General features: G+C 25.8%; 32 protein-coding genes, 3 long non-coding RNA genes, 1 other non-coding gene and 3 pseudogenes across 55 annotated transcripts in view; 23 read left to right on the top strand and 16 right to left on the bottom strand.

Moving 5' to 3' along the window:
- Nucleotides 1–772, top strand: part of LOC122849034 (cuticle protein 21-like) — a 943-nt gene extending 171 nt beyond the window's left edge. The window contains exons 2-3 of the mRNA XM_044147561.1: nt 1–318; nt 415–772. The exon at nt 1–318 is cut by the window's left edge and continues 43 nt beyond it. Coding sequence (XP_044003496.1) covers nt 1–318; nt 415–746 — 650 coding nt within the window. The 3' untranslated portion in view covers nt 747–772. The remainder of the gene's footprint in view (nt 319–414) is intronic.
- A 66,212-nt stretch (nt 773–66,984) lies between these two features.
- LOC122850335 lies at nt 66,985–74,974 on the top strand (annotated as a pseudogene).
- A 22,100-nt stretch (nt 74,975–97,074) lies between these two features.
- LOC122850334 lies at nt 97,075–100,391 on the top strand (annotated as a pseudogene).
- Nucleotides 100,392–100,948: 557 nt separating this feature from the next.
- LOC122849032 (nucleolar GTP-binding protein 2) lies at nt 100,949–103,373 on the top strand. Its single transcript, XM_044147559.1, has 2 exons — nt 100,949–101,132; nt 101,211–103,373. The coding sequence occupies exon 2, from the start codon at nt 101,216–101,218 to the stop codon at nt 103,325–103,327; it is 2,112 nt and encodes a 703-aa protein (XP_044003494.1). The 5' UTR covers nt 100,949–101,132; nt 101,211–101,215; the 3' UTR covers nt 103,328–103,373.
- A 9,801-nt stretch (nt 103,374–113,174) lies between these two features.
- Nucleotides 113,175–115,252, bottom strand: LOC122850333 (SET and MYND domain-containing protein 4-like). Its single transcript, XM_044149491.1, has 3 exons — nt 115,234–115,252; nt 113,675–115,027; nt 113,175–113,404 (listed from the first exon to the last, which is right to left on the bottom strand). The coding sequence occupies exons 1-3, from the start codon at nt 115,250–115,252 to the stop codon at nt 113,175–113,177; spliced, it is 1,602 nt and encodes a 533-aa protein (XP_044005426.1).
- A 10,158-nt stretch (nt 115,253–125,410) lies between these two features.
- LOC122850332 (broad-complex core protein-like) lies at nt 125,411–128,462 on the top strand. The gene is made up of 3 exons (XM_044149490.1): nt 125,411–125,491; nt 126,691–127,830; nt 127,909–128,462. Exons 2-3 carry the CDS (start codon nt 126,699–126,701, stop codon nt 128,460–128,462), a joined length of 1,686 nt encoding a protein of 561 aa, XP_044005425.1. The 5' UTR covers nt 125,411–125,491; nt 126,691–126,698.
- Nucleotides 128,463–129,642: 1,180 nt separating this feature from the next.
- Nucleotides 129,643–132,316, top strand: LOC122850331 (annotated as a pseudogene).
- A 696-nt stretch (nt 132,317–133,012) lies between these two features.
- LOC122849031 (toll-like receptor 13) lies at nt 133,013–136,092 on the top strand. Its single transcript, XM_044147558.1, has 4 exons — nt 133,013–133,056; nt 133,369–133,443; nt 133,510–133,629; nt 134,292–136,092. Exons 2-4 carry the CDS (start codon nt 133,426–133,428, stop codon nt 135,333–135,335), a joined length of 1,182 nt encoding a protein of 393 aa, XP_044003493.1. The 5' UTR covers nt 133,013–133,056; nt 133,369–133,425; the 3' UTR covers nt 135,336–136,092.
- Nucleotides 136,093–136,122: 30 nt separating this feature from the next.
- LOC122849030 lies at nt 136,123–138,136 on the bottom strand. Its single transcript, XM_044147557.1, has 4 exons — nt 137,767–138,136; nt 137,446–137,671; nt 136,918–137,351; nt 136,123–136,833 (listed from the first exon to the last, which is right to left on the bottom strand). The coding sequence occupies exons 1-4, from the start codon at nt 137,848–137,850 to the stop codon at nt 136,228–136,230; spliced, it is 1,350 nt and encodes a 449-aa protein (XP_044003492.1). The 5' UTR covers nt 137,851–138,136; the 3' UTR covers nt 136,123–136,227.
- Nucleotides 138,137–138,281: 145 nt separating this feature from the next.
- Nucleotides 138,282–143,325, top strand: LOC122849028 (phosphoinositide 3-kinase regulatory subunit 4). 4 transcript variants are annotated; one of them, XM_044147552.1, is made up of 5 exons: nt 138,282–138,553; nt 138,645–138,825; nt 138,907–139,050; nt 139,122–139,276; nt 139,357–143,325. In XM_044147552.1, exons 1-5 carry the CDS (start codon nt 138,462–138,464, stop codon nt 142,901–142,903), a joined length of 4,119 nt encoding a protein of 1,372 aa, XP_044003487.1. In that variant the 5' UTR covers nt 138,282–138,461; the 3' UTR covers nt 142,904–143,325. The 4 variants fall into 4 exon arrangements, with proteins under 4 accessions (XP_044003487.1, XP_044003489.1, XP_044003488.1 ...); XM_044147554.1 differs by lacking the exon at nt 138,282–138,553 and having other exon boundaries at nt 138,731–138,829; nt 138,894–139,050; nt 139,357–142,970; XM_044147553.1 differs by lacking the exon at nt 138,282–138,553 and having other exon boundaries at nt 138,734–138,829; nt 139,357–142,970.
- Nucleotides 143,197–145,818, bottom strand: LOC122849029 (vesicle transport protein SEC20). The gene is made up of 3 exons (XM_044147556.1): nt 145,492–145,818; nt 144,980–145,394; nt 143,197–144,874 (listed from the first exon to the last, which is right to left on the bottom strand). Exons 1-3 carry the CDS (start codon nt 145,570–145,572, stop codon nt 144,687–144,689), a joined length of 684 nt encoding a protein of 227 aa, XP_044003491.1. The 5' UTR covers nt 145,573–145,818; the 3' UTR covers nt 143,197–144,686.
- A 1,469-nt stretch (nt 145,819–147,287) lies between these two features.
- On the bottom strand, nt 147,288–148,589 carry LOC122849027 (venom allergen 5-like). Its single transcript, XM_044147550.1, has 5 exons — nt 148,398–148,589; nt 148,150–148,317; nt 147,980–148,061; nt 147,575–147,707; nt 147,288–147,482 (listed from the first exon to the last, which is right to left on the bottom strand). The coding sequence occupies exons 1-5, from the start codon at nt 148,515–148,517 to the stop codon at nt 147,314–147,316; spliced, it is 672 nt and encodes a 223-aa protein (XP_044003485.1). The 5' UTR covers nt 148,518–148,589; the 3' UTR covers nt 147,288–147,313.
- A 595-nt stretch (nt 148,590–149,184) lies between these two features.
- Nucleotides 149,185–151,022, bottom strand: LOC122850329 (sodium channel protein Nach-like; the record flags this gene model as incomplete). The annotated part of the gene is made up of 6 exons (XM_044149489.1): nt 150,811–151,022; nt 150,533–150,748; nt 150,178–150,472; nt 149,539–150,134; nt 149,375–149,484; nt 149,185–149,288 (listed from the first exon to the last, which is right to left on the bottom strand). Coding segments are annotated over exons 1-6 (1,533 nt in total), but the record flags the coding sequence as incomplete, so codon positions are not given.
- Nucleotides 151,023–151,284: 262 nt separating this feature from the next.
- Nucleotides 151,285–153,411, bottom strand: LOC122849026 (isocitrate dehydrogenase [NAD] subunit beta, mitochondrial). The gene is made up of 6 exons (XM_044147549.1): nt 153,227–153,411; nt 153,002–153,061; nt 152,698–152,907; nt 152,235–152,626; nt 151,978–152,167; nt 151,285–151,898 (listed from the first exon to the last, which is right to left on the bottom strand). Exons 1-6 carry the CDS (start codon nt 153,266–153,268, stop codon nt 151,668–151,670), a joined length of 1,125 nt encoding a protein of 374 aa, XP_044003484.1. The 5' UTR covers nt 153,269–153,411; the 3' UTR covers nt 151,285–151,667.
- A 589-nt stretch (nt 153,412–154,000) lies between these two features.
- On the top strand, nt 154,001–155,818 carry LOC122849023 (methenyltetrahydrofolate synthase domain-containing protein). Its single transcript, XM_044147547.1, has 3 exons — nt 154,001–154,777; nt 154,945–155,203; nt 155,283–155,818. The coding sequence occupies exons 1-3, from the start codon at nt 154,086–154,088 to the stop codon at nt 155,658–155,660; spliced, it is 1,329 nt and encodes a 442-aa protein (XP_044003482.1). The 5' UTR covers nt 154,001–154,085; the 3' UTR covers nt 155,661–155,818.
- A 220-nt stretch (nt 155,819–156,038) lies between these two features.
- Nucleotides 156,039–158,956, bottom strand: LOC122849022 (serine/threonine-protein kinase 32A). Of its 2 annotated transcripts, XM_044147545.1 has the most exons (4): nt 158,512–158,956; nt 158,204–158,402; nt 156,940–158,116; nt 156,039–156,875 (listed from the first exon to the last, which is right to left on the bottom strand). In XM_044147545.1, the coding sequence occupies exons 2-4, from the start codon at nt 158,247–158,249 to the stop codon at nt 156,758–156,760; spliced, it is 1,341 nt and encodes a 446-aa protein (XP_044003480.1). In that variant the 5' UTR covers nt 158,250–158,402; nt 158,512–158,956; the 3' UTR covers nt 156,039–156,757. The 2 variants fall into 2 exon arrangements, with proteins under 2 accessions (XP_044003480.1, XP_044003481.1); XM_044147546.1 differs by lacking the exon at nt 158,512–158,956 and having other exon boundaries at nt 156,940–158,088; nt 158,204–158,400.
- Nucleotides 158,957–159,123: 167 nt separating this feature from the next.
- LOC122849024 (protein Star-like) lies at nt 159,124–162,880 on the top strand. The gene is made up of 6 exons (XM_044147548.1): nt 159,124–159,430; nt 159,917–160,051; nt 160,143–160,331; nt 160,655–161,033; nt 161,644–161,835; nt 161,925–162,880. The coding sequence occupies exons 2-6, from the start codon at nt 160,023–160,025 to the stop codon at nt 162,108–162,110; spliced, it is 975 nt and encodes a 324-aa protein (XP_044003483.1). The 5' UTR covers nt 159,124–159,430; nt 159,917–160,022; the 3' UTR covers nt 162,111–162,880.
- On the top strand, nt 162,472–169,035 carry LOC122849484. The gene is made up of 13 exons (XM_044148185.1): nt 162,472–163,457; nt 163,549–164,081; nt 164,158–164,406; nt 164,480–164,739; nt 164,814–165,079; nt 166,130–166,207; nt 166,941–166,980; nt 167,063–167,218; nt 167,283–167,397; nt 167,462–167,791; nt 167,873–168,003; nt 168,082–168,262; nt 168,326–169,035. The coding sequence occupies exons 1-13, from the start codon at nt 163,364–163,366 to the stop codon at nt 168,752–168,754; spliced, it is 2,862 nt and encodes a 953-aa protein (XP_044004120.1). The 5' UTR covers nt 162,472–163,363; the 3' UTR covers nt 168,755–169,035.
- A 3,236-nt stretch (nt 169,036–172,271) lies between these two features.
- Nucleotides 172,272–173,010, bottom strand: LOC122849025. The gene is made up of 3 exons (XR_006373495.1): nt 172,749–173,010; nt 172,487–172,655; nt 172,272–172,407 (listed from the first exon to the last, which is right to left on the bottom strand). It is a non-coding gene; the product is annotated as an uncharacterized LOC122849025 (long non-coding RNA).
- A 4,799-nt stretch (nt 173,011–177,809) lies between these two features.
- On the bottom strand, nt 177,810–178,509 carry LOC122849021. Its single transcript, XR_006373494.1, has 3 exons — nt 178,290–178,509; nt 178,030–178,196; nt 177,810–177,950 (listed from the first exon to the last, which is right to left on the bottom strand). It is a non-coding gene; the product is annotated as an uncharacterized LOC122849021 (long non-coding RNA).
- Nucleotides 178,510–180,121: 1,612 nt separating this feature from the next.
- LOC122849483 (facilitated trehalose transporter Tret1-like) lies at nt 180,122–181,956 on the top strand. The gene is made up of 7 exons (XM_044148184.1): nt 180,122–180,173; nt 180,255–180,453; nt 180,559–180,708; nt 180,786–180,820; nt 180,986–181,083; nt 181,147–181,461; nt 181,558–181,956. Exons 1-7 carry the CDS (start codon nt 180,122–180,124, stop codon nt 181,954–181,956), a joined length of 1,248 nt encoding a protein of 415 aa, XP_044004119.1.
- Nucleotides 181,957–188,399: 6,443 nt separating this feature from the next.
- Nucleotides 188,400–190,234, top strand: LOC122849482 (facilitated trehalose transporter Tret1-like). The gene is made up of 6 exons (XM_044148183.1): nt 188,400–188,451; nt 188,531–188,729; nt 188,835–188,984; nt 189,062–189,368; nt 189,425–189,739; nt 189,836–190,234. Exons 1-6 carry the CDS (start codon nt 188,400–188,402, stop codon nt 190,232–190,234), a joined length of 1,422 nt encoding a protein of 473 aa, XP_044004118.1.
- A 6,459-nt stretch (nt 190,235–196,693) lies between these two features.
- On the top strand, nt 196,694–200,272 carry LOC122849020 (facilitated trehalose transporter Tret1-like). The gene is made up of 6 exons (XM_044147543.1): nt 196,694–196,979; nt 197,500–197,698; nt 197,803–197,952; nt 198,030–198,327; nt 198,391–198,705; nt 198,801–200,272. Exons 1-6 carry the CDS (start codon nt 196,928–196,930, stop codon nt 199,194–199,196), a joined length of 1,410 nt encoding a protein of 469 aa, XP_044003478.1. The 5' UTR covers nt 196,694–196,927; the 3' UTR covers nt 199,197–200,272.
- A 427-nt stretch (nt 200,273–200,699) lies between these two features.
- Nucleotides 200,700–210,053, top strand: LOC122849481 (cytoplasmic dynein 2 intermediate chain 1-like). Its single transcript, XM_044148182.1, has 12 exons — nt 200,700–200,793; nt 200,973–201,235; nt 201,689–201,728; nt 201,813–201,971; nt 202,589–203,033; nt 203,115–203,429; nt 203,500–203,931; nt 206,968–209,016; nt 209,080–209,380; nt 209,451–209,661; nt 209,726–209,858; nt 209,931–210,053. Exons 2-12 carry the CDS (start codon nt 200,980–200,982, stop codon nt 210,051–210,053), a joined length of 4,464 nt encoding a protein of 1,487 aa, XP_044004117.1. The 5' UTR covers nt 200,700–200,793; nt 200,973–200,979.
- Nucleotides 203,906–206,876, bottom strand: LOC122849018. The gene is made up of 7 exons (XM_044147541.1): nt 206,536–206,876; nt 206,069–206,471; nt 205,768–205,998; nt 205,099–205,707; nt 204,879–205,023; nt 204,561–204,789; nt 203,906–204,484 (listed from the first exon to the last, which is right to left on the bottom strand). The coding sequence occupies exons 1-7, from the start codon at nt 206,559–206,561 to the stop codon at nt 204,259–204,261; spliced, it is 1,869 nt and encodes a 622-aa protein (XP_044003476.1). The 5' UTR covers nt 206,562–206,876; the 3' UTR covers nt 203,906–204,258.
- On the bottom strand, nt 209,699–215,377 carry LOC122849017 (transferrin-like). The gene is made up of 12 exons (XM_044147540.1): nt 215,000–215,377; nt 214,801–214,903; nt 214,580–214,713; nt 214,381–214,508; nt 214,151–214,295; nt 213,937–214,088; nt 213,741–213,862; nt 213,523–213,674; nt 213,216–213,450; nt 212,719–213,154; nt 212,494–212,649; nt 209,699–210,456 (listed from the first exon to the last, which is right to left on the bottom strand). Exons 1-12 carry the CDS (start codon nt 215,151–215,153, stop codon nt 210,271–210,273), a joined length of 2,103 nt encoding a protein of 700 aa, XP_044003475.1. The 5' UTR covers nt 215,154–215,377; the 3' UTR covers nt 209,699–210,270.
- Nucleotides 211,373–212,454, top strand: LOC122849019. The gene is made up of 2 exons (XM_044147542.1): nt 211,373–212,095; nt 212,173–212,454. Coding segments are annotated over exons 1-2 (549 nt in total). The 5' UTR covers nt 211,373–211,547; the 3' UTR covers nt 212,174–212,454.
- A 1,712-nt stretch (nt 215,378–217,089) lies between the features above and the next one.
- On the bottom strand, nt 217,090–217,196 carry LOC122850745. The gene has a single exon (XR_006373653.1). It is a non-coding gene; the product is annotated as a U6 spliceosomal RNA (small nuclear RNA).
- Nucleotides 217,197–218,264: 1,068 nt separating this feature from the next.
- On the bottom strand, nt 218,265–219,665 carry LOC122849016 (selenoprotein F-like). Its single transcript, XM_044147539.1, has 3 exons — nt 219,472–219,665; nt 219,261–219,379; nt 218,265–219,187 (listed from the first exon to the last, which is right to left on the bottom strand). The coding sequence occupies exons 1-3, from the start codon at nt 219,508–219,510 to the stop codon at nt 218,887–218,889; spliced, it is 459 nt and encodes a 152-aa protein (XP_044003474.1). The 5' UTR covers nt 219,511–219,665; the 3' UTR covers nt 218,265–218,886.
- Nucleotides 219,666–222,800: 3,135 nt separating this feature from the next.
- On the bottom strand, nt 222,801–224,457 carry LOC122849015 (glutathione hydrolase 1-like). The gene is made up of 4 exons (XM_044147538.1): nt 224,363–224,457; nt 224,094–224,270; nt 223,389–224,001; nt 222,801–223,305 (listed from the first exon to the last, which is right to left on the bottom strand). Exons 3-4 carry the CDS (start codon nt 223,950–223,952, stop codon nt 223,111–223,113), a joined length of 759 nt encoding a protein of 252 aa, XP_044003473.1. The 5' UTR covers nt 223,953–224,001; nt 224,094–224,270; nt 224,363–224,457; the 3' UTR covers nt 222,801–223,110.
- A 2,390-nt stretch (nt 224,458–226,847) lies between these two features.
- On the top strand, nt 226,848–229,624 carry LOC122849014 (major facilitator superfamily domain-containing protein 6-A-like). 3 transcript variants are annotated; one of them, XM_044147534.1, is made up of 9 exons: nt 226,848–226,919; nt 227,667–227,739; nt 227,812–228,065; nt 228,124–228,286; nt 228,369–228,559; nt 228,641–228,890; nt 228,965–229,210; nt 229,291–229,377; nt 229,451–229,624. In XM_044147534.1, exons 1-9 carry the CDS (start codon nt 226,863–226,865, stop codon nt 229,591–229,593), a joined length of 1,464 nt encoding a protein of 487 aa, XP_044003469.1. In that variant the 5' UTR covers nt 226,848–226,862; the 3' UTR covers nt 229,594–229,624. The 3 variants fall into 3 exon arrangements, with proteins under 3 accessions (XP_044003469.1, XP_044003470.1, XP_044003472.1); XM_044147535.1 differs by lacking the exon at nt 226,848–226,919 and adding an exon at nt 227,398–227,510 and having other exon boundaries at nt 227,611–227,739; XM_044147537.1 differs by lacking the exon at nt 226,848–226,919 and adding an exon at nt 227,444–227,510.
- Nucleotides 229,625–229,829: 205 nt separating this feature from the next.
- On the top strand, nt 229,830–231,499 carry LOC122849013 (F-box/WD repeat-containing protein 4). Its single transcript, XM_044147533.1, has 4 exons — nt 229,830–230,067; nt 230,192–230,627; nt 230,689–230,852; nt 230,940–231,499. Exons 1-4 carry the CDS (start codon nt 229,868–229,870, stop codon nt 231,373–231,375), a joined length of 1,236 nt encoding a protein of 411 aa, XP_044003468.1. The 5' UTR covers nt 229,830–229,867; the 3' UTR covers nt 231,376–231,499.
- Nucleotides 231,500–233,611: 2,112 nt separating this feature from the next.
- On the bottom strand, nt 233,612–240,269 carry LOC122849010 (cytoplasmic aconitate hydratase-like). Of its 2 annotated transcripts, none has more exons than XM_044147517.1 (13): nt 240,160–240,269; nt 239,655–239,740; nt 239,432–239,524; nt 238,845–239,157; nt 238,190–238,583; nt 237,877–238,109; nt 237,602–237,758; nt 235,542–235,701; nt 235,187–235,407; nt 234,950–235,106; nt 234,489–234,861; nt 234,262–234,409; nt 233,612–234,182 (listed from the first exon to the last, which is right to left on the bottom strand). In XM_044147517.1, exons 2-13 carry the CDS (start codon nt 239,659–239,661, stop codon nt 233,763–233,765), a joined length of 2,676 nt encoding a protein of 891 aa, XP_044003452.1. In that variant the 5' UTR covers nt 239,662–239,740; nt 240,160–240,269; the 3' UTR covers nt 233,612–233,762. The 2 variants fall into 2 exon arrangements, with proteins under 2 accessions (XP_044003452.1, XP_044003453.1); XM_044147518.1 differs by having other exon boundaries at nt 239,937–240,233.
- An 85-nt stretch (nt 240,270–240,354) lies between these two features.
- LOC122849011 (actin-binding LIM protein 2) lies at nt 240,355–248,823 on the top strand. 13 transcript variants are annotated; one of them, XM_044147525.1, is made up of 15 exons: nt 240,355–240,892; nt 242,750–242,910; nt 242,979–243,144; nt 243,218–243,473; nt 243,627–243,957; nt 244,087–244,158; nt 244,283–244,466; nt 244,543–244,808; nt 244,886–245,183; nt 245,261–245,347; nt 246,131–246,231; nt 247,081–247,153; nt 247,906–247,946; nt 248,355–248,552; nt 248,614–248,823. In XM_044147525.1, exons 1-15 carry the CDS (start codon nt 240,889–240,891, stop codon nt 248,725–248,727), a joined length of 2,352 nt encoding a protein of 783 aa, XP_044003460.1. In that variant the 5' UTR covers nt 240,355–240,888; the 3' UTR covers nt 248,728–248,823. The 13 variants fall into 13 exon arrangements, with proteins under 13 accessions (XP_044003460.1, XP_044003457.1, XP_044003459.1 ...); XM_044147522.1 differs by having other exon boundaries at nt 247,906–247,988; XM_044147524.1 differs by lacking the exon at nt 246,131–246,231 and adding an exon at nt 246,783–246,880 and having other exon boundaries at nt 244,280–244,466.
- Nucleotides 248,824–250,227: 1,404 nt separating this feature from the next.
- LOC122849480 (cuticle protein 8-like) lies at nt 250,228–251,126 on the bottom strand. Its single transcript, XM_044148181.1, has 3 exons — nt 251,115–251,126; nt 250,671–251,031; nt 250,228–250,574 (listed from the first exon to the last, which is right to left on the bottom strand). The coding sequence occupies exons 1-3, from the start codon at nt 251,124–251,126 to the stop codon at nt 250,228–250,230; spliced, it is 720 nt and encodes a 239-aa protein (XP_044004116.1).
- Nucleotides 251,127–252,303: 1,177 nt separating this feature from the next.
- On the top strand, nt 252,304–254,714 carry LOC122849479 (gustatory receptor for sugar taste 64f-like). Its single transcript, XM_044148180.1, has 6 exons — nt 252,304–252,438; nt 252,557–252,697; nt 253,924–254,144; nt 254,228–254,393; nt 254,491–254,580; nt 254,649–254,714. The coding sequence occupies exons 1-6, from the start codon at nt 252,304–252,306 to the stop codon at nt 254,712–254,714; spliced, it is 819 nt and encodes a 272-aa protein (XP_044004115.1).
- Nucleotides 254,715–255,967: 1,253 nt separating this feature from the next.
- On the top strand, nt 255,968–256,680 carry LOC122849009. The gene is made up of 3 exons (XM_044147516.1): nt 255,968–256,073; nt 256,151–256,335; nt 256,409–256,680. The coding sequence occupies exons 1-3, from the start codon at nt 256,022–256,024 to the stop codon at nt 256,562–256,564; spliced, it is 393 nt and encodes a 130-aa protein (XP_044003451.1). The 5' UTR covers nt 255,968–256,021; the 3' UTR covers nt 256,565–256,680.
- Nucleotides 256,681–259,614: 2,934 nt separating this feature from the next.
- LOC122849008 lies at nt 259,615–260,132 on the top strand. Its single transcript, XR_006373493.1, has 3 exons — nt 259,615–259,762; nt 259,840–260,003; nt 260,088–260,132. It is a non-coding gene; the product is annotated as an uncharacterized LOC122849008 (long non-coding RNA).
- A 4,929-nt stretch (nt 260,133–265,061) lies between these two features.
- On the top strand, nt 265,062–267,778 carry LOC122849007 (IAA-leucine resistant 2-like). The gene is made up of 2 exons (XM_044147515.1): nt 265,062–265,215; nt 266,465–267,778. The coding sequence occupies exon 2, from the start codon at nt 266,485–266,487 to the stop codon at nt 267,736–267,738; it is 1,254 nt and encodes a 417-aa protein (XP_044003450.1). The 5' UTR covers nt 265,062–265,215; nt 266,465–266,484; the 3' UTR covers nt 267,739–267,778.
- Nucleotides 267,779–288,358: the final 20,580 nt, after the last annotated feature.

The following is a 288,358-nucleotide window of genomic DNA, read 5'->3' as shown; positions in this document are numbered from 1 at the left end:
ACAATCCATTTGTACCAATTACTTATACATCAGGTGCACCTTTTGTTAATGCTGCTTACACTTCATACAGACCACTTGCTACAGGTGTTGCTTACACATCAGGTGTATCATTGGCTAATATTAATTATGCTTCATATGCACCAGCAACATACACTGCAAGTGCACCATTAGCTGCTTATGCTTCATATGCACCAGTTTCATACACTCCAAGTGCACCAGTACATTATGTTGCACCAGTTGTCAAATATGTTGCACCTACAGTTGTCGTTGCCAATGCAACTGAAGAGCCATTTGATTCACATCCAAAATACAGCTTCAGTAAGTCAACTTGAAATAGAAAAAAAAATTACTCTTTCAATTATTATTACTAACATATTATTACTATGTGTTTTTAATTTCTTCTTTGATATGTAGATTATAATGTAGAAGACTCTAAAACTGGAGATTATAAAAGCCAAGAAGAAACACGTGATGGTGATATGGTCAAGGGTAGTTATTCATTCATAGAGAGTGATGGAACAAAAAGAACTGTTGATTATACAGCCAATGATGCTGATGGATTCAATGCTGTTGTTAAAAATGAACAAGTTACAGGTACTCTTGTAAAATCTACACCAGTTGTTGCAACAACAGCTAAAGTTGAAGATAAAACTGATGAATATTATCAATCAACTCCAATTTTTCAAACATCACCATTTTCACGTGCTTATATTGCTCCAATTGCTGCTCCACTTCAATGGTTCTGATTCATTTAAAATAATGAATTTTTCTATATCAGCTATCATATGAAAAATAATTTTAAATTATAAAATTTGTATTTTTCTTTTTTCTAATAAATAAATGACAGTAATTATTTGACATGCTTGATACAATATTTTTTTTTTTTCTTTTATTCTAAATTAATTGACATTTTTTATTCATTCATCATTGTTTTCAATTTAAATTTTAAAATATATTTCGAATAATTATTGGAGATGGAAATAAATAGAGCAAACAACAGTTTTGATTATTTTTTACTCGAAATTACGATGTTGTTAAATTTTTTTTTTATAAATTCTATTTGCCAATTTATATAAAAATTTAATATCCAAAAATATTTAAAAGATGAGTATACAAACATGATAAAAAAAAGGAACAAATACTATATAAAAAACATGAAAAAAATGGGATTAATATCGAAAACTTATCAACAAATATTGCCAAGTTGCAAAAGTTAAACACGTGATGGGACGTAAGAGTCCATAATTATTTGCTTCTTTATTTTCTGAGTTCAATACTGTACAAGAAATTAATTTATTCGATTATGACACTATAAAAAGTAACATTACCATGTTGATGAAAATTATTTTGTCGACTCTGATTTGTGTTGAATGCATCAATCGGACATGTTACAGTATACTGAGAGAAATCTCGGATTTTGACAAGCGCGTGCCTTCTTCATCCAAGTAGCCTACTTAATCGAAGATGGCCTTCTTCTATAAAGAATGTGCTAGTAAGGCGGAAGAAATTCGGCATTCAGTTGAAAAAAGTGTGCATCTTTAAAATAGAACGACTTTATTGAATATTCAATATTGAATATTCTTTATTGAATATTCAATATATTCAAATGTATGATTGAAACTTGAGCAACTTCAATCAAGTAGGATAATGCAGTAACGGTGGCCGACTAGGCAATACTGCAGTGTCATTAAAAGTAGTTCTGTATTTTTCTCGATCGAAAACTGATAAGATTTAAATAAAAAAAAAAATTTAGTAACGGCTGCATTCTCTTTGAAAATTGAAAATTTTCAAAACTCCGGTGGGAGGACGCGTTAACTCCGAAATTATAATTTTTTTTTATAATTTAATAATGAATTGTAATATAATAAATTATTATATTACAATTATTTGTTATATTAAATTTATTTATAAAACTTTAACCTCAAACTTTCAAAAAACAGGATAAATACAAAATAAATAAACCAAATTGATTCCTAGAATTGTTGAGTGCTACCATCTGCCATCTTAAAAAAAAAAAAATCTAATGGTAAAAATAAGTGGGTCTACAGTCACAAGTGCGCATGCGTACGGCAAAAAAAATAATGAAAAAAAAAATAATCATTGTTTAAATCTACATTAATTGTTTAAATAATTAACTAAAAAAATCTCATATTATAGTCAAAAAATTTGTTAGAAAATTTTCTACAACCTGCTAAGCCAAATAAGCTCATTGAACGATTTCTTTGTGGTTCTTTTTATTTTATAAACTACTCACTCTGATATTTTTTATAAACAATCGTTAATTATTAAAAATCTAATTGTCGAAAAAATTTCGAGTATGGCCCTGGTTGTAGATTTTTCGACGAGGAATCCATTAAAACTAAAATAAAACCCCTTAGTTAATTTTTTAAAAAGTTATGTATGTTCCAAAAAAACGTCGTTTCAGTTTTTCTTGAATAGACAAACGAATTCGATTTTAAAAAATATAAACTTTTTTTAATTATCTTTATTTTATCATTTACTGTTATCTGTGAAATTTTCGCATCCATGATTTTTTCTTAGTTTTCTCAATATCTCGCTTCGAAGATTTCGTTACATTTTTCTTTTGTCATTTGTACACTCAATAATTACCCAAAAAATTTTAATTTTATCAGAGGCTCTAGAGCTCGTCAAGATCTTTAATTTAAGCCTAATACGAATAATCTAGCTTAATTATTATAGAAGCTATGAGCGGTATTCATAAAACATATAGTGAAAACAATACTATAGGTGGGACGCTTCGCGTCTATCCCACCTCCGTAAAATTATCAAAGTTACACAGAAGAAGCAAAGACTGTAAAAAAAACTTATGGTACTCTGAATAACGTGCGAACAATTAAAAAAAAAACGCGCACTTCTTTATCGAAAACGGGAGTTCATCAGAAACGTTACAACCTTCAACGTTTTTCAGCCAAACGGTCACTTCTTCTCTGAAGAAGTGCTTCATTCATAAGATTGCTAGTGCAACTTGATTTAAAAAAATACTATTTGTTATTCTACGTGTGCATCCTATCATATTTTACATTGTCACTAAAATCTAGACACTACCCTACGTCAGCTGCCATCTTGAATACAAAAAATCAGGTCAGATTCAATTGAAAAATCGCCAACTGACGTAAAAACATTAAACGTTTTTCAGCCAAACGGTTACTTCTTCTCTAAAGAAGTGCTTGATTCATAGGATGCAGGTCTTAACTAGATTTCAAAATATACTATTTTTTCGTCTAGGCTTAAATCGAAATTTATTCCTCAACTGTCAATCAATTCCGGAAAATAACCTACGTCAGCAGCCATCTCGAATACAGAAAGTCGAGTGCGATTCAATTTAAGCCTCGATTACTGTCCTAGAAATATGAAATGTTTTTTACTAGAAGGTCACTTCTTCTCTGAAGAAGTGCTTCATTCATTAGATTGCTAGTGCGACTTAATTTAAAAAAGAACCGTTCGTTTTTTCACGTGTGCATCCTATCATATTTTGAATTATCGATAAAATTTAAATAATACCCTTCGTCGGTTACCATATTGAATACAAAAAATGAGGTAAGATTCAATTCAAAAATCGGCAACTGAAGTAAAAACATTTAACGTTTTTCAACCAAACGGTCACTTCTTCTCTAAAGAAGTGCTTAATTTATAAGATTCAGGTCTTAACTAGATTTCAAAATATACCGTTTTTTCGTCTACGTTTCAATCCAAATTCATTCCTCAATTGTCATTCAGTTCCAGAAAATAACCTACGTCAGCAGCCATTTCGGATACAGAAAGTCGAGTGCGATTCAATTTGCGCCTCGATTACTGTCCTAGAAATATGAAATGTTTTTTACTAGAAGGTTACTTCTTCTCTAAAGAAGTGCTCGATTTATTTGATTGCTAGTGCAACTTGATTTAAAAAAAAACTCTTTGTTATTGTACTTGTGCATCCTATCATATTTTAGATTGTCACTAGAATCTAGACACTACCATACGTCGGCTGCCATCTTGAATACAAAAAATCAGGTGAGATTCAATTAAAAAATCGGCAATTGACGTGGAAAGATTCAACGTTTTTGACCAGACGGTCACTTCTTCTCTGAAGAAGTGCTTGATTCATAAGATTTAGATCTAAACTAGATTTCAAGATATACCATTTTTTCGTCTACGTTTGAATCTAAATATATTTTTAATTGTCATTAAATTTCAGAAAATAACATACGTCAGCAGCCATCTTGAATAAAAAAAATCAAGTCAGATTCAGTTTAGAACTTGATCACTGTCCTAGAATTATTAAAAGATTTTTACAAGACAGTCACTTCTTCCCTGAAGAAGTGCTTGCTTAATTTAATTGTTAGTGCAACTTGATTTTAAGAAACACCGTTTGTTCTTCTACGTGTGCATCCAATCATATTTTTAATTGTCATTAAATTCCAGAAAATAACTGACGTCAGCAGCTATCTTGAATCAAAGAAATCTTGTCAGATTCAGTCTAAAACTCGAATACTCTCCTAGAAATATTGAGAGTATTTGACCAGACGATAACTTCTTCTCTGAAAAAGTGCTTCATTTATTTAACTGTTGATGCAACTTGATTTCAAAGTATACCATTTTTTCGTCTACGTTTAAATATAAATATATTCTTAATTGTTATCAAATTCTAGAAAATAACCTACGTCAGCAGCCATCTTGAATAAAAAAAATCAAGTCAGATTCAGTTTAAAACTTGATTTTTGTCCTAGAATTATTAAAAGATTTTTACTAGGCAGTCACTTCTTCCCTGAAGAAGTGCTTGATTAATCTAATTGTTAGTGCAACTTGATTTTAAGAAACACCGTTTGTTCTTCTACGTGTGCATCCAATCATATTTTCAATTCTCAATAGAATCCAGAGAATACCTTACGTCAGCAGCCATCTGACGTACATCAGTTAAATCCAATTCAAAAATCGGTGACTGACGTAAAAACATTCAATTTTTTCAAACAGACGGTCACTTCTTCTCTGAAGAAGTGCTTGATTCATAATATTTAGTTTTGAACTAGATTTTAAGATATGCTGTTTTTCAGTGTACGTTTCCATCCAAATAATAAATAAATTTTGAAGATTACCCTACGTCAGCAGCCATCTTGAATACAAAAAATCAAGTCAAATTTAATTCAGAAATCGGCAACTGACCCCAAAAACATTTAACGTTTTCAACCAGACGGTCACTTCTTTTCTGAAGAAGTGCTTGATTCATATGATTTAGTTTTAAACTACATTTTAAGATCCCTAGCGGATGGCTCGACTCTCCAATGTAGCACTCAGTCGACAGCGATTTGACAGCCATTCGACAGCATATATAAAACGTAATTCACGAGCACCGGATACTCAAAATGAGTTGGAAAAATATGAAATAAATATAAAATTATAATGAGAATAACTTAAACTGACTGAAACCTTGACTAGTATATGTATTTAATATCAAATAAGAGATTAAATTATACACGGTAGAGAGGTTAGATTGATATGATTCGCATTTCTACTGGAGTCAGAAAGCTGTCGAGCCTCAGACCATTCATCGGTAATTGACTCGGTCATTATTACCGAGATATTTTGTCACTAAATCGACAGGCTTTCGACACCGAATTGAGAGCTGTCTAATTTATTCATTTTTCATTGTTTTAAATTGTTTAAACAGTATAATGGACTTTATTAATGATAAATTTGCATTTTTTTTATAAAAAAATAATAGAAAATATAAAAAAACTTGTAAAAATTTAAAAAAAAAAATTTTTTTTTTGTTTATAATTTTTAAATTAATTGTTAATAACAATTGCATGTAAAAAACATAATAAAACAGTATAATTAAGCATTTAAAGTATAAACAATTGCCAAAATAATTTTTTTTCAGCAAATTAGCAAATTAGGCACCTCTCAATTCGGTGTCGAAAGCCTGTCTAAAGGCGGTCGAAATGCTGTTGAAACGCGATCGAAACGGTGTCGAGACAGAGTCAACCGGCATATAGTGATATAAAATTGAAAAAAAATTATTTTGGCAATTGTTTATACTTTAAATGCTTAATTATACTGTTTTATTATGTTTTTTACATGCAATTGTTATTAACAATTAATTTAAAAATTATAAATAAAAAAAAAAAATTTTTTTTTTTAAATTTTACAAGTTTTTTTATATTTTTTATTAATTTTTTTATAGAAAAATACTAATCTATCGTAAATAAAGTCCATTATAATGTTTAAACAATAAAAAATGAGCAAATTAGGCACCTCTCAATTCGGTGTCGAAAGCCTGTCGAAAGGCGGTCGAAATGCTGTCGAAACGCGATCGAAACGGTGTCGAGACAGAGTCAACCGGCATATAGTGATATAAAATTGAAAAAAAATTATTTTGGCAATTGTTTATACTTTAAATGCTTAATTATACTGTTTTATTATGTTTTTTACATGCAATTGTTATTAACAATTAATTTAAAAATTATAAATAAAAAAAAAAATTTTTTTTTTTTAAATTTTACAAGTTTTTTTATATTTTTTATTAATTTTTTTATAGAAAAATACTAATCTATCGTAAATAAAGTCCATTATAATGTTTAAACAATTTAAAACAATAAAAAATGAGCAAATTAGGCACCTCTCAATTCGGTGTCGAAAGCCTGTCGAAAAGCGGTCGAAAAGCTGTCGAAACCGAGTCAATTACCGATGAATGGTCTGAGGCTCGACAGCTTTTTGACTCCAGTAGATATTCGAATCCTTTCAACCTAATCTCTCTACCGTATGTAATTTAAACTCTTATTTAATATTAAATACATATACTAGCCAAGGTTTTCTTCAGTTTAAGTTGTTGTCATTATAATCTTAAGGCGTGTGGCCACTAGCATAGTTTTTCGAACAAGTTCTATGCCATAGTCCATTTATTACCAGAAACAACTGACTTTTTCAGTGATAACTGGGAATAATCTAGATGTTTCTGGTAATAAATGGACTATGGCATAGAACTTGTTCGAAAAACTATGCTAGTGGCCACACGCCTTTATATTTATTTTATATTTTTCCAATTCATTTTGATTATCCGGCGCTCGTGAATTACGTTTTATATATGCTGTCGAATGGCTGTCAAATCGCTGTCGACTGGGTGCTACATTTGAGAGTCAAATCCCGATCGAATAGGTGTCGACGCATCCGCTAGGGATTGACTGTTTTTCAATGTACGCTTGCATTCAAATATATTTTAATTATAGCTTACGTGATTTTCTTTGGCTAAATTAATTCTCTATAAATGTGGTAACATACTTTTCATAGACATTCTTCAAATTCATTCAAATTTCATTTATATAAGTAAATAAAAAGCTATTGGAGAAATGTCTATGAAATGATGTGGCCACATGTTAATTTATGGCGAATTAATTTAACCAAAGATATTATCACGCAGGCTATAAATAAAATATATTTGAAAAACAGTAAATCTTGAAATGTAGTTTAAAACTGTATCCTATGAATCAAGCACTTCTTCAAAAAAGAAGTGACCGTCTGGTTAAAAACATTGAATATTTTCACGTCAGTCGCCGATTTCTGAATTGAATTTGACTTGATTCTTTGTATTCGAGATGGCTGCTGACGAAGATTATTCTTTAAAATTTATCGAGAATTCAAAATATATTTGGATGCAAACGTACACTGAAAAACGGTATATCTTGAAATCTAGTTTAAAACTAAATCTTATGAATCAAGCACTTCTTCATAGAAGAAGTGACCGTATGGTTTGAAACGTTGAATGTTTTTACATCAGTCACAGATTTCTGAATTGAATTTAACTTGATTTTTTGTATTCAAGATGGCTGCTGACGTAGGGAATTCTATGAATTCTATTGACAATTAAAAATATAATTGGATGCACACGTATAAAAAGAAACGGTATTTTTTAAAATACGGTTGCACTAACAATCAAATAAATCAAGCGCTTCTTCAGAGAAGAAGTGACCGCCTGGATGGCAACGTTGAATGTTTTTATGTCAGTCACCGATTTCCGAATTGAATTTGACTCAATTTTTCGTATTTAAGATTGCTGCCGACGAAGATAATTCTTTAAAATTTAATGAGAATTCAAATATATTTGGATGCAAACGTGCACTAAAAAACGGTATATCTTGAAATGTAGTTTAGAACTGAATTTAATAAATCAATCAATTCTTTAGAGAAGAAGTGACCGTCTGGATGAAAACGTTGAATGTTTTTACGTCAGTCACCGATTTCTGAATTGTATCTGACCTGATTTTTTGTATTAAAGATGGCAGCTGACGTAGGATATTCTCTGAATTCTATTGACAATTCAAAATATGATTGGATGGACACGTAGAAGAACAAACGGTATTTTTTAAAATCAAGTTGCACTAACAATTAAATTAAATTAAATCAAGCACTTCTTCAGAGAAGAAGTGACCGACTGGTTAAAAACGTTAAATATTTTTACGTCAGTCGCCGATCTGTCTTCTCAAAGATTTATAATTCAAGATAAATTCGCTCGGTGGAGTTTGTGACTTCTTATTCTCGTAGGTTTATTTCAAATTTTATAACAATCCATGATTACATCCAAAAAAAACTTATCAGAATAAACAGAATTTTTTTTTAATTTAGTAAAACCACTCTCTAATGAGAACGTTCCCTTCTTCAGACAAGAAGTGTAGCGTTTCTCTAAAGTTTATTGTTCAAGATTCGACCGCTAGGTGGAAATATGTACTCACAATTTTCATAAGCTTAAAATGATTGCATATGCTTAAAATCTGCTTTGAAAAAATGTAAGAATATCAATAAATATATAATTCACTCACTCTGGCTCACTAGCTGTTATAGCCGAGGATCGGCATAATGAACTTTGACTCGTGATAGTGTATTTCGCTAATTGCGAGAATGTGTGAAAGCAGAAATTTTATAAATATACAATAAATAGAATAATAAAAATAATAAAATATTCATAAAAATAATTATTAAAATTTTTTTTTATTTAAATTTTTTCTTCTTCGACGGATAGTCGTAAAATGTAAATAAACCTTGTTGTTTCCATTATCAACTGACATTCTTATTCACCGTATCCGAAGTACGCTGTGAAAAAAAATTTCACGTATTTTCCCTAGTAAATTGAGTATTCATGCCAACCTTTTCTTACTCAGAAGCAAGAAAAAAATATTTATTGCCAAATTTATATTTTTGGTGAAAAAACTCTCCCTACTTCAGAAAAGAAGGCACTGATTTTGACTAAACACACAGAATATGAGATGAAACTTTAATTCTCCCTAAAAAGTTATCTCACTAATTGATTTATGGAACTTTTTCGTATATATTGAATAATTAAGGATCATTATTACAGAATGTGAATGTTGACTATTTTTATTTTTTTTTTAAACAGGATTGATCTTTCTTGTGTGAAGAAGCGTTCGATGCAAATGTATCGGCTACTTGGTACATTCCAATTTATGGAATTATTGATAAAATAACTATGATTTGCAATTAGTTATTCTTTTAATTTTTTTCAATCTGATTTTTATTTGTTTTAATAGTATAATTTCGGATTTCGAGGAATAAAAAATAAATTGTATATGAGTGGGGCACGTATCACAATTAATCGCTACTGCTTTTGTGCGATATAATAGTTTACGCGAATAAAATTCTCCGTGCTAGAATAAAAATGCCGTAAAATTTATACGATAATTTAAATTCAGGAACTCATAATTTCGATTTTTCTATAGAAATTCCTACATACTCTATAACGAAAAAGAAATAGCAACTGAAAATTCTTACACTTCAATAATATAAAAAATTTTACGTAATCGAAAAAAAATAAATATTGAACATATCTACAATTCATTAAAACTCAATTACATTATGCTTATTGCCAAATTTATATTTTTAGGAAAAAAATTCTCCCTACTTGCGAGAAGAGGGCACTGATTTTTTACAGGCCCACATAAACCAATGACTGTTTTGACGGTGGCAATAGTCCTTATATCTATTGATTAATACTTATATTGAATAACAATCCATAAAATGTATCAGGGCCATATTATAGGACTTCTTTGTTATCTTTTTAACTTGATGTCTCCAAAACCTCTGATAGATTTTTTTGAAAAACTATGTAATGGAGGTTTCAAGGACTTTCCTTTTGAAAATTCACTTATCTTTTTAAAATAACTCAATGACTGTTTTGACGGTGGCAATAGTCCTTATATCTATTATAAGATTGTCTAAATTTTTCATGTTAATAAAAAAAAAACCTAGTTATGTTGTCTGCATAATTATATTATGTACGCAATTTTCGACAGTTATATATTATTTCCATAAGTTTTGTCCGGGTGTGAAATAAATAATTGATTTATTAACACTGTTTTCGTATTGAAGTTCAAGATGGTTTATTTATGGAATATTATTCTTTTTGTTTATTTTATTATTTATTACAATCAGTAGTTTATGAATGTCGTAGGTATGCGAATATTATGTCGTGATCAACTAGATGTGTTGCGTTCAGCGTATAAAAATGTTGTGTGCTTGTTTTCTAATTTTTCTAAGTTGAGAGTTTGAAGGGGTGAGAGAGGAAGAACAGAGAGCTTAGAGAAAGTTGCATGCATTGCAGAAAATCAAAGTGAACGTCCTGTGATTGGACAAGACGATGAGGAAATTGGTTTTCATTCGCATGTTCCTTTAGGGACACGCGGACTTTGTTAACGCATTAGTTGTGCAGTCGGAAGGTCATCCATGAGGGGTGGCCAGCCTCGCATAGATGACTCCGCTCAAACACGTTTATAAATTTGACGCATATTTCTGTTTCTGGATGTCTGTAAGTTCAATTCGGTTTGCCTTCAGGAGGTGGTCTCGGTTTTACGATGTGCACCCCCGTCAAGGCTTTATTCCAGGATTACCGTAGCCGATGAGTTGTGAAAGTTTGTCCTTTAAAATATTTCGTGCGTAAACGAAGAAGGCATCATAAATGCATCTCCGCTTACCCATGCCAGAGGACGAATTTTATATATTTTTTTTTATATATATATATTGTTCCTACAGAACAAGTTTAACACATCATCTATAGAAATCTGTCTATCTGTTCACTATTACCATATGAGTGATAAATATAATATGATTTTTTTCATATACTAACAGAACATTACATGCCTGCATCCGAGAAACATTCATCAATATATTATTCACCATTCATACGTTTTTGGGCTCTAAGAAATTAAATTAAATAAATAAAAATATATCATTCAAATTTATATGTTTTAAATAGTTATATATATATAATATAAAAACTGATCTTTACTATGGATGATCCACTAACGGTAAAACCACTATCATCATCATCATCATCATCATCATCAACTCCAACTGCTATTTTTTGGGACATAGAAAATTGCCAAATTCCACTTGTCATATTACCATCAACTTTCATACAAAATATTAGAAATGTATTTTTGAATGGATTTAAAGAGACCCAATTTATCGTTGTATGCGATATTTTTAAAGAAAATGAACGAACTATTCAACTGTTGAATGATGAAATGGTAATAAACAATTAATTTAATTTAAATAAATTAAAAAAAAACTTGTTTTTTTGATATATTTGATCACTTTTAAAATCCCTGGTAGAAATAATCTCTCCGGATTTTCTCCGGATTTTCTCCCGACTTTCTCCGGAGTTTCTACGCAATTGAGACTTCCAGAGATATTATTCCGCAGTTTTTTCGGGTTTTCTCCGGATTTTCTCCGGATTTTTTCAGAAAAAATTCCTTTTTTATTTTTCGTATGTAAACTCTTATTTCTACTTTTTCCTATTAATTTTACCATTTTTTTATGTTTTTTTTTTTAAGTCAAAATTCCGGAAAAAATCCGGAGATATTACAGAAATAGTCTGGAGATTACTCCGTAAATATCTCCGGAAGTCTCAATTACGTAGAAAATCTGGAGAAATCTGGAGTAAGTCCGGAGAGATCCGGAGAAATCATGAAAAATCCGGAGAAATCCGGAGAAAATCCGGAGAAATCCGGAGAAAATCCGGAGAGATTATTTCTACCAGGGATAGGTCGACGTGATACATGTGCCAGCATTTTATAAAAATGCTGCTGATGAGAAGTTGAAGCAATCGATTCGTCGGTTCGCATATATACATGGTAGTTCAGCAAGAATTATAATAATAACAAGTGATGGTAATTTTGCAACTCATATGAGTGATCTAAGATATAGAATGAATCTACATATTATATCGTTACACAGTGATAAACCATCAGCTGCTCTTATAATGTCTGCGAATGAACACCATAATTTTAAAGAGCTTTTCAAACCAATTCCAACAATAACATCAGCCAAGGTATGTTATTAAATATTTCTATCATGATTAAAATTTGATGACTTAATTTATTATATTATTAATTTTAGGTTCCTGAACAATCAACACAACCCTAATCATCATCATTTCCTCCAATTGGTGTCATTTGGGATTTTGAAAATTGTCGATTACCAAAAAATGTATCAAGAGCAGCTGTTGCACAAGGCATTAGGAACCAATTTTTTAATGGTTGTAGAGAAGTTGAATTCATAGCTGTAGGTAATGTCTGTGAAGAAAGAGAACGATTTATTTATGAGTTGAATGAGGCACAGGTAATCAACAATTAATTTAATTTAAATAAATTTCAAAAAAAACTCGTTTTTTTGATATATTTAATTACTTTTAAAATAGGTCGACTTGAAACATGTTCCAGCATCATTGAAAGATGAAAAATTAAAGGAATATGTTCACCTATTTTGTGACACTCATGGTAGTTCAGCTACTCTTATATTAATTACAAGTCATGAATATTTTACTGCTCATCTTAGTGATTTTGAGCATGGAAAAAAGCCATTCGTTATATTGCTGCATAGAAGTATACCATCAAAAGATCTTTCAAAGTGTGCTGATGATCACCATGATTTTATAAAATTTACGAGAACACTTCCAGCAAAAGCACTGGCCCAGGTATTTTGTTAAATATTTTAATCATCATTAAAATTTGTTGATTTAAATTAATGGGTGATCCACTAACGGTAAAACCACTATCATCATCATCATCATCAACTCCAACTGCTATTTTTTGGGACATAGAAAATTGCCAAATTCCACTTGTCATATTACCATCAACTTTCATACAAAATATTAGAAATGTATTTTTGAATGGATTTAAAGAGACCCAATTTATCGTTGTATGCGATATTTTTGAAGAAAATGAACGAACTATTCAACTGTTGAATGATGAAATGGTAATAAACAATTAATTTAATTTAAATAAATTAAAAAAAAACTTGTTTTTTTGATAAATTTAATCACTTTTAAAATCCCTGGTAGAAATAATCTCTCCGGATTTTCTCCGGATTTTCTCCGGATTATCTCCGGATTTCTACGGATGTCTACGGATCTCTCCGGATTTTCTCAGGATTTTCTCCCGACTTTCTCCGGATCGTCTCCGGATTTCTCCGGAGTTTCTACGCAACTGAGACTTCCAGAGATATTATTCCGCAGTTTTTTCGGGTTTTCTCCGGATTTTCTCCGGATTTTTTCAGAAAAAATTCCTTTTTTATTTTTCGTATGTAAACTCTTATTTCTACTTTTTCCTATTAATTTTACCATTTTTTTATGTTTTTTTTTTTAAGTCAAAATTCCGGAAAAAATCCGGAGATATTATAGAAATAGTCTGGAGATTACTCCGTAAATATCTCCGAAAGTCTCAATTACGTAGAAAATCTGGAGAAATCCGGAGTAAGTCCGGAGAAATCCGGAAAAATCCGGAGAAATCCGGAGAGATCCGGAGAAATCATGAAAAATCCGGAGAAATCCGGAGAAAATCCGGAGAGATTATTTCTACCAGGGATAGGTCGACGTGATACATGTGCCAGCATTTTATAAAAATGCTGCTGATGAGAAGTTGAAGCAATCGATTCGTCGGTTCGCATATATACATGGTAGTTCAGCAAGAATTATAATAATAACAAGTGATGGTAATTTTGCAACTCATATGAGTGATCTAAGATATAGAATGAATCTACATATTATATCGTTACACAATGATAAACCATCAGCTGCTCTTATAATGTCTGCGAATGAACACCATAATTTTAAAGAGCTTTTCAAACCAATTCCAACAATAACATCAGCCAAGGTATGTTATTAAATATTTCTATCATGATTAAAATTTGATGACTTAATTTATTTATATTATTAATATTAGGTTCCTGAACAATCAACACAACCACAATCATCATCATTCCCTCCAATTGGTGTCATTTGGGATTTTGAAAATTGTCGATTACCAAAAAATGTATCAGGAGCAGCTGTTGCACAAGGCATTAGGAACCAATTTTTTAATAGTTGTAGAGAAGTTCAATTCATAGCTGTAGGTAATGTCTGTGAAGAAAGAGAACGATTTATTTATGAGTTGAATGAGGCACAGGTAATCAACAATTAATTTAATTTAAATAAATTTCAAAAAAAACTCGTTTTTTTTGATATATTTAATTACTTTTAAAATAGGTCGACTTGAAACATGTTCCAGCATCATTGAAAGATGAAAAATTAAAGGAATATGTTCACCTATTTTGTGACACTCATGGTAGTTCAGCTACTCTTATATTAATTACAAGTCATGAATATTTTACTGCCCATCTTAGTGATTTTGAACATGGAAAAAAGCCATTCGTTATATTGCTGCATAGAAGTATACCATCAAAAGATCTTTCAAAGTGATGATCACCATGATTTTATAAAATTTACGAGAACACTTCCAGCAAAAGCACTGCCCCAGGTATTTTATTAAATATTTCTATCATCATTAAAATTTGTTGATTTAAATTATGTGTTATTAATTTTAGCCTGATAAAGAATATAAACCACTAGTAAAAAATCTTCCGACTCGTTTAGCAGCCAGTAAAGTAAAAATTCTTTTAAAAGAATTGATTTCTGATTGTGGAGGATTTCTCGTAACTTCTGTCAAAAGAAGTACCGCAATTATGAAATTCAAATGTGAAACCTCAGCACAGAGGTAAAATAAATATTTCATCATTTAATTCACTCATTTCAACTGGTCATCACCAACAAATTTTTTTTAGAGCTAAAAGTTGTCTGGATGGTAAAAAAATGCACAACAATAAGATATCTGTGGAGTGGGTTAAATATGATAAAAGTAATCAAATGAAAGATATTGGTATTGTGTCTGAGGATCCTACTGGTAAGATTCCATCATTAAATCCAGATCATGGAAATACACCATCATCATTTTCAAAATATAGTTCAGAGGTAATTATTACCATTATTTTTTTTTTTTATATTAATTCATATTGAATAAGTATGATGACAAATATTAGGCCGAGTCGGAGATTGTTTATTTTATTTTTATTTATTCATTCCATTTGTTTAAATTTTCTCCTGTTTAGAGTTGAGCTTAATGGTTCTTTTTGTCCTGGATAAAAAGAAATAAATAAATAGCTAAATAAGTAAATAACAACATTGATTATTGCTAGAAGCGAATTATTTGTAATGAATTGGGAAATTAACGTGGAATAACGATAATAATTTTTACAATTTACCTACTTTTTATTTTTAAGTTTTATTTTTGCCCTGCACAATTAAGTAACAATAAGCGGGATTAAAACCAAGGGATAATTTTGAGGTGATAGAAATAAAGAATAATGGATTGAACGTTAAATAAAAACCGAGAGACAACTTTGATTTTAATTTGTAAATTATATGGAATATATTCAAAAGACATTATAAATCTTGGCGAGTACAATATGATTATATTTTAGTTACGTTTTTGACCAAGACTACCTTTTCCAAAAATTCGCGATGAAATTACATTAATAAAATAGATTAAGTACTTGATAATTTTTGACAATTATAATTACGGCACTTGAATAATAATCTTGATAATTACTTACATTTGTATGAAGAAAAAATGTATTACAATCGGATTGAATTTTATTTGACCAAAACGTGGAAAGCGGACTCTGACTGTGCGACCAGGACTTCCTTCGTAATACTTAGAACTTCAGGTAGATTGATGTCGTGATTCAAGTTGAATTGTTTTACGTATGATTGATGTTAAAAATGAGATAAGTTTACTTGGAGAAAAATGATTTTTAATATACTGGAGCTTTATATGTAATAAAAATGAGATTGATTTTATACTTTATACTGATAAAAAATGAAAATGAAACTTAGAAATCTTACGTACTTGTGCAGAGATTTTGACTAAGTCAATTAAATGAATTATTCAGAACGCAAATTATTGGGTGCTAATCGATCGTAACTGTGGATCAGTAGCTCGATTAGTTCCAATTAACTTGTTTGATTGTGATGAATAAACTACATCTGGACTCGACTGACTTATTTTCTGGCGTGTGGCCTCTTTTTAAGGGAGGGCCTTGTCGCTGTGTTGCACTTCGGTTTTGCGGACTAATTCTTTAGTTTCTTAATTTTTCTAATTAGATTCCGGCGTGATCGATTCCTTAGATTCCGTGCTTTCCATTAATTATAAAATATTCAGTTAATTAATTTTAGCGCATGTTTGGATTTATTTTAAAGATAAAATTTAGCTTGATTTAATATGAATATTGAATAACATATTCTACTGAATAAAGTATAATAATAAATAAATTAATTAGATCCTCTATGGGCACTGTTTTGTTCTAAATTATTTTGGAGTAGTTGTAAAATATAGGCGTCATTGAACCATCTATTTCCTATTCCAAAATATAATTGTTTTTCCGATTATCAACTGCTGAGTGTAGTGTTATATTAATACAATTTAGCAGAAAAATATAAAACGAATAACACAGATTGAATGGTGATAAGAAGATAATTTATATTTTTATGAATATCCAATATATTTAGTATTTTATTTAAAATCAACGTTATCAATTATACATGTGAAACATCGTGTTACAGCTCAAATGCTATTTAAATTTTACAGAACAAAACATTTTTTTCTTGTTATAAAATATGTTTACAATCTCATATTTAGACTGGACCTGAAATTGATGGATTAATACAAAAACTTAATTTCATATACGAAAATTGTATTTTTTAGTTTTTTATTTTCCTCCTACTATACAAAAGAGAGCGAAACCTCTCTTCGAGATATTTGATTAGTTCTCAATGATTATAATAATGATGTTTCATTTGTTTTTGTTTAACTAATTAATTTTTTTTTTAATGCTGTTTACCTCCCAAGTGGAAAAAATTCGTATAAAATATATATGGAATATATATAGAATATGTATGGATTTGGACGTAGATTTTCCATACATATATTCTATATATATTTTATATATATTTGACACTTTAAGTATTTTATTTGTTTATAATGGATAAAAGTGACCGTTGCTAGGGCTCCAAATAAACAAACTTTTTTAATTATTCATTTTACTGCGTTAATTCCCCCTCCCCCGTTTTTTCGCTTGTTTTTTATCTATAAAAATTAATTCATTATATATATATTTTTTTTTTTCTTACTTTTTTTTCATTTGTTTTTTATTTATAAAAATCAAAAAAAAAAAAAAAAAATTAAGTTAAAAAAAAAATTCATAAGTTTGGATGTATACATATAAAATATATCTAAGTAATATATCTAAGTAAATATATCTGTTGCTAAGTGACCTTTTTTTCTTTTTTGTTGCATTAATAAATTAAAATTAATAAATTCATAATAAATGTGAATAATTGTGCATTAATGAATAACTATTTAAATGTATAAATTTGACCAAGGTACTCTTTCCCCTTAATTAAAAAAGAAAATAAAATAGTGATAAATTTAACGTATAAATGTAGATATTAATATTGTCATCAGCAACAAAACGGCATTTTATCTACAATAAATATATATTAACGCAAATTTGCTTGCATAGTGAAAATTTTAAAATAATTATTGTTAATGCAACTGTTAAACACACAATTTAAAATATATAATTATTTAAAATGAACGCAAAATCTGTGTGCATATACATAAGTATAACACTTTTTTTTATCTCTTTGTTTTATTCGAAAAATTATTATTTCAAAAAATAACGAAATAATACCAATAGTGCAACCAATGCCAAGTATTAGAAAGCCTGGAATGAGATCTTCTAAAATGATGTATATATAATCTTCTTCGTTTTCAATGGAACGATTTCTTATTATTGTTTTGAAAAAATGTGCAATAATACCAGTATTTATAAGTCTTTGTAAACTAATGTTAATATCATTAAGATACGGTAAACCATCCCATACTGGAAAAGTAAGTCGAAAACTCGTCAAAGCTTCTGGTAACAGATGTACAACACGAAAATCAAAGTTTGAATTTTGTATTGAAGTATTCATTAATGCTAGGAACGCCATTGTTGAATTTTTACCACTAATTAACTCGTACAGTTTTTTGTTATACTCATCACGTTCATATACAATTAAGTTTTTGAAAATTCGATGAATAAGTTTTCTTGATGGTGAACCTGCAGCGTTGAATGTTTTATTGTCAAGAAAATAATCTCGTTGACTTTTTGAACCACCAATTGGTATGCCTGAATCTAACAAATCATTTATTGTATGAATATCATTAACAGGATCAGCTAATAAATCTCCTGGCAATGATGCTAAATAAAATTGTGTTAGTAAAAAACCAAATATTACCCAGGACATAAACATTATTCTGTATGAAAATGCAACTGGTTGTTTATTCCACGCTACGCCAAGAATAATAGCCATTATTTCTAACAATGATATTTTAACAAATAATGTATATCTGAGAATTATTGCAAATAACAAAACAAAAATTGTTGCAAACCATACTGATTTACTCAAAGGTGAGACTAATGCTTCGAATGATATACCTTTAGATTGAACAGCTGGTACGAGAAGACCAAATTTTACAACTTGATAAGCAACTGTGTAGTCAATATCATCAATCAGATGCCGAACTTGACCACCCATAAGAAAGTCGTATGATCTGTTGCTGTTCAATGCATCCAAAGCTCTTAGTACTTTTGGAACATTTTTATTTCCTCCTATTTCTGATAAATTGATTGTAAAATTTAAATGTTTTGCAATAGCTCGTATTATTGATATATCAACGCCATTATATTCATAGCTATTATTTTTTTCAACAGCATGTATATATGGTTCATTATCCAAATAACCAACATTAACAGAACAATTATTCATTTTCATTGGTCCAAATAAGGTGCTGTTTGTTATCCATTTTTTATTATGACATTTACCAACAATCACTGGATCCATTGGTTCACGAAATATATTTGGTTTAAATTCATTACTCTTCATTGCTAGATAATGATCTTTAACAAAACCAATTATAACAATATTTGCTATTTTTTTAAGCCATAATAATTGAGTTAATATAGTTGATTCTTCAATAAATATTTTTTTATTTTTAAAATGATCAATTAATAACACTGTATATGTGCATCCAACACTACCAATTTTATTAATTGTTATTTTAAAATTATCAAGATCTTGATAGTTTTTTAATAAAATAAAAATATTTAATGTTGTCTTATGTTTTTTATCATCAACATTGTAGTTTTCAGTGAAAACATATGTTGAACGACTTTTTTGTAATTCTTTCAAGTAAATATGTGACATTTCAATGTGTTCATTCAAAATAACTGTAATTCTCGTTGTTTGTTGAGTCAAGTAAGACGTGACGAAATCATCAAGACAAGCGATCGCCGGTAATAAATTTTTATATTCAATTACTTCACTTTTTGTTGATAAATTGAAGAGTTTATAATTCTTTACTTCTCCATATTTTGAATTTATTGGATTTAATACTGTACAAGATATTAATTTATTTGAAGTCACAATCAAAAATAACAGTACAATGTTGATGAGAATCATTTTGCCTACTGCGGTATTTGTTGAATACATCCATCGGAAATGTTACAGTAATGTTATATGAATACGATTTACCAGGAAAATAGAAAACGAATAACAGAGATCGAATGGCGATAAACGGGTAATTTCTACTTTTATGGATATCCAATATCTATCGTATTTTATTTAAAAGCAATGTTATCAATTTTACTCATGTAAAACATCGAGTCACAGTCATGAGATTGTTTTAATTTAAATACAATGTAGTTGCAAAAAGTAATTGATACCATCAATAAAAAAATAAATTATCTTGCAATAAAATTTCATATATATTTTTTCGATTGTTGTATACACACAGAGAAGGATATGTTAACAGTTAACATATCCTGTTTAATGTTAACATATGCCATGTTAAAATGGGTGGTGGCTGATAAGTTTACATCAAAGATATATATATATTAACATTAAACATGCGTATCTTAATAGTTAATATGCGTATGTTAACTATTAAGATATCTGTAATTGACACAATTTGAAGGTTAGGCTGATAGTTGAAGACATTTACGTATGTAAATATAAAAATTGAATGTAAAATTAAGAATGAATTTACAAAAAAACTAACTTCAAATAAATTTATGACAACACGAGTACATATTATATTATATTACAATTAGAATAGTATCACAATATAATGTCAAAAAAAAAAGATTACAAGAAGTAGACTGGGGCATCAAAATATTTGGCCGCGTAAAGATGTATAACTATAAACATACGTATGTTAACAGTTAAGATATCTATGTTTATTGTTAATATATATATCTTAACATCAAACTTTTGTATGTTTAATGTAAACATATTGGTATGTTAACTGTTAACTTATCCTTCTCTGAGTGTAGATTATTAAAACTGCGATTAATTCAAGGCTTGTTTATTATTGATTACAACTTTTTACAGATATAGTTTATTTATTTAAAATATTGAAAAAATGACAATATAGAATTTAAGTTTGATTTCTTTAATATTTTGTGGAGAGTATATGGAGCATTCCATGTCAACTCACAGGGTTTTTTCCCTCACCCTCTCAGATTCGAAAACAAATATTTTTTTTTGAGTAGTCATCGACTCAGATGTATACCTCTGATTTTTTTTTTTATTTTTAACATCATTAACCACCGAGCCAGAATCAAAAAACACCTCCTTCACAAGAGTAAACTACGATTTCGCCATTTTTTAAAATTCTGATTTTTTTACTGTAAATAGTAAAGCACAAGATTAGCTTAATTTTCAAATTTCATCATAGGATAACGATGGGTTCACTATAAAAATTTTTTTTTTCCATGTGAAAATTACTAAAATCAGGCAAGATCATATCCCAAACAACAGGTTTTTTTTTTTTGTTTCTTATAGAAAATTTCCTCACGATTACGGGAAAAATACGAAAAAAATTCCCACGCATGCGCAAAGCTGTTAAAAATCAAGTTGAATTATCGAAAAAACGGCTATTTATCGGTTATATATCGTACAGCCATGAAAATAACGATCAATTCTAAAATTCAATAATGGCGATCGGTAAAACTCGTCAGAGAGAAAAAAATGTCCTGATAAAAATTTCGATATCTATACCTCGAGGTACATCTGAGTCGATGACTAACTCAAAAAAAATATTTGTTTTCAAATCTGAGAGGGTGAGGGAAAAAACCCTGTGAGTTGACATGGAATGCTCCATATATATATACATATAGAAAAAACATTGAAAATCGAAATATGAAATTGAAAGATATTACTAAAATTTTATTCCAATCATCATTTTTATTGGACTTATACAATATTTAAATTCTACAAAATAAAATATTTTTCGTTGTTAATAAACATGTTTAACGTGATAAGATACAATTAACTATTTTTTGGTTGACAAATTCATATTTACGCAATAAGTTTCCCAAAATTTTCAAAATATGTACTTAAAGTTAATTGCCATAAATATAAATATGATTATAAACACAATTTTGCTTGCATGTAATAATTTTCACGGTGAACATATACTAAAATAATTATTGATAGTGCAAATGTTAAACAGACAATTAAAAATTACTCCATTATCAAAGTTTAACACAAATTATTTGTGAATATTTAAGTATAAAATTGCTTGTGGTTTCGTTTTATTCGAAAAATTATAATCTCAAAAATTAAAGTTATTAAACCAATAGTACAACCAATACCAAGTATGAAAAAACCTGGCATGAGATCTTCTAACGTGATGTATATGCCAACATCTTCATCTTTATTAGAATTATTATTTTTTGTTTCAAGATTGAAAATATGTGAAATAATACCACTTGTTATAAGTCTTTGTATAACTATATCGATATCATTGAGATACGGTAAACCACGCCATACTGGGAAACCAAGTGGAAAAGTTGTCATAGCTTCTGGTAATATATTTAAAATACTACGATCGAAATTTGTATTTAATGTTGAAGAATTCGATATTACTAATAATGCCATTGTGTTATTTTTACCACTAATTAAATCGTGAAGTTTTTTTTCATAATCAACACGTTCAAATTCAATAAACTTTTCAAAAACTTTATCAATAAGTTCATTTGAGTTTGAACTACTGTTGTATGTTTTATTTCCAATAAAATGGATTCGTTGATTTTTTGAACCACCAAGTGGTATTCCTGAGTTCAATAAATCATTTATTGTATTAATTTTTTGCTCGGGATCAGCTAATAACATTCCTGGTAATGATGCTAAATAAAATTGTGTTAATAAAAAACCGAATATTATCCAAGACATAAACATTGTTCTGTAATAAAATCCAATTGGTTGTCTATTCCATGCAACACCAAGAATAATAGCCAATATTTCCAAAAATGATATTTTATCAAATAATGTAAATCTAAGAATTATTGCAAATACTAAAACAACAAATATTGCAAACCATACAGTATTTTCAAGAGGTGAAATTAATGCCATAAATGATATATCTTGAGACTGGACTGGTACAAGCCAAATAACTGGTACAACTTCATAAGCAATTGTGTAATCAAGATCATCTTTTGGTTGCCAAGTCAAACCACCTATAATAAGATCATAAGATCTGTTACTGCGTAATGAATTAATAACTTTTCGTATTTTTGGATCATTTTTACTTCCTTCCATTTCCGATAAAGTAAATGTAAAATTTAAGTGCTTTGCAATAGGTCGTAATATTGATAAATCAATACCATTATATGCATAACTATTATTTTTTTTAACAGCATGCATGTACGGTTCAAAATTTAAATAGGCAATATTTATTGAACAATTATTCATTTTCATTGGTTCAAATAAAGTATCATTCATTAACCATTTTTTATTTTGACATTTACCAACAATCACTGGGTCCATTGGTTCACGTAAAATATTTGGTTTAAATTTTTTACTCTCCATTGCTAGATAATAATTTTTAACAAAACCAATTATAACGATATTTGCTATTTTTTTAATCCATAATAATTGAATTAATATATTTGACTCTTTAATAAATAGTTTTTTATTTTCAAAATGATCCATTAATAATACTGTAAATCTACATTCATGACTATCAATTTCATTCATTTTTATTTGTAAATCATGAAGATCATTATGGTTTCTCAGTAATATAAAAATACTCGATCTTGTTTCTTGCATAATATTTTTTACATTGTAATTTTCATTTAAAACAAATGTTGAATGACTTTTTTGTAATTCTTTCAAGTAAACATGTGACTTTTCAATGTGTTTATTTAAAATAACTGTAATCCTGGTCTGCTGTCGATCCAAGTAAGAGGTAACGAAATCATCGAGACAAGCAATCGCCGGTAATAAATTTTTATATTCAATCACTTCACTTTTTGTTGATAAATTAAAGAGTTCATAATTCTTTGTTTCTTTATTTTCTGAATTTAATAATGTACAAGACGTTAATTTATTTGATGACGCAATGGAAAGTAACATTACCATGTTGATGAAAATCATTTTGTCAACTGTGATTTGTGTTGGTGACATCCATCGGACATGTTACAGTAGTGTTATATTAATTTGATTTAGCAGAAAAATATAAAACGAATAACAGAGATTGAATGGCGATAAACGGGTAATTTCTACTTTCATGGATATCCAATATCTATCGTATTTTATTTAAAAGCAATGTTATCAATTTCATGTGAAAAATCGAGTCACAGTCATGTGATTGTTTTAATTTAAATACAATGTAGTTGCAAAAAGTAATTGATACCATCAATAAAAAATACATTATCTTGCAACAAAGTTTTATACTTTTTTGATGGTTTTAATAGATTATCAATACTGCAATGAGTTCAAGGCTTGTGCATTATTGATTACAACTGTTTACATATACATATAGTTTATATTTATTTACAGATATTGGAGAAATAATTTTATAAGATTCAGGTTTGATCTTTTTAATATTTGATGTAAAGCGTATATAAAATGAACATTCATATTGTTATCAATGAATTAAAACATACTAAAGTTCAATTTCATTCATCATTTTTATTGTTGGAGCCATATAATATTTAAATTTTACCAAATAAAAATTTTACAATCTCATGTTTAAACTTGACTTAAAATTCATTATCGATTCATTTGAATAAGTCTTTTTTTACATGTACGCATTTTGTATTTTTGATTATTTTATATTAAAATATAATGCAGTATTGAAATAACGATTGATAATAGTAACATTTAATGTTTCAATGGATCATTATATTATGTCTGACCTAAACAATAATACCATATTTTCAATTGAATAGTCCAATGCACCAGTAACTTTATATAATGTATAAATTTAAATATTAAAATTGTCGACAACACAAAGATGACATTTTAACCAGAATAAATATATATTTTTTTAAAATTATTCATATATCAGTATAATTAAAAATAATCAACTCGCATTGAATACAGATTACTGATTTTTATTTTTTGGTCAACAGACTTATGTTTTTACAAAATAACTTTACCAAAAATCTGAAAAGAAACTCAAATTTTGCTTTAAATATTAATACATAATTATTATTATAAACACATTTTTGCTTCCACATAAAAATTTGTACTGTGAAAATTCTAAAATAATTATATTAACAACGCATAAAAGGTAAATACAATTTAATAAAATATTTGATTGTTTAAAGTTAACACAAACTGTAAGTGCATATTTTTCTAAACCTCTACTTGTGATTTCGTTTTGATCGAAAAATTATAATTTCAAAATATAAAACAATTGAACTGATTGCACAACCAATACCAAGTACAAAAAAACCTGGTAAAAGATCAGTTAACTTGATGTAAATTTCATCAATTTCATCATTGGGGTAAGTGTTTGATTCAATATGACCATAATGTGCAATAACACCACATTTAATGAGTCTTTGTAAACAATCGTCAATGTCACTGAGATATGGTAAACCATGCCATACTGCAAAACTCAGTGGAAAACTTGTCAAAGCTTCTGGTAATACACGTACATTGCGAGGATCCAACACCGTATTTATTGTTGAAGTATTCGTTGATGCTAATAATGCGATTGTATTATTCTGACCAGAAATTAACTCATACAGCTTTCTTTCATACTCATCACGTTCAAATGCGATAAAATTTTCAAAAACTTTATGTAGAAGTTGATGTGAGGTTGAATTATCATTAAAAGTTTTATTTCCAATGAAATACTTCTTTACATTTTTAGTACCACCAATTGGTATTTTTGAATCTATCAAATCAGAAATTGTATTAATATCTTCCTCAGGATCAGCTAACAATCTTCCTGGCAATGATGCTAAATAAAATTGTGTTATTATAAAACCAAATATTATCCAAGATATAAACATTGTTCTGTAATAATATCCCATTGGTTGTCTATTCCATGCAACACCGATAATAATAGCAAATATTTCTAAAAATGATATTTTATAAAATAATGTATATCTGATAATTATTGCAAATAATAAAACAATAATTATTGCAACCCATACTGATGGTTCAAGTGGTGACACTAATCCTTCAAATGATATACTTTTAGTTTGAACAACTGGTACAAGAAAAACAAATTGTACAATTTCATAAGCAAGTGTATAATCAATATCATCATTTGGATGCCAAGTAATACCACCAATGAGGATGTCATATGACCTATTGCTTGTTATTGCTGTAGCAATTCTTTTTGCTCTTGGAATATTTCTGTTTCCTTCCATTTCTGATAAATTAATTGTAAAATTGAGATGATCTGCAATAGCTCGTAATGTCGAAATATCAATACCTCTATATTCATAGCTATTATTTTTCTCAACAGCATGTATATATGGTTCAGTTTCCATATAGCCAACATTTACCGAACAGTTATTCATTTTCATTGGTCCAAATAATGTACTATTTGTTATCCATTTTTTATTTTGACATTTACCAACAATCACTGGATCCATTGGTTCACGTAAAATATGTGGTTTAAATTCATTACTCTTCATTGCTAAATAATAATCTTGAACAAAACCGATTATGACAATATTTGCTATCTTTTTAAGCCATAATGATTGAGTTAATATATTTGACTCTTCGATAAATAATTTTTTATTTTCGAAATGATCAATTAATAACACTGTATATGTGCATCCGAGACCACCAATTTTATTAATTTCAATATTTAATTTTTGAACATCATTATGATTATTTAATAAAATAAAAATATTTAATGTTGTTCTATGATTTTCATTTTCAACATCGTAGTCATCAGTTATAATGAATGTTGAACGACTTTTTTGTAATTCTTTCAAGTAAATGTGTGACATTTTAATATCTTTATCTATAACAACTGTGATCCTCGTTGTCTGTTGCGTCAAATAAGACGTGACAAAATCATCAAGACAATCAATCGCCGGTAATAAATTTTCATATTTAATTAATTCACTTTTTGTTGATAAATTGAAGAGTCCATAATTATTTGCTCCTTTATTTTCTGAATTGAATACTATACAAGATATTAATTTATTTGATGTTACTATGAAAAGTAACAATACCATGTTGATGAAAATCATTTTGTCGACTGTGATTTTTATTGGTGCCATCCATCGGACATGTTACAGTAATGTTATATTAAAACGATTTATCAGAAAAATAGAATACGAATAACAGAGATTGAATAGCGATAAAAGGATAATTTACATTTTTATGGATATCCAATATCTAATATTTTATTTGAAAGCAATGTTATCAATTTCATCTGAAACATCGTGTTACAGTTGTGTGATTGTTTTTATTTCAATACAATGTAGTTATACAAAAAGTAATTGATACCATCAATAAAAAATAAATTATTTTGCAACAAAGTTTTATATTTTTCAGATTTTCCTGTTAGATTATCGAAACCGCATGTCTTGCGATAAGTTCAAGGTCTGTGCAGTATTGATTAATATAGCGTCAAAAGAAATAAATAATAGGGAAAAATATAAAAATATTACGTAAATAAAAAATAAAAAATATTATAAAAATTTATAAAATATTTTTATTTATAGTGAATTTTATAAATTTATGAATTCAATGTATTGGAATATATATATTTTTTTTTTACGTATATTCATTTAATATAATTTGTAATTCAAAATATGATATAATAATTACTGATTGATTCGTAATTACTCGTACCAACTACATCTCTTGAATAATTGGTTTATTATTTAGTGTTATATTATCATTATTAGGGCCGATGTATTTTTACAAGGAAAACCGCACATGGTATTGATTATATACTCCAAAAAATATTCGAAAAAAACCGTGCACGGTTTATAATAACCATGTTTTATTAAATTTATATTTTTTTGCGGTTGTTCATACAAAATATACCTATATATAATAAAACACGGTTACTATAAACCATATGCATGTTTGTTTCACCGCACATTAAGAAATTAAATATATTTTATATATTTAATAATTATTCTATTAGTTTAACATTTTTTTTTTTTATTTAATTAGACATGACATACGAAATACTCTACACAATACAAAAAATAAATAATTGAATACTGTCACTCTTTGATAATTCAACTTATCTTTCGACCATGTTCTCCAAGCTTGTAATTCAAGCAGTCTAAAAAACTATTTAAATTATTAGAAAACTTTAATTTAATAGCTGACGATCATGCATTATCAATATTAAACGATAGAGACAACACAATGGTTTCTGATAGTGATGAAAATATTTTTCCAAAGTCTTTTCTGTGATTACTCTGAATTTCTCCGTGGTAACTCCAAATTTCTCCCATATTGACCCATGTGGAGAGGAATTTTTTTTGCATCGAAAAATTACTCCAAATTTTTTCTACAGTTTTTCAGGAAAAGACTAACGTGGAGAAATGTAGATCAGAGAAATATTCTATTTTCGGAGAAATATCCGTCAGTGATTTCGGTAATATAGTAGTTTCATATATTCAATTTTTAAAAAATAGAGAGCTAAATTGTAACATCAATTACTTTTTATATGTTGGACGATCAGTTTGTAGCAAAAGCTATTTTTATTCATGCATTCTTAATTTAAATAATGACACGACAATTAAACTTTTATGTCTGTAAAGTACTTTAATATATTTCAATTGAATTTGAGTAAATGATGTTTGATATAAATTAATATTTATACTGTGAAATATAAATCTTATTGCATTGAATACATACTTGCAGCTTTCAAACGCAGACTCTTTTTCCTCTGCAGCAGCTCTATATTCCTATATTCTGTCTTTCTAAATTTTCCGACTTATATAGCCTAATAATAAATTTTATTCAATATAAAACGAATGAAAATTTATTTGTTATTAATTATTATTTGTGACACATATCGTCGACTATTCATAAAAATTTAGTAACGGCTGCATTCTCTTTGAAAATTGAAAATTTTCAAAACTCCGGTGGGAGGACGCGTTAACTCCGAAATTATAATTTTTTTTTATAATTTAATAATGAATTGTAATATAATAAATTATTATATTACAATTAATTGTTATATTAAATTTATTTATAAAACTTTAACCTCAAACTTTCAAAAAACAGGATAAATACAAAATAAATAAACCAAATTGATTCCTAGAATTGTTGAGTGCTACCATCTGCCATCTTAAAAAAAAAAATCTAATGGTAAAAATGAGTGGGTATTATGCTCTGCAGTCACAAGTGCGCATGCGTACGGCAAAAAAAATAATGAAAAAAAAATAATCATTGTTTAAATCTACATTAATTGTTTAAATAATTAACTAAAAAAATCTCATATTATAGTCAAAAAATTTGTTAGAAAATTTTCTACAACCTGCTAAGCCAAATAAGCTCATTGAACGATTTCTTTGTGGTTCTTTTATTTTATAAACTACCACTCATATTTTTATAAACAATCGTTAATTATTAAAATCTAATTGTCGAAAAATTTTCGGTATGGCCCGGCCAGATTTTTCGACGAGGAATCCATTAAAACTAAAATAAACCCTTAGTTAATTTTTAAAAGCGTATGTTCCAAAAAAACGTCGTTTCAGTTTTTCTTGAATAAACAAACGAATTCGATTTTAAAAAATATAAACTTTTTTTAATTATCTTTATTTTATCATTTACTGTTATCTGTGAAATTTTCGCATCCATGAGTTTTTCTTAGTTTTCTCAATATCTCGCTTCGAAGATTTCGTTACATTTTTCTTTTGTCATTTGTACACTCAATAATTACCCAAAAAATTTTAATTTTATCAGAGGCTCTAGAGCTCGTCAAGATCTTTAATTTAAGCCTAATACGAATAATCTAGCTTAATTATTATAGAAGCTATAAGCGGTATTCATAAAACATATAGTGAAAACAATACTATAGGTGGGACGCTTCGCGTCTATCCCACCTCCGTAAAAATTTACAATGATCAAATGGAAGAAATCAATACAACCAAATATAAAAGATATAAATTTGTTTTTTTTTATTAGTATACATAAACACATATTTTCTGCGCGTGAAAATTTGTACGGTGAAAATTTTACAATAGTTATTGATAATGCAATTGTTAAACACAATTTAAATATACCATTATTCAAAGTGAACGCAAAATCAGTGTGCATATTTAAGTATAACAGTACGTGATGTCTTTTTGTTTTATTCGAAAAATTATTATTTCAAAAATTAAAGTTATTAAACCAATAGTACAACCAAGACCAAGTATTAAAAAACCTGGAATGAGATCTTTTAAATTGATGTATGCAGAGTCTTCTATGTTTTCAATAAAATGATATTTTTCTGCCATACTGAAAACATGTGAAGTGATACCAGTATTCATAAGTCTTTGTATAACAATGTTAATATCATTGAGATACGGTAAACCACGCCGTACTGCAAAACTAAGTGCAAAGTTCGTCAAAGCTTCTGGTAACACGCGTAAGATACGAGAATCAAAGTTTGAATTATCTGATGAAAAATTCATAAATGCTAATAATGCCATTGTTGTATTTTCACCACTAATTAAATGGTAAAGTTTTTTTTCATACTCATCACGTTCAAATAGAGTTATACTTTGAAAAATTTTATCAATAAGCTCATTCGAAGTAGAACTACTGTTGAATGTTTTATTTCCAAGAAAAAAGTATTTTTGATTTTTAGTACCACCAATTGGTATGCCTGAATCTAACAAATCATTTATTGTATTAATCTCCTCTTCAGGATCAGCTAATAACATTCCTGGTAATGATGCTAAATAGAATTGTGTTAGTAAAAAACCAAATATTACCCAGGACATAAACATTATTCTGTATGAAAATGCAACTGGTTGTTTATTCCACGCTACGCCAAGAATAATAGCCATTATTTCTAACAATGATATTTTAACAAATAATGTATATCTGAGAATTATTGCAAATAACAAAACAAAAATTGTTGCAAACCATACTGATTTACTCAAAGGTGAGACTAATGCTTCGAATGATATACCTTTAGATTGAACAGCTGGTACGAGAACACCAAATTTTACAACTTCATAAGCAGCTGTGTAATCAATATGATCAGTTGGATTCCAAATTAGACCACCTATAAGAAAGTCATAATATGAGCTATTGCCACTCAATGCATCAACAACTCTTTTTGTCTTTGGAATATTTTTATTTCCTTCTATTTCTGATAAATTAACTGTAAAATTTAGATGATTTGCAATAGCTCGTAATATTGGTATATCAATACCATTATATTCATAACTATTATTTTTTTTAACAGCTTGCATATATGGTGGATATTCGATGTAACCAACATTTACAGAACAATTATTCATTTTCATTGGTCCAAATATTGTACTATTTGTTATCCATTTTTTATTTTGACATTTACCAACAATCACTGGATCCATTGGTTCACGAAATATATTTGGTTTAAATTCATTACTCTTCATTGCTAGATAATGATCTTTAACAAAACCAATTATAACAATATTTGCTATTTTTTTAAGCCATAATAATTGAGTTAATATAGTTGATTCTTCAATAAATATTTTTTTATTTTCAAAATGATCAATTAATAACACTGTATATGTGCACCCAACACCACCAATTTTATTAATTTTTATTTTAAAATTATCAAGATCTTGATAGTTTTTTAATAAAATAAAAATATTTAATGTTGTTCTATGTTTTTTATCAACAACATTGTAGTTTTCAGTTAAAACATATGTTGAACGACTTTTTTGTAATTCTTTCAAGTAAATATGTGACATTTCAATGTGTTCATTCAAAATAACTGTAATTCTCGTTGTTTGTTGAGTCAAGTAAGACGTGACGAAATCATCAAGACAAGCGATCGCCGGTAACAAATTTTTATATTCAATTATTTCACTTTTTGCTGATAAATTGAAGAGTTTATAATTCTTTACTTCTCCATATTTTGAATTTATCGGATTTAATACTGTACAAGATATTAATTTATTTGATGACACAATTGAAAGTAACAATACCATGTTGATGAAAATCATTTTTTCTACTGTGTTTTTTAATAGTGACACCCATCCGATATGTCACAGTATGTCATGTCATATAAATACGATTTTACAGAGAAAAATAATGATAATAATAATCGAGATCGAATAGTCATAGAAGGGTAATTTATATTTTAATGGACATTCACTATTTAGTATTTTATTTTAATGCAGTGTTATCAATATAGATAGGTAAAACGCATATGGAACATTGATTTACAGTCGTGTGATTGTTATCATTTAAATACAATGTAGTTATAAAAAGTAATTGATACCATCAATATAAAAAAACTATCTAACATCACAGTATTATATTTTCTCAATTGTTTTGATTGATTATTAAAACTGCAAAGAGTTCAGAGCTTGTTCTTTATTGATTACAACTGTTCATGAGTTTGACATCTTTAAAATATAAAAAACTAAATATTTCCTCAATTCATGTAAATAAACTACTATACAATTATTCGGATTTCAAGCTGTTAAGTTGAAGTAAAATATAACTTCATACGTGCCAATCCTATCAACAAGCTGCAAAAAAAAAAAAAAAAAATTACTTTGTTTAAAATTACGCTTATTCCAAAGTAAAAGCATAGTAGTGAAAGTTGAAAATATTCAATAAAAGTTACAGATGAGCCATTTGATAAAACAGAATACATTATTCCTGCCCAAGCTAAATTATTTATTGAAGCAGTTGAACTTGATCCAAAGCGAGGGTGAGTGAAAAAAACGGAAAAAAATTAACTATCAACACAAGATTACTGTCATGATCAATACAAAGGTTTGATGAATTTATAAATTATAAACTACTGTGCGAAAAAAAAAATAAAAAATATATATAAGTAAAATTCAAAATTATTATTTTACAAAAAGGCGGATTTATTTATATTATTCTTACAACTTGTAAGTTAATTAACAGCAACATTTTATTCTTGAGTTATATATATTTTTAAAATAATGTGATAAATAACCCAAAAAAAAGATATTAAAAAAACTTTGTTGAAAATATATTAATAATTATAATTATCATAAAAAATAGAATCTATAATTTCAATCAATTTTTTTTTTTTAATATTTAATTTTTTTCAATATTTAATTTTTATTTCTTTTTCCGTGTATTTTAAAATTTTATTTTTTTTCAATTTATCATCTAAGATAACAAAATAAAAAAATTTATGTGAGTAGTTAATTATTTATTGGAAAGACCAGAATATAGTCATTAACTTATCAATAAAAATCACAGTGTGTGTGTTTTATCGACGTGGATTTTTTTTTGATAGATTGTATCGCCATATTTTGTAGAAAAAAAAATCAGTTCTTGGTTGACCATCGTCGAGTTTATACTTGAAAATATCATATTGACCCTGATTATTGATTTTAAAATTACTTTTCAAAATTTGCCTCCCAAGGTCATTGCTTGAAGAATTTTTAATTGGTTCAAAATGAGAATATGTAAGTATAATTATTAAAAATTTTAATTTCTATCTATTATAATAATAACAATTATTAAATTTACAATCTATAACACACAAAGTAATTATTTTTCGTCGATGTAAATTTATACAATAATACATAAAGGATATATTTTAATCACAATTAATTATATTTAAAGCATTGCTTGCAAATAAAATATTAATTATATTGTTAAATTTTAAACAAATGTTTCAGCAATTATAGTTCTTGCCGTGTGCTTTGGACTACCTGCCTGCACCGATGCAACAAGTTTCCACTCAGATAACTTTTTATTACTCGTAATGAAACAAAAATTCTATAATGTACAACATTCTGCAGGAAGTTTTAAAGCAAATAAAGTTGGAGATGAATATTATACAGCTTCTCCAGGAATGATACATTATTATAATGATATGACTTTTAATTGTGGAAATAATAAATTATATGTTCTAAAAAATGAAGATAACACCAAATCTCCTAGTAAATAAAGTTTTTTTTTTTTTTTATTTCCACGTGGAAATAAAAGAACATTGTTGTTACATTGTACAATGTAACAAACTATTTATTGCAATAATTTTTTTTAGTTCTTCATAACACGCTTGATGTATTACACTTCGATGAAAACAACGAATTAAACACAATTTCTCAAATCAATTATATATTTGATGCTGCAACATCAATTTCGTTTGATTGGACAACAAAACTGCTGTATTGGTCTGAACGTAAAAACGGAGAATATTCAATAAAAAGAACCGATGAGTCATTTGAGAAAACAGAATACATTATTTTTCCTCAAGCCGAACCTGCTATTGATTCACTTGAAGTTTATCCAAACCGAGGGTGAGTAAAAAAATTAATAAATAATTAAACTAACAACATAAAATTTATCATGATTCATAATTGTTTAATGAATTTATGAACTATAAATTACTGTATGCAACAAAAATTTTTAATTATTTATTTTTCTTTTTCAGCGAGCTATTTTTTGCAAGTAGTGACAGTATTTGGTATACTTCTAATTTACCAAGTAGTACTGCAAATTTACTGTTTTCGCCAGAGCAATATCCTGGATGGATTTATGAAATTACTATTGATCATGCAACTGATAAATTATACTGGGTCGCAGGTCCCAGATATCTATTGCGTAAGTATTTGATAATATATCAATATAATATGAAAAAAAAAGAATTTCTAAATTTTTATTTTTTAAATATCAGATTGTGTCGATATTGGAACTACTGCTCGACCATTCAATGAGGCTGACATTTATAAAATTGAAGTACTTCAAATAGTTGAAAGTTCTCCTTTTAATTTAGCAGTGTTTGATAATGCACTCTATTGGATGTCATACGATGAGTATTGGTAAGTTATTATTTACTTTTTATTTTTTACAAGAATGTACTCATTCTTCAATTTTAAATTAAATTTTTTTCTTTTTTTCCTTCAGGGATTCATCCAGTCTTAAGTAAGTTACAATTTAATTTTGATTTCATACATATACTCATTCTTTAGTTTTTAATAAATTAATTTTTATTTTTTCTCAGGAAAACAATTTATTTCAAAAACGGCAATGAACCGGCTGTTCATGTAGTTAAAATAGAATCAGATACTAGATTGTCTTTTGTCTCTTCCAGATGCCCATGTATGTATAATGAATTTATTTTTTTTTTTTTACCTCATTATTTCATTATCTATTAAATAATTATAACACATAATATTTTTATTAATTTTTTCAATTTTATTTAGATTAACTGCTGAAAAAAAGAAAGAAAAAATATGATTCCAAAGAAGAAAAGGGAATCTCATAAAATTATTCTATTATTCATGAAATTAAAAAACAATTATTTTTGCTTTGATGTTGAATAATAATGCAAATTTACAGAAAACTACGTACATTCAAAAAAAAAAATAAAATAAACAATATTCATGAAGAAAATTAATTGAAAAAAAAAAAATAAAATAAATAATTTGTCAAATTTATTAGCAATAAAAAAAACATAAACTTCAATAAATTCAGTGTACATAATTATTTAAAAAAAAAAAACAAAAAACTCCTTTTTTTATATCTTGAGTTATAAAATGATGTGGTATATGGAATACAAGAAATAGATATTAGAAAACTTTGTTAGAAATCTATTACCAGAACTATGAACAAAAAAAACATGTTGTTTGTCACGTAGGCCAATGTTTAACTGACCATATCATTTTTAAAAATAAAATAAATGATAAGGATAACAAAGTCTCCAAATTATATGAAAAAAGTAAAAAATAAATAAATTATTTTAATCATATCGACCAAAAGCTAGTTTGATTCTATACAATTGGAATTATTTTCGGGATTAGAATAATTTAATAATTGCAATTTAATAAATAAAATATTTTTCTTATTATTTGTTTCTCAGCTGAAAAATTGATGAATAATTTTATGCATTTAATTATTATATAAGAATTTTAAATATATTTTACAAGAAATAATGTGATAAAAAAGGACACAAACATTTGTTATTCGTATTTTATGATAATACATTATTGTTATTATCGAGTTAAAAAAATATAAGCGCTGGAATAAATTCATAATTAAAAAATCTAAAATCTACAATTTCAATCAATTTTTTTTTTTTAATTTTATTTTTATTTCTTGTTCCATGTATTTTAAAATTTTATTTTTTTCAATTTATCATTTGAGATAACAAAAAAAAAAAAAAGTCGTTTTCTATTGTATGTGTATTTTTGGAAAAAACAGAATATAGTCATTAGCTTATCGTTAAAAATCTCATAGTGTGTGTCTTCTATGGACGTGGGTTTATTTTTTGATAGTTATTATCGCCATATATTGTAGAAAAAAAAATCAGTACTTGATTGACCATCAACTATTTGATACTCGAAAATATAATATTGACTCTGATTATTGATTTCAAAATTACTTTTTAAAATTTGACTCACAAAGTCATTGCTTGAAGAATTTTTAATTGGTTCAAAATGAGGATATGTAAGTTTAATTATTAAAATTTTAATTTCTATCTATTATAATAATAAAAATCATTAAATTTACAATATATAACACACAAAGTAATTATTTTTCATCAATGTAAATTTATACAATAACACACTGAAGGATATATTTTAATCACAATTAATTACATTTAAAGCATTGTTTGCTAATAAAATATGAATTATATTGTTTATTTTAAATAAATGTTTCAGCAATTATAATTTTTGCCGTGTGCTTTGGACTGCCTGCCTGCACCGATGCAAGAAGTTTCCACTTAAATAACTTTTTATTTCTCGTAACGCAACAAGAATTTTTTAATATACAACATTCTGCAGGAAGTTTTGAAGCAATAAAAGTTGGAGATGAAAATTATACAGTCTCTCCGAAAATGGTGCATTATTATAATGACATGACTTTCAATTGTGCAAATAATAACTTATATGTTCTAACAAATGAAGATCACCACAGACGTCCTGGTAAATAAAGTTCTTTTTTTTTTTTTTTTCCTTCACACCACAATGCAAGAAACTATTTATTTTTTCAGTTTTCCATAACACGCTTCATGTATTATACTTCAATGAAAGCAATCAATTACAAACAACTGCTCAAATCAATGATATGTTTGATGCTGCAACATCAATTTCATTTGATTGGACAACAAAACTGTTGTATTGGGCTGGACGTGAATACGGAAGATGTTTCATAAAAAGAACACATGAGTCTTTTAATGAAACAGAATACATTATTTTTCCTAAAGTTTTACCTGCTATTGATGGAATTGAAGTTTATCCAAAGCGAGGGTGAGTAGAAAAAAAAAAAAAATAAACTAACAACATATAAAGTTTATCATGATCTATAATTGTTCAATGAAATTTAAATACTGATATTTAAATATAGGTATATTATATATGTATAGCGAATAAGTAAATCATTTGCATAGCTTGTTTTTTGTTTTCAGCGAGTTATTTTTCTCAGATGGTGAAAATATTTGTTATACTTCTAATTCACCGGGTAGTACTGCAAATTTACTGTTTTCGCTCGAACAATACTCTGGATGGACATATGAAATTTCTATTGATTATGCAACTGATAAATTGTACTGGGTTGCACTTCATGGATCCGAATTTGTGTTGCGTAAGTATTTGATAACAATACCAATATTATATATGAAAAAGAAGAAATTTCTAAATTTTTATTTTTTTAAATTATCAGATTCTGTTGATATTGGAAATACTGCTAGACCATTCAATGAGGCTGACATTGATAAAATTGAAGAACTTGAAATAGTTAAAAATTCTCCTTTTAATTTAGCAGTGTTTGATGATGTACTTCATTGGATGTCATACGATGAATTGTAAGTGATTATTTTCTTTACATTCATCACAAAAATATACTCATTCTTTAATTTTAAATAAAATGATTTTTTTTTTTTTTTTTTCTCAGGAATCCATACAATCTTGCGTAAGTTATTATTTAGTTTTTGATTTATACAAAAATTTACTCATTTTTTAGTTTTGAATAAAATGATTTTTATTTTTTCTCAGGAAAACAATTCATTTTAAAAATGGCAATAAGTCCGCTGGTTCATTGATTCAATTAACATCAAATACTAGATTGTCTATCTTCTCTTTAATTTGTCCATGTATGTATAATGAATTCATTTGTTTTTGTTTTTTACCTCATCATTTCATTATCTATATATCAAATAATTGTAATACATAATATTTTTATTAATTTTTATTTTGATCTAGATTAACTGCTGAAAAGAAGAAGAGAAAAAATATGATTCCAAAGACAAAAAAGAAATCTCATAGAATTATTCTATTATTTTCCCAAATTATTTTTGCTTTGATGATTTAATAATTCAAATTTACAGAAAACTGCATATTTAAAAAAAATAAAATAAAAGAAATTAAAAATGATTGAAAAAAAAAATACTAATAATTATATAATTCTTCATTATTAAATTGAAAATAAAATTACCTGTTAAATTTATTGATAATAAAAAAAATCAAATTTCGATAAATTCAGTGTATATAATTATTATTTTAAAAAAAAAACTCTTTTTCTTTACATCTATATCTGTAGAAGAAATTTAAAATAGTACATTGCTTTACTAGGGTGTAAGGCTGATGATACTCGCACGATTTTGAGGCAACGCTGTGCATGTGACGAGCAAAGCCTCAATATCGTAAGAGTCATCAGCATTACACCCGTGTAAAGGATAGTATTTTTTGCCATAAGTACTTCAAAGAGACTACAAAATAATTAGACAATTTGATATTAATTACGATCAAGAAATACGTGGGACCGTAATGCGGGTCCAGGGGTGCAACCCCTGGCTGGGTCCAGGGCGAGCAGCCCTGGCGGGTTCGAAGGGCGGAGCCCTCGTGGGGGGTTTCACCCCCCCAGAATTAAAAAAAAAAAAATTAATATGATTAAAAAAAAAAAAAAAATTAATATGATTTAAATGAACAAAATTAATATTTTAAACAAACAAAATTAATATGATTTAAATAAACAAAATTAATATGATTCAAATAAACAAAATGATATGATTAAACAAAAGAAAATTAATATGATCACAAAAAATAAAATTAACATGAATACAAAAAATAAAATTGATATTAATAAATAACAATATTGCTTTGAATAAATAAGAATAACAAATAAATCAGATGGCCTCAATAAAAAAAAAAATAATAGTATCCTACATTTATAAAATATCTATCTATTTTGATATAAGTATCTCAACAATTTATTAAATGTTTTTTTTTTTTTTTTTTTAAATTCCATGTATGCTTTTTTATATATATAAACTCTTTTGATTTTTTTTGGCATTAGTTTCACTGTCACATATGACATTATCACTCATTAAAACAGTTTTTGCAATTTTATTTAATTTTTTTTGTTAATATGATATATTTTAATTATTAATTTTTGTTGAAATAAGATTGTATTTTGTTGTTAAACTGTCTCAAGCTGTCACTTATATTTAGACAGAATGTATACAAAGCCATGGTTATGTTTAGTTATGTTCAGCATGTTTAGTCGTCAGAGGGCTGCACCAGTTTATAAAAAAAAAAAAAAATCACACCGTCATACAATGTTTAGTTGTGTTGGTGGTTTCCCATTAAAAATTAAAAAAATAATGTGTAGTTTTTCATTTTACGCATTATTTCAGTCAAAACAATGTGTAAAATGAAAAACTACACATTATTTTTATTAATGTGTATATTGAAAACTTTACACATGAAAATACGGGTGTAATGTAGTCTTTTTTAAGTACGAATGCCAAAAAAGTTATTTATGAAATGTCAGAAACCGAAATGGAAAAAGCGACTCTTGAAGAAATTAGATTAGCCAAAGCAGCAGGTGACATTACTTCTGACGGGATGCCATTTATTACTGTAATCGTAGATGGAACCTGGAGCAAGCGATCATATCAAAATTCGAAGTATGATGCATTGTCTGGTGTCGCACTGATAATTGGAGAAAGTACAGGAAAAGTTCTATTTTGCGGCGTCAGAAATAAAGCCTGTTCGTTTTGTGATCGTGCTCAGCGAGAAAATAGGATTCCAAATAACCATATCTGTTATAAAAACTGGGACAAAAATCAGCCGTCATCAGCTATGGAAACTGATATTCTCGCTGAGGGCTTTATGGCAAGTATCAAGAACGATGATCCCAAGTATAACGTTATTTACTCTGAAATTATTGCTGATAGGGACAGCAGTTTTTACATTACTATCCGAGAACTAAATATTTACAAAGAGTATGGTGTTGTTGTTAATAAAATAGAATGTACAAATCATCTCTATCGTAACTTGTGTAGGCATTTGACTGAGGCATCAAAAATGAATGCTCAGTAACATACTTGAGAGAACGTATTAGTAAAAGTTGATTGATTATGCGGAGATGTATTGTAAAAAAAGTTAAGGAATTGAATGAGACAGACTACTCTTCTGCTGAAAAAATTAAAGGACTGAGAGCATATATTTATAAAATAGTTAAACACGTATTTGGGGATCACTCGGAATGCCTTATTGACGATGATGAATGCGAAGAATTATGACTCAAATTTAAACATAACCTCATTAAAACACTAGCAGAGCAGTCCAAAGGCTAATCGACCATGCTGAAAGTCTTCTGCTTGAGTCGACGAACAATCCAGCTGAACTTTGCAATTCAATATTGAGTAAGACAGCTGGTGGAAAACGAATTAACTATTGCTGTCGGAATTCTTATCATCTTCGAGCTTTGTGTGCTGCTATTCAGTTTTCTGATCATGATGTCTTATCAAAAATCATGCAGTATAGCCAAACACAAACTCCAGATATCGTCACAAAACTGGAAGAAGATCGACATAAAAGAAATTTGAGAGTTTATAAATATAAGCAGATGAAAGGTCGACAAAATTATTCATTTGCGAAAGGCTCGGACAAAAATTATGGTCCTTTATCTACACTTTACAAAAAACCGGACATGACACCAGAGTTGTATGATTTGGAGAAAAAAAGAATTCAAAATCTTTTAATTGACGATCAAAATAATAGGTGTGAAATCGAAAGAAAAACAAGAGATCAGAGTGAATGTGCCATGTGGTCTGAAAAGCGTCGCAACTTGATAACTGCATCATACTTTGGACCTATATGCACCAAAAAACCATCTACTCAACGTGCATCAACGGTAAAAGCTATTCGAGGATTAACTGTGAGAGATACGCCAGCTATGATTTTTGGCAGACAATATGAAGCAACAGCAATAGAAAAGTTGAAAACAATCATCGGTGTGCAGTCAATCCGTAAATGTGGACTACATATTGATGAAAAATTTGAAATGTTGGCTTGCTCACCAGATGGTATAGTTGAAGAAGATAATGCTATTGTTGAAGTAAAATCGCTCTGTACAGGGAGGAACCTTACTCCAAAAGAAGCTATAAAATCAATTAAAACATATAGTGGAATTTTTACAAACAAGAACGATCCAAGTGAAATGAAAAAGACTCATAAATATTATTATCAAGTACAGGGTCAACTTTATATAACGAAGTGCAGTTTTTGTTACTTCGTAATATTTACCTTGAAAGGTATTCATTATATTAAAGTGGACCCTGATCCTGAATTTTGGAATATAATGATACCGAAACTCCTTGCTTTTTAGGAAGAATCATTGCTGCCAGAAATCGTTGATCCCAGAGCCATAAGGGGTTTAGAAATTCGAGAACCTGAAAGTGTTGGTAAACCAAAAAACAAAGACAAAAGCACCAAGGACGACAGGAAACGAAGAAAAAAAAACACAGATGTGGTAAGTGCAGAAGATAACCAAAGCAACAAAAAAATTGTTCGACACGGATCGAGGTCCGAGAACGGATCTCACATCTCTACTCAAGGCAAGATCCGTTCACGGACCTCGATCCGTGTGAACGAGTCGACTCGTATGAATTCGAGAATAGCCCCCCTGAAAGTGATGTTTTGTCAATTGAAAACAACGAGGACGATGAAATTGTTGAAACAATTGTCAGAAATATTCAAAAGGAAGATGTTTTGGAAAATATCCGAGAAGAAGAGAACTTGCTCAACGATGATGCGATACAAAAATTCATGAATATTTTAGAAATACATGTGCCAGAATTGGAATTAGCACAAGTGCTACATATTAGCTACCTAAATGTAATTAAACCATGTACTAAAGATTTTGATATCGCAATCATTGGTGGGCAAAACTCAAGCCATTGGTGCTGCATTTATAAAAGTTTAAATACAATTAGTGTTTCCCGGGAAAAAATTCCAACGATCGTTGACGATCGTGGAAGACAACGCTTTTGTCCACGTCTCGGGTGATCTTCAAAGATCTTCAACGATCTGTGGCGATCTTCAAAGATCATCAAAGATCGTGGACGATCAGAAAAAAAATAAAACGAGGAAAAACAATTAAAACTACTTTAAATAAATATTTTACGAAATTTTAGGAAGAAATAGTGAGTTTTTTATGTTTTATCTACAAAGATCGTCACAGATCGTCAACGATCTTTAAAGATCTTCACTGATCTGTGACGATCTTTAAAGATCTTCAGCGATCTGTGACGATCTTTATAGATAAAACATAAAAAACTCACTATTTCTTCCTAAAATTTCGTAAAATATTTATTTAAAGTAGTTTTAATTGTTTTTCCTCGTTTTATTTTTTTTCTGATCGTCCACGATCTTTGATGATCTTGAAATACATTCTGCGATATTCGAAGATCAAAAGACCTTAACATATCGCCGAAGATCGCCACAGATCGCCACAGATCACCACAGATCGCCACAGATCGCTGAAGATCTTTGAAGATCACCCGAGACGTGGACAAAAGCGTTGTCTTCCACGATCGTGCATATACGATCGTCAACGATCGTCGGAATTTTTTCCCGGGTTATGACAGTGGAGCTCGTACGATGTATGCACAGTTTGCTGACGATGAAAAGAGATATTTAGAAAAAAGATATCCAACTATTTTGGAGAATAATATACAATTTATCCCCCCACGAAAAGCTTCAATTGGAACAGTTCTTAGCCAAAGAGCTACCCCCCGTTCTTATTGAAGACGATAAATTCCCTATAACCCACCTCACACAACACCATATTGACGTAGGTGGAAGCCCCCCCATTATACAAAAGCCCTATCGTGCTAACCCAGCAATGTGTGGTGTTATGAAAGAAAAGGTAGACCAAATGTTGAGAACTGGAATAATTGCAGCTTCACAGAGTGAATGGGCGAGCCCTGTTGTTCTAGTTCCAAAAGGGAAAGGTAACTATCGGTTTTGTATTGATTATCGTAAGGTAAACGCGGTGACGAAGAAAGATGCATATCCGATCCCCGATATGTCTTCCATCCTGGACGAGCTGCGTCAAGCCCATTTTATCACCACCATCGATTTATCACAAGCTTTCTTTCAAATTGCCCTAACACCCGAATCGCGGGAGATTCCGTGCCCTGAAAATTAAATTGACCACAGCCCCAACCCTCGCATGCCCAGATTTTACCCTCCCCTTTACCCTTCAAACAGACTCGCTTGTCTACTTTAAATTAAAATTATATTTATTTTTCTTGGATACTTTTCTTTATTTGTTATTATTATTATTATTGTACGGTTGACCAGTGACGCTTTCATTATTTTTATTTTTGTGAGTAAAGAGGGGAAAAACCGGTTTGTACACTAATAATATCCCCTCTAGTACTACCATTCCCACCGTGTGCCCTACTATGCTTTTGACTGGTCAATTTGAGTAACTTAATTGAGATTGGTCCATATCAGTCATAGTGGGAATAAAATTGGAAAGGGTAGAATCACAACTATTTAAGCTGTGGCATAGCACACACAAGAGACATTCCCTTGCCTACAGCCGCAGTGGGTCGAGGTTCTCTGGTGAGCCATCCCAGAACCTCGGACAACCCCTCCCTTGCCCCCTTAGAATTGGAGTCATCCATTCCATAGCCTAAGGAAGTGGAGCCATCCCTTCCACCAAGGTCTAGGAGCAGAAGTCATCCATCCTAAGATTCCCCTTTACCTTGGTCATTGTTAGTAAGCGTACTTGGTCGATCATTTATTGTGTTGTATTTGGATATTAGATAGGTTTACGTATTTAATTATAAAATAAACTTGGTTAATTTTGAGTACATTAATTATCGTTTTGTTGAGTGATTTATTTTCCCATTGTTTCATCATTTCAGTGACGTAATTTCAATATTCTTTACCCGTCCCTCTCTCCACAAACCAGCATACTGAGCGACCCAGGCAAACCCCTCAACTTGGTTTGAAAAATTTACTATTTCAGGTCCGAATCAACATCTTTTGATTTTTATGCGTTAATTGGATCATTTGGATTATTGTGCGTTTATTTGGATTATTTGGATTATTGTGTGCTATTTGGTTATTTGGATATTTGGTTCTTTGGTTTATTTGGTTAGTTTTAAGGTCGTTTTGTTGTTTTAGCGGCGTAGAATAAAGCAACTGGCATATTTTAATTGTCGTTTTTGGTGATTTTAGCGACGTAGAATAAAATCCCGATAGTTTTAGTGACGTTTTTGGTTTGTTTTAGCGTCGTAGAATAAAATTTACTGTCCCCCCTTTGTCTGAAAACTAAGTTGATCCGAGCCTGTAGGTAAAGTCTGAGAATTGAGTGAGGAGGTAACATGCCACGTTACAAAATGAAAGGGTTGAGCAAAATTGGTGGTAGCTTTAGGCTCATTAGAGCTGGGATTGCAGGAGGAGTGGGGTCTGGTCACTGGTTATTTTCTTGCGATTGCGGGTGTTTCTCTTAGGAGGAAAGTCTCCTTCACTAGTCGAATCCGCTGGGGTCTCCTCAACTTCAAGTTGATCTGGTTGGGCTTTGGGTTTCCGCCCTCGACGATTAGGTATGTGGCAACGTAAAATTAAGGCAATTTTAATTGACGCAGGTAATATTATAAATAATGGAGGGGTCAACTACAAGTTAACACAATTAAAATAAACAACAACTCAAAAATTAAATTGTAACTTAGATAAATCTTCCAAAGTAATAGACTGCACATATAATATTTTGAACTTATAATCTTGACTTTACAGGTTCGCGCGCGATTAACTACTGACTAGTCGGACGCCCTGCGTCAGCTTATATAGTGGTTAGCGAGCAACTCTAAGGGTGGTAAAATTATTAAATCTGGTAATCTTACCTTATTACGATGACAATATGAATGCACCAAAATATAGTGTGTCGTAATCCTAATATCTTTTCCCTCAACCAGTTTGTTCTCCTTCACGTAAATCCTTTTGTCCCTATACCCGATGTAGCCTCTTGGATATCCTCTTGGTGTCACCAATCCTCCCATAACCCAATACAACCCTCACTAAATCCTCTCTCTTTTTTTTTCACTAATACACAACGCACACTGAATACCTTTTTTTCTTTCTTTATACACACTCGACTTACACCCAACTCAAATCCTTTCTTACTTTCCTTCACACACAAAATACACACAGCTACGATTTGTTTTTTTTTTCTCTCTCTTTTTACTTTAGCTGACACACTCATGACCTACGCCTGTTTTTTTTCCTCAATTTAACACAACTTACATTCTTCTTTTCCCTATTCTTACAGTCTTATTTTTCTTACAACTACAGTCTTATATTCTTACAACTTATTTTTTTTTTTTTTTACAGTCTGACACACAGTTTATTATTATTTTTTTTTTTTTATTATTTAGTCTTAGTTTTTAGTTTTTTCGGGCGACTCTCGACGCAATGTTCCCTGTGCGATGTATCAACTGGTTGTTCCGGTTGGGACACGAAAATCGCACAGTGGAGCGTCGTCGGTTGTCGCACGGTTTTTTTTTCTTACACACAGCACACAAACCAACCACATAACTTATCCTTCCTTACTTTACTTACTATCCACTGACTACACACAACTTATCCTCTTTTCCTTACACACTCTACTAACTGTTGTTTTTTTTTTTCTTTTTTTCTTTTTTTTTTTCAACGCCTACACACACAACTTAATCTTTTTTTTTTCTTCTTCTTTTCTACCAACACTATGTCTTCTTTTCTTCTTCTTTTTTTTTCTCTAGACACTAAGCACGACTTAACACCGCTACTTACACACAACTTAATTAGTGTTCCGTAGGACACTTATGTTTTCACTTTTCGTGTGACTTTTTGTTATTTCGCGATAAAAATAAAAGTTATGAATCGAATTGGCTTCTATGAAGCCCATTAGGTTCCATTTTTTTTCCCAAAAGCAATCATCGTATTTATTTTCAATTTTCGGCCCTTATCAGTTGTGATAGTGCCATTTTTCTACAGGGCCCAATTTCAAATATTGACGGATCGGATCCGGCAATGATTCAATCGACGACGCTTCATCTGTAGACTCTACGATATTTTTTTGAAATTTTTTGGTCGTTTATTTTTTTTTTTATTAAACAAAATGTAGTGTCAGAATTTGTTTTTGCAAGATATTTTTCGAACCGCCGAACCGGATTAGTTGATGTTAAATGAAATTTATGTTTTTTTTTTTCCCAAAAGCAATCATCGTATTTATTTTCAATTTTCGGCCCTTATCAGTTGTGATAGTGCCATTTTTCTACAGGGCCCAATTTCAAATATTGACGGATCGGATCCGGCAATAATTCAATCGACGACGCTTCATCTGTAGACTCTACGATATTTTTTTGAAGTTTTTTGGTCGTTTATTTTTTTTTTTATTAAACAAAATGTAGTGTCAGAATTTGTTTTTGCAAGATATTTTTTGAACCGCCGAACCGAATTAGTTGATGTTAAATGAAATTTATGTTTTTTTTTCTTCCCAAAAGCAATTATCATATTTATTTTCAATTTTTGGGCCTTATTAGATTTAATATTTCCATTTTTCGATAGGGCCTAATTTCAAATATTGACGGATCGGATCCGGCAATGATTCAATCGACGACGCTTCATCTGTAGACTCTACGATATTTTTTTGAAGTTTTTCGGTCGTTTATTTTTTTTTTTATTAAACAAAATGTAGTGTCAGTTTTTGCAAGATATTTTTTGAACCGCCGAACCGAATTAGTTGATGTTAAATGAAATTTATGTTTTTTTTTCTTCCCAAAAGCAATTATCATATTTATTTTCAATTTTTGGGCCTTATTAGATTTAATATTTCCATTTTTCGATAGGGCCCAATTTCAAATATTGACGGATCGGATCCGGCAATGATTCAATCGACGACGCTTCATCTGTAGACTCTCCGATATTTTTTTGAAATTTTTCGGTCGTTTATTTTTTTTTTTATTAAACAACAGAAATAAACAATATTAGAAAATAAAACAAAACAAAAAAAATAGTCATTTATTTTACAACAAAATGAAAAAACAAATCAAACAACAAAAAAAAAATAAAAAATCCTACGGAACACTTAGGGTGCACCTTGGGGGACTTGACTATATTTTTTTTTTTTTTTTTCACTTAATCCTTTTTTTTTTTCTTTCTTCTTTTCCTACCAACCCTACGTCTTCTACCAACAATATCCTTTTACCAACACTATCCTTCTTTATTTTAGTAATAATTATTATTATTATTTTTTTATTTATTTCGGTCTGTTGTCTGCGGGCAACTCGCGAAAGACACTGAAAGGGTAAAATCAAGGGTAGCACAATAAATTAATCAACAAAACAATAATTATGGCACACAAACAACGAGATTATTTATTATAAAAACAATTTAAGTATCAAAATTATTACTAGTCGAAAATTATGTTTTATCAAAAATTATAAAATAATGTTAAGTTGAACACAAATATAAAATTATGAGACCTGACTTCAAGTCATGGTCTTAACAAGAAAAATGATATATAAAAAAGAATAATTAACTGACTAATAATTAATGAAAAACGAAGCAAGGCTGACCAACTGACTATACATGAAATAAGGGGGATTTTTAGGAGAGCCATTTTTGATTTCATTATTTTGGCATTTTCAATTTTTTTATTTATTCTTATAGTTTGTTGTTCTGTTTTTGGACCATATTTCAAATATTTATATTTTGTTTTGTTATGTTTTGGTAGGTCTTTTTTATTTGGATGATATTTTTTTTGACCAAATTTTATATAATTAACAAATCTGGCTACTTCTCGTCTATCATTAATTTTAGCATTCCATGACAACCATGCAATTTTTCTTCTTTCAAAAAATACTTGAGCTCTGTCAAACAATTTTAATCGAAATTTTGTAATATTAATATAATTAAATGGATCATCCCCTGGTGGAAATGATTTCTCCGTAAAACTCCGGAAAAACTCCGTAAAATTCCGGAAAAACTCCGTAAAATTCTGGAAATACACTGTAAAAGTCCGGAAACACTCCGTAAAATTCCGAAAAACTCCGTAAAATTTCGAAAATACTCCGTAAAAGTCCGGAAACACTCCGTAAAATTCCGAAAAACTCTGTAAAATTCCGGAATTACTCCGTGAAATTCCAAAAAACTCCGTATTACTCCGGAATTGGCCCATTAAAATTTTTCGGTCATTTTTTTCGGTCATACTTTTCATTTTTTACTTCTATATTTTCATTTAATTCTACATAATCTTAAAATTGATTTTATTATTTTTTTAATTATATTAGATTTTATAAAATTGATTAAAATTTAATTCAGATATTATTTTTTTTTTTTTATATATATTTTGTCCAAACAAAAGTTGTCGCAAGAGTGTAGCTCCTTAAATTATGAAATAATAATTCCAATAAAAATTAAATTAAAAAGAAGGGATGATTAAAAGTGGGAACATCTTGACCAATTATATTTTACCTGTCCCACGATAGTCAGCATTTAATATTTTACTTAAAAAATTATTTGTAATGTCAACGGATGTAAAATATCGAGTAGCTAAGGTGACTTTGAACTACGGTTTGCAAAAATAATTTAAAATAAAAAATATAATATTTTGAGAGAAAAGGTAAAATGTTGATTTTGCTAAAATAAATAAAAATAATTTAAAAAATAAAAAAGAAAAAATTTAATTGCTTACTCGGTATTTTATATGCCCTTGAATTTACTAACTATTTTATTTATTTATTTATTTATTCATTATATTGATACCAAGACGTAACAACAGCTTTAACATTGAATTCAATTGAGTTCCCTGGTGGAAATAATTTCTCCGTCAACCTCCGGAAATACTCCGTAAAACTTCGTATCACTTCGGAAGTGACCCATTAAAATTTTTTGGTCATTTATTTTATTTTTGGTCATTTCTTGTATTTTTCCGCATTTTTTCTAAGTGAGCCAATTCCGGAATAATCCGGAGCAATTTTGGAAAAATCCGGAGAAATTCCGGAAAAGAATTTCCACCAAGGTTATTAGCAAGGAATACTGAATAACATTGTCTTTAAATAAAGAATATTTATTATTAAAAATTTTGTTATTACACGACACAAATAACTTATTTTTTTTGGTTATTTAATTTTTATTTAATTGGTTTTTCTGGTGAAGTTATTTTTTCTTCAACCAATGTTACATCTGATGCCATGAATTCTTGATTTTGTTTAAAAAATTTACCATTAACAGTTATTTTTAAAAAATTTTGAAGCTATGTATACCAATTTTTTTCATGTTAATCCAAATTTTATTATTATTAGCATCAACGCCCATGACTCATGGATATTTAATTTTTTTGATTATGCAAATAAACCGAATTCTTCAGGTACAACTTCAAAATTATTGGGATAATATGAATGATTGATAATTGTTACACTTGTTCTTTCGTCACATAATAATTCTGGTATATTTTTATCTAAATTTCCCCTAATAACCCTCCCACCCTCAATTTTAATAACCATGTTGTTTTTCAATTCGTTAAAATATTTCCAAGACTGTTAATCAAAAAATGTAACTCTGATAGACCCCCTTCCCCCCTTGACATATTCGACAATTGAAGAGTAAAGGAATCCATTTTTTTACGATGGTGATTGTGCCAATGATCAACTTTGATATTAAGCAAAATATGAAGAACTCCTCTAATCGTATCATTGAGTTCATTGTCTCTGAATTTATTCAAAACTTATTGGGTACTTTTAAAAGTTTTTTTTTGCTCTTCCACACATGACATAGCTAGTTAATTTACCTTTTTAACAAGTTGTTTAGATCAACAATAATTATTGATAAACTCCCTGAGTCAATTGTTGAGTTGTTTCAATGAATGTAACCTAGGAAAAAAAACAAAAAAAAAATGCATTATTATGATATGATAGATTAACTTAATGAGAAACAAAATTTAAAATTAACATGGTTCAATCAAATTCGATCTATGAGGTTGGACATATATATATGTATAAGTATTGAATTGAATCGGAGGCATGAAATAAAATACCATCTATTATTATATTCACATATAAAATATACAAACAAATATGTAGCTCTATTATTCATGTGTTATACATGGCTGTTGTAACAAGACAATGATCTTTAGGAAATTTTGTGTCTATATATATATATATATATATAGGTGTGCCTTAATAATTTAAATAAAGAAATGCATTATAATGCATTTAAAAAATATTTTAAAATTTACCCTTTTTTTACGAATCTCATGCCGGAATAATTTCTCTGCCATCGATTTCATGCCGGAGTAATTTTTCCGCCATCAACCTCATGCCGGAGTGGATTCTCCGCCACGAACCTCATGCCAGAGTAATTTCTCCGGAAATGGGCCAAAAACGGAGAAATGCCGGAGCAATATTTCTACCAGGGACCTAGGAGAAAAGACAAAAAAAAATGCATTAATAATTCAAATAAATAAATCCATTATCATTATATATGATAAATTAATATAATGAGGAATAAAGTTTTAAAAAAATATTAAAATAAAATTAATAATTTAAACGAGTTTTTATGGTACTTTATACTATCAAGCTATAACGTGATCTCATACAAGACATAATTGATACTTCAATTGATTTTAGATGTAATTAACATGGTTCAATGAAATTTAACCTATGTAGTTAGATATATATATGTATAGGTTTTAAATTGAATCATAGGCATGAAATAAAATACCATATATTATTATATCTATATATAAATTATACAAACAAATATGTAGCCCTATTATTCATGTGTTATGAGTCATACATTAACATGACAATATTCTCTTAATAATAATAATTTTCTCTTATTAATAATAATTTTAAAAAAAACAAAATAAATTTATGTAAAATAATTAAAAAATAAAAATTGAAGAAACTACCAGGTTTTGACCCGCATGGAAAAAAATATAACTGGAAAATATATCTATTTGGCCTTTAGAATATATCTTGCAAGAATATATCCAGAAACTATAATATAAATACATTTTTCACTCACTTAACTTTTATTTATATATCCTACGAATTACATATTGATTATAATAAGATATATTTTATGAATATATTTTTTAATATATATCCATGTCGAATATATTCTGGATATATACAGAATTATATTTTTAATATTTTTAAAAATCGATAAACACAAAATATAAAACAGCTATATCTCAAAAATATATTATGAGATATATATTAAAAATATATTATGTGGATATAGTTAACACATATAACTTTAGGCCAAATAACTATAATTTGGTTATAATTTCAATATATTTTCGGATATATTTATCGGATATATATTTTTCCATGCGGGGATTTACCAGGTCATCGAAGTATTCATATGTGAAAATTGTCTGTTGACCTAAATTATCATTACCATCGTTCTACCTTCCACTTATCAATATAAAAAATTTAAAAAAAACATTCTAAAATAATAACTCACTGATAACAAATTTTACGTTTATAATTTTATCTTCATTTTTTCACAATGCCTATTTTAATTCTTGTTTTTTATGAATATGAATTTTAATAATGAATTTTTGTGTATAGTCAATTGTCTAAATTTTCATTGGTTAGCTGATGATGACCGAATTTTTCCGATTATTTACTTTTCAAGTTTTCCCAGCTAACATTTTCTTTTCTATTGTTTCACCTCGTGAGATATGGTCGACATAATTATCGCATACACGCAGTATAAAATAAAAAATAATTCGTATCTTTGTGAATCATATCGATAAATTATAAATATTTATATAATTTAAGTGATCAATTATTATCAACAAATAGGTAAGCCAAATGAATACAATAATAATACAACAATAATTTTATTATTTCATTTTTTTTCTTTGTTTTAAAGTTTTTTTTTTTCATTTAAACCCTCAGTGCCGTTGATTCAACAGCATCATCAACATCATCATCAACGCGGGTTTTAACATATTAATCATTATTCTCTCTAATTGAATGGTAAGTTGAATTTTTATTTTTTTATTTTTAACAACTGTTTGATCAGACTATACTGGCCTTTTTTTATAGTAGCATTATTTTTTACTCAGTTATTTTGGTAATGATCCCAGATGTCTTTGTAGGCCATGAAAAAAAATTTCTATAAAAGTAAATTGATTACTCATTCTCCTCCTCAATTAAATAGTGTTTTGAATTTTTCTTTTTTTATTTGCTAAAAAATATCATTTACATTTCCTGGTAGAAATATTTCTCCAACTTTTTCATACTTTCTCCGCCTTTTTCCCAACTTTCCTCACCTTTTTACGAAAATGACCCATGGTTGGAAAAAAGTTGGAAAGAAGTTGGAGTAAATTTTTGGTTGAAGAAAGGTTGGAAAAAAGTTGGAGAAAAGTCAGAAAAAAGTTGGAGTAAACATTTAGTTGGAGAAAGGTTGAACAAATTTCTCCAACCATGGGTCATTTTCGTAAAAAGGCGGAGAAATGGTGGAGACAAGTTGGAAAAAAGTCGAAGAAATATTTCTACCAGGCAAGAATCAACTTGAAAATTTGACTGTAGCTTCATAACAATCTAGCGATGCCAACAGTATTATTAAAAAAATTATTTGTTTATATTGTTTAATTTTTTTTATTCATTGTTTTATGTCGACGCAAAAATTCAATTCGTCTAACTTCAAATGAAAAAAGAGTCGGAGAAATTCGAAAAATGAGTAACTTGTCAGTGACAATATTGTGTAGCAGTATATCAAGAAGTTTTATACAAATTTTCAGGTATTTTTATTAATTATCTATAATCCTGACTGAAACCGGAGATAACTTTGAAAAAAAAAATAAAGTCCGATTGAAATCCGGCAGTCTGGATCCGATTCGGATCAAGAAAGAGTAAGGAAAGCCGGATCTGGTTAGCCTTAGCCATAACGGATCCGAAAAGAGTCAGGAAACCCGGATCCGGATTATCTTAGCCATACTGGATCCGATTCGGATCAGGATCCGGCCAAGCTGGATTCAATTTCCACTCGGGTACGGTTTGAAACCGGTGAGCAAATTTAAGATAAACACTATAAATGCGATCAATTAATTTCATTCGGAAAATCATAATTTCAAAAATTAAAGTTATTAAACTAATTCCAAAACCAGTACCAAGCATTAATAAAGTTGAGAAAAGATCAAGTGATTTCATGAGATTTGAGTTGAATTTACTATTCTGATAATAACTATTTGTTCCAATATTACCAAAATGTGTAATAATACCACTTCTAATAAGCCGTTGTAAAATAATATCAATTTCATTAACATATGGTAAATCATGCCATACTGCAAAACTGAGTAGAATACTCATTGCAGCCTCTGGTAATACATAGACATAAGAATAATCAAATATCGTCTTTACGGTTGAATTATTCATTACCACTAATATACTAAAATTAATATACTATATTCATAATAAGAATAATATAACAGATAAAATTTTTAAATAACAAAAAAATTGCTTCAAAAAAATGTGTCTCATGTGTGTGCTTGAAAAATTTTATCAGCTTATTTACAATAATTATTTCCATTATTTTTTTTTTTTTATCATAATTAAAAAGCACTCTATTTTCGTTCGTAATATTTTTAAAACTTAATTATTCATAATCGCTAATGTTCTTCAACTATATAATGAATTGAAAAATTGTCATTTTCACTATACAAGTATATATATACACATGTATATATATATATATATAATCTATTTTCAGAATCAACTTGTGGAAAATGAAAAAATAACCAACTTAAATAAAGTAAGTTTAATTATATATTTATAAACTGTATATATAAAATTAAATATAATATTAAAATAATATATTAATACAATTTATTCATTTTTTTAATTAAAATTATTCAATCACTTTATTATATTTTAAATTTTTTTTCAAATAATTATTTTCAGATGAAGAACATATTAATATTGGTATCAATGATATAGTTTTTGGTTTGGGTACACTTTTTTGTGTAAATTCTTCATTACCAGACGCATTCAATGATCCTAATAATGAATATAGTTTATGGAACAATGGGGCTAGTTCATGTATCGATAATAATAAAGGATGTTACAAAGGAAAATGTTGGACACGCTGTGTAGAAGCTTTACGAATGTGGTGCTATTCTAGAAAAGACAGTGGCCCAAATGCAACTGCATGTTACTGTGATTCGGAATGTCTGTCATGTTGGAAATGTTCAAGTATATGTTTTTGGTTTTAATGATTGATTATCAATGTTAAAATAAATATCAATAACAACTTATCGTAATTTTATCTGATTTCTAATACGTAAAAATTTTATATTTTATAAAAATCATAATATATAGTTGAAAAAGATAAAGTTCTCTTTATTATTACTAAGATTATACTTTTATTGTAATAATGACTTATAAATATTCTGCGGAAAAAGAGCATAGTAAATAATAAATAATAATTACCCAGGTAGAAATTTGACTTTGGCTTGCGACATTCAATATCGCAGAATGTTCGCCGCGAGCTAAATTTTGCGACACTCGCAGCTCTATGCAGCTGCAAGGTTGCTGCGAGGTTGCAGTGATCCTTATAATAACAATATCAATAAGTGGCTTGAATCTAATGCCATGTTGTGGCTCGCTTATAAGAATCATACATGTATGGTTGACTATGCATCTGCGAGGTTGCTGCGAGGTTGACGTGGCTATTATAATAACAATAATAATTTATTCATGTGTATTTTAGACCTTGACATTGAACCTTTAATTAAAAACCTTTAATTAATAAATCAGCATAGTTTATACATAGAAAAAATTTCAGTAACAACAACAGCCAATTCTTTTTTTTTTTAATATTAATATACTGCTTTTTTAATATATTATCTAACTTCTAAACTCTTTGCTATAATTATTATATTCATTTGAACATGAAACCAATTAAAAGAAATAGAATCAAAAATTTGATTCGTGTTAGAAAACATAAGGCTATTAAAAAGCAAAAATTAGAAAATAATATACCTTTTATCGATATTGATAAAATAATGAATGATTTTCAATGGCTGCCAGATGACAGAAGTAATGAGGGTTTTTTGATAGATGAACCAAATGATAGTGAAGAAATGGACACTCATGAAAATCATGATCAAATCTCATATTGTCAAGTCAACAAAAATATTGATGTAGGCAATAGTTCTAAAGATTGTAATGAAAGATGTTCTAGTGTTGAGTACCTGGTAAATGATCATCAAAGTGATGAAAGTGAAAATGATCTTCATGATATTGAAACTGATCCAAGTCAAGAAGATGACAGTGCTGATGACGGTGAAGATCCCAATGAAAATTATGACAGACCACAACCACCAGAAATTGAGCTACTTAAACGATGGGCTATTCGCTATAAAATTGCCCATGTTCATTTGAGCAAGCTCCTTATAATTTTACGAGAAAGACTGTTACCAGAGTTACCACGATCATCAAAAACCTTTTTAGGAACAACCAGTTATTGGCTGTATTTTAATTTTTTTATTGTCGATTTATATACATTTCAGTGCAGTCCAAGGACTTAGACTTCTTCCTCATAATTTTCATTTTCTTCATCAGAAGCATAGGGTGAGTTTATGAATAATTCTGTTTATGGCAGATCTGTCCTTGTTTTTTTATTTTGAGCAAAAAACTCTTCATTTTTTATTATATCTTGTAATTTTTTTTTTGCAACTCTCAATGGTCTGCCACCATGCCAGTCTCGAGCATCAGTAAAAGTTTTTCCAATCCCTGTGATAACTGACCTCATATCAGCATCTTTGAATTGAAGGATTGCCTCTGTAATAAAAAATAATAATAGTAATTTTTCTACGAAATATAGTTAAAAGTTTGACTTATTTATAATCCTTCATGTTCACCTTTAAAAGAACCGTATAATTTAGGAAAATCAGTGCTAAATACTCTATTTCCATTCATCAATTTTACTGCTGTATAACCCATTGCCAGATCCTTTGAAAGAAACTGATCACACTTTTAGCACTTGTTTTTAAACTTCTATAATTCATCTTCACCATATAATTGACCTTTAAATTAAAATAATATTGATAAAAAAAACTTGATCAAGAATAAAGCTGCTTGTCAATTTATAAATAGTTATTTGAACGTACAATTTCATTATTAAATGAAGAATCATCCAAAAGCTTTTCGAATTCTTTCAACATTGATTCAGTTTCTATTGGCAGAGTAATTTTATGCTCATCTTTTGAATGTAAAAGTAAGGATTTTGACATAGCAGCTGCATTTTTCATTGTTTCCATTTTCAGCTGTAATATTTCTTCACCAAATGATTTCATAGAAGCATATAATTGGAGTAATTCATTATTTATTTTATTTATTCCTTTGATTATTGAGTTTTGAGTGTTCATCATAATAACTATTGTGTTTTGGAGTTGCGTCATTCCTTTTTTCATCATGGTAAGTGTTTCTTTATCTATAATGATATCACAATTATCATTTATGGGTTGAATTTCTTCAGGCTGAACACTTTCTGGAGGTGCAATCAAACTTTCAGTAATAATCAAGGCCAGGATGTTTGCCGGAGTTATTAGATGTTATTAATTGCTATAGCAACCTAGTAATTTATTTAAATAAATAGAATAAATATTGGAATAAACATTTGCTAGATTTGACAGGGGTAATTGTTTTAAAAGTTAGCTTAAATAAACTATAGTACTAAATCTACCAAATGAATTGTTTGAAATGCGGTAGATGGAGTTACGGTTCGATTGGTGTACCGTCAAAGATTCCTGTAATTTTATTAATTTATTTTTACCCTTTTTTAAAGAAAATTAAATCGAGAAAAAATTACTGGTGTTTGTGGTTTAGAAAAAAAGTGTTTTGAGAATGCAAAAAAGAGGTAAGTAAAATTTTTTAAGATTTAATACCTTTTTTTAATACCTTTTTGATTTGTTTATTTATTTTTATTTCAACAATTATTTAAACAATAAATTGAACAAAAATTTAAACAATTATTTAAACAGAAATTTAAACAACAAATTCAACAAAAATTTAAACGATTATTTAAACAGAAATTTAAACAATAAATTGAACAAAAATTTGAACGATTATTTAAACAAAAATTTAAACATTTAATTCAACAAAAATTTAAACGATTATTTAAACAAAAAATTAAACAATAAATTCAACAAAAATTTAAACGATTATTTCAACAGAAATTTAAACATTAAATTCAACAAAAATTTAAACAATTATTTCAAAAAAAATTTAAACGATTATTTAAACAAAAAGTTAAACATTAAATTCAACAAAAATTTAAACGATTATTTGAATAAAAATTCACACTTTGAAATTCAGAAAATAATTTCAATAATTGTTGGACATCTTTCCAATCAGAGTCATTTCCATAAATAAAATTAATTTCTTCAAATATAAAACCTTCAACAGCATAACACTATTGATTCAATTTTCATTACTAATAATATAATTTTCATTACTGTCATCAAAGTCCAATGTGTTCGGTGATATCTCATGAGGCTTTGCAAAAAAATATTTTTTACTATTTATTTATTTATTCATTATTAATAATAATAATTGTTTATCAAACGTGCCTATACTGAATGATGAGTTTATTTTAGTATTTCCACTATTTTCGTGAACATCTGCCTGGACTTGAATCGCCAAAGATTTTTGTTTTTGGCTTGACCATGATTCATCTGATTCATCTGATTCAACGTTTTGTTGGTCCATAAGAAAACTTGTCATATTTTCGTTGAGTTTTACAGTTTGATATTCTGGATTTGATTCATCAGTAAATGCATGATATTTTGTTTCCAATTGGGTTGCTTTAGTCTCTGCTGAGGAGTAAGTGACTGACAGAAAAATACACAATAACCAATTAATATAACCAATACTATCACCAGTGAGATTAGAACTATCGAAATAATAGAATATCGGTTAAATAATTAATGACTGGTAAATTTTTGTTATTCCCACAGTTAATGTTAACACCATCAGATAAAATTACCATTCAATTATCAGGATATTTATAAAATTTAAATCGATTATTGATGTTGTTTCAATTGATGCTAGTATAATCAGAAGTAATCTTCTAAAAATGTTTTATTAAAATTTACGAAAATATTGTAAACTATAAAAATAAATTTATATTTATTCAAATATAATTGTCTTGATTATTTACTCGAAGAACATTATCTATTATGATTCATAATTTATGAATAATTTAATTTTAAAAATTACGAATAAACATAAAGTGCATGGTATAATTATGATAAAAAAAAAATAATGAAAATAATTGTAAATTTTTAAATTTAAATTGGTTATAATTGCTAATGTTCTTCGAGTACATAATAAATTGAAAAATTATTAACAAAAATAATTATTGTTAATTAGCTGATGAAATTTTTCTATTATACATCGATACGTTATCAAACTATTGAAAAATATTAATCACCTGTCAATGGTTTTTTTTTTTTTTATAATTTTTGTTTTGACAATAATCATTAATTTCAAGTTAATTTTTATTTCTATGCCACGTTGCCAAATTAGAAAATTAACAACAAATAGCGCGTATACCGTTGGTATTTATATGGATATACGAACGGGTGAACATATATCTATGTAGGGGAAAGCGGGGCAAGCGAATATACGAACGCGTGAACATATATCTATGTAGGGGAAAGCGGGGCAAAATAGAACGGCGGGGCAAAATGGAACACCCGAAAAAATATTTTGACTCACATTAAGTATAATTGAACAAATTTATTTATTTATTTAATAATAAGTAATTGAAAAAATTATGCTTGACCAAGTCAATGCCATTATATATTCAGTTGAGCATTTTAATTTACTAGTTTACATTTATGATGTTTATCAGTATACTATAAGTATATAGAAAATAATCAAGTTGAATTGTTTAAGATCAACAAAATTTTTATCACACACAATGAGTTCTTCATATCATATCATATTAAAAAATCGCAGTGAAAAATTTGCATTAAAAATAAAATACAGATTTTAAAATTATTATTATTATTATTATTGCTTAAACACAAATCAAACTCGGTGAGCAAATTTACGATAAACACTATAAATGCGATCAATTAATTTCATTCGAAAAATTATAATTTCAAAAATTAAAGTTATTAAACTAATTGCAAAACCAATACCAAGTAATAAAAAACATTCAGAATAATCAATTTTCTTGCTGATAATTGGATTGAATTTAATATCGCGACTTTTTGTTTTAATATGACCAAAATGTGTAATAATACCACTTCTCATAAGTCTTTGTAAAATAATATCAATTTCTTTGGCATATGGTAAACCATGCCATACTGCAAAACTAAGTGGGATACTCATTGAAGCCTCTGGTAATACATGTACATGATAAGGATTAAATTTCGTATTGACTGTTGAAGTATCCATTGCCACTAATAATGCCATTGTTTTATTTTTACCATTCATTAAATTTTGGAGTTTTTCTTCATATTCAATACGTTCAAATTCAATAAAATTTTTAAATGTTTTATTTCCAATGAATAAATTTTTTGTATCCTTTAAAATACCGAGTGTTATTCCTGATTCAATTAAATCTTTTATTGTATGGCTTGTATCATTAGATTTATCTTTTATCCTTTTTAGTAATGATGATGAAGATGATTGTGTTAATATAAAACCGAGTGAAAACCAAGCCATGAAGAATATTATGTATGAAAATCTGACTGGTCTTCTATTGTATGGTATGCCAAGAAAAACAGCAAACATTTCAAAAAATGAAATTTCATGAAATAATATAAACTTGACAATCATTGGAAATAATATAACAGCAATTATTGCAATTAATTTTTCTGCTTTGGTAGGAAATGGTAGAGGTGATGTTTTTTCAAAATGGACTGGTACAAGCCAAACAAGTTTTACAACATCATAAGGAATTGTGTAATCAATATCGATTGTTAATTGCCATGTGATACTACCAATAACAATATCATAGGATCTGTTGCTGACAAATGAATCAACAATTCTTTGTGTTTTTGTATCATTTTTAGTTCCTGCGATTTCCGATAAATTAATTGTAAAATTTAGATGATTTGCAACAACTCGTAATATCGATAAATCAATACCTTTATATTCATTCTTATTATTATTATTTTGTTTAACAGCATACATGTACGGTTCATGATTCAAATAGCCAACATTTATAGAACAATTATTCATTTTCATTGGTCTAAATAACGTTATATTTATTACCCATTTTCCATTTTGACATTGGCCAACAATTACTGGGTCCATTGGTTCTCTGAGTATCTTTGGCTTAAATTCATTACTCTCCATTGCTAGATAATAATTTTCAACAAAACCAATTATAACAATATTTGCTATTTTTTTAATCCATAATAATTTGGTCAATAAATTTGATTCTTCGATAAATAATTCTTTATTTTCAAAATAATCAACCAATAATACTGTATATGTAGAACCACGACTACCAATTTTATTAATTTTTATTTGTAAATCATCAAGATCATTATGGTTTCTCAGTAAAATAAAAATATCCATTCTTGTTTTTTGCATATTATTTTCAACATTGTAGTTTTCAGTTAAAACAAATGTCGAACAACTTTTTTGTAATTCTTCCAAGTAAATATTTGATATTTCAATGTGTTTATTCAAAATAACTGTAATGATTTTTGGCTGTTTCTTCAAGTGAGAGGTCACAAAATCATCAAGACATGCTTGTAATAAATCTTTATTCTTGATTACTTCACTTTTTGTTATAACATCAATGAGTCCAAATTTACGTGCTAGTTGATATTTTGAATTTTTTGAATTTAATTCTGTACAAGAGATTAATTTATTTGATGTCACTATGAAAAGTAACAATCCTACGTTGATGAAAATCATTTTGTTGATTGTAAAAGAGCAATTTATATTTTTTTGGTCATTAAATGTCTAATGAAGTTTTATATTTTTATATGATTTTTCGTTGTGTCAAGTTAAAACTGCGTGTAATCCCGTAATGAATTCAAGGCTTTTTCATTATTGATTATTTATTTGCATAAGGTACTTTGTTTGTTCATATAATATATATGAGAAAAAATGATATTATAAATTCGTTATATATATATTTTAATGTGTCTTGAATGAACGAATGAATGAATGAATAACTATACGTTAACACGTATAGTTAAAATGTTGTTATAGTTGTTTGATTCATTTAAATTATTGTATTAAAACAATTCTATATATGCATATACATACATCATACCTATATATGAAGTAAGTATGTCACGCACCAACCTGCAAAACAAAAGAAATTAATTATTTAGAATTTACACTTCATATTTCAAGTGAAATCCATATTAACTGATATATATATATATATATGTATTATTTATTTGACGTATGTAAATACGTGCCCTTGAGATCCTCGGAATATTTTTCTTATTGCGGAGACTAATATAATAAAGTTTGTAATCTCTTTATGCAACCAAGATATTATTTTTTTTCATACACACCGTAACTATATGTATAACAAATTTATACAGACATATTTGATGCAGCCTGGCAACGTTTTTGATCTGTATACATTGAGGCAGGCATGCGCGAACAAGAGATTCATGTAAACATCTGACCGCGACAACGTTATATCATTTGCACTCTTTTGTATACATAAAAATACTAACCATATGATATATGTATGCTTGCCCGGGATAAAATTTTTGAGCCTTTATGACTCTTTATGAGTCTTTATTTATCGATTTAGAGTATTTCACAGCCTTTCAGAGTCTTTCAGAGCCTTTATGAGTCTTTTTTTTAAATACTTGTCATATATTGAATCGTGGACGCGAGTATTTCAGAGCCTTTTTTTTGGGGACTCACTTTTAGTTTCAACACTTAGAATTTTTTCGGCTTCAACGAGGACTTAGATTATTTTCGAGTTTAGGAACTTAGAATAATTTCCAATTTGTCTGCAAACTTAGATGTTTTCTAGCTAATTAATAAACCAATTAATTACTACGGAAGTTTAATAAATAAATTTATTATTTAAATACGTAATTTTTTTTTTGTTTAATTTTCCATATTTAGGATAGAATCAAGTATCTTTACCACATTTCGAATAATAATAGGACAACCTGGTCAAACCTCGACCAAAATTTTTTAAGTCTCATCAAATTTTCCAATGTCCATAACTATATTTCTTTTATTTCAAAATGTATCCAGTCTGTTATGACTTCAACATTAACAAATAAATACAAAGAAACTATTTCGTATTTTATTAATTATAAATATTAATTAATATATACATTAATTAATAAATATGCATATGATTATTGAGTGTAATATAATATTGCAAAATAATTTTTTTTTGATGTTAATAATTTCGTTTGTGTCTCTCGTGATTGAACGTAAAATATTAAAGTAGAAAAAAATTATTCTTTGCATCGATGGTCCAGTGGTCGAGCGGGCTAAAGCGTTTATTTATACATTTAGACATTGTGTTCATCTTTTCAAATCCTGGTAGTTACGCGCACGTTTTTCATTCACCCATTTAATATAAAATAAAAAAACAAATGTTCCTTAGTATTTCAGAGCCTTTATTTTAAATACTCTAAAAGATGCGAAGTCAGACCCTTTATGAGTATTTCATGGAGTTTTATAAGGAGGGTAATCTGTGACGTCACACTGTGTATTAGCATAGGGAGCTGTTGAAGCTCACGGAATGGAGCAAGTCAGTACATTTTTTTGCCAGTGATGACGCTAGTAACGAGAAGATCCAAAGTCACATGGTGTTTTTGTTTACATTTTTTTTTTTTTGTGTGGCTCAGTTAGAGTATTCTTTTCTGTAAAAAAATAATTCAACTCAATAATACATTATTTATTTAACAAATAAAATTAAAGCAATACATTTTAATAAAAAAAAATACCAAGGGTAAGTAATGGCTAAGGAAAATTGAATGTTAAATAGATAATTTTTTATTAAAAAGATCATTCCAAATAAATGTCATTTCAATGACATGTGATGCAAATGTTGACTTAAAAAATAATAATAGTCGAATTGAAGTTTTAAAAAAAAATATAAAAAATAGACAACTTATTGAGGATGAATATCAAATGCGTGTTGTACAAAATTTACAAAATGTTTATGATAGCATTAATGCATAAAAACTAAAAAGACCAAGTTTTTTAAATGAATTAGTTGGAAAAGAAAAAAATACAAAAAAAACCACCAAAGTATAAGGTAATTTATTACAATTATTTTAATAATAATATAAATAAATTATTAATAAATATCATTGTTTACAGATTGAGAAAAAGTAATGTGTACATTTTGATTTAGTTATCCTAGATTTAAGACATAGTAAAATCATCAAGTTAAAAAAACAATAAAACGTGATTGTAGTAGTACAAAAATTTAACCATTTGATCCAATACCACCAGTTGTTGATATGATTATTGAAAAATTATGGCGATTATGTTTTGATAAATTTCAGACAAGACAAAATTGAATTTATAAAAATCCATAATGAATTAAAAACATTTATGTAACTGATGTTGCTGCTGGTATTTTAATAAAAAAAATACCAAAGACAAGCAGGAGGCTAAGGAAAAGATGAAGCTGAGAAATTAATGCAGCCAAAAGAATTATGTGGTGAGCAACATCAATCCCTTAGCTCCATTTTTTCTTTGGCCACTGCTTGTTCTTAGTATTTTAATTTATTATAATGTATTAATTCAATTTTATTTGTTAAAGAAATGAGAAAAATTCTAAGGACAAGCAGTGACCCAAGAAATAATCGAGCAAAGGAATTAATGCAGCCAGAAAAATTATTGGATGAGCAGCATTAATTTCTTAGCTCCATTTTTTCCTTGTCCACTGCTTGTCTTTGGTATTTTTTTTATTTAGTAAACAAATAAAATTATAGCAATATATTTTAATAAAAAAAATGCCAAGGGCAAGCAGTGACCAAGGAAAAAATGGAGCTAAGGATCAATGCTGCTTACCACATAATTTCTTTAGTCACATCAATTCCTCAACTTTTGGTCTAATAGAAGCATTATTTCCATTATCCAACTGAATCATCTGGGTCTTGTCCTTTGGTAAAATAACAACGATTTTTACCTTGTCCAATTTTTAATCTATAATTAATTCCTGAATCAAGTGATACAACTGAACAATAATCTTTTAACACTTGTATAAATGAAATAAAATTTCCTCTTTGTAATCCACTCTTGAATAAATCATCAGGAGCTCTATTACTTGTATCAACATGTTTATTATTGCAATAATTCCACGATTAAATAATTCAGTAAATAATCGTTTTAATATCATTGCATCAGCAACATCAGTTACATATGATTATCAAATATTAAATTTAATGTTTTTAATTCATCATGGATTTTTATAAATTCAATTTTGTCTTGCCTGAAATTTATCAAAACATGATAACCATAATTTTTCAATAATCATATCAGCAACTGGTGGTATTGGATCAAATGGTTAAAGTTTTGTACTACTACAATCATGTTTTATTGTTTTTTTAACTTGATGAATTTTTCCATGTACATCTAGCATAAATAAATAAAAATGTATTTTTTTCTTTTCCAAGTAATTTATTTAAAAAACTTGGTCTTTTTGGTTTTTATGCATTAATGCCATCATAAACATTTTGTAAATTTTGTACAACACGCATCTGATATTCATCCTCAATAAGTTGTTTATTTTTTATATTTTTTTTAAAAACTTCAATTAGACTATTATTATTTTTTATGTCAACTTTGGTATCACATGTAATTGAAATAAAATTCATTTGGAATAATCTTTTTAATAAAAAATTATTTATTTAACATAAATACCAAAGGAAAACAGTAGTTAAGAAAAAGATGAAGCTAAGGAATTGATGTGTCCAAAGAAACTATGTGATAAGCAATATTAATTCCTTAGTTTCATCTTTTTCTTAGGTCTGTGTTTTTAATTATAATGTATTGCTCCAATTTTAAGTGTTAAATAAATAATGTATTATTGAGTTGTATTATTTTTTTATAACATAAAGGTATTCCTCTAACTGAGCCACACAAAAAAAAAAAAAATGTAAACAAAAACACCATGTGACTTCGGATCTTGATGAGACTAGCGCCGTCACTGGCGATAATGTGTACTGACTTGCTCCATTCTGTGAGCTTCAGTGAAATTCGAGAGATTACCCTCCTTATACACCTCCATGGAGTATTTAAAAAAAAGGCTCATATTTTTTTTTTCGCATGCAGAGTATTTCAGAGCCTTTTTTTTAAAGACTCAACCACTGTGGGTCAGAGTATTTATGAGTCCCGCTAGTGGCACATAGAAAGAGTCAAATAAAGGCTCATCTTTATTTTAAAGACTCATAAAGGCTCTAAAAATTTTATCCCGGGTGGACACGTTCAAAATGTGTGAACCTGCACTGTACATATTGTTACGTTTTAGGGTTAAAATAAAAGATATCTCTTTTCTATTTAAATTAATAGATTTTTATTCATTTGCTATTCTATTGCAACTGCCAACTTAACTCTTTTCTCTCATCTCTTTTCCGTTACTAAGGTCGTCATTTGTTCTTAACTAATTCTATTGTCTGTCTCTGTCTATCATAAGGGAGGTGGGAGCGATTAACTTTATATTCGTAACAATATATTACGATTTTATAGTAAAATATGGTACAGCTTATTTATTTTTAAGCACCACGTATTTCATCAGGCGACCAAGTTAACAATAATAATTGCAAAATTATCAAGAGGCACGGTAGTGCCTCGAGTCAAGTATGAGAAAGAAAGTTTATGTGTGTTGATGAGAATATGTGTGAGATGAGATTTTAACTACTACTACCGTGCCTTATTATACATCAAATATTTTGTCCCCTTCCGTCGCGAATCTATTAGAAATTTAATTAAAATATGATAGAGTTAAATGAGGATGCTGAGGTTTGGTAATGATCCCATAAATCGATGTCGAGCTTTTTTTTAAAAAAAAAATCAGATTTTTCCGTTGCTCAATTATATTTAAAGCATAATTTTGATATTTACGGTCTTTTCATTTTTCTCAAATCGACCAGATTTCTTCCGTTCAGTTGGTAATGGTAAACTTTGCAATTATTTCTTTTCTCTTTTTTTGTGTTGCTATATTGGCTGCACTGCATAATTTTATTATTATTTTATTTATATTCATTCATAACATAACCTCCAGAATATGTTGACTCTCACGTCAAATGCAGTTAAATGTAAGAAAAAAAATAAACAACATAAACAACATAAATATATAAATAAATAATATAAATGAATATTGTTTATGATGAGCTCATAGTTCAGTAAAAAAAATCCCAAAATGCACTCATGATTCTTGACAGCATATAAAAACATTCAAGAGTTGCTTGTCAATATGGTCCTGAAAAATGTCATCAAAAATTCAGCATCTCATGACAAATATATTTTATTTTATATATACATACAAAACATCCACCGAAAATATTTAAGGTATGTATCATTTGTTCATTTATTTATTTATTATTTTACAAATTATCATTTTATAAATTTACAAGGATGAAAGTGTATTTTCATTTGATACACCGGTAAAATAATTGTTTAAAAATAATGAATTTATAAATACTTCTAAACATGAAAAAAAAAAAATTTATAAATTATTTAATTTATACTTCTAAACATGAAAAAAAAACATTTATAAATTATTTAATTTATATTATTCAAGGAATCACCAAATGGATTATTCATCAGTTTGAAAACATTTCTTGTTTTTAGTCGTGACTTTGTTAAATATAATGAAACTTATGAAATAATAATGTTACCAAATTTTACAAGTATGATATATCCATCAGTTGATTTACCAGAACAGGTATAAATAAATAACGCTAATAATAATATACAAATTGAAATATAAATAAACATATCAAAATTAATTTTACAGATAATAAAATCGATTACTGGAATATTAGAAGCTGAATCAGCAATTAAAATTGCTGAAAGAGAAGCATTAGCTGGTACATGGGATGGTAAAGAATAATAACAAAGTAATTATACAAAAATAATAATAAGTTTAAGTATAAATATTTATTTTTTTTGAATTTTTAGACATGCAACAACATTGCCACAATTAAATAATGGTAAAAAAATACCACCAAGTAATTGGAAATGTGAAAAATGTGATTTGACACAAAATTTATGGTTAAATTTAACTGATGGTAGTATATTATGTGGACGTAAATTTTTTAATGGTACTGGTGGTAATGATTAATGATCATGTAATTAAGCATTATCGTACAACTGGTTATCCACTTGCTGTTAAATTAGGTACAATAACAAAAAAAGGTAATGGTGATGTTTATTCATATGATGAAAATGATATGGTTGATGATCCAAATTTAATAATACATTTATCACATTAGGGTATCAGTATTTCAAATATGGATAAAACTGAAAAATCAATGGTTGAACTTGAGCTTGATTTAAATCAAAAATTTGGTGAATGGGTTGCATTACAAGAAGCATCAAGTAAATTAATACCAATTTATGGTGCTGGTTATACTGGTTTAAATAATCTTGGTAATTTATGTTATTTAAATTGTGTTATGCAAACATTATTTATAATACCAGATTTTATTAAAAAATAAGTTGATGAATCAGTTAATATATTTAATGATAATTATAATGATCCAGCAAATAATTTCGATACACAAATATCAAAACTTGGTTGTGGTTTATTATCTGGTAAATATTCAATCAAACCAAATAATAATAAATTAAATTAAATAATGAAGATTATAATCGTCAAGGTATATCACCAAGAATGTTTGAAAATTTAATATCACGTGGACATCCTGGTTTTTCATCAAATCGTCAACAATTGATTGTTTTAAATTTAAAGTTGAAGAATATAGTAGTTCTGGTAAAGTAAAATATTCATATAGACCAGAATATTTATTACCATTACCAATACCACTTAATAGTGCAATTAATAAAGATGAAGTTAATACATATGAAAATGATAAAAAAGCAGCTGAACTAAATAGACAATCATTTGATAGAAATAATACAATTATTAGACCACATATTAAACTATCATCATGTTTAGAATCATGTTTTATATTTATTAAAAACAACACTCACTCTTTTTTACAACAATAAACCTAGATGGCATAAAAATCAACGTGTGAAAGAAAAAAAAATAAATAAATACCAATTTCACGTGATAACTATTGTTCAGTTGAGGAACAACATTCAGTAGATATTTGTATATACTTTTTTTAAGAAAAAAGAAAATGGGGAATCAAAATTGACAATAAATAAATTGTACTTTTGGTTTTGTTTTAATACAAATTATCTTTATTTAGTTTTAGTTGAGTCTTAATTTTTTTAATATTTAAAAGGTTATTTTTTTAGTTTTTCAGTATGTTTGTTTACTTATTTATCAAGAGGCACGGTAGTGCCTTGAGTCAAATATGAAAAGAAACGTATTTGTGTTGATGAGAATATGTGTGATTATGAGAGTTACCCTGGTAGAAATATTACTCGGCATTATTCCGGCATTTCTCCGTTTTGGCCCATTTCGGAGAAATTACTCCGGCATGAGGTTGATGACAGAGAAATTACTCCGGCATAAAAGTAGTGGCAGATTTATTTTTCCGACATTAATCTCATGCCGGAGTAATTTCTCCGGAAATGGGCCAAAAACGGAGTAATGCCAAAGAAAGCCGGGGTAATGGCGGAGAAATATTTCTACCAGGGTAACTACTACCGTGCCTTATTATACATCAAATATTTTGTCCCTTCTGTCTCTAATCTTTAGAAATTTAATTAAAATATGATAGAGTTGAATGAGGATGCTGAGGTTTAGTAATGATCCCATAGATCAATGTCGAGCTTTTTTTTAAAAAAAAATCAGGTTTTTTGGTTGCGGTAATATATATTTAAAGCGTAATTGATATTTACGGTCTTTGCGTTTTTATCAGTTTTTATCAAATCGACCAGATTTCTTACGTTCAGTTGGTATAAAACTTTACAATTATTTTTCTTATGGGGTTCTAAAATTGTCTAAAATTCTCTATATTTTTTGTATGGGGTAGTCTAAAATAGACAAGCTTTGAACACCTTGTTTATTTTGATGATCAGGACGTATGATATGTTGTTATTTTTAATTGTAAACGATCAAAAGACTTTACAAAAAGATATGATATCAAACAAAAAACAAAAATAAATTTTTGTACAAAAAGGAAGTCAAGTATTAAATTATTTTTTAAACATACAAAAAAGAGAATATCAAAAGTCAAGTACAAAAGTACTAATTTCTTTAAAAATCATTGACCCATATGAATGGTCTTAACTTTGACAAAATTTTATACTTGACCCCGCCGGTTCCTTTCAAATAAAATTTTGAGTCTTTCACACAAATTTAGACTCATCAATAAGAAGTGAAAAGTAGAAGCACTTCATCTGTATCAAATTGATTAATACGAATATGAAACATAATACGTATGTAATACTGAACTATCATACTTAGCCAACCACTCGTGAAAATATTTCTCCGCGATTGCTGTATTTCTCACGATTAGTCTGAATTTCTTTAAAATTAACCCATACGGAGAAATGTGTGAAAAAATTTTCAAATTTTCTGAAATCGTTGTTAAGCGGCAAAAAATGACGTCAGTAATATAGTTCAAAAAGTAAAATGTAGGGGCGCTTTTTAATCTATAATGCATAGAGGTGGGTATAAGCATAAATAATAATGCATAAAGTCGGTATAAACATCCTAATAATGCATATTGCATGATATATGAAAGATGTACATTATGTATAGATATCCGTCGTCAATATTATAAACAATTATAAAAGTGTGTAGGCTTGAAACTTTATTTGGGAAGAACCGGGGTCAAGTATAAAATTTTGTCAAAAGTTAAGACCATTCATGGGTCAATGATTTTAAAGAAATTAGTACTTTTGTATGACTTTTTGACTCTTTTTTGTATGTTTAAAAAAAAAAAAATAATAATTTCGAATACTTGACTCTCCTTTTTGTACAAAAATTTATTTTTGTTTTTTGTTTGATACATGTATTGTTTGTTGATTTGTGTTGAACGCAATTTTTATTTCTTTTTGAACTACAAATTGGAACATACTAAAATTAATATACTATATTCATAATAAGAATAATATAACAGATAAAATTTTTAAATAACAAAAAAATTGCTTCGAAAAAATGTGTCTCATGTGTATGCTTGAAAAATTTTATCAGCTTATTAACAATAATTATTTCCATTATTTTTTTTTTTTTATCATAATTAAAAAGAACTCTATTTTCGTTCGTAATATTTTTAAAACTTAATTATTCATAATCGCTAATGTTCTTCGACTATATAATGAATTGAAAAATTGTCATTTTCACTATATATATATAATCAATTTTCAGAATCAACTTGTGAAAAATAAAAAAATAACTAACTTAAATAAAGTCAGTTTAATTATATATTTATAAACCGTATATGTACATAAAATTAAATATAATATTAAAATAATATATTAATACAATTTATTTATTTTTTTAAATTAAAATTATTCAATCACTTTATTATATTTTAAATTTTTTTTCAAATAATTATTTTCAGATGAAGAACATATTAATATTGGTATCAATGATAGTTTTTGGTTTGGGTACACTTTTTTGTGTAAATTCTTCATTACCAGACGCATTCAATGATCCTAATAATGAATTTAGTTTATGGAACAATGTGGCTAGTTCATGTATCGATAATAATAAAGGATGTTACAAAGGAAAATGTTGGACACGCTGTGTAGAAGCTTTACGAATGTGGTGCTATTCTAGAAAAGACAGTGGCCCAAACGCAACTGCATGTTACTGTGATTCAGAATGTCTGTCATGTTGGAAATGTTCAAGTATATGTTTTTGGTTTTAATGATTGATTATCAATGTTAAAATAAATATCAATTAGTAATAACTTATCCTAATTTTATCTGATTACTAATACGTAAAAATTTTATATTTTATAAAAATCATAATATATAATTGAAAAAGATAAAGTTCTCTTTATTATTACTATGATTATACTTTTATTGTAATAATTACTTATAAATATTCTGCGGAAAAAGAGCATAGTAAATAATAAATAATAATAACACCATCAGATAAAATTACCATTCAATTATCAGGATATTTATAAAATTTAAATCGATTATTGATGATGTTTCAATTGATGCTAGTAATCAGCAAGTAATCTTCCAAAAATGTTATATTGAAATTTACGAAAATATTGTAAACTGTAAAAATAAATTTATATTTATTCAAACATAATTGTCTTGATTATTTACTCGAAGAACATTATCTATTATGAATAATTTAATTTTAAAAATTACGAATAAACATAAAGTGCATGGTATAATTATGATAAAAAAAAAATAATGAAAATAATTGTAAATTTTTAAATTTTAATTGGTTATAATTGCTAATGTTCTTCGAGTACATAATAAATTGAAAAATTATTGACAAAAATAATTATTGTTAATTAGATATCAATGGTTACAAGTATAAAATTTATATTTAAAAAATCATAATATATAATTGGGAAAAGTAAAGGTCTCTTAATTATTATTATTATACTTTTAATGTAATAATAACTTATGAATATTCTGCGTAAAAAAGGTAGTATAAAAGAATAATACTATCAGATAAAATTACAATTTAACCATCAGGATATTCATAAAATTTAAATTGTTTATTAATGATGTTTTAATTAATGCTGTTGCAAGTAATCTTCTAAAAATGTTATATTAAAATTTAAATAACGTTTTGTAAACTGAAAATAAAGTTATTATTTGCAAACGTAATTATTCTTAGTTATTCAATTGGCTGTATTTGTATGTCTGTTATAGTTTCATACGATTTATATATGTTTATTTATTATGTATTATATATTTATAATGTTTTGCAATATTTTGACGAGAAAAAATATTTTTTCACTTTTGAATATACTAATAAAATAAAATTGCTAAATATTTATCGAAATAATTTTTACCTGTTTACTCTCTAGATGACAGATTTAGACTGCAAAGTAGAGGTACTGACGAAATACCACTTACAGCTTCATGCAATGTAGAATTTCCATAAGGTTTATCTAAAATTCTATGAGTTTTACAAATAATATTTAAAAACATTTTACTGATCCACAAAAGTAGTTGAATACTCCAAATTTGATTCCAATGAAACCACCATGATTGTTTACTCTTTGATGTTGAATAATAATGCAAATTTACAGAAAACTACATAATATATTTTTAAAAAAATAAAATAAAATAAATTAACAATAACCATGAAGAAAATTAATTAAAGAAAAAAATACTAATAATTATATAATTGTTCATTTTTAAATTGAAAATAAATTTACTTGTCAAATTTATTAATAATAAAAAAATTAAATTTCAATGAATCCAGTGTATAATTATTATTTGAAAGAAAAAAAACTCTTTTTCTTTACATCTATATCTGTAGAAGGAATTCAAAAAATTATTTGAAATTATTGTTTTACAAAAAGGCACATTTATTTAAATTTTATCCTTGAGTTATATTTATATAAAAAACGTTGTTAAATCTATTATCAAGAGAAAAAAGAAATAAAAAAAAATTATGAACAAAAAAAAACATGTTGTTTGTCACGTAGGCAAATGTTTAATTGACAATATTATTTTTTTAAATGAAAGAAACGATTGCAATTTATTAAATAAAATACTTGTTTTATTGTTTGTGTTCAAGAGAAATTAATAAATAATTTTATGCATTTAATTATTATACAAAAATTTCGAAAATATATGTTTTAAAAAACGATGAGATAAAAAAAGAATCAAACATTTGTTATTAGTATTTTATGAATAATATATTATAAAATATTATTATTATTATTATCAAGTTAAAAAAAAAAAACATTTTTGATGTTTAATACAAGAAGTTGTTATTCATCGATAAAATAATAAATTAAAATTAGAAATAAACGCATCGATAAATCAATAATTAAAAATTTCAATCAATTTTATTTTTTTTTTAAATTAAATTTTTATTTCTTTTTCCGTGTATTTTAAAATTTTATTTTTTTTCAATTTATCATCTAAGATAACAAAATAAAAAAATTTATGTGCGTAGTTAATTTATATATTTATTGGAAAGACCAGAATATAGTCATTAACTTATCAATAAAAATCACAGTGTGTGTGTTTTATCGACGTGGATTTTTTTTTGATAGATTGTATCGCCATATTTTGTAGAAAAAAAAATCAGTTCTTGGTTGACCATCGTCGAGTTTATACTTGAAAATATCATATTGACCCTGATTATTGATTTTAAAATTACTTTTTAAAATTTGCCTCCCAAGGTCATTGCTTGAAGAATTTTTAATTGGTTCAAAATGAGAATATGTAAGTATAATTATTAAAATTTTAATTTTGATCTATTATAATAATAACAATTATTAAATTTACAATATATTAAACAAAAAGTAATAATTTTTAACCAAATGTAAATTTATACAATAATGCATGAAGGATATATTTTAATCACAATTAATTATTCAAAGCATTGCTTGCGAATAAAATATGATTTATATTGTTTATTTTAAATAAATGTTTCAGCAATTATAATTTTTGCCGTGTGCTTTGGACTGCTTGCCTGCACCAATGCAAAAAGTTTCTACTCAGTTGGGCCAGAAAGTTTTTTATTACTCTTAACGCAACGAAACTTTTATAGTGCACCCTTTGCAAAAGATTTTGAATTGATCACAGTTGGAGAAGAGAAATTTACAGTCTCTCCAAAAATTTCACATTTTTATACTGATATGACTTTTAATTGTGGAAATAATAACTTATACCTTCTAAAAAGTCGAGATCGTCGCAAATATGTTGGTAAATAAAGTTCAAAGCTTTTTTCTTTTTACCGCAATGCAACAAACTATTTATTGTAAATATTTTTTCAGTTCCACGTAACTTGATTGATATATTACACTTCAATGAAAAAAATGAATTAAAAACAATTGGTCAAACTAATGATATGTTTGATGCTGCAACATCAATTTCATTTGATTGGACAACAAAACTGTTGTATTTTTCTGAACATAGATATAGAAAATCTTCAATAAAAGTTACAGATGAGACATTTGATTATAGAAAATACATTATTTTTCCCCAAGAAGAACTAACTATTGAAGCAATTGAAGTTTATCCAAAGCGAGGGTGAGTAAAAAAAAAAATTCACAACATAAGTTAATGTCATGATTGATAGTTGTTCAACAATTTTAAAAATTATAAATTACGTTTTGCAAATAATATTCATAAATATAACGAATAAGTGGATCATTTGCATAGCTTTTTAATAATTTTTTTGTTTTTTTTTTTTTTAAGCGAGTTATTTTTCTTATCTGGTAACACTATTTGGTATACTTCCAATTCACCGGGTAGTACTGCAACTTTACTGTTTTCAACTACAGACTATCGTGGATGGTTAACTGAATTTTCTATTGATTATGCAACTGATATATTGTACTGGATTGCAGTTTCTGGGCGCGATTATATATTGCGTAAGTATTCATAAATAACATCAATATTATATGAAAAAAAAAAAAACGAATTTCTAAATTTTTATTTTTTAAATATCAGATTGTGTCAATATTGAAAATACTGGTCGACCATTCAATAAGGCTGACATTACAAAAATTAGACGAATTGAAGTAGTTGAAGAATCTGCTTTTAATTTAGTAGCATTCAATAATGAACTCTATTGGCTTGCCTACGTCGGTGGGTAAGTTATCTTCTTATTCATCACAAAAATGTACTCATTCGTAAATTAAAAAAAAAAATGATTTTTTTGTTTCACAGGCTTCCAACAGCTGAGTAAGTTATTTTTTTTTTTTATCTAATATAAAAATACACTCATTCTTAAGCTTTAAATAAATAATTTTATTTTTTTTTCCTCAGGAGAAAATTGTATTTTAAAAATGGCAATAGGAAGACTTCTGAAGTATTCCAGACGTTCGCAGATACTAGATTGTCTCTTGTCTCTTCTGTTTGTCCATGTATGTATAATGAATTCTTTTTTTTTTTCACCTCCTTACTTAATTTTCTATCGAATAATTATGATCGAATATTTTTATTAATTTTCATTTTGATTTAGATTAACTGCTGAAAAGGAGAAAGGAAAAAGATATGATTCCAAACAATAAAAGAAAATCTCATAAAATTATTCTATTATTCCCGAAATTGAAAAACAATTATTTTTGCTTTGATGTTAAATAATAATGCAAATTTACAGAAAACTATATATATTCAAAAAAAATTAAATAAACAATATTCATGAAGAAAGTTAATTGAAAAAAAAAAATTCTAATAATTACATAATTGTTTGTTTAAAATTTGTGGAAATTCTTTTTTTGTTGGTAACTAATTTTAATAAAGGATTACAATAATTTATCTCATATCAGCTTCAATGAAAATTGCATGCAACAATAACTACTTTATATAATATTTATCTGGTAAATTACACACGAAATCTTTATACAACGAATTTGTGAATTTGTTATATATAAAAATTTATATAAAACTTTTTTCTACGTCAATTTTATGCTTGCAGAAGATGATGGAAAAGTCATCGCAAAAATGTTGAATCACTTTTATAAAAGTGGCCATGTCAATTTGTTATATAAACCAAAATCACAATAAAAAATATTACAAAATATTGATATCGATTGTCAAATGTACTGCACACGTAGATTTGTTATAAATATATATTGTTATTATAATAATTATGAAATTTTTATTACTTCAATTCCTTCCAATTGTTAACGAATTGCTCAGTGGTTAATGCAACAATTTTTTCGCATTGAATTATTAATTTGATTAAGTATTTTTTTTTTTTTTTTTTTACAATGAATATACTGAAGATAAAGCTACTGATATTATTTTTTTACAACCTTTTTTTTATTTTCATCGAAATTTTACGGAAGCAAATCTTTGATTCGCCAATAGTATTGAATTCTAATAATTGAGATAAAAGTTTCGTTTTAGCTTGATTTAAAGGTATTTTAAAACTCTAAGACCAAGAATATGAAACAAGAAAAAAAAAGATTATTAGTTTATTAATTATTATCAAAAATAGAAAAACACTAAATTTTTTATTTTTAACGTCAAATATTAAGATAACTACGAACAAATCGTGAAGGCAATTTTCTGCCAGGATATAATTTTCATGAAAAAATCTATAAATAAAACGTGCTCTAGGACCAAGGCTTTATATCAAAATTTTTTATTTATTTGTTTTTGAATGAAGAGCATTTGTTTATAACAACGACTACAATTAAGCATATTAATATGTAGCATTTAAAACATTTCTCTCAGTTTACTATCATAGCTAGTGATGTCGGCTGATACGGTATTTGGTATTTTACCGGTATTAAATACGGTAAAATACGGTATTTGGTATCAAATTGAAATACCATACCAACATGGTAGAAATACTACAGGTATGGCAGTGCGCAGCCTGGTTTGGCCGCTGTGAATCGACCAATCAAAAGGTCACCTTCTCGCCACAAAAATGGAAGACTTTATGCGCGCGCGATACAAATTTGTTAAGAAAATTTTCAAGTTTTTTTTAAATTTTTCAAAAGTTATCATATTTATTCAACTAGATTTGGTATATTTTATAATGATTCACATACATCAAAAATAAAAATTAATTATTTATATTAAATAAATAAATCCAAGTATAATAAATACAACACAACCTCTATTGTTTGTGGCATAAAAAAAACAACAATAATGAAAATATTATAATTTATTTGTTAAACTGTCTTGGTTTTTTTATTTTTTTGATTTTTTATAAACATGCTCCACATATATTTATTAGTATTTACAACAATATAAAAAATAGTTGTCAAAACAGTATGTTAGAGAGAGAGGCTCTTATAATAGAGATTGCGTGTTAGAAAGAAAAGCAAAACAGCTCGATGGCGCGTTGTTGATTGGTTGAAAAAATAAGGCTGCGCAGAACGCGACGAAAAAAGCATAGACTACTGCCATACCTGTAGTACTTCTACCATGCCATACCAATATGCCTTTTACCGATTTTTCCATGTAAATACCGTAAAATACGAGTAAAATTTTCGATACGGTATTTTTACAACTATATAGGTGAAAATACGGTATTTTCTGTTTTTGGTACCAGCAAAAAAAAATTTTTTTTTTTTTTTTTCATATAATTTCTAGATTATCAACCGTGGCACTAGTCATTAATAGCGGCCATATTTGATATTTTGTTTTATTGTCAAATGTCAATTGCTCAGCTGTTTTTATTATATTGCACATTCCACATTGACATTGACATTATTATTTTAAAAGCCGATATAATAACAAAGAAACTTTTTAAGTGTAATGAAAATTTATTAATATAAATACTTCTTCCAATAATACTAACTTTTTTTATTTAAAAAAACCTTATTTTTTTAAGGACAAATATTTTTTTTTTTTTATATTTTAATTTTGCTATATAATTTATTTACTGAATTTATTTATTGAATTTATTTATCATCTATAACTTCGTATGTATTTATTTTTATTTATACAATAAAATCAAGTTATGTTCATATATTTTTTATATTTCAATACCATGAGTAACATCTCTATAGTTGTAAATACGGTATTGGTATCGAAAATTTCACTGATACCGTATTATTACATACAGATTATTGATACGGTATTGAATGGTAAATTACCGTATCAATACCGTATTTTGTACCGTATTTGGTATCAAAAATAAAATACCGGTATTTGCACATCACTAATCATAGCCTTGACTCCTGAAAATTTTGGGATGAATTTTTTAAGCTTAATGAAATTTTTTTACAATAAATTGTTTTAAAGTTTTCGGAGTTATAAACAATCACCGATTTGTTTTTAACATACTATATTATATAATATAAAGAAGCCACGCTCACTTTTTAAATGTGCGCATTGCTCTACAACCATTTCGTTGATCGCTAAGCTAGTTTCCTTTTTAATCTATCCTTATTTTTTTTTGAATAATAAATATTTATATTCAAATAAATATTTTAAAAAAATATATAATAACAATGATATACATGGTTCCATCAATAAAAAACCCATTCAACGAAGTTTGATTTTCAATTTTCAACGGGAACCGATTTCTTTACCAACATTTTATTTTTTTTTGCTTTTTAAATTTATAACTCAATACATTAGATTCGTTGATGATTACTTAAAAACAGTGGTCTATTTATATTTTTTGTTTCTTTTATTATCTTTATTACGGAGGCGAAGCCATAAAACGTATTGAAATCACTCGCGAAAAATAAATAATGTTCATATCTTCTAAACTATTTAAAATAGAGAGTTTGAAATAGGCTTGAATTAAAGGTATTGAAAATATCTACAGCCAAGGATGTAAAAGAACAAATTTTAATTATTAGTTAATTAATTGTTGATGAAAATAGATAATGGAAAAATTTTAAATTCGAAATATTAAGAAAACTATATAAGAACAAATCATGGATGATATTTTTTGCCAGGATGGTTTTTTTGACGGCCTCTACAAGACTAAAAATTTTTTTTTTTTTATTGTTGCTATAGAAATTTGTTAATTAACAAAATATCTGAATTTGGGTTTTTTTAGGCACTTTATAACTTTTTTAAAACTTATCTCACAGAGTTCTATTTGGTCTAAAAATTTTCCTCATCAAAATCTCTACAGCCAAAGGCCCAAGGCTATATTTGAAAATTTTAAAACCACCCATTTTCAATTGTGAGACGATTCTTTATAATAATAGGTGTCATCGCGAACTTCGTAATGAATAAATTAAAAAGTTGGACGATCAAACATATATAGCCTTAACAGCGGCTTGCAATTTGTTGTTAAATTAATAACTTAATAAATAATCAACAAAAAAACCCAAAAATTTGCATAAAACTTCTTGATATACTGCTACACAATATTGTCACTGACAAGTTACTCAATATTCAAATTTCTTCGACTCTTCTTTCATTTAAAGTTAGTTCAATCGAAATTCTCCACTCATTTCTCCGCATATGTTAATTTGGAATAAATTCGGCGTAATCGCGGAGAAGTTTGGAGTAACCGCGGAGAAATTCGGACATATGACGACAGGATTATTTCCTTAAAGTTCGTCTATCAATAACTGTTAAAATACATCTGTTGTCACATTCTTCAACTTCAATTACAACTTTATTGTTTTTTGCATTTTTTTAAATTTGTTTTATTAATGATTTTTCAAACTTTTCTAACGAGCCAGTCTGTAGTCTTGAAAAATCAAATCTAACAACTGGATGTTTTTCTATACTGCCACTATCTGTAGAAATGTAGCAGTTGTATCGCTTAAAGATTTCTAGCTCACCACCAAATATTGAATAAATAGTATCAATGGATAACGATTTTCCAAATCGACGTGGGTGAACTATCAAGACTCGTTCGTATTTGTTTATCAATTTATAAATATATTTTGTTTTATCTATGTAAATTTTAGATTTAAGAACGGCTTCAATGTTACTGGTTGAATATGGACCACGTTCCTAAAAATAAGAGTCGTATTGCTTACTTTTTTATCATCACTGGTCTAAGTGACCGACGATTTCCACCAAGTTTATTATTTGCAACATTTCTGCCTTCATCATCATCTGAAGATCTGCGAAAACATGTAGCATTTTTAGAATGTTGTCTAAAATAAAATTATTAAATTATATTGATGTGTTTTTTTTCATTGCAGGATCATTAAATTATATTGTTGTATTATATTACATTTTATAATTAATATATTATATATTATTATTCAATTTTAACATTATTTATTATTTTATTCCCTACTTTTTTGATGTTACAATTGGTTTCAAGATCAAGCGAGTTCTATCAGCATCTTTGTCTTCTTCGTCACTGTAAAAATTATTGAGTTGTGAACCTTTTTTTTTAGATTATATTTTTATTAGATAACAAGTGGAATTATGGATATTGTATTACATACCTTGATACAATTGTTCATTTCATATTAAATAAATGTTGTTGATTCTTTTCCTTAATGTAAAAATTAATATAATGGCCATCATCATTTCCAAAAATACAAAAAAAATATTTGGAAAATTCAAAATTTAGACACAGCCATGATTCAAGTTCCATAATTTTAATATAACAAATAGGATAATGTTTATTATCCCAAACAATATAGTGTGTTTTAATTCAAATTTTAATTCAAATGTTTCTGAAATTGAATCATCCTGTAATTCATTTTCTAATTAATTTATCCAATTATCATCGTCTTCAATTGATCCAAAAATATTAAATTTTCCCTGGTGGAAATAATTTCTCCGAAATCTCTCCGTAAATTTTGGAACCACTCCGTATTGCTCCGGAATTGGCCCATTGAAATTCCAGACAGCTTAAAAAGTGTATTATTCGTAATATTCATTAGTTTTTTGATACAACAATATTTAATTTTTGACGCAAATGTTTTATTTGTTTGTTATCTTTCCTTTCACCTAGTAACTCGAGTATTTTTAAAATGCTACAAATTTCTCGATGTTTTTTCAAAGTGAGCCAATTTCGGAATAATCCGGAGCTTTTCCGGGAAGTTTCGGAGATTTCCGAAGAAATTATTTCCACCAGGGTACTTGACACTTTTTTTGTAAAAAAAACTTTGTTTTTTCTTTTGTTGAGATTGACTATACTGAATTTATTGGATTCATTAAGTTGACTACATAGACGATGCATTTATGTAATTCCAATAAGATGATTGTCATGTTCGAGTTGGATATTTATGATTATTTTTTTTTTAATTGTTGTATGAAACTTAATAATAAAAAAAAAATATATTACGTCTCCGTTTGTTTTTGCATTTATTTATTCATTACAAATTTATATTTAGAGAAGACGTTCTGGACAATTTTTTGCACCACAACGACAAATAATTGATTTGCTAGGAATTTAATTGACAGCATAATTATAATTTCATCTCATTAGCGTTCGATGCTCCAACAACTTTTATATAATTTTTAACATCTTCATTAGCTCCTTGTTCAATTTAAAATCTACCAACATAAATACATATAAATATATATGAGCCAATTGGTATATTATTTAGACATCTTTATATTTCCGGAATTATGTGATTATTATCACTGAAAATAATAATTATTATTGTACATAAATTTTTGAATTAAATTTAATATACATACATAAATACTTATTGAAATTAAATAATAAAAAATTATACGCAGTAATTTTGTAAATTTAACATAATTGACAACATAATTTTCTATTAGTTAATCAAGTGCTGGGGAATTTCACTTTAGTTCATTGTCTATTAATCGATCATTCGTAATTTATATTATTCATAAAAAAAAAATTTTTTTATAACACAGAAAATTTCCACTTGTTATGAAATGATTGTATAATTATTTTTTAATGAAAGAAAAAAAAAATGACTCAATAATAATTACATAATTCTGAATTTTAATTGTTTATTCAGATATATATGTGGCATTCTTAGCCAAGTCACGGAGTTTGCGGCATGACCCTCTGCGATTTTGCTTATTTTTTGATATGTTGTAGATTGCCTACTGAAAACCCGTATTTTTTTCTTCGATTTTTGGGGGCGCCACCATCAAATTTCATGATATCTCAAAAAGCCCCTTTTTTTTTTTGCTGAATTTTTTATCACAGATTCGAGGACGCAAAACAAGTATTTTAAGCCTGTCAATAGAGTGGGCACTCAATGGGAAGTATTTTCTTTCGATTTTTGAAATTTCGATTTTTGAAGAAATAAAAAATTTTTTTCTCAATTTTATTTTTTTTATTTTTTTTTAGATGTAAATAATAAAAAAAAAAAGAAATTTACTCTTATGAAATTTCCAATTTCTTTTTAGTTTTTGAGAAAAACCACATAACAAATCGAGAGTGAAAAAACAAACTATATGGTTTTTCTCAAAAACTAAGAAGAAATTGGAAATTCCATAAGAGTAAATTTCCTTTTTTTTTTATTTTTTACATATAAAAAAAAATAAAAAAAATAAAATTGAGAAAAAAATTTTTTTTTTTTTCAAAAATCGAAATTTCAAAAATCGAAAAAAAATACTTCCCATTGAGTGCCCACTCTATTGAAAGGCTTCAAATACTTGTTTTGCGTCCTCGAATCTGTGATAAAAAATTCAGCAAAAAAAAAAAGGGGCTTTTTGAGATATCATGAAATTTGATGGTGGCGCCCCCAAAAATCGAAGAAAAAAAAAAAAAAAAAAATACGGGTTTTTTTTCAGGCCAAAATCTACAACATATCAAAAAATAAGCAAAATCGCAGAGGGTCAGGCCGCAAACCCCGTGACTTGGCTAAGAATGCCACATATATATATATCAATTTATCATGAAAATTGAGCTCAAGATCCTGCGACAATTGTCGATGAATTTACAGATTAAAATATTAATATTAATTGTTTCAATGACAGTGGTAATTGGCTTGAAATTGAAACAAATCAAAATGTATAAATAATATTCCTACAATTTACATTGAAATATGTTATATATTTTTTAAACACAAATATTATATGTATAGATTTAATTTAAAAAAAAAAAGATTATCTGTTATAACTTAATTTTCATTAATAATCATACATTTTTTATTGATATTATTTTAACAATTTATTGATATTAAACATAATTGTAAAGAAAAAAAATATATATTAAGCAGTACTTGTACTTGTACTTGCTTTTGAAGTACATTTACGTTTTCTGCTTAAAGTTAATCCTGGTTTTTTAATACAAATATAAAAATTAACCCAATCGACATGATTAGAATCATTAACGAAAAACTGATTAATGCAATTTTTCAATTCAATTCTCTGTTTATCTGTAAAGTTTAACCAACCAACAAGTAAATGTAATTTACGATTAATAGAATTACAATTTTCTTCATTTGTTTGAATTTTTTCCACAATTAAAATCCATTTGATTGAAATTTTATAATTTGTTTTTTTATTTATATCACCTCCAAATTTCCAATCAATAACTTGATCAATTTCATCATATCTATTACCATTAATAATGAAATATGTGCACATTCGTGTTAATTCAATAGGCTTCATCAACTTATATCTCTGTGCAGGAGTTTTCAGTATATATTCTCCAATATCATACAATGAATCATAGTATTGTGTTTGATCAATCCTAAATCCCTGCACAGTGATTTCGTTAATTAATTTTTCATCAATATGTTTTATTCTCCAAACTCTAATAATATCAGTCAGTACTCGATATTTAGATAATTGCCTGTTGGTCCACGGCCAGCATGTGTCAATGAGACCTTGAGAAAAATGATGTCTATAATCAGACCAAAATTTTCCCAACATCCATAAACTCGTTTGCTTTGAATTTCTAAATACAGCATACTCTGTTTCAATTCTATCAAGAATTTTTGTTAGTAAATTTTGATAATCAATAATAGTTAAATTTTGATTCATCAAACTTTTTTCAAATACATCAAAATAAATGTATCTCCATGGCCATGAATCAATCAATTTTGTCAATGAAAATTCTTGATGATTTTTTAAATAATCCAATCCCTTTTCTCTTGTCAATCGTTGGATTAAAAATACAAAATTATTACTTGTCATTATATCACTGTTTATAGGTAATAAAACATCTAGTATGTAATCATCTTCTGCATCGTCTTCAGCCAAACTTGATTTTTGTAGAAAAATCTTAAAACTTTCATCATCTCTAGATATATAATTTCTATTATGAACTTCAAGCATTCCACGTGTTAAGCTTAGAGTAGTATATTGGTCAAAGGAATTATAATCGGGATTATCGAAATGCGTTAATATCCAATAGCGAATAGTGTCTTTCGTAAACCAGTCTAAAGGATATTTGCCACCAATGTTTACTGACTCTCTATTGTTTAATGCAGAGATTATATCTTGCCTATCTCTTAGAAATATTTTATTCCATATCTCTATTATTTCATATAAATGAGAATATTTACATGCTTCAACAAACATAAATATATTATTGATTTCTTCATGAGGTAAAGATTTGTTAACGTTGCTGTCAAATACAGCCATTAATGTTTTTGCATGATCAATTTGTCCATCAATTGTCCATTTAATATTATCAATATAGTCATTTAATGATGGATTATCTTCATCAAAGTCACCTAATTTTTTATGTATATCTGATAAAAAATCAAACATTTTTTTTCCAATTGGTTCAATAATATAAATCAACTCATCTGTTTGCCCAATTGGCAATTCTAGTTTTTCAATTATTTGAAATACATCAATTTTTAATCTTCGAGGTATCGTTGGTGATGGTAATAAATCATAATCTCGAAAGAAGCTTGCACTTAAGAAATTTTGGTCTTTCATTTTTGATTTTATTAATGGATTATTCCAAACGTTTATTGCAACTTGAATTAATGATTTTTGTCCCAGTGAAAGAGAGAATGTAAAGTGAGATCTAAAATTTATTTACATTTCATCAAATTGATATTTATAAAAATTTTGAATATTTATTTTTTATTATTTTTAAATAAATACTTACGCAGTTGTAATATTTTTAAAAATAAAACTTGACAAAGCGAGAATAATTATTATTATCTTCATGATTATTATTATTGTCAATTGTTTAATTTTTTTTTTTTTCAGTGAGTTCTATTTAAAAGTTTTCACGATTATGAAGAAATAAATTTTATTTTCTACACCAAATGAATATTTTTTTTTTTATTATGATATTGAAATATTCGAAGGCTAAATAGATAACATGTTTACGTCCTTTGTTATATTTATTGTCGAGTACATAAAAAATTATATTACGTCTTGAAATATTTATCACTTTTTCAATTTATAAATAATATATTTTGTATACAAATTTTTTTTTATCTATACATGAACTGAAACTGAATTTTTTCAAAAATAAAAAACAAAGAAAATATTGATTTTCGAAATATTTAAACATAAATATAAAAAATTAATGGAGTTTAATTATTACGAAATATGATTTTGATTGTAAAATTTATGTTAAATTATTTTTTCTTTAGGTATTAGAAATTGTTTAAGTTTTTGTTTAGAAAATATTACTTCAATTGTTTTTAATTGTTTAAATTAATAATCAGTTTTATACTGCTTTGCATAGGTTGCTGCTCTAATTGTCTCAGAAGGAAAATCTTTGATTCGCTAATAGTATTGATTTTTATCAGGTAAAAGAAATAAATGTCATAACTTTTGAAGTAATTGAGATGAAATTTTCGTTTTAAGCATTCAAAAACTTTGGGACCGAAAATATGAAACAAAAAAAAAAAAAATTATTAGTTAATTAATTATCATTAAATATAGAAAAAGACTAAATTTTTAACATCAAACATTAATTTTCGTGGGGCATGAAATTAGTACCGGCAAAGTTATTCCGGCATGAAATCAATGAAGGAGATAAAAATTCAGCATTGATCTCATGTCAGAATAATTTCTGGAGAAATGGACCAAAAAGGGAGTAATGCCGGAAAAATCCTGGTGAAATTGATTTCTCCGAGTTTTAAAAATCAGAACAAGTCGGGGTAATCGGAAAAAATGATTTATTGTTTTACTCCGATTTTCCTTCGAAATTTTTATGCAATAAATAAGCTGATGATGTTCGATCAAATTTAGTATGATCTTATGAATCGGTAAGTCCTCTGATGGAAATATTTTTCCGGAATTACTCCGGCTTTTTCCCGCATTACTCCGTTTTTCGCCCATTTCCTGAGAAGTTATTCTAACATAAGACCACTGACGGAGAAATTACTCCGACATGAGGTTATAGCTGAATTTTTTTTTTATTTCCTTCATTGTTCTCATGCCGAAATAACTTTGCCGGTGCTAATTTCATGCCTCTCAAAGTTATTCCGAAATCAATCTCATGCCAGAGTAATTTCTCCGACAATGGGCCAAAATCGAAGAAATGCCAGAGTAATGCTATAGTAATATTTTTACCAAAGAGTGATATCAGCTTCATTTCATCAGAAGGACATTATACATGAATTCGTGTTTAGTAATTTTGAAACAAGGATCTTCGAGAAATTGAAGAAAATATTTTCAGGATAATTCTTGATCAGTTTTGTCGCTATGTTGCAGCCGGTGTTGCGTTGTGTGACATCAATAGCTTCCAATTTTGCCTGACTGAATACACTGAAATACTGCCTCTAGATTTAAGACAAATTTGGTTGTTTTACTGAACCTGTATCCGTTATAATGTAATTTCATATCTTTGATAAAGTTGCTCTTTAAACGTATTTTTAAGTTTCTTTGGATAGTGATAAATCAATCAAATCATTTAGCCCTAAACTAATTACAAAATACCGGCAAATACCAGTTACGAAAAAAAATCTACATGGTAGGATTTTAAGTTAGTGAAGAAATAGTATTTCTCTTGTATTTCTTAGTTTTTATTTAAACGGTTAATCAGTACATCATATTCATTTTTTTCTTAAAATTCGTCTATCAATAATTATTGAAATAGATCTGTTGTCACAATCATCAACTTCAATTTCAATTTCAATTTGAATTTGTTTTATTAATGATTTTTCAAACTTTTCTAATGAGTTAATCTGTAATCTTGAAAAGTTAAATTTGACATCTGGATGTTTTTCTATACTATCACTATCTGTAGAAATATAGGAGCCGTATTGTTTAAAAATTTCTAGCTCACCACCAAATATTAAATAAATTATAAATAGTATCAATGGATGATGATTTACCAAATCGACATGGTCGAACTATCTAGACTCGTTCGTATTTCTTTATCAATTTATAAATATATTTTGTTTTATCTATATAAATTTTAGATTTAAGAACGGCTTCAATGTTACTGATTAAATATGGACCACGTTTCTAAAAATAAGAGTTGTAGTGATAGTGAAATTAATTGATTCATTTATATTTGACAAATAGATAATCATTTTTTTTTGTCTTCAAATAAAATATAAATAAATAAAAATTAATAAATTTACTGTGATATAATAAAATAAAAAGTAATTTAAACATTTTTTGGATAATTCCTTGCAGCGGAAACATTTCTCCGGCATTACTCTGTTTTTAGCCCACTGCAGAAGATATGTCAGAGAAATTACTCCAGCATGAGATTGGTGCCAAAATAATTTCGTGGAGCATGAAATTAGTACTGGCAAAATTATCTTGGCATGAGATCAATAAAGGAGATAAAAATTCAGCGTTGATCTCATGTCGCAACAATTTCTGAAGAAATTGACCAAAAACGGAGTAATGCCGGAAAAATTCTGGTGAAAATGATTTCTCCGAGGTTTAAAAAACACAGAGAAAATGCGGACAAAAATCGGTAAAAACCAGAACAAGTCGGAGATAATCAGAAAAAAGGATTTATTGTTCTACTCTGATTTTTCTTCGAAATTTTTATGCGGAGAAAAATCAAAGAAAATCGGAGAAATCATTTTTATCAGAGAATATATAAAGTGAACCATTGTGAATTAAAAAAAATGTGATTATTATATCAATGTGATCAAGGAATAAGTCACATGATGTGTTCAAAAATATAAATGTGATTTTAAATTGGAAATGATTATATTTTTTGGTCACATTATGTGATTCATTTATTGATCACATTGATAGAATAGTCACATGTGATCAAAAAAATATCAAAGTGTTTTTAAATTAAAATGTAATCAATAAATAAATCACATAATGTAATCAAAATTATAAATGTGATTTTAAATTAAAAACGATTTTTGTTATGATTAGTGTGAGTGCTGTGTGTGTGTTTGCAGCTGCGCATTCATCCAGCGAATTTATGTTTTAGCTACATCTTTTCCGTTCGAATTTTGAATTAATTAAAAAAACAAAAACGATTTAATCCATGGCGCGTAAACACACACGTGGATTCAAAATTTTTCATTCTGCACATAAATTGAAAATATAATCTGCACTGATCTGCACAAAATAGGCTGTGCTAGCTTAAGGTTAAATGTAAGTCCCAACATAGTCAGACAACTTTTTTGTGCTAAAAGGGTACGCTCCGACTCATGCTTTCATAAAATAAATAAGTACCATCTACATGTATGCCCACGATAAAATTTTTTCGTTGTGTTTCATTTTGCCCCAATTTTTTTTTTTCAATTTTTAAAAATTATTTTAATTTTTTTAATTCATTAGTGAGAAAAACTAATCGGAAAATACTATATTCTCGTGCATCGATTCATATTTTTTCCGTAAGTGTTCCATTTTACCCCGCTTTCCCTTGTATATTTTTTCTTCTATTTTTCTTGTATATATTATTCAAAATGATCGACAGTACGTAACACATGATCTCATTGCCTTAATGTAATTTTATAAATTTATATATATTTTTTTTTCATGTGAAAAATGACAATATTCAAAATCTCTCTCACCATTGCGACTTTCCATAACTTTTCAAATCTGTTTTATTATAAAATTTGTACGAGATAATGACGAGTAATCATCCGAATCATAACACTAATTAATAAATATATGAATAGATATTTTTTTTAATTTTCAAAATAAGACAATTCAGTGTAATTATTGCACGAAATTTATATCACATATATCCTAATTATTTTATTTCATATTTATTTTTTTGTTTCTAATATTTTTAAATCAACCTACTAATATTATAAGTTATAATTTATAACTAATATTATCTTTTTTTCTATCGGTATGTGTATACAATTTCTTTCATTTTTTATTTTCTTATATTGACTGATAAATAAGTACTCAAACTTTATGACTTTAAATAAAGGATAAAAAATGTCAGTTGACGTAATTTATCATAGCAAATACTATTAAATATTTTATGACGATATGAATATCAAAATAAATACTGTAACAACACAAATTCCTGAGCATAAAATATATTTCAAATATAACAATTTGTTATTTTGTAATATAAATATAACTACTGTACTGATCGGAACTATTTGAAAAGACAAAATATATGTTCGAATTATAAATATATTTTCTGTAATAATGAAAGTAACTTGTGTTTTTTTAGTGATTATGTTGAATCAACATACTGGTAACTTATTAAATTATGTATATATAATAAATTTTTAAAATAATATTTTGTTAATAAAATTTATTGGCAAATAATTTTCAAGGTCATTGCAGTGTACAGAAAGGTCTTGATCTTACCAGGAGTAGAGTTTCACAAGTTATTCAAAGAATTTCATCTAGCCAAATCCTTCAACGTACAAAAGTGGAAAATGTTCAGGTCTTACTTGAAAAATAATTTTTAAAAATATCTATTGAATGCTTGGTTAATAAATTTATACTCTTTTTCAGTTGACTGAGTATAAAAATGGTGAAATGATTGAATTTCAACAGCAGGACTTTGATGATCTTAAAAAACATGCATTTATCAGTAATACCAAATTTGAAGATGATCAATTTTTAGTAGAACCATTGACAGTATCTTACCAACTTTTGAGACCCACGGTAGTAAAAATAAAAAATTAAAAAATCACTTTATAAGTATTTTTTAATTATATTATTTTTCTTTATCCGTAGGAAATCGTAGATGATCCGGTGTTTTTTTTACAACAAAATAATAAACGTTTTCATGTAAAGCAAGGAATGTTAGGTAATTGCTGGTTTGTAGTTGGACTTGTACATCTTCAAAATTATCCAAATTTATTTAAATTCATTGTCCAGCCAAATGATCAAACGTTTCATGCAGGAATATTTCACTTCAGGTAAATATATACTACATAATTATTTTAATATACAAGATGTATCGTAAGTCGCGAACAGTATAGGTATACTACGAGATTGTACGTGAAATTTTAAATAGTAAATGTTTTTAAATTTTGGGTCTACGACGCTTTATGCCTGAGTTATTAACGTTTTAAGTTGACCAATCAGAATCGAGCGTCGAAAATTATTATCATTATGGCGTCTGAATCCACGTGTGTGTTTACGCGCCATTGATTAAATTAATTTTGTTTTTTTAATTAATTCAAATTTCGAACTCAAGATGTAGCTCACACCCACAGCACTCACACTAATCATGAAAAATAATCGTTTTTAATTTAAAATCACATTTATATTTATGATCACATTATGTGATTTATTTATTGAACACATTTTAATTTAAAAACACTTTTATATTTTTTCGATCACATTATGTGATTATTCTATCAATGTGATCAATAAATAAATCACATAATGTGATCAAAAATATAAATGTGAGTTCAAATTAGAAATGATTATATTTTTTGATCACATTATGTGATTTACTTATTGATCACATTGATAGAATGTAGCTTCGTTATAAAGAAAAAAAAAAATTATCATCAGATTCTGGCAAGCCGGAACGTGGGTTGACGTTGTCATTGATGATCGTCTTCCAACTACGGAAAGAAAACTAGTTTATGCATCCTCAGGATATCCCAACGAGTTTTGGGTTCGTTGAGATTTTTATTCTTTTTTAATTTTTAAGATAAAATATAATAATAACTCATAATTGCAATTATTTTAGCCAGCATTAATTGAAAAAGCTTACGCAAAATTACTTTATCGATCATACGAAAAACTTAAGGGTGGTTTTTCTAGAATATCAATGCAAGATTTTTCAGGTGGTATATCTGAGTTAGTCTTAGTAGATGACAAGTTACTTGATACTTTTGATTTTGCAAAAAAAACACCGACAATGTTAAGTGCTTCAACTGATAATAAAGCACACACAACTGAATTTGGCCTTGAAATTTTTCATGCTTATGCTATTACAGAAGTTAAAGAAGTAACTGGAATAAATATCAATAATAAATTAATACTATTACGTATTTATAATCCACATGGTCAATCATCGAATCGTTATTTTGGAAATATTAAACACATAATTTCTAAAGAAACTATCAGGTCCCAATTAAAAATCGGAGTTGATGGAGAAAGTTGGATTCTATATAATGATTTTATTAAACATTTTGAATTTCTTGAAATTTGTAATTTGACACCAAATTTATTAATCGGTGATGTGTATTACCGATCAAACAAAGTACAAATAAAATTATTATTATCTGAAATTAAAGGAAAATTTATGGGAGGAACGAATTCAAAAGAAATAACATATAATTTTTTTAAAATTAATCCACAATATCGTGTAGTATTGACAAAACGAGATCAAGGAAATGCAAGATGTAAAATTTTAATTGGTGTATCATTAAAACGAAGACATGATTTAGAACAAGTCAGCGAAACTCTAATATATTTTTATATATTTTCAGTAAGTTTCAATTATTATATCATTTACAATCAACGATTAATTATATACGTATATTACAATATAAATTATGGCAATATACATATATTCAGGTTTTTGATGATGAGATAATCGGAGTACCAAAACCATTGTCTTCATGTGGTAAAACATGTATTAAAATTGGTCCACTTGGAGCTAAAGGACAGGTTAGTGCTCATTTTAGTCTACAAGTAGGTACTTATTACATAATACCATTTGTTGAAAGAACTTTCAAAGGAGCAAATTTTCATTTGCAAATACTATCTGAACACGATAATATTTTAGAGTAAGCTGAATTGATAAATTAAAATGACAATGATAATAAAAATATAGCTTCAACAGATAATTAAAATTTAACATTATTTAATTCAGGGTTTATGACCGCGACATTAAGATGCCTCAGATGAATAAAAAGGTAAATTAGTAATATTTATATATTATCATATTATTATCATTATTTTAATTATTATTTACAGTTAAAAAATTTATTAACAAATACAAATCTAAATGAAATTGATCTTGAACTTTATCTAAAAATAACATCTGATCTGACGATTAATTTTAAAGACTTATATAATATTTTGAAAAATGATAAATTATCATTGAACAAAAATTGTATGTAAAAAATTTTTTTATTTTTATTTATTCATTATTTTATTATTTATTAATTATTATAATTTAATTACACTAGGCTATATTGCACAGGAACTTGATGACACATTTGTTTTAGACCTGGAATTATTGGCGAAAAAAATATTAGTGCCTCAAAGGAAATTGTCTTATTTAACAATAGCAAAAACAATATTAATTACTCAAGTATTATTTATTAATTATTTTTGTTATTTAGAAGTTTGTTTTATTTTTGAAAAAACTAATATTATCATTGATATGCATTTGTTTTTTTTTTATTCAAGGAAGTAATTGAAAATTATGGAGAAGAAGATTTTCCTGGATATATAAAAACTAATTTTATATTAACTGTATTGAAACGAAATGGATATTTTATTAATATGAATATTTACAATGCTATTTATACACTCTTTAAAAACCCCGATGGATTAGTTCATTTAAATGACTTTATGTTGATTGTATTTGCTATCAAAAATAAATTTGGTAATGTAAAAAAATTATTTTATAATTTATCAATATATTTTACAAAGTATATTATTTTTTTTATTCAATGAAAAATTGAAAAACAATATTGTCATTTTATCGCAACAGGATCGTATTGTGAGGAATACAGTGCAAAATTGTGTCAAGGCTTGGTGTTAATAGTACATGATGGTATAACAAAATTTGAAAATTTTAATGAGCCTCAAATTCATGATTTTCGAATAAATATAAATCACTTTAAAATAATTATTCACTTTATCAGTGAATTAAAAGTAAAGAAAAAAATAATTATTGATAAAATTATGCTTTATTAATAGGTTTAAATAATCTGATAATTATTATTGTTATCAGGAAAAATTCAACAAATATGCATCCGGTTCATATTCCTCTGTATCATTTGAAAAATTGAAACAACTCCTAGATGACATTGACTATAAATTAACCCATGATATTATTACAACTATATTTCAGGAACATGGAAATGACAGTGATATTTTTTATCACCAGTTTTTACAAGCTGTTGTTGATGTTACCTTGATATTTGGTATAAAAAACGAAAATAAAATAATTAAAATTAAATGTTTCGATTAGTTTAACGATAAACAATGGATATTTTTTTTATGATAGATAAAATACAAAAAAAACCTGCAGTAAGTCATGAAAGCGGTAGAAATTTGAATAAAGAATATCATGAAATGTTTCAGCGGCTTTGGAAAAAGAAACAAGAAAAAAAATTTTAATTGACAAAAGAGAAAAAGTTGATGGATCTTTTGATAAAAAAAATCAAGCTTGAAAAAAAAAGGAAAATAAATAAAAAAATTTGTAAATTTGTAATGTTTCTACTAAAAAAATAAAATAAAATCAAATGTTTAGATTAAATTAAATGTTTAAATTTTTCATCAATTTAATATTATTTTTTTTTCTTTAAACATTTAAACATTAATAATATTGTAAATATTATGCTTTGTGTAAAAAATATTTCAACTAGCCAAAGTAATAATAAAAAAAAAGCCAAAAAAAAATATTTAGCAAAAATAAATAGTAGCAAATTTTTTTTCTTTTTCATTTTAACCAAAACCATTGTCTTTACGTGGTGAAGAATGTATTGAATTAGGTCCATATGGAGGTCAAGGACAGGTTAATGCTTGCATCCCTTTACATATTGGTATATACTTATAACATAATACCATTTGTTGAAAAAACATTTAAAGGAGCAACTATTCATCTGCAATAATACTATCTCAACACGATACTATTTTATAGTAAGCTGAATTCATAAATTAAAATGACATGTCAATCTTACATCACTAATAATTAGCAAGTACAGAGGTTACCTCTATTCGGTGTTTTTGCGCTTTCATTTTTTTTTAATAATACATTTTTCTTCTCACTCAGGGGGCTTGGGGACGTGAGCGCCGAAAAGGTTCTGTCCGACCTGAGTAAACTTATAAATATAAAAGTCCCCACAGTCGTGACTAATTGAATTTCTATTGGAAAAAGCTGTCTAGTGATATATTGTAGGATTGTTCAAAGCGGGGTTTTCCCGTGTAGGAATCGCCAAGACTCACAACACGGCCATGCATTGGCCCATCAATGGCACCCAATGATTGGTAGCCAGGCATGGGCCATTCATGGTTCATCATTGGCAAACAACTGGCCCATTCTTGTACTGCCAATTCATGGTTCCGACATGGCCGAGCCTTGGCTGACTCTTAGATGGCCAATGATTGCCAACCATGCATCGGCCGAGCCTTGGCTGATTCTTAAATGGCCGATAATTGGCAACAATACATGGGCCAAGCCTGGCTGATACATTAACGGCCATTCGTTGGTTGCCGATCATCGGCCAAGCCTTGATGGACGTTCAATGGCCGTTGCTTGGTTGCCAATCATTGGCCGATCTCTGGCTGATAGATCAATGGCCATTGCTTGGTTGCCGATCACCGGCCAAGTCTTGGTAGACTTTTAATGGCCATTGCTTGTTTGCCAATCATTGGCCAATCTCTGGCTGATACATTAATGGCCATTGCTTGGTTGCCGATCATCGGCCTAGTCTTGGTAGACTTTTAATGGCCATTGCTTGTTTGCCAATCATTGGCCGATCTCTGGCTGATACATTAATGGCCATTGCTTGGTTGCCGATCATCGGCCTAGTCTTGGTAGACTTTTAATGGCCGTTGCTTGTTTGCCGATCATCGGCCTAGTCTTGGTAGACTTTTAATGGCCATTGCTTGTTTGCCAATCATTGGCCGATCTCTGGCTGATACATTAATGGCCATTGCTTGTTTGCCAATCATTGGCCAATCTTTTTAATCCTTAAATGACCAACGCATGGTTGCCATCACTGGCCAAGCTTCGGCTGACTCTTGGGCGGCCAAGAGTTGGTCTTTTGTTGATTTGATTCAAATCAAAAATTTATTTATGACTTTCGTTATAGCCGCCGTGGCCGAGTGGTAATGCTTCAGGATATCGCACAGGAAGACCCGAGTTCAAGTCCAGGTAGAATCAAATCTCAATAGTGTTTAATGATAATTTCTTCAATTGATTATTAATAGCTTGTATAATAAAAGCCCGATTGTTAAATAATAAATAATAAAATATATAAAAAAATATATTTTTTTTTTTTTCAATGGAATTAATAAATGGGCCATACTTGGTTTACTCTTGGGGAACATCATTGGGCCATTCATGGCAGCCGATATTAAATTACCGTAACGCTCCAGGCTTGGCGCATTAATGGCCCATTAATGGCAAGCCAATAATGGCTGATGGTTGGTCTACTCTTGGCTTACCCTTGGTATATCAATGGGCCATTAACGGGCCATTAATGGGCCATTTATCGGGCCAATCTTGGCGAACATTATTGGGCCATTAATGGCAGCTGATATTAAATTACCGTAACGCTCCAGGCTTGGCGCATTAAAGGCCCATTAATGTTTGCCGATTATTGGCCGATGTTCGCCGAGCATCGGCCGATGCTTGGCCGTGTTGTGTTCTCCTACACGGGATTGTGCGAAGTCAAATTCATTTGAAGTCCATTTAAAACTTACTTTCTTTAATTTATACATCACTACGTACTATTAAAAATGCCATTATTTTAACTATTTTTTAGTTGATTTATTCTTCTAGGTACATTGATTTTATGCATTTTCCCTTAACACCACCTAAGATATATTTATTGTTGCACGATTAATTTCATGAATTTATTTTGCTAATTTTACAATTTATTATTAACTATTTATGCAGTTTTGAGATTAAACGCATCAATTTTTGCCACTATTTAAAAAATAGGTATATGAAATCATATTACAATCCAATAATTGAAGTTTATGCTTTGAATAATTCGACTTTTATTCGCATATAGGATTTTGATTATTTTATAATATGTGTATCAATATAAGTTATTGAAAAAGAGATCAATCACCAATAATGTTTTGGATGACTTGGATGACTTGCTGATCATATTTTATCACAATCTTGTTTTTATTTACATTTGTTATTAATCCAAAAAAATTGGTCAAAGGAACTTACAATAGGCTCAACATTCGTCCACCAATTGATGACAAGTCACTTTTAGATTGTATTGATTGTCAAATTCTTAAAATTTAATAATTCATTTTCATAAAAATACTATAAAAATATTTCAAGTAATTTTTTAAAATAAATAATTGTTTTTTTTTTTTGGTTTTAGAGTTCATCAGAAGATGAACAAGAAAAATGGGTTGAAAAGTCATCAAGCAAAGAACAAAATCAACCATTGGAAAGAGAAGAATGGATGAATTTATCAAGTGCGTTTGCTTGTTCATTAAGAGAAAAATAGCCAAAAAAAATTGATGAAAAATAAGACATGTATTTTAGATAATCCAGTTCTATTATTATTAACAATTTAATAATATTTGAACAATTTCTTAATTTTTTTTAAATATTGAAACAATAAATATTTCTATCATTGATTTAGAACTGTATTTTTTTGTTTACTAAAATGGTAAGTTAATAAATTATCTAAAAATATTTATACAAAAATTTATTTAAATATATAATATCAATAGGGTTTGAAGCACGTGGAACAGATTTAACTGGACGAATAATATCTTGGAATAATTCAATGCTGGTAACTTATGGATGGAACTGGCAAATTATGGCAAATTATCTTGTCGAATCAACAAGCCAAAATACAACAGCACCATTTAATTTGACTAAAAAAATACCAGGTATTATTCGTAAAAAGCCTAAGAATAAAAAAAAGTTCAATAAACATACAACAACGACAACAACAACAGTAACATCAATAATAATAAATAATAGTAATGACAATGATAACGATGAGGATGACGATGATAATGACGATAAAAAAACAAATAATATTGTAAAATATGTTCAAGTATGATTAACTTGTCATTGAATTAAAAAAGTATAAAAAAATAAAATTTAAAAACAAATAAATTGGAGCAAAAAAAATAAATAACAAAAACAATGTCAAATCGTAATTCAGGAAAAGATCCAATACCAGAACGTTGGTTAAATTGTCCAAGAAGAGCAGAACATCTTATTCATGATAAATTTTTAGCCTTCAAAACACCATTATCACAAGATTTTGATGAAGTATCTGAAGCATGTCGTTTTAGTGTTGATTTTTTATTTATAACGGTGCAAAAAAAAATAAATGTAAACTCGGTTCATGGATTGACTTGACAAATACATCACGTTTTTATGACAAAAAAGATATTGAATCATATGGCTATAAGTACCTGAAATTACCATGTCGTGGACATGGTGAAACACCAGATGTACAAACAACACGTAAATTTATAGAAGAATGTAAACAATTTATATCACAACATCCATTGGAAAGAAATTGTACACATGGTTTTAATAGAACTGGTTTTTTAATAATAAGCAAAGATTTAAAATGTTATTATAAAATGTTACTATAACTTAGATTAAAATAAGTTTAGTAGCAACAATATTTAAAATTTTCAATGTCATCAAATGTCATGTCACATTCAAATATATATGATAAAATGAATTCAAATGTAGATATATAACTGATAAAATGTTTGGATTAATGGTAATTTATGTACATATAAATTTATATGAAAAATAAGTAAGTATTTAAATAGATCAAACCAGTTTATAAAAAATAACAAATATATTTTCTGTTAAAATAAAAGTGTTAATTTTTAATATTTTTATTAGAAAATGTGAAAACAATAAATTCAACAAAAATTCAAAAATTGAAACGATAATTTAAACAACAATTTAAACAATAAACAACAAAAATTTCCAATTAAAGTAAATTCCATTTAAACGATTTTAAACAAAATTATATACTTTTAAGAAAATTCTAAGAAAATATGAAGTTAGTTCAATATTGAAAAATTAGTCAAAATGTTGAATAAAAAAGTTCTAGATTCAAATAAAGTTCTGAAAAGTTCAAAAAAAATTGTTATAATAGTTCAAAAAAATACAAAGATTCAAAATATTTCACTCAAAAAGTAAATATTTCTAGAAAAAGTTCTCAAGTTCTCATAATGGATTAAAATAGTTAAATAAGTTCTAAGAAGGTTCTAGAAAAATTCAAAAAGTTCATAATGTTATAGTTCAAATAAAGTTCTAAGAAAATTCAAAAAATACGAAAAAAAATTTCAAAAAGTTCTAGAAAAGTTCATGAAATGTATAATATGTCAATCCAAAAATGGATTATTTTCAGGTAAATATTGTTTAAGAATGTTAAATTTGTTTAAAAATGTTGAATTAAATGTAAACAAATGTTTAGAATTTCTGTAAATAAAAAAAAATTAAGTAACATTTTATTAACAGTATATATCATAGAATTATGATAAAATATATATTGACTAAATAAAAGACATGATGACATTCGGAAATATTTATGAAAATATATTTATTCACAATGAACTTGTAATTTTTTATATCAAAATTTGACAGGAATATCTGGTTTTTTAATAATAAGTTATTTGGTTGAAACTGATTATAATAGTCTTGATGTTGTAATGGCAAAATTTTCAATAGCAAGACCACCAGGTATTTATAAAAATGATTATATTGAAGAATTATATTAACGTTATGGAGAAGGTGCAACACCACCACCTCCACCACCAAAACCAGATTGGTGTTTTGAATATGATAGTAATGACGATGATGACAATGGAATAAATAATGACAATGACGATTGTGATGATGATAATGGATGTAATGGTGGTGGTGGTAGTAATCTACCTCCAGCAAAACGTCGTAAAACTGAATTTAAACATAAAAATCCAGTATTTATAAATGGTGTTTCTGGTGTATCACCAGTATCAGATAGATCAAAATTATCACATGTACAAAAGAGTACAAGATATATGTAAATGGACAAAATCTGGATTTCCAGGCTCACAACCAGTATCAATGGGACTTAATAATATAAAATTGCTAAATGGAAAACCTTACAGAGTATCATGGAAAGCTGATGGAACAAGGTAAATTAATTTTAAAAACAAATGATAAGTTATTTTTATTAATAACTTTTATATTTATTTACAGATATATGCTGTTGATACAAGCAAATGGTGAATCATTTTTTATTGATCGTGACAATAGTGTTTTTAAAATCAATGTTATTAAATTTCCACATTACAAAGAAACACATAGATTACTTTATGATACACTTCTTGATGGGGTAATTTAAAATTTTATTTATATGATAAACAAAGTAAATATAAATATAGTTTTTTTCTTTTTGTTAATTAGGAAATGGTAATTGATCGTGCTGGTGGTAAAGAATATCCTCGTTATCTTGCTTATGATATAATTATGTATGACAATACAGATGTTTCAAAATTAGGCTTTTATCCTGATCGTTATAATATAATAAAATATAAAGTTATGGCTGGTCGTCATAGAGCAATAAGTGAACGTAAATTAATAAGAGAAAAAGAACCATTTTCAATACGTTTAAAAGAATTTTGGCCAGTTTTGCAAGCTGATCGTTTATTAAGTGATAAATTTTCACAACAATTAGGACATGAACCAGATGGTCTTATATTTCAACCATCAAAAGAACCATATCGTCCAGGATCATCAATTGAAGTATTAAAATGGAAACCACCATCATTAAATTCAGTTGATTTTAAACTTGAAATTGTTATGGAAGGTGGTCTTGGTATTGTTAGTAAAAAAGTTGGACAATTATTTGTTGGTTCACAATCAATACCATTTGCACAAATTAAAATTAATAAAACAATTAAAGAACTTGATAATAACATTATTGAATGTAAATATAAAAATTTACAATGGGCTCATCGATTGTTTATCGAACTCATTTATATTTTTTTGAATATCAATACAATCTTTATACAAAATCTGATGTTGCCTTGGTGACTCAATGTAGTGCTGATAGAATCATTTTGTTGGATGAATTTTGTCAAAGATGGCCAGGCACAATAAGCATCACTTTGTATTTAACTGATGCTGAAGTACAATATTTTATTGACTACATACGTTCATCAGATAATTTACATAAACGTAAAAATATTGCATATCTTATTGTTTATAAAGATGGGGTAAATATATTTTTACTTAAATTATTTAATTTCATAAAATAATTTTGTTATTTTATTTTTAGGAATTTTATCCAATTAATTATTTGAGAAATATTGGTACATCTGAGTTATCAACGTCATTTATATTTCAAGTTGATGTTGATTTTTTACTTCAACATAATCTTTATGAAAATTTAATATCCTATATTATTAAATTAAATTTATCGGAAACAAATAATACAGCATTGATTGTTCCTGCATTTGAAACACAACGTTACAGGTTATTTTTTTTTTTTTACTATTGGAATGATTTATTTTTTTTCATTTATTTATATTAAATCTTTATTAACATGAAAATATTTGATTTTATTTTTCATAAAAATTTTTAAATATTATTTTTATTATTAAAAATAGTTTTATGATATTTAGTAATAAAAGTTCTATTCAATTTATCAGAAGAATTTTTATATTTGATCAATAATCGGTGCTATATAATTTTCAAAAAATTTTTTAATAATGAATATATTAAATTTGATAAATAGGTTTAAATAAATATATAAATTATTATAGTTTTTAATAAAAATATTATTTGATAAAATAATAAATCAATTTTTTTGTTTATAAAGATTCACTTTTCCAAGTAACAAAGAAGAATTGCTCAAGTATTTAAATTACGGTGTAATTATACATTTGGTGTAACCATGACTCTGGTAAAATAGAGCTCTAGCCATACATCTGAAAAAAGAAGCGAGACTTGTCTTATCTTAGTCGAATTCCCACGTGTATGTGTGTGGTTCTTTAAAATGTTTTATTTTTTTTTTGCGTTCTAACCTAAAATTCTGATCAATTTTGTTTCTGTTGTTCTGGTCATCTAGGCAGTAGGCTGAACACGTTGGAGACAACCAAAAAACAATATTAAATATTTAAACCTACCGAAGGTTAAATTATTGGAGTATATTTCTTAATTCAACAAGGAGTAATAATAAAAAGGTAAGTTTAAAAATATAAATCAGTGTTTTAATGAATTAAATGAAATAGAAAAGTAAACGTGTTTATTTGATATTTTAGACAAAATGCCAAAGACATCGGCAATTGCAAAACGTCCGAGGAAGGAGGGATTCAATAGATCTGGTCATAGTATGAATCCCGAAAGACCAACTGAGGGCTTGAAAGGTGTTGCTAAAGTACGTACAAAAGGAACAATAAAACGTCTACAAATGTATCGTTGTCAAAAACCAAAACGTAATAGAGAAGGTAAAATATTAACACCAGCACCATTTCAAAGTTGGAATAAATCTGGTACAATGTCACGTGTTGAACCATCAAGAGCATGGTTTTCAAATTCACGTGTTATCAGTCAAAATTCATTGCAAAAATTTCAAAATGAACTTGGTGCTGTTATGAAAAATCCATATCAAGTTGTTATGAAACCAACCCAATTACCAATAACATTATTAGAACAAAAAGCAGTACAACAAAGAGTACATATACTTGAAACTGAATCATTTGATTCAGTATTTGGTCCTAAAAAACAACGTAAACGTCCAAATTTAAATGTCACAAATTATGATGAATTAGCTAAAGTTGTTGATGAAAGAGCTGAAAATTATGATAAAGTTAAAGATACAAAAGATCTTGATTTAGTTAGACCTGATGATGGTGTTAAAAATGCACCAAGAGATTGGGTTATGGCTGCTGGACAAAGTAGAAGAATATGGAATGAACTTTATAAAGTTATTGATTCATCAGATGTTATATTACAAATATTAGATGCACGTGATCCACTTGGTACACGTTCACCACCAGTTGAAAAATATCTAACTAATGAAAAAAAACATAAAAATTTAATATTTGTATTAAATAAAGTTGATTTAGTACCAACATGGGTCACCCAAAGATGGGTATCAATATTAAATAAAGAACATCCAACTGTTGCATTTCATGCATCATTAACACATCCATTTGGTAAAGGTTCATTGATTAATTTACTTCGTCAATTTGGTAAATTACATTCAGATAAAAAACAAATAAGTGTTGGTTTTATTGGCTATCCAAATACTGGTAAAAGTTCAATAATAAATACATTAAGATCTAAAAAAGTATGTAAAGTTGCACCAATTGCTGGTGAAACAAAAGTATGGCAATATATAACACTTATGAAAAGAATATTTTTAATTGATTGTCCTGGTGTTGTTTATCCAAGTGCTGAAACTGATACTGAAAAAGTATTAAAAGGTGTTGTTAGAGTTGAATTGGTACAAAATCCAGAAGATTATGTTGAGGAAGTTTTAAAAAGAGTTAAACCTGAATATATTAAAAAAACATATAAAATTGATGATTGGAATGATTATATTGATTTCTTAGAAAAATTAGCTAAAAGAAGTGGAAGATTATTAAAAAAAGGTGAACCTGATATAACAGCTGTTGCTAAAATGGTATTAAATGATTGGCAAAGAGGTAAGCTACCATTCTTTGTTGCACCAGAAGGTTATGCTGAGCCATTGTCAGCAAAAAATATTGTTTCTTCTGTAGAAACTGTTGATAAAGATACAACAAATGATGCTGAATCACAAATGACTGATAATAACATTGATGATGCTGGTGAAGGAGATGAAAGAAATGATGTTGTTGGTATATTCCAAGATTTTAGAAAAATTAGAGTAACACTTGGATATACTGGTGATGATGTCAAAGATTTAGAGCCAATTGATGGAGATGATGAGCTTGTAAATGATGATGATGATGTTGATGGTGACGATGATGACGTTGATAATGATCAAGAAGTAGAAGAAGAAAAAGAAGAACAAAAAGAAATAAAAATTGTTGAAACAAATGGTGATCATGATAATGATGATAATGATGATGATGATGATGATAACAGCAATGACAGTGATATGGAATTTGATGATTGTAAAAATGATAACCTGATGCAAAGCGCATATGATGAACTTCCAGTAGTAGTCAAGGATTCCAGTGATGACGACGACGATGATGATGATGATAAACCAAAAATTAAAACAAGCAGTGGTTCATTCAATGTTTCTAGCAAAAGAATTCTTACGAGTAAACAAAAAAGAGCAATTGAACGTGCTGCAAAAAGAACTAAAATCGGTAGTGACTTTTATGAAGTCACTAATGTTAAAAATCGTAATAGAAATCGTAAAATTCCAAAAGTTAAAAAATAAAATTAATTTGTTTTTTTTTTCTTTAACTCTTACGAGTAAAATTATATATAGCTATTTCTTTTTTTTTTTTTTTGTAAATCATAATTACGAAATTTTTAATAGTAATAAATAAATTTTTCTCGTCAATAAATATCTCAAGAAGTTCAAATAAAAAATTAAAAAAAAAAAAAAAATTATACTCAATGTTGAATGTATGTATTTTAATTGCATCTGTCATTACAACAAATAACAATAATAAATAAACAATCTATTGATATAAAATTTATATAATAAATTTATTATTTATGTTTTTTTAATAATAATAATAATAATAATGATCATTTTATTTCAGACTGCATTATGATATATTATTTATTTAAATTGTGGAGAATTGAAGTTTGTTTTTTTTATATGTCAACTTGGAATAACAACTGCTGTATTTATTTTTAAAAGTTAATTTACAATTATTGATTATTATAATTCACCTGATGTTAATGCAAAAATTAAAATAACAGTAAACAAATGTGAATTATCAATTGGACTCAGTACAATTCAAGTATCATGTCATTTGTTGGTGATCATTGTAAAAATTTAACAACCTTGGATGTAAATTTGATGAAAATTCCTTAATTGGTAATGCTGATCACTTTGTTCAAGCATTTTCACAGTTGAATATATTGTTTTAACACTTCATCATCTAATAATATAAAAACATTATATTATTTCCATGAATTATTATTAAATTGACAATTGTCATGTTAATTACCTGACTTGGCAAAATTATATGAGTCTGTAGTCCACATCTGTAATCAAGTTTAACTAAATCTCGTTTAGTAAAACCATAAAGAATAGATCATTTTTCTGTTTCAATTTTTGAATTATGTTCCTCATGTTATTAAAACTAAAAATCATCATCAATTTATTATATTGTTTTTGTTATATTTATTTATTTATTTTAATAAGAGTTAACCTGTTATTGGAATGAAATTCCTGACCATACAGATAGCCCTCATCAAGTACATCTTTTTTAAAAACAATTGTATCTTGGTCAAGATCAGAATCAACTTCAACTTTTTTCCATGGTGGATTTGATAGTTTTTCTTTTGCCTACAATAAATTAAATTTTAGTAAACAAAATAAATTAATAAATTACTTTTTTTTGTTACCAAAATATATGCATTTATTTTTATCTTGATATCACGTATTTCGAGATCACATTTCCAAGCCATTGCTTTTTTATCTTTAACTCCATATATTCTAACAGAAGGTAAAGTTTGATTGAATGTCATATATCCACCAGCAACTTGTTGATAACAAAACATTATGATTATTTGAATATTTATAATTTATTAAAATTTTTTTTGGTCAATTACTTGATTAACTAAATTCAGAATCATTTGTTCACTCTTGTTCAGCTCAGTAGTGTCAATTGTTGTCAAAGATTTTGTTCCACTTGGAAAATAAAATATCAATTGTTATTATATGCAGCTTGAATAAACAAATTTAATAATATTCCTTACATGCAAAGTAAATGAAGCGTGTTTCCTTGAGAATACTGTTTAAAATTTTATGCATATCAGTTGCATTTAATTCATCAGAAGATGAATAATCATTCAGCATGATCAATGTTGTTCTCAATGACCTAAAAAATATTACCACAATATTATAAACTTTATTTTTTTCTGTATTTGTATAATTATTGTTTGATATTTACCTGATAACTCTTTGTAACTTCAACAGCAGTATGAAGTGTCTTAATCCAATTATTGTTGTGACAATTTTTGGGTTTTAATTTATTTATATTTTTTATTGTATCAAGTGATACTGTTTGAACTGGCTGAAACTCTTCAATGTGATTAAAATTATTCTGGGCTGCATCAGAACCCATTACAATGATGCCAACTCTATCATTGGGTCTTAAGAAAATCTAAAAATATATATCAACACAAAATAACCATTTGTTGTTACAATTTTATTTATTATGAAAAATATTATAATAACAATTGTCTAATGTGTTGTTATTAATTGAAAGAAAAAAATAGAAAACAACAAACCTTTTTTTGTATAAATAATGTCATAGCCTCTTTAACAGCATCAATAAAAACTTATCCATGGATCGTCTTGTTTAATTTCAACATCAGCAACAAAGATAATAGTTTTCTAAAAATATATTTATTCAGTGTTTAAATAATATTAATTAATGGTCAAAATGAACAATAACAATAGCTTACTTTCAGTGGTTGGCTGGTTCTTCGTGACATTTTTAGTGATTGATTTGTCAACAAATAAGAGTATAGGTATAATTAGTAAATTTATTTAATGTAGTTTGATGATACACTTTTGAAAGGTGACAATAGTGACAATAAATATCAGCACAGTTTATTTGTTTGTTATTATTTATAACATTCAAAAATTTTTTATTTACAATTTGAGACCATAAATACTACTACTAATAATAATGATCATTTCGCAGTCTAAAATAAAATTATTATTATTATTATTATTAACAAATCATTATAAATAAATTTCAATTTAGTGGATTGTTTACTTGCACTTAATATGTTGTTTATATTTATTGTTGTTATTTGTTGTTATGACAGATTGACAGGTAAAGGCAGGTGGCTACAGTCACGACGCCAGAAGGCCGTGAGAATAACAAAAATAAATTGCGCTAAAACTTATTGCGCATGTTGATAATTAATTTTGTAATTACTCATCGAAAATAATTAATTAAAATTATTTAAACAATTTACTAAACTCCAATATTGATTGACTAAACTTAATTGAGTGATTTCCTATCGAATAGAACCATAATTTTAATTTTTCCATAATACTGCCAGCTAACTATATGGTCACTTTTAATTAGCAATTACCAAATTAACTATTGTTTACTAAACTCTAATTTTAATTGACTAAACTTGACCAAACTCTAATCTATCCAGCAGGCAATAAATGAAGTAATTACCAAATTTTTTCCAACTAAGTATATTGAGCCACATGTTGGTGCATTTACTAGAAGTGATGTGTCAAGTACCAAGTGGCATTCAAATACCAATTGCTGGTATCTTTTCTGGTGAAATGATACTATACTTGCTTTGAGTTTTTTAAGACAATATTTTGGTTTTATACCAAGAGCAACTCTATCTGCTGTACTTATGACTACTGGAATATTTTTAATTAATTTAAAAATTGTTAAAATTTTATAGAAAAGAAATAGTGAGTTATTTCTTAAATTAATTTATATTTTATTATTTAATAATAATTATTTCAACAATTATTTTATATTGTTTTCAATTATTTTTATCTAATTTGTTAATTTTTTAAAAATATTTGCACAAATTTAAACGAATAATTTGATGATTTGTGAACAAATAATATTTACATTATTTTTTTTCTTCTTGAAAAAATTTGTTGAATTAAAAATTTTGATAATAAATTATTACATTGTTATTTAAATATAATAATTTATTTTTATTTTGATAGAGAAATGTTTTTTTGTTGCTTTTTAATTTTTATTATTATTTACAATGTTGAAACTGAATCACTTTATTTATTATCAGCAAGACTAAATGTTGAAGTTCATTCGAGACAGGTATATATGTAAAATAGCTATGATAATTGTTATTAATAATTTAACATAATCATTAATAAATATATTTATTTTTACGATTTTTTAAGACAGTTTTGGGATACAAATATGGTTTTATTAAACTAGAAATTGTATTGTTCTAACCAGCTGTATCATTTTTAACACCTAAAATAACAAAAATATCACAACGTGAAGCTGAATGTGTATATCCAGTTGTTGTTGTTGATTTTGAAAGGCTTCATGGTATTGATTATACAGCAACTAAAAGAATTGATAAAAATCATTATCACCATTTGAATGAAAATTACAATAATTAATTTTTTTACAAATCAATAATTAATATTGGCTTAATGAAAATGTTAAATTCATCGACAGTAAAGATTCATCACATAAAAATTTGAAAGAATCGAATAAAAAATCTTCGCACGTGTGTTTTTCATGGCTGAAAACTTAAACTTATATATAGCCCAAAGAAAAAAATATTTCTAGACAACATTTTCATGAAATTATATGCTTCTGTTATTTAAACACTTGAATGTTTTTGTCCTGAAGGTTTTTGGGAATTTAATTCCAATTATTTTTATTTTGCAATTTTATATTTTCAATGACTTGCAGATGGAAGGCAGTATTTTTTCCTGCAGGTTTTGTAAAAAAAAAAAACTTTTCTATATGGAATTTTCATGAAATTATGTTTCTATGGTTTAAACAACATCTAAATTAAATTATCCTAAAAATTTTAAAATGTAATATTGTTTCTATCATCCCATAGTGTTTCAAATGGAAATTTTCTTTTTTTATATTTTCTTTTTCTACATTATGGTTAATTAATAAAATTTCAATTAATTAATAAATTTACATTTGAGAATGAAAAGTTTCAATATTTTTCTTAATTTTCATATATTTTATTTTAAAAATTGTCGTTTATTTTTAGCCAAAAAAAATAGTACTTGTATTTAAAAAATTTTCCCTTTCTGTATCAATAAAATTGCAGATCTAAATTAATTTTCATATATCAAACAAATGCAATATATTTACAAATCTAAAGTATTATTTTTTTATATAATAATTTCTATATATATATTTTATTTTAAAACTATTTTCAAGCCCTTTTCTATGTTAAATATATACAACGCAAAATTATATATACATAATACTATTATTTTTTTGAAATATACATTTCCCCTAAAAATCGACCCCACCCAAAATGAACAACAACTACGCGTCAACCATTCCATATCACAATTTTGCGTCATAAAAAAAAAAAAAAGAAGAAAAGTAATAAACAAAGAAAGATTATCATGAAATGGCGCGTTAGCTTCCGGCGAGAATGTTCTAACGATTTTTCCCCTTTCATTTTCATGTTGTTCTTTTTTTTTTCCCTTCTTTGTTTCCGCTTTTCACCCCTCTTTGACCCAACAAACCGAATTAGGCTACGAGGGCTGTGTCGTTTGAAACATTGGCGATGCTCTATGCTGCGCTTAGTTTTCTATATCATCATCAATATATATACGCACACACGAAAAATATAAAAATAAAAAAAAAATATGCAGGGCGAATCGACAAGCAACTATGGCTGCCTTGCGTGCTGTTTAACACGACGACCAAAAAGGGAAATACGTCGTGGAAAAACCATCTGGTGCCCTTGTATCCTGTTGGCAAAGCCAAAATAGCTCACAGACATGAATTTATATATATAAAAAAAAAAAAAAACTTATACATATATAAATACGCATATAAAATCTTCGAAAGAAAAAGAACGCGACGAAAAAAAAATAAAATAAAACTTTTATATGGTTCCAGCAAAAACTAGGTATAATACAGCATTACCAAGAAAAATTTTTCTAACAATGATCCTTGAAAATTGGCCAGTATGTTCAAACACAGCAGGACAACCATCAACCGTTACCTTTTTTTTTTTTTTCACTCAAAATAATATATTAACAGCGTCTGCAAAAAAAAAAAAAGAATAGGATATATATATCGTCGCCTCACTAAAAAAAAAAAGGTCTAACCGCTAAGAATTTTCATAGTAAAATGAGAAAGGCCTATCGCCTACTTTATGTGCCATTTTGTAATTTAAACTACCCTGCCGAAAATGGGTTCTTGGAATTTTTTTTCCATTTTATTTTGCAGATATTTTTTTTTCATATTTTTAATATAAGTTTATTAAAAATTTAAATTATTTTCGAAGGGTTGTTTATCTTCGAAGGGTTGTTTATCTTCAAAATTTGCAAAATTGCAAAATTTTTTTATTAGCAATTGCTAGTTTAAAAAAAAGGACAAAGACACTTTAGCTTGCAGAAAAAAAAAAAAATGCCGACGCTTTTACTTTTAACAAATCGCAAATTCTGAAAAATGGCATTTATGCCCTTTTGTTAATAATACGACAATATATATAAATCTTCAAAATTGCATTTTCTTTTTTAGTTTCTATTGTATTTTATTTTCTAAAAGCATAAAAAATTTTACAGCCTTGTTTGCTTGCTTTTTTTTCTTCAAAAGAATAATAGGTTTTTGCGAATATTTTAAAAGAAAAAAAAAAAATATATATAAGGGAATAAAAAAAAAAAAAAGACCTTTTCATGGTTTAAAATGAGGGGGAGAAAAGGCACCGGGATAAGAGATGGAAAATTACATTTTAGATGACCCCTTAAAAGGCAGGTATAATTTTTTTCCTTTTTAGTTTTTTTTTTTTTTGGCTGGCGCTTGAGTGTGGGAAACACGACCCTGATGTGCTTGGCTTTGCAGCTCTGCATTTATCGTGAATGTATTTATAAAAGGAAAAAGAGGGAAATATATATATGCTAGTCGGTAACTCTGTGCCGAATAGGTGATGGTTTATTCGTACGTTTTTTTTTTTATATATTTAACTTTTTTTTTTTTTTTAGGTTTGCATGTGTGGGTTGAAGGGCTTTTTGGCTCGATTCGATAGTGTAGCGTCAGGTAGACTCACCTGGGCCAATGCTATATATTGCTTTTATTGTTAGCCCACGCAGAATGAAAAAAAAAAAAAAAACTCATTATATTATTTTTTTATAATATATTATAGTTATATTTTTTTTATATTCATGATTTATGTCTCTACTTATTCAATATCTTCTTTGTAGTTTTGATTTTTTTTTTTCGTTTTTATGATATATTTTCTTAATCTTTATCATTTTTTTTTTTTTATAAGTATAAATTTTTTTAATCTAACACTTGGTCAGGTTAATATTTTTTTTTGTGATAAATATTTTTGATTTATAAAAAATAATATTTATCTTTTTTTCTTTGTGATATGAAATATGTTAATTTTTAAAAATAGAAAAAGTAAATTGGTCAAATGCGCAAGTGGCTGAATTCAATCGAATGTTTGATAAAAAAATTTTTACTAAATTTTAAATTCAACCGAAAATAGCATGCTATTAGTGTGCTTAATTTATTCTCAATATGATAATTAAATTTTTCTTGGAATATTATTTTTAAAAATCAAGAAAACAAAAGACATTTTGATGATAAAAAAATAGAATAAAAAAATATCAAATAATATATTAATAAATATTACAAATAGGCATATAAAATTTCAACAAAAATCAATTGACCTATATAAAAAACTAAAAAAATAATTGATAAATGATATTTTTTTTTTTTATATATACATATATATTTATAACAATCATTCGAAATTACTTGGTGCTGCACTTTTATAGCTCGAAGCCTACAAAAGACATCTCGCTTATTGGTTTTGTAAATACTTAAATAAATAAATATAAAATAAAAATTTTTGTTGAAATATTATACGACCATTTGTAATTAAATGACAAGCCGAGAATCAATTGATACTTGGTCGATGATTAGCAATTGAGAGTTAAGTCCGGATAGTGCAGTAACACGTTGTGCTCGCTCTGAATTGCGTATACATATTACTTATAAGTCATTTGCAATTCGCATGAAAAAATATATAGCGCATATCCCGTAATTGTATACCATTGGCGAGTTATATATCCCGCCTGATCCCGCCACAAAATATTGACAAGTTATATATATTTTGTGGCGGGATATGTATATATACATATTCTATAGAATAATTATCATTGGAAAAATGCGGAGTACAGCAAAGTAAATCGGACAAAATGAGGAAAAAACCGCAAATATACGCAAAGAAAATCGGAAAAAAAAATCACCATAGGGTCAGAATAATTATACTCACGTGTTTTTTGAATATTAAAATCATAAATAGTCATGAAATTTATACTCAAAAATATATTTTTCAAAAACTTTTTATATAAAAATGTACCGAATTTGACAAAAAATCAATAATAATTAAAAATAATATACTGGCCATACATATATACAGCGATGTAGTCACCAATTAATTTTGTATATTTAAAATATCATCTTAAAGTTCTGTTTATTACAAAAAAAAACCTTCTAAAGAATATTTAAAAAAATAATAATTATATATATTAAAAAATTTTCAAGTTAATTTAAAAACTACTCAGGCATATAAAAGAGTAATAAAAAAAATGAAAAAAATGTAAGATATAGAACAAAAAAATTTGTTGCATAGACATCAGACTCTGTTGGTTTTTTTTTTTTTTTTTCAAATAAAACTTTTTATTTCAAAATATTTTAGGCTCGTGACATTTTGCAGTAGAGTATGCACATACCGAGTGAATGATGGATAAAAAAAATTAGCGGTAAATTATTCTAAAGCTCATTCTAAATGTTTACTGAACATAGCTATATATAATGATTAATATAATGATTAATGATCCAAACTGTACCACATTACATTGTCGACTTTCGTTAGTGTCCAACAACAACGATGACAATGATGAAGAAAAAAACGACGGTCCTGCAGGTCATTTGCAAGAATAAAACTAAACCAAAACTTCAAAAAAAAAAAACTATATATATAATATCATCTAATTGAAAATGCGCACTTTTTTTTTATCAATATATATGTATCATTTTTCTTTTTTCTTTGCTCCACTCCTTTTAAAAAAATTTTAGAAAAGCTTACATGTGAATCTAAGTTTTTAGCTTTGATAATAATACGCATTTAATAAAATATAAATACATAAATATTGTTTTAAAAAACAGTACGATTGATTGTAAATTATTATTTTAAATAATTAAACACCATCAATGATATATACAACTTATCGTGATGCAACTAGAGAAAAGTTATTTGGACCAGAGAGTGAATTACCATTTATCACTGAAAACATTGTCATTATAGTTTCAATATTAAGGTGTAATATTACTGGTTATAATAAAACTTTGATTTATTTGGAACAGCTGTTAAAACAACAATTGAATTTATGATAAAAATCGAAGCATGGTAATATTGACAAAAAAATATTCTAAAAATAATTTATAAAGTTTAAGAAAAAAGTAGAAATAATTGTTAATATATAAACAATGTAATTCAATGAATTAAATGATTCAAAACAACATGCTAAAAATGGATAAACAAATATTCAAAAAGAAGCACAAAAATATATTTGATAGTCAAAATTTAATTGAGTTAAAATTGAACAAAATATATATATTATTATTTAAAATTCTCTTTATGAAAAAATAAAAATATAAAATAACAGGATTGTGGAAAAATAACAAGAAAATAACAAAACAAATACATTATAAAATTTTTTAATGATTAAAGTGTTGATAGTATACATTTGAATATTAAAATAAAAAGAAAAAAAAATACATTTTATTAAATTATTAAATTGTTGATTATATATTATTCATTGTTTATGATCATCGATGACCCTTATTTATTTATTTTTTTTTCTTTAACATGTTATCTTCAGTTTAAATTAAATACTCAAATCGAAAATTTGTTATTGGAAAAAATAAACAAACAAACAAATTTGTTTATTTTTTTTTTTTTTAAATAAATTTATTCTGTATAATTTTGAAAAAAAAAAAATAAATGATTTTAAGATTAATGCAAAAAAATTGTTGAATATAATTATGCGAAATTTAGTAAATATAATGCAAAAATTGTTGTATATTTATTAATTTTTTATGTGCAAGATAACAATATTTTATTTGCAGCATAAAATTTTCACAACTGTAAAACTTTGCTGAGAAAATTTAATATAAACAAATTTTATTGATGAATAATTAATTTGTTTATTTATTTTTCTTCAAATAAATATTAAAAGAAATAAAAATAATTTTAATTTTTCAATCAATGAATATGCTTATCTTTACATTATCTATTATTGACAATTCAAAAATTATTTATCTGTTTTTTTTTTTTTTTTCTTTTTATAAACAAATAATTTAATTTCTCCATGCATGTAATAATAGTGTTTTTTTATTTTGTTTAAGTTTAAGTAATTTATGAAGACATGTCGTTACATCATAAACTTGTACAGAATTTTTTTGAAAATTTTCACAAAAATACTCAACAACTTTGATAAAGCTTTCTATTTTTTTTTCTAATCGTAAAGCATTTGAAGTATCAATAAAGTCAGTCTCATCATATTCAAGAAATGAATTTTCAAGATTTTCTTTAACTTCATCTTTTATATATTTACGTATGTTAACAAAAATAGACATCATGGAATTAAATTCGTAGTTTGAATATGGTGGTGGATCAAAAACACATTGAATTGGCCAATTATTTACACAAGCTTCACAACTACAATAAAAATTATAAAAGGTATATAATTTTAGTTGACGATCAGCACGTGTATAGTTATGAAAATAATAACCATAATTATCATAAATTTGATCATTTTTTTTAATTGGAATGAGATTTTTAGCAACCATATAATCACCGTGCCATATTTTTGTCATTGTTGGTACACAAGAATGATTAAAAAAATGAAATACAGGTTCTATTGATACAAATATTGGTACGTTTTTTCCATCTGCGTTGACTGATGATGATTGATGACTATTTGTATCAGCAATATATGTTAATTTTGATAATACATTCATCAAAAATACAAAATTTTCGTTATCTTTCAATATAGACAATTTACCACTGATATTTTCACCAATTATATTTGTTTTTGTTGCAATATGATAAGCTGTCAAGATATTATTTGCTAATAAATAACTTGCTCTGACTTCATTAAAACTCATATTTACTGCCAGACTGAGGATACCACGAAAAGTTGAAAAAATAAATTTGTCATCTGTACATCCACGTTTCAATGATTCTGGTTCTTTTTCAACTTCATCAAAAATTATTTTCAATTCATCAAGAGAGTTGTTGGATTCCTTAAATCCTTTTATTAATAATTGTAAATCCAAAAGGAAGCTAGTATCATCACTGTAACTTAAAATTGTTTCAATAATTGGACATTCATAATCATGAAACTCAAGCATTGCTTTAGCACGACAACCAGATGAACAAAACATAACTTTTGTGCATTTTTCACATGGTATACTTGACCATGTTTGTTTACGACAATACCAACAATGATTATATCTCATTGATGGATATAAAACTGCTGCATATGGTTTTTGTACCAACAATGTTTCACCTGGTTTAATGTCTCGTGTTGCCACAATATGTCTTCCATAATTTTCATCATATTTAATTGTAATTGCATCAGATGCACCAGGAATATCTGGATTTTCATTTTTTAATTGTACCATTGATGGATGTTCATTATATGTTACTTTATAATACATTGGATCATTTGGTGTTTTATTTTCTTGAAGAACAATTTTACGTTCCATCAAATCACGTGATTGAGCTTTCATGTTTTTTACAAATTTTCGTGCATTTAAAAATGCCTCATCAATTAAAGATTGATTTTTTTTTGTGATTTGATAACATGTTGCTTGGCGAAGATACAATTCTGATCTCACTTCATCCGGACAACTGTGAGTGAGCAATGCATTCTTAATATCTTCAAGACAATCACTGATTAATTTAGCCTTGAAAGTAATTTCACTTCTAAGATTAAATGCCAACGCCAATAATTTACTTTCTGGTGGTGCATAAGCTATACTTTTGGTACAAACCATGAATGTATAATCCAAAATAGTATCATCATGTCTTAAATTATCAACATTAAGCTGTGCTTGCATCCTGAGCATTGAGGCAGCATCAGCAGATTTACAGTCAATTTTTGGCTTAGGAATAATATCATCTTCTTCTTCTCTTTTGCATAATTCTTCCAAAATGAACTTGATAAATTCAGCTCTATTTTCAATTTTTTTGTTTGCATCATTATTATAAGCCTCTTTTGTGTAATTTTTGAAAGATTCATACGAATCAGCTGAAAAAAAAAAATGAATAATTATTTCTACTATTTCAATAATGAAAAAAAAAAAAACACGAATAAATTAAATATTTTTAAATTATAAAATATAAACTTACGCTCGTCTCTTCTAGCCATTTTTTCAATTAAATAGCTCACAAAACTATCAACAATTTATCGTTGTCTTATTATTTTATTGCACTCAAATAATTTTTGTAACAATACAACTTTTAAACAATAAATGACAAAGAAAAGAAACAGTTGTTCTCAGACAATGTCTACAACCAAACTGCGACTTTATTCACAAATAAAATTAAAATAAAATTCAGACAAGGTAAAATTTTACTAATTTTCAATATTATGATTATTAACCTGAAGAAATAATACAAAAGAAAAATATTATTTTCAGAAAATAAATTTACTAAAATGTTTACTTGAATAGCCTTATCATTTATTGTCTATTTTCATTTGTAAACAATGATGAGGAAATTTTATATTTTTCATTTTAAAAATGTTGAAAAAATATGAATTTAATGAAATTAGTAAATTATGATAAATTGAATGGGACTTTATCAAATAAACATTTTACTGATTATTTTTCAATGACTCATTTAAAATATGGAAAAATAAATGAATTTCAAAAATTAATCTTCAAAAACAACAAAATTTATTATTTAATAATATTTAATTTTACTTTGACATACATAGATATTTTAAATTTTGATTTTGACAATGAAAAATAAAATAAACATTGAAAATATAAAACTAAAAATTTGGTTTTAATTTAAAAAAATAAAAATGATAGTTTATTGTTAAACTTGATCGACAAATAATTTTAAATATTTAATTTACATTTTCTATATTTAGTTTATTAATAATCTTTATGCAACTTAGAATAATATTTCTTAGACAATAATAAAATTACAAATATTTTATTGAATCATCAGGAATTCATGAATTCACAAAGGAACGTGTGCCAAAAACATTATCAACTGAAAAAATTTTTAAAAATATAAATTAAAAATACAATAAAAGATAATTTACTAAAAAGAAAAAAAATTAATTAATAACAATTAAATATATAAAACTATGGAAAAAAAAAAATAAAAATATTTTTTTTTTCGCTATTTCAATTCAATATAATTTAAATATATATACATAGCTATTTTCTACGACATAAAATGCAGGCATTTCCTTTAAAATTTCTAAAACATACGAAAAATTAAATTAATTATTAAACAAATAGTTAATAATAGTATTTCATTGATAAATATTAATATTAAATTCACGCCTGAATTTAATATTCCAAAATATTTTTAATAAAAATTATTTTTATTATTTATAATCTAACAATTGTATCGCAATTTATTTACCCAATAAATTTAACGTTATTTGAAAACCCTCATAATATAACAACTTCCTAAATTTTCCTTCAACACCAGTTCGATCACCATCATTATTTCTTTTTTTTTTTCTCCATGTATATATATACACCAACACCCAAATAATCCTCTATCCCGTTGCACAAGATGTTGAGTTAGCTTTTAAAATCATAAGATAAAAAAAAAAAAAAAAGAAGAAGAAAAAAAATACGGAGCAGAATCTAATATGCACCATGAAGAAAAGAAAAAGAAGGCATCAAGTGGTGGACGAGAGAAAATGACAGAAGGAAACTTCCACTCAGCTGCAACTTGGTATGCTGGTGCCGGTGACCCCTCGATGAACTTCTCCCCGTTACTCCTCTCACCCTCATCCCCCTTCGGTCCATCATCATGTTTAAATAAATGCAAACGATAAAAATGAATAAAAAAAAAAAAAAAAAATTATTATTATACGATAGAAAGAGTAAGAATGAAGCCAAAAAAAAAAAAAAATCAACTCGCACACACGAGATTTTTTTTTTTCCTTCTTTTTCTTTATTTTCTATCTCAACTATTTTCTATCATATTTTTTTTATCATTTCATTTTTAAAACTTGACGCATTAGATGCGTTCTTAGACCCTTCTAAAATGACTAGAGTGAATACCCTTAAACCAAGGTCAATTCCCTCCTCCGCCTTTTTTTATATTTAGTCGTTTGTGCGCGTTTAGATTATTATTATAATTTTTTTTTTTTACATTTTTTCATCTCATTTCATCTGTTACGTTGGTTTCTACGGATTATGTTTATAAATAGACGGTAATATATTTAATGCCTGGAAAAATGTGCACAAGGGTGGAAGAGGGTGGTTCATAGTTTGTTGTACTTCTTGGCCCACTGTACCCAACACCTGTTACCCTTGCATATATTTTTTTTTTTTTTTTTAATTTTTATTTTTCTCTTACTGTGCATTTTTATTATTATTTTTTTATTTTATTCTTTCAAGGTTTTCTTCTTTTTATTATTTCCGCTCAGTGTGTATATATAACTTTTTATTTTTCTTGCATCAAGATCGTATTTCTAGCGCAAAACTTCTACCAATTGCAGAGAACCCTTTTGTTAAATATATATATAGTTTTTTTATTTTTTTGTTATTCGTTCTTTTCTATTTTGGGCTTCTTCTGCTTCTATTTTTTTTTTTTTTTTTTGTGTTCTATTTACCTTGGAAATAAATAAAACGGATTTTAAATATTTCAAAGGGATAGGACAATAAATTCAATTGAATTTGCGTAACGGGAATCTATTGTTTTGAATTAAAAATAGTTGTATGCGGCATGTAGAAAGTTCCATATCACAGGAAATTACTTTTACTGTATGCGTATGAGAGCATAGCATGTTTTTGTTTTTTTATTTATTTTTTAGATTTTAGTAAATTTTAGAAATTACATTTTTTCAGAAAAATATAATTTATCAGCTTTATTAATCATTAATTAATCAATAAATTTATAAAAAAAATTTATACCTATTTTATTTTTTAAATTATTGCGAATTTTTTATTTGCAAATTTCGCGGCTGACATATTAAGTGTTGTATCACTTGTTGCGAATTCTCCGGCAGTTTTTTAATAGATATCTAAAAAATGGTCGAATAAATTGTAATATATATTTGCAATAAATTATTAATAATAATTATTATTATTTATTATAAATATATTTATTTGTTGTACTGTTTTTTTATTTTTTTTATTTTCTTTTTAATATAAAAATATATTTGTATGAAAAATAAATTTCTGGTTATTTTTTTTTTTATGATAAGAAATTTATCGTTGCACTGAAGATAAAAAAGTATAGCTTAACTATTTTTAGAATTGTTTTTTATTTCAAAAATACAATGGATGAATAAACATATGTTTAAATTATTTTTGACATATGACTATCCCTCTGCAAAAATCACAAAGTAGTTTCAAATTTGATCATTGTAAAAAAGCGTATGTCACATGTGTTAAAAATAAGGAGGCGTATCACCAACAACATTAACAAAATGATAAATTTTTCCAAAAAGCTCAAAAAATGTATATGAAAGGAAATTTAGCAAACAAAAATTATTATTCAATCATACAAATGTATAAAAATAATAACCCTTTTCCTAAAGCTCAGCCAGTTCAGTGCAACGTCGGATAAAAAATTCATAGAAAATAATCAAAAAATAATTTACATTTGTTGATAACAATTAATCAAAAATTATTATTTACTGAATTTCAATTTTTATAATTTATCTGGCTTTTTTTCCGTAATACAAATTACAATTTATTCACAATTTTTAATTAATCAATCTATCATTCAATCTCATATATATTGCATGCACTTTTAACACCCCCAAATGAATTTTATTTTTTTTAAATCACTAACTCAAATTAAACCATTCAAAATAATTTCTAAAATTTAAAACTCATTCATGAATTTTTAGACAATGCATGCTTACAGGTGACTATATTTTTGTAGCACCACAATGGAACTTTTTACTTCTATTGTAGCATTATGTAGTACTATACAATAATATTTCATGACCAACTTAGGACTATATGATTATTCATAGTACTATATACTGCTACAGTGTACTATCATAACACTTGTATTATAAAGTACTATGTAATTGCATTCCACAGCTTTTTTAGTATGATTCATCATATACATCCACTCCAACATTATATACATTAACCATGAAAAAAACATCAAGCCCATACGCCTACAACTCTTTTATAATTTTAATTATATTTTTTTTTGTTTAAACAACCTGAACAAAAAAAAAAAAAAAAACATTTCAACTAATCTATTTAGTACTTGTACTTGTTTACCTTTAATACAACGATATTATAAATTTAATTTGATTAAAATCTCAAATACATTATTACGTAAACAAAAATATAAATATTTATTTTTCTTAAGTAGGTCATATTATTGTTATTATTTTAATTAAAATATATATATAAATATTATTTACGTTTTGATAAATTTTTTTATTTTTTAAGTATATATCTTTTTCAAGTTGTGCGTATATATATTTTTAAAGAATTTTTTTTATAAACCATATTGTAAAATAGTGAAAGATAGAAAATAGCCACGTCGATGCAGTTTTTTCAGCAGTTAAATTTGAAATGTGAGTATAAGAGAGAAAAAAACAACAATTGAATAAAGATAAAAAATTAAAAAATAGAGGGAGGTAAGGGGAGACACATGTTGTGCATGCGTGTGGCAACATCGCGGTCCTACATTCCATATGAGAATGATGAAAAAGGAGGTAGTCAAGAAAAAGCGGGAGATCTAGGGAGAGAAGGGACCGGTTTGCGGCATAGAACGAATATTATAACTAACGTTCTTCTAACGCAGATAAGCCCCCCACGCCCTTTTTTTTTACTCGTCTTATTTTTTATATATTTTTTTTTTTCTTCTATGCGATGCGTCTTCACTCGCTTTTTTTCTACACGCGTTTTTTTTCCATGTTTTTTTCTCTCTTCTATTTTTTTTTTTTACACATATATATACTTTATTTTTTGGTCTAGGCGTTGAATCGAGTTGAGTATCATCTCCCCCACTATTTTTTTTTTTTTATTGCAACCGGTCCACGCTGGCAGTGTGCTTGTCTATTAGACAAAAAAAAAATAAAAAGTTAAAAAAAATAGTCGACGTTTTATTATTGCCTCTTTCCAGTTGAAGAGTCAAGACAAAGTAAAAATGCGGTTTGAAAGATTGAACATTTTTTTTTTTTTTTTTTTTTTTTTAATGCTTATGGAGATTGTTGGTATTTGATAGAAAATTTGGAGGATACTGTATGCACACGGCTTCTTTAAATATTAAGATAAAAAAAAAAATATAATAAAAATATTTTTATTTACTCAATTGACATTGATAATAGATATATACATATTTGTAAATTCGATATGTATAAATAAAATAAACAAATAAATGTAGAAAAATAAAATTTTATTGAAAAAAAAAATAAAAATAACCATTAGCAAGTTTGTTGATTTTATTTGTTGAATTATTTTTTTATGATAAATTAAAATTTAAATAATGTTTAATTTATAAACTTTCTGATGTTACATTTACCTTGTGCTTTCTCTAATGATATACTTTCATAATTTTTTTTTTAAATATCATTTTGCAATATTTAAAAAAAAAAAAATCTATTTTTACTAATATATATTTTATTGACTGACACAATATAATTCAAATTAAATCAATTTGCTTTTTTTTTATCCTTTTATTCCTTCAACTACCTAGTATGCAAATAAAAAAGCTTTTTTTTTCTGAATTTCTTTTTATAGATATGGTAATTTAAATAATGACGTTTCAGTTGAAAAAATGTGAGTCAGAAAATAAAAATAAAAAAAAAAGATCAGTAACAAACGTAACAAAGAAAAAGATCTAAATACGACTAGACGGACCGCAGAAAATAAAAAAGATAAAAGACAAAATTGAAAATGAAGAGAAAAATAAAATAGAAAATAGAATAAAAAATAAAGTAGAATATATATATAGGACACCTAACTAAGCAAACTAAACAAGGAACATTGTAACGAAGCAGGTAGAGAGCATCGATCGGCAAGTCGTCGTCGTCGTCGTCGTCATGTGTACCTGTCCATCGGTCAATGGCCTTCGAAGAGTGCAGTCAATTCGTATGTAAGAAAAAAGGTGTGCCCCTAAAAAAAAAAACCCAAAACGCCATTATGCACGAACGAGTTTTCTACAATCTCTCCCTCAAAACTAGTATCTTTCTATTTTATTTATTTTTTTTTTCTTTTCCTTCCATCACCTTCACAATTATTTTTCCCATCTTTTATATGCATTTTTTTTAAAGAACCAACCTGTTTAACATTTATCATAAAATATCTAAAAATACCTTTACAATATATTTTATTTCTGACATATATACAAGTGATTTCTAAAAATAGCTCAAATCCCTTAAGACCATATATACATCATTTTTCACCTGATACATAATACATTATCATTTTTATTTTTATATATAATTTAACATAAGAAATTGTCTTTTATTTTGATAAATTAAAAATTTATATAACGTCCAACTATATGTGCCAACGTTATCAGCAATATCAGAGTAAACACATGATACGTGTTGAAGAAAAAAAAAAAAAAATAAACGACAAAATAAATCGGACTAGTCTAGCGGTAAACAAGGGAGATACTGCAGAACCTCTGCACCGAATTATCGCTCAAATATTTCGTATATATGCGATAAGAAAATACTAAATAAATAAAAAAAAAAAAAAACTAAAGTCTTTTTAGCTTGAGATTGTTATCTTTTTTTTTGTCTAAAGAATGAATAATATACTGAAAAGAAAAATATATATACAAAAAAAAAAAAAAAAGGAAATTTATCACGCAAAAAAATTTTACATTTTCAAATTCAATAGAATGATGGTGGCTTTTTTTTTTCTTCATCTGTTGTTTAGAAAACTGTTGCTTTTGTGTCCTCAAGATGAAGATGATGTTGCACCATGAAAAAAAAAAGAACATGGGAATATACTGACTGAGGGTGTAGAGGTGGAAATAGACTCAGGTGCCTCAAGGGCGAGAAGGGCAAAGAAAATATATATGGGAATAAAAAAAATATATAATGAAATTTATACAATTCACCTTGCTATCGTTGTCGCATTCTTTTTGGCTCTCTTTTTTTTTTTTTTTTTATATATTCTTTATATAACGAAAATAAAATGTTCTTCGTCATGTTGGCATAGAGGGTGGGAGGAGGAAGGGGATATGAACATCAACTTTATCATATTGCATTGATGAAAATAAAATAAAAAAAAGTTAAATTCTATTTTTATCCACTGAAATAATCAATTAGATGCATTAGTTTTTTTAATTTGAAATAAATATTCTTTGTAAATTTTTTACAAATGCTATTTATAGGAAAATTTTTTGAGCAATTTTTTTTCACCAGAAAAATAACAAAGAATAATCTAGGGATTTTAAATTTTGGATATTTTGATTATTTTTTATTGAAAAAAAAATTATTCAAGATGAAAATTTAGGTCAATGATTATTTTGTATTTTGTTAGATTAACAATTTATTATTTTTTTGTAAATTTTTTAATTATAACAATTAATGCTGAAGGGGGGAATGCAAGGGTGCTACGCTACTGGGCGAATGCATACGCGGATGGTCGACTCTTCAACTGGATACAAAGAAGGCGGTTCTTCGGCGAGGTGAACGCTCGCGATTCATTCGGGCGATAAGGTTCAAAAAAAAATATATAGGACGCAAGAGAAAATTATATTTTTTAAAAATTTTTTATTTTCAAAACGTTCACTTCTATAATAACGGCGAAAAAAAAAATAAAAAAGCGCCTGCAGGTACATCACACAAAGAAACGCACAAAAATTATTTTGAAATGATATTTTACTATTTTTAAATATTAATATATATTTATTTTTATTAATTTTAATTTAGAAATTGTTGGCATTTTAATAATATTATGTATTTAAAAAATTTATGAAAAGAGTTGCATGAAAGGATAAGCAGTATTGAAAGTTTTATATATATATTTCAAAACGCGTGAAATAATCAACGTTTAGGTCAGCCAAACAACCCCCTTCTTTGCAAGTCTTTCGCGTATAATATCGTATAAACGGGCGTGGCGCGTCTGACCCAGCTCACATATTTTTTAGCATTTGTGATTCTTGTAGTAATCCTGTTAAAATTAACTAAAAAAAAATATTTATAAATTTTTTTTTTTGTTTATTAATTTATTACATTGTTTATTTGTAAATTTATCAATAAATAAAATTTAAAATAAATTATTTAATATACAAATTTGGATTTTTAAAAATAAAAAATCAAATTTTCGTTCAATAAAATTCAATATTTTGCGGAGAAAAAAATATGTAATTTTAATTTTGAATATTACTTGCAATAGAGCAATCGTTATCAATACGAAAATTCACTCTGAAAAATATATAAAAATAAAAAAAAAAAAACCCAAGAGATAACAAATAATAAAATAATATTTTTTTGTGAATTTTTATTTTCTACAAATACAAGATACTTGATTGTGATTTATTATTTATCTAAAAAAACAATATTATCAGTTTAAAAAAAAAACAAATTTATCCCTGAGGCAGTCTAGTATATATAAATATGTTTGTTGAAATAAAATTATCTTCAAAGTATAAAATAACAATATTTAAATGAACCGATTAAAAAACTTTATTTTTTTTCAATTTCCTGCCAAATTAAATACCGAAAATGGTAATTATCTATGAAAATAAACTTTCTAATACTCTTATAATTTAAAAAACATAAAAAAAACCAACAATAATCATTTGAAAAATAGAAAAAATATTATTAAATTTTAAAACATGATAAATTTTTAATAACAGCATTAACAATAGAGCAATAAATTAGTAAATATATATTTGTTTGAATTTATTTTTCTATGCACGAAACGCATCACGCAATAGTTTGTGTTGAATTTTCCCGTATGTCCCTCGACCCGAAAAAATAAAAAAAAAAAAAAAGTGGCCACATATATAAATTCAGGGGTCATGAAGGGACGGCGATGATGAAAGGGGGAAAAGAGGGGTTTTAAGAACGCGGCCAAGAGGGCAAAGGGGAGGGAATGCATTAGAATGCTTTAGGATTGGTTGTGCGACTAAGAATCGTGTCACTTGTATTATAGTGAATAAAGAAACTACAAAATTTTGCTTTTCTTCAAAACCAAATGCAATAAGCTGACGCCATTATGAAAAACCCGAACAATAACCGAACATTGCCGAAATGATAAATCAACAAATAAACCCGATAAATATAATTGCATTATAATTTAATAAATTAATTAATCATCTAATTTATTTAAACAATAAATAAAAGCTTTATTAATATTTAAAAAATTCCAAAATTTTGCAAAATTATTATTAAAAATACCCTTATTTAACGGGAAATTTTTTTCTATTGCCAACTTGATGAATTTTTAACTTCAAACTTTTATGCTTAAATATAAACCCTATGAAATTTATAAATATAAAATTCAAAAATCTATATATTGCAACAAAAATTCATCTAAAAAAAAAAGTATATATATAAATAAAATAAACAAGGGTGGGGATGTTGTTTCCGTTTTAGCTTCTTTTCAGTATTCGTGCGGGTGTTTTATTGGGCCCCATGAGCATTAGTTATGTGTTAGATATTTTTTTTTGTATATGTGTGTGTGTATATGTGTGTTTGTTGTGTACAACTAGAATATGCGTGCGTGTACAATCTTGGAGGAGGAATGAGAATAAAAAAAAAAAAAAAAAAAAAGCACGTTTTGCCCCACTCCAGAGAAGAAGAAAAAAAAAACAACACTTTTTCTCCCACCAATATGACAATATTTTCCTATTTCGGGTGTTTCTGTCTTTCTTGTTCGCATTGATGATTCATATGTTAAACTGTTTTTCCATCTTTATTCAATATTTTGGCATTTTCCTATTCCTAAACACAGCTAGCCCCGAAAAATCTACGGAGGAGCCCTCACAGACCCGAACTAAATGTGGCATTTTATACTCGAACGTTATTCGCGCAGCAACCATCAACATTTTTCGTACAGAAAAACTGCCGCCGCTTCTTTGATTTTTTTTTTTTTTTTGTTATTTTTATTTTTTATTAATGTAAAAAGTTTATCATCTATATTATTATATTTTTTATTATAAACAGTTTTTTTTATTGTTAATAATTATTGACAAAGTTTAATATCAGTGATATTTATATTGTTTTTGTTTTTTTTTTATTTTTTTTTTTTTTTTGCTGAGTTTTGTTGGAGAAAATATATGTTTTTTTTTGTTTTCTGGACAATTATTGATTAATTGTTATTTATGTATTAAATATATATTTAATACCCAATTTTTAATTTGAAAAAAAAAAATATATTATTGTTTTGATTATTCGCGCATGGTGTAGAAGGTCGGGTTGTTTTGATCATATTATTTAATCTTGGAACTGCGCATCGTATGATATCATGTGAGTATTGCGTGTGAATTATTATTTTTTTTTTCTCATGGTTTTTATGCTGATCTATGTTGTATTTTGGCGGCGAATAAATTTTTTTTTTTTTATTTATTCTTTATTCATTCGCACGTATGATTTTTTATACTTATATATTTTTTTTTCTACTTAAATATTTATGTATTTTTTTTTCTTCAAATTTATATTTGTTTTTTTTTTTAATCCGGACAAAACAAATGAATGGAGATTTTTTTTTTTTTTTGCAGTATTTCACGTGGCGCTTTCTTTTATTTAAGATTTTTCTCGCAATTTTGCACGTGGCGCTTTCTTTTTTTTTATTTTTTTTTTTTCTCTCGTGGTGAATCATATTTTTCCGAAAAATTCATAGATAATTGTTTGGCTTATCTTCAGCATCATTGTAAAATGCAGATTAGTTTATTTTGTCGGTTTTTTTTTTTTCTTTTTTAGCATAGACTTTGCGATAACCAGAAAAACCCAAACGAAAAAAAAAAATTGATGACTTATCGTAGTTATTTGCTAAACTCATTAGTCATCGAAAAAAAAAAAAAAAAAAAAACATTTTATTAATGATTTTATTAAACGGTCAACGAAAATAATTTACATAAATTTTTTAAATAATTAAATATCCATTTGTTTATATTATATAGTTATAGTATAATAAAAAAAAATCATTAATTACAAATTAAATTTGCAAAAAAAAAAACAATAAAATAACGAGTGTGATTTTTTTTTTTTTTTGTTGATTATTATTGGCTGCTAATTTGAAATAGAATATAAATAGTTCATTGATTAATAATTGCTGAAAATAATTATTTATGGAATAGAAAGAAAAAAAAAAAAAAAACAAGGTCACTATTATTAAAATTATCACTGACCAAATAAACATCACGTGACCATTTATCATATAGCCAGTATATCTATATATATTTTTTGTCAATTTTTTAACATTATTATTTAAAACTCTTATCAACAGTTGAAATTTTAATCAAAAAAACTGCCAGAGAGAAAATAAAATATATATAAAAAAATAAATTAAAAAAATACTGATAATTAGCGTCCTTTTATAATTATTTTTTTTTTTCTTCGAATTCTATTAATAAGCAAGCAAAACTAAGCAAATATAATAAAATAAAATATATATTTTTAATAAATTTATTAATAATCTTTTTTTCTTTATTGATTTTGTTTAACAGAGATCAAAATGTCTTATCCAAAGCAACAGCAAGAATTTTGCCTGAGATGGAACAACCATCAAGTAAATCTCCTCAATGTATTCAAAGAAATACTAGATAATTGTTCATTTTCTGATGTAACATTAGTGACTGAAGATGGACCAACATTTATAAGATGTCACAAAGTTGTACTAGCATCATGCTCTGATTATTTTGCATCATTATTTATTCATCTTCCATCACATGAAAGTCATCCATTTATTGTATTAAAAGATATACAACATAAAGAAATGAAAGCTCTTGTTGAATATATGTATCAAGGTGAAGTTTATGTTGCACAAGATCAATTGCCATTATTATTACGTATTGCTGAAATATTGCAAATTAAAGGTTTAACTGATGAATCAAAATTAAAAAAAAATAATAATAAACAACAGCAACAACAACAGCAACAACAACAACAACCACAACAACAACAACAATCTCCACGTTCACCAAGATCACCAAGATCATCACGATCAACAAGATCACCACCACCATCAATAAGCACAAGTACAAATATAAGTGGATATCAAAATTCAAGTATACCAAATGGTTATACATCACCACCATTATGTACAAGCTCATCATATTATCCATTTAATTCAAGTAATAGATCACCACGTTTACCAAGAAATTTATCACCAAGAACCATTGAAAATTCATTAATGTACAATAATTTATTAATACTACCATCAGATTTACTTCAACAACATCATCAATTACAACAGCAACAACAACAGCTAGCTGAACAACATGCATTAGCTCAATCTATTGCAGCAAGAAGTACACCAATATTTCCAGGATATGAAAATAGTGAAAATAAAATGAGAAAACAAATGAGTTTATTGGGTATGAATAGAGATACACCAATATTACGTACTGTATTAGGACAAGGACATGCTGATAGTTCACAAAGTAGTGGTATAATACATGCTGATAATAATGATACATCATATCGTAGTCCAAGTAATGGATCAGCAAACGATACTCATGATGATATTAGAAGTAGTACTGAACATTCACATACCTATAATAATACAAGTCCACAAACAAGTGATCACAGTTTATTAGAAGAAGATGATAAAAAACCAATTAATTTACCTGGACCAAATCCAAAAAGTATGTATATTTATAATTTAAATTTTAATTATAATTAATAACTTTATTTATTTATGTTTTTATTTTTTATTTTTGTAGAAGGTGGAAAACAAGAATGGAAACGTTATAAACAATATTCACGTAAAAATATATCAGATGCTATTGAAGCTGTACGTAGTGGTATGAGTGCATTAAAAGCAGCAACATTATTTCATGTACCATCACGTACACTTTATGATAAAGTTAAAAAACTTGGTATATCAACACCTCGTCCATTTCGTCGTAATGGAAATTTAAATAATAGCATTGGTAATAATAGTAGCAGTGCATGTTTTCCATATGGTATGGGTGGTAATGCAAATGGAAGTATTTATGCATCAATGAATAGTGGTAATGATTCAACAACAAATATTATTGATAATCCAACAGCATTATTAGAAACAACATATTCACAAATTCGTGAAAATTCAACTGAACGTGATACTGTTAGTATGAGTCCAAATAATCATCAAACAAATGATAATGATATTGATGATAATGATCAAGTTGAAGATTTATCAATAACAAGAAAATCTGATGTTAGAGTTATCATGCAAACACCAACAATTAAAGAAGAAATTATTAATATTCCAGAAGATTTTAGTCGTCGTTGATTTTATTCATAATATTTTATGAATTAGAAATTTTTTTTAAAATGAAGAAATATTATATTATTAACAATTACTATCAAGACTGACGGAACACTTTTTTTTTTTAAAGATTATTAGTAGTTTTTTTTGTTTATTTTTTTTTTGTTTCACGACGAAGAGACTGATGTTAGTACAGCCCACCATTGAAGGTTCCAGCATATTTAATTTTTTTTTTTTAATTATTATTTCTTCTCGGTTAATCAAAAATATTAATAACAATTTATTGCAATTTATTCGAGAGCTATCGGCATATTTTTTTTTTTTGTATATAAATTTAGTTTATTGATATGAGTAGTTTTTTTTTTTTTTTTATTTCTTTTTTGTTGTTTCGTTGAAAAACAATAGAACTGAGCTTTAATAATCGAATGAGCGAATTAACAAATAAATGATTATATTTAAAAAAGAAATATATATATATTGAGATAAAAAAAAATATAATTAATATTATAAAATGTATATAAACAATTAGTTGAAAAATAATTGTGATGTAAAAAATATTCTATTTGATAAAAAAATATGCCGTATATTTTTTTTTTTGCAATGAATATATAAAATGATAAATATTTTATCAAAGAAAATTCAATTGAAAGAGAAAATATTATATAATATTATTTTCAATATCAAAAAAGATTCTTGGAAAGATTTGAAAAATCAAAGAGTATATTACGAGCGGTGAAAGCGAAAAAAAAAAATAATAAAAAATTTAAGTTGATGAAATTGAATGTGAAACATTCAACGGCATACTTAATATGCCAGATTAATTACAAATAAAAAAGACAAAAAAAAAATTATGCGAAATTCGCTAAAACCATTGATAGAATGGACGAAAAAAAAAAAACTTCGAATGGTAATTTTTTAAAAGAGCAGACGTTGACGACTGAGTTATAAATGTTCCTTTTTTTTTTTTTCTTTTTTTTTATATTATTATTATTATAAAGAAGACTTAGAGTACGATTTTGTTCGTTAATTGCCATTGAGCAAATTAATATTAATTAAAAAATTTAATTTAAAAAATATTAAATATTAAAAAAAAAAAAAAATAATAAATACAAAAAAAAAAAAAAAAAATAGATATATCTTTTAAACCGGGATACAGATGCAATAAATTGCTCAATGCACATTTGCATTTGATGATAAATGTGAAATGGGACCAATCTACCTCATTGTACAACGTATAAGACTGATAATAATCTGTCCTGCGTATATTTTTAATTAAAATAACGCAGTATACTCTCATGGCCCATTCATTTCAATTTAAAACCATTTTTTTTTTTTTTTTTTTCTTCGATTATTTTTTAACTTTATTCTAATCAATAGTGCAAAAAAGTTTTTTTTTCTATTATTATTCGCATAATATTAAAAGGCCAATTTAAAATTAATAATAACTTTTCTTTTTTTTTTTTTTTTAATTATTTCGACGGAGATTTAATTAACATTATTTTAAAAATATTTGGTAGAAAAAAAATCGAAAAAAAAACAAAAAAAAAAATATATTATAATCGCTATATAATTATTTACTATAATTATTTTATAGTCTTAATTAAAAAATACAAAAAAATGTTAATGATAAAATGGAAAAAGAAAAAAAAAAAGTAAAAAAACGAAAATGAAAAAAAAAAAAATATTAATATAATTTTTTTTTTTGATCGAATTAATATAATTGCCTTAAACGGAAAATGCACAATTAATAAACGTACTTTTTTAATGAATAAAAGAAAAAAAAATTTATAAATTATATTAAAACAAATTAAAAAATATTTTTGTTGTTCAGCACAAAGCCACATTTTGTAAACTTGGCTAATTTTTTTTTTTTTTTACTATTAATTTTGAATAATTTTATTATTAAAATATAAAAAAAAATTTTTTTTCTTCAACTGATTATTTTATTAGAAATATATCTCAATTTAAATGTTAATTTATAATAATTTATATAATAATTATTAATAATAAAACGATAAAAATACCTCAATAATGTTAAAGTACAAAAAAGGTGCCTCAAAGATGCAATGATAAACGTCCATAATTAAAATCAATAAATTTGTTTTTCATAACAAATAAAAAAAATAAACATACTCGATATAAAAAATATAAACAATATATATATAATTAGACATTAAGTATGTGTAAAATGTTGCCTTAACAACTCAATCGTTGTATTAATTAGTAAGACTGATTTTTTTCATTCATTTTTTTTTCTTAATTGTTTAATTTTATTAAAATACTGGCTATAATGTTTATTCACTGATGTTTAATAATCTGAATCACATGATAAATTTAATTATCATAATTAACTATAGTAAAAAAAAAAAAAAAAAAAACAATGTTTTATTATTGTTACTCGATATTCATTATGTAATAAAAAAATATTGAAAAATTGAAAAAAAAAACTTTGATGTTATTTTTATTTTAAATCATCCTTGAAATTAAACTGTTGAAAATTTAAAATATTCAAATTGTTGAAAATGAATTCGTTGATTGGAATGGAAATAAAAAAAATAATTTCATTTTTGTTTATTATTTTTATCAATAGTTTTCGCTTGAATATACTTGAAAAGCTGTACTCATTATTTTATTTTTTTTTCCTCTTTGAAAAATCAATACAAAAAAAACAAAATATATTTTTTTATCTTTCGGGATTATATCAGTTTACATTTTTTAAAATGTATATCAAAATTTTAATTACACGAATTTTTACAGTATATTAGTTTCAATGTTTGGAAAAATAAAAAAAAAAGATACATTTATATAAACGTTATCAATTTTATGGAAATTGGAAAAATAATATTTAGCAAGTTTTCAATGTAAAATACAATTATATATGAATTTTTTCATCTGAGGTTAATAAATGAATATTGAAAAATAATTTTTGTAATATATTTTAATTTATCAATGAATTTTTCATGATGGTTTAATTATAAGTTTTATTGGCTTTAATTTACTTGAAAATTTTACCCATATTTATATTTATTTTAAAACCATTTGAAAATTAAAAAATATTATAATTTTATTTTTTTTATCTTTTCAAGTATATCATTTGAAGAATATATATATATATTTAAATTTTAATTACAACAATTTTCGCAGTACTTGAGCTACATTATTTTAAAAATAATATAAACTTTTTTTTCTAGTTATAATTGATATTATAATTTAAAAAAACAATTTTAATAATCTATATTTGTTAAAAATTTTTAATGAAAAATATATTATAAAAATATTACTTTTCAGATTCGTTAAATGGTCGTCAATATGTGCATGTTATTAAATTATCATTTATGGATTTAAATTATTTACAACCATTTATATTTCTTGGTTCGTCGAATATCCAATCACTCAGTATATATAAGAAAGTGATCTTGGTATTATTAAAAAAAATGCATTCAATGGTTTATTTCATATTGATAATTTAAATATATTTAATAATAAAATTGATGCTATTGAAGAATTCAAATTAATCAATGAAAGTTCAGTTAGTACATTACGTTTTCATGGTAATCATGTATTGAGAACATCAAAATTGAAAGATACAATATTAAATGTACGTACAGTATCAACAATGCAAAATTATTTTCCATGTGATTGTCAATTATATGATATTATTGATAGTGATTTTGTTAATGGTTCTAAGAAACAATTTCGTGAAAATAATTACTGTATATCACCACTTGATTATAATGGTATACATATGATATCAATTGATTTTGATACAATTGCTAAATGTCATGATCATGTCATCCAAGATAATCTTGGATCATCTGCTGTAAAAATAACACATAAATTAATTTTTTTAATATTATTATTTTATGTTTTTTAATCAATTTATTTCATTTATTATTTATCGATATTTTTATTTTCAAATGGGGGAGGATATAAAGACTCATATCATTAATATTTAATTTACAAACAAAATTATTCATATGAAAAATGCATTAGCTATAAAAAATTATATTGATCACGATTTTGTAAATGGTATAAGTATTTAAAAATAATTGCACATAAATTACACTATTTTATTCAAATAAATAAATACAAAAATTGCTTTTTAATTATAATTTATAATTGATAAAATGAATTTAAAAAATATTTTAAACAATTTATATTCATTGAAATTTATCAATGAATTATACTTTTTTTTTTTTTCAAAGTAATAAAACAGTTTTTCAAGAAAAAACATTCTGTCAGCAAAATTTTGCATTCTTCAAAGCAACGCCTTAATTTAATTCTCCCGAGTACGATAAAACGTGCAGAGACTGTCTCTATACCCCAATACAAAGATATACACTGCTCAGCTTGTTCTACTTGCTCATTTTTGATAAAAAAAAAAAAAAAGAGAAAAGAAAAATCCTTTTTTTAAAGGATTTTCATTTCAAGAGAAGTAAAAGGAAAAAGAGGGTGGTTTTTCACCCAACTTGTCTGTTGGTATATACACACGCGAATCGTTGACTGAATAATTATGAGTTTGCGCACAAGAATATAACTTACCAAAATTGGAAGGGGTTGTAATAAAAATTTTCATGTACAGGGATATGTATAGCTGGAGCAAACTGTGACTTTCCGGGTTTGTATTTTAACACACATACAAACTGATACGCGCAGTTGAAAATTTTTTATCTTATTTTTCATTTTTTTTTTTTTTACTAACTTGAAATCTTTTAAATCACATACCAACAGTTGTTGATGATACGTCGCAAGTTTATTACTTACTGTAAAAAAAAAAATAACAATAAATTATTTTCAATTTAAAAAATATATATTACCTTATTTAAAAATAATAGTTACAGTGTTTTTAATTGATAAATTTTCATTTATATAAAAATTCAACCAAAAAGGAAAAAAAAAATTAATTGAAGAATAAATTGACATCTTGCAGCATCAACATCTTCAACAGTCATATGCAAAGGCATGCGCCGTAAATATTTCAAGATTGATGTATCACAGAGCGCAGGTAATACATATTTTTTTTATTGCAATAATTTTTATATTTATTTATATTAATTATATTTTTTTAAAGATTATTATTATTCTGGTGGTTCTGAGATTGGGAACATTTGTAACATGTCAAAATGTAGAAAATACAAGCAGTGGAATTATGGATTGTCCTCCAACATGTATTTGTCTATCATCAAAACAGGTATATATATTTATCATTGTTATTATTAGACACTTGATATTACCACTTTGCGTTTCAGCCTCATGAATATGATAAGAGGACTCGGCAAGGTGTTATCAAATTTTTTTTTTATTTATTTTTTTCTCTTATTCTAACTTTGCATAATTTTTTTTTTTATTTTTCATTGAATGAATAATAAATATTTGTCATTTGATTAACGCTGATTTAGATTAAATTAAAAAAGTTTAAAAATAAAATTTTTTTAAGTCTGTTGTTGCAGATATTTAATTTAATTTTGATAGACATTTATATTTATTCAAGTGGCTTTATCAGAATTTATTTTATTATTATTATTTTTTTCATTGACAATATTCCATTGAGATGTGCAAATTTAATTAGAGTTTTTTTTTTAATTTTTAGCTGAAATATATCAAGTTAATGACAATTTAAATTGGAATGAGATAAAATGAGAATTAAATTTTTTTTTAAATATTGGAAATCGATGTTTATGAGATATTAATTTATACTTTGTTAAAAAAAAAATCAATTAAAGTCATTTTAATTAAATTAAAAATATATTTACTTTTGAATAATTAAATAAGTAAAATATAAAATTTAAATTTAACAATTCAAATATCAATTAAAGTGAATTTAATTTATATAATGAAAAAATTTAATTTCAGGTATTATGTAACACTGGTGGTCTTTATGAAATTCCAACATACTTAAACCATGGTGTTGAAGATTTATCATTATCGAAAAATAATTTTTTAATAATTGAATCAGATGCATTTTCATCATTACGTTCATTAAAAAAATTGAGTCTTGACGGTAATAATATAACGTCAATAAAACCATTTGGTTTTCGTGGTTTATCAAGACTAACAGATTTATCAATTCAACATACACCATTAAATTACATTGGTAGTTATTCATTTGCAACATTACAAAATATAACACTACTTATGTTATCACATAATCGTATAAAATACATTGAAGAAAATTCATTTGCTGGTTCAACGAATATAAAATTAATATATTTATCAAATAATCCATTGATAACAATTCAAAGTCGTGCATTTGCTGGATTGACATATGTTGAAGGTTTGATATTACCATCTGGTATTAAATCAATTGAGCCAGATTCATTTAATGGTCTTCAATATGTACATGTTATTAAATTATCATTTATGGATTTAAATTATTTACAATCATTTACATTTCGTGGTTTGTCAAATGTACAATCACTCAATATACAAGAAAGTGATCTTGGTATTATTAAAAAAAATGCATTCAATGGTTTATTTCATATTGATAATTTAAATATATTTAATAATAAAATTGATGCTATTGAAGAATTCAAAATAATCAATGAAAGTTCAGTTAGTACATTACGTTTTCATGGTAATCATGTATTGAGAACATCAAAATTGAAAGATACAATTTTAAATGTACGTACAGTATCAACAATGCAAAATTATTTTCCATGTGATTGTCAATTATATGATATTATTGATAGTGATTTTGTTAATGGTTCTAAGAAACAATTTCGTGAAAATAATTACTGTATATCACCACTTGATTATAATGGTATACACATGATATCAATTGATTTTGATACAATTGCTAAATGTCATGATCATGTCATCCAAGATAATCTTGGATCATCTGCTGTAAAAATAACACATAAATTAATTTTTTTAATATTATTATTTTATGTTTTTTAATCAATTTATTTCATTCATTATTTATTGATATTTATATTTTCAAATGGGGAGAGGATATGAAGACTCATATCATTAATATTTAATTTAAAAACGAAATTATTTATACGAAAAATTGGTGATGTGTCTATATTTGTTTTTCATGTAAAATTTATTGATTTACGTCGTTTATTTTTTTTATGAAAAGAATATTTATTTATACAAATTTTCTAGTTAACTATTATCATAAAAAATTTATCAATATAAATACATATCGATATGTTAAAATATTTTTATCTTTTTGTTGAAAAAAATTAGTTTTTTAAAAAATACACATAAAAAAGTGTGTCGATTATTTTCAAAAAAAGTATTATAACTATTTGAAGTAATTAAATGATAATAATATAATTTATTAATTCAAATTTACACTTTAAATAAAAGAAAAATGTTTTTTTTTTTTGTAAACTCACCCTTGCTCCATCATGCCAATTAAAGTGTTGAATTTTTTGTAGAAATTAATTTTCGGAAAGTTAGTCAATGAGGCTAGGACCATTTTTACACATTAAAATTCAATAAAAGTAATTCAACTTGTGTCGATATTGGTAAATAAATTGAAAAAGAAAAAAGATAGATTATTTTTTATTTGTTTAATTTTTTTTATTTCATGAAAATGGCGATATCGAATTATTAATTAACTAATAAATAAACAAACTGATGAAAGTAAAGTAATAAAAATTTATTAATTAAATAAAATTAATTAATAGAAATAAATAAAATAAATGTGTATTATTGTACAACTGACCTTAATCCTTAAAATAAATTAATTTTCAGCTCTACAATGAAAACGGAAACATTATTTGATTCCATTGATGCTTTGAAAATAATCAATTACAATTTTCAATAGTACAATAAACATCTACTTCTTTGACGAGTTTTTTACTAATTTATATATTTTTTTGACAGCTTCACGAGTTATCTTTTTTCCATTAATATATAAAAATGTTAAATTTGGTAAAGTTTCAACAAGTTTAATTACTGATTCATCAGTAATGTTAGCGCAATTCGAATTATCCAAGGAGGTCAAGTTTTGTTTAAATAAACATTGAGTTGATTTATCAGTGATAGATTCATTTTTTTTCGATCGCGGGCCACTATAAATTAAACCAAGATCGAGTTCTTTTAATTCTTCTAAATCATAAATTGCACTCATACCAATATCAGTTATATTTGTGCCAGGTATAAATAAATGTGTTAATTTTTTAGCATTATTACAAAGATTAATCAAAAATTCATCTCTAAGCATACTATAATCACAATCAACACGTAACTTCTCGAGATTTTTTAAATTCCCAATTGGATACATATTGATTTTTGTATCAAACATTGGATGATTTTTTGGCAAACGAGACATTAATTTTACATCAACCAAAGTTTTTATTTCACCTATCGACTGAAGAAGTAGTTGACTTAGTCCAAAACCACATATATCTAAACAATTCAAAGCAATTAGTCGAGGAAATACCTGAAAAAAAATAATTTATTAAAAATTAAACAGCACATTTTGTTGTAATATAATAATTATTAAAAATTAAAAATTTAAACTTACCGAAGTCAATGAATCTAGTGAAAACATATCATTTCGTTTTAAGGTACATGAAAGATGTAAACTTTTCAAGGTTCCACCAATTTGTTCCAATGACTTGGCTAAAGTCATTGGTAGAGTTGAATTTTCACATTGCCATTCAATCGACAGTTGTCTAAGATGAGACATATTAGAAAAAACATTTTCAAAATCTTGACTCATTATTTCTTTGAATCTTGAATAAAGGATCTCAAGATTTGGACAATTAGCATTGATTATTGGCATTATTTCAGAAACAGGATATTCTTTTACATCTAGATAAGTTAAATTAACTCCACAGAGATTTATTAGGTACTCTAGATCATTTGCTTTATCATTAACTGAGTCATTTTTATTTCGATTGAATACATATGTTGTAAAGCATGAAGGAAGAAACCTGTTTCTCCAATCTTTGCATACTGAAAAATTAATTAAATATTTTCATTAGTATATTTAGAGTAATATTAAATTGTTTTTATCATTAAAAATTATAGTGTTGTTATATTTTCTTACTTGGTTCGAGTCGTGGTTGACTAGCAAGTAGAGGACCCATGCGAATCATACGCAATTTACACTGTGCTTCTGAGTTTTTTATATCTTCATCATCATTATTATCATTATTATTATAAATATTATCTTCATCATCATCATCATAATTATAATCATCATCTTCATAATAATTATTATCTTCCATAGATTTTATTGCGTTATCATCTAAGGATTTTTTTGATAACTCAAGCTGTATATGAAAAAAATTAATTTATTATTTAATGTGATTAACAATAAACAATAACAGTAGCTACAAAAATATAATATATATAATTTAAAACTCACTTCTTTTTTCGAAAATATAATGAATTTATCAAGCCAGTCGGTAGGACTTGAATCAATCTCCATATTCATCTTGCTTGGGTTCATATTTTATTTTCGGTTAACAGTTTGACGAAATTATACAGTCAAATACTGAATTCGAAAAATTTAATAGAAACAATTTGATAAATTATCAATTGATGGCGATTCACGTGCGAAGAAAATAGTATTTAACTATTGTTTATTTATATATAGAAATGTCTAATGAAGCTGTTTAAAAAGTTAGTTTAAGGATGAAGTCGATTGCCACGTGGTGTGTAACCTTTTTTTTTAACTATATTTTGCTGTCCAACTAAACTAGATAGTAAACAACTAGTAAACAAAATACCAACGACTACATACATGTCTACATACTTTTATTTATAAATATTGATAACTTATCCCCACTAACTCTAACCCCCGCTGACTCGTCATTTCGAACGCACCCCAGCTTCTCCTCCTGTCCTGAGTCCTCTTCTTGATTTTGACAAACAGCTGATTCCCAACCTAACTTTCTATTGCTTTCTATATTTTTGATAACTGCAAAACATAAGGCTACACAAAAACACAAAATATTTATTTATTTTTTCATACATCATAATGTTATTCGATAAATTTATCATTAATTGTTATTAATCCTATAATTTATTTGTTATTGTTGATTAAAAATTATTTAAAAAATGGGAAATCAACTTGTGGGTATTGCACCTAGTCAAATATTTCCAGTTGAACATTATTTGACAGATCACAGTGATCTTTTATTTGACATCAAGTAAGTGTTGATTATATTTTTTTTCTTTCTATAATTAATAAATTTGTTTGTAATTGTTTATTAAATGTTGTTTTTTTTTTTAATATAATAGCTTAGGAAGTACAAGATTTTTTAAAGTTGCTCGTGCTAGAAGTCAAGAGGGTTTAATTGTTGTTAAAGTATTTGCAATACATGATCCAACATTACCATTGTCAACATACAAGGATAAACTTGAAGATATTAGATCAAAATTATCATCAGCTGTTAATTGTTTACCATTTCAAAGAACCATTGTTGGTACCTATTGTATTTAAATATTTTAATTTGAAAAAAAAATATTAACATTATTAATAATCATTAGAAATATTTTATAGCTTACTGAAAAAGCTGGATTTATTATGAGAGAATATGTCAAATATTCATTGTATGACAGAATCAGTACAAGGCCATTTCTATCGAGTATTGAAAAAAAATGGATAACATTTCAAGTTTTATATGCTCTTAATCAAGCTCACAAGGTATTTTAATTATAATTTAATATTAATAATACTGTTTATATTATAATAATGATTTAATTTAAAAAATTTAGTTTGGAGTTTGTCATGGTGATATTAAACTAGAAAATATTATGATTACTAGTTGGAATTGGGTTTTAATAACTGATTTTGCTAGTTTTAAACCAACTTATCTTCCTGAGGATAATCCAGCTGATTTTTCATATTTTTTTGATACATCTAGACGAAGGTAAACTAGTTAGAATTATATTTTTTTATTGTTTAATAATAATATAATTATATTTTTTATTTTTATTTGAAAAAATTTAGAACTTGTTATATTGCACCAGAAAGATTTGTCAAAACTTTATCATCAGAATTAAGTAGTACACTTCTACTTCCTGAACAAGAACTTAAAACTGGTGATTTACATCCAACAATGGATATATTTTCAGCTGGTTGTGCATTAACTGAATTATTTAATGAGGGACATTCACCATTTGATTTTTCACAACTTTTAGCATATAGAAATAATGAATATTCAGCAAGTAAACATCTTGATAAAATTGAAGATAAAGGAATACGTAAATTATTAACATCAATGCTTGAAAAAAATCCAAATAATCGTAAAACAGCTGAAATATATTTATCACAATCACGTGATAAAATATTTCCTGAATATTTTTATTCATTTCTTCAATCTTATATGTTAATATTTTCAGCAGCACCAATTTTATCACCAGATGAAAAAATAAATCGTTTAAAAAAAGATATATGTAATATTATAAATATATTTAAAACAGAAGAAAATAATGTAATAGATAAAGTGGATGCTGATGCTAATGCTAATGGGGATGATGATGATGATGATAAAAAAAGTTCTGATAAGTTTGAATGTAGTGAAAGATTAGAAGGTTTAATAATAATAACACAATTAGTAACATCATGTATACGTGGTTTACATCATTCACAATCAAAACTACAAAGTCTTGAAATATTATTAGAACTTGCTGAAAATACATCAGATGAAACAATACTTGATAGAATATTACCATATATATTTCATTTAGTACATGATCCAGCACCACGTGTACGTGTATCAGCAATATATACATTAACAAAATGTTTATATTTAGTTAAAACAATACCACCAACAGATATTAATATATTTCCAGAATATATATTACCTGGTTTATCACATTTAACACAAGATGATGCTGTTATTGTACGTGCTGCATTTGCTGAAAATATTGCTCATTTAGCACATATTGCATTACGTTATTTAGAAAATGCACATGTTATTAATAATAAAGATGGACAAAAAACAAGTTATGAAAATGAATTACAAACATTACATGAAATGATACAACAATCAGTATCAATGTTATTAACTGATTCATCAAATTTAGTTAAACAAACATTAATGGAAAGTGGAATAAATAAATTATGTATATTTTTTGGTAAACAAAAAGCAAATGATGTATTATTAAGTCATATTATAACATTTTTAAATGATAAAGATGATAAACAATTAAGATCATCATTTTTTGATTGTATTGTTGGTGTTGCTGCATATGTTGGTTGGCATTCAAGTCCAATATTAATGCCATTATTACAACAAGGTTTAACTGATCCAGAAGAATTTGTTATTAAAAAATCAATAAATGCAATGTCAACATTAACAGAACTTGGATTACTACATAAATCAGCATTATATCAATTATTAAATGAAACAGTTGTTTATTTAGTACATCCAAATTTATGGATAAGACATGCAACTGTTGGTTTTATATCATCAACAGCACGTACACTTAATATTGTTGATGTACAATGTAAAGTTCAAGCAATTATTAAAAATTATTTACGTCATTCATTAATACAAATTGAAAATGAAATGTTATTACTTGAAGCACTTGTACCACCAATACCAAGAATAATATATGATTCAATAATTAAATATCATGATATTGATGAATTATATTTTGTACTTGAAGAACGTAAATTAGCAAGAACAAAAGCAACAAGTGGTAGTACTGTTGTACAATATAGTGAAACAAGTTTATCATTAAAAAATTTATTTCGTCGTTTAATATCTGAATCAATGAATGATATTATTGAAGAACAGCTATTATCAATGAAACAACATTTAATAAAAATAAATAAATATAAAATAACATCTGATAATAAACAACAAGCAATTAAATCAGCAAATGAAGGTAAATTAGAATTAAGTACAATAAAAGATACAATAAGACATCATATTGTTATGCTTTATCCAGATTCAAAAATTGAATTAAATGGTTTTAGAAAAATTGATAATAATAATAAATTAATAATTGATAATACAAATATATCATCATCATCACATTATAGTGTTATGAATCAAGAATGGAGAACAATGTTTGCTGCAAATGATACAAGTCAAACAAGTATTAATAAATTATCTGATATAACAAATTCATGTCAATCAAATCAAAGTCCAATACATAGTAGTGGTGATATACATTTATCACCACAACATAGTAATAGTTTAAATGATTTAAATAGTATGAATGATCATTCATTACATGAAAGATCATATATACAATATAGATGTGCACCATGTAGATTAGAATTACGTCAATTAACATATCGTAAACAAGAACAACATGCTGCAACATTACGTGCACAACATTGGGCTGATAATATTGCATGGCATAGTGGTACACGTTTATTACCAAATGGTTGGCGTCCACGTGGTGTATCTGTTGCATATTTACATGAACATAGAGCTGCTGTTAATCGTATTGTATCAATACCAGATTCTGGTTTATTTGCAAGTTGTGCTGCTGATGGTTGTATACGTATATGGGATGCAAGTAAAATGGAAGGACGTAATATTGCAAATAGATCACGTCAAACATATATTAATCGTGGTGGACCACTTGTTGGTCTTACTGTATGTGAACAAGGACAAAGTTTAGCATCATCATCATCACAATCAGGAACAGTATTTGTATTACGTATTGAACATAATTCAAATAAAATGAATATTATTTATTCAAAACAACTTGATATACAAGATGATGGTTGTGCTGTTGATTTACAATATATTGATTCTGGTTCACAATCATTACTTGTTTATGCAACACTTTATGGTTCATTAATTGGTTTAGATTTACGTTGTAATAATCCAGCTTGGAGACTTGAAAATGATCTTAAACATGGTGTTATAACATCATTTTGTGTTAATAATTATCAACAATGGTTAGCACTTGGTACAAGTTCTGGTGTACATATTTGTTGGGATTTAAGATTTCAATTACCAATAAGTAGTATTAAACATCCAACTGGTGCACGTGTTAGAAAAGTAACAACACATCCAACTGAACAATCATGGATAATATCAGCAGTACAAGGTAATAATGAAATATCAATGTGGAATTTAGAAACTGGTTTTCGACAAATGGTATTATGGGCATCATCAGCACCACCATTAAGTCATTCACAAGAAGGTCATAGTGTTTGTGCAATGTATCCTGGTACAATTGATAAATCTGGTTTTTTATTAGCTGGTGGTACAGATATGAGATTACGTTTTTGGGATTTAAATAGACCAAATGAATCATATATTGCATTACCAGCATCATCTGATTCAATAACACCAAATTCATTATTATATGAACAAAGATTAATTGATGGTACAAATGTTGTACAAGAAGTTACTGCTGGTATTAGTAGTAATACATCAACAAGAAATAGAACAAGTGAAGAAGGACCACCACCAACACTTGACATACCAAATTCAAGACATCATGATACAATATCTGCTGTTGCAATGTCAAATACATGTATATTAACTGGTAGTACTGATGGATTAATTCAAGTATGGAAATAAGAATTATGTAAGAATTTTTTTTTGTTATATTTTAAAAATTTATTACACATTGGCCTCGTTGTGTATAACTGCGTTGTTTTTTTTTTTTGTTTATTTTTCTAATTTACAAAAAAAAAAGACAACAAGTATTTTGAAATTTTTTTTAATTCTTCATTTGAACTTTAAATTATTACGATATTATCTAATCTAAGTAAATTATTTTTGTAAATATATAAAATAAACAAAAAATTATTATCAAAAAAAAAAAGATCTTTTACATATACTTATATAAATTCAAAAAATAAATAAAATTATTAAATAATTTTTTTTTTTTTATTAAGGATATTGTTTATCCACAAATAACAAGACTTATAATATATATTATATAAATGTTATAAACATAATAAAAAATTAAATACAGTTGTATAAAATAATTAATTAAATTAACTTGTCAAATTATAATTTTTATGTTTTTCTAAACAATTGTATTAATAGTATAATAATAGTAATAATATTATCACAAAATATTGGTGTTACACATCTGATGGATCAGTATGGACATGGTGGTGCAGCAACTGGATAATTACCAGGAATTAATGGACCTGGATTAATAACATGACAGAGTTGTGTCCAACGATCTTTTCCTTTTTTTTCTATCTGTTTATGTTTTGTTTGTTTTGCTACTGGTGCACCTGGTGACCGTGTTTTTGGCCAAAATAATAGCCAAGTTGGTTCTGCTACTGCACATCCAATTAAAAATAAAAATACTAATACGAGTAGTTTCATATTTTCACTTTTTTATTTTCAACACAAATTTTAAATTATATATTTTATTTTTCTTGATGAAACTTTTGAACAGTTAATTCGTTGATGGACGGTTTAAAAGTGAAGCGCGAATATGCAAAATCAGTTGTTTTTATAGTGAGTCTAAATCAAATATTAAAAATAAGAAGAGATGGAAAAATCAAGACACCAGATGCGTAGATCCCTTGAATTATTTAGATTGTATTAACAAAACTTGATGTTAATATTTTTTATTTTTGCATTTATTTTTTTCCTTTTTATCTGGGATATTATCAACCTATTTTGTAATCGGAACACGAACACATCTCTTGACGTCTTGAATGTTTTTTTGTTTTTAATTTAAAAAAAAGCTATATTATTAGTTTTCCTTTGTTGTAAAAAAAATTTATCTATATTTATTCAAACATTGTTTACATAATTAAATTCTGGAATTTAAAAAAAAAAAATATTTAATCATTTTTTTATTTGTTTAATTTGACTATTTTCATTAATAATAAAACAAATAAAAAAATAAATAAATAATTGTTTCAACTATTTCGTTATTTTTTTAAATTAATTTTTTTCTTTTATTTAGTTTGAACATGTTTTTAACAAATAACAAGATTGTTCTAATTTTTTTTTTTTCAATTCTTTATTTACAAATATAAATTCTAATAAAATCGGTCAAGGTTAAATGATAATTAATATAAATATAATTTGAAATACGATAATATGAATATATATTTAAAATTTTTAATAGATCAAAATATTATTGATTGATCATGATAAATTTTAGAAAGGTAATTATTACAAAACCAAAATATTTTTTCCATAATTGAAAAAATTCTATAAATAATCATTGGAAATTTTTTTTTATAGATATTTAATAAAAAAAAAAATTCTCAAATTATTTAAATGATATTTTTGGAATGTAGTTGATTAATTGAAGAAATTAAAATTCTTTAATAAAAAAAATACGGAAGTCTTATCAAGATCAATATTGAATTAATGTATTTTACATTCACCATATTCTCTTTTGAAGTATATAAAATACACAGGCTAAAAAAAATGCAAATGCCAGTACCATTAAAGCCTTGTCCGTTACTTCTCTTCGTCCATATTTACCCAGGAGTTTACCTGATTGAACAATTGCCTGTTGTTGATGTTCAAGTTCATCTTTTGTTCCAGTTACTTTTTCTGATGATAATACTATGAAAAAAATAAAAAATGATAACAAACTCTTCAATGATTTAACATAAAATGTTATTATTTGTTGCATAAATGTTTTTTAATTTATCATATTTATTATCTTACTAAGTGTGCCTAGGGTATCAGCACTACGTTGATTTGTCTCGGCCAAAGTTCGTGATATACTTAATAATCTATCTGTAGCCTTGGATGATGTACTAGCAAGTGCTTGACGATCACGTCTTTTTCTTAATATTGTTTGTTGTTCTTCAGGTGTTGTAAATAATTCATCTTTTGATAATTTATCAATAACACATGAACTAATTATATTTGCTTTTTTAAATGACGATAATATATTTGATAATTGACTTTTTTTATTTTCAATTTCATCATTAAGTTCATTTTTACGTTTTATATTTAATTCATTGTCTGCTAAATTTTCTAAACTTTCAATACTTTTACGTAAATTTGATAATTTTATTCTACCTTCTGCATTTAGGTCGTTTAACAATTCCAATGGTCCAGTACATTGTTGAATATCCTAGATAATATTTACAATTATTTGTTGTTTTTTTATCCATATTGTCAAATTTATAGGTTATATTTTTGTTTTTTTTTTTTGGATCATTAAAACTTACCTGGATTATTGCTGTAACTTGAAGATGATTTTTAACAATTTCTTGACGAATTATAGCAAGACTTGGATTTTCTGTATCCATTATATATGGTTTTTTTTTTTATTGAATTTTTAATTTTATTACTTTGTTTATGTTATTTGTTGTCTTTGGCCTTGTCAGTGAGTGTATTCTTACTTTCCACATGTGAGTGAAAGAACAGTTCTAATGATGTATAAATTTGTGGCAGGGATAACTGAGTGTCATTCAGTGTCATTTATAAACATCCAATTATTATAAATAAATATATTAATAAAAAAAAAAAAAAAAAAACAAAATTAGATAATCTACATTCGTTACGTCAAGGTAAAAAAAAAAAATATATATTTATGAAATTTGATTAATATTTTTGTTTATTTCTATCATATCTACTTTGATATGTTTTTGTTTACTTTTTATTTTTTTATAAATACAATAATAAACAGCTCCTGAATATAAACATATGGTAAAATAAATAAATAATGAATAATTATATTGCACTGGTTTAGTTATTTCGATAAAAATAGAATACGAATTATTAAAAATCTATTTTTAGATGTGTTTTTTTTTTTTTATTATTATTATTAACATATCGTAAGAATAAATTTACAATAAATTATTATATCCAACAGTTTATTGATAATAAAAAATTTATCAGTTTTGTATAGATTTCTTAATTTAATTGGTATTTAAATTGATTTTCAAATATCGAAATTAAATTAAATTTTTTTCGAATTGAATGTATAAATTTCGAACGAAATAACAGGAAAATGCATCAAAATTTATTTTAACAATTATTTATGATGAAAATTGTTATTAAAAAAAATAAAAACAATAAATATTTATTCAAAAATTAATTTATAAAAATACAAGAGCTTGAAAAAAAGAAATATTTTTCGATAATTAAAATTGTTGGAAAAATTATAAAACTAACTGTTAATTATCCTCAATAATTAATTAACTAAATTCTTGTTTAAATATTGTAATTTTTATATATTTATACGGAAAAAGTCTAGACTGATCGACTGAGAAAAAAAAAAAACAGTAATTTTAAAATAACGATAATAATAATTATTTTTATATTTTTAAAATATATTTTTAAATAATATAATTAAATGAATAAATAACTAATGGTTTTTTAAAATATTTATCAATTTTTTTAAATAAATTGTTTTGAATTAAACATATTTAATTGGCAAATTAATTCAACACGTGGTGACTATTTACTTTCTATCGTTTTGGTGTTTTACATCGAGGACTTTCAAATCGTAAATTTATTTATTGTTTGAATAAATGTCAAGTTACCTTCATATTAAAGCCCTTGATTTTTATCGGATCAAACCGGATGCATAAAATCAATATTACTAATAATTTATTATTTATTTTTTTGTTCTAAATTATTGTTCCTGATGAAATTTTTATTTATTTATTATAGCTATATTCACGTTTTTCTAATTAAAGCATTAATTAATTAAAGAAAAAAACCAAATTTTTAATTATTAAAATTCACACAAATATTTATATTTCTATAATTCTTATAAAGATTTTTCTTTTTAATTTCAATCAATAGTAAAATTAAATAAACAAAATCAGCAAATAAAAATTTATCCTCGAAAAGTTTTATCAAATAAAAAAAACAACAATTAGATAATGATTATAAAGTTTATGTTTTATTAAAATGATTCATTAATTAATTATTAATAATTATTACATTTGAAAAAAAAAAAAAAACTCATTTTGTAATTTAAATTGTTATTTAGAAAAAAACTGTCCATATTTTTATTTATTTAAACTAAATACGTTTTTATTATTTAGTCTTGTAAATTTGTGTGTTCAACCAATTACCAGCTGGTCCATAATTACATACTAAATAAGTGGTAAACCATTTTCCATCATGATACTTTGCAATACCACAACCAACATGAGTTGTAGTTCCCCAAACAAGCTGGGTGTAATGGCCAATGTCCTTACCAAATCTAAAAAATAAAATAAATAATATTTATTTAATTTATCAATGTTTGCTATATTTATTTATATTTTTAATTGTATATTTGTATTAATATTTTACTTGAATTTTTTAACATCATTACGATTGAAGTCTTTCACTTCATCGTACCACATCTGGATCATGTCTGTGATTGAAGCACCGTATTGAGCCGAATCCTTCTGAATAGCAAGATTTTGACCAGCTGTGAATTTGTCTAAAAAAAAAGAAAATCATCGTATAAATTTCGCGCTAATGACAATTAATTAATAAAGATATATTTTTTTATTTTTTCAAAATAAATTCATTGATTAAAAAAACATTTTCAAAGCTTAGAAAAAAAAAATACTTTTTAATAATTTAAATTTTTAGGTAAAGGATGAATTGATAATTTACAGCTAATTTAATTATTAATAATTATTAAATTGTATTTTTTATAAGTGAAAAAAATTAATTTATAAATCTAATTGTCTATTTGTCTAATCTCACCTAAATTTCTGCATTTATCGTGATTGAAATCACATTGGTTAGCCCATCTTTGTGCAATTTCTGCTAAATCTTCATCCCATGCCTATTTAAATTAATTTATTTTATAACAACCAAATTAATCAAATTAAAAAAACTTATAAACCAATATTAATATAAATTATTTTACTTACAAGAGCAGGGATAACACCAGCAGGTTGAGGACCAGGTTTACCTCTTTTTTCTTTTCCACTAGCAACAATATTTCTCCACCTATTATGAGCAATAACAATATTTTGTTTATCAGTAGGTGTCAATAAATTACTGTGTAATTTACCACAAGCAGCTCCAGGTTTTCTTGTCTGTAAAAAAAATTAAATGATAAAACTACAAAACTCTGCATTTATCAAATGCATATTTTTCAATTTTAAGTTATACTTACAGGGAAGAGACACATAGTATGAGGTTTTCCTCCACAGGAATTCATACGACAATAATCAACAGCATCAATAATTAATATTAAAGATGCCATAATGACAATCAAACAACATAAACGACTCATTTTATTTTTATTTTTAATAATAACGGTTTTTAAAAAAAATATATAACTACAATTCAATTGTAAAAAAGCAACTGTTTTATTTCGAATATTTCGCACAAGTATTTATGTGAAAAAAATAATCTTTTATAATGTAAAACCTATAATGATTAATGTAGCATATCTAAAAATTTTATCATAAATCTAAAAAAATATATTTGCATAGTTTTAATATCTAACTTAAACACCTGTTTTGTGACGTATATTTATTTAATTTTTATATCATCTGACGTAATTTACAGTATTTTTTATAATTTATAACTTCCTCTTGTTCAATTTTTTAATTCAAAAGTATTATTGAATTTTGATAAATTACATTTTATTTATGAATTTGGTATCATTGTTTAAATAGATATTTTTTTTCATACAATTTTGAAATCGACATATTGTTGATTTGTTGATTTTATTCATTGATATTATGAAAATAATTTAGTTTAATATTTCAAGGATTTTTAAATATAAAAATCAACAAAAACATTACATAATATTTTTAATGACCCATTAAATATTATTTTTATTATAAAAAAATTAAATACTTAATTACAAATATATGACTATTTTATTAACTACTTTATTATGTTTTTAATAACTACCAACAACACCGAGTATTTTATTTTTTTTTACCTTTTTTTTTTCTCGATATTTTCCATATAAAATATCCAAAAAAATAAATCATTTCAAATAACGAAATAAAACTGCAGCCCAAAAATAAACTGAAGACACCACCTAATGATGCTGTTGATGAAAATAAAATAATTAATTTACTAATAATATTAATATTTTAATTTTTATGATTTTTCGAAAATTAAAAATTCCCTTACAAACAAGATTTATCCATGAGAGTACAATTTCACGTCTCTGTAGCATGCATGTTTGTTCAGAAAATGTAATATGAATTGCTGTTGCATGTGTATAATTTTTCGAAGCTTGACTGAAATAAATAATTAATTATTTGAAAAATAAATTTTTTAACAATTGAACTTACTAAAATGCTGATGGATTGAGTTGTGTTACATCCATGGATAACGAAGTTGTGTCAACAGTAAATGTGTCTTCTTCACAATCTGGATAACAGCCACAACTATCTGGATTTAATGTTAATACTTTAATTTTAATTTTAGCCAAACATGGTATATCAAGAAGTGTACATATTGTATCATTTGAATAAATTGTTGATGCATAAAATGGTAAACAACCACATTCTTCTTTTTGTACTTTTTCACGACATTTAATTAAACAATTTTCCATTTTATATGGTATATTTTTGTTAAGATTTTTAAAACATTTTCTTTCTTGAACTGGACTATCAAGAACATTTTTACTAGCTGTTAATCTTCTAGCATATAATCTTGTTATAACTTCAATATTCATACTTGTTATAAATTCTTGTGATAAAGTACCAGGATAACTATATTTATTATGAATTATTATTTTAAAACCATCACCTAAATAATCACTAGTAATTCTATCATCTTGATGTAAACCTTTTGCCATTATTGAAATAATAAAACGTTCACCATAATTGAAGCTATAAATATCTGGTTGTACAAATTGTCTGTTGAAAATTTTCAATATTAATAAACAAAACATGACAGAATATATTTTGTATTTCGATTTACCTTGATGGATCATTGTTGTAGTGATAATTAAATGAACAACAATAACCAGTTGTTATCAATGAACGTTTGATAAGTGTTTTACAATTTTTCATTTTACCTTCATATCGACATGCAACAATGAAATCTTCACACTGTGGGCTTGCAATGCTCATGAATTCCTTCAAGCTTATATTATTCACAACTAAAATATCATGTAAATTTTTTAGCTTCATTTGATTCTTTATTGTTGGATGATAAACATTACGTAGCTGCTTCAAACTATCCATGAAATCATTCATAGTCAATCCATCAGGTAATGTACTAAAAAAATTTATAAAATTATATCTTGAAATAATCATCATGAATAATATTTAATTATACAAATTTTTATTTGATGATAAAAAATCTTGAACTCTTGATCTTGATACTATATTTGGATGGCATATTGTTATTGCTGGAATTGGAATTTTCCAGGCGGGATATTGATTATCAATAACTAGAGTACGCATATTAGCTTCTTGATGTCTTGTGTAAAATTGATTTGCCAATAAAACAGCAGATAAAATTGATACAACCAATACAAATATCCAAAATATTCTATAAAAATTAATTAATGAATTAAATAAAATAAACAAAAGTTATTGATAATTTAATTTTACCTTTCTAAACGAGTTTTAGCTAGTGAAATATATTTTATTCCATGAATTGATGATTCATTTACAAATTCTTTGTATACTTCAAAAAGTGTTGTCTTGACATTTAATGTATCATTATTTTTTTTAACAACACCATGAAATAATGTTGATGCTACATGATTTTTAATTTTTTTTCTTGGTTTAACATTAAAACTTTTAAATTGCGTTTTATTCATTGTAATGAATTTTGCATACTGTTTATTTATTTTATGTTTTATGTCAAATAAGTATATTAAAATCGATTTTTATTATTCTGTAAATAACTATTTATGATGATAAAGCTCATTATTTATTTAGTAATTTATTATAAATTACACATGCGTGTTTATGAAAGACTACAAATTGAAAATAATCAATTAAATAAATTCAAGGCATATTTTCTATTTTATTTTATTTTTTATTATCTATTTTACAACAGAGAATTTGCTCTTCTCAATAAAATTAAATGAGCCTTTTTTTAATCAAGAAGATCAAGACAAATTCTCGATGAAACTTGTTAATTGTATTATTTAAAATTTTTATTTAAATTAATCAATGAAATATCATTAAAATTTCGACGAGAGTATATTAGTTTTGTATACATAATATATAGTCATATACTGTTTTCGGTCAATTATTTAAATATATTATATTCGAGGAAAAAAAAAAAGAAAAAAAAAAAAGAAACACCGATGTTACAATAAAAGCTGGGAAAGTAAAATGGCTTTAATTCTAAATAATCAATTTCTAAGCTGTTTTGAGGTTCTTTGGGTGTGATTTAAAATACAGCAGATATTTCGTTAAATAATAATTAATTAACAATAATAATTTTTGATATTAATTTAACGAAGACAAGCAATAACAGCTTGAGTAAATTCAGTCGTTGAATTTTGACCACCAAGATCTTTTGTACGTATTTTGCCATCATTTAATACACGATTTAATGATTCACGTATTTGTGTAGCATAACGTTTTAAATTAATATGATTAAGTAATTTAACACTGCAAAGAAGCATTGCTGTTGGATTTGCAACATTTTTACCAACAGCTTCTGAGTATGTATGTCTTGCACCCTTTAAAAAAAAAAATATTACATTAGTTATGCTTTTTGTTTTTCAAATTAATAATAATAAAAACAATAATGCAACTTACAGGTTCAAAAACAACACATTCAGGACTGTAACTAGCACCAGCAACAACACCAGCACCACCAACAAGACCAGATGCAATATTATCAATAATATTACCATACAAATTTGGAGTAACCATAACATCAAATTGATGTGGATTTGATACCATTTGCATTGTACAATTGTCAACAATCATTGCTTCAAATTGAATTCTATAAAAAATATTAAGATGAGATATTATTTCGTGTTAATAAATAAATAAATGAATGATTAATTTACCTTGGATATAATTTTGCAATTTCAGTGCATGATTTTAAGAATAATCCATCACCAAGTTTCATAATATTTGCTTTATGAACACATGTTACCTTTTTACGATTATTTTTAACAGCATAATCAAATGCAAATTTAGCAATTCTTTGTGATTTAATTGCAGTTACAATTTTAAGACATTCAACAACACCTGGTACTGATTCATGTTCAAGTGCTGAATATTCACCCTCAGTTTGTTCACGTATAATAACACAATCAACATTTGAATGACGTGATTTAACACCAGGTAATGATTTAACATGTACAACATTTGAATAAAGATCTAAATTTTTACGTAATTTCATATTGAGAGTTTGAAGTTCACCAGTATGTGAAAAATCAGGAGTTGCAAGAATACCCTAAATTAAATTTTATATTTTAAAATATTGATAATAATTATTTATTTTTAGTTTCGAATTATTTCTTTTACCTTTAAGCAAACTCTGTTTCTTGCAATACTGTTTGACACTTGTTCCAATGGAGCACTTAATGTTGGATTAACTTCAGATAAAAAATAAGGCTCAAATTCAACTGGTACGTTTACAGCTTTGAATACTTGCTGAACAGAAACAACAAGCTCTGGACCAACACCATCTCCAGGTATCAATGTACATTTTGTTTTTCCTTCTTGTTCAATAAACTACATAAAATAAATAATTTTATAATATTTTATCAATGTCATGACCCAATTTATATATATTTTTTTTTTCTTTTTTTAATCAAAAATTATTTACCGTTTCTTGATGAAGAACAGATGATGTACTCAAATTTCTCACTACACCTTTTTGGGTTGTCTAAAAAAGAAAATTAAAATTAAAATTAAGAAAAAAAAAAAAGAACTATTGCATAAAAAAGTCGCCTTTATAACTTGTTAAATTTGATTGGGATAATTTTTTTTTTTTTATAAAAAAAAATTATGTATTTAAAATTTAGATGAAAATAAATTTATTATAATTTACCTGGGACAAAGCCTTGCAGACATTTCTCACTAAAAGTGCCATTTTAATTTATAATTTTAATTAATATTTTTATTATTATTTATTGTATTAATAAATGTTGGGTTTATGAATAAAATAGCACCTTGGCTAAGGAAAATCAGCAGGGAGAAGTTCACTTTTTCAACGTAATGAAAAAAAAAAATTGTGACGCTACAATCGCATTTGTTTTATAATAATTATAATAATTATAATTGAACACTGTTTATAATAATTATTAGCAGCTTAAACTGATTAAAATATTAAATTAAATATTTAATAATTAATTATAAACATAATTATGTTTATTAAATTATAAATATTGCAAATTTTGCTTTTCAGTTTTTTTTTTTTTCATTCTAATATTTGAATTTTTCGCGGTTCAAAATGGCGAATACAGGTTGACCAATATACATGAAGCTTGTATGACAAACTTCACACGTATCTTGATAAAAAAAAAACACAATTGGGGAAAAAAAAAAAAATAAAATAAAGACGAAAAAGAGAGGAAGATCAGATAAATGAAATCTTCTTTTTGACATATATTTTGGAGTAAAAGAATATTCAAACAATTATCACTGAATAAATTAATAATCCATTTATGAAATAATTAAACTTTTTACAATAAAATATAAAATTAAAAAGAAAAATATAACAAAATGCCGGATATTGAAAATGAATTAAATTTTTTAACAAAAATTTAATTGATATTTTTTTATCAATGCATTTAATTGAATAATTGATAAATAAATAATTTTTTTTTTGTTTTTTTAATTATGTTAATTTAGGAGAAGCAGATGTTTCAATAACCAAGCGATCAAGTCGTGAAAGAATATGGAAATACATGATGAAAAATGATTTGTTAAATTATCCAAAAAAAGTTTACAATAAAATACCAAATTTCAAAGGTGCAGTTGATGCTGTTGAACGTTTTTGTTCATTAAATGAATTTAAAGATGCTAAATTAATACAAATAAGTTTGGATAAACCACTTGAATATCTACAAAAATCATCATTAAAAGCTGGAAAAGAAATAATAGTACCAATTCCAAAATTAAATAATGGTCTATTTGTACGTGTACCACCACCAATTGATGATGGTAAAATTGATGAACATTTTCGTGCACCAACAAGACAACAACGTCTTCTTGAAGGACAATCAATTGTAAAAATTGATGATAAATTTAATATTGATATTGTTGTTGTTGGTTCAGTATGTGTTGATCGTGATGGACGTAGAATTGGTAAAGGTCTTGGTTTTGCTGATCTTGAATATGCAATGATGCGAAAAATTGGATCAATTAAACCAGATACAACTGTCGTTACAATTGTTCATGATTCACAAATTGTTGATAAATTACCAGATGATTTATTTAAAAAACATGATGTACATGTTGATATTATTGTTACACCAACTGAAACAATTATTGTCAATAATAAACTCAAAAAACCAGATGGTATTTATTGGGATATTTTAACACAAAGAAGAATTAATGCTGTTCAACTTCTTCAGCAAATGAAAGAGCTTGATGAAAAGTAAGTTTTTTGATTTTCTTTTTTTAATTGCTTCAATTGTTTTTTTTTTTTTAAATTTATTTATTCAACTGTTTGATGATAATGATGATGAAAAAACAAACAAATTAATTGATAGACATAAATATTTAATCAACAACTGAATAAATAATTTTAATTTATTTTTAAAGAGATGGAAAGGTTATTGTTTTGAAAGAAGAAGATCCAAATGATGCATCATCAAAATTCAATTCAGAAAGAAAATTAGCTCAAAAAAAAGCTAGAGAATTGAGAAAAAATAATCGTAAACAAAAATCTGAGGGTAATACAACTGAAGATGAAAATAAAGGAAAAGAAAATAATCGTGTACCAAGAAGACCACGTCAACAAAGACCACGTAAAATTGATAATAAAAATGATAATAAAACTGATACATCAGTTGATAATGAGGTGATTAAATAAAAAATAATAAAATTTTTTGTTTTTTATTTTATAATAATAATATAAATGATTCTTTTTTTTTTTTTAGAAACATGAAAAAAGAACAACAACAAAAGCTCCAGTACGTAAACATCGTTCAAAATTACATATTAATTTTACAATTAAATTATCGAAAATACGTCCAGAAGTTAGAATTCGTGATGTTAAAAATGCGTTAAATGATCGTGGTATTAAACCAAGTGAGCTAACATGGCGTAGTCAACGTGGTATTTGTTATCTTCATTTTGGTACAATAGATGGTTACCCAACAGATGAGCCACTATCAATTCATTCAATTATTAATAGTCTTCAAAAATTGAGTGTCGGTCCAACAGCTGGTGAAGATCATGAAAATGATTTTATTGCTGTTGATCTAGTACCTAAGCCAGTAACTAAAATTGAAAATGTCAATGCAACTCCTGCTTAAATCAACATTTTTTTTTCTTTTTTCTTTTTTTATTTTCTATTGCAATACTAATTTTTTTTCGCTTCGATAGTTTGTTTATTAATAATAGTTTTTAATGACTGACAAATTTGCTTGAAGTTAGGTTTTTTTTTTCTTGTTCAATTAACTACATCACAAATGCAAAAAAAAAATTTGTTCAATTTTTTTTTTTTTTCTTTCTTTGATTATAAAAATCAATTAATTTATTATTTATTTTAATTTCTACGCGTTTTATTGCTCGTTAAAATTTATTTACAAATCGTTTGAATTTATTATTTATTTTTTTTTTTTTTATTAAATATCCAAATTTTATTTTTTTCTTTCAATTAAAAATTTTGAAAACAGCCAGATTTTTTTTCGTTTTTTTTTTTTTCCATTAATTTTGTTTAATTATTATTATTTTTTTTTACATAACTAATTCAAGTTGTCAGAGTTGCCAAAACTTGATAAAATCATTGATACAATGAAAATAAAAAATACTAAAAATCATATTAATATTTTTAATAATTATTATAAAATAACAATTAATTTAAAAAAAAAAATATAAATTATATTTTTGTGAAATAAAAAAAGAACAAAATTATGAAATTATATATTTTCGTCAATCAATTATATTGAAAATACAAAAACAAATTTACATAAATTATTGTGGGCTTCCAAAGCTAAAAAAAAAAACTCAAATTTATTTAAAAACTGAAAAAAAAAAAAATAAATGGCTTTCGTCATATTTTGTGATATTAACAGATACATATAATTATTGTTCTTTTTTTTCGATAATATTTATCACAACTATCGAATCTTTGCATAATAAACAATAATATTAATAAAATATTGATTATAATTTTTCCCACATATTTGTGTTTGTAAAAATGCAATAAAGCATTTAATTAAATTTAATAATTTTTTCATGACTCATTAATAAAAATTTTAATAAACAATATATTAAAAAGTTTTATCATTTATTTAAAAAATTTTTATGTGCGTCTAAATTTGACATATTTTAAGGTGTAAAAATTTTTCGTTCTTTGGTTAATTTAAATTATCAGTAATAATATTTACATTATTAGATAGAAAATACGTTAAGAGGTAGATGTCTCAGGACTTGCATCGATGAAGTCAAGGTCAAGTGAAGTGGTTGCTGGTCGTCTTGATGAAACATTTAGTCGATTTGTTGATTTAATTTGATTATCAATTGGTCTAAAATATAAAAAATATAGTTAATTAATTTAATAATCAATTATATATTGATTAAAATACAAACCCAAGTTTAGCTTCAGCTTGAGCCATAGAAATTTTTAGCTCTTCTTCCCATTGTTTTTCTTTTAGTTCACGTAATTTATTTTCCATTTCACGTTCTCTATTATAAATTGGATATTCTGGTATTAAATCTAATCCAATTGGATAATTACTACAATTTGAATAATTTGAATCATCACTAATATCTTGACTTTTTAAAGATCTTTGTTTAGCAAGTCTTTTTTTTTTTTTATGTAATGGACGTGTTTCAATAATCATTTCTTCAAGTTCAAATGTTGGATCACAATTTAAATGATTTTTAGATGGTATAAATTTAGCATTTATATTTTTATTAAGTATTTGATCAAAATTTAAATTTTTCATTAATTCCATATTTTGTAATTCATTGATATTTGTTAAACGTTTATTTTGATCATATTGCAATAATGATTTTAATAATTTGATCATTGGTTTACTCCATTCAGGGCATGGTATTGGTTTATAATTTTTTAAAATTTTAATAGCATCAGAATAACTTGTACCAGAATGTAAATTAAATGGTCTATTACCACAAAGTGTTTCCCAAGCAAGAATACCTAAACTCCACCAATCAACAGCATAACTATAACCTGTTTTTTTATTATTATAATTTAAATTTGATGTTTCAGCACATTGATAAATTTCTGGTGCAATATATGGTCTTGTTCCTGACATTGCTGTTGCTAATTGTCCATTTTCAAGTACAGTTGCAACATTAAAATCTGTTACATGTGCATGTCCATTTTCATCAAGTAAAATATTATCTGGTTTAATATCACGATGTATTATATTATTATTTCTCAAATAATCAAGTGCCAATGATATTTCAGCAATAAATAAACAAACACTTTCTTCAGTAAAATTAACATTATGCTGTATATGATAACGTAAATCACCACCTAGTAATAAATCACAAATCATAAATAAATCTTCTTCATCTTGAAAACTAAACCATAAATTTGCTAAAAATGGATGTTCTAATTTTGATAATATATTAACTTCACGTAATATATTACGTAGTGATCCTCTTTCAGTACATTCAATTTTATGTACATATTTCATTGCATACAATTGTCCTGGTTTATCTTTTTTTTCAACAATACATACTTTGCCAAAACTTCCTTTTCCAATAGCTCTGAGTATTTGAAAATGATCAAAATTAACTATATTAAATAACAACAAAAACAACATAATTATTATTGCTATTATTTAATTTAAAAAACAAAAAAATTATTGTTTATTTTAATTACCATCACCACCAGGACTTGGTACATTTCTTGAATGATTACCTCCCATTTTTTTGTATTAAATTTATACTTTAAACATTCTAGTTAACACAACCAGCTTTAACACACAATTAAATCCATCATCAAAATAAAAATAAAAAAAATAATAACCAGCCTCTTCAAGCTCACATCGTGTTCAAGTGCCTGTTGTTATCATCAGCCTCTAAAAAAGAATAATAATAAAAATTCATTGAATCATTAAATCTTGACATTTTAAATCTACTTGAATTTATTTATTTAAAATCAATTAAATAAAATATACCAATAATTACCTTAATAATACCTTTATTATTAATTACAGGTATATATTTTTTTTTGAGTGTAAAAATTAATTTTTTATATTAAAAAAAAAAAAACAAACATTTGCCTGCATTTGCCCTACAATATATCCACATATCTCTTATCTACAAACACACCAACACAGTCCTAAGTAATTGTGCTTGCAAGTTTATTGAAAAAATGATAAAAAATAAATAAATAAAAATGACAATAATAAACCACAACAACCTGACATTAACCACAACAATAAACATCAATCAAATAATAATAAATAATAACAAAGCCATGCTGCTACCAATGAGACACTTGTTTTACTGGAAATAAAAATTTACAATAATACAATTGGTTGATTATTAAGACAATGGAAAATAAGGTAATATGATTGGTAAAATATTCAACCAATTGGCAAACATGAACATTATTTATTTATAATTTTTTTGGAGTAAAAAACAAGTAAAAAATTTAATGCAATTTAATGCAATATTGTCAGTGTGTCAATGGACCTTAATATCATCCCACTCTTTTTTTTTTTTTCATGTATTGTCTTCTATTCTTGTTGCACCTTTTGTCTCCCTGGAGCTGGAAATCCCTCTCTATTTTTTAAAAACAGACATGTGTGTCGATGATCATCATCATGATGAAATTCAATGGAATTAAAATAGCGTCAGTTGAGTCATAACCGTCTCAAGTGGTCTCAAGTTATTTTCGAAACTAATTTAATCCCCCTTCTATTTTAAGCTTTTTTTTTTTTTATATTATTGTTATTAATAAATCAATAATTAATCATTATTTATTTGTGTTATAAATTTATATAAGCCTTGTGAGTGTGTGTGTATAATTATTTATCTATTTTGAGAATTGTTTTTTTTTTTTTTGACCTATGGAGGATATTTTGAGACAGCTGCAACTCATGTAAGGATGCATTTTTTTTTTCTTTTTTTGTCTATCGTTTTCTTACCTTTTTTTCTTTCAATTGTTGTTGTTATTATTATTCTTTGAATTCAAGGAGAATTGGTGTGTTTTTTTTTTTTTGATGGGTACGCTATTGTCTATCATTTGTTGCAATAATTATTTTCCGGTTTGTTGACTTCATGCATAACGGAGTATTTTGTGTTTAATTTATGTGTAAACAATTAATTATTTATATTCAATTGTTTCACTACAATGTTCTATTTTTTTTTTATTTAAAATAAAAAAGGATAATATTCATTTGTAAATTTGTTTTTTTTTTTTTTTTTTGCTCAATTTATCATTTAATTAATTCATTTTTAATTGAGCAAATGAACCTTTCTAATTGGAACTATTGTTATTGTTATTTATTATTATCTAAATTATATTTTAAAGTTTATTTTTTCTTTTATTTGTAAATAATCATAACTTTTATTTATTTAATTACAGATAAAATTAATTTTTGTCGAGGAATAAATCAATTTGGATTGCTCCTTTTTTTTGAGAGTGGTTATTATACAAGAGTTTATTATAATAATAATAATAAATAATTAAAATGACGATTACAAGGGAGTTTCAACAAAAGTGAGTACTAAAATTGTTTGATGGTTTGTTTTTTTTTAAATGTAATTTATTGAGGAGCATTTTGTAAATATATTTTTTTTTGATTATTTAGATTAGCTAAGGTTGATCCAATTCCATCAATAGCTGGTAATACATTGATACTGCCAATAACAACAATATCACTAGCTCCAGAAATTAAAAAAAGTTGGTGGCGAAAAATAACTCCTTGTCTTGCATTTTTTGCTGCATTTACAACAGCAATGACATTGTTAGTAATGTGGAGTGAAGCTGCTGCACTAAGGTTAATATTATTATTTTTTATTTAATTGTTATTTATTATTGTCCATTTGACGGTCAATATCAACTAGAAACTTGAATTTTATATAGTTATCATTTATATTTGTTTAGTTTATCTTTTAGAGATAAGAAAAATTTAAAATACAAATAAAATATTATTATTCTTCTTATCAATTGAGTGAAAACAAAAATAGTAAGAGAAAAAATTGGTTTTAAATTGTTGTTGCATCAAAAGATGACTAGATAAATAAAAAATTTAATGATAATAGTTTGATTTTTGTTCATGAAATAATGTACTGTAATTTTGTGGTTTTTTTTTCTTAATAGACGACAAGCATTTGACGCAAATATGACACGTGATTATGTGCTATCAAAAGTACCAATGGATGATCCACAATTAGTAGTGTATATACGTGAAGTACAATTTCAAAAAACAGTATATCAAGAGCCAATTACTGCTGTACAAACATCAGAAGAAAAATTTATTGAAAATCATTTGAAAAAAAAATATGATGGTGTTTATGTTGAGTATATTAATCGTCCTGGTGCTGAATCAACGACATCTTGGCTTGAAGCTAATTATGGCTGGCGTGGATTACTTGTTATCACTGATTTTAGATCATTTTTTAAAATATCTAAAAGTGGTAGACATTCAAGAACTCGAGTTTTACATGCTTGTCTAAGTACAGATAAAGCAACCAAAGAAGTAAGTTTATAAATTAATTTTATGTTTTCATATAATTAGAATAAAATATTCTGGTATTGATATCTCTAACAAAAATATTCACTAGATTCATGATAATAATTATTTGATTAATAATATATAACAAATTAATAAAATAAATAAACATTTAATAAATGATTTAAATGGTAAAATATTAATAAAATTAAATTTGAAATAATAATAACATTGAGTCATTACAATACGATGACTAATTAATTAATTTTTAAATAAATTAATTTTCAATTTATCCAAGATATATGATAATAGTAAATTTAAAAAAATAAATAAATTTTTAAATGTAATATTTATTTATTTATCGCGATGATCATACTCTTGTCATAATTATTTTTGACAAATTTTAAATAGTCATAATTATCATTCGGTTTATTTGTTACTATGCTTGTATTATTTTTATAATTATCAATTTTAATTTTAAAATATCTCGTGACTTTTTATACGAATACAAGCTACATGATGATTTTTTTATTTTTAGAGTAAATTATTAACAAGGATATTTTATTTATAGAGTATTTGATTTGATTTATTTGTTAAAATAATAATATTAATTTAAAATTTCAATGTTTTTCTACAGATAACATATCATCAAGAATCTGATGTAAGAGTTACAAAACTCAGTGAAGGTCCAAATAGTCTTATATTTTCAGAAGAAGGACAACCAGCAATGAGACTCAAGTGTTTTCCACTTTACAGTATTTTACTTGCTTATAATCAGACAACAATTGATTATCTCAGTCTTGATAGTAATGATTTACTCGAAAGAAAAGTAAATAAAATATTTATATTTATTTAATAAACAAATTAATCCATTATATTTCACTTCTAATTTATATATTTTATTTTATGTTGTTTCAGGTACTTGATACAATACCATGGAATATTATTAAAATATCTGTACTAGCAATACGCTGGAGTGAAGGACTAAATAATTATGAATTTAGATTATTGATTAATAAACTTGGTGACAAGCATTACAAACTTTCTACTGCAACTATTGATGGAAAATTAATATTTACATATTTACAAAAATATAAAATTTAAATTAATAAAATAATTCATTAGATAGTTTAAAATTAGGTAAACCATTGATTTTTTTTTTTTTTCATTTACAATTAATTATTAATATCATTTAATATTTTTTTTCAAACATAGTTTGCTGGCTGTAATTAATTTACAATCTTTTTTGTTCATTTTTTTCTTTTATATTGTATTTTATTTATCGAGGTCACACTTTTCATCAACAATTTTTTTTCCCTGATTTTTTTTTATTGTTTTGTTTAACAATAAATTCAAGTCCTCACAAATACATAAAACAATTGATGCGCATAAATAAAATAATTAAATTTTCTTTTTTAAATTGTAAAATAAATAATTCAATGTGAAAAATGTGAAAAAAATTATAAGCCAATACCATGACATGGATTTTTTTAAACTTAAAAAATTTTCTGTTAAACAGTTAATTTATAAATTAAATTAATCATTAATAATTTAAGTTATACTTAATTAGATATGAAATTTAAAGTAATGAAAATAATGATGCCTTAATATTGTACAATAAACAATGAAAAATAATTGTTAAAAAAAAAAATTATTTACTTTGTTATAAAATTGAGTAAAAAAAAACAAAAAAAAAAATTTTACATTAATGGTATTATTTTTTTATAATTTTTCTTTTTTATAATTTATAAATAGTATTTTTTCTTTTCTACAATAGAGTATGAAAGTCTGTTAAATGTAATAATTGTAAAATGGAAAATTTGATTAGAATAATACTTGAAGAAGAAAAAAAAATGAAAATAAATAAAAAGAAATTATTAAATAAACTTTCAAGTATCAATTGATAAATTTAACACTCTGTAAACTTTGCTTGAGTGAATCTTGTAGTAAATAATTTTTATTTTATTATTTTTTATTTGACATCGAGGTCTTGAGGAAGCACAAAAGATAAAAACCGAGGTTTCCAATAATTTTTTAAAATATTTTTTGTGTAAATTGGTTCTATGATATGATTTACAAATGAAATAACAAATATTAAAAAATAAAATCAATGAAAACCACTCGAGAAATAAATATTATCAGACAATTCTTTGTGAAGGTGATCATTGTTCACATTTCCAAGACAAATTCAATGATTCAATGATTTTTTTTATTTTATTTTTATTTCAATACTGTTCACACCATCGATAAGTTGATTGATAGTGTCCATTTGTTGGTCGTAAGAAACAGATCTATCTTGTATTTGATAAATATTATTTAATTTATTATTGAATAAAAAAAAAGTTAGTTTTTTAAAAATGGAAAGTACGGGAATGTTTGAAAATGGCTCTGGAAGTCATCAAATTTCACAGGAAAGCAAAAAATTATGGCAATTTTTAGCAGCATGTTCCGGTAAATTACGATAATTTGTAAAATTTTAATTTCATATAATTATCTAAACAATAAATTGACAATTCTAATGAATTTTTAAATTTATTTTTAGCAAGTATATTAGCTGTTGGAGCTGGAACAGCATTGGCATGGACATCACCAGTTCTTCCAATTCTTCAAGATAAAAATAATGATATATTATTTATAAATGAAGAAGAAGCATCATGGATAGGTGCATTTTTACCAGTTGGTGCAATTGTTGGTGCACTACCAGCAGGTACAATTGCTGATAAATTAGGAAGAAAAAAAGCACTTCTTCTTCTTGCATTACCATTTATATTATCTTGGATGTTAATTGTACTAGTAAATGCCGTATGGATGTTATACACAGCAAGATTTTTAGTTGGTGCTGCTGTTGGTGCTGTTTGTGTTATTGTACCAACATATATTGCTGAAATATCATCACCATCAACACGTGGATCACTTGGTGCTATGTTTCAATTATTCTTAGCATCTGGAATTGTTTTAACTTTTATTCTTGGTACAATTGCATCGTACAGAATTATTGGAATTGTTTGTGGTATTATTGAAATTATTTTTGTTGCTACATTTATATTCATGCCTGAATCACCAAGTTGGCTTGTGGTAAACTTTTTTATATTATATTTAATAATTATCTGCTTGTTTTTATTATTAAATAGTATTTTTTTTTTGTTAAAAGAGTGAAGGTAGAAAACCAGAAGCAACAATGGCATTAAAAATATTTAGAGGTAATAATTATAATTTAACAAATGAAATATCTGAAATGCAAGAAGAAGCTGAAAAAACAGCATCAAAAAAAAGTTCAATATTTGATTTAATACGTACTGCTGGAAGAAGACGTGCTATTTTAGCTAGTTTAGGTTGTATGATATTTCAACAATTATCAGGAATAAATGCAGTTGTTTTTTATACTGTACAAATATTTAAAGTAATATTAAATTTTCTTAATTAACAATAAAATCAATTTATCAATTTTATATTCAAGATTAATATATTATTAGGCTGCAAAGATGGATGATTTTGCTGGTCCAGCAGCAATTGCTGTTGCATTTGTTCAAGTAATAATGGCTGGTGTTGCTGCATTGATAGTCGACAAAGCAGGAAGAAAGCCACTTTTAATTGTATCATCAACTTTGATGGCAATAAGTTTAACTGCACTTGGTTATTTTTTTAAATTAAGTGATGCTAAAGAAGATACAAGTAGCATAAGTTGGTTACCACTTGTATCACTTGTACTATTTATGATTGCATTTTCTGTTGGGTAAATATATATATTATTTAAAAATATATTAATAAACAAAAATTAACAAATTACCTTTTAAATTTTAAATTTAGATTAGGTCCAATACCATGGATGTTAACTGGTGAATTATTTACATCAGATATAAAAGCTGTTGCTTCAAGTCTTGCTGTTATGGTTAATTGGTTTTTAGTATTTCTTGTTACAAAAACATTTGCATCAATGAAAGACAGTCTTGGTTCAGCAGTTACATTTTGGATATTTGCTGGTATAATGGTTGTTGCTACATTTTTTGAATATTTTATTGTTCCAGAAACAAAAGGAAAAACACTTGAACAAATTCAAAATGAATTAAATCATTAAATATAATTAATAAATTAATTGTATTATTGATTTTTTAAATTGATAATCTCAATACTTTTAGTAGAATTATTGTTTTTTTTTTGTCATGCACTTGTGCTACTTCCTTGTAAAATAAATCTATATAAAAAATCCATAAGCAAATAATAAAATTAAAATGTATTGTCATTGTAAGTTTATCAATTATTATTTGTTCATATCTGGAGAGGTAAATATTACTTATCTTCTTGATACAATATTTATAAAAATTTTATCGATTGAATCACGACGTACTAATCTGATGTACTACTTCAAAAAATTTTTACATGATATTTATTTTTAATGAAATAATAATCATTCAAAAATAATTCGAATGTTTGAAATTTTCGTTTAAAAAAAAATCAGTAAAGGTCATTTATCAGTTTAGATATATATTTTTTTTTTTAAATATCTTAATGAATTAACAATTGATAAAGATATTATTATTTTTATTTTTCATGTATGTCAATTTATCAGTTGCCGAATAACGTCGGCACGATGATTTGTTGCTAGTAAAAATTATTTTTAATAATTTACAAAATACTCAGTGTTTTAAAAAAATGTATATATTTGTTTAAAAAAATTTTTATATTTTATCATAAAATTCATGACAACTGATGGAATAAAAAAAAAATAATTTATAGGTATTATCTTTAACTTCATGACAACTGATGGGATAAAAGAAAATAATTTATAATTTTTTGACTTTATTTTTGGGTAACAAAAGGTAACAACGTGTGTTTGAGTGTGTGTTAATCAAGCTGTAAATTATTGTTGTTTAAAGTATAAATTTTTCCATTTAAATATAAAAAAATGAAATAAAATTATCCCCCACTAAAAAAAAAATTACGAAGAAATCAGTGAGTTGATTGTTGGGAGAGATATAAAGCCTATGACTACACAGTGATATCAACGAGTCAACCAGTTTGCACAAACCCTTTGAATATCCTCCAAAAGAAATAATTAAAAAAATATATAAATACATATTTTAGACTGTAATTAAAAATTTTTTAATAATATTTAAAAAATAATAACGAGGTTTTAATAATTACTGGCAATATGTCAAACGAAAAAGGATCGAAATTTCCTCAATATTTCGCTGCAATTGCAGGTGAGTTTCTATTACATTGTTGTAAATTAAAAAATAAAAATAAACCTTTTTTATAAACAATTTTTCTTACAATTATTTAATCAGTTTTATTTTTTTTTGTTTAACTTTTCTAAAAATAAAATTTCAAGGCAACACATATCTGAAAAAAGGAAGTTACTTCATCGAAATAAAGCATTTATAATTGTCACTATAAATAATTTATTCCGGATGTTAAAAAATATTTTATCTCAATTTTTAAATTGTAAAACAAAACAATGCATTTGTTTTTTTAATTCTTGAATCAATGTAAATTATTATTTTCATATCACATTTAATTTTTTGTCATGCAAAACGCCCACAAATTATTGACATGTTTGAAAAAAAGATTAGAATTTTATTTGATAATTATATTGCAAATTTATTAATTGAATAAATCGAAAAAAAAAATCTCAAAACAATTAAACAATTTGATATATAATTTTTTTTAAATTTAACTCTAATTTTTATTGTTTTTATAATTAAAAAAAAAAACAAATCAATTGTCTAGAATTTTAAATGATTCATCTTAGATAAGTTATCGAAGTTGTCTCTTTAATCGTTATCCAATTGATTGGAAAAAAATTACATGAAAAAAAAAAACAATATATAAACAAAATAAGTTGATAAATAAATCAAAGTTGATATGATTATATTTGTTTTGTTGATTATACATGGTTCCAAATACTGATAACATAATTAAAATTTTTAATTTTAGGAAATTTATGCGTTGCGGCGGGTGGTGCAATGCTTGGATGGTATGTTATAAATAAACTCGAAAAAAAAAGTAATTAATATTTAATAACCTTGATAGATTAAATGTAATTTTGTGTGTTCAAGGACGAGCCCAATATTATTGAGACTACAGGAGAATCCAGTAACCGATGATAATCCAATTGGTGAATCAATAACTTCAGATCAAAGTTCTTGGATTGGATCATTGACTCCAGTTGGTGCCCTGATTGGAAGTTTTCTTGCTGCATTTCTTGCTGAATGGTTGTAATTCACCCTCAAAAAATATTCTAATATTAAACTAATTTTTCTAATATTTACTTAACAGTTTGGGAAGAAAAATAACATTGCTATTCAGTGTCATACCATTTACAATTGGATGGATACTTATTGCAACAGCAACAAGTGTAGAAGTTCTTTATATTGCAAGATTTATATTTGGGGTATTTATAAATTAAATATAAATTTAATTTATCATTAAATTGATATTTAAAATTTATTTTCCAGATTGCATTGTCTATTCCATTTACAGCAATTCCAATGTATTGCGGTGAAATATCAGAAACATCAATAAGAGGAGTACTTGGATCATTTCTTCAAATATTTATAACAATTGGTTTATTATGGTCATATTGTATTGGTCCATATGTTTCATATACATTTTTATGGATTGCATGTGCATCATTACCAATTGTATTTTTTATATTATTTTTTTTAATGCCAGAATCACCATATTATCTTTCATCAAAAGGAAGAGATGATGATGTGCTACATGCTTTATCAAGACTTCGACAAAAAAGTATTGATGGTGTTAGAGAAGAGGCTGCTGAAATAAAGGTTCATTTTATTTTTCTTATTGACAAATTGATTATGTGAATTAATCATTAATCAATTTGTATTCATTATTTTTTGCTTCAGGCAAGTGTAGAGGAAGCATTTAGAAGTGAAGCAAAATTTTCTGATCTTATTAATGTCAAGAGTAATTATAAAGCTCTTATTTATACCTGTGCACTTGTGACATTTCAACAAATGACTGGGATCAATGTTGTGTGAGTATCAACAATCAATTAGTGTTTCGAAAATTATTATTTTATTCATCGAATAATTTTATTTATTTTGTCATTTAGATTATTTTATTCACAAACAATATTTGATGCGGCAGGTGCTAGTAGTTTAAAGCCAGAAATAGCAACAATAATTGTTGGTATTGTACAACTTGGTGCTTCATGTGTTGTACCATTTGTTGTTGATCGTTTAGGAAGAAGAATTCTTTTAGTTATATCTGGTGTTGGTGAGACATTGAGTCTTGTAAGTAATTTTTTTAAAAAATACTTGAAAAACAGCAAAATTAAAACTGTATTTTTATTTTAGATTGCACTTGGATTATTTTTTTATCTAAAAGTTAATGGTGATGTTAGTAATATCAGCTGGCTTCCAGTTGCATCATTGATGATTTTTATTGCTACATATAGCATTGGATGGGGTCCATTACCATGGGCGGTAATGGGAGAAATGTTTGCATCCGATGTTAAATCAAAAGCATCTGGTTTAGTTGTATTCGTTTGTTGGACACTTGCATTTATAATAACAAAATATTTTAGTAATGTTGCTGATGCATTTGGTATGCATATTGCATTTTGGCTATTCTCTGTATTTTGTATTGCCAGTATATTTTTTACAATATTTTTATTACCCGAAACAAAAGGCAAAAGTTTAGCTGAAATACAAGCTGAACTTGGTGGTTATACAAATAATCAAATTTATTATTCAAATACTAATGAAAGTAGTGAAAAAAAATAATTAATAATTGAAATATTCATCAATAATTTTATTTATTTTATTATATCTTTATTGCTGTTTTTTTTTTCTAAATTAATTTAAATTTAGATTGAAATTTTAAAATTTATGTAAATATATATGTGTTAGTTTAAAATTTGAAAATTAGTATTTTATGAAAATGGAATATTTGAAAAACAAAAAAATATACTAACTGTGGTATTTTCAATGTGTTATTGTCATAAAAGATTATTGAAAGAGCAATGTAATTGATGAAAAATTATTAATATAAATTGGAATCGTTAAACTTCAAGAGAAAAATACTGCTTGTTGTATTTTTAATTTATTTGTTATTGTCATAAAAAACTGATCACAGTAGATATTGTCAAGTGATGAATAAAAAAAAAAAAATGATAATAGTTTTTAGAAATGTTTGCTCATATTTATTGGCAAAAGAAACATCTATAAAAAAAAATAGGTATACATATTTTTTTATCCACAGTTTTCAATGTATATAATAATATTATTTGTAATTATTTTTTTTTAGATATAATTATTCTGACAAACAATTTTGGTGGATATTTAGTCATTAAGCTTTATCAAACATTTTTTTGTTCATGCTTATAATAAGTGATCGATTGTATAAAAGTAATTATCAGTGGAGCAACCTGTTTAGTTTCGATCGAACGACAAATACGTAGTGAATATCTAACACTTGGATATTCAACTACTGTTGAGATTATTTATTTTTATTTCCGGTAAGCAAGTTTATTGTAATTATCATTCAATGATTCATCCTTGAAGTATCAAAATTAAACTAATAAATTTAATAGATTTAAATAAATTTAATAAACTGTGCATCAATAAATAAATATTATTAAAAAAAAAAAAAAAAAAAAAATCCTTTTGAGTGACAACTATTCGAATTTGATTTTCTACATCAATGTAAAAAATATATTTGTTAATTAAAATTAAAAAAAAAAATACTAATTGTTGTAATTGTCATTGAAATTTTAATTGATAATAAAGAAAGATCGATCAAACGGCAATGTAATTGTTGAAAAATTATTAATTTATTTTTAATCAAATTTTTATCAATGATTCATCAAATATTACAGTATTGTTTTATAATTAGAAAAAATTCAATTAATCAAAGGGCAGTAGAAAGCAGTTGTTACTAAATTATCTTCTTCTTGGATCATGCTGTAAAAAAAGGTAAATTAATATTATATTGTCAGTTATTAAAAAAAAAAGGGTTGATGAATATAAAATATAAAACTTACTATACTGATGAAAATGAGAAACAACCAGAAGTAAATCAAGAAATTGCTTTGTCGCATGGTTGCGTGGTCGTGTTTCGGGTGTTTCGTGTAGAGCTCAACTTGTCTTTGAGATTTTCCATATGATCTTTGAAGTACTTTTGGGATCGGTTGCGAAAAATTTTTAACCGCAACTAAAACAATTAATCAATTATCAATTATATTATTTTAAAAGTTGTTAAAATTTAGCTAGACAATATTAATATTATATTATATTAATAATATACATTATACATACACTGTGCGATTTTAACAGATTTTATGAATGGCTGACGTAATAGGCTCAACATATTGGCGATATTGGCTGATGTATTGACTGAGAAAGACTAAAAAGAATCCTCGATCCTTGGGCCACCTTGGGCCTTGCCCCTTAGCAGCTTCACTTAGAACCCTTAGAACTCATCTTATCCCTACTACTTTCTGAATATTTACTGCGCATGACTAATTCTTTTTACATACACACGAAGTGTCGAAGTTAGGTTTGAAGGAAAACTGATTTATGTCGGAGAAATATTTACTGCAACTGCAATTGGAGTTGTTCAACTTGTTCTATGTTGTATATAATATACCAATATGTACCATTGTTTGTTAATAATTGGGGAAGAAAAAGTTTATAACTATATATTGTAAAATTTACTATTGCTTATTTGAGATTTAATTACTATGTTTCAAACAGATTTTTCGGGTATATTAATTTTTTTAAAATTTTCTACTTTGTAATAAACTTACTGTTTGTCTTATTATCAAATATTAATATTCACTTTCTTAAAATTTGCATTGTCAATTTTCAATATTTATTATTGTTTTTGTAAATTTTTCCCATATTGAATTTTAATACATTCCCTGCACATTTCCAAATTGCTGTTGACCATAGTAAAAATCAGGTTGATGATTTATTACCAATTGTATTTTTTATATTATTTGTTTCATTGCCAAAACCGCCTTATTATCTTCGTCTTATTAGACTTTGACGAAGCAACATTATAACAAAATATTTTAGTAATGTTGCTGATGCATTTTGGCTATTCTCTGTATTTTGTATTGCCAGTATATTTTTTACAATATTTTTATTACCAGAAACAAAAGCTGAAAAATCTGAAATACAAGCTGAACTTGGTGGTTATACTGTAATAATCAAATTTATTATTCCGATACTAATGAAAGTAATGCAAAAAAATAATTTATGAATAAAAATATTCATTAATAATTTTATTTATTTTATTATATCTTTATTTTGGTTTTTTTTTTTTTTTCTAAATTAATTTAAATTTAGATTGAAATTTGAAAATTTATGTAGATATATATTTGTTAATTTAAAATTTGAGAATTGTTATTTTATAAATAGGAAATATTTGAAAAAAAACAAAAAAAAAAAAATACTAACTGCGGTATTTTCAATTTATTTGTTATTGTCATGAAAGATTAATAAAAGAGCAATTGTTTAAAAATTATTAATATATAAATTGGAATTGTTAAACTTCAAGAAAAAAATACTGATTGTTGTATATTTTTAATTTATTTGTTATTGTCATAAAAAACTGATCGCAGCAGATATTGACAAGTGATGAATAAAGAAAAAATCATAATAGTTTTTAGAAATGTTTGCTCATATTTATTGGCAAAAAAAAAAACATCTATAAAAAAAAATAGGTATACATATTTTTTTATCCACAGTTTTTAATGTATATAATAATATTATTTGTAATTATTTTTTTTTAGATATAATTATTCTGACAAACAATTTTGGTGGATATTTAGTCATTAAGCTTTATCAAACATTTTTTTGTTCATACAGAAAAGTAATTATCAGTGGAGCAACCTGTTCAGTTTCGATCGTACGACAAATACGTAGTGAATATCTAACACTTGGATATTTAACTACTGTTGAGATTATTTATTTTTATTTCCGGTAAGCAAGTTTATTGTAATTATCATTCAATGATTCATCCTTGAAGTATCAAAATTAAACTAATAAATTTAACAAATTGTGCATCAGTAAATGATTATTAAAAAAAAAAAAAATTCGTATCAAGTGACAACTATTTGAATTTTATTTTCTACATCAATGTAAAAAATATGTTTGTTAATTTAAATTAAAAAAAAAAAAATATTGATTGTTGTCATTGAAATTTTAATTGATAATAATGAAAGATCAATAAAACGGCAATGTAATTGTTGAAAAATTATTAATTTATTTTCATCTAAAATACTATAAATAATAGATTGATTTATCAAATAATACGTTATTATTTTATAATTAGAAAAAAATTTAATTAATCAAAGAGCAGTAGAATGCAGTTCCAAGAGAATGCAGTCGTTACTAAATTACTCTCTTCTTCTTCTTCTTGAATTATTACTCTGTAAAAAAAAAGGTAAATTAATATTATATTGTCAGTTATTAAAAAAAAAAAAAAAAATTGATGATTACAAAACTTACCATAAATATAAGATCAAGATGATAAGAAAGATAAGAAAGAGATCGCTTCGTCGCTTGGTTGCGTGGTCGTGTTTCGGGTGTTTCGTGTAGGGCTCAACGTGTATTTGAAATTTTCCATATGATCTTTGAAGTACTTTTGGGATCGGTTGCGAAAAATTTTTAACCGGAACTAAAACAATTAATCAATTATCAAATATATTATTTTAAAATTTGTTCAAATTAACCTGGACAATATCAATATATACATATACATTATACATACACTGTGCGATTTTAACAGATTTTATGAATGGCTGACGCAATAGGCAACGCAATGGCTGACGCAACATATTGACTGATGTATTGTGTTGACTTTAAGACTCTTCAACTCTCAATAAGACTATTGTAAGACTATATAAAGTATACAGGAAATTATATATGGGGCTACCACTCGCTACCGTTGCTACCACCAGCTACCACTGAACTGCACTGAACAGCCTGAACAGACACAAACAGACTTTCTGTCTGACGGCTGCACTGAAATAAAACTGGAAGGTGAACTCCTATGCCACTGAAATATAATAAAACTGGAAGCTGAACTTATACGCTGCAAAATTCAATGGATAGTCTTTTGTCTTGTCGGTACAGTCACGTCAACTAGTTATTGAGACTGTACTAAATATAATGTAACTTTTCATATCGTATAGTACTAGTTTGTTTTGACGTTGACTGTACCAGATTTAATGCATGCGTGACCATCCAATATATTGCTATTAGCGACACTCCGTGCATTAGCTAACATAACATATTGTTTATTATATTTTAAGTGTCTAACGTGTCCTAGAATAATATTATAGCAATATATATTGGATGGCTTTCCCTCTCACTCACGCATGCGCACATTAAATCTTGTACAGTCAACGTCAAAACAAACTAGTACTACACTGTACTACACGATCATTATATTTCAGTACAGTCTCAACCAACTTTAGTTGACGTGACTGTACCGACAAGGACAAAAGCCCATCCATTGAATCTCTCTCTCGGCGACGCTAAGTTCGGCTTCCAGTTTTATTACATATATTTCAGTGGACGGCTGACCCATGGTAGAAATATACAGGCAGGTTCATGCGCATACGTTTTTTTAAGCCAATAAGAAGTGCGGCCCCTACGTCGCCATATTGGCTAAATTGGCGCGATTTTATTTGAATCATAATTTGAAGTACATATCAAAGATGGTCTCAATAAAAAATTGAAATAATAAAGACACATAAACAAATGATTAATTCTATAAAAAATAAAAAATAAAATTCATATTTAACTTTGTTAAAAAAAAAAAAAATTTCTTTTAAGTGACAACTCTTAGAATTTGATTTTCTACATTAATGTAAAAATATATTTGTTAATTGGAATTTAAGAAAAAATACTAATTGTCGTTATTGTCAATTTTCAATATTTATTATTGGCTATGTAAATTTTTCCCATATTGAATTTTAATACATTTCCTGCACATTTTCAAATTGCTGTCGACCATAGTAAAAATCGTTGATAATTTATTACCAATTGTATCTTTTATATTATTTTTTTTTTAATGCCGGAACCACCTTATTAATTATTATCTTCGTCTTATTAGACTTTGACAAGTATTGATGGTGTTAAAGAAGAGGCTGCTGACATAAAGATTTATTTTATTCTGTTTTTTGACAAATGTGAGTTAAACATCAATCAATTATATTTTTAGTTTCTTTTCAGGCAAGAGTAGAGAAAGCATTTAAAAGTGAAGCACAATTGTCTGATCTTATTAATGTAAAGAGTAATTATAAAGCTCTTATTTATACCTGTCTACTGGTTTGTTTTTATTCAAATAATTAAGAAATTAGTTAAAAAAAAAAAATTAACAAATTGAGATATTCATTGATACTTTTATTTATTTTATTATATCTTTATTGTTACATTTATTTTTTTTTTTCTAAATTAAATTAAATTTAGATTGAAATTTGGAAATTCATGTTTGTTAATTTAAAATTTAAAAATTGTTATTTTATGAAAATGGAATATTTGAAAAAAAAAAAAAACTAACTGTGGTATTTTCAATTTATTTGTTATTGTCATGAAAGATTATTGAAAGAGCAATGAAATTGTTGAAAAATTATTAATATAAATTGGAATCGTTAAACTTCAAGAAAAAAATACTGCTTGTTGTATTTTTAATTTATTTGTTATTGTCATAAAAAACTAATCACATTGTCAAGTGATGAATAAAAAAATAAAATGATAATAGTTTTTAGAAATGTTTGCTCATATTTATTGGCAAAAAAAACATGTATAAAAAAATATATATACATATTTTTTTATCCACAGTTTTCAATGTATATAATAATATTATTTGTAATTATTTTTTTTTAGATATAATTATTCTGACAAACAATTTTGGTAGATATTTAGTCATTAAGCTTTATCAAACATTTTTTTGTTCATGCTTATAACAAGTGATCGATTGTATAAAAGTAATTATCAGTGGAGCAACCTGTTCAGTTTCGATCATACGACAAATACGTAGTCAATATATAACACTTGGATATTCAACTACTGTTGAGATTATTTATTTTTATTTCCGATAAGCGCAAGTTTATTGTAATTATTATTTAATAATTCATCCTTGAAGTATCAAAATTAAACTAATAAATTTAATAAACTGTTCATCATCAAATAAATTCTATTAAAAAAAAAAAAAAAACTCCTGAGTGACAAATATTCGAATTTGATTTTCTACATTAATGTAAAAAATATATTTGTTAATTAAAATTTAAGAAAAAATACTAACTGTTGTTATTGTCATTGAAATTTTAATTGAAACGGCAATGTAATTGTTGAAAAATTATTAATTTATTTTTATCAAATTTTTATCAATGATTTATCAAATATTACAGTATTGTGTTATAATTAGAAAAAATTTAATTAACTAAAGGACAGTAGAAAGCAGTCGTTACTGAATTACCTTCTTCTACTCCTATCATTCTGTAAAAAAAAATTAATTAATATTATATTGTCAGTTATTAAAAAAAAAAAAGGGTTGATGAATATAAAATATAAAACTTACTATATCCATGAACATGATGAATAACATTAAGTAAATCAAGAAATTGCTTTGTCGCATGGTTGCGTGGTCGTGTTTCGGGTGTTTCGTGAATGGCTCAACTTGTCTTTGAGATTTTCCATATGATCTTTGAAGTACTTTTGGGATCGGTTGCGAAAAATTTTTAACCGCAACTAAAACAATTAATTAATTATCAAATATATTATTTTAAAAGTTTTTAAAATTTAGCTGGACAATATTAATATACATTATACATACACTGTGCGATTTTTACAGATTTTATGAATGGCTGACGTAATAGGCTCAACATATTGGCGATATTGGCTGATGTATTGACTGAGAAAGACTAAAAAGAATCCTCAATCCTTGGGCCTTGCCCCTTAGCAGCTTCACTTAGAACCCTCAGAACTCATCTTATCCCTACTACTTTCTGAATATTTACTGCGCATGACTAATTCTTTTTACACACACACGAAGTGTCGAAGTTAGGTTTGAAGGAAAACTGATTTATGTCGGAGAAATATTTACTGCGATTGGAGTTGTTCAACTTGTTCTTTGTTGTGTATAATATACCAATATGTACCATTGTTTGTTAATAATTGGGGAAGGAAAAGTTTGTAACTATATATTGTAAAATTTACTATTGCTTATTTGAGATTTAATTACTATGTTTCAAACAGATTTTTCGGGTATATTAATTTTTTTAAAATTTTCTACTTTGTAATAAACTTACTGTTTGTCTTATTATCAAATATTAATATTACCTTTCTTAAAATTTGCATATGCATTGTCAATATTCAATATTTATTATCGTTTTTGTAAATTTTTCCCATATTGAATTTTAATACATTCCCTGCACATTTCCAAATTGCTGTTGACCATAGTAAAAATCAGGTTGATGATTTATTACCAATTGTATTTTTTATATTATTTGTTTCATTGCCGAAACCGCCTTATTATCTTCGTCTTATTAGACTTTGACGAAGCAACATTATAACAAAATATTTTAGTAATGTTGCTGATGCATTTTGGCTATTCTCTGTATTTTGTATTGCCAGTATATTTTTTACAATATTTTTATTACCAGAAACAAAAGCTGAAAAATCTGAAATACAAGCTGAACTTGGTGGTTATACTGTAATAATCAAATTTATTATTCCGATACTAATAAAAGTAATGCAAAAAAATAATTTTTAAATAAAAATATTTATTGATAACTTTATTTATTTTATTATATCTTTATTTTGGTTTTTTTTTTTTTCTAAATTAATTTAAATTTAGATTGAAATTTGAAAATTTATGTAAATATATATTTGTTAATTTAAAATTTGAGAATTGTTATTTTATAAAAATGAAATGTTTGAAAAAAAACAAAATAAAAAAAATACTAACTGTGGTATTTTCAATTTATTTGTTATTGTCATGAAAGATTAATAAAAGAGCAATTGTTAAAAAATTATTAATATATAAATTGGAATTGTTAAACTTCAAGAAAAAAATACTCATTGTTGTACTTTTAATTTATTGGTTATTGTCATAAAAAACTGATCGCAGTAGATATTGTCAAGTGATGAATAAAAAAAAAATGATGAGAGTTTTTAGAAATGTTTGCTCATATCTATTGGCAAAAAAAACATGTATAAAAAAATATATATACATATTTTTTCATCCACAGTTTTTAATGTATTTATGTATATAATAATCTTATTTGTAATTATTTTTTTTTAGATATAATTATTCTGACAAACAATTTTGGTGGATATTTAGTCATTAAGCTTTATCAAACATTTTTTTGTTCATACAGAAAAGTAATTATCAGTGGAGCAACCTGTTCAGTTTCGATCGTACGACAAATACGTAGTGAATATCTAACACTTGGATATTTAACTACCGTTGAGATTATTTATTTTTATTTCCGGTAAGCAAGTTTATTGTAATTATCATTCAATGATTCATCCTTGAAGTATCAAAATTAAACTAATAAATTTAACAAATTGTGCATCATCAAATAAATTCTATTAAAAAAAAAAAAAATTCGTATCAAGTGACAACTATTTGAATTTTATTTTCTACATCAATTTAAAAAATATGTTTGTTAATTTGAATTAAAAAAAAAAAAATATTGATTGTTGTCATTGAAATTTTATTTGATAATAATGAAAGATCAATAAAACGGCAATGTAATTGTTATAAATATTTTAATTTATTTTAAAAAATTTTATTTTATTCATCTAAAATACTATAAATAATAGATTGATTTATCAAATATTACGCTATTGTTTTATAATTAGAAAAAAATTTAATTAATCAAAGAGCAGTAGAATGCAGTTCCAAGAGAATGCAGTCGTTACTAAATTACTCTCATCTTCTTCTTCTTGAATTATTACTCTGTAAAAAAAAAGGTAAATTAATATTATATTGTCAGTTATTAAAAAAAAAAAAAAAAATTGATGAATACAAAACTTACCATAATTATGAGCATGAAGATGAGAAAGAAAAGAAAGAAATCGCTTCGTCGCATGGTTGCGTGGTCGTGTTTCGGGTGTTTCGTGTAGGGCTCAACGTGTATTTGAAATTTTCCATATGATCTTTGAAGTACTTTTGGGATCGGTTGCGAAAAATTTTTAACCGCAACTAAAACAATTAATCAATTATCAAATATATTATTTTAAAATTTGTTAAAATTAACCTGGACAATATCAATATATACATATACATTATACATACACTGTGCGGTTTTAACAGATTTTATGAATGGCTGACGCAATAGGCAACGCAATGGCTGACGCAACATATTGACTGATGTATTGTGTTGACTTTAAGACTCAACTCTCAATAAGACTATAAAGTGCTATAAAGTATACAGGAAATTCAATATGGGGCTACCACAGGCTACCACTTGCCACTTGCTACCACTGAACTGCACTGAACAGATGCAAACAGACAGAAAGACTGAGAAAGACTGAAAGAATCCTTAGCAATGTTAGCATCCTTACTAGGAATCAGCGGAATCAGTGTTGCCAGACTCGGTAGCCATCTTCCCACTAAAAATGTTATGAAAAACCACTAGATTGAGCTACTTACCCACTAAACTTTTAAAAACTTTAAAATTTACTCCAAAAAGCAAAAAAAAAAAAAAAAAACGAAATGCATTGTAATTTTTTTTTTAAATTTTATTATCATTTTACAGATATACTGTCGATACATTTTATATGTATTTTTATACGTTCTAAATATTTTTTATATGAGTACCGGAATTCAGGCCCGCGACTCTCTAAGGCAACCGCACCTAATACTCATATGGTTTTTAGCAGTTTATATTATTTAAAAAATTTTCAAATGAATATACATTCATATATATATTTCTTTTAATTTTAAATTTTGAACGTTTATTTATTATTGTAATTTTAAATTATTAATTTTTTTGTCTGGAAAAATATTTTCACTAAGAGATGATTTTAGTCATCGGCTCGATTGATTTGACACCAAAAACTTGTTTATAAAAAACTAATCGGAGTAGATATTGTCAGGTGATGAATAAAAAAATAAAATGATAATAGTTTTTAGAAATGTTTGCTTATATATTTATTGGCAAACAAAACACATTTATAAAAAAGTATACATATTTTTTTATCTACAGTTTTTAGTGAATATAGTAATAGTAGTCATTAAGTCTTTTTTGTTTATGCTTATATTGAGTGATCGATTATATAAAAGTCATCATCGGTGGAGCAACCTGTTCAGTTCCGATCGTACGACAAATACGTAGTCAATATTTAACACTTGGATATTCAACTACTGTTGAGGTTTTCTTATTCTTATTCCCGGTAAGCAAAACTGTTGTAATTTTTATTCAATGATTCGTCTTTGAAGCATCAAAACTAAACTGATAAATTTAATAAATTTAAAAAATTGTGCACTAATAAATAAATATTATTAAAAAAAAAAATCCCATTAAGTGACAACTATTTACATTTGATTTTCTACATTAATGTAAAAATATATTTGTTAATTTAGGATAAAAAAAAATTGTTCATTTGATGAGAGTATGATCCTTGAAAAAATATTGACCGTTGTTATTGTCATTGAAATTTTATTTGATAATAATGAAAGATCAATAAAACGGCAATGTAATTGTTAAAAATTATTAATTTATTTTCATCTAAAATATTTTAAATAAAATAGATTGATTTATTAAATATTACAGTATATTGTTTTATAATTTAAAAAAATTTATCAATGGGCAGCACTATATACTTGAATAAAAATTTTAAATCAAGATGATAATGGTAACCGATGAATAAGACACATTGTCATAAAATAAAAAATATTAATAAATCAGTTTGGCTGCTTAATGAAAGTTAAATATATACGCGTTCTAGAACACAATTAACATTAAGTTGATAAGAACAATTACATACAACATAAAATTCTCAACAGTAATCAGTATATTGACAAACACATCAAAGTGCACATATTTAACAATTTAACTTGTCTTCGCAGTATCAATATTTATGATTATAAAAGAACTAATTTGATTGGAAAAACGTCATTCCAAAATGACAGTGAATAAAGAGTCGAATATTTTACAATATTTTGCGACAATTGCTGGTAAGTTTACTTTGTTTTGTAAAAAAAACTTAAATAAAAAAATGATTAATTAACTGGTTACTTGATTTATAAAATTATCAGCATGTTTGTCAGCACTTGCTTCATCAGCCATGATGGCCTGGACAAGTCCAACTTTTCACAAATTAGAGAAAAATAATCCAGTTGCTGACGACAATCCATTTGGTCATGCAATTACAGCTGATGAAAGTTCTTGGATTTCATCACTACCAATACTGGCTACAGTTTTAGGTTGTTTCTTTTTTGGATACCTTGCTAAAAGGTAGAGCATATTTTATATATTTTCTTTCATTGAAAGTTCTTTTTAAAAAACTGTGCTACTGTATTAAAAATTAATTTATTAAACAATTTATGGATATCATTGTAGATGGGGACGTAGAAAATCTTTGTTGTCTTGTGTTATACCATTCTCCATAAGTTGGATATTTGTTGGACTCGCTAAAAGTATAACAACATTGTGCATAGGAAGAATCATTGGAGGATTCGCCATAGGTGCACCATTATCAGTTATACCAATGTAATTTTTTATTTATTTTACGTTTAAAGTATAAATTTGGTTAAATTATTATTATTTTAATTTTATATTTACTGCAGGTATACTGCTGAAATAAGTGATAAATCCATAAGAGGTACACTTAGTTCATTTATGCAAGTTTTTTTAAATATTGGCTGGATATTTTCATTCTCAATTGGGCCATATGTGTCTTATGATACTCTCTGGATGTCATGTGCTACTTTACCATTTTTATTTTCTATAATATTTTATTTAATGCCTGAGTGACCTTATTATTTAGCAACACAGGGTAAACATGAAAAAATGATTCAAGTTTTAATTAAATTTCGTGGTAATATTGGCAGGAATTTTATTGAAGCTGAAGCTGATGAAATTGAAGTTAGTATTATATTTTTAATTGATAAATTAATGTAATGTTTATTTAATAATTATATTTATCAGGATTGTGTTCAAGCTGCTGCAAAACTTGAAACTAGTATCATGGATATATTCAGAATACCAAGTAATCTTAAAGCACTTTGGTACAGTTGTATAGTGTTTACATTTAAAAATTTTTCCGGTGCTGTTGTCGTTTTAAATAATGCTGAATCAATTTTTACTGCAACTGGTGTTAGTGATTCAGTTTCACCAGCAGTTTCTGTAATAATAATTGGAGTTGTTCAACTTGTTTTTTGTTGTATAACACCATTGTTTGTTGATAATTGGGGAAGGAAAATATTGTTAATTTTATCAGGCATTGGTGAAACACTGAGTCTTGTAAGTTGAATAATTTTTCGTTGTTACAAAATTGTTTAGTAAATCGACTGATAGACATACTATCTGTATAGTTTAATATTAAAAATTTTTGTTTAGGCAGCACTTGGATTATATTTTTATTTATCTGAAAATGCTAATAATGGTGATGGAGATGTGAGCGGTATCAGTTGGTTACCGATCACTTCAATGATATTTTTTTTCGCTACATATAGTATTGGCTGGGGACCATTACCATGGATAGTTATGAGTGAAATGTTTGCATCTGATATTAAAACAAAAGCTTTTGGTATTATTATAACCGTCAATGGGCTTGTAGCATTTTTAATACTTAAATTTTTTCCAACTATTGTTGTTCACTATGGCATGCACAGTGTATTTTGGCTGTTCTCAATTATTTGTTTTATCGGTATTTTGTTTACCATATTTGTACTTCCTGAAACTAAAGGAAAAAGTTTAAAAGAAATTCAAAAACAACTTGGTAGTCATGATGTTTAAAAAAAAATAGAATTATATCGATGTGACGTGTTTGCATATGCGATCACTATCCTCATCAGCAGCCAAACTTGATTATAATTATAATTATGAACGGTGAGAAAGTAAACTTAATTTTATATGTAATTACTTAATAAATGTTTAACTTAAAATTTACTGAATTTTCATAAAAATTGGCTGGGCTGCATTCATAAAATTACGAAGATATTGTGTATTTTGTTGATAATTCGTTGAATTGTTTGAATCCAAATCTTTGAATTTTTCTGATAATAAATTTGCATTGTAATACTCTTTGACTTTGTGTGTAATTTTTTTTTATATTTAATTCTTCTGGAAAATTGACCCCTAAAATGACGAAGTTTTTTTCTGTCCAAAACAAATCGCTTTTTTTTATTTTTATTCTCAAATAATGAAATGATTCTGCACTTATTTCAGCAATTGACAATTGTTTTTTTTTAATTTTGAATCGAATGAGGACCATCTAGTAACATGTGATAAATTATCTTTTGTTACTTTATTTAAATTCAAAAATTGTGTGTTTATCATTTCTTCTTGCATTTTTTTAAATTCGTCAATTTCTTTTGATTGATGAAATGACACATCAATGCCATTAGTTATTAGTACTATTGAACCAGAAAAATTCTTTAAAAATTTTTTTGAGATACCAACCGCTGATAAATTAGTGATGAAAGTGTAAAATGCTTAGCACCACATTTACAAACTTTTTGCAATTTATAGAAAAATGGCAAAGACTTGTACCAATTCGTCTTTCATTTTCTAAAATCGAGATCTTTACATTCGCTAAAGAAATTATCATCCTCTATAACTGGATGAATTTTTATTACAGAATAAATTATTCATTATTTGATAAAAGTCATTCCTGGTGAAAATGATTTCTCCGATTTTCTTTTATATTTTTCCGTTTTTCTCCGATATTTCTCCGATTTTCTCCACTTGACTCCGATTTGCTCCGTATATATTGTTGAAGTGAAATTTCGAAGAAAAATCGGAGTAAAACGAAAAATCATTTATTCTGATTATATCTCCAGCTTGTTCTGATTTTCTCTAATTTTCGTCCGCATTTTTTCTGATTTTTCATATTCGGAGAAATCATTTTTACCAGGAATTATTAATACCCAAATAGTTTAAAAGGTATTTCTTTATTCGGATGTATGCATTTTTATAAATACCAACAGCAAAATTAGTGCACAACTTTTCTGTTACATGTAAGATTCAATAATTTTGCTGCGATTTTTTGTAATGTAATTTGTGTTTTTTTTAATCTTCCTGGTGAAAATATTTCTCGGAATTTCTCCGTGATTACTCAAAATTGATAAAGAAAAAACAATACCAAACTTAAATGAAAATTGGAAACTCTTGACAATAACGGCAAGACACGAATGGAAGTGTATAATTCAGTTAATAAACAATAAAGATGAATATCGCCTATAAATTATTTGGCTACAATAAGCAACACTCTCTCTTCGTTTTGTAACCAATATATTGAGAGATAGTTCCATAAAAAATGTTGGACTAACTATCACCCAAAAAACTAGTTTTTGCTTTCAAAATGGCTAGACTAATGCCAATTTTAAGCGAAGGACTTATTTTCTTCCAGCAATTAAATTCTGATTCTGAGTCAGAATCAGAATATGATTCACTGAGAGAAATTTTAACTAAAAATTAAAACCCGCATGTTGAATAGAAATTACTATACTGCTTTGTAATTTTTGTTTTATTTCTGGGATTCTGTAATAAGATATGATATTCTAAAATAAAAATTATATGGAAATGTCACAATGTCAAAAATTATTATGTTATTTCAGAATCTCTTGTACATCGTTATCTATTGCAGATAGACATGGGGTTGATGGAGTTAATTATTGAGAATTCAATTCTAAACAATTTATAAAATTACTTTTTGATTAATCTCTTAGATAATGAGTTATGAGTTAATTAAAATAAAAGCACATACATGTTTGAGAAACGATAAAAATATTATAGAAGTTCAAATAAAAATACTGAACAATTTAATAAATATTTCTAATACATATAATAAAATTTATCATGTACACACATATAAAAGTTAGTAGGAACTTAAATATTTTTTTACCTATATCCTTTGTAAAATTCTGGATTTGTGGGGCAGGAAATATACAAAGATGGCCGACTGATTGAACAAATGATTGAATTGTCATGTAATTTCAAGCGGCTACAGCCTTATCTGTTGAAGCTAGGTATATTTTAAGCGAGGGTTTTATTGTTTGGTAATTTATTTCTAAACAATTTATATCAGAATGAATTTTTTCCATTTATCAATTAGTTTTTCGAGTTTTGAGCGTGTAAACAGAAAGAAAAAATATTTGCCGGGTGATTGCCGTTCTCCGTGAATCTAGCACAAACTGCCAAACTTACTTTAAAAATGTCAACTTTTTAAATAAAATTTATAATAAAATATAAGTAAATTCTAAAACCGGTAGTGCATGTAAATTCTCATTTTGCTAGAATTTACTTGTAGTATCGTGAATTTAGTCATTTTTTAAAAGAGAAATTACAATAAAATGGTATGTAATTTTATATGGCTTAGTGTTGTATATAGTCAATTGCCAAATTTTTTGCATAACTTTATTGTAAAATTATTTATCAATATACGAATAATTCTTACAAATAATCGGAGGAACGCAGTTTTTACTATTCGCTTTGTAATTTTTTCTTATACGTTTGTAATTTTTAGTTAAAATTTCTCTCAGTGTTCTTACAAACCAGAAGAACCACCAACAAAAAAACTGAAAGGTTATATTGATTTTTATTCTCTTCAAGTAAGTATATTTTTCCGGGAAAATTAAAAGAGGCCTCTTTTAATAAAATATAATAAAATAATAAATAATAAATAATTCAATTTTTAAAATTTTAGAAGTCTTTGATCCACTTATTTCCTTACATTGGTCGATTTGATAAAACGATCACGGGAGTTTCGTAAACGAACAAGTACCTCAGGTATATCTACTTTTTTGGAAAAAAGTGTCTTCGGATTTTCATTTTTTTCAAAAAAAAATGAAAATCATCATGCTTTACGTTATGTAGCAATTAATAATAAGTCATTTTTTTTTGGAAAAATTGAAAATTGAAAAAGTTGGAGAAAAGTTGCACAAATGGTAGAGAAAAGTTGGAGAAATTTGTCCGCCATTTCTCAAACCGTGTGTAAAAATAATTTTATTGCTGAGAAATTTTTTCTAAAATCAACGAGAAGAAATTTTTCTGTCGTTTCTCCGAATCAACTTGGATATAGGAACGTTCAGAAATATTTCTCCGCGGAAAAAACACACGTGTGAAAAAAATAATTTTATCGCGGAGAAAATCTATTGAAATCATCGACAAGAAGAAAATTTTTCCACTCATTTCTCCGCATGGGTCAATTTGGGAGAAATTCGGAGTAATCGCGGAGAAATTCGGAGAAATATTTTTACCAGGGCTGGTTTACATTGTATATATTCTTCGTATAAGCTTTTTATTTTATCTATCTGTTGTTTTTTTAATACAAAGTTTACTTTTTTTGTTCGGGTGATTCTTAGTCCACTATTTTTAATGGAACTATCTCTCAATAAATTGGTGACAAAAGAAGAGACAGTGTTGCTCATTGTAGCCAAGTAATTTATGAGCCATTCATCTTTATTGTTTTAACTGAATTGTACACCTCCATTCGTGTTCTGTCGTCATTGTGAAAAATTTTAAATTTCCATTTGTGTTTGGTATTGTTCTTTCTTTATCCATTTTTGTGTTATTTATTATTCTTTTTGATCCGAATTTTTTCTCATTGAAATAAAAATTATTTAAATTTGATATCAAATAATGTAATAAACTTGTGAAATTTTTCGTTTTTTACATCTATCAGATTTATTTTGACAATTTTTACAAAATTCAGTATTTTCATTTGTTTCTGGCTCTCAATCAATATTAATTAAACTTTGTACTGTCATATTTGGTAAATTTTGTGGAACCGACAAGTTCATCATATGGAAAACTGTTCTGGTTTAGAAATATGAATTTTACTATCACATTTTATACTTATTTTTATTTGAATTAAATTACCATGAAGTGTATTATGAATCAATTTTTTGCTATTGACGTTCTTTGAATATTGATTGAATAAATTTAAAAGAAATTCTGAACTACCGTGTTGTTCTCCACCTTTCAATTTATCAGGTCTTCATTGCTGCAAACCTGCTTCAACGAACTGAAGTGATTGAAACGATTTAGAATTATCTTCTTTAATTTTATCACAAAATTGTGTTGTGAAGAATAATGCTTGAACAATTAATTGTTATCAGCATTCAAGTCAAGGGGCTATTCATGGCCAGATTTAGTGACAACATGACTACAAATGTAGTCATAAAAAACAAAAGTACTACACCTACTCCACCTTATCCATAACGACAACGACTACACTATTAACTACATTTTTAAGTTTTTTATGATTATCAATAGTAACCCTGGTGGAAAAAATCTCTCCGGATTTTTACGCAATTGAGACTTTCGGAGATATTTATGGAGTAATCTCAGGATTTTTTTCGGAATTCTCGCTCAATAAAACCAACAAAAAAAAACGGAAAAAACAATTAAAAAACCCGAAATAAAAGTTGACATAGTAAAAACAGATGAGAAATTTTCTTCCAAAAAAAAACCGGAGAAATTCTGTACTGTAAGAGGTTGACCTTCTGTATTTATTTATATAACAAAAAAAGTTTCGTTTGAAAATTCAAATTACGGATAATATTGAGAGGTTTTTGTTTTAAATATTCACAAATTTTTAAAATTTTTCAGCTTTGCGTTTGTTGTTGTATTTATTTATTAATAAATTAAAATTTAGAAAAATTTCCGTCTGTTCCATCGGCTGTAGTACTATAAGAGATTGACCTTCTGCATGTATTTATTTAACACAAACGTTCCGATTGAAAATTTATAATACGGATAATTATTAGATGATGAACAAGATGTGCTACTTATGCTTTATCAAGACTTAAAAATATAACAAAAGCTCTTATATTTACACCTGTTCACTGGTGTTTTATTATTCAAATACTAATGAAAGTATAGTAAAAATGAATAAATAATAAATTGAAATATTTATTAATAACTTTATTTATTCTATAACATCTTTATTGTTATGTGTATTTTTTTTTCTTAATTAATTTAAATTTAAATTGAAATTTAAAAATTCATGTAAATATATATTTGTTGATTTAAAATTTAAAAATTGTTATTTGATGAAAATAGAATATTTAAAAGAACAAAAAAAAATGCCTGTGGTATTTTTTAAAGTTATTTGTTATTGTCATCAGAAATCAATGAAAGAGCAATGTAATTGTTGAAGAATTATTAATATAAATTGGAATTATTCAAATTCAAGAAAAAAAAAATGCTGATTGTTATATTTTTGATTTATTTGTTATTGTCATTGTAATTTTAATTGTTATTGAAACATTTATCAAAACTATTACCATTTTATTTTTTCTATTTATCACCTGGCAATATCTACGGTAAAAATATTTTTCAAGACAAAATAAAAAATTAAAATTAATCATTAATTTAAAATTACAATAACAAATAAACAGTTAAAATTCAAAAATGAAACAAATGTATATATAAATACATATGAATATAGATTGATTTGAAAATTTTTTAAATAATATAAACTGCTCAAAACTATATAAACGTTAGGAAAGCCAGAATTCAGATCTAAACGAAATGACACATTCGAATGTATTAAACGCCAGAGAAACAATAATGGCCCCAGGTGGTTGCCTTAGGGTGTCGCGGGCCTGAATTCCGGTACGTTCAAAATATTTTTTATATTTTTTATATAATAGAGATGATTTTAGTCGTCAGCCTGATTGATTTGACACCAAAAAATTGTTTGTAAAAAACTAATCGCAGTAGATACTGTCAGGTGATGAATAAAAAAATAAAATGATAATAGTTTTTAGAAATGTTTGCTTATATTTATTGGCAAAAAAAAACACATTTATAAACAAATATATACATATTTTTTATCTACAGTTTTTAGCGAATATAATAATAGTAGTCATTAGGTCTTAACAGACATTTTTTTGTTTATGCTTATGTTAAGTGATCGATTATATAAAAGTCATCATCGGTGGAGCAACCTGTTCAGTTTCAATCGTACGACAAATACGTAGTCAATATTTAACACTTAGATATTTAACTACTGTTGAGATTATTAATTTTTATTTCCGGAAATATATTTATCTAAAAATATTTTTAAATTTGATTTTCTACATTAATGTAAGAAGTTCTATGAACATATTTGTTAATTTAAATTGAAAGAAAAGCTTATTCAACAACAACACCTGTCTTTGCAGTATCGATATTTATAAATATAAAAGAACTAATTTGATTGCAAAAAACGTTATTCCAATACTTCCAAAATGACAGTAAACAGAGAGTCAAATATTTTACAATATTTTGCGACAGTTGCTGGTGAGTTTACTTTGTTTGGTAAAAAACATAAATAAAAAAATGATTAACCAACTGGTTTATTTATTTATTAAATCAACAGCATGTTTGTCAGCATTTACTTCGTCAGCCATGATTGCTTGGACAAGTCCAACATTACAAAAATTAGAAAAAAATAATCCAGTTGCTGACGACAATCCATTTGGTCATGCAATAACAGCTGATGAAAGTTCTTGGATTTCATCACTACCAATACTGGCTACAGTTTTAGGTTGTTTCTTTTTTGGATACCTTGCTAAAAGGTAGAGCATATTTTATATATTTTCTTTCATTGAAAGTTCTTTTTAAAAAACTGTGCTACTGTATTAAAAATTAATTTATTAAACAATTTATGGATATCATTGTAGATGGGGACGTAGAAAATCTTTGTTGTCTTGTGTTATACCATTCTCCATAAGTTGGATATTTGTTGGACTCGCTAAAAGTATAACAACATTGTGCATAGGAAGAATCATTGGAGGATTCGCCATAGGTGCACCATTATCAGTTATACCAATGTAATTTTTTATTTATTTTACGTTTAAAGTATAAATTTGGTTAAATTATTATTATTTTAATTTTATATTTACTGCAGGTATACTGCTGAAATAAGTGATAAATCCATAAGAGGTACACTCAGTTCATTTATGCAAGTTTTTTTAAATATTGGCTGGATATTTTCATTCTCAATTGGGCCATATGTGTCTTATGATATTCTTTGGATGTCATGTGCTACTTTACCATTTTTATTTTTTATAACGTTTTATTTAATGCCCGAGTCACCATACTATTTAGCATCACAAGGTGAACATGAAAAAATGATTCAAGTTTTGATTAAATTTCGTGGTAATATTGGTAATGATTTGGTTAAAGCTGAAGCTGATGAAATTAAAGTTAGTATATTATATTTTTAATTGATAAATTATTGTAATTTTCATTTAATAATTATATTTATCAGGATTGTGTTCAAGCTGCTGCTAGACTTGAAACAAGTATTATGGATTTATTCAGAATACCAAGTAATTTTAGAGCACTTTGGTACAGTTGTATAATGTTTACATTTCAAAATTTTTCCGGTGCTATTGTTGTTTTAAACAATGCAGAATCAATATTCACTGCAACTGGTGTAAGTAATACAGTTTCACCAGCAGTTTCTGTAATAATAATTGGAGTTGTTCAACTCGTTTTTTGTTGTATAACACCATTGTTTGTTGATAATTGGGGAAGAAAAATGTTGTTAATTTTATCAGGTATTGGTGAAACACTGAGTCTTGTAAGTTGAATAATTTTTCGTTGTTACAAAATTGTTTAGTAAATCGACTGATAGACATACTATCTGTATAGTTTAATATTAAAAATTTTTGTTTAGGCAGCACTTGGATTATATTTTTATTTATCTGAAAATGCTAATAATGGTGATGGAGATGTAAGTGGTATCAGCTGGTTACCAATCACTTCGATGATATTTTTTTTTGCAACATTTAGTATTGGCTGGGGGCCATTACCATGGACCGTGATGAGTGAAATATTTGCTTCTGATATTAAAACAAAAGCTTTTGGTATTATTATAACCGTAAATGGGCTTGTAGCATTTTTAATACTTAAATTTTTTCCAACTATTGTTGTTTACTTTGGCATGCACAGCGTATTTTGGCTATTCGCAATTATTTGTTTTATCGGTATTTTATTTACCATATTTGTACTTCCTGAAACTAAAGGAAAAAGTTTAAAAGAAATTCAAAAACAACTTGGTAGTCATGATGTTTAAATAAATCTAAGTAAAATTATAATGATGTGATGTACTCGCATATGCAATCACTATATCCTTATATCATCAACTAAACTTTACCAGATGTAACACGTAACACAATAATTTATCATGATTTTATCAAATCGTAGATTAATAAAATCTTTGTTTGCAAGTTTAAGAAACTTAATATTTTACATCCGTTGAAGCGAAGCTAAATTACGTCAGCAATAATTAATTGCTGAGTATCATGAGACTTTTTTATTCATTGGTCAACAGGTATTCACACCATAAACCATCCCTACCATAATTAATATAAAAACCTATGTATTTCGAGAGACAAATGCTCTCACGAGTAACAAATAGTATAAAAGTAACATGTAAGCTCTCGCGACATATTTCAAATATTGTAACATCTACTTATAAATTTTTATCAATAAATAATCATCAATAACGCAACTAAAAGTTTATAATAAATAAAAGTGTTTATAATTATTTCTAAATCCAATTACTGTTGAATTTTTATTTGTGTTGTTGAGTAACTATACGCTAATTATTATCATCCAGTGATTATCATCAAGACATTACTATCTACCAAGTCGACAATCCAGATTGACACGCTCACAAACATTCGTTACTCTGTTGGGAATAACAAAATAAGAGGACTATAAACTTTATGTATGTCAGGTAATTACAATTGTTATATGTTGGAAATATGATTTTATTTCTTTGGAATAAACAAGAAGTAATAATGAAACGAAATAGAGATTAAATATATTTTGTTTATGAGAATGAGATTGTGTGTATGCATGTGAGTATGGTGTGATCGGATGATGTTGATGCATGGTGTAAGCGAAATATTTTTCTTGGAATAAATGACGAATGCTGGAAGTGTGATTAGGGCAAAGGAATAAAGAATTAATATTGCGTCGATATATATTTTAGTTACTCAGTCAGTCTAATTGGGACTCTTGTCTGGTACACATTAGCATTGACACGATCTCCCTATACGTAGCTTTTGATTAAAGAAAATAATTAATAATTAAAGTCTATATATAACACTATGTATATACCTCATTTTATATCTTAAATAATTCCTTCGACATTATTCCTAATTTAATAAATAAATATTTAAATAAATAATAAAATATAAACTATAAATTTTAACATTATAAATAATATATTGATAATTCAATCAATAATAACATAATTGAGGGTCTGATGGATGCAATAACACGTTGAGCGCTCGAAGACAAGAAAACGCGACGTTGTTTTGGTGAAAAATTCAAATTGAAAAATAAAAAAAAATGAAAAATAAAGTCATCTATAAAATTAAAAAATATACTGTTACGTACTGGTATCAATAATAAATAAATAAATAAATAAAAATAAAATATTTAGTAAATTCAAGGGCATATAAAATACCGAGTAAGCAATTAAATTTTTTCCTTTTTATTTTTTAAATTATTTTTATTTATTTTAGCAAAATCAACATTTTACCTTTTCTCTCACAATATTATATTTTTTATTTGAATTTTAAAATCATTTTTTTTCTAACCGTAGTTCAAAGTCACCTTCGCAACTTGATATTTTGTATCCGTTAAATTTACTAAATTGTTATAAATAAATGTTTAAATAAATGATAAATGCTAACTATCGTAGGACAGGTAAAATATAATTGGTCAAGATGTTCCCACTTTTAATCATCCCTACTTTTTAATTTAATTTTTATGGGAATTATTATTTTAATAATTTAAAGAGCTTCACTCTTGTGATAACTTTCGTTCTATTCAAATCATAAATTAAATCAAATAAATTTTAATAAATTAAATTAAACAAAATAATAAAATCAGATTAAAAATTGTTTTTTTATAAAATATAAAATCAATTAAATATTTTAATAATTACTGAAATAAATACACCAAGTGAAGTTAAAAACTTAAAACACCATAGTGACAATTATTATTTCCTATTAGTTAATCCTTTCCTAATCCTATACAAAAATTATTGACTGTGAATTTTCTCCGGGATGTTGTTTTTCTGTGCTACGAGTTTGTGTTACCTATTGATTATTCTAAATTATCAACATCATCAGGCGACCATCGGATTCACAAAATATCTATAATTTGGGATTTTGACAAAACCACAAACAAAAATACAAAAAAATTACACATTCCCTCCTAACCCGTTACCCTGTAGGGAATAACAAAACAAGAGGATTTTAAAAAAAAACGTTAAATATCAAGTTGATTGAACTAAATTATTCTTAATAAATTATACTATTATTTTTCAAGTTAAATATTCTTTCTTTCTTTTATTATTTCATAGACTAATTTAATTAAATCAACTTTATAAATACATTTTCATTCTATTACTTTTATAATAATTGTTATCGCAGAAAAATAAAAGCAAAATTTTTTTGAAAATTTTTTCAAATATAACTTCAGACAACTCTTTTAAAATTTTGATAAATTTGACTGTAACCATTATACCTAGCAATTTAACAATGATAAAAACTTATTTATTTATATTGTTTAATTTTTTTTATTTATTGTAAATTGTGCAGATGAAAAATTTAATTTGTCTAACTTCGAATGTATTAATTAATTTCAATTTTCATCAGCATAACAAAATCGCAAGAGGTCTCTAGATATGCGCGGGTAACACCTTAATGATACTATTGCAATCGCTAGCTTATAACTAAGCTACAGTCAAGTTTTCAAGTCATTTTGTCAATTTTTAAAGAAGTTGTCACGAGCATATGATTAAAAAAAAGTATTTTTGTCAAAAAAAAAAATTTTGTTTTTATTTTTTATATCATTAACTAATTATTATAAAAAAAAATTATTTAAATGAAAATGTATATTTTTCAATTTTATAGATGATTGTATTTTTTATTTTTTTTTTATTTTTCAATTATAATTTTTCACTCAAACAACGCCGCTTTTTCTTGTTTTCGAGCGCGGAGCGTGTTACTGTATCCGGACCCTCAATTGGTTGAAGTTTGGTACATTCCATGCTCATCACTGGCTATAAAAAAAATAATGACATCAATAATCAATAATAATCATAAATAAAAAGTGTTAAAATTTTTGTTTAACATAATGTTAACATTTTTTAATTAAAATTGTTGTTTAAAGAAGTGCTAAAATTTTCGTTTAAAAAAGTGCTGAAATTTTCGCTTAAAAGTATGCTAAATTTATTGTTAGAAAATGAATTTAAAACTTATAAATCCGTAACACCATATCTATCACATTTTAAACCGTATTTTATTATGAATCCATTTTTTTTTTTCATTTCATTTAGTTTATTCATTCTCAACAAAATTATCTGTCCCAGAACTATCAAATGTTTATTCTATTTAAAAAAAAAAAAATTACTAGGTTGCCATAGTTATTACAAACACCAAGAAACTCTAGGAAACATCCTGCTTTTGATTCATAATTCATAATATTTCGTCGTCGAAATAATCATAGTAAAACCGTTTTACTAAAACGTTCTTAAAATTAAAAATAAAAACCAGTTTTAACTTATCGCAAAATAAAAATGTAAAATTTGTCCTCAGTTTCATGGAAGATAAAGCGGCCAGATCATCAATGACTCAGAGAAAAAAAAACCACCCTGTAACCATTTTTTTCTTATCAGCAATTTTCGTTTTCTCTATTGGTCATAGGGCTGGTCGAACCAGAACAGGTTGAACGCTCACATCATCAAGTGACAGTAATGACAAAAAAAAAAAAAAAAAACTCCATTATAAACAGAATATAAAACTTGATAATTATTGATATTTAAATATTTTTAAAAAATAGCTAACAGTGTTGAAAGCAAAATAAAAAAAATGAATAATAAAAAACCATATACAGAAATAATTGAAGAACCAGATAATTATGTATCATTCAGATATGTAAGTCAAAACAATACTGCTTTTATTCAAGGAATAAATAGCACACGTGGCAATAAAACATATCCAACAATCAAAATTAATAACTGTGGTGATTATAAAAAAGGTACATTATTTATATCATGTGTGACCAAAGAAAAAATCAACGGAAAATATTTGATTCATCCACATAAAATTGTAAGGAAAAATTCCACTAAAAATCGATCAGGTGTACCTGCTTTGGATTTTAAAATAAATAACAAAAATGGTATTATTATTAAATTCAATGATTTAAGAATACAACGTACTAAATTTGTAGATATGAAAAGTGTGCTAGAATTATATGAAAAATTGGAGTACGATCCATTTAGAGCTGGTTTTAATCATAAAAATTCAACAGAGTCAATTGATGCAGCAGCTGTGAGATTTTGTTTTGAAGTAATATTGAAAAGGGGTCTTGATGGAACATCAATTAAGCTTGATCCAGTTGTAACACATGTTATTCACCATATTCGTAAGTTAAACAGTAAATTATACATATCTATTATAAAATTTATAATAATTATTTATAGAGACTTTTATTTATTTTTTCAGGATATAGAAAAAGTCGTACAAATATTTTTAGGCCAAATGATTTATCAATTAATAATTCCAATCAACGGAACCAAAGTAATAGAACAACCGATGATGAAAATTTAAGGAAAGAAATTTCCAATGTTATGAAATTTATAAAGGATGAAATAAAAAATAATTATTTAACTCAACCAAGTTATTTCAATGATGATAAAAGTATACAAGCACTCGTATCATCATATGTTGTTCCAAGTAGTCATAGATCTGATGATTCAATTTGAGCTGTTGAAGAATTAATTAAAATTGTAATAAATTAAATTTAAAATATGAAATTTTTTTATCATGAAATTTGTCTAGTTTTTATGATAAAAAAATAGGCAATAAAATAATCAATGTTAAAAATTTATGTTAAAATATATTTGTAATAATATAAAGTTTAAAAACTATTGTTATTTGATGAGAATAGAATATTTTAAAAAAATACTGATTATATATTATTTTTAATTTATTTGTTATTTTCATGGTAATTGTAATTGATAATAATAAAAGATTAATAAAAGAGTAATTGTTGAAAGATTATTGATTTATATTTATCTAAAATATTATAAATAAAATAATGTATTGATTTAACAAATATTATAATATTGTAGATCCAAAAAAAAAGATTGATTAATGGGGGGATAATCGAAATAATGATGGTGAATGATACATATTGTTATAAGATTAGATTAGGAAATTGAAAATGGGTTGATAAATCAGTTTTAAAAATAAATCACTATAACATTGAGTTGATAGATCATCATATTGGGGATTGATAAAAAATATTTAAAATAATTATAATAATAGTAATGATGCAAAAAAAACAGTATAAAAATTACGCCTATACATATGTCCAAGTGAATCAAGAAACAGATAGAATGAATCGTGATAACTTAACGATACAAAAAAACCAATCAACAATGCAAGATAAAATTATTTATAATAGTCAAAATTTAAAACCATGTGCCGAAGAAATAGAATCAAGTGAAAAAGGATCAAAATTTCTTCAATATGCAGCAGCAATTTTTGGTAATGTTAAAATTATTATTTTATTTATTTATTTTTTTTGATAATTATAATAATAGTGATGATGAAAAAAATTTAAATATGAAATTAATGTCTACAGTATTTTATTTATTTTATTTCTACTTGTCAGTTCAAATCAAGCTGTTATATTGTGTAAAAAAAAAAAACAAATGTATCCTAACAAATTTTAAATCATTCAAAAAATTAATCTACCTTTCAAATCAATGTCGTGATAAAATTTAAAAATGTGATAAGCTATCGTCTTTGATATTTTGATATTAAAAAAAAGACAAAAAAATTAAATACATGTGACCGAATAATAAATGTACTAGTTAAATGTTAATATTGCTTATTCATTAAGGTAAACATCATTAAATAATCACAGAACTTAATTATTTGATTAAAAAAAAAAAAAAAGAATGACATGCTTATATTTATATTGATTTAATTTTAGTTGCAAAAGAATTCAATAGAATATTTGAATAAATTAGTGTTAAAAGAATTTTTTCCATTATGAAATTTAGTATATCTGTAGTTTTCTCGATCAGAAAATATTAAATAAAAAACTACTCTTTACTTTATCGTGTTGTCAAAAAAAAAAACCCATCAAGTGACATCTATTTGAATTAGATTTTCTAAATTAATGTAAAAATATATTTGTTGTTATTGTCATTTCAATTATAATTGATAATAATGAAAGATGAATGAAAGAAAATGTAATTATTGATAAATAATTAATTTATTTTCATCTACAATTATTATAAATAATAGATCGATTTATCAAATATATAGTATTATTTTACGATTAGAGAAGAGTTGATTGATCAATGGGCAATACTTTAGACTTCAATAAAAATTTTAAATAAAGATGATGATGCTGAGGATGATGATGAATGAGACATATAGATTAGAATATAAAATACATTGACAAATCAGGTTGGCTGTTTAATGTAAAGTTATATATATACACGTGTTGAAAAAAAAAACACAATTAATATTGAGTTGATAGGTCAATGATAACAACAACTGGAAATATAAATTAAATAAAACATAAAACTGTCAGCAATAATCAGTATTGACAAACACATCAGAGTGTGCACACTTAACACGGTCACTTATCTTTTTTGTATCAATATATTTATAAATATAAAAGAATTAATTTAATTAAAAAACAACGTCATTCCAATATATTCAAAATGACAGTGAACAGAGAGTCAAATATTTTACAATATTTTGCAACAATTGCTGGTAAGTTTTCTTAAAAATTATTGACAAATTGTTTTTTAATTTTAATATTTTATAAAATTAAGATTATAGATTGACTTTACTTCTAAATTTTTCTAATCTGTTTTACATTTTTTAAATATGTTAAACACAAAAAAATTTAAAAGATATATTAATATGTTCAACATGAATGTTACCATTTATTTCAATTTTATATTAATATATTAATGTTTTTATTTAACAATTAATTAATGAAGAAATAAATTTAAAATCTTGATATTGTTATTGATACAACTGTTGTTTTTCAAACTGATTAAACATATTATGTGTGAGTGTTTTTTTTTTTTTAAGATTGTATTATTTATTTACTTGTATCATTTTTGTTTAACGCAACTTGATTTTGATTGATTGTAATTAAATTGTACCTTGATGATAATAATCAAATTTCATGTACTTTGTTTTGTAAAAAATTACCACTATTGAAATATTGACATGAATAAAAAAATCATGAATTAACTGGTTAATTTATTTATTAAATTAACAGCATGTTTGTCAGCATTTGCTTCATCAGCTATGGTTGCTTGGACAAGTCCAACTTTACAAAAATTAGAAAAAAATAATCCAGTTGCTGAGGACAATCCATTTGGTCATGCAATAACAGCTGATGAAAGTTCTTGGATTTCATCACTACCAATACTTGGTACAGTGTTTGGTTGTTTCTTTTTTGGATACCTTGCTAAAAGGTAGAGCAGATTTTATATAATTTCTTTCATTGAAAGTTTTTTTTTAATACTGTACTACTGTATTAAAAATTAATTTATTAAACAATTTATGGATATTATTGTAGATGGGGACGTAGAAAATCTTTGTTGTTTTCTGTTATACCATTTTCCGTAAGTTGGATATTTGTTGGACTCGCTAAAAGTGTGACAATATTGTGCATAGGAAGAATCATTGGAGGAATTGCTATAGGTGCACCATTATCAGTTATACCAATGTATTTTTTTATTTATTTTACCTTTATAGTATAAATTTGGTTAAATTCTTATCATTTTAATTTTATATTTGCTGCAGGTATACCGCTGAAATAAGTGATAAATCCATAAGAGGTACACTCAGTTCATTTATGCAAGTTTTTTTAAACATTGGCTGGATATTTTCATTCTCAATTGGTCCATTTGTGTCTTATAATATTCTCTGGATGTCATGTGCTACCTTACCATTTTTATTTTTTATAACATTTTATTTAATGCCTGAATCACCTTATTATTTAGCAACACAGGGTAAACATGAAAAAATGATTCAAGTTTTAATTAAATTTCGTGGTAATATTAGCAGGGATTTTATTGAAGCCGAAGCTGATGAAATTGAAGTTAGTATTATATTTTTAATTGATAAATTAATGTAATGTTTATTTAATAATTATATTTATCAGGATTGTGTTCAAGCTGCTGCAAAACTTGAAACAAGTATTATGGATTTATTCAGAATACCAAGTAACTTTAAAGCACTTTGGTACAGTTGTTTAATGTTTGTATTTCAAAATTCTTCCGGTGCTGTTGTTATATTGTATAATGCTGAGTCAATATTTACTGCAACTGGTGTTAGTGATACCATTTCACCAGCAGTTTCTACAATAATAATTGGAATTGTTCAACTTGTTTTTTGTTGTATAACACCATTGTTTGTTGATAATTGGGGAAGAAAAATATTGTTAATTTTATCAGGCATTGGTGAAACAATGAGTCTTGTAAGTTGAATAATTTTTCGTTGTTATTAATTGTTTAGTAAACCGACTGATAGACATACTATTTGTAAATTTTATTATTTAAAATTTTTGTTTAGGCAGCACTTGGGTTATATTTCTATTTGGCTGAAAATGCTGATAATGGTGATGGAGATGTTAGTGGTATCAGTTGGTTACCAATCACTTCAATGATATTTTTTTTCGCTACATATAGTATAGGCTGGGGACCATTACCATGGACCGTTATGAGTGAAATATTTGCTTCTGATATTAAAACAAAAGCTTTTGCTATCATAACAACAATACATGGACTCGTAGCATTTTTAATACTCAAATTTTTTCCAACTATTGTTGTCCACTTTGGCATGTACAGTGTATTTTGGCTATTTGCAATTATTTCTTTTATCAGTATTCTATTTACCATATTTGTACTTCCTGAAACTAAAGGAAAAAGTTTACAAGAAATTCAAAAACAACTTGCCAGTCTCAACTGAATTAAACTATTTCGAATTAAATAGTTATATCCAATTGTTTATGAATACACATTTACTGTTGTTAAACTTTTTATAAAATTTCAGTTTTGTATGAAAAATAAATTTTAATCATTAAAAAATAAATCATACTGTTGTCTGATATTTACTGTGTACATAATCCAGTAGCTGATAACAGTTCTTGGATTTCATTATTACCAATACTCGGTCCAGTGTTTGGTTGTTTCTCTTTCGGATATCTTGCTCAAAAGCAGAAGAAAAATATCAGAGTACAGTGGAGTAATACGAAGGAAATCGGATAAAAACGTACAAATATCGGAGAGAAACGAGACAAAGTACAAACACGAAAAAATGACGGAGAAATATCGGAGAAAATTTTTTTCTAGGGATTATCGCAACCTAACTATACAGATTTTTATGATAAAAGAAATAAATGATAACTTGCGATTGTTATTGTAAAAATATTAATAATTTCAATGTCATTAATATATAAATAGAACAATTCAACATTAAATGTAAAAAAAAGTTGAAAAAAAAAGAATTGGTGCTCTCGTAATGGCACGTGCTTGTTCACATTATAGCATTAAATTATGGAACACATTTACGATCCTAATGACGAATTTAAAAATTTACAATTACACGAAATATATTTAATATATATATTTATATTTAATATATTTAATTATATATATAATCGTGAACATGCGTTTATGTGGTGATTGGTCCGCCAGAGAATATAATCATATTATATGACTTAAGTCATGCAAGTTATATAATATGATCATATTCTGTGGATCTGGAATATAAAACTGATCGTACATGGAAAGAAAAATTAAAAATACCAATAGTTCTGCAATGATCCCCGGAGAAAACCGATGACGTGAGTGGTAAAATTATGTATTTGTCCGGAAGGACGTAGTCTGGCGACAAGGCCTGTGTAAAAACTCGTCTTGATTACAAGGACTATATACTACATATATGTATATCCCGATAGAAATATTTTTCCGTTTTCTCAAACTTTTTTCCGTCATTTTTCCTACTTTTTAGTAGACTTAAAACTTTTATCGAAAAAAGTTGGATAAGTGGCAGAGAAACCATTTAAAAAAATATTAATTTTAATTATCATCAAATTTTGACATTAACAAAAAAATGTTTACACAATGATATAAATTATAAAACAAAGAAAAAAATAAAATCAAATATACAATAAATTGTCAGTCGTTTTTAATTTTTTTTCATATCTCATCATCATTTTGCCCAGAATACTATTTGACTCTAATAATTCTCTAAATTAAAAAGTACGTTATTTCGATTAAATAGAAATAAAATAAAATTTAATACATTTATATTTAAAACATATCAATGAATAATAATAATAATTTTTTTCTTCTCTTATCAAATGTCCTAATTTTTTTTATTAACTTTATTTTGATAGCCTAGATATTTTATTATTTATCGACGATAAATGATTTTATAAAAAAAATAAAAATTATCGCAATTACTTATATTTATATATAATTGATTATTTTGAGAAGCGATAGGTAGTATCTGAAGACGACTCAAGAAAGGGACTTTAGTTTGTATCACTTGAACAAATCAGGTAAAAAATGTTTCATTAATATAAATTCATTATGTCAACTGTGTCAATAATTTATAAACATTAGTAAAATTTATTGTAACAATTGATTCTTATAAAATTTAAAAAAAAAAAAATATTTTTCAGTCAATTTTTTGACCAATGATAATTAATAATCCTTTATATTTGATCTAACGTTGTAGCCAAGACATGTCCCCCACTATCAACATGACAGAGGATAATAATTCTGTCGATGTGAAACAGTATAAAAATTACGCCTATACATCTGTCCCAGTGAATCAAGAAACAGATAGAATAAATCGTGATAACTTAACGATACAAAAAAATCAATCAACAATGCAAGATAAAATTATTTATAATAGTCAAAATTTAAAACCATGTGCTGCAGAAATAGAATCAAGTGAAAAAGGATCAAAATTTCTTCAATATGCAGCAGCAATTTCTGGTATTGTTAAAATTATTATTTTATTATTTTTTTTTTTCTTGATAATTATAATAATAGTGATGATGAAAAAAATTTAAATATAAAATTAATGTCTACAGTATTTTATTTATTTTATTTCTACTTGTCAGTTCAAATCAAGCTGTTATATTGTGTCAAAAAAAAAAAAAAAAAAAAATGTATCCTAACAAATTTTAAATCATTCAAAAAATTAATCTACCTTTCAAATCAATGTCGTGATAAAATTTAAAAATGTGATAAGTTATCGTCTTTGATATTTTGATATTAAAAAAAAGACAAAAAATTGAATACATGTGACCGAATAATAAGTGTACCAGTTGATATTGCTATAAATATTACGATAAGCATCATCAAATATCATTAGATAAAAAAAAAGAAAAAAAGAATGACATACTTACATATTTCTTTATTGATTTTATTGATTTTTTTTTATAGGAAATCTTTGTATTATAGCAGGGGGTGCAATGCTTGGATGGTAAATAATATGATTAATATGATTGATAATTAAAGAAATGAATTTAAAAAAAAAACTATTTTTTCCTTTTGTTTTGAAATTTAGGACAAGTTCAATGCTACTTCGACTTGAAAAAAATGACCCAATATCTGATGATAATCCACTGGGTGTAGCTATAACGAAAGATGAAAGTTCATGGATCGGTTCATTGACACCCGTGGGTGCAATTGTTGGTAGTTTCATCGCGAGTTATCTTGCTGAAAGGTTTGTCATTAAAATTCCGTTTCCGCTATAAAATTATATTAATCAACATAATTTTGAATAAATAATAAAAGATACCAGGCTAAATATTAAAATAGCCTGAATAAAAATAATTCAATCAAATCATTCAGATGAATTTTCCTTGTGTTGGTATAAAAAGTCACGAAATATTTTAAAATTAAAATTGATAATTATAAAAATAATACAAGCATAGTAACAAATAAACTGAATGATAATTATGACTATTTAAAAAATGTCAAAAATAATTATGACAAGAGTATGATCATCTCGATAAATAAATAAATATTACATTTAAAAATTTATTTATTTTTTTAAATTTACTATTATCATATATCTTGGATAAATTGAAAATTAATTTATTTAAAAATTAATTAATTAGTCATCGTATTGTAATGACTCAATGTTATTATTATTTCAAATTTAATTTTATTAATATTTTACCATTTAAATCATTTATTAAATGTTTATTTATTTTATTTATTTGTTTTATATTATCAATCAAATAATTATTATCATGAATCTTTGATAAATTTGTAATTTATTTATTTTTCAACTTGTATATTTTTGTGTTGATAAAATGAAATAAAAAATCATTCTAGATATGGAAGAAAACATACGTTGCTGTCCAGTGCAATTTTTTTTACAATAAGTTGGATTTTTATTGCTACAGCTAAAACTGTTGAGATGCTGTATATTGCAAGATTTATATCAGGAATAGCAATAGCAATACCATTTACAACATTACCAATGTATTGCGGTGAAATAGCTGAAACTGAAATAAGAGGATTATTAGGTTCATTGTTACAGCCATTTATTTCATTTGGATTATTGCTAGCTTATTGTGTTGGTCCTTATGTATCCTACACAATATTTTGGATAATATGTTCATGTTTACCAGTAATATTTTTCGGTGTATTTTCTTACATGCCGGAATCACCATATTATCTATCAGCAAAAGGAAGAAATCATGAAGCAATATCATCACTTGCTAAGCTACGTGGTAAAAGTATAAATTCAGTCAAGGTAGAAGCACGATATATTCAGGTTCGTAACACCCTTTGTGTTGTATTGATATAAATCATGACTTGAATTTATATTATTATATTAATAATATTTATTATTCAGAAAACAATTGAAGAAGCATACAAATGTGAAGCTACAATAATGGATCTATTTTTTGTTAATGTCAATTTCAAGGCATTATTATTTACAAATTGTTTATTAGTATTTCAACAATTTACTGGTATAAATATTGTTATTTTTTATTCACAAAAAATATTTGACAGTGCTGGAACAAGTGAAAGTTTATCATCTGCTGTTTCAACAATAATTGTTGGTTTTTTTTCATTTTTACCATCATGTGTTACACCATTTATTGTTGATAAATGGGGAAGAAAAATATTATTAATTATATCAGCAATTGGACAAACCATATCCTTGGTAAAAAAAACATAATTTATAAAATTTTTATTATAAATAATTAAGTGTTTTTGTTTCTTTTTATTTTTAGATTGCACTTGGATCGTATTTTTATTTATTAGAGTTTGGTGATGTTAGTAAAATTAGCTGGCTTCCGGTGGCCTCACTCATGACCTTCATTGTGTCATATAGCTTTGGATGGGGTCCATTGCCCTGGACAGTTATGGGTGAAATGTTTGCATCAAATGTCAAGTCAAAAGCTGCTGGTATTTCTACGTTTATAAGTTGGACATTAGCATTTCTTCTTACAAAATATTTTAATAATTTTGCTGATAAATTTGGAATGTATACTGCATTTTGGGTATTTGCTGTATTTTGTTTTATTAGTATATTATTTACTCATTTTTTACTTCCTGAAACAAATGGTAAAAGTCTTGAACAAATTCAAGCTGAGCTTGGAGGCGATGTTGATAAAATAATTGATTCAAAGGAAATTATCATTGATGATCATAAAAAACATTTACCATAATCTATTATTAGAATATTTTTACATTTATAAATTGTTCTAGTCTAATTTGACATTGAAAATGTCCTTGTTATTTCGAATGTCGCATTTGTAACGCGAGTAAATTTTTAATCGAAATATTGTCGACTTTTATTGCGTCATTAATTAATATTTCATGTCAATCAACTAGCGTATAAAATAATATATATAATTATTACAAATTTCATCAATTTCTTTATTTTAAAAAATTCTAATATTATCATATTATTAAGTTGTTAATTACTCATTAAAAAATAAAATAAATAAACGTATTTTTAATTGAAAATTTTGTTTAATCTAATTGTATTAGTTACTTAATTTTTTTTTCATTTTTGTTGATCCAACAGGTCTACCTCTTTTTCTAGGACTTTGATTATTTCTATTGGCAAATTTTAATGGATGAAACATTGCTGGCATTCGTTGATAACTAACAAGTGCTGGTGTTGTTAAACAGGTATCAATTGGAGGCCAAAGTGATTGTGGTATTGTACAAAATTCATCAAATAAACTCTGTATATCCAGTGTGTTTTTACTAAAATAAACATATTGTTAATTAGTATTCAATAATTTAATGTCAGTATTTATTTTTTTTATAAATTTTTCATTACCCAGATGATTCTGCTTCTCTATAAACACTTATAAATGCTCCGCTTCTAGGTGTATGTCTTAATAAATATTTTCCTGGTTTCATTTTTGTCATTTCTGAAGCAACATTATATATTATTTTCAGTGCTGGTTCTCCAGTTATTTTATAAAGCCTTTGCATGTCTTTATTCAAAGATAAAATTGATTGCCATTCATACTGAATAATATGGGAATTTGTTGAATTAATTCTCACTAGAAAAAAAAACAATTATTGTTAATTTAAATGTCCAAGATAAATAAATAAATGTTGAATTTTATTATATGGTTTTTTTTTAACATACCTCGGACTAATTTTCCATCGGGTTTAAATACAATTGATGCCCATTGTTTTGATATTTCTTCTAGGCTTACTGCTTCAGCACCAAGAGCCAATTGATGCTCTAATTTTGGTACAACTGTAACATCTTTGATGCATCCTTCATCAGTCTATAAAAATCAACAAAAATATATTAATAACAACGCTCAAATGTAAATTAAACATTTAAAAAAATATTAATATACCTTGACATCATCACTTTTTGTTCTAACTAATATTTTATAATCTTTTTCAACTTTATTTTTCATCAATTCATTTTTATTTAATCCACAAGCTCCAATTTTATAAATATTATATGAATAATTATTTTGATATTTTGATTTATCAATTTTTTCATCTTTAACTTCATCAATTTCTTCAGGTGCATCAATATCAGTGTATGGACGATTTGAATATGAGAAACATAGTGGTTCATGTTCATCAACACGAAGATTTGATTTAACAATATATTTAAACATCCAGGAATTTTTTTCCAAAACGTTTGCAGATGTTGGTGGCAATGATTTATCAATAAATACAATATTTTTATTATTTATATTGATCACTTGTGCTGGTAACATCCAGCTATTTTTATGATCTTGATGAAGATTATTAACTAAACATTTTAAACCAGATGTTGATATCACAATGTCAACGTCATTTGATTCAATAATTTTTTTACAATTTTCATCATTGTACAATGAATTTGATGATGATAAATTTGTGAAATATAGCTTCTTTAATTTTGTTGTATTATTTAAAAGAGCAAATTGTTTTTTTAAATTTGGCAGCTTAAAAAAAACTTTTTCATTTTCCTAAAATTAAAATAGAAATATATTATTTATTAATTTATTAATTTTGTTAATTTAATTTACCATTTTGTATGCAGTATTTTCAAATTTAATACTAATAATATTTTGTGAAATGAATGGAATTGTTGCAATTTCATTATAATATCTTGGTAATTTATTAATATTATCAATTTTAAATTTCCATTTGAGATTTATCAATTCTTCATTAATAATTTTGATATTTTTTGAGTTCCAATTTGTTTTTGCCATTTCAAGAAATTTATTATTTTCATTTTTTATTGTTTCTTGAAGACTCTGTAAATAATTATAACAAATTAAATTGAAATGTAATATAGAAAAGATAATACAATAAATTAGTATTTACATAATAAAATGTTTGTTCTTTGACATCTAACGTTTGATTTTTCGATATTTTATCAAGAATTTTAAGACAAAATATATGTTGTTCTTGTGTTAATGCTGATTTTTCTGGAAATTGAATATCCAACTTGACAATTCCAGGTACATAATTTCTAAATTTATCATCAACAATTTTTACATCTTCTATATTTTCTTTTTTAATCAATTTATTTTTTTTTTTATTATCTTTCATCTCAGTATTTTTATGAGCTATATCATCAGCTGTAACATGATGTAAAAAATCATATTCAATATCAGCATGTGGATCATAAAAATTTCCTCGGAGTGTACGATGCATTGCACTATGTCTTTCTAACCTCTCATCATCAATAAATTTATCATCAATAACATCATTTAAAGATGGATGCCTGTTAACATAATTTAATATTTATAATTTTTAATAATTTATCTAGTTTTATATTATTGACTTACCAATTAATGGCTTCAAGTAAATCCATTATTAATTGAGTAAATGACAGTTCAAACGTACCACACACGTTTGTTTACATTTTCAATTTGACATGTGTTTGTGTGTGTGTGTGTGCATGTGGAAGCTTTTTGTTGTCTGTTTTTTTTACTACAAGTTGTTATGGAAACATCGAAATTCCAAATCAACTCGAGAATCGAAACGCAATGCCTAATTATGATATATTTATATATTTTTTTTTCACTGTCATAACAAAATAACAGGTGTATCCAAGTGCACACACAAATTTGTCAAGTTTATAATAAAGTATTATAAAATAAATCGATTTTCATCTGTTTTACAATGACAAGAAAAATCAATTTCTATTAAAATATACGTGTACTAATTAATTATTTGTTATTTAAATTAAAAAATATAAAATGAATAACACAAAAATTAATAATGTAGTTAAAAAACGAGTATTATCTCAAGAAAAACAACAAAAATTAAGTAAAAATGTAACATCAAGTCGTCAAGTATTAGCTAAAGAAAATTTAGATACAGAAAAAAAAAAAACAAATGATAAAAATTTAATAAAGCTATCATCAAGAACAAGTTTAACAAAAAATGATTCAATTGAAAAAATTAGAGGATCAGTTATTGTTCAAGGTACAAGTTCAAAAACATTAAAAGATTCATCAAAAAATACATCAACACCAAGAGCATCAACAATAACATCAAATAGTAAATCGAAAAAATTAAATGACAATGATAAACGTGGTGTTAGTAGTATTTACATGCCAAAAAAAACAACAAAAGTTATTAAAAATGATAAAAAAATTAATGATTCAATGAGGATAAATGAAAGTACTAGCTCTAAAAAAAGAATATCATCAAGTGAAAGAAGAAGAAGATCAAGAACATTAAGTCCAAGTGAAGTAAAAATGTTGCATAAAAATATAAATGAAAATTTACATGTTAAAAATAGAAAACAATCATCAGAAAATGATGATGATTATGAAGATGATTTTGAAGATTATGAATCAGATTTTCAAGATTGTACAGAATCAGAGGCATCAGAAGTTAGTGAAAATTCTGATGAATCATCAGAATTAGTAGAACTTGAACCAATTAAACTTGAATCATCAAAAATACATAAATATGAAAGAAAATTAATTGAAAATAAAATACAAAATCGAAAATATGATGAAGAACAAATGCTTGATTCTGGAAATTATGAATTACAAGAAGCTAAAAAAAGAGCAGCAAAATTAGAAGCATCAACATCAAATAATATTGATAAAACAAACATTGAAATAAAAAAGTTAAATACTTATAATGATGATAAAATTCAAGAAGTATCAAATAGATCATTATTATCATCAGCTGATGAAGGTTTTGAAGATGGTAGATCTGGTGATTTTGTAAAGCTTCAATCATCAATTCAATTAGAACAAAAAAATAATGAAAATATAAAAAAACAAAGTGTCATTAATAATAAATTATCAAAAAAATATACAAGAGGACAACAATTATCACAAATGATAAAATTAGATACAGTTGAATGGTCAATATATGAATCAACACCAGTTGCTTATGAAGAATTTATAAGTTTACATGGTAAAATGAATACTCGTCAAATAGCAACACAAACAAATGATGATTGTTTGAGTATCGAAATACAAACTGACGTCATTAAAAAACGTAACATGTGGTGTCAATATCCAATAACATGTACAAATAAATTAAACACAGAATTAGATATTAAAAAATTTAAAAAAGAAACTATTGGTGTTGGTTGTGATGATGATGAAGATGAAGATGATGATAATTTAAATGACAATAAATACACAAGACCATTTTATGATGTTCTTCAATTAAATGAATTTCTTGAAAATGCTGGTAAAGTTATATTAGCATTGTTAGAAGAAAAAAATCATAAAATAAATAAAACAATAAATAATATTGAAAATTTAAAATTACCATTTAGTGATAGTTGTATTAAATTAAATATATCAATAATTAATTTTCTCATTGATAGACCAATAACAATGATACGTTATTCAGATAAAACAAATAAAATAATATTAACAATTCATGCACCAAGTGATGAAGATGTTGAAGTATCAAAAAATGAAATAAATTTTATAACTGATTGTTGTATTGGTTGTCAATGGAATATACATGAACCATCAAGACCAATGAAAATTTTTTATTCATCAAGTAATATAACAGCTGCATGTTTTCATCCAACAAATTTTAATATTATATTTGCTGGACTTGATGATGGTTCATTGAGTTTGTGGGATTTAAGTGAAGATGAAACTTATCATCGTAAAATTATTGACAATAATAATAGCTGTGAATGGATCATAAGATGTCCAACATTTTCAACAACAGCTTGTCTTAATCAACATGATAAAATATCTAAAATTATTGGGGTTGTTGTATTATCAAAAATTGATAATGATCAAAATGATTCGTTGGGAAAATTTATGCCAATTCAGGTTTGTTAAATATTATCTAAATTAGATTTAATATTATTATTAACTTAATTTTATATTTTATAGATTTGTAGTCTTGATGAAAATGGAAATTGTCGTGTATGGAGTGTATTGAGAAATTTAAAAGGAAATGCTAATCATGATTTGGGTCAATCATGGTGGGGAAAAATACGTTTAGTTCCAAGTCAAATTATAAATTTACCTTATGAAAAAATTATTGATAAAAATTATTTAAATTGTACTGATATTAATATTGATAATATTGATACAAATAGTCTTTATATTGCAACAAATACAAGTAAAGTTATTAAAGCAAATAGAAATGGAAGAAATTTTAAACCATTAGAATTTAATGGTAATTTTTCAGGTAATTATTTATGTATTTTATAATATAGTTTGTTTTAAAATTTTATATTTATTATGTTTGATTTTTTAAGGAGCTGTTGGAACAACTTACATTGAAAATTGTCCTTTTGATCAGCCATATTTTTTGGTTGGATGTACTGATGGTACAATTCGTTTGCATAATACCACAACTGAACGACCAATTTTACAGTTAAATAATTACAAAAGCTCTGCGTCAATTAAAACAATTCAGTGGTCCAGGTCTAGACCACTTACAATATTTGCTCTTGATGATGAATCCAGGTAAATTAATAAAAAATATAAACAACAGTTTTAATTGTTATTAAAATTATTTTATTTTTTGCAGAATTTATCTTTGGGATTTGGCAAAGAGTGATATTATTCCAATAACTACCATTTTACCAAATAAATTGGTGCACATCAGTAGTATCCAATTGTCACCATGTAGAAATAAATACGACATGGCCAATCAATACATGGTATTAATTTATTTTTTATTTTAACGTTTATTTAAGTATCAATGAAAATAAATGGAAGTTTTTTTTTCTCAGGCACTTGGATTGGATAATGGCACAGTTGAAATTCATAAACTTAAATCTCAATATTGTCATCAACAACAGAATGATATTTCATCTGAATTAGAAATATTGTTGAAATATTTATCCGTACACTAAAATATATATTTATTAAATTTTTTAAGCTGAAACAATTCCGTCCTTGAGAAAAGTTATAAAAATAAAACAGTTGTAGTTTTCGTAAAATGTTCTAGTTAAGCACGTAATAATTGATACTTAGAAAAATATATAATTATATGTTGAATATATTAAAATATAATAGTTAAATGCATTTGGCATCGAGTTAAGTATATCACTGATTAAAATAAAGAGGTTTTTATAAAAATCTTGTTAAAGAAATTATTAAAACTGTCATGAGAATAATGACATTATTAAACACTGAAATGGCTGAGCTGCAAGCATCGTCATCATCATTTTCAGCTGATAATTCGTCTAGAATATCACGATAATGATGTGGAAGTGACAAGTAGCTTGTGTCACTTTTTAAATTCTCTGATTTGGCCTGAAAAAAAAATTATTCACGATTACATGGCTGGTTATTTTGAATTTACAATATCCTAAACGAAAATATGCCCAACAAAATTATCCACCAGCAAGTTAAAAAATAAATAAATTACAAATTTATCAAAGATTCATGATAATAATTATTTGATTAATAATATATAACAAGTAAATAAAATAAATAAACATTTAATAAATGATTTAAATGGTAAAATATTAATAAAATTAAATTTGAAGTAATAATAACATTGAGTCATTACAATACGGAGACTAATTAATTGATTTTTAAATAAATTAATTTTCAATTTATCCAAGATATATGATAATAGTAAATTTAAAAAAATAAATAAATTTTTAAATGTAATATTTATTTATTTATCGAGATGATCATACTCTTGTCATAATTATTTTTGACAAATTTTAAATAGTCATAATTATCATTCGGTTTATTTGTTACTATGCTTGTATTATTTTTATAATTATCAATTTTAATTTTAAAATATCTCGTGATTTTTTGTACCAACACAAGGAAAATTCATCTGGATGATTTGATTGAGTTATTTTTATTCAGGCTATTTTAATATTTAGCCTGGTATCTTTTATTATTCATTCAAAATTATGTTGATTAATATAATTTTATAACGGAAATGGAATATTAATGACAAACCTCTCTGCAAGATAACTCGCGATAAAACTACCGACAATTCCATCCACGAGTATTATTATTTTTATAATTTTTAATTTTAATCTCAAAATATTTCGTGGCTTTTTAAACCAACACAAGCTGCATGATGATTTTTTTTTCATTTGAGGAAACTATTAACCAAAATATTTAATTTTACTTTTTTAATTTGTATTATTTTTATTCAATCATTCATTTTTATTTTGAAATATCTCATATCTACAACATGATTATTTTTTTATATGAGGAAAATTGAATTGGGCTATTTTTGTTCAGAATATTTTGTCACACTCTATTAACAATTGAATTATTTAAATTCTTTCAAGTATCAACTTCGGGTCAATGAAATTTTTGTATTTTTACAGGGTTAATTACATTAATTTTTCTTGCAATAAAAAATTACTTGTAAAATGAATTGTGAATATTGTGAATGGATTGACAAAGTATTAGTAGAATATGAAAAAAAATTACCACGTAAAAAAATTAATAATAAAAACAAATATCAACGAAAACGAATATTAGAACCATTAATAATTGTTCATGGTTTACCAGATGAACATTTAAATGAAAATGTAAAAACATCAATAGAATTTATTAAGAAAATTATCATGGAAAAATATAATAATTTACTTGAAGGAAAAAAAGCTTTTGATACAGTAGAATCAATGATTTTTGAAATTGAAAAGTTGAGTGATTTATCAAAAGAATCATGGCGTGAAACAATTTTAGTTGATGATAAAGGAGACATTGGTTGTGTAGCTGGATTAATAAAAAATCATTCACTAAAATTTGCCAAAGATATATACAACAGAAAAATAGATGTTTTACAAATAATAAATAATTATGATGATGAAAATTTAAATGATAACATTGATGATAATTTTAATATCAAATCAGGATGTTGGAGTGTTATTGTAAGAGATTTAGAAGAAAATATGAGTTGTGGTAGAACAAATTGGTATCCAAATATTTCAATTGATTCACAAATTTCATTAAACGCTTCAACAATAATTTATGGTTGTGGTATTTTTTTAGAAGATGAAACATGTTGTTCATTATCAGGAAATGATGAAGTATCATATCTTTTTTCATTGGCAAAAAAAATTAATAAATCAATTGATGAACCCCATAAATATACATCAACAAGTCAAACAATAAGTGAATATACAAATAAATTTAATAATTTATCTTGTATTTATTTGGGACCATGTGAAAGACCAATTATTAATAGTCGCTCAAATATATTTCCTTGGTTTTATTGTTGTAAAAAAAAAATATATTCCGGTATAAAAAAAGATGAATTTAAAATGGAATCAATTGATGAAGCATTAAATAAAAAATAATAAATAAACTTACTGGAAATATAATACTGTCAGTTGAATCAAAAGATCCATAAAGTGAAATAACTGGTGTTTGACCAATTGTTTTTGATCCAAACCATGTATCAAGTTCTTCAAATAATAATTTTATATTTTCACGTCTAGCAATTGACATGTGTTCATTGACAACAACCTTAAATACAAACAATAAAATTACGACAATATCATTTTTTTTGTAAATCGAAATTTAATTAATACTAACCGATCCAAGACTTGTCCATGATAAAATACACTGAGGATCATTTGATCCATCAATACAAATAGTTTTTAAATATTCTTTATTCAAATAAAAAATATCACGAAGATCCACAATGGCAACATCACCTATTCCACTCGTTAAACATTCATATGTACTTTTAACATCATATTTCGATTCACCTTTTGGAAATATAATGGTCTCAAAAAATTTATACACAGCTTCTGAGCTTTCACATCTCCAAAAACTATCAGAACTTTTATTTCTCATCACTCCATAAAAAGAATTCCATCCTATGCTTTTATAGCCAGTCATGCATGCTTTTTTACCTCGTAAATCTTCAATTTTTTTATATGGAGAATTTTTCATAACAACAATTCCAATTTTACGTAATTCATATGAATTTTTTTCGCTAGGTAATATTTCCAGTATTGGTTTGAGACTGTATAAAAGAAAATTTAAATAAATAAACGATATAATATGAATTTTATTTGATTAATTACCCGGATTTTGGTTGTAAATCTTCAGGTTTTGCTACGAACACATCACATTGTCTATTTAAAACAGCTTCAATAGAATTTTTTTTATTTTGTTGTTGAATACAAGCAATTCCTGGTTTAATACCATGATAGTACGAATATTCTTTGAGCCATTGGCATTTTTTTTCTTCAAGATTTGATGATATACACCATTTTATTGATGATGAACAATCATCTAAAAGAAATGCACGTTCATCATCTAAAAAAAGATTGAAAGAAAATAAATAAAATTGCAAATATGTTGTTTTAATTTATTGAGATAAAAACTTACAGTTGTTTAAATATGACTCGATTGTTTTAAGTCCACCAAGTCCATAAGGAGTGACAACATAATTTGCCAATAGTGACATTAACTCCAGCTGCCATTTGCATCTCCATCTCTTAGTTGATTCAATCAATTGCATTATTTCATGAGCTGGTTCTCTGATAAACAAAATTATTCATACAAGCATTGTGTAAATTAAATTTAATTAGCTAAATTTTAATTACTTTCTTGCTGCAATGACTGGTGATGGTTTTGATATCCATACGCATGGTACACCACCATCAACTTCTCTCATTGATCCATCAGAGCACAGATATTTGTACAGTGTTCTGTTTGTATTATCAGTCTGTAAAAATATTGTAGAATTAATTATTGTTAAACTAGTGTTATTAAAATTTAGATAAATTGAATGAAAATTACTTTGAAATGACGAAATGCATCATCAAGTCTGACCCAGGCAATGTCACCAATGTTTTCAGTCAAACAGACTAATGCACCAGTACGTCCATGATACATATCACCAATGCCACATCCAGATTCACAGAGTTCACACAAGTTGCTGTATTTAGCTTCTATAAAATTATAAACAATTAAACATTTGGCTTTTTTTTTTTAAATTGTTATTTAAACTTACTCAATTTTTCATCAAAAATTTTATCACTGGTCCATTTACCAGCAAAACATGCTGCATTAAAATAATTTGATATAGCTGCTATTTTAGTTTCCAACAGTGTCATACCTGGTTTACACTTGGTGGGTACAATTTGTTCTTGAAAATACTGTTTGAATAAAAAATAAATTAATATAAATATTGTAAATTAATTTGTAACAATTAAATTATCATTAATAGCTTGATTGACTAACATCAGAAAAAAGTGGAGTCCAATTTTCATTTGCATCAAATCCTGGATGACAAAAGTTTTTACCTTTTATATCAGCAATACTATTAATATTTCCATTTACCAATACTACCATGTCAACACTTGCTGGTTCTTAATAAATAATAATAAATTAATTAAATAAATATTATATATAAATTAAAGTTAAATAAATAGTTACTTACTCTCAGCAAAAACTCGTAATTCATGTGTAACAAAAACATTTCCTTCAGCAAATTTTTGAGTAACTGATAAATCTTCAGCTTCTAAAACTGTAAAATCAGCAACACCAGCAATCAACTGTCTTATACAGTCACTTCTGTTAAATTAAAACAACAAAAAATAATTATATATATTTTTAAATATAAATAAATAAATATAACAAATAAAATTAATAATTAAATACCTGTCTTTAACAATTTTACAGTTGATATGGCCTTCATACATGTTTGGACAATATTTTTTAATATTGTCATTAGAATTTGGACTTCCAACAATACATAATGTCACTGTAATAAAAATGATAAAAACAATAATTAAGTAATATGAAAAACAAAAGATTTTATTGGCGGGAAATGTAAAGTAACAATAAATAAAATACTTGCAATTGTTTTTTGGCTGATCACTTATGAATGTTGACAAACTAGTGACAGATATTGATGAAAATATTATGATCATCGATAAATATTGATTGATAATCCATAAAAATCGACATGTTGATATCAAGTTCATTGAACTTAACCTCAACTTAATAGGCATATTTGTTTTTTATATTCAATTTCTACAAATATAATACACTCTTGGTCGCCTTGTTCTTGTAAAAAACATTAAAATTCAAATGAACTTATCTAACTTGATATATTTTAAGAAAGTTTTTGTGCTTTGTGTTAATTTATTATAACAAGATTAACAAGTATGTGTTTACTTTTTGATAATTAAAAAAGAATAAAATGTATGCAAAAAAAAAAAATACATACGCAATAAAATATCATTGGTGAAAAAAATAAATAAAAAAAAATAAACCGGTCCCCTCCATCTGAATGAATATGATATTAAAAGAGGAGAGTAGGAGACTGGAGCAGACTAGAGAGAGAAAAAAAAAATTCTGCTTAGAATTTTATCAATTTTATATTCTTATTATTTAAACAAGAGTTTACAAATAAATAAAAATTATCAAAATCATACACGTCATCAATGTTAGTGATAAAAATTTTTATAGAATAAAAATAAAGAATCAATTTTAATCAGACAATTAATTTTTATTTGAATATAATTACTTAAAATAATTTTTTATAATTTAAACCTATAGATTTTCCGAATCGGAGAAATTATTTTTTTATCTGCAGGATATAATAGTTAATAATTTATTAACTATTATATCCTGCAGATAAAAAAATAATTTATTAATAATAAATATAAAAAAAATCATTTTTTTTTTTAAATTTATTATTGTTGTTATTACTCTGGTAGAAATAATCTCTCCCGATTTTCTCCGGATCGTCTCCGGATTTCTCCGAATTTTGTACACAATTGAGACTTCTGGAATTTTTTTGAATTTTCCTCAGATCTTTTTGGAAAAAAATTTCTCTTTTATTTTTCGAATGTAAACTCTTATTTCTATAGTTTTTTTTATTCATTTTCCCATTTTTTTTGTTGGTTTTTTTAATACTATTTAATTAATTTATAATTTAATTTAATATAATACTTATGTTGTTTGTTGATCGTGACAAAATATAAATTAAATTTTAAGAATATTTGGCAAGTAGTTATATAGCTAGAAAATGTCAAAGTTTTGTAAAATTTGTAACATCAATTTACACAATACAATTTATTATTAGTCGAAAAATATGAGGATATGTAGTGGTTTAATAGATATGATTGAATTATATATTAATAAAAATATAAGTCATAATATTGTATCACCACCACCATTGATATGTAATTTTTGTATTTACAAAGTGAAGAATTTGTTGTTAAATATATAAACAAAAAAATGATAAAAAAATAATCAGATTATAGCTGTATCATATCCTATGAAGGAAATGATATGAGGTAGTAATTATATTATAACAATCTGTCATATTGTTAAATTTATAAAAGCTAAATTTATTGATAAAAAAAAAAAAAACTTATTTATTTCAGGTCTTTATGCCTAGATTGCTGCATTGGTGAGCCATATCCGCATTAGGACCCGCTATATTAAAATTTAAAGGTGAATTAGAAATATGCGAATGTAAATTTGATATGTGTATCCTCAATGGGAAGTTTTTATAAAATCTGATGAACGAAGAAGTAAACATCCAACTTTAAGTGTTATATACTCAAATATTACTGAACCTTGCGGTTATATCTAATAAATAAAAAAAATCAAAGAGAGATTATTAAAAACATTGGAACTTGGGAGGCAGACGAGATTGATAATATGCTTAGATTTATGATTGTTCACTATAGAAAAATTATACAAAAATCAATTTAATAAACACTATTTTAATTAAAATTTTTCGCAATTTATCAAACATTTATTTATTGATATTAATTTATAAGATGTAATATGCTCACAAAAAATTATTTTAAACAAAACAAATCACATTTTTTAATTGTTCTTTTTACATTCATTCATGCAACTGGTTCATTATCATTGGGTTGTACAGTTGTAAACTGTATATATAAAAAAAAAATTTATGAAAAATAACAAAAAAATGTGGAACGCTTCACGATTTTGCGTGTCATCCTTGCGCAGGGGCCATGCTAATCTTCTCTGTATCGTTCCAATTTTAGTATATGTACTGCCGAAGCAAGTACGAAGATAGACAGTTTCGAATCGTATATATACAAACCAAACGCTACATGACCACATGCGAGAAAAATTATCCTTTCACTTATTTATCAATATCTCAAATTCTAATTAACTAAATTCAATAATTTTTTCATTATTTATAAAAACATTTTAACGTTGAATTATTGCATCTTAATTTATATTATAAAAATATTCTCAATAACTACTGTGATGTTTTTTCGTAACATTTTTATTAAACATACACACGTTAGAAATAGTAAAATGGTAACGATTGTGAGTCTATACAATCATTTTTTTTTTTTTTTTTTTTATTGAATATAAATTATTTTTAAAAAATCAAAAAAAAAATTAGATTTGTTTGTTGGAATAAATTTAGTTTTTGTGAGCATATTACATGTAAAATAAATATCAATAAATAAATCTTGATAAATTGCAGAAAATTTTATTTTCGATGATGTTTATTAAATGGATTTTTGTATAATAATTCTAATGAGCAATAAGACGATTAAGCATTGTATATTTATATCAATTAAGTGTGCAAGAACCTTTATTTAAATTTAAAAAATACACATGTTGATGAACTTATGTTGTCCAATATTATAAAAAATTTAGATAATGTTACTTACTTGGATATAAATGATTGTTATGAAATACCAAAATATCTCATTGGTCATCTAAATAAATTGATAAATCTTGAATATCTAAATTTAAAAAAGTCTCATCTTTCAAAAAACTAATGAAGCAATTGTTACAAATGATTGCAAAAATATAAAATATTTTTTCATACATGTAAATCAGGAACAAAACAGCATGACTATTGAAGATTTAAAAAATTATTTACATTAAATATTTTCTGGTTGATTTTAATGTCAAATGTTTTTGATGAATTTAATTTGATGAAAAAACTTTTAATGAATGTTCATTAAATATCAATAAATAAATTTTAAATAAACTCCAGAAATTTTATTTGATGTTTTTATTTATTTGGTGTTTATTTAAGGTTGCTTATAAATAATTAAATCGTCACTCAATTTTTTTTTTTTTTGGCTCATTTTTCAAATGAAATAAATATCTATACTCTCAATTTTTTTCAATTTTTTCTGACGTCGTTTTTTTGAGATAATTAATGTCAAAGTTGACAACTTTTATACGCGAGGATAGGACTATAAGTTGATATACCGTACATTTTTATTTTTAACGAGTTCGTTTTTCACTAAAAAATTTTCAAATTACTATCAAATTGTAGTGCTCGACAAGACGAATACGATAAAAAAATTTGAATTTTTTCTGACGTTGATTTTTAAAGATATTTAATGTTAAATTTTTAAATTTTCGTCTTTCTCGCAACGAGAGGACATGAGAGAATTGCGATCCGGCAACACTGCTCTCTTCTCCTTGTTTACTTTTCACTTGCCGAGCGGGATGTTATACACCAACGTGACATACACAATGATGCACTGTAGTAGTGGTAGTATATAAAAAAATACAGTGTCTCACGATTTCCATTTTGCTTGCTGGAATAGTGTTGGTGCCTATCTGTTTACACACACACTACGATTTTTAAGGCAAAAGCGTAACAAAATTTTTAAAGAGGGGCCACAAAATAAACGTAGTGGTATACGAGTCCTCCGAGCCTAAATAATAGTACGACTATGTCCCTTGTAAGCAACCTTAATTGATTTTTGAATAATTTTTCTAATGAGCAATAAGAAAACTAAGGCCTGAATCGATCCGGTCTGGGTGTGCCTCCCACAGTGCAGCAAGGTTTCCACTCTCCTTCTTTTGGCCATTCTTATTAAACAGATGTAACCGAGGTTCAGTAATGTTTGAGTATATAATACTTAAATTTGGATGTCTACTTCTCCGTTCATGTGATTTTATAAATGCTACAATATTAGGATATTTGGCAAATTTACACTGACATATTTCTAATTGACCTTTCGGATAAGGTTCCATTGGAGCTTTTTTAGCTTCGCAGCATCCTCGGCATACTGACCTGAAATAAATGAGTTTTTTTTTATCAATATAAATTTAACAATATGACAGCTTGAGTTAATAATAATTACTACCTTGTCGTACTTTCATAGTAGTCACATTCATGACACAATGTGAAATAACTAAAACCAAATTTATGACAAATCACTGCCTGTAGCTCCTCATCAGGATATGAGGAATCAGCAATAGCCATCTAAAAAATATTCAAAATTAATTACCAATAATGAAATATAAAAAATAATGACTAAATAACGTAATAATTCAAAGAGGTATAACATTTCTTACCGAAACGATCCAAATAGAAAGGATGATTACTTTCAGCATAATTACAATTTAACAAACAATTTTAGATGATAAAAACTTTGGTTTTGTTGTTAAATGATTAGATAAATGTTTAAAGTGCACTTTACCAAGTTTAAGTTAGTTTACATATGGAGATTGGAGTCTATTATAAATTCAGATAAACTGACAGCGTGGCACATGATGGACAGTGATGGACAGTGGTGGATAACGCTATAGCTATAGGTATACGCTTCCAATTCCAAGACCATATAGACCATATATTTACCATTTACCCATGGTAGTAGTGCTTCTACCATGCCATTTACCAGCCAAGTAGTAAGTACTGCCAATTTTTGCATTCTTTTTTTTTTTTTGTCTGTTTTGTCCCATCCGTGCCACTGCCAACTGAACTGAGACTCTCTAGTCTTCTTGCATGGAGTTTGACATGTAGACCTCATATCATTCACCTCCATGCCTCATATATATAATATCTAAACTGAAATTTAATATACTAAATTTTTAGTATTTAAATCTATTATCAAACAAAAAGTGATTACAATTGATTGTTATATATTTTTTTTTCATGACTAAAACAGAACATGAAAAAATCTAATAGTGATTTTTATATACTTATGTATTTAAAAGTATTATGTCTAGCTCATTGTAAAACAAATCCACTTTGTTTGAAATTATTATTTTATATTAAACTAAAATTTCTGTATGTTAAAAAAAAATATTCAACATTATTATTTTCTTGGCCAATTAAATATCGTATTTACAAAATTAATAGATTCTATTGCAAAAATGTTTCAATTAAAATAAAAATATTGCTTTTTTGATTTTCATATAATTCATTATTTTTATTATTTCTTAAATTATTTTTAATGGTAATAAATTACTAATAATATTTGTGGTAGTTTAAATTCAAGAGAATTGATTTTATTAATATTATCAATACGAAATAATCCATCACTTGAATTACTACGTTATTTACGGAAGAGAAGCCATACGTATTGAAATCACTCGCAAAAAATAAATAATGTTTATATCTTCTAAACTATTTAAGATAAAGAGTTTGAAATAGGCTCAAATTAAAGGTATTGAAAATATCTACAACCAAGGATATGAAAGAAAAAATTTTGATTATTAGTTAATTAATTGTTGATAAAAATAGATAATGAAAAAATTTTAAATTCGAAATATTAAGAAAACTAAGAACAAATCATGGATGAAATTTTTTGCCAGGATGGTTTTTTTTAAAAGCTCTACAAGATTACGTTTTTTTTTTTTTTAATGTTGCTAGAAATTTGTTAATTAACTAAATACCAGAATTTGGGTTTTTTTAGGCACTTTATAACTTTTTTAAAAATTATCTCACAGAGTTCTATTTGGTCTTAAAATTTTTCTCATCAAAATCTCTAATTACAATACAAATTGTTATAATTCTAATAATTTTTATTAATAACTTAATAAATTTTGTTTGACGCACAATAGAAATTATTATGCGGCTAACAAATTTTGTTGTGCCAGTACAGTAAAATTCGTTGTGCTGTGTTTAACAAAATTTATTTGCTGGTAAAAAACAGTTTTTATTAAATTCTCATTTGGCCACCTTTTTACTGTGCTAGCACAAAAATTTGGCATTCCTTTAATAAAAAATTTTTTTTCGCTCTGCAATTTCGCCCTGTAATATCAAAACAAACGTAGAAACCACTCAACAACGTGTAGCAACATGTGAGAGAGAAAACAATAAAAAGATAATTATAAACAAAAGCTAAAAAAAATTGACCAATCAGGTTACGAATAAAATGCGGTTAAGTGTCTTTTTTTATAATAGGAAAAAACAATTAATTTGTTGTATTTTTTATTTTTATAAATATACTTATTATTTTCCTGTTAAAAAAAGTATCATGTGATAAAATTATTGAACATGTCATTTATTATTTACATACTATTAATTTATTGTATTAATTATTTTTATTTTATCTTAAACAAATTTAACTACTTGATAATTAATATTTTCACAAATTTAATGTTCATTGTTGATAAATTTTCGACAAAGCTGTCATTTAAAAATTTGAACAACAAGTTAAATTATAATTAATTTTTTTTTTCTATTTGTCGATGTCCTGGATTCAATCTGTTGGTGAATTGTGAAGGCTTTTTTTTTTATCAAATATAGTAATTCTTTTATTGATGGCAATGAAATTGTCTTTTTTAAAAAAGTTTGAATTTTCATAAAAGTTGTCACTCAATATTTGTAAAAATTTAATGACATATACTTCAATGATTAAAGTTTTTTAAACAGTAATGCTTTTATGTAATAATCAGTGAACGTTGAATCATTAACCATTTTCAAAACCTGTTCTTCAATATCAAGAACAATTTGTAGAATTTGATTTTTATCACGTTTATCACCAAGATATAGGTTTTGATAATATACAGTAAATGATCAATACAATTTTCAACGTAAGTATTATATCTTAAAGAAAAACCTTTCAACTTCAACAGGACAATAATAAAAGTAAGTAATGACATGAAGTGGACTAATTTGTTTTTTGATATTGATTTGGACAGTTTTTCAATAATTGGAATTGCTCCAAATGCACCAATATATCAAATTGAAGCAAATCATGATAAGATGACAAAATTAGCATCATCTTTTTATAAAGGTAGTAAGTTCAATGCACGAATAAAAGAAATAATAAAAAAAGTTTGGATTTTTGGAATTGAGCTTCTGGATAAATACAGGTTTAAAAGTTTGGTCGAAGAAAATTTTAGATATCCTTCGAACTCTAGAATAGTGACTTTCGATGAATTAAAAAATAAATATGGTTTCTTCAACTGGGAAGGATATATTTATCATCTTCGTGGGACTCCAGTTAAAATAACGACAAAGTTTCTAATTAAAAATATTGTATTTATGAACAACTTGAAATATTTGTTGGAAACAACGAATGAAATGATTTTAGTAAATTTTTTTGCGTGGATGAGCCATGAGAATAACAATCAAATTATTGACGAATTAAAAACATTGTTTTGATTCTAATTCATCAATAATTTGATTGTTATTCTCATGGCTCATCCAGGCAAAAAAGTTTACTCAAATCATTTTATTCGTTGTTTCCAACGAATATTTCAAGTTGTTTATAAATACAATATTTTTAATTAGAAACTTTGTCAGGTCCCGATAAAATATATTCTTCTAATCGAAAACCATATTTATTTTATAATTCATCGAAAGTCACTATTCTAGAGTTCGAGTATCTATCTTCGGCCAAACAAACTGTTCCAGAAGCTCAATTACAAAGATCCAAACTTTTCTCATTATTTCTTTTATTCGTGCATTGAACTTACTACCTTTATAAAACGATGATGCTAACTTTGTCATCTTATCATGATTTGTTTTAATTTGATAGATTAGTGTATTTGGAGCAATTCCAGTTATTGAAAAACTGTCCAAATCAATATCAAAAAACAAATTGGTCCACTCCATGTCATCACTTACTTTTTCAAGATAATTTTCAAGATAATTATCACTATCTAGTTTTAAATAAGTGGTAGGATTATAATCTTGGCTCTCTAAAAAAACCCCACAAGCAAATTGATGAACATTGTCACACGGCTTATTAACTAAATGACTTACTGACTATTAAGACTACTAGATACAACAACCGCATCACTATTTGGTGCTATTACTGATACTTGTGATATTCCATGATTCTTTAAAAGATTATCAGCCCATCCATAATGACTTGATTCATTCCAAGTTCTTTCATCATCTACTTTATTTTTAATATTTCTTGCAAAATCTTTTGATGTTATATTTTTCAATGACTAAAAAAAAAAAAACGATATTAAAAACATAATAATTAATTATAATTGATAAAATTGATAAAATAATAAATATAATAACTTACATCAGTCATGTCAGTAAAGCCTGGGCCTCTTGCTATTAATACTAATAGTTCACCATGACCAGGTAAATTTGATGTAAATTTTTTTTTTCCATTTGAAGAATTAGTAACAGCTGGATCTGTCCATTGAACACTATAATTTTTTAAATCTTCAATAGTCATTATAATTCTCAAATCGTTCAAATTTTCAATCAACAATTCACCAAGTCTACCATTGTAAAATTCATTAGCATCTTTGTCAGCAATGATTTTTATTATTTTACAAAAAATAGGCAGAGTATTTATTTTTTTTAGGCTTAAATAAATAAAACTGAGCAAGTTGACCAATTTTTTGATGAGCTTCCCAATAGCCAGCGATTTTATCTGGTAATTAATTAATCCAATAGCAAGTGGTCCACATTTAGATGATTCTTTTCCAGCAACTTTGAACATATTTTTCTCATCAGCAAGCGGTTTATCTTCGGCGTTTAAAAAATGTGCCTGTTTATTTATACGACCGTAAATTGTCATTAACAATCCACTATCAATACCCATTGTTGCTGAACTTATTAAAACATTCCAAATCATTGGCGTTATCGTGGAATCAACAGCTGATCCATTTTTCGTTATAATTCAACTAAAATTCATATATAATTAATCAATTTTTAAAATTTAATTTATAAAATAAAAATAGTCAGTAATAATAAAATAGAATTTTAAAAAAATTACCTTTTCATTTTTAAGTTTAAATTTGTCGATACTTTATCAATAACCACGTCACCATTTATCGTTGTCACTGCTGCTTATGTAAGCACGTATTACATAAAAAATTATCCAATGTAATGTATATATTTTTCAAGCTTTTGAATATATGTAGATTGATGATTATTTATTGAACAGCTCAACCTTTAAAATAAAAAATGAATTAATACAGTAAAATAAAATTAAAAATTTTACAAAGTTAAAATTAATTTGCTGTTTTTTTTTTTTCAAGTTACCAGTGTGCCAGTGTCTAAAAAATGTTTAAGACATGGAGGTCTACATGTTAGATCTATACATGTAGACCTCCATGTTGAACTGTGGTGACTTGCGTTGAAGAAAAGACCTAATGAGGTTGATGCGTTGGCTTAAATAAGGTGCGTTTTTTCACCTGGGGTTTCCCCACTTTGAATAATCCTCCTCAATCCTCCTCTATTTTTTTTCCCTTTCTTTTCTTACTTGCGTAAAATTAGAAGCGCAATAACGCATTTCGAAACAACTCGAAAGAAGAAATAGAAAAAAAATAGGAGAGGATTGTTTAAAGTGGGGATACCTCAGGTAAAAAAAAAAAACGCACCTTATCTATTGTGTCCGAATGATAAAACTTGGTTTTTCCAAAGAGTCACTAATGACTCTTTGGAAATTTCAATATTAGTAATGACTATTTTACTAAAAAAAAAAATAACCACCACGTAGCCAGTTTTGATTGGAAAAAGTAATAAATATCGATAACGATATTTTTTTCAACTAATACTGATTTTCGTTATCAGTATGTTATTCTAGAAAGCTGTGATCGCATACACCCATATATGTAAAATTATTATCAAAATTTAGTTTTTTTAATATTCACAGAAATAATTTATTTTTTAACTTTAACTATTTACTTGTTTTAAAAAAATGAAAAAATTTATCAAATATAATATTCACAAAGATAAATTTTTTTATTTAAAAAAAATAAAAAAAAACTTGATTATAATAAAAAAAATAAAAAAATATTAATTGAGCATCATTGAAGATACTTGTGATTTTTTTTTTATTTTTTTGTTGTCATTGTCAATTCATTTAAACTTTAGCATGATTTTTAATATAATTAAAATTTAAATAATTAAATTAGCTTTAAAAATTTATTATTAATATTTAAATTGTTTTAATCAAATTTATATTCTTTTTCTCTAAAATAACTTGATGGCAAACTAAATGTTCTCATTGTATGATGAGTCTCTTCTTCATCTTCATCGTTAAACTCACATTCTAAAATTTCATCCAACTTTGTTCCACGTGTTGGTGTTGATGATAGATGTACCAAGTTTGGAACTGATTTATTGTCACATTAATTAATATTTTCTTCATCAACAATAACACCATTTTTTTTTTTAACTTTCTTTTCATCACAATTATTTCTAAAACCATAAAAATTTTTTCAAAATTTCTTTTTCTTTTTTCTTTTATCACTTCCCAAATGATGATTATCCAAATCAGATTCTGATTTACGTCGTTTATTGTCAACAAATTTTATAAAATTAAATTTAAAATTTGCTGATGATGATGCTGATATTTTATTGTTAAAATTATTGTCAATTTTTTTTTTATCTTTTTTTAAATTATCAATATTATTTTCATTACATTTTAATAATTATTGTCCATTATTTGCCAAGATATTATTATTATAATTAATTTTTAATTTTTCAAAATCATCATCATCATCATCTGGTTTGTATACAGCTTTTAATTTTGATTCCCAAATGTCAATTTGTTTTTGTAATTATTTATTGTAAATTATATTTAAAATATAAAGATAATATATTCAAAATATATTCATGATAACATTCCATAACATGAATATCATATTTATCATAATCAGATCTCCTACGTTAAAGCATAGGCTGTTCACTGTTTATTGAATAATATTGGACTTACTCATCATCAGTATCTTTTATTTTTATTTTTTGTTGACCTCCTTCAAGTACCATAGTCATTGGAAATTTCAGTTTCATTTTTCCGAATTTATCTGGACGATTAGTTCTAAATAAATAATCAAAATTCATAATGAGTATGTAAATAATTTTTTGTTTACATAATGATAAAAACATTAATAATGAATATATCAATTAAATAATTTTAAAAAACAAAAAATTGGTTTAAAATAATTGATTAATATTTAACTTACACTTGGCCATTACAATAATAACAATATTATTTTAAATTTAATTTAAAAAAAAAAACAAGCCTTCAGTATTAATTACAAACAATTTATAGTGGATATATATCTATTATCTATATATATAACACGTGTTTTGACACGTGTGATTTTTAGTGAATTTAGGGCTATTAATTAAATTACCTTGGGTATCGCGTAATTTTTCCAATTCATGATGTTGGAGATTATTTGAATTATTATTTGGTTCAAGTAATAGCGATGAATTATTTCGACTAGTCGTGAGTGTCATAGATCGTAGATATTTTGTTGAATTAATTAGAGCATATTTTGCTGTGCCAACAAGACGCAATGTATTTCTTAAAATTCCACTCATTTTTTTTTATATTTTATTTTTATTTTTTAAACAAGAATTTATTAACAACTGTTAATCAATACTGATATATTGTTTAAACTTGATAAAAAAGTATGTAACTTGTCGACAAGATGCTGCTGGCTACCAGGAGAGCAAAACTGAGAGCACAGCTGTTAAACAAAATGCTACATACCTCTTTCAGTATCTTACTCTACTGGTATTTATTTTCATGAATTTCGTCATTTTACAAAGCTCACAAGTCACAACAACAACAAAAGATCACGTGGTAATTTTGATATTAAAAAACAATAATAATATTTTTTTATATCTAAAAAAACAAACAAGTTAATAAAAATTATAGATAATTTATATAAAAATAATAATAAACATAATATATATATTTAACAAATTAATAATAACAAATACAAATTAATTATTGTTTGATTATTATATTTTTGTTTTTGTTGTTATTAAATATAGCCAACATATTTTTTAGCACAGAAAAAAATAATGATTTTTAAATCAACAATTAAAAATATTAAACATATTGTTATTGTTTTGTTAAATTAAATAAAAAATAAATTAACATACATCTTGACATCATTGTTAAAAAAAAATAAATCATCCATCTTTATTTTTAGATAACATGTGGTGCAAATGAAATAAAATTAATCATTTGAAAAAGGATAAAAAATATAATCTCAATAGTGCTCAACTGCTCAATAGCATGATGAATATAATAATGATAATAAACATATTAACTTTTTTAAATGACAAAAATAATGATATCATTAATTTATCACTTAAGATATTAATAAATATAAATAAATACTAAAAAACATAACCGTTATTAACACAAGATGATAACAGTTGTCAGGTAAAATAATATTTCTTAAATTCATTTTATTATTTCTTTCACGTTTTTTATTTCTATATATATTATTATCATTATTGAATAAATTTTTTTCTTTTTTTAGAATGCTAGTAAGGAGAAGGGAGATAATTTTATTTGGTTGATTTTATATTTATACAGTCAAATATTATCATCATGGGTGTCAACATGGCACAGCTGCCTGTAAAGGCACATTATTTTTTTTTCATGGCAGGTTTGTATTGTTTATTAAAATCAATTATAAATCAAGTTATAAATTTAATAATTTTTTTAATACATCTTTTAGCAATGGGACCAATTTTACCGTTTCTTCCTGTTTATGGAAAACAACTTGGTGTAACACCAGATGTTATGGGAATGATAACAGGAGTTTTACCAATTTTATATTTCATTGCTAAGCCAATTGTTGGCTTTATTTTAGATTATTTCCATAATCAAAGAAAGCTCATTTTCATTGGAATAATTATTGGCTCGTCATTGTCATTTAGCTTATTATATTTTACACCAAACAATTTACACAATGAAAGTCATGATAATAAGGTAAATTAATCGAAAAAATTAAATTAAAAACACATGTTATTATTCATTGTATTTTTAGTATGACAATGATGTAAAAAATATAACTGTATCTTTTGCAAATGATTCAGCAAATTTATATACAAGTTTACCATTTTGGCTGTTTGTTGTGTTAATGTCCATTGGAAGTATTGGATTTAATGTGTCAAATTCAATGAGTGATGCAATTTGCTTTGATGTACTCGGTAGTATTTTTATTTATTTAACACATGTAAACATCTTGATATTAAACTGGTTCATGACATTCAATTTATGTTATCAAATTAGGAGAAGGTCAAAGCATGGGCTATGGTCGACAGCGTGTTTGGGGAACAATTGGTTTTGGAGTAACAGCAGCAATTTCTGGATATTTAATTGATGCATTATCAAATAATAAATCAAATGTTTCTTATACACCATCATTTATTTTATGTATTATATTTACAATTTTTGATTCAATTTGTTGCACAAAACTTGAGGTATTTATTTATATTAATTTAAAAAAAAAAAAAATAATACTTGATTAGTTATTATTTATTTATATATTTGTTTTTTTTTAGTTACCAATTATAAATAAATCTGAAAATATTACAAAAGATGTTTTAAAACTTTTAAAAAGAAAAACAATTTTAATATTTTTAATATTTGCTGTTATTGTTGGAATAATGGATAGCTTTATAGCATATTTTTTATTTTGGTATGTTGAAGATTTGGGTGTACTTACAAAAACAATTGACATAAAATTAATTGAAGGTCTTATTATTGCTGCTGAAACACTCGGTGGAGAAGTTATATTTTTTTTATTCTCAGGTTATTTAAATTATTAATAATATTTATATAAATTATTGATGAATATAATTGATTTTATTATGTTTTTTTTAAAGGTAAAATATTAAAAACATTTGGATATGGATACAGTATGACATTTTGTTTCTTTTGTTATGCATTACGATTTTTATTAATATCAATTGCAACAAATCCATGGTGGATTGTACTGGTTGAATTGATAATGCAAGGTCCAACTTATGCACTTTGTTATACAATTATTGTTGGCTTTGCTAGTGTTATTGCACCACCAGGTACATCATCAACTGTTCAAGGAATATTCGGAGGAATGGATGATGGTTTTGGTAAGACTAAAAACAATTATTATTTACTTATTTAAAAATAATAATTGACTACTTTAATTGTTTAATCAATTATAATTTAGGTTTTGCTGTTGGTTCCTGTATTGGAGGATTTTTATTTAGAAAAATTGGTGGCCAAAGAACATTTAGAATATTATCAATACTTGCAGGTTTGTTTAAATTATTTAAAAAAATATTAATAATTCATTTAATACATATGTTTTTTGTTTTTTTCATTAACAGCTATTACTGGAGTTGCATTTTTTATTGTTTATCAGACAATACTTAAGGCAAAAATGCCAAAAACAAATACAAAAAATGATAAGGAACTTGTGGATATTGTTTATAACAATCCAAAAGATGCCATTGATTCGTGCCATGATTAAACTTGATGAAATTATTATTTACTTAGTCTAAATGCATAATACTATTGTTAATATTAACAAATAAATATTTTTTATAATGTTGATTATATAAGAAAAATATATTAAAAATTACTTTTTAAAATTGTTTTATTTTAAAGATTATCTATTTATTTTTAATTTAAAATTATAAGTTTCGATGGAATTTATTAATTAATTTTTTATTTATTTGCACATTCACATGTTCATGCACACACGTGTGCACTGTTTACATTTTTATTTTGTTGTCAAAATAAAAATGACTGACAAGTGGTACATAGACAAACTGCCTACAGATGTTCTTCTAATTATATTTGATTATTGTAGTATTATTGATTTATCAATACTAGATTGTGTATGTCAAAGATTTCACTCAATAATTTGTGATGATGCTGTTTGGATTAAAAGAAGTCATTGGTCTTTAATTATTAATCAATTTTCAGAAAGATTTCAAGCAAGGTAACTTTTTTTAAGGTTATGTTTACGTTTTTTAAAAAACAATTTACCAATTTAAAATAACAGTTGTTTTAACAATAGATTTTATAAAATATATTAATGTCGATTTTTTTTTTTTAATTTTTAGATGCAATCCTTTGTTGTCACTGAGAGAAAAATGGCGAATTTCAAACAACTGGATAAAAGGAAAATTTACAAAAGAAATAATTGGCACAGAGAGAGTTAATTCAATACCCTGGTTATGTTTAACTAAAGATATACTCTGGTGGAGTACTGGAAGCAGTCTTAATGGTTATCATCGACCATCACAAAAGAATACAAGAAATTATATGAAAAAAAATTGCATATATTCATGGAATAATATTGTCGGTGATATTTGTAAATTTGTTGTACGTGATGATTGCATTATAAGTGGTCACAGAGATGGCAAAATTTGGCTTTGGTCAACAAAACCAGATGATGATTTTAATTATGGAATTGAACAAGCACATTCGTGTAGTATCAATGCAATTGATGAAGTTACAGATGCAATTATTTCTGGTGGTTCTGATGGAACTATCAAGGTAAATAATTTTCTAATAATTCAATAAATGTTTGAATAATTTGATTATCTTTTTAATTTAGATTTGGCAAAAAAATTTAGATGTTCAAGGTGTTAAGCCAATGATGACTCATAGTATTTCTGATAGAATTTGGTCACTTGGAGCTGATCCAGATCAACAAAAATTTGCTGTTGGATCATCAGGAACACAGGGTAGTTCTCCACTTCGAATATTTGATATTGAATAGTAGGTTTTAAAAAAATATTACTAATATAATTTTATGTTATAAAATTAGACTAAAAATAATTAAATGTTATTTTTTGTTTTATCAAGTTGTAGGGAAACAAATTTTCTCAATTACAATTGGAAATATGGAGCAGGTACATTGGATTTAGTTTGGGAAAATTCAAATTGTCTATTGTCATGTGGATATGATACTGATATTAAAAAATGGGATTTACGAATTGGCAAATGTGTTGGTGCTTGGACAGATCCAACAGATGCTACTGTATATTGTTTATCAACTGATCATAATTTTACAATGTTAACTGGTACACAGTACAATGGTAAATCTGTACTTTGGGATCAACGACAAAATAAATATATACAACTTTTTTTTATAAAAGATTTACGAGGAAAACAAAGTCCAGTTTATAGTGTATCATTTGATTCATCACATATTTATGGTGCAACTGATCGTCAACTTGTTGAATTTTCATTTTTAGGTAATCATAACAAAACAAAAGATTATCGACACATGATTGGATAATTTTTTAATGAATCATTATAATTATATTGTAATAATTATTTTTTTTGACATGAAAAATTACAATTATCGTTTAAAAAAATAAAAACAAGTAAAAATAATGAAATAAATAGAGAAAAAAAACGAACGTTCTTTTTATAAAATAAAGTTTCTGTAGGCATACAATTAATATTAATATAAAATTTATCAACTTGTACAAACAAACCAACTTTTAAGTATACCTACAGTACTTGATATTAAATTTATTTTAACGACACATACACATATATACATACATATCACTCCAGCTGTGTAGTGATGACTGATGACTAGAATAAATACAATTATATGCAATTCTTTATTAAGAATATTAATTTATAATTAAAAAACAAAAAAAACAAAACTTTTCCCATGGAATTTGTTTGTATTGTTAAAAAATTTGACAGGTTTTTGTACTGTTGTGTTTTTAGGTGTTTTTATTTTTTGCGGGGTCACCCTGCTGAAAATGATTTCTCTGATTTTCTCCGCTTAAGTGCCGGAGAAATTATTCCGACACGGGATTGATGGCGGAGAATTATTCCGGCATAAAACTAGTGGTGGATTAATTTTTTCGATATTAACTTCATGCCGACGAAAATATTCCGGCAGGAGATTGATGGCAAAGTAATTACTTTGCAAATTTAATTTATCTCTGCCAACTTTTACTTTAAATTTACAAAAAACACGTCCAAATAAAAATCGTTTGATGGCCGCGCGGGCAAATATATGTGTTTAGTATATTTTTTATTAACACTATAAAAAGAAAAACCAAATTGTTTAATCGAGCATAGACTAAGTTGAAATTATTTTCATTAAATTAATAAATTTTTATCCAGATCAAGTCAGATCTGAAATTGTCCAATCTGGATTGATCTGATGATTTTTTCCAATTTTTTCCTGGGACGTTATAGTTTCTAAAATTTAAAAGATTTCGTTTTGAAATTTGAATCGAAATTTTCACTGTATTTGATGTTTCGAATTGAATTTAATACTCGAATTGAACCTAAAAAATTAATAATCGAAATTTTTTTTTTTTTTTCAAGAAGACACATTTTTTTCTTTAATCAAACTGTTTTTAATTTCATTTAAATGTTTTTTTTTCCTATAGACAAAAAGTTCTATTTTGCAGAATTGTTATAACTGAGTTATGTAAAAAAATCTTTCTTTATAGTTGATTGTTTAATTTTCGATATTTATTTGATATAATTTAAAATAATCTGTGCTGTTTGTGATAACGAGTAAGTTGTCTCAAATTTTAAAGAAGCAACAAGTAAATAATAGATAATTTTATATCACCATTGTATTGATCCCTATATACAAAACCTATTCAATCAATTTTTTAATAATAATTTAATAAAAGATAAATATAATTTTCTCATAATGTTTTAAATATTCAACCATTTTGGTGCTTGATAAAAAATATATATACTCACGAATAAAAAATGTGATTTTTCTTTTTAATTATTGGCAAACATTCAAGCTGCTGTAAATATTTGGAAAAAACCATTAATTGAATTGGAAATATTTTTTAAAAGGACCGAAAGAAAAATTATGCTATGAATTAGTTCACTCAGAAAAATATAAAAAATTTTAATCAAATTTAAAATGCCCATCATGATGAATACCATACTAAAACTCGATATTTATTATTATATATTTATATGATCATATCATAGTTGAAAATAAAAACATTCAACTAAATATTTTACTGTAATTAATGAAATTATGTTTGTTGGAATGTAGACAAGAATTTAACTTAAACTGTTTGAATAATAATTATTTTAACTCTTAAATTTTTACATATAAAATAATTTTTTTTTTAATGGAAAATATATAACTGTGTTTGTCTCCAAAATATTTTCATGTTTTAATGAAAATTAAACTGTTTCAATTGAAGGTTCAATTGTTGCAATTTAAAAGGTAAATGAATAAAAAAAGAAGGAAAAATAATATTAAATCTATAATAAAAATGAACAAAACAATTCTTATTAAATATAATTCTATTAAAAAATTTACATTCATCATTTGATTTTCAATTTTACAACTATTTAATTCTTGGGTATTCAATAATAAATTTATATAAAACAAAAAAATTAAAAAATGTTTAAAATAATAAGATAAATAAATAAATTTTTCAAAAGAATATCAAGAATAAAATAAATTACGTCAAATCAATTTACAATACTAATTTAAGAAAAAATAGATAATTACGATTAATATTGTCGTAATTTATTTTGTTTTGATTCTTTTGACAAATTTATTTTGTTGTGTAACAGCTTAATTACCTCAAACCTTTTAATGAATGCCTTCTTAACCAATTAAAAAAAAAAAAAAACACCAAAAGCAACAATTTTTCTAATTTAATTTCATCCCTATATCATTGAACGTATCATATAATTCAAAATGCCACCGTTTTTGTAATAAGTAAGATCAACTTCAGTATCAAAACGTACAACAACATCAAACTTTTTATCTGAATTTGTATGAACAGTAATTTGTTGATGTGGTGCACAATTATCTGGTATTTCAATATCAAATAATTCAAATCCAGTTAGCCCAAGTGTATCAGCATTTTGACCAGGTAAATATTGCAATGGTGCAATACCCATACCAACAAGATTGGATCTGTGAATTCTTTCATACGATTCAGCAATAACAGCACGAATTCCAAGTAGATAAGGTCCTTTTGCAGCCCAATCTCTTGATGATCCTGAACCATATTCTTTTCCAACAAGTGCAATAAGTGGTGTGTTATCATTTTTGTACTTTTCAGCTGCATCAAATATATCCATCTGTTTTTTTCATTATAAATTATTATTATTATGTAAATGATGATTGTTTTAGTTTGAAAAAAAATAAAGCAAGACAAACCTCCTCGTTAGTTGGAATGTAAAGAGTCTTTGATCCAGGTCGACCAACAAATTTATTTAACAAACGAATATTTGCGAATGTTCCTCGAACCATAACTGCATCATTACCTCTTCGTGCACCATATGAATTAAATTCTTTTGGTGTTAAACTAAAATAATTTAAAGAAAACAATTTTTATTACTTGAAATAATATAGAGATTAATATAAAATATTAAATAATTATTTACCCTCGTGCACTTAAGTATCTTGCAGCTGGTGAATTACGTGCAATACTACCAGCTGGACTTATATGATCAGTTGTAACTGAATCACCAAGATTAAGTAAAACTCTTGCTCCTTTAATTGGTCTTGAAGCTGGTAAAGTTTTTTCAAGTCCATCAAAATATGGTGGATGTTTTATATAAGTTGAATTTACATCCCAAGGATACAATTGACTTTCTGGAGCAACAAGATTTGCCCAACGTTCACTGCCTTTTTCAATTTTTTCATAAACACTTTTAAACATTGCTGGAATAACATATTTTTGTTCAACAGCTTGAATTTCTGATCTTGTTGGCCAAATATCATTGAGAAAAACATCTCTACCATCAATTCTTCGACCTGTATTGTAAAAAAAAAAATAATAATATTACTTTTAATATAAATAAAAGTAAAATAATAATTTAAGTTTGATTTAATTATTTTTTACCAATTGGTTCTTTTTCAAAATCAATATTAACTGTGCCAGCAATTGCATAAGCAATAACTAATAATGGTGATGCAAGATAATTTGCTCTTGTATTTGGATGAATTCTTCCTTCAAAATTACGATTGCCTGATAAAACACCACAACAAACCAATTCATTCTAAAAAAAATAATTATTATTAATTTAAAAAAAAGTACTTTTGAAGCTTTTAATGATATTAAAAGAGCTTATTTAATTACCTTTTCAATGGCATCTACGATTGAATCCTCAAGTGGACCACTATTGCCAATACATGTCATACAACCATATCCAACAACATCAAAACCAAGTTGTGTCAAAGCTGGTATTACTCCACTCTCACGGAGATAGTATGTTACAACACCAGATCCAGGAGATAATGAAGTTTTTATATATGGAGCAACTGTTAGTCCTGCTTCAACAGCTTTTTTTGCCAATAAACCTGTAATTAATTTATCATGTCAATTAATAAATTTATTAATTCGAAATAATATCATTTACGTGTTTATGTAGATTGTATGGTTGTTGAATATCAATTAGAATTTTATTATTTTAATAGTTTAACTGTTTAATTACCTGCTCCAAGCATTACACTTGGATTACTCGTGTTGGTACAGCTCGTTATGGCTGCTATCACAACCGAACCATGGTTTAATTTATAATCTTTTCCCTCAAATTGAAAAATACCTTCTGCTTTTGTTTTTTCTTGGGGTAGGCCATATCCTTTAAAACCAATCTAAAAATTTAAATAGTTATATTATTTATTTAATTTAAAAATTATAAAATTAATAAATATTTATTTATTATAGTTATTATAATTTTGGAATTTTTAATGACTCATAGATTATTATTTTTCGTTGTTCGATTATTTATCTAGAAACGTCTAGAATAGTTTTTTTTTTTTTTTCAACTTTGAAGATAATGACCAACGAAAATTGTCATTTAACATTCAAAATTATTTTCATTATTTATTTAATTCATTTGACCTTTTTTTATCACTTCTATACTATTTCTCTCTCTTTCTCTCTTTCATAAAAAAATTTACCAAAAAATATTTTTTATTTAAAACTAAAATTATTTCTATTATTTATTTCATTTCTTCGAAATTCTTTATCACCAATTTCTCTCTGTCTTTTATTTCTACTATCTTTTTCTTTCTATATTTAAAATTGAAAAAGCAAAGAAATGTTATTTAATTTAAAATAATAAATAATAACTTGGTATTATTATATTATACTTATTTTAAAAATAAAATAAATATTTTCTTAAATATTTACAAATTATATTTAGCAAAGAAAAATAACAATTTGCCTATGAATCGTTTTTTCGCTGATTGTTCTAATGGCTTTATAAGTATTCGATCATGATATTTTTTTCTAGTCCATCAAATGCGTAAAACAATAAAATAATAATCAAAATTACTAAATTTCTATTTAAAACTAAAATATTTAAAAAAAAAAAAAACTGACGTGTCTAAAAAAAGCTGACGTGTCTTAAAAATATTGACGCCGATAAATATACTAAGATTATTGAAAAAAAAAACAAAAAAAAAACCAACTTTAGTTGTGAATAGAAAATGTACAAAAATAGTCAAATTGTTTAAATGATAAGGTTGCGTTTTGTCAAGGGGGGAAAAGGAAAATCAGTGTCATCATGCCTGACGACAAGTTTGTCCAATGAGCGTGGTGTTTGATCATCCAGGTGGGACAAAACATCCCTCGAACTTTTGTATAAAAAGAGCTATCAGCAACAGGTCGGTAGTCAGTGGCTCAGTGAACTTCTTCATAGTAAGTTGTCACTAGCCTTGCATACTGACCAGGTTTTAATACCAAATAATTGTAAGTTAAATATTTTCTTATTTATTTTCTATATATTATTATGTTTGTGTATATTAAAGAAACAGAATATTAGCAGCGATTTGAATTTATCTTGGTGCGGTTGCATTAAACCCTCACCGGGGTGAATTCAATCGGTGAAGATTTCTAAATGTCTTTATTTTTTTTAATACAATTTTTTATTAAATTATTCATTCATGTTATTATTATTTTGTATTAATAATATTTATTTACAGATATTGCCACGCATACAATTATTGCACCAACTTATATTACTCTGTCAATTTAGCTATATATATTATTTGATTTTTATAAAGCTAGATCAACAGAGTAATATCGCTTGGTCTTATTCAACAATTTATATTTATATATTTTTTTTGTTAATTAGTTATTTTTATAATTCAGCTTTTATTTTATCATCAAGTCAGTTGAGCCTCAGGCAAACTATCGTTGGAATATGTTTGAATAGAACAACATATCACAGCGGTAGTTACCTGATGGCTCAACTGCCAAATCATCATCGACACCAACATAAATACATTCTTATCAGTATATTTTATTTTTTTATTTTTTCTATTTGAAAAAATAAAAAAACCCAAGTAAGTCATTAGTGTTAATTATTTATATTTAAATATGTTTTGGAAATTTCCATTAATTTATAATATAACAAAGAAAGTACAGGGTGGGATAAACTAACTTCAGTTATGCATTATTTGAGTCATCACTGGGTTACGTTTGTCGTACGCCAATACTTAATATCATCAAATAATTTAATTAATTAATATTTTTAAAAATAAATACCTTGTTTGTAAGACTTGTAAGAAAATCATTTTTCATATCTGAGACAGAGACACGATCATGAGGTCTTTTTGGGCCAGATACACTTGAAACTACTGTTCCTAAATCCAGGGTAACTGTCTCGGTAAATATTGGATCTTGTGATTCATCATTATAATTTCTAAATTAACATAAAAAAAGAATAATTAATTTATTATATTTATTAATTGATATTTTTTAATAAATTTGTCATGAAATTATGTACAATATATATTTTGAAAGAAAAAAAAATTAATTACCTGAGCATTTTAACAGCTTCTAAATATTTTTCAATTCTTTCAATATGATTTTCATTTCTTCCAGTTTGTCTTAAATAATTTAAACTTTGTTTATCAATTGGAAAAAAACCAACAGTTGCTCCATACTCTGGACACATGTTTGATATTGTTGCACGATCAGCAATACTTAATTCAGCAACACCTGGTCCATAAAATTCAACAAATTTACCAACAACACCAAGTTGTCGTAGATTCTGTAAAATTAATTTAAATGAGAAAAATTGTTATAATTTATGATACTTGAATATTTGTTTGATAAATAAAAATTATTTACTTTAGTTATTGTTAAAACAAGATCAGTTGATGTAACATATTGATTTAAAGATCCAACAAGTTTATAACCGATAACTTTTGGCAAAAGCATTGATACAGCTTGACCAAGCATAACAGCTTCAGCTTCAATTCCACCAACACCCCATCCAAGTATACCCAAACCATTGATCATTGTTGTGTGTGAATCAGTTCCAACAACACTGTCTGGATATAATAATGTATCTTTATCAAAAACAACTCTTGCTAAATATTCTAAATTAACTTGATGAACAATTCCACTTCCTGGTGGTACAATAAGCATATTTTTTAATGCTTGTGCTCCCCATTTTAAAAATAAAAATCGTTCTTTATTTCTTTCAAACTCAAGGTCTTCATTTTTCTTCAAAGCATTGTCACTAAAAAAATATTTAAAAAAAAAAAAAATCCATTAACATCGTTTATATTTTTTTTATCATATATTCACGTGTACATTTTTTTTTTATTTTACTTTCCAACAAAGTATGTCTATAGATTAGATTTAACTAAACAGATAAATAAAAAATATTTTTTTTATCTCTGTTTTATATTATATTTTAATTATTCTAAAAAATTTATAATAAACTTTCCAATCAAATTGATTGGAGATTTAAAAAAAAATAAATAATAATATTTATCACCTTCGTACAAAGTCCACCTGTATTGAATGATCGATAACAAGATCAGAAGGACATATTGGATTAATTTTTTCTGGATCACCACCAAGTTTTTTAACTGAATTTCTCATTGCAGCAAAATCAACAACAGCTGGTACACCAGTTAAATCTTGTAAAATAACACGTGCTGGTTTAAATGCAACTTCAACACCATCATCATTTGCCTGATATTTTTCCCAATCAAGTACCTTTTCAACATCACTTTTTTTAACTTGAAATTCATCACAATTTCTCACAGCACTTTCCAGTAATACTTTTATTGAAAAAGGCAATCGATCTTTAACACAAATTAAATTTTTTAGAATAACAAGTTGTGTATAAAATTTATTATTTGTTAAAAAATTTAAATGTCTTATTAATATTAATTTTGAATAATAATTAACACATCAATATTCTTGACATAATTACATATTAATTCAAAACGATGAGGAAAATTTCTTCAAAGAAAAAATAAACAAGTCAAGTAATCTAGCAATAATAGACTTAAAATAAAAATAAAAATAGTCATTATATCAAGTAGATAATAAGGTCATCAATAAAAAATATATTACCATATTTTTCACCAAAGGAACCAACATCATAAAACTGATGATTTTCACCAGTGACGTTAATTGCTTTTAACAAATGATCAAATGGATTTTTTCCTGTAAAAAAAAATATGACACGTTTACATAAATATTGATAATTATCAATAACAATATTTTGATGAATTAAAAAAAAAAAATTTGTTAGTAAAAAATTTATTTTGTTAAGGAAATGATAAATAAAGTTTACCAGCCATTATGAAGAATCCTCGAGTCACGTCTGATCACGTCCTTCTTGGACTACTGTTTTATTTACTAGTGGTCTTTGCTCCGAGTCTAAAAAATTATATGTCAAACCATGTAGATGATGATCAACATGATATACAATGATATATTTATATGTGTGCAAATCATTCGTGTAATTCTATTCGCATTTCGAAAAACATCCGACTTGATTATCATTATTTTTCTATCAATGATAAAATAGTAATAAACAAAATCAATGACATTTAAATAATTATTTTCTATTTACCTATTATTATATAAATTTATTCAAAACTTGTTTATAAAATAATAATAATATATAAACAATATTATCAACACTTGATTTTGTCAACACACATGTAAATAAAAAAATGTCAACAAAAAATAAAAACGATAAAATTTATAAATTAAAAATTAAATAAATAAAAAAATACATAAATAATATAATAATTATTTAAATTAAACAATTAAAATTTATATTAAATAAATACCTATATTATTATTATTTTTTTGTTTACAAAAATAAATGACGTTTTGATGACAAAAAAAAAATAAAAAAAAAAAAACCAACTTGGTGCTGAATGTCGCGTGGTCGTTTTATGTACTAAATTCTGTCGTGACGTTGTGATAAAAAAATAAAAATAAAAATAAAAAAAAAAAAACATATTGGGTTTCACGATTGTGATGGCTTGGAGTAGTGTGTAATGTGTATATAAAATTGTTCTATCAAAGTGTAAAATAAATATATGTATTTGTAAATGTACCGAGAAAAGCCGAGAGTTTATTCGCGATAATATTCTCTTCATATCGCGGCTGATCGCGGCTTAAACCCGGCAGGCTGGTGCTTCCGCAATAAAAAAAAAAATATAAAAAAATATAAAAAAAAACATCCGGAAGTGATCCTGGTGCTATTGGAGATACTGGATGATAGTCAATATCTTCAGGTGCTTCAATAAATCAGAAATAAAATTATAAAAAGTTTTTTATTATTATTTATTTTAATTATTGATTAAACAAATAATCATTTAAAAAAATTTCGGCGTCCTCACAACGAATTATCAGCTCAACATTTTTGTGTCTTTTTCAACACCTTGAAATATATAAAAAAAAAAAAAAAAAATAACATCATTTATACACATCAAAAGTTTGACATATTTATACAATAAAAAATTTTGTCGATAAAAATAACAATTGACAAGAAACAATAATAATCATCAACAATGGGTAATTAAATATAGCTATTATTATTATAAAAAATTTGTTTATTAATTTATCTATTAATTTTATTTGTTTATTTTATTAAAGGGTTTAATTTTTTATCATTTTAATTCGACCTCACCCACGACAATAGACAACAATTTGACCGGTTCTCTATCCCTTTCTCCTTTAGCCCAGCAAAGAAACGCCCTAAGTTATTTTTTTTTAATTTTTTTTAAATCTTTTTTTATTTACAATTAAAAATAATTAACTATTTTATTTTTATTTTTATTTTTACCAAATATACTCCCCTTTTTACAACTTGAAAATTTCTCTATTTGGATAGTTCTAAAATTAGTTTGACATTTTCTTGGACTTTCTTTTACAACATTTCTTTATTAGAAAAAAAAATTATATATTTATCATTTTTATTATCTATTTAATAGCTCATTGGTTTATTTTAATTACTCATTGGTTAAATTAACTGACTGCCACACCTCGAGTTGTTATTTATTTTTATTTTCTTCATTTAATCGAAAAAAGCTGAATGTAATTATTATTTCTATACAAAGATGTTCTTTGTCTTTTTATTAATTAGTAATTAAAAAATTAAATAACAATAAAAAAATGCAAAATAATATTTTAATGTATAAATTTTGATGATATATATTTTTTTAATTATGATAATATAAATAAGACAGATTAAAGAACTCAATGAATTGATGATTCAGTTGTTAAATAACACAACATACTCGTGGCTGGAATATGTTACGTAATTTTGTCGGTGAAGTCATGGACATGTTTAAGTATATGAGTATATGTATATGTCTTTTACATGTTTTTATTAATATTGTTATCAACTCATAAATCGAACTAGGCTAATCAGCACACTTGTTCTAAAACACATGCATCAAACTTTCAAGATTAAAAAAAAAACAAGCTAACTTTTTCATATCAAAAAATTGATTTTACTTTTGTTGGTTTTTTTTTTTTTTAATCTTTTTATTAAATTTACAAACAAGTTATTGTTATTTATCACATAATGCATATAGTTTTTTATGTTTTTTTATTTATTTTTCAAGTCAAGGTGTTGGATATATTTTTTTTTTTTATTAGACATGACGTCATGTAGTGCGCAAACACACTTGATTCAAAGAGCAAATGAGACCCGTCAAGGTTGAATCCAAAACAATATAATAAATTTTTTTTTTTTTGTTTTTAAATAATGGCAGTGTTTAAATATTAATTTTAAATATTAATCGATATGTTATCATTAAGGTGGATGATTAAAGTCCCTTGATAATAATTGTTGAAATTTTTGAATGATTTAATTTTTATTTTTCGAAATGACAATATTATTAAAATAAAAACACATAAATAAAATTATCAATTGTATAAATTATTATTAAATTTTAATATTAAATTTATGAATACCATGTGCTTTTATATTTTTAATATAAATGATTTATTGAATTTACTTGGCCTAGTTTTTAAATAACTATTAAATTTATTATTCAACTTTTTTTTAATATCAATTGTTTCAATGACAATTGCATTTTTTATTTATAAAAAAAAAATGTATTGCTTTTATGAGTACACCTGGATTTGCACAATTATTACAAATTGACACATATTTTTTAAATAATAAAATGAATGAATGAATGAAAAAGGAGCAATTTAAATAATTGTGAATAGAGAAAAAATTGTCGGGGTTAAAATACGACATTGATTTTAAAAAATTTGACATTTGACTCGACTTTGTGACTTCCTATTTAAGACCAATTATTATGAATGACATTTGTATTATCAATTGCATGATATATGATCAGGGTCAGGACTATCAAGATGCATTTATTAAAAAATTTGTCATTTGTTTTTTTACAGGTAAAACATTTTGTCAATCATGTAAAAAAAAATGTAGCGGTGAAGTTTTAAGAGTACAAGACAAGTACTTCCACATATCTTGTTTTAAATGTGCACAATGTAATTCAAGTCTTGCACAAGGTGGTTTTTTTGCCAAAGAAGGTGCATATTATTGTACCAAGGTAAATAATAATTTAATTTTTTTTTTAATTAAAATTCTTGATTAATTATAATTTATTTTTTAATAAAGGATTATCGTGAACGGTGGGGAACAAGATGTGCTGGATGTCATGAATATGTTGAGGGTGATGTTGTAACTGCTGGTGAAAAACATGCATTTCATCCAAATTGTTTTCATTGTCAAAGATGTAGACAACCTTTACTTGGTCAAGGAACAAAAGTAACACTTGTACAAGGTATTTTAGATTACTATATTTATAAAAATTTATAAATAATTGTTTTTGTTATAAATTAATTAATTAATTACAGGTCAAGCATTGTGTCATCGTTGTGTTGTTATACCAGTACGTGAAGCAACAACACCAATTGGTAATAAAATAATTGAAAATAATAAAAATAAAAATACAACAAATAAACAAGCTAATGGTGAAACTGGTGCTTGTGCTGGATGTAATGAAAAATTACAAGAAGGACAGGCACTTGTTGCACTGGATAGACAATGGCATGTATGGTGTTTCAAGTGTCAGAGTTGTGATAGTGTACTTCATGGAGAGTACATGGGAAAGTAAGTTAATTTCACTTTTTAAATATTTAACTATTTATGGTAACTTGATTATTTATTATTCGAAAAAAACCGGTTATCATATAGACTTGATAAAATTTAATGATAATAAATAAATTAAATAAAATATTGATAAAATATATTAAATATCAACAGAGATGGTGTACCATATTGTGAAAAAGATTATCAAAAACAATATGGTGTTAAATGTGCGTACTGTAGTCGTTATATTAGTGGAAAAGTACTTCAAGCTGGTGAAAATCATCATTTTCATCCAACTTGTGCACGTTGTACAAAATGTGGTGATCCATTTGGTGATGGTGAAGAAATGTATTTACAAGGTGCTGCAATATGGCATCCAAGATGTGGTCCAGGACCAACTGATACAAATGGTATTATTAATGGTAATGGTAATGGTACATCTGATATTCATACACCACAACACAGAGAATCTGAACCAATATCAAGTAGTGCCTCAGAAATACAGGTATATTTTATTTTTTAATTCAAGTCACACACAATAATTATTATGTCACCTTTATTATTTTAGTATTATTATTATTTTGTAATATTTATTTTTTATTTTATTATTATTTATTTGGCACGTTTTATTTAGTATTCATTGAGATCACGTACCCCGAGTCTCAACGGATCATTTTGCAGTCCTTATAGCAGCTTAAGTCGCAAGGTATCATTTATTATTTTAATCCTTAATTAATTTATCATTTACTATCCCAATTATAAAATTATATTTGTTTTTTTATATATATTTTGAAGCAAAATATACATTTTTAAAAATTTATATTTAGCAGGCTTATTATCCAGCACGAACTGGAAGTCCAGGTTTAATATTACGAGAATATGGCAGAGGTGATGATATATCAAGAATATGTACTTATTCATATTTAACTGAAACACCAAGTCAAGGATATTTAAGACGTCCAATTCAGCCTTATGATAAACCACCAACAAGTCCTCATTTTCATCGTCCAAATTGTAATTATATTTATACAATATTTTTTATTATTAATTTTTTTATTAATATAATTTGTTTTATTATTTATTTTTCTAGCATCAAGATCAATTAGAAGTAGTGGTGGTCGTAGTAGTAGATCAGGAATGCGTGCTTTGGTTGATGCATTGAGTGAAACAAGACCAAAATCACCAGCAGCTAATAGTCAAGCTGATAATGATGAACCAATTGAATTGGCACATTATCCAGATGCAATGAAACCACCACCTGGTGCTAAACCACCAATTGAACGTGATGATTTTCCAGCACCACCATATCCATATACTGATCCTGAACGACGTAGGCGATGGTCAGATACATACAAAGTAAGTTTTGTTGCTAATTTTGTTTAAACGAAAATTATTGTGGATAATTTAATTTTTTGTTTTTTTATTTTGTTTAGGGAGTTTCTGATGATGAAGATGATGATGTTAAAATAAATGAAGACAAAGATCGTATAAATTATTCAGAAGGTGAAAAAAATTATATAAAAGGAGTTGAAAAAAAATTAAAAAAAGAACAAGATGAATTGAGTAAAATTGGTTCTGGTATTGCAACTGTATTTCTTCAAGATATCGAAAAAAATCGTGAAAATTTACGACATAGAGCTGCTAATGTTGATCCAAGAAATGCATCAAGAACACCATCAGCAGCTAGAGAACCTACATACAGACTTCGTTATGAAAGTCCCGTTGGTGCTTGTAAGTTATATTAATAAATATTTATTTATATTAATAATAAATTTTATTAAAAAATTATCAATTAATTTTATTAATAGCTCCCTCGAGAAATATTGATCATGCTCGACTTTGGGAAGATGACGACGGTGTCAGTTGTAGATCAAGCACTGGTCCAAGTTACAACGGTAAGTTTTTTAATATTAAATTTAATTTCAATGATAAATTAAATAATAATAATATAAAAAAAGAATAATTTATTTTCATTGACTAAAAAAAAAAACTACGTCATCTTATACATGTCCACACGTTCGCACATTACACTGACATTAATTTCGCCACTTTATTAGCGAAAGCAATGCAAATTAAAAAAGCGATATAATATTTTTATTAAATTTTTAATTTAACTATTATCATCGTTATGGAAATATTTTTTATTATAAAATAAAAAATAAAACTCACTGCATAATATTGAGCTACAAATAAATAAAATACAGCGAGTGAGTTTTTTTTTTTCTTTTTTTATTTATCAAGAATGATTGCCGAAGGATATTTATCGCATGCAATTTCGTAAGTTCGTTTTTCTTTTGAAAATAAATTATCGCTGTGCAAAAAAAAAGGCAAAACAAAGCAATTTTATTATTTTAACAAAATTAAAAATTAACTGTTTGCTTTATTATTCTTATTTATTTTCTTTTCGCATGATTTTTATATTAATTTTTAACATAAACAATAATCACATAATACTCTTGATATATTTTTTTAATACTCTTGATATTTTCTTTGGTTTCACTATGCATCTTTTCATAATCACCATATCACACTCAATATTATCACATGAATATTTAAAAATATTATTTTATTTTTCTTTAAATTATAAAGAAAATAAATAATTAAGAGCAATTTATTATATGTCTGTGTGTTTTGTCTTTGTATACGTGTTTATGTCAATTGACACGGATGTCAATCAGCCGGAAGATCATCAACTCGTTCCCCAGCACCCAGATATTATTCAACTTTCGGTAATCAACGTGCTTCGACACTTCCAAATGCTGCTAGACACTATCAATCGGTGAGTATTTTTTTTTTTAAATTTTTTTTTCAATCACAATATTCACAATACACCTGCACAATACACTTGCACGCTTCCGTGAACTGCAATTTAATATTAATTTTCAATTTTTATCATATTTATTTATCATTTAGTAACACGGAAAAGTTCAGTGAGTTTTTGAGATAACATAAGCTTTGATTGATGGAATTTAAATTAAAAATATAATTTATTAATCAATGCTTTTGATAAAATTTATAATAATTTTTTAAATTGTAAAAAAAATTTGCTTTAAATTGAAAATTGCTTTTGCTAAAATTATTGTAGTTTTTTTTTAAACTGCTTGCTTATATTTATTTTTTTTTATCGTAATTTTGATATATTATTAAAAATTTAATTGAAAAATAATCGTTGCGAACGTTGGGCATCCGTATAATGTGCGTGAATTTTATATCGTCAAAAAAATAAAGAAAAAAATTATTCATTGATACAATTGAATTAATTTTATTTGAAAAAGAAAGATTTTTTTTTGTTATATAATTATGACAATTGTGTGATGATTTAAAATTCAGTTGTGAGCTCACTTCGGCACATCCCAAAGCCGGGATACGGTCTGGCACCGCGAAGTCACACCTTCTCGTCGACTGGCGGTTCTGTATCTGCCCTTCCTGTAAGTCTCAATTTCGTCGCGGTTTCTTTTTATTTTTAGTTGTCATTACATTTATTTTTTCATTAAATTTAAAAACCATATGATTTAATGAATTTAAAGGAAATTCATAAAAAAAAAAAGTTGGTATTGTGTTGAAAAAATAAATAAAATTAATTTAAATGTGTAATTTAATTTTAATCAGTTTATTTTTATTTTGTCAGGGTGATTTTTCATTCAGTGGAGGGCTATGCGATAAAACTCACAGCACAGATTTTTCTTCCGGTAAATCAGATAGTAAGTAAAAAAAATAAATAATAATTATCAAACAATGTGGTCCAGTAAAACTTGAGTCAAATAAAAAATATTCTGAACGAAAATCATCCGGAAAAAACATTATCCTCATTAGTGTTGGTATAAAAAGCCACGAGATATTTTAAAAATTAAAATTGATAATTATAAAAATAATACAAGCATAGTAACAAATAAACCGAATGATAATTATGACTATTTAAAATTTGTCAAAAATAATTATGGCAAGAGTATGATCATCACGATAAATAAATAAATATTACATTTAAAAATTTATTTATTTAAAAATTAATTAATTAGTCATCGTATTGTAATGACTCAATGTTATTATTATTTCAAATTTAATTTTATTAATATTTTAGCATTTAAATCATTTATTAAATGTTTATTTATTTTATTTATTTGTTATATATTATAAATTAAATAATTATTATCATGGATCTTTGATAAATTAGTAATTTATTTATTTTTTAACTAGTTGTGATATTTTCGTTCAGGATTTTTCGACTAGAATATCATTTGTGTTCCATAAAATTTACAATGAATTCTTTGAATTTTATAAAATATGTCAATGACAAAATAATGATTAATTAATTAATTGCTACAGATAAAATCCCAGCATGCATGTTTTCATAATATTTTTATGTTATATCAAGAAAGCCAATGACCACTACTTCTATTTAAAAAAAATTAAATAAAATGTTACATAACTAATTTGTTAACAATTACCTATTTAGTTTCAACAGGCAGCATCACAGACGTGGATCGCAGGGCACTGGTATGTACATCAGCCCCGTACTACTCACGAAGAATAAGCATGGTTTGTTTTTTTGTTTGCTTGAACTTTTTGTTTTTTTTTTTTTTAATTTTTTTATTATTTGATATTTTACTCTCTTGCACTCACTTTTATTCCGAAAAAAAAACATAAAATAAAAAGAATGCCTGTATACATTTATTTGCAACAATATTATTTATTTTGTTGAAAAAATATTATTAAAAAATTCACTAAGTCCAATAATACAATTTTTTTTTGCATGTTAATTGTGGCATGCTCGAAACGAAAGATCTTTTATTGTAAATTACAAAGTGAATTGCATGGCCCTTTTCGATGAAGACAAGAAGAATTTTCAAATATATTATATTTCACTTAGTAATAATTTTTAATTTAATTTTTTCAAATAAATAGAATGACGTTGGTGTTATGCCTTCATCAACGACGTACACAGGAGGTTTAGTCACAGTAGGAAGTCACGGTCATCATATGCGAAGATCACTGCCGGACATGGGTGCCGCACCAACCGAACCACCAAAGCTATATCCTTATCACTTGCTTATCATAACAAACTATAGACTGCCTGCTGATGTTGATCGTTGCAATCTCGAGGTAATTTACAACACTAACTTTATTATCAACTTAATGATTAATATTATTATTTTACTTTTAGCGACACTTGTCAGATGCAGAGTTTGAAGTTATTCTTCAATGTAGTCGCACTGAATTTTACCGGATGCCACAATGGCGTCGTAATGAAATAAAACGACGTGCTCGTCTCTTTTAAAGATAACATTACAAAATGAAAAAAAAAAGAGGAAAAATAATAATAATACAATTAAAATTTATACATTTCATTCTTCTATTGTCAAACAAATGCACGCATATAATATCCAAGAGCCTCTTGAATTTCGAGGTTTAAAATTACAACATGCATAATCGTCCAACAAATTCTACCACAATATTAGTACACCGAAAAATAATTTTTAAAAATTAACAAAAAAAAATCTATTAACTTGATTTTAATCAAGTACTATTTTGCAAAATGTGCAAATATTTTAAAATATGATAACGTATAACGTTAGTATTTAAAAAAAAATTGTCATTGAAATTTTTCTTTGATTGTGTAATATTATATAGATATATATATATTTTCTTTTTCTTTTTTATAACAAGAAGAAATATCGGTTGAATTTTGTAAGGATAATTAGTCATTTCTTTTTTTTTTTTTAATGTAAAGAAGGCAGGATAAAAATTTATTAGTTTCTTTATGAAAAGTATTTAAATTATAAAATGTTTTTTTTTTTTTCAAGTCCCATTACGTGTTTAACTTTTGCAACTTGGCAATCATATATTTGTTGATAAGTTTTCGATATTAATCCCATTTTTTTCATGTTTTTTAAAAAGTATTTGTTCCCTTCTTTTATCGTGTTTGTATACTCATTTTTTAAATATTTCTTGGTATTAAAGTTTTATATAATTTTGCATTTAAAATGCATTTTGTACTACATGCAATGTTTTTATTTAAATGCAGCTCATAATATGCATTATTATCAAGGGAAATTATCAATAATAATATTGATAAAATTAAATTTTAGTATAATTGCAAATAGAGTTTATAAAAAAGAATTTTAACAACATCGTAATTTCGAGTCATGTGCCTATCTATCAATGTCACCCGACATTTATTTCAAACTTTTTAATGAAAAAAATAAATAAATAACTTTAGAGGGAAACTTTCGTGCAATTAAAAGTAACACAATAAAAAGTGTCTTTTAAAAAAAAGTAAAAAAAAAAAAATAAAAACAAAGCTAAAAATTAACGAAAAATTTCAAAGGAAATTGATTAATTTTAAATTCATAATAATGTTTTCACGATTTGTAGCATTTAAAAATATCAAAAAAAAAATTCATAAACGTGAGGCAAATAAAATAAATAAATTTAAAAAAAAAATGTTTTTACGTTTGCCGTGTTGTACGAAGCGCTAGTCGACTAGCGAATAATAAAAAAATAAAAAAAAAAAAAAACTTTGAATAATCATCTGTTGTTTGCTTTATTTATTTCCATCTCCAATAATGATTCGAAATATACTAAAATTTAAATTAAAAAAAATGATAAATGATTGAAAAATGTCAATGAATTTAGATAGAAAAAAAAAATATTGTATCAAGCATGTCAATTAATTACTGTCATTCATTTATTAGGAAAAAGAAAAATACAAATTTTATAATTTAAAATTATTTTTCATATGATAGCTGATATAGAAAAATTCATTATTTTGAATGAATCAGAACCATTGAAGTGGAGCAGCAATTGGAGCAATATAAGCATGTGAAAATGGTGATGTTTGAAAAACTGGAGTTGATTGATAGTATTCCTCAGTTTTATCTTCAACTTTAGCTGTTGAAGATAAAACACTATCTGCAACAACTGGTGTAGATTTTACAAGAGTACCTGTAACTTGTTCATTTTTAACAACAGCATTGAATCCATCAGCATCATTGGCTGTATAATCAACAGTTCTTTTTGTTCCATCACTCTCTATGAATGAATAACTACCCTTGACCATATCACCATCACGTGTTTCTTCTTGGCTTTTATAATCTCCAGTTTTAGAGTCTTCTACATTATAATCTACATATCAAAGAAGAAATTAAAAATACATAGTAATAATATGTTAGTAATAATAATTGAAAAAGTAATTTTTTTTTCTATTTCAAGTTGACTTACTGAAGCTGTATTTTGGATGTGAATCAAATGGTTCTTCAGTTGCATTGGCAACAACAACTGTAGGTGCAACATATTTGACAACTGGTGCAACATAATGTACTGGTGCACTTGGAGTGTATGAAACTGGTGCATATGAAGCATAAGCAGCTAATGGTGCACTTGCAGTGTATGTTGCTGGTGCATATGAAGCATAATTAATATTAGCCAATGATACACCTGATGTGTAAGCAACACCTGTAGCAAGTGGTCTGTATGAAGTGTAAGCAGCATTAACAAAAGGTGCACCTGATGTATAAGTAATTGGTACAAATGGATTGTAACTAGCACTTGCTACAGCCACCAAGGCAAAAAGACTGACTAACTGCAAGTTGGAAAAAAGAATATTTAATTAAACATAATATTTAATAGATAAATTTAATTATTTTATAGTTTATTAATATATACCTTGAATACCATTGTGACTTGATTTGATCAGACACTCTGAACGATTGATACATTTTAGCTAAAAGTGATCAGTTTAAATACTCTGTTAAATGATATACCGTGTGATGTAATTATCATTGATAATTAAAGTGTCTCATGAATTTATTTATATCACGGTCAATGATATAATAAATTTGTCAAAAATTTATTCACCACACCCAGTGTGTGAGAAAAAGTGATTGGATATAGGTATATATCGATATTTTTTAAGTAATATAGTGCGTGACCTTGTCTCTATGAAATTATTTCATTAATTTAAAATTCGTTATTTTTTGAATTTTTCATGAATATTTATCATTTATATAATATTTTACGTTGAAAATTTTACTCTTATTTAAATATTTTTATCTATTTACATATAATCTTGCGTAAAATTGTAACTTAAATTACAATTGAAGGTCGTAGATCTAGTTTAATCCATAATTATTAAATCAATATTATAATTTAGTTTTTTTTTCTTTCAACGAATATTTTAAGAATTGAGAATAAAATTAGAAATATCATTTATTATTAATTTTATAATATTTTATAAATCTCAAGAGCAAATTGTGTTCGAAAAAAGAGCTTTTTTTCTTTTTATTTTAGTTTTTATGTAGCTAGTATGTTTAAATAATAAAATATAAATTTTAACAATTAAATATCAAGTTTTTAAATATCTTTTATTATTGAATTATCTTCTTTTTTTTTGTCTATTTAATTTTGTATTTTTTTGTTTACAAAATGTTGCTGGAGCTTTAAAATCAACATTTAAAAATGTTTTAGATCAACATGTTAAAAAAAATGTTGAATGCTGATTTAAAACAATATTTAAACAGTGAAACGTATTATTTTTATTGATTTTAGTAGTATGTGTTATTCAAAACAAGATGAATAAATTATCGCAAAATAAATATACGACAAAAACATACAATTTACGTTGATGCAATAAAAAAAAATTTCTAGATTAAATAATGATGGATTTTAGTTGAAGTTCAATTATGAGATAGTAAACATGTTATTTAACAACAATAAAATATTTTATTTTTTGAAATTTAAATATCATTCGACTGTAATAAAAAAAATGATTTGAATAAAATTTTCAGTATATTTTAATTTGTCGTTTAGAAAAATTTTAAAAAATAAAAATTATTAAATATAAATTGTAATTATAATGGCAAAAATATTGCCATATTCGTTTTCTCATAAAACACTTGCTTCTAAAAATAATATTTTACCATATAATCGAGTTGTTAATATGGATTTTCGTGATTTACCAAAAACATCAGTTGATTTTTTTCATCAAAGGGTAATGATTAAGCATCAAATTAATTCTAGAATTTACGTAAGTTTATTTTTTACAAATTAATATTTATTTAGCTTATGACTTCAATTAAAACTAGGTGAGTTTGACTATTATTTTATAGGATTTTGATTATTTTTACGATGCAATGAGGCCAGTTCTTCAAGCAGGAAGAATTTTTGGTTTAATACCAGTTTTAACAACTGATAATAATCGAGAAATGCCGATATTTAGAGTAAAATCATTGTGGACATGGTACAGCTTGGTAATTATATTACTTCTCATTCTTATGACAACCACGTCAATCGTCAGTGGAATCAAACAATTTGAAATACCAGGTAAAGCTTTATGTACGGACAGAGAATTTTATTCTTTAAAAATAGGAAAATTTTTTTTTTTCAATTAAATATTAATTTAATTTGTGATTAGAAATTTTATTTCAAATGATAAGAAGAAATTTCGAAAAATTTATATACTCGAATTTGATTTATTTTTTATTATAATTTTAAAAAAATTTTCATACAACAATTAATAAGATAAATAATAAATATAAAATTTATTTAATCTACTATTTGATGTAATAATAATTACAAATAATCATTTATTTGCTTCAAATATTTAATTTATATTTTATAAAAATTAATATTTATTTCATCATAAAAAATGTTCAAATAAATCATTTATTTATTTCAAATATATATTTTTTTAATTTGATTATATGTTTTCTTTCTCAGTGTTTATAATTATTATCTTTATTCATAGAATTTATTAAATTTAAACAGGAACATTAGATGCAGCTCTTTCACCAATTATTTTTTTTAGCGGTAGTCTTTTTTCGATTATGATTTTATTTTATCAAACATCAAAATGGGTAAAATTACTAAAAAAATGGCAAATAGATGAAGAAAAACTTGCAATGTTAGTAAAAAAATAAATAAATATATTTCTATTTTTTTTTTCCTTGATTACATACCAAAATTTCGTTAACTTTATTAAAACTTTTTTTCTTTTTTAAGGTTTCTTCCACAAAAGCAACGATTAAAATTAAAATTTAAAATTATTTCATTGACAATGTTAATCCTTGCTGTTCTGGAGCATGGCTTGAGTGTCATCAACGAAATTTCGAATAATAATATTTCACGTTATTTCGAAAATCCAGGAAATACCTTCCTTGAAACTTACAATTTCGATACATCAGATAATCGTAAGATTATTATTTATTATTAATAAATTATTAATTATTTTCATTTATAGTTTAACAATAAAATCATTCTTTATATAAATAATAACCTAAATAATAAAATAAAAAAACATTTTTTCTTTACACCAGAAAATTTAAAAATTGCAGTTGGAATTGTTGTTAGAATTATTTATTTTATAGCAACATTTATTTGGAATTTTACTGATCTTTTTCTAATTCTGGTAAATAAATTAATAATATTATTAGTATTATCAATATAATACAAAATTTTTATTCTATCTTTATCTAAGGTAGCAACAGGATTAGCTGAAAAATATAAATGTGTTAACAAAACTGTTATAAATATGATTATAAGCAATCAATATAATATTAATTGGTCACAAATACGTGAAATATATGCAATTTTAAGTAATCTTGTTAAAAAAACAGACATTGTTATTTCACCTTTAATTATATTGTCATTTTCTGCAAATCTTTACTCTATTTGCAAGCAATTCTTTTCAGGTTTTTTGTAAGTATTTATTATTAAATAAAATAACCCTAAATATTAACAATTACTCTTGCTAATTATTTATTAAATATTTTGTATTTTAGACTACAAGGAAATATTACATTAGGTGATGTATACTTTTTTGGATCTTTTTGTTTTATATTAGGCAGAACAATTGCTGTTACAATATCAGCAGCTCAAATAAATACTCATAGTAAAGAATTACTGTCAGTATTATTTTATTGTCCAGTATCAACATTGAATGTAGAGGTAAAATTCTATCATGAACTTCAATTATTATATATATATTTTTTTTTTTGTTATAATTTATATTGCATATTGATTGTTTTTTTAATTATTTTTATAGCCACAGTGGCTTCAAAATCAATTGGCTATTGATGAAGTTGCACTGACAGGAATGAAATTTTTTTCAGTCACTCGGAAATTTATGCTGAGTGTAAGTATATAGTTTGCTTTTATTTTAAATGGAATGGCTGTACATAATAATGTTTTTTTTTTTTGCAGGTTGTTGGTACGATTGTCACGTATGAAGTTATTTTACTTCAATTTAACAGCTCAAAAAAAGAATAATTGTAGTAGTTTATTTATATAAATTAAGAGAATATTTCGTTTTTTATCTTTTAATGATGTTACTCGAGTAAAGTCAAAATAGTTAGAGATCAATATAATTTATAAAAATCGATTCTATGCAAAAAATTACATCTATATTTATCACTTTTTTTTTTGTCCTAGGTAACTTTGTTTATTTATAATAAATTATTAAAATTGATATTTTTTTCGAAATTAAATACGGTGGCAGAGGAAGATATTTTTTTTTTTTTGAGTTCTCCTTAAACTTTCATATATAAAACTAAAAGTTTGAGAATTTCCAAAAACTATCAGTCTGTAGCTGAAAAAAGGCGAATTTTTTAGTTTGAATAATAATTGTCAGACCTAAAATATTTTGTTTATTCAATAAAAAAAAGAATATGAATTCATAAAAATTATTTTTTTGGTCGTTTTTATAAATAAGCTTTATGACTTGTAAATTCAAATGCAATTTGTGTATAAAGAAAAATTGCAGAACAAAAATAATAAAATTAATGATAAAATCAATAATATAAATGAAACTGATTATATAAAATCGATGAAAAAGATAGAAAAAAAAAAGAAAAATGAGAAAGAGAGAAAAAATAAAAACAAGTTTAAAATGTCAAGACTCCTCGAATGAAAATTTAAAAAACTGTAAAACAGAGAGAAAATGTCATCGTACTAGAAGTCACATTGTACAAAAAACTGCAGTATTTGCAATGAAATTTTATCTGCCAAATATTTCTAAGGACATTACTCCGTTTTCTTTAAACCAAACTTTGACCTGCTTTGACCCAGCAGGTCTTATCGTACCAGCAGTTAAATCTAAAGGTATATTATTCATGGGCCATGAATCATGGCATTAATTTCACCACTTGAAATCTGTATGGTACAATATGGTATGCAACAATTATTGTTTTAATTAAAAGACTTAGGAGTTTGGACCAGTGTTGCCACAGCCAAATGTTAAAGTGTACATCGGCCAGGAGCAAAAGTGTACTTCCTGGCACAAAAGTGTACCCACCGAATACATATATGATATATTCCCGAACACATTGTTTACATCGTTTACGTGTGTTTAAGAAGGAATGGTCATGCGCAGTAAATATTTAAAAAATAGTAGGGATAAGACGGGTTCTAACGGTTCTATGTCATTTCTAAGCTGCCAAGTGCTGCCAAGGATTGCAAAAGATTGATGAATCTTTTCAGTGGTAGCACGTGGTAGCCCCATATATTCAGCCTCAAGCCTGTTGTATACTTTACAGTCTTATTGAGAGTTGAGTCTTCAAGTCAATACATCAATCAATATGTTGAGCTTATTACGTCAGCCATTCATAAAATCTGTTAAAATCGCACAGTGTAAGTATATTAATATTGTCCAGGTTAATTTTAACAATATTTTAAAATAATACTTGATAATTGATTAATTGTTTTAGTTGCTGTTAAAAATTTTTCGCAACCGATTCCAAAAGTACTTCAAAGATCATATGGATCATATGGAATATCTCAGAGACAAGCTGAGCCCTACACGAAACATCACCACGTAACCATGCAACAATGCAATTTCCACCGTACTTTTGTTGCATGGTTGTTGTTGATGTTTTTCTTAATCCACATTATAGTAAGTTTTATATTTATCAACATTTTTTTTTTAATAACTAACAATATATTATCAATTGACGTTTTTTTTACAGCCAGACAAAAAGTCAAACCAAAAGTCAACAGAACAAAAGTCAATAGAACAAAAGTCAATTAATAAAAATGTTAATACAATCTATATACATAATGGCCGTATAGATATAAACCAAAAGAAGGATAAATTGACAGTTGAAATACATCTTAATGTTTGACCTAAACCAAGATATATGTCTTAACTATTAATAATTAAGATAAATATTTATTAACAGTTAAGATACGTATGTATGATTTGAAGGTTAGGTTCATAGTTGAGCTGGATATTTAACGTGTGCAAATATGAAAATTTAATGTAAAATTACGGATGAATTTACGAAAAAAAAAAAATTAGAATTTAAAACAAAAAAAAAACTCATCTAAAAAAAAAAAAAAATACGTACATATTGAATATATATATTTATTACGAATTAATTTTGTTGTAAGATAATTTTTTTTTTTTGATACTACATTGCATTTAAATTGAAACGTTCACACATTGATAACATTGAATTTTAAGTAAAATAATATTGTATATCCATGAAAAAATATAAATTATCCTCTTATCACTATATTCAATCTCTGTTATTCGTATTCTATTTTTCTAGTAAATCATATTAATATAACATGTTTGCGGATGGATATAAATTTCACCCCTCTACATTGATAACATTGCATTTTAAATCAAATGCGACATATTGAATATCCATAAATGTATAAATTACCCTTTTATCGCTATTTAATCTTTATTGTTATTATTATTATTATTTGTTTGTTTTGTTTGTATTGATATAATGTTACTGTAACATATATCCGTTGGATGACACCAATAAAAATCACAGTCGACAAAATGATTCTCATCAACATGGTATTGTTGCTTTTCATAGTGTCATCAAACAAATTAATCTCTTGTACAGTATTAAATTCAGAAAATAAAGAAGCACATAATTATCAGCTCTTTAATTTATCAACAAAAAGTGAAGTAATTAAATATGAAAATTTATTACCGGTGATTGCTTGTCTCGATGATTTTGTCACGTCTTACTTGAAGCAACAGCCAACGAGGATCACAGTTATATATTAAACAAACACATTGAAATGTCACAAATTTACTTGAAAGAATTACAAAAAAGTCGTTCAACATATGTTTTAACTGAAAACTACGATGTTAAAAATCATAAGAAAGAAACAAGATTAAATATTTTTATTTTATTAAAAATTATAAGATCTTAGATAATTTAACGATAAATATTAACATAATTGGTGGTCTTGGATGCACATATACAGTGTTATTAATTGATCATTTTAAAAATAAGAATTATTTATCAAAGAGTCAAATATACTAATTCAATTATTGTGGATTAAAAATAGCAAATGTTGTTATAATTGGTTTTGTTAACGATCATTATCTAACAATGAGATTAAAAATTTAAACCAAATATTTTACGTGAACCAATGGACCCAGTGATTGTTGGTAAATGTCATAATAAAAATGGATAATGAATGGTACATTATTTGAACCAATGAAAATGAATAATTGTTCTGTAAATATTGGCTATTTGATTAATGAACCTGCATTATGCATGCTGTTAAAAAAATAATAGTTTTGAATATAACGGTGTCGATGCAATATTACAAGTTATCATAAATCATCTTAATTTCACAAATTAATTTATCAGAAATGGAAGGAAGTAAAAATGTCATGAAAATAGAAAATAGCTAATTCATTACACAGCAATAGATCTTATGATCTTATTATTGGTGGTATGGTTTGTAACCGAAGATGATATTGATTACACAATTGCTTATGAAGTTGTTCAAATTGTTTGGCTTGTACCAGTCCAACCTGAAGTTACATCATTCATGGCATTAATTTCACCTCTTGAAATGACGGTTTGGTTTGCAATAATTGTTGTTTTTTTATTTGCAATAATTATCAGATTTACATTATTTTATAAAATATCATTTTTAGAAATATTTGCTATTATTCTTGGTGTTGGATGGAATAGACAACCAATTGGATTTTATTACAGAACAATGTTTATATCTTGGATAATATTTGGTTTTATATTAACACAATTTTATTTAGCATCATTACCAGGACGATTATTAGAAGATCCTGAAGAAGAAATTGATACAATAAATGATTTATTAAATTCAGGAATACCACTTGGTGGTTCAAAACTTGCAAAATTGTTTTTCGTTGGAAATAGAACTATCAACAGTAGTTCAACTTCAAGTGGACTTATTGATAAAATTTTTAAAAATAATTTATAAAAATCGATTCTATGCAAAAAATTACATCTATATTTATCACTTTTTTTTTTGTCCTAGGTAACTTTGTTTATTTATAATAAATTATTAAAATTGATATTTTTTTCGAAATTAAACACGGTGGCAGAGGAAGATATATTTTTTTTTTTTTAGTTCTCTTTTTTTTGAGTCTGTAGCTGAAAAAAGGCGAATTTTTTAGTTTGAATAATAATTGTCAGACCTAAAATATTTTGTTTATTCAATAAAAAAAAAAAATATGAAAAAATTATTTTTTTGGTCGTTTTTATAAATAAGCTTTATGACTTGTAAATTCAAATGCAATTTGTGTATAAAGAAAAATTTCAAAATGAAACAATAAAAATTGATGATAAAATCAATAATATAAATGAAACTGATGATATAAAATCGATGAAAAAGATAGAAAAAAAAGAAAAATGAGAAAGAGAGAAAAAATAAAAACAAGTTTCAAATGTCAAGACTCCTCGAATGAAAATTTAAAAAACTGTAAAACAGAGAGAAAATGTCATCGTACTAGAAGTCACATCGTACAAAAAACTGCAGTATTTGCAATGAAATTTTATCTGCTAAATATTTCTAAGGACATTACTCCGTTTTCGTACCAGCAGTTAAATCTAAAGGTATATTATTCATGGCATTAATTTCACCACTTGAAATCTGTATGGTACAATATGGTATGCAATGGTATGCAACAATTATTGTTTTAATTGAAAGAGTTTAGACCCACCGAATATTCCCGAGACCATGGTATGTAGAAATATGCGCATGGACCTACCTGTATATTTCTACCATCCCCACCTGAGACACAATACATCTCCTGTTTACATGTGTGTTTAAGAAGGAAAGGTCATGCGCAGTAAATATTTTAAAAATAAGCTGCCAAGGATTGCAAAAGATTGATGAATCTTTTCAGTGGTAGCACGTGGTAGCCCTACTGTATATTTAGCATATTTAGTCTGCTGTCTGCTGTATAGTGTATAGCACTTTATAGTCTTATTGAGAGTTGAGTCTTCAAGTCAATACATCAGTCAATATGTTGAGCTTATTACGTCAGCCATTCATAAAATCTGTTAAAATCGCACAGTGTAAGTATATTAATATTGTCCAGGTTAATTTGAACAATATTTTAAAATAATACTTGATAATTGATTAATTGTTTTAGTTGCTGTTAAAAATTTTTCGCAACCGATCCCAAAAGTACTTCAAAGATCATATCGAATATCTCAAAGACAAGTTGAGTCCTACACGAACCATCACCACGTAACCATGCAACAATGCAATTTTTTCCTTTGGTTCTTGTTCTTCTTCTTCTTAATCCAGTTTGTAGTAAGTTTTATATTCATCAACATTTTTTTTTTTTTTTTTTTAATAACTGACAATATATTTTATCAATTGACTTTTTTTTTACAGCCAGAACAAAAGTCAACAAACAAAAAGACAACAAACCAAAAGTCAACTAACCAAAACTCAACTATAGTATATAATAAAAATGGTAATATAATCTCTATAAATAATGCCCGTATAGATATATACCGAGAGGGGGATGAGTGGAAAGTTAAGATAACTTCTTTGACCTAAACTGAGATATCTTAAATATTAAGATACATATTTTAACAGTTAAAATACGTATGTATGATTTGAAGGTTAGATTCATAGTTATTGAGCTGGGTATTAACGTGTGTAAATATGAAAATTTAATGTAAAATTACGGATGAATTTACGAAAAAAAAAAATTAGAATTTAAAATAAAAAAACTCACCTGAAAGAAAAAAAAAACGTACATATTGAATATATATTTATTACGAAACTTTGTTGCAAGATAATTCATTTTTTATTGATGATATCAATTACTTTTTGCAACTACATTGTATTTAAATTGAAACGTTCACAGCATCGATAGCATTGCACTGTAAGTAAAATAATAGATATTGGATATCCATAAAAAAATATAAATTATCTTCTTATCACTATTTATTAATCTCTGTTATTCGTATTCTATTTTTCTAGTAAATCATATTAATATAACATGTCCAGTGTCCACGGATGCGGATATAAATTTCACCCATCTACATTGATAACATTGCATTTTAAATCAAATGCGACATATTGAATATCCATAAATGTATAAATTACTCTTTTATCGCTATTTAATCATTATTGTTATCATTATTATTGTTTGTTTCTGTTTTGTTTGTATTGATATGATGTTACTGTAACATATCCGATGGATGACACCAATAAAAATCACAGTCGACAAAATGATTCTCATCAACATGGTATTGTTGCTTTTCATAGTGTCATCAAACAAATTAATCTCTTGTACAGTATTAAATTCAGAAAATAAAGAAGCACATAATTATCAGCTCTTTAATTTATCAACAAAAAGTGAAGTAATTAAATATGAAAATTTATTACCGGTGATTGCTTGTCTCGATGATTTTGTCACGTCTTACTTGAAGCAACAGCCAACGAGGATCACAGTTATATATTAAACAAACACATTGAAATGTCACAAATTTACTTGAAAGAATTACAAAAAAGTCGTTCAACATATGTTTTAACTGAAAACTACGATGTTAATGATAAAAAACATAAGTTAACATTAAATAATTTTATTTTATTAAAAAATTATCAAGATCTTAATAATTTTAAAATAAAAATTAACATAATTGGTGGTCTTGGATGCACATATACAGTGTTATTAATTGATCATTTTAAAAATAAAGAATTATTTATCAAAGAGTCAAATATACTAACTCAATTATTGTGGATTAAAGCAATTTTTTTTATCTTCGCCAGAACAATATTTAAAAAAAACTTATTTTTTATTCACTGAATTTAAACAGTTGCAAACAATAATGAACAAACCTTGAACTTACCACGGTTTTAATAATCTATCACAACAATCGAAAAAACAAAACTTTCGTGCAAGATAATTTTTTTTTTTTTGTGATGGTATCAGTTACTTTTTATAACTACATTGTATTTAAATACAAAAACAATCACAATAACTGTAATTCGATGTTTTGACCTACCTGCATTGATAACATTGCATTATAAACCAAATGCGAGATATTGGATATCCATGGATTTTTATGCATAAAAATATAAATTGCCTTTTTATCACCATTCAATCTCTATTATTATCATTTTTCTTTTCTGTTTAATTGTATTGATATAATGTTAGTGTAACATATCCGATGGATGACACCAATAAAAATCACAGTCGACAAAATGATTCTCATCAACATGGAATTGTTACTTTTCATAGTGTCATTAAATAAATTAATTTTTTGTACACTATTAAATCCAATAAATTCAAAATATGAAAAAGTAAATAATTATAAACTCTTTAATTTATCAACAAAAAGTGACGTAATTGAATACGAAAATTTATTACCGGCGATTGCTTGTCTTGATGATTTTGTCACGTCTTACTTGACACAACAGACAACGAGGATCACAGTCATATTAAACAAACACATTGAAATGTCACATATTTACTTAAAAGAATTACAAAAAAGTCGTTCAACATATGTTTTAACTGAAAACTACACTGTAAAAAATATTAACGAAGAAACAAGATCGAATATTTTTATATTACTAAGAAACCATAATGATCTTGATTATTTACAAATAAAAATGAATGAAATTGATGGTCTTGGATGTAGATTTACAGTATTATTAATGGATCATTTTAAAAATAAAAAATTATTTATTGAAGAGTCAAATATATTAATTCAATTGTTGTGGATTAAAAAAATAGCAAATGTTGTTATAATTGGTTTTGATGAAGATCATTATCTAGCAATGGAGAGTAAAAAATTTAAACCAAATATTTTACGTGAACCAATGGACCCAGTGATTGTTGGTAAATGTCATAATAAAAAATGGATAACAAATAGCACATTATTTGGACCAATGAAAATGAATAATTGTTCTGTAAATATTGGCTATTCGAATAATGAACCGTATATGCATGCTGTTAAAAAAAATAATAGTTATGAATATAATGGTATTGAATTATCAATATTAAGATTAATCGCAAATCATTTAAATTTTACAATTAATTTATTGGAAATGGAAGGAAGCAAAAATGATATGAGAATACGAAAAGCTATTAATTCATTACGCAGCAACAAATCTTATGATCTTATTATTGGTGGTATGACTTGGCAACCAAAAGATGATATTGATTACACAATTGCTTATGAAGTTGTTCAACTTGTTTGGCTTGTACCAGTTCAATCTGAAAGTATATCATTCATGGCATTAATTTCACCACTTGAAATGACGGTATGGCTTGCAATAATTGTTGTTTTATTATTTGCAATTATTATCAGATTTACACTATTTTATAAAATATCATTTTTAGAAATATTTGCTATTCTTCTTGGTGTTGGATGGAATAGACAACCAATTGGATTTTATTACAGAACAATGTTTATGTCTTGGATAATATTTGGTTTTTTACTAACACAATTTTATTTAGCGTCATTACCAGGAGAATTATTAGCTGATCCTGATGATCAAATTCATACAATAACTGATTTAATAGATTCAGGAATACCGCACTTGGTGGATCAAAAAATCAACGGCTCTATTTTATTGGAAATAAAACATACAACAGTAGTACAACTTCAAATGAAGTTATTGATAAAATTTTTCAAAAATTTATAGAATTTGAACTCGTTGACTATGAAAAAAAAGTTCAAGATTTAATTAGTGGTAAAAATAAGACAATTGCATTATTAGTAATAATGAATTCTTCGTCAGTGATTCCAAATTTCGATCCTAGTATTTTACATATTTTACCAGAAGCTATGGGCTCTTTTCCACTTGGTTTTCCGGTATGGCGTGGCTTACCATATCTTAATGATATCGATATAGTAATACAAAGACTTATAACAAGTGGTATTATTTCACATATTTTCAATCTTGGAACAAAAAATAATAATTTTATTAAAGATGAAGATGCTGGGATATACCTCACGTTAGAAGATATTATGCCAGGTTTTTTTATACTTGGTATTGGTTGTTCTATTGGTTTAATAACTTTAATTTTTGAGATTATAATTTTTCGAATAAAATGTTTCCACAAGCAATTTTATACTTAAATATTCATAAAGAATTTGTGTTAAACTTTGATAATGGAGTAGATTTTAATTGTCTATTTAACATTTGCACTATCAATAATTATTTTAGAATATGTTCGCCGTGAAAATTATTACATGCAAGAAAAATTGTGTTTATAATTATATAAGTATCTATTCATGGCAGTTAATTGTGAGTACATATTTTTAAAATTTTTGGAAAACTTATTGTGTAAATATAAATTTGTCAACCAAAAAATAGTAAATTGTATTTATTTTGTAAAATTTGAATATTGTATGAGTCCAATAAAAATGATGCTTGGAATAAAATTTTAGTATATTTCAATTTCATGTTTACAATTTCAATGTTTTTTCTATATGTATACTCTCCATAATATATTAAAGAAATCAAACTTAAATTTTATATTATTATTTTTTGAATATTGTAAATGAATAAACTGTCTGCAAAAAGTTGTAATCAATAACAAACTAATCTAACACAATACAATCGAAACAATATAAAACTTTCGTGCAAGATAATTTATTTTTTATTTCTGTTTAATTGTATTGATATAATGTTACTGTAACATATCCAATGGATGACACCAATAAAAATCACAGTCGACAAAATAATTCTCATCAACATGGTATTGTTATTTTCCGTAGTGTCATTAAATAAATTGATCTCTTGTATTGTATTAAATCCAGAAAATAAAGAAGCAAATAATTATGGACTCTTCAATTTATCAACAAAAAAGTAATTAATTGAATATAAAAATGTATTATCGGCAATTGCTTGTCTTGATGATTTTGTCACGTCTTACTTGAAGTAACAGACAACGAGAATCACAGTTATTTTAAAAACCTTTGAAAAAGCGTTTTACGAGAATTGCCGAAACTTTTTAAATATTAGACTTAGACGCATGAAATTGTGAAGGTCCATATAAAATTGCATGGCCGAGACGATGATTGTCTTAAAAATTTTTAATAACAAAAAAAAAAATTATTATTAAATTACAGTTTCCTATAATAAAACGCAATCGATCAATTTTTATTCAAAAATGCATTCTCAGTCTCCAAAATTTGCAGGAGAACTCAGAATAATATAGCCCATGGGACGGTTATATCTTAAAAATTGTAAATAATAAAAAAAAATTTATTATTATTTTTTTTTATCATTATGACCTTTTTATCATCAATCACCACGTCATTCTTTACAATTCTTCAAAATTTGTAAAAACTAGATGGCACTAAGAACGCTTCTACAATTTGTGGTTGGGGCCATGTGAGTTAGTGAGTGCTTGTAGAGATTATAATCATAAAAACCAATTACAGTAATTAATTAATTATTATTAGGAAAAAGTTTAAAAAAAAAACGATTTTAAAAGTTTGTGTTATCAATTGTGCTAAACAGTAAAAAATCGAATTTTGGCCTTGCTTTGTATGTAAGTAGTTTGAAGAAAATACTAGTTTGTTTACATTTTATATCATCAAGTTGTCAAAAAAAATTACAACAATTAATTACATCTTTGTTATGAATTTTGCATGATGTTTTATATTCAGCATGGTCTTTTAGATTCTGGTAGTTCCTAATATAGATTTGTATGCAAGTATTCTTAAACATTGCTGTAATTAATAATGACAAAATTATAATAATACCAGCAGTGCCAGAATCGTAAATTACCAACAGCAGATATGTTATGAATTTTGCATGTTTTTTATATTTAGCATGAACGTTAAATCTTGAAAAAAAGATTGTAAATAATGTAAAACTCTAGGGAGCAGTTATATAATCAAAGTGCATGGTAATGAATTTAGAATTATAATAATGACACATATTTCTCAATATTATCTCAATATTTTTCAAGATTCAGACATCACTAGAATTCATTATTGTATGTACGTGAAATCTATTTTGTTTGTGAAAAGAACTACGCTTTATTGCATGATTTAAAAAATAATGTTTTGATTGCATGGATTCAAAATGAATATGTAAAATACATTTTATAATTTTGAGATCATTATTTTTTTTGCATGCCGTCTTGTAAATATATATATATTAAGAAAATTATCAATACTTATTTCAGTATACATGAAAGATAATTATGATATATTATTGATAATTATTTTAGCACAAGGTTTCAATATCATATTGTTTAACAAATCAAAGTATATAAAACCTTATTTGTTGTAAAGCATGGTTATCATATATAGATTTAGGGTAAAAAGTATTCTGGCTATGCCGAATTATGGGCTCAATGTACTTTGGGACTCATAGATAGGGCGGGAATTTGCCCTATCGATAAATATAGATTAGGGTTCACTTGAAACCAAGGATATTGCTTCCCCTTAAATTAAAAAGAAAAAAAACAAATTCATATCTTTTATCTTTTGTTGTATTGATTTATTCTATTTTATTATTGTAAATTTTTATAAATAAAATCAACGATAGGTAATAAATAATGACAATTTTCATTTGTTTTATATTGAATAAAATTAATCCCTAGACTAATATTTCAAAGTATTTCAAAGCTGTACGTGTGTATTGAATGCAAGATTTATATTTCACAATAAATATTAATTTATATTAAACAATAAAAAATAGTTTTTAGGATTATTTTATAATTAATTTAATTTAATTTAAGCTAATTAATTTACTCTTATATAATTCAAAAATTAATCACACACTTACAGATCACGCACACACGATTACGATGTCAAATCCACACAAGATAGAGAACTACATGGCAATCCCAAACACACGCTTTCCATTGATACTGATAAGAAGACCAGCTGTCTCAACTTTTGTACCAACTGCATTTAATTATTATCAAGCTATCCATTACATGGACGATTTGATATTAACGAGCTTTTTCTCTGAAAAGACGGGCTTTGTCTGGCACCCTTTTCTCTCACGGTTGTACTTCGGAGCATTGTTTTACATACAAACTCGGCGTGCTGCTTTATATGCCAACTATGGCTCACAGGTAGAGAAAGCAAAAACCAGGGAATTGCTTGAATCTTTTCCTCCAGAAAGATTGCCAATACCAGGACCACTCGTACCAATGCTTCAATGCATTGCTGCTGCTGAAACCGAATATCCAGGGTATGGAACTATTATTCCATACATCCCTGACAGAGCTGGACCACTAGTAGGACATTTAATTCCAACTGACACATCCATGCTTGCGTTACCAAACCTACCAGTTATTGCTGGATTTTTGAACACCATCATCACGGCAGAAAACGATGAAATACCTGACTACACGATACCTGCGACTTTCTCAAATGCGGAAGATCATATTATCAATGGCTATGAATTTCCAAATCTCCATTGGAATGACAGTATGCGCAACGTTCTCCTTCAACCAGGAATGGCTCACACTCCTGAAACTCTACCAGATATTGACGCACTTATTAATGCTAATGGAGCTGATTTAAAAATTCCAATCATCAATGCACAAACTGATCTAAGGTCAACAAGTAGTTACTTTTTACTTGATGATACAGAGTGGCTTGAAGCCTTAATTCCAACAATGGCTGCTTATTGTAGTTTTTTTAAGGAATCAGGGAACTTGGGAAACTGCTCTCCATCCGGACCAACAGCAGGATTAGTATGTTCCAAGTTAACTTTACTGACCAGCGACACCGCTGCAGCAAATTTAGCTAACACTCTAACTTCAGCCTTTCCTGATCGCTATCCTTACTCTCTCGTTTACCAATATCGCTCAACAGAGAGTATTATTCCACAGCCTTATATGGCGATGGGACAATACGCCGCTATCAACACCAGCTGCGAATACCATGGAATGGCCGACTGGGCACGCATCAACCTTCCTAATGATGGACGAACTGGACCATACTGGGACATAGCACCACCACGACTCGAACAACTAAACAACAACTGCTTTGGCGAAATCCAACAAATAATAAGATCTTGTTATTATATCGAAGATCCATCACCATAAATCGATCCCAAGTCACTTCCATTTGGTTTTTTATCCTTTTTTATTATTATCATGTTTTAAATTACGAATTATAATAAATCAAAATGAAAAAAAAATTTATATCCCAATAAAATCAATTCATGAACAGAAATTTACTATAAATTAAAATATTTTATAAAATTTTTGAACGGAATTTTTGTATTTTTATATTTTTCCCTATTTTCTATTTTTTTTGACGCTATCAGTATAATGCAAAGGCCTTGAACTTATCGCAAAACACGCAGTTTCAAAAATCTAACTTGACAATCGAAAAAATATAAAACTTTATCGCAAGATAATTTATTTTTTATTGATGGTATCAATTACTTTTTGTAACTACATTGTATTTAAATTAAAACAGCCACACAACTATAACACGATGTTTCACATGAAATTGATAACATCGCTTTTAAATAAAATACTAGATATTGGATATCAATAAAAAAATAAATTATCCTCTTATCACCATTCAATCTCTTTTATTCCTTTTCTATTTTTCTGATAAATCGTATTAATATAACATTACTTTAACATGTCTGATGGATGTATTCAACACAAGTCACAGTCGACGAAATGATTTTCATCAACATGGTATTGTTATTTTTCATTGTGTCATCAAATAAATTAATCTCTTGTATAGTATTCAATTCAGAAAATAATGAAGTAAATAATTATAGACTTTTTAATTTATCCACAAGAAGTAAAGTAATTGAATATGAAAATTTAATACCAGCGATTGCTTGTCTTGACGATTTTGTCACGTCTTACTTGACGCAACAGCCAACGAGGATCTCAGTTATTTTTAATAAACACATTGAAATGTCACATATCTACTTGAAAGAATTACAAAAAAGTCGTTCAACATATGTTTTAACTGAAAATTACAAAGTGAAAAATCATATGAAAGAAACAAGATTGAATATTTTTATTTTATTAAGAAACCATAATGATCTTGATAATTTAACGATAAATATTAATGAAGTTTGTGGTCTTGGATGTAAATTTACAGTATTATTAATTGATAATTTTGGAAATGAGGAATTATTCATCAACGAATCTAATATTCTAATTCAATTGCTGTGGATTAAAAAAATAGCAAATGTTGTTATAATTGGTTTTGTTAACAATCATTATCTAGCAATGGAGAGTAAAAAATTTAAACCAAATATATTACGTGAACCAATGGACCCAGTAATTGTTGGTAAATGTCATAATAAAAAATGGATAATGAATGGTACTTTATTTGAACCAATGAAAATGAATAATTGTTCTGTAAATATTGGCTATTTGATTAATGAACCGTATATGCATGCTGTTAAAAAAAATAATAGTTTTGAATATAACGGTGTTGATTTAGCAATATTACAAGTTATCGCAAATCATCTTAATTTTACAATTAATTTATCAGAAATGGAAGGAAGTAAAAATGTCATGAAAACCCAGAAAATAGCTAATTCATTACACAGCAATAGATCTTATGATCTTATTATTGGTGGTATGGTTTGGCAACCAAAAGATGATATTGATTACACAATTGCTTATGAAGTTGTTCAAATTGTTTGGCTTGTACCAGTTCAATCTGAAAGTATTTTATTAAGTATTTCTTTATTTAGTATTATATATATGGCATTTCTAAGCTGCCAAGCTGCCAAGGATTGCAAAAGATTGATGAATCTTTTCAGTGGTAGCACGTGGTAGCCCTATATATTTAGCATATTTAGTCTGCTGTCTGCTGTATAGTGTATAGCACTTTATAGTCTTATTGAGAGTTGAGTCTTCAAGTCAATACATCAGTCAATATGTTGAGCTTATTACGTCAGCCATTCATAAAATCTGTTAAAATCGCACAGTGTAAGTATATTAATACTGTCCAGGTTAATTTTAACAATATTTTAAAATAATACTTGATAATTGATTAATTGTTTTAGTTGCTGTTAAAAATTTTTCGCAACCGATCCCAAAAGTACTTCAAAGATCATATCGAATATCTCAAAGACAAGTTGAGTCCTACACGAACCATCACCACGTAACCATGCAACAATGCAATTTTTACCTTTGGTTTTTGTTCTTCTTCTTCTTATCCACCCGGGAAAAAATATTGTACGTGGAATTGTATATAATAACATATAATTGCATATTATTGTATACTATCGTATATAATTGTATGTTATTTTATACAATTCCATATGTAAAATAAGATTCGATAACATACGTTCACATATGATTGTAGTATTTAATAATAAATAACATATAATTGTATGCGGCTTTATTTTCATACAGAATCATACGTGCGTATTATTATATGCAATTGTATGTGATAATATACGATTATATATGGAAACATAAAATTTCATATGACTCTAGTTTTTTGCAAGACCTTATGTCCATATTATTGCATGTTTTAATATACAATTGAATATGATAACATGTAATTTTATATGACTCTGGTTTTATGCAATATTTTATGTCAATGTTATTGTATGATATAACATATAATGTTAAGTAGTATCATATAATTATATATGACTAGTATTACGCAAAATGTTATGTCGATGTTAATGTATATTATTATATACAACTATAAACGATAACATATCATTACATATGACTCTGGTTCTATGCAAAATCTCATGTCCGTGTTGTTGTATGGTATAATATACAATTGTATATAATTCCGTATAATTATATATAACTCTTGTTTTTATGCAATATCTTATGTCAATGTTATTGTATGTTATAACATATAATGAGAAGTAGCAACATATAATGTTATATGACTGGTTTTATACAAAATCTTATCACTATGTAAATGTGTGTTATAATCTACAATTGTATATAATGCGATATAATTGCATATAACTCTGGTTTTATGCAACATTTTATGTCGATGTTATTGTATGTTATAACATATAATTCCAAGTAGTATCATATGATTTAAATCATATAAATCAATTGATATGACAGCTTTTATACAAAATCTTATGTCGATATTATTGTATATTAAATTATACAATAATATACAATATAACATATAATTACATATGATTCTAATTCAATGTAAAATCTCATGTCAATGTTATTGTATGATATATCATATAATTAGAAGTAACAACATATAATTTTATATAAATGGTTTTATGGAAAATCTTATAACTATGTAATTGTATGTTATAATACAAAATTGTTTATAATGCGATATAATTGCATATTACTCTGGTTTCATGCAATATCTTATGTCGATATTATTGTATAATAAATTATACAATAATATACAATAACATATAATTACATATGATTCTAATTTTAGGAAAAATCTCATGTCAATGTTATTGTATGTTATAACATATAATTAAAAGTAACAACATATAATTTTATATAAATGGTTTTATGGAAAATCTTATCACTATGTAATTGTATGTTATAATATACAATTGTATTCAATGCTATATAATTGTATATTACTCTGGTTTTATGCAATATCTTATGTCAATGTTATTGTATGTTATAACATATAATTCTGAATAGTATCATATGATTTTATATGACTGATTTTATGCAAAATCTTATATTGATATTATTGTATATTAAATTATACAATAATATACAATAACTTTATATTCTAATTTTAGGAAAAATCTCATGTCAATGTTATTGTATGTTATAACATTTTATTATATATAATAATATATAATTTTATATTATTCTGGTTTTCAGGTGGAGTCCTTAATGTATATTATTGTTTGATATTTTATAATATCGTATATTTATATATGATAATATATATTCATATAATTTTATTTCATTTCTATTCAAGATCATACATCCGTTTTAATACATGTATAATACGAAATGTGATTATATGCAATAATATCAACTTGTCTTAAATAATAAAAACATCAAAACTTTATTTTATTTTTTCAAGACCCTAGAAAATTTTTTGTTCATAGATTCAATGATTATTGGCAAGACAATAAATAAAAATGTTATGACATTAATTTTAATATAATTTTTGTTATCACAAATTGTAAGTTTGACAAAACAAGTTTATAGAATAAAAAACGTTTTGATTGATGTAGGTTAGAATATAATTACTGGCTAATAACATTCGTATATTGTGGTACAATAAGCATATTATTAATATCATGTAGAAACAAGGTACAACCATACTGCTTTTCCTGAACATTTTTTATTTATTTTATAACAAAATACATGTAAATTTATTTAACAAAATAAAAAGTCCAAGCGAGCAGTAGCTATGAAAAATATGTAGCTAAGGAATTAATGTGTGACCAATGAATTATTTCGAGACATTGTTTTGGCAACATTAATTCCCTTATTTCATCTTTCCTTAGCTACTATTTTCCTTGACATTTTATTTTTAAAAAATAAATTTACATGTATTTATAAAATAAATAAAATTTCCATGAAATTAGTACAAGCTAAGGAAAAGATGTATGCCAGTGAATTATTAATGTGACTAAGGAATTATTTCCTTTCAGACTTAATTTTTGGCAACATTAATTCCTATTTTTACTATTTTTCCTTGGACATTTTTATTTTTTAAAAATAAATTTTCATACGTATTTTATTATTCATAAAATAAATAAAATGTCCAAGGTCAAAAGAGAAGGTAAAAGATGAATTAATCTATATGTTGCCAATTAAGTCTCAAGGAAATACCCTTAGTCACATTAATTCCCTAGCTACATCTTTCTTAGCTACTGCTTTTCCTTGAAATTTTTGTTTATTTTATAAATAAAATACATGGGTTTAGGTTAAAAATAAAAATGTCCATGAAAATAGTAGCTAAGGAAAAGATGAAGCTAAGGAATTAATGTTGAAAAAAAATCAAGTCCTCAAAAAAATACCTCATCACATTAATTACTTATCTTCATCTTTCCTACTATTTTTCCTGGACATTTTTATTTTAAAAATAAATTTACATGTATTTTATTCATAAATAATAAAATGTAATAGTAGCCAAGGAAAAGATGAAGCTAAGGAATTAATGTTACAAAAATTAAGTCTCATGGAAATAATTCTTTAGTCACATTAATTTCTTTATCTCATCTTTCTTAGCTACTATTTTCCTTTGGACATTTTTATTTTTAAAATAATTTACATGTATTTTATTTATTAAATAACAAAAATTGTCCAGAAAGTTAGTAGCTAAGGATAAAGATGTGTGGCTAAGGAATTAATGGTGACTGAAAATTAACCCCTGAGACATAATTTTTGGCAACACACCTTAGTCATCTTTCTAGCCACTGCTTTTCCTATGACATTTTTATTTTAAAAAAATAAATTTACATGTTTTTATTTATAAAATAAACAAAAATTGTCCAAGGAAAAGCAGTAGCTAATACAAGTTTAAAATTAATGTGACCAAGGAATTATTTTGGAGACTTTAATTTTGGCAACATTAATACCTTATTCATCTTTTCTAACACTATTTTCCTTGACATTTTTATTTTAAAAAATAAATTTACATGTATTTTATTTATAAATGAATAAAAATTGTCCAGGAAAAGAGTAGTTATGAAAAGATACAGTGAATTTGTGACTAAGGAATTATTTTCTGAGATATAACATTTTATTCTTAGTTTCATCTTTTTCTAAGTTACCATTTTCTTGGACATTTTATTTTTTTAAAAATAAATTTACATGTATTTTATTCATGTAAATAAATAAAAATGTCCAAGGAAAAATAGTAGCTATTAAAGATAAGCCAAGGAATTAATGTTGCTAAAAATCATGTTTCAAATTAAATAATTCCCTCAGTCTATTAATTCCTTATCTTCATCTTTTCCTTAGCTACTATTTTTCCTTGACATTTTATTTTAAAAAATAAATTTACATGTTTTTTATTTATAAAATAATAAAAATGTCCAAGGAAGTATGAAAAAGATGAAGCTAAGGAATTAATGTTGCCAAAAAATTAAGTCTCAAGGAAATAATTCTTTAGTCACATTAATTCCTTATCTTCATCTTTTCCTTAGCTACTATTTTTCCTTGGACATTTTTATTTTTAAAAAATAAATTTACATGTATTTTATTTATAAAATAAATAAAAATTGTCCAAGGAAAAGCAGTAGCTAAGGAAAAGATGTAGCTAAGGAATTACGTGACCAGGAATTATTTCCTTGAGACATAATTTTTGGCAACATTAATTCCTTAGCTTCATCTTTCTTAGCAACTGCTTTTCCTTCTGACATTTTATTTTCAAAAAAATAAATTTATATTTATTTATAAATAAATAAAAATTGTCCAGGTAGCTAAGGAAAAAGATGTAGCTAAGGAAATTAATGTGACTAAGAATTATTTCCTTGAGACATACTTTTAAAGTGCAACATTAATTCCTTAGCTTCATCTTTCCTTAGCTACCTATTTGTCCTGGACATTTTATTTTTAAAAATAAATTTACATGTATTTTATTTATAAAATAATAAAAATTGTCCATGAGTAGTTAAGGATTATAAGATTCAGGATGTTTTCTTGAGACATATTTTTGGCAACATAATCTTAGTTTTTCTCATCTAAGTACACAGCTTTTCCTTGGACATTTATTTTGAAAAATAAATTTTACATGTATTTTATTCATAAAATAAATAAAATGTCCAAGGAAAAGCAGTGGCTAATGAAAAGATGAAGCTAAGGAATTAATGTTACAAAAATTATGTCTCATGAAATAATTCCTTAGTCACATTAATTCCTTAGCTTCTTTTTCTAGCTACTGCTTTTCCTTGGACATTTGTATTTTTAAAATAAATACGTATTTTATTCATAAAATAAATAAAAATGTCCAAGGAAAAAGCAGTAGCTAAGGAAAAGATGAAGCTAAGAATTAATAAGGCTAAAATCAAGTCTCAAGGAAATAATTTGTAGTCATTACTCCTTTATTACATCTTTTTCTAGTTATTGTTTTCCTTGACATTTATTTATTTATAATCAAAATACATGTAAATTGTATTTAAAAAATAAAAATGTCCAAACGAAAAGCAGTAGCTAAGGAAAAAGATGAAGTTAAGGAATTAATGTTGCCAAAAAATTGTGTCTCAAGGAATAATTTTGTTTCATTATTAATTTTCTTTAGTTGACATTTTATTTATTTTATAATCAAAATACATGTAAATTTATTTCTAAAAATAAAATGTCAATGAAAGCAGTGGCTATGAAAAGTATGAAGCTAATTAATTAATGTTGCCAAAAATTATGTCTCATGAAATAATTTCTAGTCACATTAATTCCTTAGCTTACATCTTTTCTTAGCTACTGCTTTTCATTTTTGATTTCTATTTTTGTTAAATAAATTTACATGTATTTTATTTATAAAATAAATAAAAAATGTTCAAGGAAAATTGTATGGTTAGCTAATTATTTCATTACATGATAAATAGATAATTATCATAATAATAATATACAATTGAGTCAACAATACAATATACAATGTTAAAAACAATTGTAATTATATTCTAATACAATATTTAAGACGATTTTTTATTTATTAAACTTGCTTTTTTAATCCAAAACCGATCCAAACATGAACATGATTGTTAAATTGCATATTTAAAATTATTTATCGTCGCTACAGATCAAGCCTATGTAAAACAGCAACTTAGTATTTCTGATATGGTAATTGGATGATATAACCGTTTTCTTACAAATGTCGTATAAAATCTCGACTATAACATCAAGCTGTCATTTTAATGTGTTAATTCTAGTAAAACAAAAATTATGCTTAATCTATTGAAAATATTTATGATTAAATGATTATAAACAAATTACAAACATAAATAGTTAATTCTATCATCCACAATTTAGTTTCTTTTGGAAAAATGCAATCGATATTCTAAATTTTTACTTTAAGGGAATTTAACAGAATATCCGACGTCGGCCCGACTGAAAATCATTGAATTTCTCCGACTTTTATTAAGTCATCAAAACATATTTTTCTACCTGGGACTTTATTTTGTAGAATAGAAGCAATGTTAGTATGACTTAAGACGTAAAAAAATATTTTAAAATTTTTTCAATTAAAAAAGAAATTATTTATTGTTATCACAAATTTAATTTATCTCGCCAACTTGTTCTATAAGTTTACAAAAAACACTTTGAGATTATATGCGTTCGATAGCCGCGGGTAAAGATGTGCGTTTAGTAATTAGAGCATTACAGGTTCGAGTCCCGTAAAGGCAACAAAAATAGATTTAGTTTTTTCCATGATAGGTAGCAAATACGAGACAATAGATTTATAAAAATGTAATAAATAAATAATATAATTTTTTTTAATTAAAAAATTTTTGTATATATCATATTCCGGGAAAAAATATTAGAGTTATAATATAATTGTATATGGATGTATATTAATAATATGTTGTATTGAGTGCATAAAGTTATTATAAACCCGATTGATCTGCATGTTATTGCATACAATTGTATATCATTGTATGGATACAATTGTATGCAATAACATGCGAAACTATCGGGTCAATTATAACATACAATAACATGCACTCAATTTTAACATGTTATTGTATACAATCATATTCGCATACAATTATATGTTATTATATACAATTCCACGTACAATATTTTTTCCCGGGCAGTTTATAGTAAGTTTTATATTCATCAACATTTTTTTTTTTTTTTTTAATAACTGACAATATATTTTATCAATTGACTTTTTTTTTACAGCCAGAACAAAAGTCAACAAACAAAAAGTCAACAAACAAAAAGTCAACAAACCAAAAGTCAACTAACCAAAAGTCAACTATAGTATATAATAAAAATGGTAATATAATCTCTATAAATAATGCCCGTATAGATATATACCGAGAAGAGGATGAGTGGAAAATTAAGATATTTTCTTTGACCTAAACCGAGATATCTTAACTATTAAGATACATATTTTAACAGTTAAAATACGTATGTATGATTTAAAGGTTAGGTTCATAGTTGAGCTGGGTATTAACGTGTGTAAATATGAAAATTTAATGTAAAATTACGGATGAATTTACGAAAAAAAAAAATTAAAATTTAAAATAAAAAAAACTCATCTATAAAAAAAAAAAAATACGTACATATTGAATATACCTATATATATTTATTACGAATTAACTTGTTTGTAAGATAATTTTTTTTTTTTTTGATACTACATTGTATTTAAATTGAAACGTTCACACATTGATAACATTGAATTTTAAGTAAAATAATATTGTATATCCATGAAAAAATATAAATTATCCTCTTATCACTATATTCAATCTCTGTTATTCGTATTCTATTTTTCTAGTAAATCATATTAATATAACATGTTTGCGGATGGATATAAATTTCACGGTATACGGTATAGTAAATTTATAATATCTACATTAAATTAACAAAAAAATCGGAGTTTCAGAATACCGTTTTTAAAATTACAATACCGATGTTCTAAATTTTGTAGAAGTGTCGACTTATAAAATTACAATCGGGTATACTGAAATTACAAACTCTCGTATTGTAATTCCAATTCAGTATACTTGTTTCTAATATTCGTATACACATTTCTAATATTAAGAGATAGTATTATAAAAATCATATACCGTTTTGTAAATTTATAATATCCACACTAAATTTTAAAAAAAGTTGGAGTTTTAGAATACAAGTTTCAAAATTATAATACCAATGTTTTAAATTTGGTAGATCTGTATTATAAAATTCGTATACCGTATTCTAATTTTCTAACACTATACTGGATACGAAAGTTCTTTATGTTGGCAAAAAAAAGGCCGTATTTCAAGAGCGCATCGTGGTGCAGTGGATACCGTGTCCGCATCCCAATCTCCGAGTGATAGGATCGATTCCCGCGATAGGTATTAGGAAAAATTAGAGCAGTTAAACTTTTCGCAATACGTTAAAATATTTTATATCTAAGTTGGTTCAATGAGGTTCAATGAGGTTTTTCAAATCATGAATACTTATTGTATCTTTTTTTTTTTCAGATATTTTTACTGCAACACCCTCAAGTTTAGAATATATGTATTAGAATTTTAGAACATCGGTTTTTAAAATTACAATACGGTATTCTAAAATCGTTTAAAACACCATGTTTTAAATTTCGTATACCGTATTCTAAAATTACAACATCGGTGGCCTCAAGTTTAGAACATCCGTATTATAATTTTCGAAAATTAGTTTTCAAATTTATAATACAGTATTCTAATACGGTTTAGAATACCGTGTTTATAAATTACATTTAAAATATTTGTATGAGTACTTTAGGTGCATATACATGTATTCTAAATTCGGGACTGAAATTTTTTACAGTGTACATTGATAACATTGCATTTTAAATCAAATGCGACATATTGAATATCCATAAATGTATGAATTATCTTTTTATCGCTATTTAATCTTCATTGTTATTATTATTATTTTTTGTTTCTGTTTTGTTTGTATTGATATAATGTTGCCGTAACATATCCGATGGATGACACCAATAAAAATCACAGTCGACAAAATGATTTTCATCAACATGGTATTGTTATTTTCCATTGTGTCATCAAATAAATTAATCTCTTGTATAGTATTCAATTCAGAAAATAAAGAAGTAAATAATTATAAACTCTTTAATTTATCAACAAAAAGTAAAGTAATTGAATATGAAAATTTATTACCGGCGATTGCTTGTCTTGATGATTTTGTCACGTTTTACTTGACGCAACAGACAACGAGAATCACAGTTATTTTTAATAAACACATTGAAATGTCACATATCTACTTGAAAGAATTACAAAAAAGTCGTTCAACATATGTTTTAACTGAAAACTACAATGTTGATGATAAAAAACATAAGCTAACATTAAATATTTTTATTTTATTAAAAAATTATCAAGATCTTGATAATTTTAAAATAAAAATTAACAAAATTGGTGGTCTTGGATGCACATATACAGTGTTATTAATTGATCATTTTAAAAATAAAGAATTATTTATCAAAGAGTCAAATATATTAACTCAATTATTGTGGATTAAAGCAATTTTTTTTATCTTCGCCAGAACAATATTTAAAAAAAACTTATTTTTTATTCACTGAATTTAAACAGTTGCAAACAATAATGAACAAACCTTGAACTTACCACGGTTTTAATAATCTATCACAACAATCGAAAAAACAAAACTTTTGTGCAAGATAATTTTTTTTTTTTGTGATGGTATCAATTACTTTTTATAACTACATTGTATTTAAATACAAAAACGATCACAATAACTGTTCACAAATTCCAATTAGGTTTTAATGAATATTTTTTCCTATGAAAAATGTTAGGCTAAACATTAACACAAACACTCATTTTTAATAATTTTAAATAAATAAAAACTTACATCTAATTTGCGTTACATCTACAAAAAGATAAAACCTCAAATAAAACAATAAAACTAATATGTAACAATACACCAATGTAATGAACACGTGTAAAACATTAATGTACTTGTATGGATAAATAAAGAATTCTTAAAAGTCAAAGTCAATAACTGTGACTCGATGTTTCGATATGAGTTTGACCTACCTGCATTGATAACATTGCATTTTAAATGAAATGCGAGATATTGAATATCCATAAGAATATAAATTAACTAATTATTATAAAAAAAAAATTTATTTGAAGAAAAATAAGTGTTTTTTAATTCTATCGACGAATGTATTTTTTATTTTTTTTATTCATCAATTTTAATTTTTCTTATTTTTTACCCAGAGCAACATAGCGTTTTCTTGTCTTCGAGCGCTCGACTGGTTGTTACATCCGGACCCTCATTATTGTAGTAATTTATTTATATGAATTAAGCGAGAATATTTTGTTTTTTATATCTGAATTATGTCAAGCTCATATACGCATGTTCTTTATTGTAAATAAATAAACTACATGCAAACAGGTGTAATCAATAATAAACGAGCCTTGAACTCATCACAGGATCACCCAGTTTTAATAATCTACCAAAACAATCGAAAAATATAAAACTGTTGCAAAATAAATTTTTTTATTGATGGTATCAAGTACTTTTTGTAACTACATTGTATTTAAATGAAAACGATCACAATAACTGTAATTCGATGTTTTGACCTACCTGCTTTGATAACATTGCATTATAAACCAAATGCGAGATATTGGATATCCATGGATTTTTATGCATAAACATATAAATTGCCCTTTTATCACCATTCAATCTCTATTATTATCATTTTTCTTTTCTGTTTAATTGTATTGATATAATGTTAGTGTAACATATCCGATGGATGACACCAATAAAAATCACAGTCGACAAAATGATTCTCATCAACATGGTATTGTAACTTTTCATAGTGTCATTAAGTAAATTAATTTTTTGTACAGTGATAAATCCAATAAATTCAAAATATGAAAAAGACCTAGTAACGTTTGTTGGGGCGTGTAGCCCGCGTTACCCGTTGAAAATTAAAAATTTTCAATACTCCGGCTAGGGCCATGATTATTTCAAATTATTGCTGAAATATAATTTAATGGTTTATCAACAATAACATTACTCGAATCAAGGCTTTTTTTGGAGCCTTATAAACATTTTATTTCAACTCTATGATGACATTTTTTGGTCCGTTTTTTTGATTTTTTTTTCGGCGAGTCATAACTTTTGTTATAATCAAGATAGGGAGTTCGTATTAGGCTCAAATTATGCGCCTCAAAAAAATCTAGTGACGGCTTTAGGGGTTTTTTTTCTCTCTCATCAACGGTTTTCGAGAAAAAAAATTAAATATCGGAATTTTTTTTTTCAATTTTATAGTTTTTTTTTTTTTTCTCAAAAAACTATTATAAATGGAAAGAGATTTTGCAAAGCGGGCGATAGAGTTTTCTGAGACACATAAATTGAGACTAAGACGAAGTCTCTACTATGATTTTGCGTCGAGTTATTTATTGCGCCGTTTTTATAACTTGTAAAATTTTCACATAAAAACGTATGTACTATTTTAAGTTACATAAATAATAATTTAAGAATAATGAAATATAAAACAGAAAAGATTTACGAACAAAAAACCTTTGGTGATAAATACTCTCTGATGTATAGTTTAGACACCACAAATTTTTAAGTAAGAAAAAAAATTTTTTCAAAATTTACATTTTAATTTTTTGATTAAAAACTATTATCAATAGAGCAAAAAACCTATTACGCGGGCGATAGAGTTTTTTAATGCGCTTCTTTTGAGCCTACACTGAAAAAAATTTTTTCTATTTTTAAGACAAAAAGTTCTTAATAATAGAAGTTTTCTTCTTGCAAAAAAATGGATTTGGATTAAGAAAAAGTTGATTTGGATTGAGACAAAGACTTCTAATTCAAATCAAAAACTTCTTGAATCATGAAAAAACGTCGATCAAACAATAACCATGTTTTTGAAGTATACTTCTGGATTATGAACAAAAGTGTCTCGTCCAAATTGTTCATGTTTTGTGAAGTATGTTTCTAATTATGGATAAACGTTGGACCGAGCTGTTCGTTTTGAAGTATGCTTCTGGGATTGGAAAATGTCGAAGAAACGAGATTAAACATGTTTTAGAAGTATACTGGGATTAAGGATAAATGTGTCTTGGATCGAGACGAACTGTTCATGTTTTAGAAGTATGCTTGATGGAATGTCTCGGTTCATTATTATATTGTTCATGTTTTAAAGTATTTTCTGAATTATGATCGATATGTTTTGTCCAGTAATAGTCATTGTTTTGAACTTTAATAGACAAAATGTAATAAAAATTTCGATTACAAACTTGTAATTTGTAATTATTTTTTTTCCTGCAATTTTTGTTTTATAATTTTTTTTCCTACAATTTTTTTTTTTTTTACCTAACGTGGGACCCGAACCTATGACCGTATAACCTATCTAATCTAAACCTGTGCCTTAGCTCGCTTAACCACGGGCGCAATATGGAAACGGGAAGTTGTTTGTATTACTTTAGTGACAAGATATTTTTTTTTTTTTAAATTTATTACATGAACAAATGAACTAAAACTACCACGTATCAATTTGTATTACTTGAGTGTAGTATTGTATTATTTTATGTTTTCTAAATTTTATTAAACATTTAGATAACATTCTATCATTATTATTATTTAAGAATATAAACAATTTAAATGCTAGTATTTTGAGTCGATTCAATATTGACACATTTTGTATTTTAATAAATTAAATTTAACATTTATTTGATTTAATTTATTTTTAGAATGTACTGATATAAAACTTAAAAAAAAAATAATACATTTTTTTTCAATTTTCGATTATAATTTAGTTTTTCTTTACAGTCAGTAAATCTTAAATCTTTCAATAATTTTAACTATTATATTATTGTTGTTTATATTCTTAAATAATAATAATGATGAAATGTTATTTATATGTTTAACAATTATTTGGAAAACATAAAATGTTTCGATATAACAAAAGAATGATATTATAGTAATTTAATAATTAATTATAAAAAAATATATATATATACGTGTAGTTTCAGTTCATTTGTATAATAAATTTAAAAAAAAATATCTTGTCACTAAAGTAATACAAATAACTTTCCGTTTCCATATCGCGCCCGTGGTTAAGCGAGCTAAGGCACAGGTTTAGATTAGATAGGTTTTACGGTCATAGGTTCGGGTCCCGCGTTAGGTAAAAAAAAAAAAAATCGTAGGAAAAAAAATTATAAAATACAAATTGCAGGAAAAAAAAAAATTACATATTACAAGTTTGTAATTGAAAATTTTTTTTTATTTTTTTTATTTTCAATCCTATTGAGAATAAATGTTCATAAATAAAAACAATATTGCCTTGGACCGAGACATATCGATTCATAATTCAAGAAGAATACTTTAAAACATAGAATATATGTCTTGAACCGAGACACTTTTGTTCATAATCCAAGAAGCATACTTCTAAAAACATGAACAGTTTGTCTCGGTCCAAGACACATTTATCCATAATCCAAGAAGCATACTTCTAAAAACATGAACAGTTCGTCTCGATCCAAGACACATTTATCCATAATCCAAGAAGTATACTTCTAAAAACATGAACAGTTTGTCTCGGTCCAAGACACATTTATCCATAATCCAAGAAGTATACTTCTAAAAACATGAACAGTTTGTCTCGGTCCAAGACACATTTATCCATAATCCGAAGTTATTTCTAAAACATGAACAATTTGCCTTGGACCGAGACACACTTTGTCTATAATCCAAGAAGTATACTTCTAAAACATGAACAATTTGTTTTGATCCAAGACGTTTTTTCATGATTCAGTTTTTATGATTTGGATTAAGAAGTCTTTGTCTCAATCCAAATCAACTTTTTCTTAATCCAAATCCATTTTTTTGCAAGAAGAAAACTTCTATCTGACAGAAGTTTTTTTTTTCAGTGTAGTACGAAGTCTCTCGGTTACTTAGTTCGTAAGTTATGAGCGTTTTTTTTTTTTCGCCGATGAATTCAAGACTGCGGCTGAGCCTATGGCTCCTAGCCTCCGTAAAAAGTAAATAATTATAAACTCTTTAATTCATCAACAAAAAGTGAAGTAACTGAATATGAAAATTTATTACCGGCGATTGCTTGTCTTGATGATTTTGTCACGTCTTACTTGACGCAACAGACAACGAGGATCACAGTCATATTAAACAAACACATTGAAATGTCACATACTTATTTACTTGAAAGAATTACAAAAAAGTCGTTCAACATATGTTTTAACTGAAAACTACACTGTGAAAAATATTAACGAAGAAACAAGATCGAATATTTTTATATTACTGAGAAACCATAATGATCTTGATTATATTTACAAATAAAAATGAATGAAATTGATGGTCTTGAATGTAGATTCACAGTATTATTAATGGATCATTAATTAGGTAAATTTTCAACAAGTTTATTTACCCTTCTATCAGTGATATTAATGCAATTTGATATATTCAAAGAGTACAATTTTTTATCGATTGCCACGTGGTGTGTAACCTTATTTTTATATAAGGAACCGTATGTTACTGTCTAACTGTGTCCAACTATGTTGTGCTATTCTGTACTGAATAAACTATTAAACTGAACCAACTGAACTGAACTGCAGTATTTAGATTTAAGGAGGTTATGCACAAATTACTCTTTTTTTAAAAAATATAATGAGAATGTTCTGAAATTTTGTACACAAGTAGATCTTTTCATTCTGAATACAACGGTATAATTATTTTCTTATGTTGATCGGTTAAATTTTTTGTAATTAATTATTGAAAATAATATTTAACATTGGCTCTTATGGAGATTTCAACCATTTTTTTCGGATAGACAAAATGATGAGAAAGTCTTGAAAAAAATCACACATATACTAGAAACCGAGTTTTATTAATTGCGCGAAAAATTTTCATATGTTGATCGGTCAATTAATGAGTAATTAATTATAAACTTTACAAAAATTAGATGTGGCAACGTATGGCATGTTCAAACACACACATACCCGCAATCCCATATATTGTATATGGGGCGCAGGCGCTTTTCACTTTATTTTTTTACAGTGTAGTCGGATTTCAGTTTTGTCTGTGACGTCAGAAGCGCCCCGCAACACCCGCAATGAATTTGTGCATAACCTCCTTAAATAACTATATAGTAATATAACGTGTGGATGGAATAAGTAACACTGCTTGCGACTCCAATCTACTCTTTTTTTGCTGTTTTTTGCTTTTTAAATTTTTCAAATAAAAATGATTTTATCTAAAAATAAAAAAATATAATTTTTTTTTGTTTGCATTCACATATAAGTAATAATATCAATATTTTAATATTCGAAAATGTATATACTTACTATAATATTAATATAATGATTTATTATAATATAAATTCAATAATTTATTATTCACAATTATAATTTATTCGTGATTCAAACAATAATATGATCAAGAGTGTTTCTTAAAAAATTCACACTATGTGCTGTCAAAATAAGACTAGAGATTTATAAATTTCTAAAAAGAAATTATGACAATTAAAATGAGGCTTCTGATGAATTTCGAGTATTTAAGTATCAACTATTTTAAAATTAAAAAAAAATACATAGTATAATTACCATCAAATAATCTTTTTAAATTAAAAAAAAAAAAATATTCAAAAGTCTGCAAATTTCATGTAATTAAATTAAATTTGTGGGTTAATTTTTTTAAATTATTTATTTTTGGGACAAGAAATAACAAACAAATGAAAATAAATTAATTGCAAGTAAATATTTGAATTAATACATTTTTTATTATTATTTATTCAATTAATATAATAGTTTCTTTATTTCACCAGCTCTAGACTTAAAAAAAAAAAAAAACATTATTTGATTCCACCGATGATTCGAAAATAATCAATCAACATTTTTAATATTTTCATATACGATTTTTAATTTACGATGTTTGTTTAATTTATATATTTTTTCGACAGCTTTTTGAGTTACCTTTGTATTTGCAATATATAAAGCTTGTAAATCTGGTAAATTTTCAACAAGTTTCATTACCCCTTTATCAGTGACATTAATGCAATTTGATATATCTAAGGAGAACAATTTTTGATTGAATAAACATTGAATTGATTCATCAGTGATGAATTCATTTTTTCTTGATGGCGGACTATGATCAGTGAAACCAAGATTGAAATCTTCTAATTCTTGTAAATTATCAATTGCACTCATACCAATATCAGTTATATGTGTGCCAATTATATGTAAAACAATTAATTTTTTGGCATTATTACTAAGATTAACCAAAAGATCATCGCTAACACCATAATCACAATCAATCTGTAACTTCTCGAGATTTTTTAAATTCCCAATTGGATACATATTGATTTTTGTATCAAATATTGGATGATTTTCCGGCAAATCAGACCTTAATCTTAGATCAGCCAAATTTTTCATTTCACCTATTGACTGGAGTAATAGTTGACTTAGTCCAAAACCATATAATATTAAAATATCTAAAGCAATTAGTCGAGGAAATACCTGAAAAATAAATATACCATTTATTAAAAATTAAATAATATTTTTTATTGTAATATATAATATTTATTAAAAATTTAAACTTACAGAAGCCAATGAATCTGGTGAGGAAACATCATTTCCTTGTAAGGTACATAAAAGTATTAAAATTTTCAATGTTCCACCAATTTGTTCCAATGACTTGGCTATAGTCCACTCAAGCCATATGGTTGGCGGACGTTTTCGACAAAGTTAATGAAAAAAATCACAATTACTAATTCGGGGGTGGGGAATTTGAGGGTGGTAATTAAAAGTGGATTAAAATTTTTTTAGAGGTAAAAAAAAAATAAAAAGGGTTGAAAATGGGGGTTTTTTGGGAATATCGCGGAAAGTACGGGGTTTAGAAAAAAATAGTTTAGATGAAAGTTGTAGAGAAAAAAATTAGCTTTAATTTAGGTATCGGGAGTTTTTCGCGTATTTCGAAGGGTTAAGCGGGAAATCGCGATTAAAAATATTGATGAAAATGCCTCTGGTCGATCAGTAAAAAGGGACGCGGATTCTCTTTCTCCCATCATTCGTACCTCATGCACGGCCGAAATTCTGAGAATTTGAAATAAAATAATATTTTAAAATAAAATAAAATATTATAATATTATAAAATTAAATATTGCAATTGGGCTTTAAATTGTTTATAAAAAATTTTGTTTATAACAATATCATTAATTTAAACAATTTTGCTAGAAAATTCAGAAAAAATGAAAAAGTTTCATGTAAAAAAAAAAAAAATTTTTTTTTTTTTGTTAAATTATTAAATAAACAATTGGAATTTATAAATAAATAATTTAACAAAAAAAAAATTTTTTTTTTTTACGTAGAACTTATTTTTGCTAAATTTTTTATGAGAATTTTTAAAATATACAATATTGTTATAAACAAAATTGATTATAAACAATTTGAAGACTAATTGCAATTTTTAATTTATAAATATTAATATATTGTTTTTAAAATAAATGCAAAAAAAATTGTTAAATAAAAAATTTAAAATTATTTAGGATTTTCCGGACGAGATTTTAGAACGATTTTACCGAGCGCTTTCTGGGTGCGTGAACCTGGCCTGCATAACTCCTAGAAAAATTATCTAGGATACTCATTAGAAGCGTCTTGATTTGTACTAATTTGTACCACCATTGATTTAATTTGTACCTCAAAAAAAAATTATTTACTCCAAAATGATAATTAACAATTGCATATCTACTTTATTTATTGAGGTACGAATTCTTATTTGATCGGTACAAATTAGCTCTTGTTCTGTTCTTTAAAATAAAAAAAAAATTATTAAAAAATATTGATTTTTAAAGGCGCCATGCAATTGTTAATAAAAATATTTGATAAACAATTGCATGGCGCCTTTAAAAATCAATATTTTTTAATAAGTTTTTTTTTTTATTTTCAAGAGCAGAACGTGAACTAATTTGTAACGATTAAATTAGAATTTGTATCTCAATGATAATAATAAAAAAACTAGTTACTCCACAATATCATACTACAATACTTTATTATTATTATTGAGGTACAAATTCTAATTTTATCGGTACAAATTAGCTTTTGTATTGTTCTTTAAAATAAAAAAAAAATTATTGAAAAATATTAATTTTTAAAGGCGCCATGCATTTGTTAATAAAAATATTTAACTAACAATTGCGCATGCGTGAAAATAAACAAAAAAAAAATAAATACACAAAAGAAAGCACCTATTGGCTTTCCCTCTCACTCACGCATGCGCACATCAAATCTTGTGCAGTCAACGTCAAAACAAACTAGTACTACACGGTATAAAAGTTACATTATATTTCAGTAGTCTCAACCAAGTATAGTTGACGTGACTGTACCGACAAGGACAACAAGACATCCATTGAGTTTCTCTGTCGGCGACACGGAGTTCAGCTTCCAGTTTTACTATATTTCAGTGTATACAGCTCTCAAGATTTTTATAAAAATGGCTGCTTTCTTTCATGAACTTAGTGTTCAGAACATTGATAGGTGCTTTCTTTTGGGTGTTTATTTTTTTTCCTGTTTATTTTCACGCATGCGCAATTGATTTCGCAGTCAGAAAAAAGTCAGTAGGTGCTTTCTTTTGTGTATTTATTTTTTTTCCTGTTTATTTTCGCGCATGCGCAATTGAATGCGCAGCCAGCAAAAAGTCAGTTTGCAACAGCGTAAGACATGAGGGGCTGGATCAGCCATGTTTTAATTCTTATTTTTGAAAAATTGTTTGTTCGACGCCACTGTTCTCTCAACAAGTTTGCATGACAGGCGCATGTGCATGATCATGCGCATTAAAGTGAAAAAAAATAAATACACAAAAGAAAGCACCTAGTTTGCAACAGCGTAGGACATGAAGGGCTGGATCAGCCATGTTTTAATTTTTATTTTTTAAGAATTATTTGTTCGACGTCACTGTTCTCTCATCAAGTTTGCATGACAGGCGCATGTGCATGATCATGCGCATGAAAGTGAAAAAAAATAAATACACAAAAGAAAGCGCCTAATGTATGATACAGTGTATGATACTGCAGTATGATACACCGGTATCATACCTACCCAACACTGGTGGAGAGTAGTGG

Source organism: Aphidius gifuensis, linkage group LG2 (assembly GCF_014905175.1).
Source record: "Aphidius gifuensis isolate YNYX2018 linkage group LG2, ASM1490517v1, whole genome shotgun sequence".
Classification (NCBI taxonomy): domain Eukaryota; kingdom Metazoa; phylum Arthropoda; class Insecta; order Hymenoptera; family Braconidae; genus Aphidius; species Aphidius gifuensis.
Note: the sequence above shows the minus strand (reverse complement) of the source record. Positions and strands in the feature narration are given on the sequence as shown.

What these genes read in the sequence shown, in the direction of transcription:
- LOC122849007 (XM_044147515.1), top strand. Translation starts at nt 266,485, where the DNA reads ATGTCAAATCCACACAAGATAGAGAACTACATGGCAATCCCAAACACA.
- LOC122849481 (XM_044148182.1), top strand. Translation starts at nt 200,980, where the DNA reads ATGTCCCCCACTATCAACATGACAGAGGATAATAATTCTGTCGATGTG. An exon ending in GGGGGTGCAATGCTTGGATG is followed by an intron (nt 201,729 to 201,812) that starts GTAAATAATATG and finishes TTTGAAATTTAG; the next exon opens with GACAAGTTCAATGCTACTTC. An exon ending in TTGGACAAACCATATCCTTG is followed by an intron (nt 203,430 to 203,499) that starts GTAAAAAAAACA and finishes TTTTATTTTTAG; the next exon opens with ATTGCACTTGGATCGTATTT.
- LOC122849032 (XM_044147559.1), top strand. Translation starts at nt 101,216, where the DNA reads ATGCCAAAGACATCGGCAATTGCAAAACGTCCGAGGAAGGAGGGATTC.
- LOC122849026 (XM_044147549.1), bottom strand. Translation starts at nt 153,268, where the DNA reads ATGGCACTTTTAGTGAGAAATGTCTGCAAGGCTTTGTCCCAG. An exon ending in TCTGCAAGGCTTTGTCCCAG is followed by an intron (nt 153,062 to 153,226) that starts GTAAATTATAAT and finishes TTTCTTTTTTAG; the next exon opens with ACAACCCAAAAAGGTGTAGT. An exon ending in ATTGCAAAATTATATCCAAG is followed by an intron (nt 152,168 to 152,234) that starts GTAAATTAATCA and finishes TATTTTTTATAG; the next exon opens with AATTCAATTTGAAGCAATGA.
- LOC122849022 (XM_044147545.1), bottom strand. Translation starts at nt 158,249, where the DNA reads ATGGGAGGTAATCATTCAAGAAATGTACCAAGTCCTGGTGGTGATG. An exon ending in ACCAAGTCCTGGTGGTGATG is followed by an intron (nt 158,117 to 158,203) that starts GTAATTAAAATA and finishes TATTTAATATAG; the next exon opens with TTAATTTTGATCATTTTCAA. An exon ending in CAAGCTGAAGCTAAACTTGG is followed by an intron (nt 156,876 to 156,939) that starts GTTTGTATTTTA and finishes TTTATATTTTAG; the next exon opens with ACCAATTGATAATCAAATTA.
- LOC122849016 (XM_044147539.1), bottom strand. Translation starts at nt 219,510, where the DNA reads ATGCTGAAAGTAATCATCCTTTCTATTTGGATCGTTTCG. An exon ending in TTTCTATTTGGATCGTTTCG is followed by an intron (nt 219,380 to 219,471) that starts GTAAGAAATGTT and finishes AATATTTTTTAG; the next exon opens with ATGGCTATTGCTGATTCCTC. An exon ending in TACTATGAAAGTACGACAAG is followed by an intron (nt 219,188 to 219,260) that starts GTAGTAATTATT and finishes CATTTATTTCAG; the next exon opens with GTCAGTATGCCGAGGATGCT.
- LOC122849024 (XM_044147548.1), top strand. Translation starts at nt 160,023, where the DNA reads ATGACGATTACAAGGGAGTTTCAACAAAA. An exon ending in ACAAGGGAGTTTCAACAAAA is followed by an intron (nt 160,052 to 160,142) that starts GTGAGTACTAAA and finishes TTGATTATTTAG; the next exon opens with ATTAGCTAAGGTTGATCCAA. An exon ending in CAGATAAAGCAACCAAAGAA is followed by an intron (nt 161,034 to 161,643) that starts GTAAGTTTATAA and finishes GTTTTTCTACAG; the next exon opens with ATAACATATCATCAAGAATC.
- LOC122849484 (XM_044148185.1), top strand. Translation starts at nt 163,364, where the DNA reads ATGGAAAGTACGGGAATGTTTGAAAATGGCTCTGGAAGTCATCAAATT. An exon ending in ATGATTGCATTTTCTGTTGG is followed by an intron (nt 164,740 to 164,813) that starts GTAAATATATAT and finishes TTTTAAATTTAG; the next exon opens with ATTAGGTCCAATACCATGGA. An exon ending in AAGAGGCTGCTGAAATAAAG is followed by an intron (nt 167,792 to 167,872) that starts GTTCATTTTATT and finishes TTTTTGCTTCAG; the next exon opens with GCAAGTGTAGAGGAAGCATT.
- LOC122849030 (XM_044147557.1), bottom strand. Translation starts at nt 137,850, where the DNA reads ATGAACCCAAGCAAGATGAATATGGAGATTGATTCAAGTCCTACCGAC. An exon ending in TTATATTTTCGAAAAAAGAA is followed by an intron (nt 137,672 to 137,766) that starts GTGAGTTTTAAA and finishes TTTCATATACAG; the next exon opens with CTTGAGTTATCAAAAAAATC. An exon ending in TCAACCACGACTCGAACCAA is followed by an intron (nt 137,352 to 137,445) that starts GTAAGAAAATAT and finishes TTAATTTTTCAG; the next exon opens with TATGCAAAGATTGGAGAAAC.
- LOC122849013 (XM_044147533.1), top strand. Translation starts at nt 229,868, where the DNA reads ATGACTGACAAGTGGTACATAGACAAACTGCCTACAGATGTTCTTCTA. An exon ending in GTTCTGATGGAACTATCAAG is followed by an intron (nt 230,628 to 230,688) that starts GTAAATAATTTT and finishes TTTTTAATTTAG; the next exon opens with ATTTGGCAAAAAAATTTAGA. An exon ending in CGAATATTTGATATTGAATA is followed by an intron (nt 230,853 to 230,939) that starts GTAGGTTTTAAA and finishes TGTTTTATCAAG; the next exon opens with TTGTAGGGAAACAAATTTTC.
- LOC122849479 (XM_044148180.1), top strand. Translation starts at nt 252,304, where the DNA reads ATGGCAAAAATATTGCCATATTCGTTTTCTCATAAAACACTTGCTTCT. An exon ending in TGTGGACATGGTACAGCTTG is followed by an intron (nt 252,698 to 253,923) that starts GTAATTATATTA and finishes TCTTTATCTAAG; the next exon opens with GTAGCAACAGGATTAGCTGA. An exon ending in CAATTCTTTTCAGGTTTTTT is followed by an intron (nt 254,145 to 254,227) that starts GTAAGTATTTAT and finishes TTTGTATTTTAG; the next exon opens with ACTACAAGGAAATATTACAT.
- LOC122849015 (XM_044147538.1), bottom strand. Translation starts at nt 223,952, where the DNA reads ATGATTTGGAATGTTTTAATAAGTTCAGCAACAATGGGTATTGATAGT. An exon ending in GCTTTACTGACATGACTGAT is followed by an intron (nt 223,306 to 223,388) that starts GTAAGTTATTAT and finishes TTTTTTTTTTAG; the next exon opens with TCATTGAAAAATATAACATC.
- LOC122849014 (XM_044147534.1), top strand. Translation starts at nt 226,863, where the DNA reads ATGAATTTCGTCATTTTACAAAGCTCACAAGTCACAACAACAACAAAA. An exon ending in TTATTTTTTTTTCATGGCAG is followed by an intron (nt 227,740 to 227,811) that starts GTTTGTATTGTT and finishes TACATCTTTTAG; the next exon opens with CAATGGGACCAATTTTACCG. An exon ending in AATATTATCAATACTTGCAG is followed by an intron (nt 229,378 to 229,450) that starts GTTTGTTTAAAT and finishes TTTCATTAACAG; the next exon opens with CTATTACTGGAGTTGCATTT.
- LOC122849029 (XM_044147556.1), bottom strand. Translation starts at nt 145,572, where the DNA reads ATGGATACAGAAAATCCAAGTCTTGCTATAATTCGTCAAGAAATTGTT. An exon ending in AAGTTACAGCAATAATCCAG is followed by an intron (nt 145,395 to 145,491) that starts GTAAGTTTTAAT and finishes AATATTATCTAG; the next exon opens with GATATTCAACAATGTACTGG. An exon ending in TGATACCCTAGGCACACTTA is followed by an intron (nt 144,875 to 144,979) that starts GTAAGATAATAA and finishes TTTTTTTCATAG; the next exon opens with TATTATCATCAGAAAAAGTA.
- LOC122849483 (XM_044148184.1), top strand. Translation starts at nt 180,122, where the DNA reads ATGACAGTGAATAAAGAGTCGAATATTTTACAATATTTTGCGACAATT. An exon ending in CCATTATCAGTTATACCAAT is followed by an intron (nt 180,709 to 180,785) that starts GTAATTTTTTAT and finishes TATTTACTGCAG; the next exon opens with GTATACTGCTGAAATAAGTG. An exon ending in CTGAAGCTGATGAAATTGAA is followed by an intron (nt 181,084 to 181,146) that starts GTTAGTATTATA and finishes TATATTTATCAG; the next exon opens with GATTGTGTTCAAGCTGCTGC.
- LOC122850332 (XM_044149490.1), top strand. Translation starts at nt 126,699, where the DNA reads ATGTCTTATCCAAAGCAACAGCAAGAATTTTGCCTGAGATGGAACAAC. An exon ending in ACCTGGACCAAATCCAAAAA is followed by an intron (nt 127,831 to 127,908) that starts GTATGTATATTT and finishes TTATTTTTGTAG; the next exon opens with AAGGTGGAAAACAAGAATGG.
- LOC122849482 (XM_044148183.1), top strand. Translation starts at nt 188,400, where the DNA reads ATGACAGTAAACAGAGAGTCAAATATTTTACAATATTTTGCGACAGTT. An exon ending in TTTGGATACCTTGCTAAAAG is followed by an intron (nt 188,730 to 188,834) that starts GTAGAGCATATT and finishes ATATCATTGTAG; the next exon opens with ATGGGGACGTAGAAAATCTT. An exon ending in TTGGTGAAACACTGAGTCTT is followed by an intron (nt 189,740 to 189,835) that starts GTAAGTTGAATA and finishes ATTTTTGTTTAG; the next exon opens with GCAGCACTTGGATTATATTT.
- LOC122849020 (XM_044147543.1), top strand. Translation starts at nt 196,928, where the DNA reads ATGACAGTGAACAGAGAGTCAAATATTTTACAATATTTTGCAACAATT. An exon ending in ATATTTTGCAACAATTGCTG is followed by an intron (nt 196,980 to 197,499) that starts GTAAGTTTTCTT and finishes TTAAATTAACAG; the next exon opens with CATGTTTGTCAGCATTTGCT. An exon ending in CCATTATCAGTTATACCAAT is followed by an intron (nt 197,953 to 198,029) that starts GTATTTTTTTAT and finishes TATTTGCTGCAG; the next exon opens with GTATACCGCTGAAATAAGTG.
- LOC122849011 (XM_044147519.1), top strand. An exon ending in TGAAAGTCCCGTTGGTGCTT is followed by an intron (nt 245,184 to 245,260) that starts GTAAGTTATATT and finishes TTTTATTAATAG; the next exon opens with CTCCCTCGAGAAATATTGAT. An exon ending in ACTCACGAAGAATAAGCATG is followed by an intron (nt 247,989 to 248,354) that starts GTTTGTTTTTTT and finishes TCAAATAAATAG; the next exon opens with AATGACGTTGGTGTTATGCC.
- LOC122849480 (XM_044148181.1), bottom strand. An exon ending in ACATCCAAAATACAGCTTCA is followed by an intron (nt 250,575 to 250,670) that starts GTAAGTCAACTT and finishes TTTGATATGTAG; the next exon opens with ATTATAATGTAGAAGACTCT.
- LOC122849018 (XM_044147541.1), bottom strand. Translation starts at nt 206,561, where the DNA reads ATGGATTTACTTGAAGCCATTAATTG. An exon ending in AAAATACTGCATACAAAATG is followed by an intron (nt 205,708 to 205,767) that starts GTAAATTAAATT and finishes TTTTAATTTTAG; the next exon opens with GAAAATGAAAAAGTTTTTTT. An exon ending in CGATGGAAAATTAGTCCGAG is followed by an intron (nt 204,790 to 204,878) that starts GTATGTTAAAAA and finishes TTTTTTTTCTAG; the next exon opens with TGAGAATTAATTCAACAAAT.
- LOC122849009 (XM_044147516.1), top strand. Translation starts at nt 256,022, where the DNA reads ATGTTGAGCTTATTACGTCAGCCATTCATAAAATCTGTTAAAATCGCA. An exon ending in ATCTGTTAAAATCGCACAGT is followed by an intron (nt 256,074 to 256,150) that starts GTAAGTATATTA and finishes TAATTGTTTTAG; the next exon opens with TTGCTGTTAAAAATTTTTCG. An exon ending in TTTTCTTAATCCACATTATA is followed by an intron (nt 256,336 to 256,408) that starts GTAAGTTTTATA and finishes TTTTTTTTACAG; the next exon opens with CCAGACAAAAAGTCAAACCA.
- LOC122849017 (XM_044147540.1), bottom strand. Translation starts at nt 215,153, where the DNA reads ATGCCTATTAAGTTGAGGTTAAGTTCAATGAACTTGATATCAACATGT. An exon ending in GGACTCCACTTTTTTCTGAT is followed by an intron (nt 214,296 to 214,380) that starts GTTAGTCAATCA and finishes TTATTCAAACAG; the next exon opens with TATTTTCAAGAACAAATTGT. An exon ending in ATGCATTTCGTCATTTCAAA is followed by an intron (nt 213,863 to 213,936) that starts GTAATTTTCATT and finishes ATATTTTTACAG; the next exon opens with ACTGATAATACAAACAGAAC.
- LOC122849023 (XM_044147547.1), top strand. Translation starts at nt 154,086, where the DNA reads ATGATGAAAAATGATTTGTTAAATTATCCAAAAAAAGTTTACAATAAA. An exon ending in ATGAAAGAGCTTGATGAAAA is followed by an intron (nt 154,778 to 154,944) that starts GTAAGTTTTTTG and finishes TTATTTTTAAAG; the next exon opens with AGATGGAAAGGTTATTGTTT. An exon ending in ATACATCAGTTGATAATGAG is followed by an intron (nt 155,204 to 155,282) that starts GTGATTAAATAA and finishes TTTTTTTTTTAG; the next exon opens with AAACATGAAAAAAGAACAAC.
- LOC122849010 (XM_044147517.1), bottom strand. An exon ending in TTTTGAAAAAGAACCAATTG is followed by an intron (nt 234,862 to 234,949) that starts GTAAAAAATAAT and finishes TTTACAATACAG; the next exon opens with GTCGAAGAATTGATGGTAGA. An exon ending in AGATACTTAAGTGCACGAGG is followed by an intron (nt 234,410 to 234,488) that starts GTAAATAATTAT and finishes AAATTATTTTAG; the next exon opens with TTTAACACCAAAAGAATTTA.
- LOC122849031 (XM_044147558.1), top strand. An exon ending in TTTGTCTATCATCAAAACAG is followed by an intron (nt 133,630 to 134,291) that starts GTATATATATTT and finishes ATTTAATTTCAG; the next exon opens with GTATTATGTAACACTGGTGG.
- LOC122850333 (XM_044149491.1), bottom strand. An exon ending in AATGACAAAAATATGGCACG is followed by an intron (nt 113,405 to 113,674) that starts GTGATTATATGG and finishes ATGAAGTTAAAG; the next exon opens with AAAATCTTGAAAATTCATTT.
- LOC122849019 (XM_044147542.1), top strand. Translation starts at nt 211,548, where the DNA reads ATGAATTGTGAATATTGTGAATGGATTGACAAAGTATTAGTAGAATAT.
- LOC122849028 (XM_044147552.1), top strand. Translation starts at nt 138,462, where the DNA reads ATGGGAAATCAACTTGTGGGTATTGCACCTAGTCAAATATTTCCAGTT. An exon ending in GATCTTTTATTTGACATCAA is followed by an intron (nt 138,554 to 138,644) that starts GTAAGTGTTGAT and finishes TTAATATAATAG; the next exon opens with CTTAGGAAGTACAAGATTTT. An exon ending in TACCATTTCAAAGAACCATT is followed by an intron (nt 138,826 to 138,906) that starts GTTGGTACCTAT and finishes AATATTTTATAG; the next exon opens with CTTACTGAAAAAGCTGGATT.
- LOC122849027 (XM_044147550.1), bottom strand. Translation starts at nt 148,517, where the DNA reads ATGAGTCGTTTATGTTGTTTGATTGTCATTATGGCATCTTTAATATTA. An exon ending in ATACTATGTGTCTCTTCCCT is followed by an intron (nt 148,318 to 148,397) that starts GTAAGTATAACT and finishes TTTTTTTTACAG; the next exon opens with ACAAGAAAACCTGGAGCTGC. An exon ending in AATGATGTTAAAAAATTCAA is followed by an intron (nt 147,483 to 147,574) that starts GTAAAATATTAA and finishes TTTATTTTTTAG; the next exon opens with ATTTGGTAAGGACATTGGCC.